This window comes from Bufo gargarizans, chromosome 2 (assembly GCF_014858855.1).
Source record: "Bufo gargarizans isolate SCDJY-AF-19 chromosome 2, ASM1485885v1, whole genome shotgun sequence".
Taxonomy (NCBI): domain Eukaryota; kingdom Metazoa; phylum Chordata; class Amphibia; order Anura; family Bufonidae; genus Bufo; species Bufo gargarizans.
The window spans coordinates 325,192,465-325,480,822 of NC_058081.1; the positions used below are offsets into that span (position 1 = coordinate 325,192,465).

Consider the following 288,358-nt stretch of genomic DNA (forward strand, 5'->3'; position numbering starts at 1 on the left):
GCAGAGCAAAGGTGGCCATACACCTAGTAGGGCTTATTTAAATAAGCAATGTTAAACTTGTTTGTCCTCCGACCTGTGAACATGGACACAATTTTTATGCAGACCACTCACAGATGATGTCCCTGTTCTGTCTGTTTCTGTTGCAGACGCACTCACTTGAGTGAATAAATCTTGAGGGGAAAGTCAGAGCTGGATGGTTCACTGTATGATTTTTCGAATTACAGCATGCATCATCCATTAACAGAGATTCCCTTGGACTTGTGCGTTATGTTTATATTTTACTGTCCGCTGTGTACGGCTACATTTAGATGAGATGTTTTTAACCACACCATTAAAAAGGTGCTTAAACCTATACACTTATACCAGGTTGCTGCGGTTTTGTGATGTGGTTATTTGCCATGTATTTTGCCATGTGGTTATTTGAAATGTAGTTAAAAATGTAAAATAAATGTACTTGACTAGTATAAACTGCATGGCAAATAACCACATCACAAAACCACAGCGGTCACAGTAAAAACATGGTCAAAATCATTTTATGTAGTTACTGTATACCCTCAAGTAAATAGGCAGAAATATCAGAAGAGATTTTTGACTATGAATTGTATTCTGAAAGATCATAAATTAATATTGTATTAATGTTCTATTACTATTAGTGGATTACTGCCTCCTGCCATTTATGTAGCTGATATTTTGGAAGATTTTCAGCAGCCCATCATCATACATAATGCTATAATATACACATATTGACTGTTTACATGGATGTTCTTTGGTTTATAATAAACCTTTCAATCTATAAATCCACAGAAATACATGTTGACTAGTCTGATGACATATCAACATAGAAGTTCTGTATTCTGCACATTTTTCATGATTGGTTAGATTTTCATCAAGCATATTTACCTGTGGGTAGCTGTCACTTCTTGGCAGAACAGAGATGTCATAAGTGGCAGCAAAGTGGCTTTTGGCTTGCTGTATCTGACCATAGCGTTCTCTTTTTCTCCACTTAGCTCTGCGGTTTTGGAACCAGACCTTAAAAAGATAAAAGCTTTCACTTAGAACATGCATGATAAATGCAAAAATCGTAACCACTAATTTATAAGAGAACCCTACTTTAGCATTTGCTTCTCCACAGCAACATTATAGGACAATATAATCTGTTAGAAAATGTATTTCCAAGAGCGTTGAGATGATTTCTCTGTCTGGCAGCTTTATGTATGCAACCACAGGCTACTTGAATGGTGCCTTGTAGGGAGAACACCACTTGGGTTGAGTGGTGAAGCTATAGCTTCACTCAAGATACAGAGCTATGTAAGAAATCTATATTTAAATAGTATAGCCTCAAATTATATCTTTATGTTAAATATAGTATATTAATACATAATATATAGTATAATATGTACATACATTGAATTAAAATAGGTTAATGCTATAGGGCTACTTCAGTCAATATAAAACAACAGATAAAAACACAGTGGCACCACTATAGGTTGAGCAATAATGCAGAAGGCACATGATATTATAGTAAGGCTAGGTATATGCAATTATATATGTATATGTATATATATATATATATATATATATATATATATATATATACATATACACATATATAATATATATATATATATATATCTGTGTGTGTGTGTTTTTGCATTTTTATGGATACGGATCAAAAAATCTGGATATAGAGAAATTTATGCTGTGATCCCTTCTACATGCTATTTGGGACTATTTCATCAATTTCTGGATCGCGTGCACCATACTTTCAATACTTTGACTAGTGCTGCAGTCTCCTTCTTTTGATATATATATATATATATATATATATATATATATATATAATATAGTGATCCAGCATGTTTCCCTCAGGCATGGTACAGAAATGCTTCCTGTGTTAGGTAGAAAACACAGTATGTAGTATGTGGTGGTTTTCTATGGCTACGGACATCGAATTGGTGCATAAACTGCACATAACCGTCATCAGTTGTGTCCAAGTGAGACATATAGAACAACTAGCTGGACATAAATAAGATATGTGCCAAATAAAAATATAGATAGATATAGATGCCCACATTATTATGATGATCATAAACAAAGTAGCTTATCCCTGGCTGTATGATCAAGATAATCAAGAGCTTTGATCCAACAGCTCAACCCCTGCCTTGAGTGTTGCCATGTAACACAATTTCTTAAAAACCATACTACTGCCTGACAACACCATCTAAATATCCTTTTAATTCTCCAGATGACCACACATTGTCAAATTGGAGCAAACCCAGGATAAGACTTTAAACGTATTTGGTAGATCTACTGCTTTGCTTCACACCACACACCACATATAGTGTATATATTCCAGTGTATTCTTTCAAGGCCCCTTACTCTTTCATCAAACATACGAGAAAATGCCACTATGTGACAGTCAGTAAATAGATTTGACAACTGCCATCCAAAACAATAATTATAGTTCCTACAAGGGTGACACAAGACATGGAACACCCGAGGCAAATCAAAATTTTCTGTGCTCTAAAACAAAGCAAACTACAAATAAAAGTTCTTAAGTATGCACACTTTTTTTAATCATTTGTGTTTTTTGCTTCATTACCACTGACAAAATGAAAAGAAGCAGCATCTGTATTTTTCTCAAGTAAAAAACAACATTTCCACATTATTTGATATCTCTGTGTGAATATAGTTGTCACTATCTGGCCCTTTAGAATAGTAGATGTCCTAAATTGTAATGATGGTAATATTTGACCATAGTTTGCTCCTTTCTGGTCTTCAGCCATGCCATGTGACGGATACTCTAACTCTTCAGCTGACCCAGCATCTTATGTGTAGACAAGAAATCAGTTTTTCTATTCATTCCAATGGGACTGACATTAAGGCTTCCATAGGTATGAATAGAGAAAGTGACTTCATGTCCACACATAAGACGCTGGGTCAATTGTGTTGGTCAGAGTGTTGGTCACAGGACACAGCTGAGGACCAGAAGGGAGCAAATAACTCACAACTACCAGTGAGAAGATTACCTTCACTACAATTTACATCATGGACCTGTTGACTGGGTCAGAGAATACAACATTTTTGTGGGAATTCTTCTTTAAAGGATTTTATACACACAGTTTGAATATTGCTGGCTGGCACATCCTCTGTTTTCTTTGGGAGATGTCCCACTGACAAGAATGGTTTCTAGGCCCGCATAAAAAACACGATCAGCCATCCGTACTATTGATCATTGCCATGTGTACAACGGTCAGTGATTGGTAACAATCTTATAAATGCCCGGATGATTTTCAGCACATGTAAAAGGACGTAAATCAGTTACCAAGGCAGCCAGTTGAATTTTGTGGAAATTGAGAATTTTTATTTTTTTTCCAGTGGTGGAACTGAAGGGGAATTGAAAATCCTGCTGTTCAGTTCCCTCACAGCTTAAAGTTATAGCTGGGAGACGTGATCAACTTATTATCAGGGAAACCTCCTGAATTTAGTGTTTTTTTGTTAGAATTACCAGTAATTGTGGTTTAGCGACTATTGAACATTACTTTTGCAGAGATTAATACCTTGTGATTTACATGTTATTTTTCTTTTCTTCTGAGATTCCTACTCTGATAACCTCTCATGCTAAATTTGAAATAGGAAAGAAATCTCCAACAACTTTCACGCATTTGAAACTCACCATATTAATTGTGTCCTAAATAAATTCTACATCTAGAAATACAAAAAATCCTTTACAAGTAACCATGCAGCCTGAGAGCGAAGACCTGTAGGAGGATCTGCACTAGACTTTAAGGCTAAACACATCCTATAAAATATATTGATAGCAAATGGAATTTTTATTAACTAAACATGCTGAAGTTTTGCACCTTGCTGCACCACAGAATCCAGGATATGGTTTTAATAACAACTTGGCAGTAAAACCGACATTCAGCCTGACAAATACATTGTATTGATATAGTGCTTAAGGCAAATATAGAGTACATGGCAATAAGATCTACCCGAAAAGGTTGGGTTTACTGTAGCATTTAACTTGTATTCATCTACATAGTTATCTATTTTTCCAGCATTTTATTTTTTAAACTTATTTTTGTACTGATCTCAACCTACAAAAAACTACTGTATAACGATATCAGTGTTCATCAGTTTTTAACACATTTTTGAACTTTCTTTGGCTCTAATTTATTATTAGGGGAATTTTTGCAGGAGTCTGCATTGCCGTTATTTGCACCAAATTTATCAAATGCCACACAATGTTTGATAAATTTGTTGCATCTTTAAGTCTAACAGGAGAAAGTTAGATAGGGAGAATTGTTTTGACTTTTTAAGTCTCAGTTGATAAATCTGGAGTAAAACTAACATAGCTAAGCACACCCACTTTATCACTCACTTTGCAATGAGAGGGTTAATGGTATAAAACTTCAAAATCCCACAAAACATTAATAAAAAATAAGCCCAAAAGGTTGCAAAATCCCTGTTTCGCAATTTCTCGAAGCCACAATTCTGGAGTGCAGGGAGTGATAAATTCCCCCCCCCCCCCCCCCTTTGTTTTTATAATACCCAGTGATGCTGTACAGACCTTTTTCAGATACGTGTTCATTTATATGGTTTATCATTACACCAGTGTCTTTTTGCTTATTTTATTTTGTGCTTTTTCTGTCACTGATCTGATTAGAAAATTAATACATACAATTACATGAGTCCATTTTTCAATGAGTTTTGGATCCGATTCTATGTAGTATTTGATATTGGGGAAAAAAATTGACTGATTTAATTAGTTTTAAAAAGTATAAGTGAATGGAATTCTCAATTTACCATTTTTTTTAATTGTAAAAAGAAAGTGAGCAAAAACTAAGGTTAATATATCATCCTGTAGATATAAATGCAATCTCAAAGGGCACAACCACACAATCAGGTTTCTGGATACAGAACCAGGACTGAATTAAAAGAACAGAAGTCCTATCTGTCCTTTATACTATCTTTAATGACCCCCTCCTGATTTTGGCTTCCAAAACTGCATCAGGAAACCTGACCATGTGGTTGTACCCTTAAAGTTATCTGGATTCTTTTAAGGAAGGCAAATACGAGTGTGGACAGAACCAAATTGTATATTTTGGGGTTCTGGCTGATATATTTTTGTATCAGTCAGCACCCTATAGAAATGAACGGAATATATGATAGGATATATCATAATTCATTTCTATTGCTGTGTTGCACAGCAAGTCTTCACCTTACCCCAGCCTTAAGCCACTTTCACACAATCCACATTTAATCAGTAGCCATATTGTATCCATACAAAAGAGGCATGCATTGAAAAATGTATAAATGTCTACATTTAATTTTTACATGTTTAATAATTTTTTCTGTTAGCTTTCAAAATTGTTTAAAAAATCTGCTGAAATCTAGGGGCAGCACGGTGGCTCAGTGGTTAGCACTGGTACCTTGCAGCACTGGAGTCATAGGTTTGAATCCGACCAAGGACAACATCTGCATGGAGTTTGTATGTTCTCCCGTGTATGTTTCTGTCAGTTTCTTCCAGGTACTCCGGTTTCCTCCCACACTCCAAAGACATATTAAGAGGGAACTTAGATTGTGAGCCCCATTGGGGACAGTGTGATGATAATGTATGTAAAGTGCTGCGGAATATGTCAGGAATATATAATTAAATAAATCTGCACTGTATGAGAGTTACCATAAAAGGTATTTACAGTATAGCACACACTTCATCATTGCATAATGATTATCTTTGTAGAATTCATTAGTAAAACATTATATAGATTCCACTAATCGGGTATTATTTCACACGACACCTAACTGCGGTGATGCCATAAATATGTTTATAGCCAAGTTCATACTGAGCACATTTTTTATGAAGGTTTTGACACATGTTTTGTTAAGAAAGAAGGAAAGGATCCTGTGAACAGAAAATAGGTTTTCTGGTGTTAGATCGATGGCAACATACGGTTTGTGTTTCTTCAGTCAGGGTCCATTTTTATAAAAAAAATATGCAAAACCCAACAATCAACCCATGAATTAGTCTGATAACTTTGGGCCAGTTCTAATAGTTGCTGAGTGCTGTCCTATTCCAGGTGCAGACTAGGTAGGTGCGACATGATGCTCATAAACCCAAAGATCAGGCTCAGTTCTCTACATCTACTCATAGGGAACTTATATTGTGAGCCCCATTGGGGACAGCTTGGCGCTAATGTCTGTAAAGCGCTGTGGAATATAGTAGCGCTATATAAGTGCATAAAATAAATGAATAAATAAATATAAAAATCGGGGGAAAACTGATGATATAATTGATCTGAATGGTATCAATACATGCTGCTTTTCTGTCAGGTAGGCAGTATAATCATTGGGCACCCGATGGGCACCATATTTGTTCTTGTGGTACCCATCTATCAGGTTTTGGGGTTTGAATATGTTAATAAAACTTCAATGTGCCACTCACATGCAACAACATAAAACATAGAATAGGCTACCCTGCCTATATATCATGTACTTCAGGACTAACCTGCCAGTATCAAGTTGTTGATACTAAGTAAAAGCAACTAACTAGACAGTAGAGGTTTTCATCATTTGGATTAAACATGTGTTTATGATTTAATATATCATCCATATAGCGAAAGGGATTAAGGACTTGTTCACACTGTGTGATTTTCATGGACTTATTTTTAAGCATAGATTTCAATTTATTTATGGGTGAAAAGGATGCATCACAAACTGCATAGACCTCACTAAATCTTTTTATATCATTATACAGGTACATGAAAATACTTTATAAAATATAGACAAGTCATGACTCATTGCTAAATGTGACTACGGTGGCCTGAAGTGAATACTGGGGAGTTATGAGGCCCAAATGTATTTTATTTTTTACATTCTGAGACATTTTGGGGTATTTCAAACAAAATATAGTTGGAGGGGCTGGCTTTCTCTAAAGAGACTAACTGGAGACTTAGTGGCAATGCTCCATGGGAAAATAATATGCAAACTAGGTATCTCCCAGGGAAAGAGAACAGTGTCACTATGACTCATAGGGAGCAACTTCCAAAAGAAGATGGTTCTCTTTCCCTGTGAGATAAAGTAAAATTTACAAATTTGACACTCCCGACTTTTTACTGAATAGAAGAAGAATGTTACACAATGATTGTGACGTTATTAACAAAGTCCAATGTATTTTTCTTTGCCACTAATAATGACTATAATAGAAGACAGACCCTACCTGACATGTGTAGCGCTGTCACAACCTGCATCACACGTAATAAATAGAAAGCAGATTTCTTCCATTAGAAACCTGTTTTATTGGTACGATGTATTTACTTACAACAAGCCTTGCCGTTAAAAGAGTTTGTAGAAAATAACTCAATTAAGTTCAAAGGCCGAAACTGCTAAGCATAATGAAAAATTCTCCCCTTAAGGTATCCATAGCACGGCATGGCTGGTAATGGCGTCATTTCATGTGGGCCATTTTCAGCATCAGCTCTCATGTGTATCCAGCACCATCATTCCCAGTGGAGGTTAGGCCTCTTAGCTAAAGTCTATCTTCAAACGGTTAATAAAGAGATTTACTGCTACCGAGAGACAATAAATATGGCACTGGTGAAATAAATGCTTAGGAATAAAAGAAAGGAAAAAATTCAGCTTGGTAAATGTATTCATCATGTCTGTGGGTGGAAAAAATATTTCCTGACGTCTCCCCAGGGAACTGAGAGAACATGTTAGGAGAATTTAGTAATGAGACTCTTTCACTGGAGGAAAAAACCTTGACAATCTCCTTTAAATGGGTGCCAATTACTACACTGATGTGAAGCAGGAAAGGCGACAGGTGAGATAAATTAGGTTCAGGTTTACTTCTGGTGAATGCTAGGGAGGCTACTATTAAACCTAATGATATGTTACACAAGGAAAACACATGCATGGGTTACCCAGCCTTGCACGGGTATTTGCGAGGCTCTCTGGCATGGTTTGGTGAACTATAGATACTGGCATAGCCTAAAAGCCATTTTGCACTCTGGGGGATATGTTACCCCTCAAAGCCGAAGAGCTCCAAAGTTATCTAGGGCTGATAAAACCACATACATTTCATGACGGTATGTTTAACACAAAGACATTCCTTTAGGATGACTGAACAATTCCAGAATCTATAATATGAAAACACACTACTTCATCAATCTATGGGAACAAAAAATATAGAACACATGTGGGATTCACTGCCGAGCACACTGGAGGGAATCTGGACATGACCGACACAGGTCTCCGGAATCCACAATGGTCGAGCGGCATACCGGAGACATCAGGATGGCAAGGCTTACACTAATGCCTGAAGAATAAATGTTTTTGGTTTAGTTTTTTTTTTTGACAGGCCCTTTATGTTAGTTTAAAAAAAAAAAACATTTAGAAAATCCCATTTATTTCTATGAAATTCAAACTGACATAAAAATTAAAAACCTGCACTGGTCTTAAAAGTTGCGACAATCCTTTATTTTTGAGCACAGCAAGCACATACACATAAACACGACACCCAGACTGTACCCAAGAATAAAGGATTGTCACAAGTTACTTTGGGGCTTGGTTTTTACTTCGTGGATTACAAACGGTCGGGGATCGGACTACATCCGTGCACGTCTGGTACAAAAAAGTTACGGATGAGCTGGAGCTTACTTTTGCATATAAAAATGCATTCGTTTACACCAGTACCAGTTTACTCAGGACCTGTTCCTATTGCAGATCTGCAAAATGGAGCAGAGGATGCTCTTTTTCTTGGCCCACTAAGGCCATTTGTACACGTCATCTATTACGTTAGGACTCGCCGCGCAAATTTGTATGAGGAAAATTGGCAGCATAATCCAGCACCGGGTAAGTAGATGAGATCCCAAAAATCTAATCTACATGCTGCAAAAAATGTCTATATTTAAACTGACTTGTGCCGCTGATTTTGGAATTCTCAGATTGTCAATTCTTTCAGCGGGTTTTCATTGCGGAATTCAAGCTTTGCAGTGGACAGTGCGAAATCTGCAGCAAAATCGTTATGCAAATCTGCATCGAACACATTCCTGTGTGCATGAAGTCTAAGGATGCAAACACACTAAGCGGTGTTCACATACAGAGTAGAAACTGCGCGACACATCATTGGCATGGTTTACAACATTATTGTAAATGGGCACACGATTGTGCATGCAAACATTGGGTGGCCATTTACAATCAGTATAACCGGCCAACATGTGTCCAAGACAGGACCCAAATAGAGCAGGACAGTACTTTTAGGGCATGATGACTAGTGTTTTTTTTTTTTGTTTTTTTTCACTACCTTTAATTACTGCAAAATGTTGCACTTAGATAATAGTGTATCCGACAAAAAGGAAACCTGTAAAAAACAAAACCTTGACCAATCCATTCTGATTGGGTCAAGTACACACTAGTATTATATTAGAAGCCAGTTTTGTATCTTTGTAGGGGGTTGGCTAGCTGAAGCATTTTCGGTTTACAAAATGTTTGAAATCATGGTCTGCCAAACAAATGTCCCAGATATTTCTATCACTCATATTAAACTTCTATTTTACAAAAAAAATATATATACCATGTAGAATTTTTTTTTTCTTTAGGCATACAACGGTATTAAAAAGCACAAATAACTACCACTTGTCTATTATGTTTTCAATGGTTTTGCAACATATACCAGCAGAATGTACTGTATGACACTCCTTTGACATAGGCCTTTTTCCACTATGTATGTGGAACATTCTACGTAGACAATTCTAAAATCATCCAAAAAGAAATACATTTGAAAAATATCCAAATATCTTGTGTGTCAAAAGGAAATTATATTATTCTGTTTGCTCTGAGGTAACATCTGGCTGTTGCATGTTTTCATATTTAAAACACTCTAAACGTATATGTACAGTACCACCAAAGAAAAGTCATGTGAACCTGGCCTAATGCTTGCTTACACTAGTATTTTTTATTTTATTATTTTATTTTATTTCTTTTTTTGCAAAAGTTTTTTTTTTACTATCTTCTTTATTCACTTGTTATCTTACTTTTAAATACATGATTTAATTGGTTTGCTATGATACTTCTTTGAATTCCACCTAAAATAACTGGATTCTGTTCTTTTTAGGTAAAATAAGATAAACTAATACTCATAGTCAGTTAGGAATGGTAAGTATCCTTTGACAGATGTTGTTTCTATGGGACACCATAAAGTCTGTTTTCAGGTAGAGTCACAAATTTTTAGTAAAATTGTTTCATTTTGGTTCTGTTTTTCCTGCAGTTTTTCTTATATATATATATATTTTAAAACACATAAATCTATGTATTAGGGTAGTGGAAATAAAAAAACTAAAAGAAAAACTTATGCAAGCTGATATTTTATGGATCAGTTCTAAAATAAGTTTACATGAGTAGCCAAAAACAAATCAAACCATAATGCAAAATGCTGCCAGTTTAAAGCAAGGAACTAAAGAATACAGTTGAGTTCACTATGTTTAGCAGTATGGCACGTGCTATGTTTGGTAAAACAAACAAAATACAACAATGGTTAAAAAAAATTATGAAAAATGACATTATTTAGCGATACACAGCATCAGTTTCTAATAAGTTCACTTTGTGCACCTGGCATCCGTGATAAGCAAGTAGAACCCCTAATAAAAATAACTGCAGTAGGCAGCAAAGCAAATTTGCTAATGTGAACACAGCCTTATGTTAGAATCCCATATATATTATATAATATTCATCTTTTTACAGCAAAAAGATGAATAACTGCATCGGAAAATATGGATTATAAAACACAGGCCTAATATGTTCCAAATAGAAGGTATATATATATATATATAGCAGTTCTTATTGAAAAAGTAAGCTACTGATAGACCTGACAGTTCGGTGACATGTTCATAAATGACTGCTAGGCCAGGGTTACCAGTTAAACGGTTTGGTGGCATTATGTGAACATGCCTCTAGTGTACCAGGGCACAACCATTGTAAACTGGTGTAAGTTGTACAAATGACCTGTGGAGCAGTTATTGGCAGCACTTGATATCAGACACCAGCAGTACTTACAGCCTGTACTCTATAGATAAGGGCTATGTTTGCCTGGTAGGCAGAAGAAAAGCCTGCATTGAAAAAACCCACTGACAACTGTATAGCTATAAAATCATATACTTAAGATATTGATAAAACATACATTTGAATTATGCTTATACATGGGAGATGAATGGATTTCCCCTAACTTAATAATTGTGTCAAAGCCAAACTTTTTCCAGTGCCCCTAGTACTGTATGTCATGGCCGCACTGGTACATGGGGGGTCACTGTCCTGATCCACTGTGACATATCCAGCAACTAAGGCATATGATGAGTGCAGATAGATGATAGATAGATAGATAGATAGATAGATAGATAGATAGATATGATATAGATATGAGATAGATAGATAGATAGATATGATATAGATATGAGATAGATAGATAGATAGATAGATATGGATGAGATAGATAGATAGATAGATATGATATAGATATGAGATAGATAGATAGATAGATAGATAGATAGATAGATAGATAGATATGGATGAGATAGATAGATCGATAGATAGATAGATAGATATGATATAGATATGAGATAGATAGATAGATAGATAGATAGATAGATAGATATGATATAGATATGAGATAGATAGATAGATAGATAGATAGATAGATAGATAGATAGATAGATAGATAGATATGATATAGATATGAGATAGATAGATAGATAGATAGATAGATAGATATGAGATAGATCGATAGGTTAGATAGATGATAGATAGATAGATAGATAGATAGATAGATAGATAGATAGATAGATATGAGATAGATAGATTAGATAGATGATAGATAAATAGATAGATCGATAGCTAGACAATAGATTAGATGAGTGATGAGCTGACGATGCTATGGGTGGCCCGGTCGGGACACTTACCTGCACCCGGGCCTCGGTGAGCTCGGTCCTGAGCGCCAGCTGCTCCCTCACATAGACATCTGGGTAGTGGGTCTTCTGGAAGACCTTCTCCAGCTCCTCCAGCTGCAGACTGGTGAAGGTGGTGCGGTGCCGTCTCTTCTTGCTGCTGGACACATTGCTGTCACATTTATCCGCCAGCTCGTCCAGCTCCCCCTTGTCCTGCGGCATGGCCTTCACCGGGGACCCCCGGACACTGCAGCACGTCTCCAGGGGCATGGCCTGCTGCCCCTCCACCTTCCCCAGGCCATAGCTGCCTGCCACAGAGGGAAACACACTGCATGTCAACCTTATAGACGGCGGTACTCCTATGCAAGTGAATCCATTATTTATCCATAGTATATCTATCTATCTATCTAATACCTATGTATCTATCTATCGCCCGTGTTTCTATCTGCTCCACTAATGGCACATGCTGTGTACTGTCACTGAGACCTCCTCACACCCAGGGTGTCTGTCGCCATTACATGGAGAATATCACAGCCCTGTCTCTGGGTGGGGGACATCTACAGTCACTTCTTGTAACCCAGGTCGCTATTTTTTTACTGTCGAGGATATTAGGTGATGTATCCTGATATTGTCAGATATTTGAAGAGAGATGATCACGATTCTAATCATTATTATTATCATCATCATCATCATCATCACAACTCTCTAGGTTGGGTTTTAATGAAGGCCAACTTCAGGAGCCGTGTATAGAAGTAATGTATGATGTATCTACCACACATCCTGGGGACCTACTGTCCACTATTTATGTCTTTAATCAAAAGTATTATATAATATAAAGTCATGCAAATAATTATGAGCAGACAAATGATATTTGACAATTACTGAACATAACTGTAAAATATAAATATTATAATATTATTCTATCAAATTCTAAATACATAAATATTGGTTGATAATTTAAAATGTAACTTTATGCATCATTATGATAATAGATGTTATTATAGGTACAAATATAATAGATGTTATTATAGGTACAAACATAATAGATGTTATTATAGGTACAAATATAGATAAATCATTATAAAGTATTCTAAATAATCAAGTAATAATTCAACCTTTTTACAGTTTAGAATTCACAATAATAAGAGAGAGATATTTCTTTATACATTTATATATATATAGAATTCCTGTATTTTCCGCCGGATTGTAGAGCACTGATGGTAGATGATCTATATATAATGGAGCTGCTCCAGGTATGCTGGAGACCTCTATACATTGCATACTGACTCGCAGAGCTGGCATTTCATTTAACCCGTTAGCTGCCCCTGTTCTTACCACTGCTGTCCTGACAAGGGGAGCTCCTGTCTATCCGCACATGATGCTCGTTCCTCTGGATGGCACTGAAGGCCTGCACACATTTGCCCACTGGGTTCTTGGTGTAGAAGGAGTCATTGTCCAGGGTGTCCATGACGTGCTCCAGGGCGCCCCCCGCCCCCATGTAGAAGTCGCTGCCGGCTTTGCTGCTCTGGGTCTTTAGAGAGAATTTGTCGCTTAGATGATAATCCATAATCATGGAGCCTGCTGCTTCTCCTATTATACCACAGGCAGTAATAGTGTGTGAGCTCCTAGTGTCCAGGAGGGGGGACCACAGGGGGCTTATATACAGCTGTAGGGCCTGGAGCAGCCTCCCATCACCAACGTATGGCTCCACCCTGCCCCCTGCCCCGAAATCCCAGGCCAAACAACAGGATGATTCAGGGCTCACACCAGTAAAGAGGAAGCCCTCCACATTATCTGAACCAATTCTATCCCTAACATGTCACTTAGATAGGCCATTCATCCCCATCAATGTGCATCCATAATCTGCAACTCTGAGCCACAGAACATCAGCTATCTTCATTCTTTATTATCTCTAATCTATGTAACCACCACTGCTAGATAGATCGATAGATATAGAGATAGATAGATATTATAGAGATAGATACTGTAGATAGATAATAGATAGATACTGTAGATAGATAGATAGACACTGTAGATAGATAATAGATAGATACTGTAGTTAGATAATAGATAGATTGATAATATATACATATATATATATATATATATATATATACATATACACACACACATATATATATATATATATATATATATATAAATATATATATATACACTATAGATAGATAGATGATAGACAGATAATAGATAGATATTAGATGATAGCTAGATAATAGATAGATAGATAATAGACAGATATATCATAGATAGATAATAGATACATACTGTAGATAGACAGATAGATAGATAGATAGATAGATAGATAGATAGATAGATAGATAAAAAATGTAAAAGAGACAGCACTCTTTTTCATTTTTTGTATCAACAGTGGATCTTGGTCACCGGTCCAGAGGGGCATTGCCCCCAGTTATCTTTAAGTGTGCTGCTTTTTACTTGTATATTTAGGAAAGATAGCTAGATAGGGGATATATAGATAGATATGAGATAGATAGATAGATAGATAGATACATAGAACAGAGCTATACAGATAGATAAGTAGATAGATAGAAAGATATGAGATAGATAGATATGAGATAGATAGATATGAGATAGATAGATAGATACATAGAACAGAGCTATACAGATAGATAAGTAGATAGATAGAAATATATGAGATAGATAGATAGATAGATAGATAGATAGATACTGTAGATAGATAAATAGATAGCTATGAGATAGATACTGTAGATAGATAGATAATAGATATATAGATGATAGATAGATAGATACTGTAGATAGATAATAGATAGATAATAGATAGAGCATCAGTTCTTACCAATAGTTAATAGCTAAATAGATATTAGATCGATAGATGCAGTAGATATAACATAAGATCCTCAGCTCTTACCAAGGAGAACAGGTCTAGATGATGACCCTTGTATAGTTGCTAATTCCGCACACTCTAACCAACAATAGAAAAAGTGTCCTTCCGGTAAGACATTTCTTATTATTATCATCTCCACTAATTATTAATAATTACATTTATTATACTGTGATATGTGGATATAAAGAGAGTGCTTAAACGAGGGAAACACACAGACACACGTATATATAAACTGTCCACTCTAAAATATTGGAAATGTCGCTTATACAATTCCTTTATTATTTCTATCTATTATCTATCTCTCTATTATATCTATCTTTTATCTATCTCTATTATCTATCTCTCTATTATATCTATCTTTTATCTATCTATTATCTATCTCTCTATTATATCTATATTTTATCTATCTATCTATTATCTATCTATTATCTATCTCTATCTATTATCTATCTCTCTATTATATCTATCTTTTATCTATCTATCTATTATCTATCTATTATCTATCTCTATCTATTATCTATCTCTCTATTATATCTATCTTTTATCTATCTATCTATTATATATCTCTCTATTATATCTATCTTTTATCTATCTATCTATTATCTATCTCTCTATTATATCAATCTTTTATCTATTTATCTATTATCTATCTCTCTATTATATCAATCTTTTATCTATCTATTATCTATCTCTCCATTATATCTATCTATCATTTCTATCTATTATACATCTCTCTATTATATCTATCTATCATCTGTATATATTATCTATCTTTCTATTATATCTATCTGTTATCTATTATCTATCTTTCTATTATATCTATTATCTATCTGTTATCTATCTATTATATCTATCTGCAGTATATATCTCGTATCTATCTACAGACTATCTATCTACCTACCTATCCTTCTAGCTAATCAATGATACATCCCCCTTCTATGCTCCTAGCTCACAGGTACTACAAGCCATAACACCAGATTCTTCTATAACCTGGGGGATCAGGGATTCCCGAACTGCTACTTGTTGCTATCAGGCTCCACTACAGAGCAGACAGCTTCCCTGGAAAGATGTGCTTTATTATACAGTAATGTGTGAAGAAACTCTGTGGTGTCCATGCCGTGTCTCCTTCCTATGGACCACATCTTTACCCAGCCGTGTGCCAGCCTTCCATTCCTCAGTCGGGTATTTCCTGAAATGGATTTGACTTGTGAACCCAGCAGTGATTTTATATGGTAATAAAAGTGCAGGCTTTACAGGAGGCTAGTAAACTGCCAGAGCCTGTACACTCCCAGGCCATGGCACCTTCATATGGGACTTATCAGAAGACCTGGGTTCCAGCAGTCTATACATAGACTATATACCCGATAGTAGTACTTTTCTACTTGGCATCTATGCAGAAAAAAAGTTGCAAAAACTTGTAAACCTCCTATAGCTGCTGTAATAAAGCACACAGCCGAATACAAGCTGACAGTGCCCAGGGTCTCAGAAGTTCCCCTCATTAATCTTAAGGATGAGCCGGGAATTCAGCTATCCTGTCAGGGTAGATGTCATTGAGGAATAGACAGCTCAGTGCCCTTTCCCTTCTCACCTCATTGTACATGATAACAGGACTGGGCTGAAGACATCCAGGTCTATGGGTCCTCCTGCCATGAGAAGATCTAGCAATACGATATAGGAGGATGATAGAAGTAGATGGATTACCTGACCTGGAAGGCTTTCTCTAATATGAGCTGAAATAATCCACAAAGTAATAACCCCACTTGAAGCACCGAGATGAATGTCTTTGCCAGAGAACAGAAGTTGAAGAACTGGAGGCGTTAGACTTCTAGATTCACAAGGAGTGCAATTTCCGAGCAATCCAGAACTGCCCTCAGTTAGGGTTTCTACACCATGAGTGGACCTCTGATGCAAAGAATTAGGTGTGTATATAATTTTCATAAATCTAGAAGTCGATACAAGTTGTACTATTACTGTATAGACTAATAGTGGTAGAAAAGTTAAAAAAAAGCAGTAATAATAGCAGCCATAAAAGTGGTAGTGATAGCCATACTATTAGGAGTACTTGTACTACTACTACTACTACTACTACTACTATTAATACTACTAATATTAATAATACTACTACTAATAATAACATAAGGAACAGTAGGAGGTTGCAATAAGACAAATGTATAGAATAATAATAATACTAATAAAAAAACAGTAGCAGGTTGCAACAAGACAAATGTATATAATAATAATAATAATAATAATAATAATAAAACAGTAGCAGGTTGCAATAAGACAAATGTATATAATAATAATAATAATGATAATAATAATAATAAAACAGTAGCAGGTTGCAATAAGACTAGTTGATATAATGGTTTATAGTAAGATAATAATAATAATAATAATAATAATATAACAGTAACAGGTTGCATTAAGACAAGTTGATAGTAAAATAATAATAGTAATTAATAATAATAATATAACAATAGCAGGTTGCTATAAGACTAGTTGACAGTAATATAGCAGAAGAGTAGTAGTAATAGTAAAAGTAGCAATGTAATAAAGATATAATAATAAATGTAATAAAAGAGAATTGGTATAACTACTAGTAATATCAGTATTATTATGCTACTTCTCTACAGCACAATAAAACCTGCTGTACCCAAACACTGTATGCCCCATATGTCCATTAAGTCCCCAGACATCTTGCAGCATTACCCTTGGCTCCTGTCCACCTCTAGGCAATGGTCTGGCTGTTGCCTGCTTGAAGGCTATGAATTACCCAAAGCATCAGTACTAGACGAGAAACTTGGTAATGACTTGTGATGAGATGAAAACCACCATCCAGGCTTTGTAAATCCTTGCTTCAAGGACATGCACAGTTACAACCATGAAATGTCATCTAAATAGGATATCCGAGGAAAAGAAGCACTCTGCCCGCAGTGAGGGCCACTCAGCAGACATCAGTATAACATAGTAGAAAGGGTTATAGTCAATAACATAATCATATACAAAATGTCCTTCCAATTCTTATTCATTACAATCGGATAAAGCCTATTTCATATTCTATTTTATTTTCTACCAAATCTAAGCTTCTTTTATACTAAATGAACACACAGAGCTCATATAAAATCAGTTTAGGGAAACTTTCAATCATTTGGGGCTAGTAAATAAAGTAATAACAGCACTAAGGCCATTCCAGCAGTGCACACATTACAGGCCAATATATCAGCAGAGGTTGGACACAGGTAACATGCTCTGCAGTCACTGCCCTAATTCTAACCACCCAGCTCCCATTACTGCAGCCGTGTATCTGTAGGCAGTAAATCCTGCTGTCAGGTCTACAGATAGACAGGGCTTTCACTTCTGGTATGTGCCTTCTCTTTGATGGGGCTGAAGATACTCTATGTACCCCTTGTCCACCCCCTGGCATTTATGCCCCAGGATTATCCTATTGCGGTCAGTATAATTCTTCTTCTTATTCAGATCTGAATACTCTGATGGCAGGTAGCAATGTCTACCTAGTGTATTAGGAAGCTGGTCTGAAAGCCTGTGGAGCAAGCGTTCATCCACATCTCCAGTTACACACTCCTGGAGGAACAACACATTTTCAGCTTTCCACACAAATATTGATGTTGGCAAATAAGATACCTCCCTTGGCCCAATGCTGAAAACACTGTTCCTTCTGTAAGTGTTCAGCCATTTCTGGGGGGACAGGACATCTGGTGGCTGCACACTGGCTCCATACCTCTGTGGAGTCAGGTTCTGCTTGGCTTCACACCACATGTGTCCATAAAGAAGAGGAGTCTTCTCTCTGTACTGTTGGTAAGTCGTTGGATTGGAGGTTGGGTTTATTAGATGACTTGGTGTAAAACGCTTTCATGTAATGTAATGTACAGTAAATATAATAAACATCATATATATGAATGCTGCTTGTATGATTGGGGCACAAAAAAGTGATTTCAATCTGGCAGAACTTCCTTGGAACCGGCAGAACAGTAATGATATATCGACATATGAAGAACCATGGAAGCGACTTAGAAAATGAAGAACATCTCTGTAGACAAGACTCATGTGAAGGAGACCACTAAGCGACCCTGACAGCGACATGTTCTCCTACTGCAAACCTTGTCACATCAATAGTGCTGAAAGGATCGAGAGAGATATCTATAATGTGTATACATGTGCATAAGTGTACAGCATAATGAATGTATACTGATAGGTATACTACTTTATATGTCTATCTATGAGTCTATCTATCTATATACAGATAGCTAGATAGATACAGATATATAAAATGACAAGAAGCAGACACATATGAGCTAAATAATGAGCATTGACAATTTGCTATAAAATACACACACACACACACACACACACACACACACACACTATTTTATTTATGTATACTGCTTATGTTTTCTATCTATCTATCTATCTATCTATCTATCTATCTATCTATCTGTGGTGAAGATAGATTAGAGATAGTAAAGAATGAAGAAAGGGAAAGTTATGAAGTTATGTTACGTAGAGATGTGTGTGTCTATTAACTACACACACACACACACACATATATATATGTGAATATATTATACATATACGTATATATTATATATACTTATGTAAATATTTTATATTACTTATGCTTAGGTTTCATATACAGTATATACTATTTATGTTTTATATGTACATCCTAAAGTTTTATATATGTCTATATATACAGTACAAGTACTATATATAATGTATATTTTAAATATGTATATAAATGTTACATATATATTATATATGTATATATATCTATGTTTTATTTATATATATGTTTTCTATTTGTATACTATATGTGTGTGTATATATATAGTGTATATATCTTATTTATTATAAATATAAAGTTTTAAATTTTATTATACTGTGTGTATATATATATATATATATATATATATATATATATATATATATTTATACAGTGGATATAAAAAGTCTACACACCCCTGTTAAAATGTCAGGTTTCTGTGATGTAAAAAAATGAGACAAAGATAAATCATTTCAGAACTTTTTCCACCTTTAATGTGACCTATAAACTGTACAACTCAATTGAAAAACAAACTGAAATCTTTTAGGTAGAGGGAAGAAAAAATAATAAAAATAAAATAATATGGTGGCATAAGTGTGCACACCCTTAAACTAATACTTTGTTGAAGCTCCTTTTGATTTTATTACAGCACTCAGTCTTTTTGGGTATGAGTCTATCAGCCTGGCACATTTTGACTTGGCAAGATTTGCCCACTCTTCTTTGCAAAAACACTCCAAATCTGTCAGATTGCGAGGGCTCAGCCCTCTTCAGATCACCCCACAGATTTTCAATCGGATTCAGTTCTGGGCTCTGGCTGGGCCATTCCAAAACTTTAATCTTCTTCTGGTGAAGCCATTCCTTTGTTGATTTGGATGTATGCTTTGGGTCGTTGTCATGCTGAAAGATGAAGTTCATCTTCTTGTTCAGCTTTCTAGCAGAAACCATAAAGGTTTTTGTGCCAATATTGACTGGTATTTGGAACTGTTCATAATTCCCTCTAGCTCAACTAAGGCCCCAGTTCCAGCTGAAGAAAAACAGCCCAAAGCATAACTCTGCCACCACCATGCTTCACTATCGGTATGGTGTTCTTTTGGTGATGTGCAGTGTTATTTTTGCGCCAAACATATCTTTTGGAATTATGGCCAAAAAGTTCAACCTTGGTTTCATCAGACCATAACACCTTTTCCCACATGCTTTTGGCAAACTTTAGATGTGTTTTTGCAAAATGTAGCCTGGCTTGGATGTTTTTCTTCATAAGAAAAGGCCTTTCGTCTTGCCACTCTACCCCATAGCCCAGACATATGAAGAATACGGGAGATTGTTGTCAAATGTACCACACAGCCAGTACTTGCCAGATATTCCTGCAGCTCCTTTAATGTTGCTGTAGGTCTCTTGGTAGACTCCCAGACCTATATAACAGGATTTTGAATGTGATTGATTAATTCTGAACACAGCTGCATCCCCAGTTATAAGAGGGTGTGCACACTTATGCAACCCAATTATTTTTTTTTATTTTTATTTTTCTTCCCTCCACCTAAAATATTTCAGTTTGTTTTTTAATTGATTGGAACAGTTTATAGGTCACATTAAAGGTGGAAAAAGTGAAATGATTTATATTTGTCTCATTTTTTAACATCACAGAAACCTGACATTTTAACAGGGGTGTGTAGAATTTTTATATCCACTGTATATGTATATGTGTTTGTATGTATGTGTGTGTATGTATATGTATGTATATATATATATATATATATATATATATATACAGTACAGACCAAAAGTTTGGACACACCTTCTCATTTAAAGAGTTTTCTTTATTTTCATGACTATGAAAATTGTAGACTCACACTGAAGGCATCAAAACTATGAATTAACACATGTGGAATTATATACATAACCAAAAAGTGTGAAACAACTGAAAATATGTCATATTCTAGGTTCTTCAAAGTAGCCACCTTTTGCTTTGATTACTGCTTTGCACACTCTTGGCATTCTCTTGATGAGCTTCAAGAGGTAGTCACCTGAAATGGTTTTCACTTCACAGGTGTGCCCTGTCAGGTTTAATAAGTGGGATTTCTTGCCTTATGAGGGGCCTAGCTATAATTCATAGGGTCCCATAGAAAAAAAAGGTGGCACCCACCCACCTAGTAGAAGAAAATTAAAACTACAGCATAAACAGCAATTAAAGGTATGTATAATAGCACCATATGTCAGAAAATTCAAATTATAGCAAAAAGCCACCATATTGATGCACCCCACACAAAAGGTACAAAGTTCTTGCACCTTATTGGCCCCCTGCAGCTCTGGACGCCATAGCAAATGCAATGGCCACTACAGCTATAGTGACGTCCATGCATATATCAGTTGGGAGATCATTTCTCCCCTATGTAAAAAGAAGCCTGCTTTATGGGTATCAATGATTTATATTTGGCAGTGTCATTTGTACCCTAGTACCACTTAACTTTATAGGTGGCAAATTCGTTTCAGAAATGTCTGCAACTGTTCTGTGAAAGTAAGTGGGGCATGTAAAAATCCATGCACATGCTACAGAACCAACTCCATTCAGATGTATGGACTGGATTTTATTCACAGAAATATCTGCGAGAATATTACCTTCCAGCTACCCTGACAAGAATCTGGGGCCAGATGGTTTGCTTTTTGCACATCACAAAAACAGTTACTGTTGTTGCTGTATGTTTTATTGGAATGGTTCTAAATGGATTGGTCAACCAATGCCTATAAAATGACATCAGTTTGTATTCATTTAATTTTCAGGATTCAAAAGCATAAAGGTATGTCCACATAACAGATTAGAATTCAACTAAGGCTGACCCTCAGATTTCAGCTTTGGATGTATCACGATTTGCAGTGCTTCAGTTACACACAAGGATTAGTCCCCTTCGTCATCGGCAGAAATTTTCCTATGCACGTGAATATAGTCGAAGAATCCCCATTCACATGTATGGTATGCGGATCACTTGTGGATTTCACAAAAACATCAGAAAATTCTGTTGTGTGAACATATTCTAAGTGTCTCAGTTGCTGTAAGTATGATGTTGTCTTCATGCTTTTGAAAATATATGTATAAATATAATAAAACATATATGTGAATTTGGCCATTTTGACTGTGTCTTTATGTGAACCCTATCATCTTGTATGTAATATGTATTGTACCCTGTGAACTAAACACATCCTAACTCAATGTGGTGTCTGTTTTCCAAATAAATGAGATCTGTCAAAGGATAAATTCCTTCCTGTTATTTCATTATTTCTGGGGTATGACCAAAATTCAGGATTCTTGATGCAGTTTTGGAAGCCAAAACTAGGAGCAAATAAAAAACAAAAAAACAAACAAAAACAAGTCCTATCTGCCCTTCATACTTTCCTCTCCTGATATTATCTTGCAAAAATGCATAAAAAAACTTGACTATATGATCATGTCCTTTTTTTCACAAAACAGATGAGAAAACAAAATATAAAGACAAAAGTCCTGAGTGCACCGGCACTTATATCAGTATAGACTGGAGTACTGGCTTAATTATTGCAGCTTGATCTAAAGGGGCGCCTCAATGACAGGTCTAACTTGTCATACATTTTTCTATCATCAGTATATATCAAATATATAAATGTGCAGCTTTATGGAATTTTTGTTATGATGGTATATTTAAATGCCCAACAAATATGTTATTTCAATTTTCTGTACTTTCAACTGCCTTTATAGTATACTGAAATAGAAATACTGGGCACTCTCACTTTATGGTGAATCAAACACTTTATTATACATATAATTGATTGGTAGATAAACGCATAATCATATTAAAACCATCAAATGGACTTGAATAGAATTGATAAAATATAAAAATGCTACCTAAAAATACAACACTACAAATAAAAATAATAAAAAGGGGCAAAGTACCCCGAAACGCGTTTGGTGAAGAGACCCCCTGATCGATCGTAAGAAGTATAAGCTGGAACTACCAAGGCTGGGTTGCACTTTAAATCACCCAAGGATTCCGTAACTTGTTAAACCCTGACACGCCGGCGGCTACAAACACAAAGCACGAAGATACAAGGTATCGTGTCGCAGGACAGCCGACGAGGGGAAAGGCACTGTGAGTCCCAGGGCTCGCCGGCTCTAAGTGACTACGGAGCGGCAGCCAGAGGACCAGAGTGACACCGGAACGAAAGCCTTGCAAACATACAGCTACGGCAGGAGTAGTGAGGAGCGCTTGGATCACAAGATTATCGATCAAGAAAATTCTATTGCACAGTGAGTAAAAGCGGGACGCCGCGAATATACTCATTCAGGTGTATTATATTGACTGCAGTATCTTAAATCTTCTCCAAGAGAATATTAGTGTGGACTCTGACTTTATTGCGATATTATTGTCTGCAACTACATGACCATTAGCAGCAAGAAGTCAGGATTCCATCGTTCTTCCATATCTATGGACTGGTCACTATTTTAACGCTATTGTGGCAATATATAATATATATACTATATTTTTATTATTTTTATTTGTAGTGTTGTATTTTTAGGTAGCATTTTTATATTTTATCAATTCTATTCAAGTCCATTTGATGGTTTTAATATGATTATGCGTTTATCTACCAATCAATTATATGTATAATAAAGTGTTTGATTCACCATAAAGTGAGAGTGCCCAGTATTTCTATTTCTATATATTCACTTGCCAGAGGAAGGGCGGATCCTCTTTACTGGGAGCACCTCCACCTGATTTTCCTTCATTCCTGTGCGTCACATTAGCATATTCTTTATAGTATACTGTCACCAGGTACAGATTAGGCAAACACACACAGTCTGGGTTTACATTCAGCCACACAATATCAAATGTTTGGCCAGAGGTATGCAACTGTATGCTTATAAACTCAGATGTATACATATATATATATATTCAGATATAGTTGCTTAAGTCCATCAATCATTGACTGCTATTAACAACAACAAAATCCATATACCACCTGCTATAACTAGATGATCGCCGGATATCCGACACCACCCCTCCCATTGATCAGCTGGTCTGTGTAGCTCCATTGATGGAAGCCAGTGCCAGAGCTACACAACACAAAAGATATTGTAGCGGTGGGAGCTCGCTACTACAGGGCTGCTCCAACTAACTTAAAGGGAACCTGTCATGTGGATATTTGATTATAATCTAACTAATTATATACAATCATTAACTACTAAAAAGTGCCTTAGATGTATTCACTTACTGGTGTAACAGATGGTTACCTCATAATATACACACAAAGATGCCGCATGCTAATGAGCTGATTCGAGTCCAGCGTGATGTCAGTGAGTCCAGCATATATTTAATTCAGAGCTATAGCCACTCCCCTGCCCACCTGCGGCTGATTCCTATGGAAACAAACTGTCATTCAGCAGCAGGTGGGCGGGGAGAGTCAGGAGATCATGAATATTCATGACTCATCATTATTAGCTGGAGCTTTTCAATACAAGATGTTGGCAGATTGACTTGGTCATAAAAAGAAAGTGACCCAGCATTTTGCTTAGAGAATCAGTCACTTATTTATGTTGCCCTTAGTTAGGACACCATAAAACTGGTGACAGGTTCCCTTTAAGGGAGCAGTGCTGTAGTAGCAAGCTCCCACAACTACAATATTGCTGGTGCTATGAAGCTCCTGTACTGACTTCTGTTGATGGATCTACAGACCAGCAGATTGGTGGGGGTGCAGGGTGTCCAATCCTCGCTGATCAACTACTGATGACCTATCCTGAAGATAGGCCATCACGTAAAAACCCTTGACAACCTCTTTAATTTTGTTAAATATAAGTACAACATTACTTAGGATAAAATTTCCATGACTGAGATAACATGGATCAACAGGTTTCTGATCTGGAATACAATAAAAACTATACATATCCGTGGAATTTGCGCCAAACAGCGGTGCAGGTCACAGGGTATACATAAAAGGATATTAAACCTGAAGTATGTGATTTATATAAGGTGCTTCTAATATCATTCACATATACAGTATGTGGAGGTTCTTAGAACTGGAGATCTGTATGACAAAGTGGTAATCATGGGAGTTGACATTTTTTGGGCCTCCAGCCAGTATCACTGTCATCTTGCCTGTATAAAATAGTTGCTTACAGATGACACTAGAATACATACAGTTTTACAGCACATGTGGGGAAGCCAATAGAGAAAAACCCAACTGAGCTGCTCTCTGTTCTTCTCAAGCAGACAGATGTATTAGGTTATGGCTACATCCCGACAGCTGTCATGGCCAGGATTGAATGGGCATCACAGTGTACCGGGGATCCCATAGAAATGAATGGGATCACAGTGCGAGTTTTTGACCCCAACACGCCAGTCTCAAAAAATCCAGATGCACAGATATAATAGCTGATCATTGGTGATTTTGGAAGCTCAACCTGCTATGATCAGCTGATCAGCATGCTGACTTCATCTTTAAAATGAGTTGTCATGATAAGACTACACCTTTAAGAACATTAAAAGAGTTTTCAAAGACTTTAATACTGATGACCTATCATCAGCTGTGAGCAAAGTGACCTTCTCCATGCTTACCAAGCACAGTGCCGTACATTGTATAGCGGGTGTGCTTGCTATCGAGCTCAGTCCCTTTCTCTTCTATGGGGCTGTGCCTAAGCCAAGTGACCAATGAACATGTCGTCATTGACCTAGGAAAAGCTGTGAGAAGGCTGCCTCACTATTGCGAGCACCTGTGCTTTTTCAAACAGCTCATTGGTGGGTGTCCTGGGTACCCTCACCAATCAGATACTGATGTCCTATCCAGATGGTAAGTCATCAGTTAAAAAGACTCGGAAAACCCTTTTAATCTCATAAAACATCAAATAGGAATGTTAAATAAAAAGTAATCAAGTTCGAAGTCCACATAGGACTATGTGAACAGAAAAGTAAAAAAGTAAGGACTTTTTGATGGTGGGAAGGAAAAAAATTAAAATATAAAAGTTTAGCTGGATCCTAAACCCATACCAAATTCCGTGAGGGAGATTTATCATCTCTCTTGCGGCAGAAAAGTGGTTTTAAAAGTTGCAAGCTGTGTGTCTGCAAATGCCTCTTTTTATGCTGCCCTTGCCACTTTTCTAAAAGGGGGCATGACAAGGGTGGGATAGAGACGTGGCCAACAGCACAGACTAATGTATCTTCATTTACGCTAGTTTTCTGGTGTAAATGAAGCAAGAAATCTAAGGCAGCTGTGAGCTGTTGTAGGTTTCTGTTTAGCCACATAGACTGCCAAAGGATGCGCCTAATTTATAATGAGGTCTGCGCCTCATTATAAATGTGGTGCATCTCCTGGCAGGGGATATCAAGACCAGCGCAGAAACCGCCAGGCTTGATAAATCTCCCCTAGTTTGATTTATTTCCTGCCCAAATTCTAGACCTGAGGATACCAAACTAACAACGAGCAAGAACCCCTGACAGTCTACAGATGGGTGACTCGTCCTTTTGGAATAGACTCTGGTTTGGCTAAAATCCCTAACTTTCCAGTCTTTCTAATGGTTCAGAGTCACACATTGACTAAGAAGGTAGCCACCTATAGGTGGCACAAGAGGGTTAACTTTCTTCCCTCATAAGGAGAACTGGTTACATGCATAAACTGCATCAAATGCATAGCATGGAGGAATTAAAATAAATGAATTAGAAGATACTAATTAAACACACTCCATAAGTTAAAACAGCATCAACAAATTATCCACATAAGTAAATTTTTGTGTGTCGATTAAGAACACACTTCTCTCAGAAAGTGGTAATTTTTTAAAACTCAGGGAATTTTTTATTTTTTTTCAAGAATGGAGGGTATCCTCAGCGCTGCCTCCCATTTAGATGTGTGGGATGCAGAGAGGACGTGGCCATCGGCTGGTCTTCAGCAAAATTTTGTCACGTCTTGTTGTGAACGACCCCTTAATGTGGCTTTTTTTTTCCATGCGAAAGCTACAGTGATTTTACAGCAAGTTCTTGGCAACCACTTAATATGAACTCATAAGTGACAAACTGCTGAAATCAGCATGTCTGTCACTACTTTATACCGCCCTAAATGAGGGAAACATAATCTTGATGACAGGTTCTTTTTAACAGATGGCAAAATGTGGTAAAGTGATGTTCCAACTAACCAATCTGACATGTCATAAAAATGTGAATAGTGGGGGTCTGGCTTCTGCGGGACTCATTAATCCATAAAAAGGGGGTTACATTCTATATATTTTTAATGGAGAAGTGCCTGCATGTTCCTCTCTACAGAAATCTGTGGAGAAGAAATGAAATACAAAACAATATTTGTACTGGCATCATTTAAACAGTTACCAATCCAAAGTATAGTAATATCCTTGAGAATGCAATCTACTACTTGATTAGAGAAGCAATAATCATTTCTCATTTGTTTTAGGGAATCTTTTCTCTTGTGATCAGTTCGCATCTTTTGGATTACATAATGCACCTGACTATAGGATGCGCCCAGGTTTTAGACAATCAAATCAAAAATAGAAAAAAAAACAAAACTTTTTACAGCTTAAATATACATAAGATGCTACCTTTATTCTATGTAGATCAATAAACAGGAATGAAACTGCTTGAACGGTGCCGTCAACAGGATTCAGGCAAACACCGTGATAGCAAAGCAATCTACACAACTCTTATAACAACAGCATATGGTAAGCGCAATATAGCTAGTTGCCAGTAGACCTATCTAGCTGATGTTGCACATGAGGCGCTGCCTCCTGTCGTTTTTTGTCTTTCACCTTTATTCTATGGCTTTTAAAAAAAATTGTACAACTAAAAACAAATATTTATGGAGACACTAAGTGAGTGAAAACTTTATAGAAATTTTTGTATTTGTGGTGTGAGTGTTCCGTGCTAAAGCCGCCATGATCCAGGTGCTGATAAATGTCTGGGACATTGCATCAATAAATGGCCTAACTAGGTGCACAGAGATGATTAGTCTGGCTCAGTTCCCTTCAGGTGTTTTTTGCTTCACGCCAGAGGGGAACTGATTCGGACAGCCGGAAATATGTGTAGGGGGCCTTATATGCCCTGTTACCACTCCTTCTGGGATAATCTACAAAGAGAGGAGGATCTCAGCCCACTGACCCCTCTCCTCTTCCATGATGGCTGACATGAAAGCAGTTGATGGGCAGGACACCTTTAACCTGTTCTAATACCTGCAGATCACATTCCCAACCCTGTTTCTAACAGTTCTACCCCCAACTGTATTGTGGCTAGCAATGTGATCCAGATGAGCTTAGATTATTAGTTTTAAAACAAGACTTCACATCTCTAACTGCTATACAGCTCGAGAAAGCCCAGGTAGTAGCTGTTGGCCCCCTCGACTTTGGACTACAGCATAAGACTTTTCATATCGTATGTACAGTGCCATGAAATGAATGAAGCTTCAGCAATAAATAATAATAATAAAAAAGAATTTGAATCTGAACTTGGCTTTTTTTTTCTTGCTAAAAAGTATGTCTCAGGGCGTGGAACTATACATTTAATTGAATACACGTAAGGTAAAATGAAGGTCTGCTGCAATGCATAAAAATATAAGGCTTCATACATAATAAAAAGCTCATAGTTAAATGTTAATACTGTTTATTTCCCACAAAGAGTAAATATATAATCAGAAACAATAAGACTACATTCACACATGGCTGATACATTGTAGATTTTCAAATTGCAGAATTGTGGGTGGAAAATCCACAGCATATTACAGTACTAGCAAAGTAAATGAGATTTTACTAAATCTCATCCACATTACATGGAAAAAAACTGCAGTGAAAAATGACCTGTAGTGCGGATTTTACATTTTCAGCATAGTATCATAGTTTGTAAGACTGACTAAGACATGTTCACCCAGTTCAGCCTAAAGTACATTCAGAGGAAGGCAAAAAAAATCATCATATAGAAGCCAAATCAGGCAACCAAAATAACTCACTGGATCCCCAGAATTCGAGTTATTATAACTTGTAATTTATATTCAAGATATGTATCGAGTCCCCTCTTGAACTCTTTTAGTGAGTTCTGCATCACCAAGTCTCACTGCTTTTACAGTAAAGAATCCCTCTTGAACTCTTTTAGTGAGTTCTCCATCACCAAGTCTCACTTCTTTTACAGTAAAGAATCCCTCTTGAACTCTTTTAGTGAGTTCCCCATCACCAAGTCTCACTGCTTTTACAGTATAGAATCCCTCTTGAACTCTTTTAGTGAGTTCCCCATCACCAAGTCTCACTGCTTTTACAGTAAAGAATCCCTTTCTATGTTGATGTAGAAACTTTATGTCCACTAGACGTAGAGGATATCCTCTTGTTAATGTCAAATTCATGGGTATAAATAGATGATGGGATAGATCTCTGTACTGTTCTTTGATAAACATAGTTCTAACTTTATTAACTATCAGAGCCTTTAATATTGCTTGGTATTTTTTTTATAACACTCATACTGGCAACAAAGGTTTGCCGGGGTAAGTTACCACTGTCTTTTCTGCATGCTTTGATCTTGGATACTGACCTGCAGGGATGGATTAATGGTGGTAGCAAGACAATTGATCAGCTGTTTTCAGGATTAACGTTACTCTCCTTCACACAGCTTACAGAACTATACTCCTTACTGCACAAAGAAATGAATAAGTATCTTTAGCTATGGCATGCCCTTCGGGACATGTTAGTGGATATGTGTATCCCATTAAACGCTTTTACATATTTTTTATCTTTTCCGATTAAAGGAATTCAGGTTTTTTTTGTTGTTTTGTTTTGTTTTTTTACAGTTCCTTTACACAACCTCAGAATAATGTCCAACCTCCATATGTTAGCAAATGGGAGAATTAATTACAGTCTTGCTTCCCTTTAAAGGAGTAGTACACAGGTATACAAGGAGTCGTACTGGTTTTCCAGAGGTGCCACTCACTGGGAAATGGCACTTAAAATTCTGCTTCAGTGGTATCTTACAACTGCAGCTTGGATTCCCCATCTTACTTTGCTGATGGCTCGAGGATGAAGACTTCTAGGAACCTATTTCCATTCATGGTGGGATTGCTCCACCATGAATATTGTGTGACTTTTGTAATTTTCTTTTTATTGGCACTCCATTACATCAAAAAATGTGATAGGATGGGAAGGTATAATTAGAGTTTTTGAATATTTCCACCAGAGGGAAGCAAAATAGGAGAAAGATGAACATTTGTAAAAACAAATATAACTTTAAAATTTACTGTGGGGACAAGAAACCCGCATTTAAAACTTATTATAACACTTTTATTGGTTTGCTTCTGAAGTATAACTGCCCTTCAACTGCTAAATAAAAGTTTTATAGCACTATGGTGCCCACTTGAGTGCAATGGTAAAAGTTGATTTTCCTTCGGAATTTGTTTTCCCTACATTATTATATGTGCTAACCCAGAAATAGTCTCATGGCGTCATTTCTAAGACTGATTTTGAATAAGTTCATTTTTTAAACAAACATTCTTCAGTACTTGGTAGTTGTATAACCAAAACTGTAACTTGGCAAAAAATAGACTGTGTGCTGAATATCAGAGAACACTTTATTTCAAAGGAAAAAAGCATTCATGTCCAATTTCGGCTTTGACTATCTCAGATAGATGTGATCAAGTCAATTTATTTTTTTTTTACTTACCCGCAAAACAAAAATGTGAAAATATTTTCATCAAACACGGAAGTGACGCTCTTTGCCATTTCAAAACAATTTATTCAAAATAAAAGTAACTTAAAATTCATTACTTTGGTCTTATCAACCCAAACATTCTAAACATCACAGCATATTCAAGCACAAGCAACACACACATTTAATTTAGAAACCATGCTTTCCTTCAGGCTGAAGCTTAAGGAGAAACAATTGGATCACTGTTTTCCAAATATCCTCTATGCAGATGGTACCAGCCAACAAATGAGGAAAATTCTCAAATGTACATTTAACAAAAGGGAAAAGTCAATAGTGGACGTTAAAAGTTTTATAAATGTGTCAAACAGTCCATATTGGAAAAAACATTTTGGACTGTTTGACACATTTATGGAACAATACGACCCTCTCTTAAAAGTGGTCTTCCTGATGCTTGGCTTTAAATTAAAACCTTTTTATACACTTTCATACTCTGAATATAGTGGAAGAAGGCATGATGTCAGTACAGCTAGAAGAAGACATATCATGAAAATAACCAGAAGTAGTCTTAAGCCTCATTAACACGTCAGTGTTTTGGTCAGTGATTTCCATCAGTGATTGTGAACCAAAACCAGGCGCGGCTCTAAACACAGAACAGGTGCAGATCTTTACCCTATACTTTATGTCTGTGGAGGCTGCAGTCCTGGTTTTGGCTCACAATCACTGATGGACATCACTGACCAAAACACTGACTTGTGAATGAGACTTTACTGTAAATATAATTAGATGTAGGCATACCATGAATCTCGTCCAAAATCCAGTGCGCAGTGACGTATAACATCATCACACTGGGTGGCATGATAACGTCATCATGAGATTTTGCGCCAGATCTTCAAGCAATAGAGCGGCAGCCGGCCCGTCGCGAACAAATGGATCAGGTGACATTACTGTATTCAGGGCTGTGCAGGATTGCATTGAAAAGCGCCGCCTAAGGTCACCTCCTCACTTTGCCTTATCAGTGGTGCGCTCCTTAGGCCCACTGTTTTACTGGGAGCGTTTGGCATAGGGCTCCAAAGGGCATTAACTAGATATAGATATATAGCTATACCATGGGTAGCAGACACACCTTGAGTATAACTACAAGTAGGCATACTGTGAGTACAAATAGGAGACATACTGTAAGAGGGAAACTATTGCACCTGCTCACCTACTTTGATTATATTCTGCTTTCTCCCCACACTCTGATCTACCATGCACAACCTCCTCCCCCTCCCTGTTGCTATCTCTAAAACTGATTGGAGGGGAACAGCAGGGATCCGTCAGAAAAAGGAGAAATACTAAAGGATTTATGCCAGATTCAGCAGCTCCACTTGCTAGGTGAGGGAATTATACATTTTAATGGACCACCATTTATGAAGCAAATGATAAAAAAAATAAAAAAAAATCAGGGTAAAGGTGTCCATAGCCTTTCCTGCCTGCAGACCAATTAAATTGAAATGATAAATTAATAAATACATTCTGCCTGTAATGCTTGTGAACTCTGATTATAAACCAAAATGGCTGATCATAAGGAAACTCAAGACATAAGAATCAATTAAATATAGCCTCCAGAACATGACATGGGGGGGTTATGAATGGTTTTACACAAGGAAAGTAGCACACAAAAGTGTCAAATTTTGGCACAAGCCTGATCTGTAAAAAAAAAAAAAAGGTGCAATATCTGGCTGTTTTCGCTGCTCTAACAGCCTTTCCGTGAAGTGGGTTTGGCTTAGTATGAGGAGGCATGGCCTTCTACACCCAAAAGCTAGGTGATGTAGGATTGAGTTTTTGGCGCACAGACAGGCAAAGATGCACCAAAGATGCCTCCTAAACATTTATCACATTTTACTCCAGCACATTTTTGACTAAGACCAGTGGAGAGAAATGGTGACTCTCCCCCATTGAGTATAAATTGAACTTACTAATTGAGTTTTGAGTGACTAAATAGCTAAGGTTCAACATTTTCTATCTCTAAATGTCAATGAAGTTCTAATTAAACTCCAAAGAGAAAAAAGCATGGATCGCACATCCCCATGCTATGCATTGATCTATTATTGCTTCTCAGCATAAATGATAGTATATCAAGCCCTAATTTACATAACAAACATGAGGCATCAGTATGAGTTTTGATCAAAATGCATAGGTCACTCACCACGCCATGTCTCTACGAATGGGTACCTACTCTAATTTGGTGCAGCACTACATGGCGACCACCGCCACTGCAATGCCACGCTAGCAGGCGGAGCGACCCATTTGTCCAACAGGCCCCCTGCTGTCAGTCCTAGCCCCGATGGCACTGGGTAGCACCAACCCACAGGCACAGCACCGCAGCAACAACAGCCGCCATGCAGCACTGCTCCATGTGAACAGATGTCAAAAGCTCACCTTTTCATGTGGTCTCGCTGAGAAGCGATATGAATTGTACTGAGAGAAAATACTAGATTAATGCATAACACGGTGATGTGCGATGTTTTTTTTTGTGGAGTTTTACCATTGTCTGTCTCTTTCCCATGGTCTCAGCATTCCTCCCATTCTCCCCAGTTGCATTTAGTTAGTAGGAGATTGCAGAAGGGTTTATAAATTCCTACTAGGACTTCAGGTTGTAGCTCCTGTGTGCTGCATGGCGGCTGTTGTTGCTGCGGTGCTTTTCCTGTGGGTTGGTGCTGCCCAGTACCATGGGGGCTTAGTCTGACAGCAAGGGTGGCATAGCGGCGGTCACCATGTGGTGCTGCACCAATTTAGAGTAGGAACCCACTCGTAGAGGCAACCATGGCGTGGCCTATGCATTTTGATCAAAACATATACTAATGCCTTGTGTATGATACGTAGATAAGGGCTTAGTATACTATTTACGCTGAGAAGCAATAATAGATCGATGCCTAGCATGGGGATGTGCAATCCATGTTTTTTTCTCTTTGCCTTTGAAGTTTTAATTAAAAAGGGCAAAAACTATTTTGGTAACTAAACTTACAATGTTTTCACATATTAGCATCAACTACAATATTTATATTTGAGTACAAAATAATTTTAAGCATTTAATCTGCAAACCTTTAGATCAAAATAGCTCATGAATAAAGAGAAACCGACATTCAGTAAGGTAGGTCTGGACTTTTGACTGGTACTGTATATCATACAAAATAATGCTGCAAATGTATATTATTTAATTTATTTTTCGAAATAAAACAAAATATTGTTGAAATTAAAAACTAATATGAATATCATACAGTATATAATGAAAGCTGAGAAAATTATTAGATAAAGTCACTATACAGATATTTTGCTAAGTTTATTTTATATTGCATTTTTCCTCTTTGAAAAATGATTACTATTTAATGGCCTTCTTTTTCCCTCCTCCCCAACCACCACTTAATTGAACTGGATTGTCTCGAAATGAGATGCGTTCCTTCCGGTGAGGTCCAGAATTAGCTTTTGCTGGTGCGAATGAATTACTGTCTAAAGAACAAAAGAAATGACAAATATATTAACACAAATAAATAGATCTAAACACATGGCGCAGGTATTTCCAGCAATAATTCACCACAGCAATCCAGATGGTTTCACGCATATGGCCAAATCAGCTAAAACATATTTGCTAATTGGAATGCAGGTATCTATGGACATCAGCATAGAGGATATGAAATATGTCAGACTGACCCTATAGTATCTAGCCAGGGCTCAGAAATAAGCTTTGTTTAACCCTTTCCCGCGAAATGATGTAACAGTATGTCAAGACTGCAAGTAACTTAGTGCAAGCGCAGGTACAGTCAGGGGTACACCAGCAATAAGGCCAGGTGAGGCAGTCGCCTCAGGCAGCGCCAGGAGGGGCAAGAGGGGGGCAGGGGAAGGGCCATGGGCAATGAGCTTTCATTGTGGCAAAGGGGTTAGGTTAATAAATTGGCACGGGGGGTCGAGGGGTGGGCGTCATTTCAGTTTTTGCCTCAGGCAGCAGAAAGGCTAGGTGCACCCCTGGGTACAGTTACATCTTGGCTTCAAACTGTCACTGTGTCATCATGACTGGGACAGATGAAAGCAGTCTCATGCCAGCAATCAATATGATTGGCTAGTTAGTATGCCATCACCCTATTTCTAACCCCTAGATTGCCCCTGAGTTCCCTGATAGGTAGCAATGTCACCTGCCAAATAGAATTTCCCCTATACAGGTATAATCACTACCAAATACTGCAGTGTGGCCGGTCCATACCTCAGGCACCAGTCTGCTCCTATACTAATCATTTGGGTGTGATGTTTAGTCGCCATTCTGCTCCTATACTAATCATTTGGGATATTAGTTTAGTCGCCATTCTGCTCCTATACTAATAATTTGGGAGCAGTGTTGGGTCACCATTTTGTTCCTATACTAATAATTTGGGAGCAGTGTTGGGTCACCATTTTGTTCCTATACTAATAATTTGGGAGCAGTGTTGGGTCACTATTCTGCTCCTATACAAATAATTTGGGAGCAGTGTTTATTCGCCATTCTGCACCTATACTAATAATTTGGGAGCAGTGTTTGGTCACTATTCTGCTCCTATACAAATAATTTGGGAGCAGTGTTTATTCGCCATTCTGCTCCTATACGAATAATTTGGGAGCAGTGTTGGGTCACTATTCTGCACCTATACTAATAATTTGGGAGCAGTGCTTAGGTCACCTATTCTGCTCCTATACTAATAATTTGGGAGCAGTGTTGGGTCACCATTTGTTCCTATACTAATAATTTGGGAGCAGTGTTTAGTCACCATTCTGCACCTATACTAATAATTTGGGAGCAGTGTTGGGTCACCATTTTGTTCCTATACTAATAATTTGGGAGCAGTGCTTAGTCACCATTCTGCTCCTATACTAATAATTTGGGAGCAGTGTTGGGTCACAATTTTGTTCCTATACTAATAATTTGGGAGCAGTGTTGGGTCACCATTTTGTTCCTATACTAATAATTTGGGAGCAGTGCTTAGTCACCATTCTGCTCCTATACTAATAATTTGGGAGCAGTGTTGGGTCACCATTCTGCTCCTATACGAATAATTTGGGAGCAGTGTTTATTCGCCATTCTGCTCCTATACTAATCATTTGGGTGTGATGTTTAGTCGCCATTTTGCTCCTATACTAATCATTTGTGAGATTCGTTGAGTAGCCATTCTGCTCCTATACTAATAATTTGGCTGAAGTGTTTAGTCGCCATTCTGCTCCTATACTAATAATTTGGGAGCAGTGTTGGGTCACCATTTTGTTCCTATACTAATAATTTGGGAGCAGTGTTGGGTCACCATTTTGTTCCTATACTAATAATTTGGGAGCAGTGTTGGGTCACTATTCTGCTCCTATACAAATAATTTGGGAGCAGTGTTTATTCGCCATTCTGCACCTATACTAATAATTTGGGAGCAGTGTTGGGTCACCATTTTGTTCCTATACTAATAATTTGGGAGCAGTGTTTAGTCACCATTCTGCTCCTATACTAATAATTTGGGAGCAGTGTTGGGTCACTATTCTGCTCCTATACTAATAATTTGGGAGCAGTGTTTGGTCACCATTCTGCTCCTATACTAATAATTTGGGAGCAGTGTTGGGTCACCATTTTGTTCCTATACTAATAATTTGGAAGCAGTGTTGGGTCACTATTCTGCACCTATACTAATAATTTGGGAACAGTGTTTGGTCACCATTCTGCTCCTATACTAATAATTTGGGAGCAGTGTTGGGTCACTATTCTGCTCCTATACAAATAATTTGGGAGCAGTGTTTATTCGCCATTCTGCACCTATACTAATAATTTGGGAGCAGTGTTGGGTCACCATTTTGTTCCTATACTAATAATTTGGGAGCAGTGCTTAGTCACCATTCTGCTCCTATACTAATAATTTGGGAGCAGTGTTTAGTCACCATTCTGCTCCTATACTAATAATTTGGGAGCAGTGTTGGGTCACCATTTTGTTCCTATACTAATAATTTGGGAGCAGTGTTTAGTCACCATTCTGCTCCTATACTAATAATTTGGGAGCAGTGTTGGGTCACCATTCTGCTCCTATACTAATAATTTGGGAGCAGTGTTGGGTCACCATTCTGCTCCTATACGAATAATTTGGGAGCAGTGTTTATTCGCCATTCTGCTCCTATACTAATCATTTGGGATATTAGTTTAGTCGCCATTCTGCTCCTATACTAATCATTTGGGTGTGATGTTTAGTCGCCATTCTGCTCCTATACTAATCATTTGGGAGCAGTGTTGGGTCACCATTCTGTTCCTATACTAATAATTTGGGAGCAGTGCTTAGTCGCCATTCTGCTCCTATACTAATAATTTGGGAGCAGTGTTTAGTCGCCATTCTGATCCTATACTAATCATTTGGGTGTGATGTTTAGTCGCCATTCTGCTCCTATACTAATAATTTGGGAGCAGTGTTTAGTCGCCATTCTGATCCTATACTAATCATTTGGGTGTGATGTTTAGTCGCCATTTTGCTCCTATACTAATAATTTGTGAGATTCGTTGAGTAGCCATTCTGCTCCTATACTAATAATTTGGCTGAAGTGTTTAGTCGTCATTCTGCTCCTATACTAATAATTTGGGAGCAGTGTTGGGTCACCATTTTGTTCCTATACTAATAATTTGGGAGCAGTGCTTAGTCACCATTCTGCTCCTATACTAATAATTTGGGAGCAGTGTTGGGTCACCATTCTGCTCCTATACTAATAATTTGGGAGCAGTGTTGGGTCACCATTTTGTTCCTATACTAATAATTTGGGAGCAGTGTTTAGTCACCATTCTGCTCCTATACTAATAATTTGGGAGCAGTGTTTATTCGTCATTCTGCACCTATACTAATAATTTGGGAGCAGTGTTGGGTCACCATTCTGCACCTATACTAATAATTTGGGAGCAGTGTTGGGTCACCATTCTGCACCTATACTAATAATTTGGGAGAAGCATTTAGTCGCCATTCTTCTTCTATACTTATAATTTGGGAGCAGTGTTGGGTCACCATTCTGTTCCTATACTAATAATTTGGGAGCAGTGTTTAGTCACCATTGTGCACCTATACTAATAATTTGGGGGAAGCATTTAGTCGCCATTCTGTTCCTATACTAATAATTTGGCTGAAGCGTTTAGTCGTCATTCTGCTCCTATACTAATAATTTGGGAGCAGTGTTGGGTCACCATTCTGCTCCTATACTAATAATTTGGGAGAAGTGTTTAGTCGCCATTTTGCTCCTATACTAATAATTTGTGAGATTCGTTGAGTAGCCATTCTGCTCCTATACTAATAATTTGGGAGCAGTGTTTGGTCACCATTCTGCACCTATACTAATAATTTGGGAGCATTGCCTATATTGTGCGGCGTGTGGTCACCATTTTGTTCCTATACTAATAATTTGGGAGCAGTGCTTAGTCACCATTCTGCTCCTATAATAATAATTTGGGAGCAGTGTTGGGTCACCATTTTGTTCCTATACTAATAATTTGGGAGCAGTGTTTAGTCACCATTCTGCTCCTATACTAATAATTTGGGAGCAGTGTTGGGTCACTATTCTGCTCCTATACAAATAATTTGGGAGCAGTGTTTATTCGCCATTCTGCACCTATACTAATAATTTGGGAGCAGTGTTGGGTCACAATTTTGTTCCTATACTAATAATTTGGGAGCAGTGCTTAGTCACCATTCTGCTCCTATACTAATAATTTGGGAGCAGTGTTGGGTCACCATTTTGTTCCTATACTAATAATTTGGGAGCAGTGTTGGGTCACTATTCTGCTCCTATACGAATAATTTGGGAGCAGTGTTTATTCGCCATTCTGCACCTATACTAATAATTTGGGTGTGATGTTTAGTCGCCATTCTGCTCCTATACTAATCATTTGGGATATTAGTTTAGTCGCCATTCTGCTCCTATACTAATCCTTTGGGTGTGATGTTTAGTCGCCATTCTGCTCCTATACTAATCATTTGGGAGCAGTGTTGGGTCACCATTCTGTTCCTATACTAATCATTTGGGAGCAGTGTTGGGTCACCATTCTGTTCCTATACTAATAATTTGGGAGCAGTGCTTAGTCGTCATTCTGCTCCTATACTAATAATTTGGGAGAAGTGTTTAGTCGCCATTCTGCTCCTATACTAATCATTTGGGTGTGATGTTTAGTCGCCATTTTGCTCCTATACTAATAATTTGTGAGATTCGTTGAGTAGCCATTCTGCTCCTATACTAATAATTTGGCTGAAGTGTTTAGTCGTCATTCTGCTCCTATACTAATAATTTGGGAGCAGTGTTTGGTCACCATTCTGCACCTATACTAATAATTTGGGAGCAGTGTTGGGTCACCATTCTGTTCCTATACTAATAATTTGGGAGCAGTGTTTAGTCACCATTCTGCTCCTATACTAATAATTTGGGAGCAGTGTTGGGTCACCATTCTGCTCCTATACTAATAATTTGGGAGCAGTGTTTAGTCACCATTCTGCTCCTATACTAATAATTTGGGAGCAGTGTTGGGTCACTATTCTGCTCCTATACGAATCATTTGGGAGCAGTGTTTATTCGCCATTCTGCACCTATACTAATTTGGGAGCAGTGTTTGGTCACCATTCTGCACCTATACTAATAATTTGGGAGCAGTGTTGGGTCACCATTTTGTTCCTATACTAATAATTTGGGAGCAGTGCTTAGTCACCATTCTGCTCCTATACTAATAATTTGGGAGCAGTGTTGGGTCACCATTTTGTTCCTATACTAATAATTTGGGAGCAGTGTTTAGTCACCATTCTGCTCCTATACTAATAATTTGGGAGCAGTGTTGGGTCACTATTCTGCTCCTATACGAATAATTTGGGAGCAGTGTTTATTCGTCATTCTGCACCTATACTAATAATTTGGGAGCAGTGTTGGGTCACCATTCTGCACCTATACTAATAATTTGGGAGCAGTGTTGGGTCACCATTCTGCACCTATACTAATAATTTGGGAGAAGCATTTAGTCGCCATTCTTCTTCTATACTTATAATTTGGGAGCAGTGTTGGGTCACCATTCTGTTCCTATACTAATAATTTGGGAGCAGTGTTTAGTCACCATTGTGCACCTATACTAATAATTTGGGGGAAGCATTTAGTCGGCATTCTGTTCCTATACTAATAATTTGGGAGCAGTGTTTATTCGCCATTCTGCTCCTATACTAATAATTTGGGAGCAGTGTTGGGTCACCATTCTGCACATATACTAATAATTTGGGAGCAGTGTTGGGTCACCATTCTGTTCCTATACTAATAATTTGGGAGCAGTGTTTAGTCACCATTGTGCACCTATACTAATAATTTGGGGGAAGCATTTAGTCGCCATTCTAGTTCCTATACTAATAATTTGGGAGCAGTGTTGTGTCACCTTACTGCTTCTATACTAATAATTTGGGATAAGCGTTTGGTCACCATAAGACATACTAATATTTTGGGAGCAGTGTTTAGTCACCATTCTACACCTATACTAAGAGTCACAGGTCCTGCTCTGCCCATGTTTACCTGGGTACCTGCCTTAATGTACCTGATTTTATATCCTTTAAGCCTTCAATTTGATTCCACAGGGTTTGAAGCCATTAACTTCGAAACTGCACAATTAGAAATTACAGGCCCCAGGATATATTATATTGCACCCCTCAATAATGTACATTTATGACCAGGGCATGCTTTGAGGCTATCCTCAAATTCCTTCACTATAATGACAACAGTCATTGCCAAGAGACACAGACAAGATATTCATCAGCGCTACAAAATAAGCCCATTAATTGACCATTACTACTAAAAATGTTCTCAAATTTTATAAACTCAAACAAAATATTGGGGTGGATAAATCACTTGTAACTTTTAAGGGGAGGTTCACGTTCAAACAGCATCTCCCAAACAGCTATTCTGAAAGAAAAAGTAGTTGCTAACAATATAAACCTTCGAATGTCACCCAAAAAAATAAAAGGTTTGAAAAATATTCATTATAAACCACATTGTGTAATATGACTTCATCTTATTAGCAGAGAAATTCTATGTTTTTAAGCTTTTTAAAGTTTTCAGTTAAATGTATCCAAGGTTATTATAAAGAAACACGTCACATTTTAAAAATTGGGCTCCAGCATTTGGTCCAAAATGGCTTCAGTGGAAGAGGTTAAACAGCTAAACAACCCCAACATCTCACACACTGAGCAGAAAAAAACTGTAGGTGGGAACCACTGAATGAAGAAGAGACTGTAAGCATCCTCTAGTGACATACATTATGGGGATCAGAGACTACTGCAAGCTCCGCCTACAGCTGTTTTTTTTATGATTTTATCTATATATGGAATCTCTCAATCTGTAGATTAGAAGTTTCCAACTCTCCCCCCACCGCCCCCATACACACAAAAAACTAATTTCATGTAGAGTGTAGATGTGTTTGATGGCTATTAAAAATCACTTTAAGCAATTGCTAGAATGTGGCTCCAATGGGGAACTTCATTTTAAACCCTTCAACATGAAGCCTGTTTTCATTTTTGCTTTTTTTTCCTTCCTACATTCCAACAGCAATAAGGTTTACAAAGCCAAATGATGGCTTATTTTTTGCAGAACTAACTTTTTAATGACACCATTTACGTTACCATGTTTTGTATTGGAAAATAGGAAATTATTTGTGGGTTGAAATTGAAAAAAATCCACAATTCTGCTACATTTTTGGGGTTTTGATATTACGCCGTTCAATGTGCGCTAAAAATTACACGATGTCCTTTTTCTTCAGATCAATACAATTACAGCAATACCAGATTTGTATATTTTTTTATTTTGTTTTACTTTTACCACAGAGCAATATGAGGGCTTTTTTTTGCAGAACGAATTCGAGTTTGTTTTGGTACCATTCCCGGGGTATGTACAACTTTTTCATAACAATTTTTTTCATCAATTTTTTGGGGGGTTAGGGTAACAGAAAAATTGCGAAAGGTGTGTGGTTTTTTCTCTTACAGCATAGATATTTTAACAGTTCATACATTTTTGGATGCAGCAATAGCTGTTATGTTTACTTTTTGAATTATTTAATTTTTATATATAAAATTGGGAAAGGGGGTGATTTAAACTAAAACTAAATATTGTAATTTTTTTTTATTTTTAAAACTTTCTTTGCTACTTTTTACATAGCAACTTTTAGCTCAGTTAGGGGGATAGAACCTGCAATCCCAAACACTGATCGGAGCCCTGCTATTTCACTGCGGAAGCTCTGATCGGAAGCTCCAAAGATGCCACAATAGTTATTGACCACAGCATCTGAGGGGTTACATGACTGGGTTCGGGTCATCACCGATCCCAGTCATTGTGGCAGGTTGCCTGCTGTAATACACATCCAGCACCCTCCATGTATGGAGCAGGTTCAGCACAGCAGCCCACTCCATACAACCGCTTAAAAATCATCACATACATGTAAGTGATAATGTGTGAAGCGTTTAAAGAGAGATATACAACAAAAAACCTTACTAAGAATAGAAATAAAATGCAACACTTTAGCTCTATAATGCGGAAAGTGTGTTAAGAATGTATTCATAAATGTTCAGGAGGAATAAAAGAGGGATGGCACAACCTATATTTCTAATAAAAGATGCATTAGAATTTTTAAAGGGGTATTCCCATCACATATAATGGGGGCATGCTGCTAGGATATACCCCAATTGTCTGATAGGTGCGGGTATAAGGAGAACGGAGCAGGGAGAGCTGTGGCTGGAGGACCACCGTCCACCACCAAGCGCTGCTTTCATACAAGTGCACACGCGCAGCCCATGCTCCCATTCATTTCTATGGGGCAGACGGTAATAGCCGAGCCAGCACTCAACTATTTTCAGGGGGCCCATAGAAATGAATGGAGGGCGGCTGCGCATGCGCAGTGTACCCTCCGTTCATTTCCCCACTCTGTTCTCATTGTAGGTGCGGGTCCCAGAGGTGGTACCTGCACCTATCAGACAACGGGGGCATATCCTAGCAATAAATAAAATAATTTACTAAAAGCAGGTCCTCTTTACATATGATTCAGTTAGATTTGCTTAACATTTAAAAACACATACCAGAACATGGTCCAGAACTTCTCTGAGTTTTTACTTTTTCTTCTCTGTTGTGTGATGCCAAACTACCAGATTTAATGGACAAAAGGTCTAAATCATCAGCGTCTTTGCTTAAAGGACCATTAGTCTGAAAGTTGTGACAAAACAAGAAGTTCTTACTATTGCACGGACATAGCGTAGATCAATAGGCAAAATATGTACTGAAGTACCAAAGGTTACCAGATTGTTTAATGTATATTCTAATTAACGCCTAATGAATATGTTTACTTATCTACTTTAGTAGCTTTGTACACACATTATATAACTTTTCTAGCTATTTCTTGAGCAAAAATATTATAGTCCAAAGCTGTCACTGTTGGAAACATGCAATGAACTCACTGACATGCACGTTTCTAGCAGTTTGACTGAGCTCCTACAATGCTTTTTAATGTGAGAGCTCTACTTTTGTCTTCCCATGTCTGACCAGCTGGAAATACATGCTTTAGGTAAAAAGGAAATCCTGCTCCGGCGCTTCAAACTCAATTCAGACAGTCTTGGATGTAGAAAGGTTTCTTTATTCCATTAAAAATGCGCACAAATAAAAACAATGCGTTTCGGGGAATTCAGATCCCCTTCATCAGGTTGACATTAATAGCTGATACAGTGTGGGGTATATATACACATAAAAACCGCAAAAAAAAAAACTGCACCAGTGGGTGGCTACCAACTCATGGGACTACCCACAGGTGCTGTCCAATTAGCATATGTGACAGGTATATAGTTCATGGTATATATATATATATATATATATATATTAAAACAGCACACGTCTGGAGGAGGAGGGTGGTAGTGTAATTATACTACAGATCATGGTAGTGTTTTCCTATTATTTAATATTAGTTTAGTTTAGATTGAACTGCAAAGGATGATGTAATACTGGGTTGGGTCATGTGATCGCAAAGTCAGCGATCACATGACCATCGCCATAGTAACCAGCAATGCTTGGAAGCGGTTTGGCCTATCGCGTGGGGTCACGTGTCCTAAGGTGGTCACGTGACTGGAGTGGAGAAGGAGTCATAGGACCTGCCGCTCTAGCCAATAGAAATTAGACATGTGTAAGTCACATAGTATGTTCCGATCATGTGACTCTGGGACTTGGAAGGAGAATATTCAGTATGTAGAAAAAGCTGTGGGGGGGTGCTTCGAATCATGTGATGCATTGTCATGGAGACAACGCTCATCCTATCTTCAGGCACCGCAGCCAATGTAACTTACATTACTTACGGGCAAAAGTGTACGGATATACTAAAACTTAGGATGGGGGGGGGGGCAATAGAATGTGTAGGCAATACAATAAATACATAAAAATGGGCAACTAAAATAAATAAGTTATATAGACAATCCGATTAAATGCAGATACATAAGAGAAAAAAAGAATGAATGTATAGGTAATACAATATAAATCCATAAAAAATGAGGGTCTAAAATGAGTAATGTCAATCCAAGACTGTCTGAATTGGGTTTGAAGCGCAGGAGCAGGATTTCCTTTTTAACTAAAGCGCCTTTCCGGAGGGACTGGACATCCCTTCTAAAGAAATCCTGACCTGCGGCAGCACACCCAAGGACCGACTCTTGTGTGACAAGCCTTCAATAGGGTTGTGCCTATATTAGCACAACCCCACAAGGTGAGCCTTTAGTGTACACCTTTGTTACCATCTAATCGAACGTACTACCCTATTGTGCACTTTCTTGAGCCTTAGGCACGTCCACTTCTCTAAACAGCTGATAATACATGCCTATAAACATGTGCGCGGTCAATAGATTTTCACTTTTTTTCATAATCATTTCATGTATGTCATTGTCAGAGATGTAGGAAAATAAAATATGAAAAAATAATAAAACTCTGAGCCAAAACAGAATGTAATATCTAATAGTAATATGGGAGGCATGAATAATCAAAATATCAATTGTACCTCAGCGTTGTAGTTCTTGATGCAAACCATGCCAGCTTTTCTAGTAATCTGCACAGCATATTAACAAACTCCTTGATGCAACTCCAGATCTATTATTTATGGTTTGCCATCTACAATCATTACTATCCAAGACAGTCCTGTGGTGTGTTCAACACATGGCCATTTATTGTATGTAAATGTATTCAAAGTATTTATTCGGAATATTTAGTGGTTGAGATAGAATCAGATAATCATCCCTAAGGGAAAATGCAGGATAATATCTTACCACAAGCTGGACGCGTCCTCCTTTCAGAACGTCGTGGTTTAATTCAGGCAAGAAATGCTTGCTGCAATAAAAGACCATAAAATGATACAAAGTATCTCTTCTTATCGTACCAGGTAGAAAAAAGTGGGATCTCGTTTCAGATGACATATCTAGCGTACAGTATAATTTTCTGCCAAATTTTAATACTTGTGAGCAACGATTATGTAGACTTGTGGTTTACACGTGGTTTGTGGGAACTTGGGTAAACCATCCAAGCTGTTTACACATGGAGCACAGGGAGAGGTACATAATGTAAGGCAATCTGTTTTTTAAAGCATCACTAACTTTCAAAAAAACAACTTTTGATATGTCATAGAGACATATCAAAAGGTTTGATTGGTAAGAGTCTGAGTGCTGAGAACCCCCACCGATTTCTAGAATGAGGGGAGAGTAGCGAGTGCATATTGGGCTCACTCTGCTGCACAGGTTTCATAGAAGTCTATGGGCCCAACGCAATTCTGTCCCCAGCATCGAGGAGAGAAAGCATGATATGCTCTTCTCTGTCCTTGTTCTAGAGACTGGTGGGGGACTCAGAATTTAGACCCTTACCAATCAAAACCATTAATATATCTCTATGACAAATCAAACGCTTTTTAAAAAAGTTAGTGATGCTTTAATCAATTGTATTTATTCAGAGAAACTCTTCTAGCAGCTGTAGTGAGATTGTGCTTAGAGTCCACAGCGGGAAACCGAATAGAACCGCACCTCTTAGAAAACCTGTTTCAGCATGTTCACTTTTTGGTTTATGATTTGTACAGCAGAGGCTATGGTACATACATATGGTGTGTATATTTGCTTTATTTTGTTCCTGGCATATATGCTGAGCATACCAATAGCCTATAATGTGAAGAGAGTCTAATTTCTTTATCACTTTATGTATACATATACCAATAAGACAAACCTTTCTTTTTACAAGCGGGATCATAAAATCACTAGTATATTGAGATTTAATTTACCCCCTGAATTACAATGTTTGATTAATAGACTATAAGGAGTTGACCATAGAAGTCCAAGTATGATGCAAAGGTAAGGTTTTACTGCTGTGATTTAAAGGCAAAATAACGTTTGATGTTTTGGTCTAACATAGACCGTACATTCCTTCAGTGAAACTTCAAAATTCACGGCGCTGAAGACTATATTCTTACTCTCTTTTATTCCTTGGCAAAAAGGTGTTTGAAAAGGTGTATGTTAGAGCGAAACGTCACACATTATTTTGCCTTTTAATCGCGTCAATAAAACTCACCTTTGCATCATACCTTTAGTGCTAAGGTCAATTCCTTATTGCTATAGGGGACAGCTACCCTACCAAAAGCACCCACCAATAACAACCTACAGAATGCCACTGAATTACACGTGCCTAATAGACTGGAGATCCTTAAAATGTCCTACAACATGTTGGGCAATATTCAAACTCCCTTATATAACAACTTTTATTTTGTTTGTGTCCATTAAAAAAAGTGACTTGACAACAAAGACGCTGGCATCAAACAACAAAACTGTATGAGGCTCTGTATTCTGCACCATAAAATCAGCTGTATCATAAGGAGGCCATTACCATTTGGATGTTGCAGAACTAGCTGGATTTATATCTCCACATTGGGTATGAAGCCACTGATAAGTAAGGTCTCTGCTTCTTGCTAATGCTTCTGAAGGAAGTTCCTTTAAATTGTATAATTCCTCTTCTTTACCTGAGAAACAAATATATATGCAATATTATAAATAAAATACATAATATATATATAAAAAAAATATATACTCTGGTAGAGAGAAAATGTATATCCACTTGGTCCTCTTCTATAAAGTTTAAAAACACAAAAAACCCTCCTTCCCCCCAAAAAACTAAACATACCTATGTATCTAAAATTCACAACTGGAAAATATGTTATCTTGCACCTAGACGTGTATCAGCCATTTACTAGTGGTGCAAGTGAAACAGCCAGATCTTTAAAGTGTGAATATATTCCCTACAAAGCCTGCCATTGGCCACTCAATCACTGCTTGGTAAACTAATAATTTTGCACATTCTATTCGTAAAACCACTCATAGTTTACAGACTAAATAAAGTAGCCATAAAATAAAAGGAGTGAGAATGACATAGGGGATCAGAAGTGTCCTGCATAACACTGACTTTATGTTGCTTTGCTGCATCATCTATAGTAAACTGCTCAGCTTATGCAGACAAGGACAGGCTGATGCATAGATAGGACTCCTGAGCTTGCGTGACTTAGTGGAAAGGACTCCTAGGACTCTTCTATAAGCGGGCATTGCGTAACAACACAACAGGGGAATGGAAGTGATTAGAAAGCTAATAGGGACATATACAGAATCGGCATCTTTTAAGTGATTACTGTACTTATTACTGTAGTTTAGGGATGGTTGGAAATGTCTTTTAAAGTACCTAGGCATGAAGATGATAAATGAGTCATTGCCACACACGAGGAACAGTGCTGATGCTTTCAATGGTATTATTTATGGTGAACATTTCATTATCATTAAAGAATTAAAGAGTTTGTCTGATCCCAACAGCAAATTTACTAATGGTCCTGAAAGTGCTCAGCCCTACGTTCCTGTGCCAAGAGTCCCACCCTACTCCTTTCAGTCCCCTTTGGACCAGAAGTGTGATGTCCTGTCATATGTACCACTGCTGCCATTCTCTGACCTCAATGGTTATGGGCCACTTGGGGACAAGTCACTAAGAGGACACTGACCTCAATGGTTATGGGCCACTTGGGGACAAGTTTACTGAGATCAGTAAATAGCTGCAGCGATGCATATAATTATGGACAGGACTTCTGACTTCCGGTTCACAGAGGATCCGAAGCAACAAAAATGACACTTCTAGAGAGGAGTGTCATGAACAGGCTAAGCACTTCGGGGGCCAAAAGTTAAATTGGTAGTTAGACAACCCCTTTAACAAAGAGGTTTTATACAGTATATTCCAAAACATGGTGATCCTTTTTTTTATTTTTTATTTTGAGTGTATTTACTGCTTCACACTATGGAAAAATATATTGGGGGTCATTTATTAAGACCGGCGTTTAAGACACTGGTCTTAATAATCCCTATATCTGGCGAAGTTATGAGAGGTGCCGGCCTTTACATAACTTCGGCGCATCCAGCACCAGTCTAAATGTAAGCCAGTTTTCTTTCTAGCTTACAATTAGACCATTCATTAGAAAATGAAGAATGAGACGCCACGCCCACTTTTTTAGACCTGGTGTGAGTGAGGAAAAGTCGCAGATTGTGGCGCAACTAACCGTTGCGCCACAATCTGCGCCTGAAGTACGCCAAATATAGGTTCATTTTAGGATAATAAATGACCCCCATTGTTTTTACCATTACACATCTATGGTTTTAAGTTGCCTTGGGAAAAACAATTTAACAGCCATTGCCTCGGAAGCATTAGCCGTTGAAGAGAGACTGAAAAGCTGAACACTGAAATATCAGAAATAGAAACCCACATAGGAAAAAGCCAGTTTTTGAGTAGCAATTACAGTAAACAAACGGTAAGATCTGAATCAAGTTATTTGAAAGGCTGAGATGGAAAAACAAACTCCAGTAAGATGGAGAAACCGCTTCCCAAGATTTGTAAATGCATTTGTCCTGTGGGCAAGTAGCTACTCAAAACCAGCTGCCATGACAAAATCTTTTATCCAGTGCAAAAAAAATAAGCCATTGTTTATTGATCAATCGGCAGATAAAGAAAAACAGAAAGATGGATATCTTGAGTGAGTTTTAAGCCAATGCCAATCTCCTAGATTGCTCCCAGAAATGTTGGTGAGTTAGAAAGTATATACGTAAAACATACAAGTAGCCAGTAATTCAGTATGGTAGAATTCTCTAGTACCAGGGTCTCGGTGGATAATATAATGCGAAAAATATTATAAACAAATGTCTTCAGACCAATACTTCAGAAGGAAAAGGAACTTGTAATCAAAGTCAGAATATCCCTAAAGCGATCAAAAATATTATTCACTATAAATTCTATTTTTAAGATAATTTTGTAAAGTTCCTTACTGAAAATACTATTATTTATTTTTGTATGATCAATAATAAAATCTGCTCAATAACTCTAAAACATTATAAAATACACTTAATAGACACCTCACATACACACTTGCCTCAATAATATTCCACAAAAATAAAAAAAATGTGAGAAAGTAAAATCTTAAAATAAGATTGAAATATGGAGAAATGTGGATGACATTGTTGGCATTAAAAAGGACCTTTCACCTGTTCTGACACTACAATATCAATACCTCGCAGTGTAGGGCATGTTTACTAGATGTGATATTGGTAATTCTTTTTCCGATCCTCTGCTCCGTTCCCCCGCTGTGCCCCCCGTTCTGTTTTGGTGCCCTGCATGCTAATCAATAGCATTGGTACATGGAGGAGGAAATGCCAGTGTTTCTCAGGGGGCTTCTTCTCCCTGGCTGTGAGCATCCCAATCACAAAGGACCGCGTCACTGCCAGGTAGAAAGTGAGCTGTTTTCCCTCACAGTGTCTAGACAGGAGCAACCATCTCTTCATTCTAGTAAATGCAAGGGGTAACAGAGGTTTGACCATCAGCCACAACCTTACCTTTAAGTCATGCAGTAGACACATGAAACTAAATCTTCACCATACAATCTACAGCATACGGGCTCATACACACGACCGTATGTATTTTGCGGTCCACAAAAACGGATCTTCAAAAAATACGGATGACGTCCGCGTGCATTCTGTATTTTGCGGAACAGAACAGCTGGCTCCAAATAGAACAGTTAACTAACAGGTTCAATCAGTGTAAAAAGTTCACAATTGTCATTAATTCTCAGCCTGGTAACGAACGTAAGGTTCTATCCCAGGCATGGCCAACCTGTGGCTCTCCAGCTGTTGTAAAACTACAATTCCCACCATTTCCTGCTGTAGGCTGATAGCTGTTGGCAGTTTGGGCATGCTGGGAGCTGTAGTTTTGCAACATCTGGAGAGCCTCAGGTTGGCCATCCCTGTTCTATCCTAACTATCTATCTGTCACCCAGAGTCAATTGGCGGTATGTAAAAGAGCGCTACACGCGCAACAAAACCACATTTTTATAGCCTTTTTTACATCCGCCTACGTCAGACTCGAATGATACACACTCGTAGACAGATTGCAAGAACGTTGTCTTTATCACGACACAGACTACGCAATATATTCGTAAGTAGCAACGGCATTGAGCGATTTTCTTGGCAAACTAACTAGCGAAATACCCGCCAACACACACATTACAGAGTTTGTATCTGCTGTTCCAAAGACGTATGGCTACAATCTCAACAATGGGATAACCGTATTAAAGATAAAGGGTATAACTCTAAACGGCGCTAACAATCGACTTGTTAATTTTGACAGCTATAAAGACCTTGTGTTGGATTACTCGCGCAATCCTGATCCCGAGACACAGAAAACAATAGGTATAAAGCAAAACGGCATTTTAAAAAATAGGAAGCGATGGGACATACTGTAGAGACATGCGCGTTCCGTAAAATGCAAAAGTGCGGCTACACATAGAGAAGGCTGAAGACGGACTTTACGATGTTAACTTTCAACTATTAAACATGGCTGCGCAATTTCAACACCCGTTTTCTTGTATTTTAGCAGAACCCTCAAATTCCGGAAAGAGTTTTTTTGTAAAACGGTTGTTAATACAAGCGAATGCGCTAATGTCACACAAACTCGACAACGTCATTTGGTTTTACTCATGTTGGCAGAAATATTAGGTTTATCGAGGGAATACCGCAAAATTTTACAGATGATGACCTATTCCCGCAGGACAAGGTAAATTTGGCGGTTTTTGATGATCTTATGGAGGCGGCTTGGGAAAATCTTGAAATACAAATCGCTTTTACCAAATACTTGCACCATAGAAATTTGAGCATCATGTATCTCGTTCAAAAAGTTTTTTTTTGTCAGAGTAAGAAAAGCCAGACCATAAATTTAAACTAAATACACAGTCCTTTTTAGGAACCCTTGTGATAAATTCCAGGTTATTACGTTGGCTCGGGAAATGTACCCAGGTAAAACACGTTTCTTTTTAGAAGCTTTTGAAGACGCTATACAAGCGCCTTACGGCTATTTACTCGTAGATTTAAGAGCTGATTCACCCAAGGAACTACGGCTAAGAACTGGTTTGTTCCCGCCAGATCTTCCGGTGGCTTATGTGTGCAAAAAGAAGCTCTAAAATTTGATATTTCACATCTCGACAGTCATTCTTGGTAGCGTCACCGCTCCTGTAAAGCTGTCGAACAGGATCCGACAGTCCGAAAATAACTATTACGCAGCACCAGTAACGATTTGATATCCGCTATTGGCGAGATCGCTCTCAGCATCCTTAAAGGAAAGATACCTCTTTCGGAGTGACCCAAAAATTTACTGAAAAGATGGTGCAAGGCTATAAAGAAATTAAGCGATAAAAGCCACCCCATTAAAGACAAGAAGCGCATTGTGAACCAAAGCAGCGGTTTTATAGGTTCGCTATACGACCTTGCAATACCTTTAATCACTAGCTTGATGGTTAATAGAGTCGGCGGCTCATAATGGAGTATGCGGGACCGCCTAAAAAAACATTTGTAGAAACAACAGACATACGCCAAACGAAATTTGCGAAAAACTACACAGAAATGACGTTTCAGATGATGAAAAAATTAAGAGATACACTAATGTGTTACAGAGATACTTGATGCTCAATAAATAGGCCAATAAAGAAATGTGAACCCTAACTTTGATTATGCAGCCGCAACCCGATCAACAAAGATTGACAAATGACGCTTCAAGCGGACACGATGCTAAAGAGATACTTGACAATGTTAATATACAGTATAGGAAAAATGCAGAACTTTTGCTGAACAAACTGCGACGATCGGGTAACAAGCCATACTGGAAAGCTAGGGGGAAATTCATTCATAAAGATCAAGTTATACCAGGATCCAACATGATCGACCTGATTTGCGTTGCATGCTTAAGGCTAAAATGCCTCGCGGGTGGGACTTCTTCATTGAAACCATCGCCGCACTGAACGTGCCATCAACTGTGATCGGTAATACAAGAACGAGAGAACTTTATGATAATTTTAAAAGGGGGTCACCCAACGAACCTTTAAAACGGTTCATACCCCTTTTAGGCAGCAGCCGACCGTAACAACAACCCCTGCATTAACGTGAGGGTCTTTATTACCTAAAAAGAGAATGACTCCTTTGTTACAGACTTCTTGGTTAACGTTGTAACTTTTGTTTGAATGTATTTGTATGCAGCACCTCATAATGTTTTACATAAAATGACTTTTTAAATAAAAATGTAGTCCATTTTTCTTTTTTACAATAAATACACTCAATTAGTAAAAATTGCATAAACCGTGAAGGCACTTTGTCGATAGCAGGTGCTTAAAACGTCGCTAAAATGACTATGAATGCCGAAATATTGAGAAAACAGTACTACAAGTCAAAAGCTGACGGTTCTTACGGAGGCGTTGAGCCCTTATTCAGAGAAGACGTTGTAAAAAATTGGTTGAACAACAAGGATACTTACACATTGTACAAACCAGTTAAAAAATCTTTTAAAAGAAACAAAGTCGTAGTGTATGATATAGATGACCAATGGCAAGCCGATCTTGTGTCGATTACAGATTTTTGTAAATAAAATAATGGTGTAAAATACTTGCTACTGGTAGTTGATATTCTTTCGAAATACGCTTGGGTGTCTGGACTTTCCAATAAATCCGGTGCGACAATGGCCGCCGTTTTTAAGCAGATATTTACGTTAAGCGGGCGGTCCCCCCTGGAAACTTCAGATGAATCGGTATCGAGAGTTTATCAACAAACATATGAGAAAACTTTGTGAAACCTTTAAAATACATCATTTTTTTTACTTCGAATACGGTCAAAGCGTCGTTAGTGGAGCGTTTAAATAGAACTATGAAAACAAGAATGTGGCATTATCTTAGAGAACAAAACATATACAGATACATTGACAAGTTACAAGACCTGGTGTATAGTTATAATCGCAAGTACCACAGAACCATAAGATGTGGCCCTGTCGATGTAACAAAAGAGAACTCTTTAACCATTTGGAAAAATATCTACGGTGATTACTCCTCTATTAAAAAAGTTAAACTGTTACAAATAGGCGACCACATCAGAATTGTACACTATAAGGGGACGTTCGCGAAGGGTTATGAACAAACCTATATGGACGAGATATTTACAATTTACACCGTAAACACCTTTATAAGTTGAAAGACCTGCCCGACGAACTCATTGAAGGATCGTTCTACGCGGATGACGTCCAAAAAGTACCCCTTGATAAGCGGTGCATTTACCGGATAGGAAAAATCGTGAAAAAGAAGAAGGTTAGGGGAAAAATGCTGTATTTGTAAAGTGGGTCGGTTACCCTGAAAATTTTAACTTTTGGGTTCCCGAAAAGCAGTTGGTGAGCGTGTAAACTATGGAAGACGGATCGTTTTTTTATTACGCTACCCTGCAATACCTCTGCCAAACTTTACCCCGAAAATACAATCGCCAATTACACCACTAAATTAGCAAAAGCCGTCCATCTTCGCTGGTCTTATGAAGCGGCGTTAGTAGAGATTCAGTACCCTCAAACGTGGGAAACCTTTAGGCCAGGCGATGGTGTATTCTCCGTCGCCCGGCGCGATGACCCTGTCAGAGAGTTTTTTGTTAAATCGAAGTATTACCCTAATATGAACAAACTGGTCAAATCCATTAATAACAAACTTGATTCTATAAAAATACCGCTTCACAGAACCGTTTATGTAACGAAATCGAGCTTATACAAATTTATGCCTGGTGAAAAGTTAGGCAATACAGTACAGACCAAAAACTGTGAATTAACACATGTGGAATTATATACATTACAAAAAAGTGTGAAACAACAGAAAATATGTCATATTCTAGGTTCTTCAAAGTAGCCACCTTTTGCTTTGATTACTGCTTTGCACCCTATTGGCATTCTCCGCGTTGTCGGCGATGGCCGCTATCGGTTGTACCTTTACTAAAAACAATTTTTCAATACTTGAAAGTTGGAGTTCTTCATCTCGGGCAGCGGTGAATATTATTACGACCCAAATAACACTGTTACACATTGTTTGCAGGATCGTTAGCCCGGATAACATACCCATAGCCGACGGATCCAGCATCGCCCTTATTAACTATCCTATTGCCAGCCTTTTTAATCAACTGGACATAACGCTCGGCGACACATTGATTTCAAGAAGCGACAACCTTTATACGTATAGAGCGTATATAGAGTCCATAATAAATTATAATTCAAAGACTTTAGCAGCCCAATTTACAGCCGGCTTATTCTATAAAGATACAGCGGGACATCATGATGACCGGGCTCTCAACGGCCGTAATGTTGGCTTCGCCAAGAGAATTCAGTATACTACTCACTCTAGAAGTGTGGAATTAATGGGCCCCATTTGCGCCTATATATTTAATCAGCCTAAGTTAATACTGAACGGCCTAGATCTAAAGATAAAGTTGACCAGAAACAAAGACACCTTCTGCCTTATGTCTGCCGAGGCAACCCATTTTAGAGTCCAGATATAACACGCTTCGCTGTTTGTCAAAAGAGTTCAAGTATCACCTGCTGTGAGAATCGGACAGTCGCGCTCTGTTAACCGCTAACGCAAAGTACTCGGTCGATTGCAAGTCGCTTAAAGTGTATAGCGTCCCCGCCGGTACTCGCATATCTAACCACGAGAATCTTTTTCTGGGAAACATTCCAAAAAATGTAATACTAGCGTTTGTGGACAACAAATCATTTTCCGGGAATTACCAAAGAAATCGTTTTGTGCTTCAATCACTATAATGTGAATTATGTGGCCTTATACTTGGACGGACAACAGATACCCGCAAAACCGTTTCAATCTAATTTCCAAGACGAATTGGCCGTTCGTGAATATATGTCGCTCGTACACATTTTGGGGAAGCAAAAGGCTGACAATGCTTTATCCGTGGATCGGTCAGAATTTTTGAACGGGTACACTTTATTTGCTTTTGATTTATCGCCGGATCAAGAACCCAGCGGCCATTTCTCTCTAGTAAAAACTGGAAATCTAAGAGCTGAAATTAGATTTGCTGAGTCGGTGGTAAACACTGTAAATATGATTGTGTAGTCCGTTCATGAAAATATTATTGAAATAAACAATAGAAGGGAAGTTTTACATGATTTTCAATACAATGAAAAATTACGAAATTACCTGCGTTATCAAAGCCGACTTTCATGCGAGACGCATATTTAAAGGCGTATTTCAGTGCGGTTTATTACCGGAAAATAAAATCATCGACCGTCCGGCGGCCTATATTGTAAATACAGACAATTCGTATCAGCGGGGAAAGCACTGGATTTAAATTATATTATGCCTGAATAGCGTCTCTATATTTTTTGATAGTTATGGATTATCGTCCGCAAATTAAATATTCCCTAGCAAATTTATGAAATTTTCATCTAAAAATTCTAAGACTATAAGGTATCAAAACAGACAAATACAGGACGCCGTTAGGTCTGGCTGTGGGCATTACTGCATCTATATCTTACATTGTATCGCTAAAGGCATGTCTTTTAATAATGTATTAAAAATATTTAGGAGTGATTTTAGAAAAAATGACCGTGTTGTACACTCCTTTGTAACAAAGCGCATGAAACAATTGTGTATACGTTGCTGTTATTATGCACAAACGTGAGTACCCTACTGAGTTATTGAAAAATGCACCGTGACGCGTCGTAGATAAAGACATTTTGCTTAAATCACGTACGCCTTTGATTTTTATTGAACATAATTTTGTAATGAAGCAAATTTCCCTAATGAAACAAAATGATTTTGCCGCTCTTAAAGGGATTCTGTCACCTCCTTTTACCCTATAGAGATGCAGACATGCACGGCTAGATCGCCGCTGGCATGTCTGCAATATACCTGTCCTATATTTCTGTGTGGTTTTGTTGAGTGTAAAAAATGATTTTATATATATGTAAATCAGCCTGGTAAGGAGCCCAAAGGGCTGTACTAACCATTCTGGAGCCCAGCCACGCCCCCTTGTGAAGGAGCCCAGCACCGCCTGCATCCACGAATCTCCTCCTTGCTCATAAAGTCAGATCACCATAATCTCGCTGTGCACGAGCTCGCACATGCACAGTGCCGGCATAGTGTTATTTCCCAGTGTTGGAATCAGCCCCAGGGAAAGAACTGAGCATGCGCGAGATCTCCCCATTCATTGCTCCAATTGCTCTGCTAGAATTATTTCTGGCTGGCAGCTCGGGGGTTTGTCCTTCCTGCTGCAGCTCACCCCCTGCAACTGCCAAAGCTTCTAACAGAACATATGTCTGATGGCAGTTGAAGATTTAGGCTCCATTCACACGTCCGCAAATGGGTCCGCATACATCCCGCAATTTTGCGGAACGGGTGCCGACCCATTCATTCTCTATGGGAATTTTGCATTTTTCTTAGTAAAAAAATAGAACATGTCCTATTCTTGTCCGCAATTGCGGACAAGAATAGGCAGCTCTATGGGGGTGCCAGACGAGTGTATTGCGAATCCGCAATACACTACGGATGTGTGAATTGACCCTTCGACCTGCTCAGTGAGACGGATAAAAAATACAGTAAAGAATGTAGAGTAGGTGGCGCTATACAGATACATTTTATTGAATAGCTTACTGGCTATACACATTTTTTGATTAAATGCAATTAAAAAAAGTATTCAGATACAGGTGCTGGCTTGAAAAATGTAGACTATGTTTGGTGAGACAACCACTTTGAGGCTAAACATTCAATGGCTGTCGACTAAACAGCTTCTGACTTGTCCATACACATATACACTCACCTAAGCAGCTTATCTCGAAGGCAAAAGGATTGTGTGGTGAATAAAAAATGGTGGGTTCAGTCAGCAGAAGTCAAATATGTATGAAGACCTTAAGAAGGTTGTCCTGAGGATAGGTCATCAATATCAGATCAGCGGGGGTCTGACACTCTGCACCCCTGCCGATCAGCTGCTTGAATAGAAGGCACGCGCTGTGCCAGAGCTGCCTTCTCTTCAATACTTAGGCGTAACTTCACCTAAGCCGTCTCATTCATTTCAATGGTATGGCTCGTTCCTATACAAGTGAAAAGGAACAAGCCGTTACATTTAAATGACTAGGACGGCTTAGGTGTGTTACACCTACCCACTGCTGCTGTTGCGATGGTAAGCAGGCAAACAATGAAGAGAAGGCAGCGCTGGCACGGCGCGTGCCTTATATTTAACCAGCTGATCGGCAGGGATGCAGGGTGTCAGACCACCACCGACCTGATATTGATGAACCCCTTTAAGACTTTATGCTCACTGACTGTCAAGAAAAGTGGGAAACCTATGCTGTTACAGGGAGAGGAAAAAGCTACACATACTGTAAACTGAAGATTATAGACCTGATAGCATGTTGGCAATAGGCAGACAGTAACGGAGAAAGAATTCCAACGGAATGAGCGAGACTATTTAGAAACATATGAAAAAGATAATCTTGGCCAATAATGAAAATGGAAACAGTTTTAAAGTTATATCACGTCTACTATATACTGCTGGACATCAAAATATACATTTTGCTCACTTATTCCCTTCCTGAGGTACACATTTTAGGGCTGAGTAACCAAGTATTTTTTTTCATCGTCGCCAAGAGATATAACTTTTTAATTTTAACGTCGATGTAGTCATATGAGGGCTTGTGGACAAGCTGTACTATTTAGGCTACTTTCACACTCGCGTTTTGGGCGGATCCGTCATGGATCTGCAAAAGCGGATCCGTTTCAATAATACAACCGCATGCATCCGTCATGAATGGATCCGTTTGTATTATCTGTAACATAGCCAAGACGGATCCGTCTCCCATTGACTTTCAAGGGAGTTCATGACATTCTATTGTGCCAGATTGTGTCAGAGCAAGCTGATCCGTCCCCATTGGCGTACATTGTGTGCCAGGACGGATCCATTTTGTTTTGTCAAGTGGACAGCAAAACACTACAGGTGTAGCTGGCCAGCTAAGACCTGTCCTAGGTTGCTAATATAGCTTGTGTGTTTATACAGCTAGACCTGCAAATAACCTTAATACAGTTCCCATGTTTGTGTGTTAAAGACAAAAGCAGAGTTATTTACAGTGACTTCATGTTTTGGATGTCATATAACTGTTATATATTGTGTTCACAGAAGCAGAAAAGATAATATGCCTTTAATATTCATTATATGAATGTGAGGTAAGCTCAATGACACAGCAGAAACAACAGAAAGCATATAGTTAAACTGTTGTTGCTGGGGAGGAGTCTAGACCAATCATAGCCAGTCTCACACACAGCCCAGGAGTTTTGACCAATTACACCCAGCCTCACACACAACGTGTGTCGGAAATTCCCCTAGCAGGAGCTGATAGATTCATTACACCAGAGGAGAGAAGCTGAACAGACATTCAGTCCACTAAGAGCTGTGTTTTATGGAAGCAGAGAGGCCAAAATAGGCATTTAAAACAGTTATATAATGTTCCTACTGTTAATATAGTGATTAGAACTGTATATTAAACCAGTTATATGTGTGTTTACTCACAGTTCCACCAATTGCAAACTACAAAGTTCAAATACAAACGAACTACTGAGCCATACAATCATACAATTCAAACAAATTGCGTACAAATGCGAACTGCTTATACCAGATCATAAGCAATTGTATAGAGCAAACTGCAAACCAAGTAGAGCAAGTGAACTATTGGTTAACTTCAGATATCATAAATGAGAGAGATCATAATGTGCTTAAATAAATAACGTGAGAGTACAGATACTCAAGAGAGAAGTATCCACCATTTTATGTTGAATGACAAGATTGAACAGTTGAACCACCATCTTATGCATACCGCCATTTAATGAATCTTTATGCAACACGTGTTTTGTACATGGATTATCTGCTGCGGAGGAGGCAGTGTTATATGAAGAAAAGTTGACGTTAATAAAGAAGTTATTTCAAGCATTTGGTGTGCTCTTTAAACCTACTGCTTCCATAGAACGGCGTTAGAGGGATTACAGAGTAATAGACAGTCTGGTTAGACAAAAAAGTCAGAGATATCAAAATTCTTCTAATGCCACAGCGCAAAAGGCACTTCATAGTGCTGCGCCTGCCACAACAGGCAGCGTTTTGGTGTCCGCCTCCAGAGCGGAATGGAGACTGATCGAAGGCAAACTGATGCATTCTGAGCGGATCCTTTTCAATTCAGAATGCATTAGGGCAAAACTGATCCATTTTAGAGCGTTTGTGAGAGCCCTGAACGGAACTCACAAATGGAAAGTGTGAAAGTAGCCTTAATTGCATCACTTTGGTATACATATAACTTAATTATTAACAGTTTCTTGGGTGTGTGGGTGTAGGGGGGCAACAGAAATACTGCCACTGAGTTTTTTACTTAAAATTTTGCAGCGTTAATTTTTTGACATAAATAACATGATCACTTTACTCTCAGGTCTTAAATGGTTTCTGTCACCTGAAAAATGGGTATTAAGCTGGCTGACATTAGTGATGTGAAAATGTCAGAAGAACATAACTATATTAATGCCATCTCACTGCCTGCCTGCCGCCTTTATTGAGAAAAACAAACATTTATAATATGCTAATTAGCCTCTATGAGCAGGGGGGAGCGTTATACCTGCTCCTAGAGGCTCCGGTTGCCAACCTCTTTTCACGCTCTTCTTCTCTTGATTGACAGGGCCAGGGTAGTGCTGCTCTCCTCCCGCCAGCCGTGTCCACTAAGAAAATCTTGCGCCTGCGCCGTCCCGGGCAGTATTCAGCGCAGGCGCAGTGAGGGAAGGACGTTCTGCGGCAGCCGGCTTCCTCACTGTGACGTATTCAGGGCAGGCGCAGTGAGGCAGCCAGCAGCCGCCGAGCATCCTTCCCTCACTGCACCTGCGCCGAATCTTGAACAGGATGGCACAGGTGTGAGATTTTCTTAGTAGACATGGCTGGTGGGAGGAGAGCAGCACTACCCTGGCCCTGTCAATCAAGAGAAGAAGAGCGTTAAAAGAGGTGGGCAAACGGAGCCTCTAGGAGCAGGTGCAACGCTCCCCCCTGCTCATAGAGGCTAGTTAGCATATTATAAAAGTTTGTTTTTCTCAATAAAGGCTTCAGGCAGTGAGATGACACTAATATAGTTATGTTCAGCTGACATTAGCACATCGCTAATGACAGTCAGCTTAATACCTATTTTTCAGGTGACAGAAACCCTTTAAGTCTCTCTGTCCCTCTAGCAGGCCGAGCGACAGACTTAAATTTACACCAGCTCCCTTGCTGAACTAGATTTAAGCCACTTTCCATGCCAAAAACCAGCGTGGAAAATGATAAATACCGTAGGCCAGGCTTGCTGGCCCGCTCGCTTTCCCACCCACACCACATCCCCTTTTCTCACCACTTTCAAAAGGTGGAGTGAGCAGGGAAAAGTTACAGATTTTGTTTCAAAATGGCGTGCAACAAAATCTGCAATTTTAATACACCACTGTTGTGGCATCTGTTAATAAATGTCCTCCACAGTTTTTTTTAAGTTTTACTACTTTTGCACAATAAAAACTATTTTTTTTCTGCCTGATTCCAATACATTTTTACATTTTTCTTTTTCTTTCTACTGAGCTATGTGAGGGCTTGATTTCGTAGGACAACTTATAGTTTTCATTGGTACCATTTTGAGGTACATAACACTTTTTGGTCACTATTTGAGAGGCGAATATGCAAAAAAATTGCAATTCTGGTATTTTTTTTTATTTAATGAAACTTTATTTAACTTTTTAATCCATTTACTAGTTAAAAAAAAGTTCTTTAATACCCTGTACTGCTAATGCAGTACAGTGTATTATACTGTCAGTACTTATACTGACAGGAACCATCATGGTGTACCAGAGTGGCACAGCCTGATGGGCAAACACTGCAGGCAGACTAGGGGCTTTCACTGGGCTCCAGGCTGCAAGGTTAAGATATCGGCATCCAACATTCTCATTCACAGGGAGTGCAGATGCCCGACAGAGGGAGCTTCCTACCTCTAAACCACTTAGATTCGTACTCCTGCCGTTAGAGCGGCAACCCAACTCTCATATGAGAGCCGAGCTCCTGCTCTCTGCTGCACAAGAAACCTGTTCAGTGCTTATTCTAGGCCAAAGTAAAAATATTGTGGCCGTGAATAAAGCTCATTAATGACCGCCATAAAAACATGCACTGTCAGTTATTAAAAATACATTGAGAATATTAAAATTTAATTGACTTCAAAATGGTAAACCATGACAATACTAGTTGTTTTCCCTCTCATGTGTTCATTATTTCAGCATATAAACATACTTGTCAGAAAAATACCATCAAATGAATTTGCTAGCATCCAAAACCATTACAGCAGAAAGATTTAATCTTTGCAACACACTTGTATGTATTTTCCAGAAGCCTAGTGTCTAAGCGAGATAGGGGTTCCAGCCTTGATTAGTCCTATCCTCCTCTTTACTGGTTGGGCAGATATTGTGCTAGATCCCTCTGCCCAGAGGAACTGTATTGGTTGTAAACAAAGGAGTGGGGAATTGACCAAATGGTCATGAAATGGTTAGAGGGGGACAAACACCAACCACTCACGCTGGGTAGTACAACCCAGCACTATAATGGGGGTCCCTTTTCTGATATTTGCATGAGGCCCCCTGCTTGTTTCTGTATGCTACTGTGTAAAGTAAGAATTCAATAGACTTTTTTTTACCTTTCATGGTCTATTTTCCATTTTTTTTAACCTTTTTCAACAGCAGTTAATATAACAAATTTACAAAGCAAGACAAACAAAATGCTATATTTATTGCTCTGATTCTGTAGTTTGCAGAAACACCCATATGTGGCCGTAAACTACTGTACGGGCACACAGTAGGGCGTAGAGGGAAAGGTGCGCCGTATGGTTTTTGGAAGGCAGATTTTGCTGGACTGGTTTATTTACACCATCTCCTATTTGAAGCCCCCCGATGCACCCCTAGAGTAGAAACTCCATAAAAGTGACCCATCTAAGAAACTACACCCCTCAAGGTATTTAAAACTGATTTTTACAAACTTTGTTAGCCCTTTAGGTGTTGCACAAGAGTTATTGGCAAATAGAGATGGAAAATTTTCCCAAAAAATGTAATTTTCAAATTTCATTTAAATCCATTTTTCCAGTAACAAAGAAAGGGTTAACAGCCAAACAAAATGCTATATTTATTGCCCCGATTCTGTAGTTTGCAGGAACACCCCATATGTGGCCGTAAACTACTGTACGGGCACACAGAGTGTAGAGGGAAAGGTGTGCTATGTGCTTTTTGGAAAGCAGATTTTGCTGGACTGGTTTATTTACACCATGTCCCATTTGAAGCCCCGCTGATGTACCCCTAGAGTAGAAACTCCATAAAAGTGACCCCATTTTGGAAACTACGGGTATTATTTTTGGTTTATCTATATTACATTTTTGTGGAAAGTGGCTAAATTGGGAAATATGGAAGGGTACCCTGAGGTACTCTCACAAAGTTTTTACAGCTTCTCGCCATACCTCGCCCGCTTTGAGGGAACATACTGGCGGAAAATGAGTCTCCCCTTAAACGGGGGGGGGGGACATGCTGCATTATCTGAATAATGCAGGCATTTCCGGATGGCATCAAACCAGGTACGTGTCATGGCCGTACTGTAAAGTGGGGTGTGGTAGAGGACATCCCCACTCCAGGAATGCCTGACACTGTGTTTCTTGACTAGGCCCATAATGAGGCCACAAAATGTCCTCATCTCGGCTGCACTGACCGGGGTCCAGCCACTGGGCCTAGCCAAAAAGGAGCCCGGGTGTTGAGCAACAAACTATTAGGCATACAGGTTTGTTTGCTCCACCATTAGATTTACAAAGTGGTCACTGAAAAAAATACTAAAAAAGTTGTATTCAGTGAAGCCCACTGTAGAAATCTGGATTCCTGGTTGGCCTAAAAAAAATCAGGAATCACGGTCTCAAATCGCTCTTGGGTAAACCAGACAAGTTCACCGGCAGGGGGCTCCGGTGGATTTAACTGGTGGGCCGGAAAACTAGTACGAGCCCCAGAGCTGCTCGTACTAGGATGGGCCACAGGGTCCCTAGCTGTCACGGCGGGGAGTGGGGAAAACCCCCCACCGTGCAATAGCTGAGGCTGCAACGCCAGATAGCAGGGAACAGGGAGCAGGTCACCTCCTAATGTAACCCTAAACAATCTCCCTAGACTCCTAGCGCATGAGCCGCCTCATAAGGTAAGGGGGCTCATGCTCACCAACCTAGGACCCTGCTATCCCTGCTACGCCCTAGGCCTGATGACAGGGCAGAGAATGCCTGTGCATCCACGACACGGATGACAGGCGTCTCCAAAGGCCCAGTAGCTGACAGGATGCAAGGCTATGGGTGAAGCAGTACGGCAGGTAAGTCACAAAGCAAAATAACAATGTTATCTACTCTTACCTGCCGCAGCCAAGATGGAAAGAGGCTCCAGGCTGGGAAACCCACGGTCTTGCCTTCGCTTAACCCCTCCGGGAAAGCACGCCCCTTCCGGAGCCGTCACACACCACAAACAAACCTCCAGACAAAACTCACACCATACTACATACACCAGGTGGGGGGAGGAATGACAAACACACCGGAGGGGACAACAGACACAGCAAAGGAAACAGAATAATAAATAAGGGTGACTCACACAGACATAATCCCAAGCAGCCCAGGAGCAGAGCTCCACACCAACACTGACAACAAAATCAAACTGACCTTCAGGCTCCACCACACCAACATATAAGGAGGCCTGAGGTCACACCCACCACACCTACCAGACACACCTAGGAAGGAAGTTAACCCTTCCAACACCAGGGAAGGGGAAACATCAACTTAAAGGGGAAGTGCATACAACTCAAATCCTGTGCACACCAAACAGGGAATGTGCACACATAAACACACGTTGCTTGAGGCAACCGCATGCATTGACAGTGAGCCGCCTAGCAACAAGCTCAGGCTGCTACACTGCCAACAACACCACGTTGCCAGCGGCAACCGCACGTGAGGCTACCAACTAACAGCCCTCACCTGTGGTAAACAACCAACCTGGCCGCTGGCAACTGCATGCGGCTCTAAGAGTCATGACCATATCCAAGGGTCGTGACACTAGCATGGCGGTCCCCTTGCTGCGCCTGGCGGCTTCTCCGCCGCCTTGGGGGCTCATCGTCATCGCTAGACAACAGGATGACAACAGGAATATGTGGTCATCCTCATCCTCACTAGGACTCTCGGACTCGGAGGCAAGCTGGGCGTATGTCTCCTCGGCCGAGAACATCCGGCGGGCCATCGGGGAGTGTTTGTCTGCGTGTGTGTGTGCGCGTGCGTGTACATCTTTATTCTGTGTGCGTGTGTGTGGGGGCATGGGTGTTCGCAAACTCACCCTAAACCTAACAGAAGAAAAAAAAAAAAGAACTAAATAAAGGGCAAAAAATGTAAAAATAAATAAAATAAAATTCAAAATCGCTGATCAACCGTCCGAAGTTGATCAGCGGTGGGGTGTGCGATGCACTAACAGTGGCCGGACGCTAAGAGTGCCGGCCACAGTCAGCGTACGTGCATTTTTTTACTTCCACTAACTTTTCCTTTATATCCCTGCCTAACCCAACCTTTCCCTAGTCTTTCCCTAAGTACCTGATTGCACAGATAGGGGGTGCTGAGGCACAGATGGGGTGCTGGGCACAGATGGGGTGATGCCTGGACAGATGGGGGTGCTGAAATCCGACGACGTGCAGGAGGAGGAGAGGAGCGCTGCGATAATTTGAACCTCCCGCCCCTGCAGCGAACCAATCGGAGGCGATCCTGAGAGGTGATGTCACCATCACCTCTCAGGATTGCAGGATGGTGATTGGTGGTGTATTATCACACCACCGATCACCATCCTGTTTCGGGTTATCGGGTCCTCAGAGACCCGAATAACCCGGAAACGCAGCAAACCGCAGGTCTGAATTGACACAGGACCCCCCCAGCGCATTGGCCCCAGGTGCCTGCTCAATGATTTGAGAAGGCACCGGGTTACGATTACCGCCCGCCGCGCAGCGGTGATCGGAAATGCACAGGGCGTACAGGTACGCCATGTGTCCTTAAGTACCAGGACATCAGGGCGTACTTGTACGCCCTTTGTCCGCAACAGGTTAATACATGGGCCACCATTTTTCAAGAAAATTATGAGTAGCAATACAGCAATCAATTTCATCACATAGATTTTTTTTCACAACAGCACTAAAAAGCAGTGGCTTTCCCATGGATGAGAAAAGGAAAGTGGTTTATTACAAAGTCAATAGATCCCTAAGTGCCAGTCAAGCCTTTTCCTGCAGTAATTTAACATGCACTTTCACCCTGAAGACATGTTTAAACAACACTTTAATTGGTGACTGTGTGGCTTCCCAACAGGACCTGTCATCTTACATAAGATCATGAATGAGATACCATGTAATGCCTGTATAAAGGTCCAGCCAAAATAGGTCATATATAGTAGTAAACTTAACCACTAATGCACTAAACAAGGGGTTGTATTATCCTGACAGCTGCTGACAAACAGGAAATGTAAAAGCTATAACTGCACGTGAGGATATTGAATTGTCAGTCGTTTGCAATGGACCGAAGATAATGTTACAAGTTTATACAAACTTGAAACAAACACATACTTGAGGCTGTGTTCACATGCAATGTTTAATTAATAGGTATACGTTAAATTGATGCTTCAGACGGATGCCATGCAGTGGAATATGTAACCAAAGGGTTCCATTGTGGAAAAAAATAAAAAAGTATCTGTTTAACGTTTCCTGGAGTCTGCATCGTGGAATAGCACAGTATACTACGCTATTGCATGTTTTTTCCTAACATATCTGTATGTGAACTAAGCCTTAGGCCTCTTTCACATGGGCGTCATGGATTTAGGCCGGATAGGATGCGGGTGCGTCGCAGGAAAATACGCGATTTTTCCGTGCGAGTGCAAAACATTTTAAATGGCATGTTTAGAAGTGCGGGTTGGGGTTAGGTGTTGTGTAGATTTTATTATTTTCCCTTATAACATGGTTATAATGGAAAATAATAGCATTCTTAATACAGAATGCTTAGTAAAATAGGGCTGGAGGGGTTAAAAAAAAAAAAAAAAAAAATTTAACTCACCTCATTCACTTGTTTCGCGCAGCCCGGCTTCTCTTCTGTCTTCTTCTTTGCTGTCCAGGAGGAAAAGGACCTGTGGTGATGTCACTGCGCTCATCACATGGTCCGTCACATGATATATTACCATGGTGATGGATCATGTGATGGACCATGTGATGAGCGCTGTGCTGTCACCACAGGTCCTTTTCCTCAAAGAAGAAGAAAGAAGAGAAGCTGGGCTGCGAAAACAAGTAGATGAGGTGAGTAAAATTATTACTATTTTTTTTAACCCCTCCAGCCCTATTTTACTAAGCATTCTGTATTAAGAATGCTATTATTTTCCCTTATAACCGTGTTATAAGGGAAAATAATAATGATCGGGTCCCCATCCCGATCATCTCCTAGCAACCATGCGTGTAAATGGCACCGCATCCGCACTTGCTTGCGATTTTCACTCAGCCCCATTCACTTCTATGGGGCCTGCATTGCGAGAAAAACGCACAAAATAGAGCATGCTGCGATTTTCACGCAACGCACAAGTGATGCGTGAAAATCACCGCTCATGTGCACAGCCCCATAGAAATGAATGGGTCCGGATTCAGTGAAGGTGCAATGCGCTCACCTCACGCACTGCACCCGCGTGGAAATCTCGTCCGTGTAAAAGAGGCCTTAGTGTTATAGGCATAATTTTGTCAGCATTTATGGCTTAATTGTGATGCTATCTCCTTATGAACATACTGGTCCACCAGAGGATCCTTCACTAGCCCCAGAGAGGCAATAAGAGGAGAAGACTACACTATTTGGAGATGACTTAGGAGACAGTCACTGGTCACTAGAGTCTATTTTCATATGAGATATTTCATAAATATCCCAGTAGACCTGTCCTGTCAATATAATAATAACAGCAAGTTTATAATATAGTAGAAGTGAAGGTACACGTCTGTATAGATGGAGGGTTAGCCCTCAGAATCATCTTCTATGGTGGGCCTAATAAATCCCTGTTCAACACTAACCATACTGCAGGTGTTTTTTTCTTGCTGATGTGAAAAACACACCAAATATGACACTACAGGGATAAAGGAGATCCACGTAAGTAGAAATGGAGACCAAACCTCCTAAATCTATATTACAAAGAAAAAGTAAAAATATATTAAAAAGTTTGACGTTTGAGGAACTTTGAGTTCAGATCCACAGAAGCATTACTATCTTAACACCATGTTGGAAGTTATACTGGTAACCATGCAACACAATGTTAAGGAGCATAAAACATACAGAGTAGTAGTAGGTATACGATTAAAAAAGCAAAGTTGAAAACATTTTAGATGTATTTTCCTTGGCACCACAAGGAAAATATATACATCTACACAAACCTATTTTCTCTTCACTGTCAAAATAAAGGTTCCATAAAAAAGTGCATGTATTATACTTCAAGAAGCAACCGCAGTCAACTGTTGGCTTTTCATGTGCATGCCATCAAATCCATCTCACCAACAGGACTACACCTTTAGCACAGTGTTGCTCCAATAGAAGACCACTCTGTAAACTAATATGTTTAAATGAGTTTTCCAGGTGTTTAATACTGAAGTCATTAATATCTGATTGGTGGAGGTACTCCCGACACCCTGACTGTGCTGTTCCATGAGCAATGTGGCCTCTTCCTAGGCCTGTGAAGTCATGTTCATGGAGAACATGGCTTAGGTGTGGCTCTGTCCCAATGAAGTGAATGGGCCTAAGCTGCAATAGGGCATCAATATTAAACACCTCGAAAACCCCTTTAACTGCTTATGAATCCAGCCATTTGTGCACTGTATACACATGTATGCAACATTTTGGGTTTACATTAGAAGCCCTTTCTCAAGTTAAACCATCTTCAAAATTGCCTCAGCCTGGAGTCATGAAAAGTCCATGTACTCAAAGAAAGCAGATGTTAAGACACAGCGAGGGCCTAAAAGTGCTGCCCTATAAAAAGGTTCTCATGGGCTACTTTTGGGTAGTTTACCTCTCCCTGAGGCACTCTCGAAGACATTTTGCCCAGTTGATAGACTTTGAGAGAAGCTGCATCATTGGACTGAAAAAGGTAGGTAGGTCACTTCAACGCACAGCATGCCATCTAGGCCATTCTGACATAGCTGTTAGGAGGTGTTGGGGGCAGTGGTTATGTAAAGGGTATGCACACACGGTGAACAGGCTGTGGATAGCCCAAACAGACCACTAGTAGAGAGTATTGTTTGATCCGCTGACAAACATGAGCAGCTCCCACAGTTTCGTTGTCAACCATCCAGACACAGATGGTACCTTCATTACACAACCCTTTTAATTGTACAGTTTTCCCTAATAAACATATTCCTTGACTCTAAAATTGTAATCACATATATCACTATTACATTCACACATACAGTTGAAGCCAGAAGTTTACATACACTATATAAAAAGACACATATGCAAGTTTTTTCTCAATATTTGACAGGAAATCAGAATAAACCTTTCCTGTTTTTGGTCAATTAGGATTACCATAATTATTATTTGCCAAATGCCAGAATAGCGAGAGAGAGAAAGTTTTAAGGCATTTTCTTACTTTCTGCAATGTTAAAAGTTTACATACACTAAGATTACTATGCCTTTAAACAATTCTGGACTGCCCATATGATGATGTCATGTGTTTGGAAGCTTCTGTTAGGTTTGTTGGCAACATCTGAGTTAATTAGAGACACACCTGTGGATGTATTTAAATGCACACCTGAAACACACTGCTTCTTTGTGTAGCATCATGTGAAAGTCTAAAGAAATCATCCAAGATATCAGGAAGAGAATTGTGGACTTGCAGAAGTCTGGCTGAACCTTGGGTGCAATTTCAAGATACCTGAAGGTGCCTCGTTCATCTGTACAAACAATTATACAAGATGGTAATGTCCAGCCATCATACCGCTCAGGAAGGAGACGGGTTTTGGGTCCCAGAGATGAACGTGCTTTGGTCCGACATGTGCATATCAACCAGGGTGGATAAAAACCAAAGATTTTTTTTTTTTTAATCTAAAAAAAAATCAGATTTTTTAAATTTAAATCAGATTTTTTTTTATTCAAATCGAATTACTTTATATAAAATGCTTTTTGAGGAAAATATATTACCATCCAAAGGCTATTCCATCATAAAATAAAGATTAGATTTTTAATTATGTAGAATAAGGCTGTACATGGACTCCCATATTGTTGAATGGATTAGGCAGTGGCTGAGGGACAGACAACAGAGGGTTGCAGTCAATGGAGTATATTCAGACCATGGTCTTGTTACCAGTGGGGTACCTCAGGGATAACTGTTCTGGGGCCCATATTGTTTAATATCTTTATCAGCGAAATTGCAGAAGGCCTCGATGGTAAGGTGTGTCATTTTGCTGATGACACAAAGATTTGCAACAGGGTTGATGTTCCTTGAGGGATACACCAAATGGAAAAGGATTTAGGAAAACTAGAGGAATGGTCCAAAATCTGGCAACTAAAATTTAATGTTGATAAGTGCAAGATAATGCACCTGGGGCGTAAAAACCCAAGAGCAGAATATAAAATTAGTGATACAGTCCTAACCTCAGTATCTGAGGAAAGGGATTTAGGGGTCATTATTTCAGAAGACTTAAAGGTAGGCAGACAATGTCATAGAGCAGCAGGAAATGCTAGCAGAATGCTTGGGTGCATAGGGAGAGGCATTATCAGTAGAAAGAGGGAGGTGCTCATGCCGCTCTACAGAGCACTAGTGAGACCTCATTTGGAGTATTGTGCTCAGTACTGGAGACCATATCTCCAGAAAGATATGACTTTGGAGAGAGTTCAGAGAAGAGCTACTAAACTAGTACATGGATTGCAGGATAAAACTTACCAGGAAAAATTAAAGGACCTTAACATGTATAGCTTGGAAGAAAGACAAGACAGAGGGGATATGATAGAAACTTTTAAATACATAAAGGGAATCAACAAGGTAAAAGAGGAGAAAATATTTAAAATAAGAAAAACTGCTACAAGAGGACATAGTTTTAAATTAGAGGGGCAAAGGTTAAAAAGTAATATCAGGAAGTATTACTTTACTGAGAGAGTAGTGTATGCATGGAATAGCCTTCCTGCAGAAGTGGTAGCTGCAAATACAGTGAAGGAGTTTAAGCATGCATGGGATAGGCATAAGGCCATCCTTCATATGAGATAGGGCCAGGGGCTATTCATAGTATTCAGTATATTGGGCAGACTAGATGGGCCAAATGGTTCTTATCTGCCGACACATTCTATGTTTCTATATGTGTAATTTTTTGGGTAAATAAATTCCATTAATCTATTCACAATGTCATGCTCTTCCAGAGGTCTTTGTAAGATTATTGGGCAGTTTCTTTGCCTACAAGATATTATCACAGATGCTTGGTTTACTTTTGCAGTTCTCAAAACTGAATTTGACTCAGCAGAGATCACATGCCTCTTCTTCACAGCAAAAATGTTATAACATGAACAGAGTTGAGAAAAGTACCTTAATCCTAACTTCTACAAACCCATGAATGCAGAATCAACCTAATCAAACTAATTTGAAAAGTTGTTGTTCTAAAAATCTTCATCTACTTGCATATTATAAGTTATACCAGCAAGAATTAGTCTTTATGTAGAAAACTATGATTTAAATCAAGTCTTACTGACTAGTGATTTAAATTGTGATTTAAATCGTGATTTAAATCATTTTGATTTAAATCAAATCCACCCTGATATCAACCAAATCAAATCCACCCTGATATCAACCCAAGAACAAAAGCAAGAGACCTTGTGAAGATGATGGTGGAAGCTGGCAAGATTGTGTCAATATCGACAGTGAAACGAGTACTGTATCAACATGAGCTGAAAGGCCACTCTGCCAGGAAGAAGCCATTATTCCAAAAGAAACATAAAAAAGCCAGATTAATGTTTGCAAATGCACACGGGAACAAAGACCTACATTTTTGGAGACATGTCCTGTCGTCTGACGAAACTAAAATTGAACTTTTTGGCCATAATGACCATCGTTACGTTTGGAGGAAAAAGGGAGAAGCTTGGAAGCCTAAGAACACCATCCCAACTGTGAAACACGGGGGTGACAGCATCATGTTGTAGGGTTGTTTTGCTGCAGGAGTGACTGGTGCACTTCACAAAATAGATGGAATCATGAGGAAAGAAGATTATGTGGAAATAATGAAGCAACATCTCAGGATATCAGCCAGGACGGGTAAAGCTTGGGTGGAAATGGGTCTTTCAAATGGACAATGACTCGAAGCATACTGCCAAACTGGTTACAAAGTGGCTTAAGGATAACAAAGTCATTGTTTTGGAGTGGCCATCACAAAGCCATGATCTCAATCCAATTGAAAATTTATGGGCAAAGCTGAAGAGGCAGGTGCGAGCAAGGTGACCAACAAACATGGCTCAGTTACACCAGTTTTGTCAGGAGGAACGAGCCCAAATTCCAACCAACTATTGTGAGAAGTTTGTGGAAGGATATCCAAAACATTTGATCCAAATCATACAGTTTAAGGGCAATGGTACCAAATATTAATGAAATGCATTTAAACTTTTGATTTTGCAAAAAGTAATAAAAATGCCTTAAAACATTCTCTCTTATTATTTTGGCATTTGGCAAATAATAAAAATGATGGCAATCGTAATTGACCAAAAACAGGAAAGGTTTATTCGGATTTCATGACAGATATTGAGAAAAACATGCATATGTGTCTTTTTATATAGTGTAGGTAAACTTCTGGTTTCAACTGCATAAAGTTTCAATTGGATTCTAACAACTCCCTCTTGGTGCTTTATTTTTTCTTTGTCCACGAGTGTACATATACATAGGTGTTCTATCATTTACAAATAAAATATAAAAATATTTGACTTTTTGAGTTCCTTAAATTGAGATACATTGTATGTTCCTATTCAAATGAGTTTATTTGAATTAAAATCTACTTCCAATACCTTTCGAGGTAAAGAAGGAAACTTGGCTAAAAAGCAGGAGTCATGCCTATTATCTGCAGCTCTCAAGGGTATCATGTAATCTGAGGTCAGAATCGAGGCAACAGAAGCAATGTCACAATATCAGAGAATAGGCCAATTCAGGGCTCCCCTGGACAGACTGAAAGGTCAGGTCTTATGGCACATAATTGTATTAAAAAGCAGCCCTGCACACATTTTTAGAAATGTCATCTGAACAAACAAGACAGGGTCATTTGCAGGTTAAATTAGATCAAACTATTGCCTTGTAAAAGTTTTTGATAATCCATTAAATGAGTTACTAATATAGTAAAAAGTGCTACGTCTAGTTACTTTAAAAAAAAAAAAAAAAGTGCTGTACCCAATTGTTCATTAGCTCAAATGCTATTTGCAAGAGTAAAATAGACAAAAAAAATTAAAAGTTGATGAAGTTTTTTGTAGCTTGTTTCTATAATGCAAATTTTTGCTAATTTATTCTTAGTTGCCCCCGAAAAAACATAATAGCAATATCAAAAAGTGCCATTTACTCCAACATGATACCAATGAAAAATACAAGTCGTCCCGCAAAAATCAACCCCTTTACCAACTCCATAGAAAGAAAAATAAAAAAGTTATGGGTCTTGGGAAGCAGCAATGCAAAAACATTTTTTTCTTTAAAACAAAAAGTGGTTTTATTGCAAAAAAGTTGTAAAATGTAAAAAAAAATAAAAAATATATGTATTTGGTATTACTGTAATCGTACTGACCCAGAGAATAAAGATATTATGTTATTTATACTGAAAAATGAACACCGTAAAATTTATAACGTAGAAACGCTGTGGCAGTATTGATGTTTTTCCCATCTTCCTCCCAGAAAGAGTCAATAAAAGTTAATCAGAAAGTTATGTGTACCCCAAAATGGCGCCATTAAAACTACAACTTGTCCCACAAAAAAATAAGCCCTGATAAAGCTACATAGACGGAAAAATAAAAACGTTATAGCTCTTGCGATGATGAAAAAAGGAAGAAAAACGCTTAGTCAGTAAGGCCCAAAACAGGCTGGTCACTAAGGGGTTAATATACATTTGCAATCCTAATCTAATAATTGGTGCAAATTTAGACAGGCTGCCAAGACCTGCACCAGGTTTATCACAGGGGCTCAGGCTGGATGATAAATCTGGTGCAGGAATAGACACTTTTGTCTAACTTTATACCAACTACTGGTTGACTTACATTTAGGTCTCATTCACACGACCGTTGTTTGGGTCCACATCCGAGACACATTTTGTTGTGGCTCGGATACGGACCTATTCAGTTAAATGGGACTGCAAAAGATGCAGACATCACTCCGTGTGCTGTCCGCATCCATTGCTCTATTCCACGGCCCAGAAAAAAAAATAGAACATGTGTCCGTTTTGCGGATAAGAACAGGCATTTCTAATGGGTGGTCTGTTCCGTTTCGCAAATTCAAGTTTTGCGGATGCAGTTTTTGGAATGCACAACATGGCACGGTCATGTGACAGAATTTTTTGCCAGAATTGCTGTGCAAAAAGGGAGCATCTTACGCCACACCCACTCTCCAACAAAACCAAGTAAGTTGGAAAAAAGTGCAGTTGCGGCAAACTCTGACAAAATTGTGCCAATCTGTGCCATTTAGGCTGAGTTCACACTTCAGTTATTTGGTTAGTCATTTCCATCAGTTATTGTGAGCCAAGACCAGTGGTGAAGCCTACTCAGAGATAAGGTATAGTGGAAATATTTCCTCCTGTTCTGTGCTTTTGACTCACATCTGGTTTTGGCTCACAAAAACTGATGGAAATAACTGATCAAATAACTGAAGTGTGAATTGAGCCTTAGGCCTCTTGCCCACGACCGTATCCCCTCCGAGATATACGGTTCGTGAGCGGGCCATATGTCCTGGAGTGGCATTGATGGTGCGCAAGGGAGCGCACAGCATCATAGATTACAATGATGCTGTGGACGTCGGGCCACCCGCGGGGCTATTGTCCCGAACTCATATGATCATATATTCCTGGTGATGTAGTTTAGGATAAGTAGTCATTTTCAACACTGTGTACAGGTAACATATTCCTGTGCAGGGACAAACGTCTTCATACATAAAGTAACATAGTCCGAGCTAGGGGCTGTAATTAAAGTACTGATCTGTCATTGTGAAAACTTATTACACTATCATATTCCCCAAAATTCTGTATGTTTGATTTCATGAGGGCAGAAAGGCCCCGAGTATAAATGATTGCCGAAGGTCCTGATTACACCAGTTAACTTCAAGTCCAATTGTCTTATGATTTGTCATATGTGAAAGTGGCTGCTCATTCCCTCTCTGTTTATTTTTACTACTTAGAGCTGAAGCTGCCACCCTCCGACAGAACTGAGATAAATTGCTGATTTTGCAAGTGTTTACGTAATTAGAAAGCCAATGTTGTCAGATTTGTACCCAAAAAGCCAAGGAAGAGGGCTGATCTGATAGCCATCTGAAGGACAGTGTATTTCATTTCACAGTCTGGCAGTATTCCAAAAGACAAGCCTTCCCTATCAGATTAAAGGTAAATCCATTAAAATCATGTATGACTGGATATTTATACCAAAAATTACCCTGAAGGAACAAAAATATCACACATTTAGCTATCAGTGTTTCTAGTATCAAATATAAACACTGTAAAGGTTAATAAATCAACAGAAGAACAGTTAAAAGGGCACAGAAAGAGATTATTCCAGTAATACAAAAGCTCACACAAAGTAATAGAAAAATACAACAAAATACACATGCATTTCTCAAGTACACACACAGGCCAAGCTTGCATGGACATGTCAGTACATCGGGGGTCATTTACCAACAGATATACGCCACTTTTTGGCGTATACCTGTCGCAAATTGTGGCGGAAAGATGTGACTTTTTCCCCTTTTCTGCCACTCATGCCAGGTCTAAAAAAGGGGGCATGGAGTGGGTGGGGAAAAGGGTGGGCTGGCAGGCCAGTCTCATTTATCAATTTTTATGCCTGTTTTAGGCATAGACAATGGTCTAAATCTACACTAGCAAAGGGAGCTGGCTATAGAGGATGAAGTGCCAGCGCAGGAGGGGCTTTCTAAATTGCCAGTCTTCATAAATGTTACCCATAGTCGATGCAATTCCGTATTATGGACCTGCCGGTACTCCACAAATTGCCTGCTTCAAGGGGGCAATAGATTTGTAACACAACATGCAATGCTGAATACAGCCAATATTAGGGTATTTTTAGCAAGTGATTGCAAACAGTCATAAATCCTTGAAATGGCCATACAATATGATTTCAGCACGATACAGTATGTGGAAAGTGTTTTATTCCCATGTGGCATATTATACCTTGGAGCAACCAACACCAATCATCCATAACTTTAAGGCTGGGTTTACATGCCCAGGCTTTTAGATGCAATATTTAAATCCTAAAAGGGGTGCATCAAAAAAAGGAGAGACATATAAAGGACAGATACTACCGGTCTGTTTTCCAGTCCACTCCTGATTTGGGCTTCAAAATGGGAACTAAAATCTGCACTTGCAGAGCCACGCTAAGATCATTGACAAGTGAGCGCAAAAACATCTATTATCTAGTTACAATGGTACCTGTCAAGGGGAGAGATATATTACGCAGCAAGTGAATAATCTGTTCTTAAGGTTGATGTGCTGATAGAAGCAAAAACTGGCAAATTTGAGGATCTGAAATTGTGACAACTAGGTCAAAGCATGTGTAAAATGGCAGGTGTTGCGGAGTGTTCCCAGTATACAATGGTTAGTACTTACCAAAAGTGGCCCAAGGATGGACAACCTGTGAACCAGCTGCCGTGTAGAAATTCACTACAATGGCGTAATGCTCACCCAGGATCCCAGTGGAGAAGGGGGACATCCCAAATGCCTGCACAGACACCGCTTTCAACACAAGATGCATATCCAGTTGAAAGCTATGACGGAGAAGAGAGCTTTTGGCTCCCGGCCCCTCCAACTAGGGCAACATCCACAAAACACAGATGTCGGCCGTGTGCAAATTGCGGAAGGGAACGGGTGGCCCATGATATAAATACCTATTTTTGTCTGCAAAACAGACAAGAATAGGACATGTTCCATTTTTTTGGCGGGGCCACGGAACCGAGCAATGGGTGCGCTTTTTCCTATAGTATGCATGCACATCCATCACTGCTGGATTGCAGGGTGGTCATAACCATTAAAATGAGCAGTGCAATGTGATGGAAAAATGAATCCAGCCAGCAAAGGAGGCAATATGGACAATCACAATACATTAGTAAGTGCCTTGTATTAACTTCCTCTACATAATAAATGCTATTTGCTGAAGTGAGACAACCTCTAATTCTTGCACATCTGAGCAACATGCAGGTGGGCGTAGGGGAACCCATGGGGAGGCCGGATCTAAAATTTGTCCTGGGACCCACAGAAATCTACTCACAGCCCTGCATGAGCATCAGAACTGGGCCATATATTGAAGGAAGAAGGTGGTCTGGTCTGATAAATCCCATTTCTTTTCTTTTATATCATGTGGATAGCTGTGTGCCTATGTGTCACTTACATGGGGAAGAGATGGGATCTGGATGAATTATGGGAAGAAGGCAAGCCGGTGGAAGCAGTGTGATGCTCTTTGCAATAGTATGCTGGCAAAGATTGGGTCCTGGTATTCATGTGGATGATGTTACTTTAAAATGCATTCCTTGGCTAAACATTGTTGCAGATCAAGTAGATCTCTTCATGGCAGCAGTATTCTCCAATGGCAGTGGCCTCTTTCAACAAGATATCGAGCCCTGCCAAAAATGTAAGAATGATTTGAGGATGATAACACAGAGTTTAAGGTGTTGACTTGGCCTACAAATTCCCCAGATCTGAATTCAATAAATCATACAAAAAAAATGTGGAGGATCCACCTTGGAACATACGGGGTTTCAAGCATCGGCTGCTAAAATTTTGATGACGGATCTTGTGTCATCCATGAATCAATGCTTCACATATTTTTTTGGCAGCATGAGCGGGACCTACAGTACACAATATTCAGCTTTGGATGCTATGGCTGATCAGCATACAGTGTATTGTGAAAGTATTTACCTTTCTCAGTGTTTTTGCTGTTTTCTTGCATTACAACCTAGAATTAAAACTGATTTATTTTGGGGGGGTTGTACTTTTTGATTTAGACAACATGCCTACTGCTATAAAGGTGCAAAAATATTTTTTTACTGTCGGGCAAATAATAATTAAGTAAAAAAAAAAGGGGAAAATGAGTGTGCATAAGTATTCATCCCCTAAAAGTCAGTACTTTGTGGAAGTCATAGCACATCTAGACATTGTCTTTTTTTTGCCCATTCTTCATGGGAAAAATTCTTCCGACCCTTCAAATTAGATGGGATGTGTTGATGTACAGCAGCCCTCAAGCAATGTAACAGATTGTCAATTTGATTGAGGTCTGACCTTTGTCTACACCATTCCAAGACATTAAAATTTTTCACCTTAAACCACTTCAGTGTAGCTTTAGCAGTAGGTTTGGGGTCTTCACCTGCTTGAAGGTGACCCTCATGCCCAGTCTCAAATCTTTGGCAGACTGAAACAGGTTTTACTCAAGGACTGCCCTGTATTTACTGTCATCCATCTTTTCTTCAAACCTGATACGTTTTCCATTTCCTACTGATGAAAGGCATCCCAACAGCATGATGCTGCCCTCACTGTGGGAATGGAAATGGGAAGCAATGGATTTTCAAGACATATAGCATTCCCCACGAAGGCCAAAAACTTCAGTTTTAGTCTCAGCTCACCAAAGAATCTTCTGTCATGTGTTTGGGGAGTCTGCCACATGCTGTTTGGTGATCAAATGTTTTTCTTATGTTTTTCTTTAAGCAATGGAGTTTTTCTGACCACTCTTCCAAAAAGCTTGGCTTAGGCATAGTTCACATGTCAGTGTTTTGCTCAGCAATTGATTAGCAATATCCCTGAATAATTGTGAGCCAAAACCAGGTGTGGGTAAAAACCACAGAACAGGTACAAATCATTGACCAAACACTGACCAGAACACCAGACTTGTGAACTAGGTTTATAGAGGTCCTATGGACAGACACTTCCATCTCTGTTGTGATTCTTTGGAGGTCTTTCATTGTTATCATGTGTCTTTGTGAATCTCTGATTTAAGGGGTTGTCTTACATCCACAAATGGCACTTATCATGTCAACAAAGTTAATACAAGGCACTTAGTAATGTATTGTGATTTTCCATATTGCTTTTTTTGGTGGATTGATTCATTTTTTCATCACATTATAGATTACTCGTTTCCAGGGGTTATGACCACCATGCAATCCAGCAACGGTTTCTGAGCTTGCACACTACTGGAAAAGGCGCCAGCCTATGCTCACTCCCACAGTCCAGTCCACCAGAGAGGCTGGCACTTTTTCCTATTGGGTGCAAGCACGGCCACTGCTGCTGGGTTGTAGGGTGGTTGTAAAACCTGGAAACGAGCAGTGTATAATGTGATGAAAAAACAAATCAAACCAGCAAAGGAAACAATTTGGAAAATCACAATCTATGTATGTATGTGTGTATATATGTATGTTCCGCGATCACTCAAAAACGCAACCATCGATTTAAATGAAACTTGGTATACACATCCCTTGCTACCTGGAAATAAATCTTGTGGGGGGTCACAGCTCTCTAGGACGTACCGTTCCTGAGATATTCCCAAATAATGACCTGCATTAGCCTGCAAGGCTTTCTCTTCATATCCCAACTGCCATACACACGGTCACATGTCCTTTATCAGTCAATAGAAGCTTGGTCTCCACATACACACAGTTTTACTCCAGGTTTCCATAACAACCCAGCCATTTTTCTTCACTGCTGTAGGTCAGCTTTAGACTAGGGCTACACGACGACATGTGTCACACGACAAATAGGGCACAACTACACTGCTACATGTGTCGAGCGACATTGATGTCGCACCACAATTTTTATAATGATAGTCTATAGTATTGCACTGCGACATGTGATATGCTGTGGGTGGATTTTTTGCGACTATCGAGTCGCAGTCGCAGCATGTCACATGTCGCAGTGCCAACACCATAGCCTATCATTATAAAAATTGTTGAGACAAAATGTTGCGTGACACATGTTGTTGTGTAGCCCTAGCATTAAAGGGGCCGGATGCTGTGGAGGTGACTGTTAAAGAGGCGTTTACTGTGGATGTCACTGTTAAGTGGGCTGGGCCACTATTAATTCAATTTTTAGATTTGTAGTTGTAGCGTATTTTTTCCATTTTGTTAATGGATTTATAGCTGCTCTGTGGGAAGTATAATTTATGATATTTGTTCATAACCCACCCTGACCTACACTTCTCCACAACTTTGCCTCTGACCTGTATGGTGAGCTCTTTGGTCTTCATGTTGCTTCTTTACGGGTTTAGCAGACTTGGGACTTTCAGAATAGGTGTATTTATCTCATCATGTGACAGGTCATGTGACACTTCGATTGCACACAGGGGAACCTTATTCAACCAATTATGTGACGCTGGACGTTAATTGGTTCGACCACACCTTATTTTGAGATTTCATAGCAGAAGGAGTGAAAACATACACATTCTATTCATTTATTTTTTAAATAAGGTTTTGTCTCCCATTACACTGTAAGAATTTGGACTATTTTGTCCGCTCCATTACATAAAATCTAAATTAAAATCCATTTTAATTTTAGGTTGTAAAGCAACAAAAGAGGAAAACCACAAAGTCGGTTGTATGCTTTTGCAAGGCACAGCATATCCAGCAGTCATATGGAGAAATGGTAGTGGGGATGTCACTAAAGCACTTAAAAATTTGCCATAACCTGATATATGACAAAAACTGACATGCATTTCCAGTAGTTTTTGTCCCTAAGGGGAACCATTTAATTCAGTACAAGGAAGAATATCACAGTGGTGGTTGAACATACCTGTCTAGCTTTACAGGCTAAAGACCATTCAACATGCCAGGTACAAGCATAATGTATAGACAACTTACAGAACTGGTTAGTATGAATATATATCACAAAACAACATTTTATCCAGATTTATTTTGCAGTCAGACATTAAAACAGAATAAGGGTATGATCCCATGTCACGCAAATCCTGCAGATTTACTTTCGTGGCCAATACACTGCGTTGTGAAATTCCAGCAACGTGGATGAGATAATTAGAAATCTCATCCACACGCTGTGTAAAAAATCCCCTGTAGTGTGGATTTAAAACCTGCAACATGTCCATTGATGCTGCAGGTCTCCACTGCAGATTTCACCCTTTGCAATGCGGAGGGTGAAATCCACAGCCATTTTTCACATTAAAAAACTGCACCCACGGTGGATTTTTCTAAGGTATTTTCTGTCCATGTAAATGCATCATAAAGGTAGAAAAGTAAATATCTTCACATGTCAAGAAAGAGACACTAAATAAAAAAAAAAATCATCCATATGGGTAAGCCCACACAGGACGAAAAAAACTATGGAAAATCCACTGCAGACTGTGGCAAAAATATATTATATGTGGCTCTTGCCGTGGAAATGGCTACTGATTTAGGCCTCTCCACTGCAAAGGGTGAAATTGAGGGTGGAGATGCACAGCATAAATTGACATGCTGCACATTTCAAATCTGAAGCACTGGTCACTTTAAGTAGTAGACTTTTCATGCAGCTTGTGCTTGATATTTCTTAAAATCTCATCTATTTTGACTGTACTGTAAAATGCAGCAGATTTGCTGCACGAAAATCCTTAACTGCAAATCTGCGGTATGAACTGGGAACATACCCCGCAGCAAGATTTCTTTCAGGATTACATGGGTGCTACTTTGAAAAAAAAATAATCTGCACAATAAGATGTTGGTCTTGGTAGGATTTGAACCCAGGACCCAAGTGTTGCGGTGCTAACCACATTTTTACTGGTTCACGTTGGCTGTTGACCTATCACTATAGAAAGTATATTTTGCTTGTTTTTCTTAAGAAACCAGAAAATATGCCACCTACTTCATTTATGTTTTGGGATATCATACAATCTAGCTGACAAAGGAAAAATTCTCACAGAGCAGAATTTCTGCCGCTCAGATGGTCTAAAATCTGTGGTAAAATCTGCATGTATTAGATGCAGATTTTGCTTTGAACTGAGGTGCAGATTTTGTTGCAAATTTCATCCATTGCTTGCCCTCAATTTTCTCAAATTATTTTTATTTGGACTGTTTTTTAATAATTTTAATTAGTTTTTCCAATTTCTTGTTTATTGTATCTGTTTATTTTTTTATTTATATAAACATTATCCTGTCATATGATTTGTCTTCGCTTTTTTCCTATTTTTCTTGTATAAAAAAAAATTGATTCCTATTTATGTAACTTTATCCTGAAGAAGCACTCATAAAATTAAAACTTCCTAAATTTACCCTGGGATTTCAGTGGAAATGACTCACAAAACTCTCCTTTTCTGGAGAAAAAAAAAAAAAAAGGTTCCTCTTTATCGGGTTGTGTAAGCAGGAAGAGACTCAACAAGGTGAATTAAACACATCTTTAAATCTGGCATTAATGGTGTGGAGGGAAACATTGCTCTTCCATTTTATGTTATTTTATTTAAAAAACAACGTCAACCTTATGAACTTCAGCACATGGCAAAAGACGGCGTGTTTATTTTTAACCATTCCGATTAAATCCGAGTGTTGAAAACACTTGGCTCAATAAGGAATTAATCCAGACGTTGTCCTCCCCCAATTAAAAAATATCATTTAGGTTTCAATGGACTCTAAAATTATCTGTATCTTGCTCTCCCAGACCCAGGTCATAACCTTGTTTAGGCACAGGAAATAGTTATCAGGTCATACAATGGTCAGATGAAAAAGAATGTGAATGGCCCTAACCCTGTCTTAGTGGGAGTGTGTTCAAAAGAAGCTGTCTTAAGAGGAATCAAATTAACAATAAAATAAAAAAATCTGTCATAAACTTGCAACAATTACTCACGTATATTTTATTCATCTGGCCATTTTTCATTCCATGGGCTGATGTCTAGGACTCAGCGTAAGATTAATTGAATGTTTCGGTTGTGAGACAGTGAGATTCAAAATTACTTACAGGTTTCATCTCTCAATTTATTCTAAACTGCAAAACTGTGGCTATTGCAATGATGTCCATCTAGCCCAAGTGCACGCTACAGAAGGTCAAAGCAGTATTTTTCATATGGCTGCTCCAGTGAACTGGGTTTGCACTCTGCCAGCAGAGCAAATCTGACCCATGGAGAGCACTCCTTCAGATCAACACTGCCTCAGGCCTTACTACTTTCTCCAAGAAGTCTAACATTTCAGGCATCAAGTTGAAATTCTTCTGGAGATGATTAACCCAAACCCATGACAGATTTTTTCCAAGATATCCAACTCCTCATGTTTATTTTATCCTGGCTCTTTTTGGATGTATTGGACATAACTAACCTACTCATTTTACATGTTAAGGGGCTGGTAGAGAGCCATTTATTTCTTCAAATGAGAAAATATTTCAATGTGCAAGCCTCTATTGTTGTGTGAGCTCACACTAGATAATAAGAAACAAAGCTATACTTTGCTCTGATTCTCAAACTTCCTCTGTTTCATCACATCTTAAGATAAAGATCTTACATGTTTTTGGAAATGTATATGTTTAAGTTTGACTCGCTACATACAGAGTCAGAGCTGAACTGCTTTAATTAAAAGTTGATTGATCAAAACAAAAATTTGAGCCAAAAAAACCTCCTGCTGATTCTATTTTTAACCAGATACGTCTGCTTCTTCATCCAGTGACATTCATTAGTATCTATACAAATAAGACAAACGTAGAGGTTTACTTTACAAAAAGGAGTGGAATTTCCATTAAATCTGTGAAAATTAGTCATGGTGCTACTGAAGCTAAAGAGACGTGAACAATTTACTTTGCATAACTGCGCTTCCGCAAAAATCACTTATTTTTAATAATCAATGGATCCAAAATTTGTTTTTGCAGTGAACACTAATTTTTATTGTCAAAATATTGGTCAAAGGGGCAAGAACATGAAGCAATTTTGTGCAAACATTTTGGTGTCTATCTATATGTGAGGACCAACTGTCCAGTCATCATCATATCCACATTGCCATGGGGTGGGATTTATAAAACCATTTTTAATAAAAGAAAACTACAAAAAAATTAAGGAAAAAAAGATGTTCCCGATAAAAACTAAAAAAGGAAAGCAAAAAACAATACTTCTCTTCCTTTTACTCTTAATGGCATTTGGGTGTATGTAAGGGGGGGGGGGGGAGGAACTTGTCAGTCATCATTCGGAGGTGGGGGAGGGTGGGGACAACAAGCCTCATCTTACTGATCTCTCTGGCAGCACTGGCATGCACTGCGGGATTCAGCATGTCAGTGAGGGCAACATAGTGCAGGTGACAGGTTCTCATTAAGCAAGCAAAGGATTTCACAGGACATTTATACATTACCTAGAAAGTGAATTCTAATAATATGGTGGGCATGATAATAACATGACCTGATATTACAATCTGATATGAATGAACTAGCGGTTTTGCTACACCGTATATACAAGTTACAGAATATTCAAGTATTCAGGGGCAGACTGGGAACCATTCTGAGGACGGCAATACAGTTAAATGCAGGTGGGAACTTTCTTCCGCCAGCCAGGAGTATCAGAAGTACCAGAAGCTCCCAACATGAAATAATGCTGCGAGCATCAGATCACTATGTACACAACCAGCGGCTGTGCGGAGGACGTCAGCAGCCCCATGGGCATCAGCCCTCAGGGAAATTTTCCTGTAGGGTCTATGACCACTCTGCCCCTGCATGTATCTAGTCCATACCATATTGCCAAGCAAAGAACCACACTAAGTTTTAGTCTTTTGTTTGCTGTTGTGCTACAAAAGCAACTGCATGGAATTTAATTTTGTAGGCTTGGACTGCTAGGAGTAACTTTACTTGCAAAAGTACTTTATGTCAGCAGATATTAGTCACATCCGATCCCGAGAGATATAAAAAAAATGTCACTCATAGCTACAGAAAATCCAATAAAGTAATTAATCAGTTATTCTTTAGGGGAATGCTTAAAGAATAAATTACTTATCAAAAGATATAAAGGTTCTGTAATTCAAACATACTGTATATGATTGCAACCAATGATTACTAGCATTAAACACAACTGATATTGTATCCAAATGACCAAAATACATGTATAAGGCATAATTTCCTCCTCTATATTCATTACTTCTAATTCAACTGTCACTGAAAGTCACATGAATGCTCAACATGAAAGTTACATGAATGTCACATGCACAAACACATCGGGGGACATTTATTATTAATTATACGCCACTTTTTGGTGTATTAATGTGGCAGATTTTGTCGCAATGGTCATTTGCAGCAAAATCTGTGACTTTTTGCGGTTCATGCTACTTTTCCTGAGTGCCGATTAAAGGGGGCATGGCATGGGCATGACAGATTTGGGTGTGGAAAATGACTTAAATCTATGCCAGCAAGGGAGCCTGCTGGTGGAAACGCTAAAGTTATGTAGAGGCCTTTGCCGCATAACTTTGGCGAATCCACCCGTCTAAATCACCGGTCTTAATAAATGTTCCCCATAATGTATAGTGATAGAATTTTCATAATTTCAATTCTGTACACCACAGTAGAGTTAAAACAAAGCCATCAAGGTGTGTCTTAAACGTATGCTTCAGCTTTATTTCAAGAAGTTATATAAAAATATTGCATGAAATGTTTCTTAATTAAAGATATTTGGTGTGGCCTGTTACCTCCTTATATTATGGAAAAATAAGGAGATAAAAGGTATGGACTTGAATCCAAGTGTTGAATTTGCATTTGGTAACTGTTCATGGAAACTGTAAAAACAAAAACCCATGCCAAAAACATCTGGAGTGGCCAAAAGAACAATAAAGTATATTCCTAAAAAGAAGAGAAGCACTAGTGATCTCATCAACACTAAAAAGTTTGGAAAAAGTATGGAAGACTTCTGAAATAGATGATTACTTTTCCTTGGTAAAAAACAAACAAACAAAAAACCCTTTACAGAACATCTAGCCAAGTCAAGTATCATTGGCAAGGTCTACAAATCAAGAGACGCCTTCATGAGTTTATTCCAAGATCCAAACCACTGGGAACACTCAAGAAATGCCAGATAAAACATTGCTAGAAAACATCTAAAGAAGTTGTCCAGTTCTGGAACAAAGTTCTTCCCCTCATTTATACCCGAATGATGAGCATAGAAAAGTTTGGAGAAGGAAAGGGCTCATGATTCGAAATATGATGGATCAATTCAAGAGAGTTCAAAGAGGAGTAGGAGAAGACAAGCTTTATGATGGGTTTTATCATAGCTTTCTACAGCTGCTTTATAGTGTGAAACATAGAAGTTGCAGAAGCCAACATGCTTTTTTATTTTTTAAAAACACACTACAAAAAAGTTTTTAGCCCAAAATACATGTAATTTTATTATCATTGTCTATCCCAGGCTATCCCTCAATATAGCCTGCTAACCCAAATAAAACATCCTTCCGAAACACATATACCCATACATGCTGATTGTCTTCCCTAGGAAGGATGGGATCTACCAGAAAGACAATACGATATGTCACACGGCTAGTAATGTCTGACATTGGTTGTAAGAGCATGATTAAGACTTCAAAGTACTACCCTGGCCCCTAATTCCCCAGACTTGAACCTAATTTAGCATCTGTGGGACCACCTTGATCATTGTGTTCGCTCGATAGATCCTCCCCTACAAACACTCCAGCAGCTGTTCAATGCATTGCAGTCAGCATGGCTCCAGATACCTTTGACAACCAGGACCTTACTGAGTCACTCCCAACCTGTCTAACTGCTGTCTGTGCTGTACACAATAGTTAGGGTCCATTTACATGTCCGTAAGTGTTTTGCGTATCCACGGATCCGTAAAACATAGACACCGGCAATGTGAGTTCTGCATTTTCGGACCGCACATCGCTGGCACTTAATAGAAAATGCCTAATCCTGTCCGCAATTGCGGACCAGAATAGGACATGTTCTATTTTTTTCGGGAACGGAATTGCGGACCCGGAAGTGCGGATCCGCAGTTCCGTATCTGGGCAGCACATCGTGCAGCCCCAAAGAAATGAATGGGTCCGCAATTCCGTTCCGCAAAATGCGGAATAGAATTGCGGACGTGTGAATGGAGCCTTACTCTGGATATTAGCTGGTTGTCCTAACAATGTGAATCAACTGTGTATAAAGTTAGTGGCCAGTGAGTAATTGAACAATCAAACAGAACATACACACTTACTAAGGCGATATTTAAGCAGCGCTTGTTTCAGCATTAGGTCTACTAGCTTGTGTGACCTACTATGTGGCAGCTGAGAATACATTTCAAATAAAAAGTAATAGTACTTAAAATTGACCAGGGCAGCTGGTCAATAAACTGACTGACATGTCTACTAAGTCCTTCAAGTGAATTTGTCAGCAGTTTTGACCATGCCAAACTGCTGACAGCACTAGGTAGGGGTAGGGAACAGGAGGACAAACATAACTTTGCAGAGCTTTTATTATCAAGAGTAGTGTGAATATGAACTTGTATTCTGCTCCTGCACGTGCAATGGAGGGAGAGGTTCACTGTGAAGTGCTTGTAACTCTCTGTAGTGAGCTGCTTCACAGCTCTCAACTCTGCTCTGAGTGACATCTATATTGGTCCCCTGGTTTAATGCTACAGCTGTCACTCAGAGGGGAGAGGATGTGAAGTATTTAAATAAAAGTTCATATTCAAACTACTTCTGAAAAAGCACCAAAAAAGGCATGTTTTGCTGTTCTCCCTGGCACATACCTAAAACCCCCTCAAAACTGCTGACGCCCTATAAGTACAAGGCATTCTTAATATGCCCAAAAGGGCATTTTGCTTATTTTGACTACATAACAGTACTGACAAAACATTGCAAATTATGGAGAAAAATCTCTAATACAGTCTGTTACGACATTCATTTTTATCAGATCAGTTTGGCTAAGCAACTTTACAAAACTGTACTACATAATCTTATTTGTACTAATACCACAACTAGCAGCAAATTATATCTTCTAACTCTTTAACATTTGGAATATGTTTTACTCACGAGAAATTAGACACCTATCATATAACCACACAGACACAGATGATCAACTTCTTAAAAAGGGTTTTGTGTAAGTAAAAAATAAGCTGCCATGTTTTTGTACTTGCATATGCCATTTTTAGCAATTTTTCCCTCAGCAGTCTGTCTGCTCAAATTTTTCAGAGATGTTGGATGGACACTAAATGATCATTATGTCAGCACAGGGCATGGATAAAGAGGAATACCTGCTCACTAACAGTTTGCAGCACACTCCCAGAAGTAGCAGCAAAGCTGGATGCCACTACACAACAGAACAGAGTTTGGGTGTGAATCCTGAAGTGAAACAAGACTATAAATCACTTACAATGCTCTCATCACTCTTTGTGCTTGTGCCGTTGTGCAGCAGCCTCTCCCTTCATCATCTCCTCCTACCCCCTTTCCATAAACGTATATGTGATAGGATCCTTTAAGTGAGCAGGCATCCCATCTTCAGTGAATTGAAATTTGGAGAAGACGAGAGAGGAGCAGGAAAAGAGCCTGATAAGAGTAGCAGAAAGCTACTTTTTCTGTTAAGATATATTACAAAGTTTCTTGTATTTGACTGTACTATTCATTTATGAAAAACATGAAACAACAATTACTCTTTAAATGCCTATTATCCACAATTATTACGTTATTAAGAAATGTACAGAAAATGCTATAGGATTAAAAATCAAAGCAATTAACAGTGGGCAAGAAAATGAACATTACAGCAGCTTAGTGAACAGTGACCAAATAGTGGACAAATGAATAAAAGAAGTCACTCAAGAGCCAATAGATACTAATGCTCTAAAATGTTAGTTGTATAGTCAAATGTCATGCACATGTTTGTAGACCAACTTGAAGTCTTGTGATGGCTAAGAATGATATAGTAAATAAGCTGTTCACTATATGAGGGTTATACTGCCAAATGTCATCTCTATCAAAGGCCAGATTCAGGTGGCCATCCCGATTCCCGTTCGTAAAACATGGACATATGTGAACATCAATAAGGTGACCAGGCGCGAGTTTCGAATGGAAAAGGGATAAGAATGATGCAAGCGGAAAGTTTCTCTGTGAATAATATGATTTACTATAATAGGTCTGTGTACTATGCGGGAGCAGTCTGCATAGCACACAGACTGAAAAGACTACCTTCTGAATCATGCAATCAAATGGCGGCTCACATCCTGATAGCTACCTACAGTCATGTGAAAAAATTAGGACACCCTTTGAAAGCATGTGGTTTTTTGTAACATTTTTAATAAAAGGTTATTTCATCTCCGTTTCAACAATACAGAGAGATTAAAGTAATCCAACTAAACAAAGAAAACTGAAGAAAAGTCTTTTCAAGATCTTCTGTAAATGTCATTCTACAAAAATGCCTATTCTAACTGAGGAAAAAGATAGGACACCCTTGCCCCTAATAGCGAGTGTTACCTCCTTTGGCTGAAATAACTGCAGTGAGACGGTTCTTGTAGCCATCTACCAGTCTTCGACATCGGTCTGAGGAAATTTTACCCCACTCCTCAATGCAGAACTTTTTCAGCTGTGAGATGTTTGAGGGGTTTCTTGCACGTACAGCCCTTTTCAAGTCACCCCACAGCATCTCAATGGGATTCAAATCTGGACTTTGACTTGGCCATTCCAGGACTCTCCATTTCTTCTTTTTCAGCCAATCTTTGGTTGATTTACTAGTATGTTTTGGGTCATTGTCATGTTGCATGGTCCAGTTCCGCTTCAGCTTTAATTTTCTAACTGATGGTCTCACATGTTCTTCAAGCACCTTCTGATACACAGTAGAATTCATCGTGGATTCTATGATGGTGAGCTGACCAGGTCCTGCTGCAGCAAAGCAGCCCCAAACCATGACACTTCCACCTCCATGCTTCACAGTTGGTATGAGGTTCTTTTCTTGGAATGCTGTGTTTGGTTTACGCCAAACATGTCCTCTGCTGTTGTGTCCAAATAATTCAATTTTGGACTCATCTGTCCAAAGAACATTATTCCAGAAGTCCTGGTCTTTGTCAACTTTATCTCTGGCAAATGTCAGTCTGGCCTCGATGTTTCTCTTGGAAAGCAAAGGTTTCCTCCTTGCACACCTCCCATGCAAGTTAAACTTGTACAGTCTCTTTCTGATTGTAGAGGCATGTACTTCTACATCAACAGTAGCCAGAGCCTGCTGTAGTTCTCGAGATGACACTTTAGGGTTTTTGGAGACCTCTTTTAGCATCTTGCGGTCTGCTCTTGGGGTGAACTTGCTGGGGCGACCAGTCCTGGGCATGTTGGCAGTTGTTTTGAAAGCCCTCCACTTGTAGACTATCTTCCGGACAGTGGAATGGCTGATTTCAAAATCTTTTGAGATCTTTTTAAATCCCTTCCCAGACTCATAGGCTGCTACAATCTTTTTTTCTGAAGTCCTCTGACAGCTCTTTTGCTCTCACCATGGTGCTCACTCTCACTTCAACAGTCAGGAGCACACCAAACTAAATGTCTGAGGTTTAAATAGGGCAAGCCTCATTCAACATGCAGAGTAACGATCTACTAATTATGTGCACCTGGTGTGATATACCTGTGTGAGATCTGAGCCAATTTAAGAGGGAATACATGTGAGGGTGTCCTATCTTTTTCCTCAGTTAGAATAGGCATTTTTGTAGAATGACATTTACAGAAGATCTTGAAAAGACTTTTCTTCAGTTTTCTTTGTTTAGTTGGATTACTTTAATCTCTCTGTATTGTTGAAACGGAGATGAAATAACCTTTTATTAAAAATGTTACAAAAAACCACATGCTTTCAAAGGGTGTCCTAATTTTTTCACATGACTGTATATATAGAAACACTTTTTATAAACACACAAACATATAGACAAAAGTATTGGGACACACCTCTTAATTACTGAATTCAGGCGTTTTATTCAGTCTCACTGCCACAGGTATACAGGTATATAACCTCAAGCACCTAGTCATACAGTCTGCCTTAACAAACAAGTCAGTTCATGAAATTTCTCCCCTCAGATATTCCACAATCAACTGTGAGTGGAAGTATTGCAAAGTGGAAGTGTTTAGGAACCACATAGAGTTACGGAGTGAGTTCTAAGGCGCACAGTGCATAAAAGTGTCAATAACTGCATAGTTCCAAGCCTCCTCTGGCATTATCATCAGCACAAAAAAAACTGAGCTAGCAGCTTCATGGATTGGTTTCCATGGCAGAGAAGCTGCATGCTATCACCAAGCACAATGCCACCACTGGACTTTGGAGCAGCGAAAATTAGTTCTGGCGATTTGGGGAATGCAGGAGGAATGTTACCTGCTTGACTGCATTGTGCCAGCTTGGAATAATGCTGTGAGGTCATTTTTCAGGGGTTGGCCTAAGACCCTTAGTTGCAGTGAAGGAAATAGTAATGCTTCAGAATACCAAGAGATTTTGGAAAATAATTAGCTGCCAGCGTTGCGAAGAAGTGGGTCTATCAAAACACATAGTGCTGGTGAGATGGAACATTTAATGCTTATGAATTTAGATTGGGATATCATAACAGTTCCTGTTGGTATAATGTAGTGTTCCAACAATGGTTTATATATATATATATATATATATATATACATACAGTACAGACCAAAAGTTTGGACACACCTTCTCATTCAAAGAGTTTTCTTTATTTTCATGACTATGAAAATTGTAGATTCACACTGAAGGCATCAAAACTATGAATTAACACATGTGGAATTATATACTTATCAAAAAAGTGTAAAAACAACAGAAAATATGTCATATTCTAGGTTCTTCAAAGTAGCCACCTTTTGCTTTGATTACTGCTTTGCACACTCTTTTTTATAATATTTTATTAGTTATAGTACAAAAAAAATCATATCACTGCTACATCTACAGAATTATAAAATCCCTAAGTCCGTCAATTCCGATTTGTAAGCATAATTAACAAACATTTCATACGAATACCCATAATTATGTGGATATTAAAAATCAAATAGAGATCTCACAAATGTGGGAGAGGGCAGGGTTCACCCAGCATCCAGAGCTTAATAAAACGGATGCACAAAGCATCACATTTGACCTAATATCATCTGTAGAGGGCAGGGATCAGAGGCCCGCAGCCCAGGCGGCCGCCAGGCAGAGGACGCGCGCCCTCCCCCAGACACGAGTGAGCACATTCGGCAGGGCTGACAGTCATGTGAACATTCACCTAGTACTCACATAGACCATAAGTAGCGGGCTTACAGTGATCTTTGATCACAGACATTTCATAAAGCAAAAGAGGGGGTACAGCAGTCTTATATTGCAGCGGAGAAAAAACATAGCTCGTGTATTTTACTGCCTCATCCCCAGATGATTAAGATTGAGTATAATGCCCTGCTTATCCGTATCTCACATGGATTCACATTGGTATCTCATATGCCAAAGAACTCAGATCGAGTATCACTCGGCAGTCACCGGCAATTAAAGAGAATATGGACAAGGCACAGCCAAGGACTGACTCCGTCCAATTAAAAAAGCATCCTATTAGCATCCGTACCACATATGTGTCAAATCACTGCCCGCAGTCAAACCTCATGTCTGACAGGAAGAAGCGCGTCTCGAGCCCCCGCCCAAAAAAAAACACACAGTATTATGGATAGGTCAAAAATAAATAAATAAAATAAAAATTATTTGGCTATTATTTAATGCTTATTTAGTTCTTCAAAGTAGCCACTATTTGCTTTGATTACTGCTTTGCACACTCTTGGCATTCTCTTGATGAGCTTCAAGAGGTAGTCGCCTGAAATGGTTTTCACTTCACAGGTGTGCCCTGTCAGGTTTAATAAGTGGGATTTCTTGCCTTATAAATAGGGTTGGGACCATCAGTTGCATTGTGGAGAAGTCAGGTGGATACACAGCTGATAGTCCTACTGAATAGACTGTTAGAATTTGTATTATGGCAAGAAAAAAGCAGCTAAGTAAAGAAAAACGAGTGGCCATCATTACTTTAAGAAATAAAGGTCAGTCAGTCCAAAAAATTGGGAAAACTTTGAAAGTGTCCCCAAGTGCAGTCACAAAAACCATCAAGCACTACAAAGAAACTGGCTCACATGCAGACCGCCCCAGGAAAGGAAGATCAAGAGTCACCTCTGCTGCAGAGAATAAGTTCATCCGAGTCACCAGCCTCAGAAATCGCAGGTTAACAGCAGCTCCGATAAGAGACCAGGTCAATGCCACACAGAGTTCTAGCAGCAGACACATCTCTAGAACAACTGTTAAGAGGAGACTGTGTGAATCAGGCCTTCATGGTAGAATATCTGCTAGGAAACCACTGCTAAGGACAGGCAACAAGCAGAAGAGACTTGTTTGGGCTAAAGAACACAAGGAATGGACATCTGTGCTTTGGTCTGATAAGTCCAAATTTGAGATCTTTGGTTCCAACCACCGTGTCTTTGTGCGACGCAGAAAAGGTGGACGGATGGACTCTACACGCCTGGTTCCCACTGTGAAGCATGGAGGAGGAGGTGTGATGGTGTGGGGGTGCTTTGCTGGTGACAGTGTTGGGGATTTATTCAAAATTGAAGGCATACTGAACCAGCATGGCTACCACAGCATCTTGCAGTGGCATGCTATTCCATCCGGTTTGCGTTTAGTTGGACCATCATTTATATTTCAACAGTACAATGACCCCAAACACACCTCCAGGCTGTGTAAGGGCTATTTGACCATGAAGGAGAAATAGGAGAACAAGAAATCCCACTTATTAAACCTGACAGGGCACACCTGTGAAGTGAAAACCATTTCAGGTGACTACCTCTTGAAGCTCATCAAGAGAATGCCAAGAGTGTGCAAAGCAGTAATCAAAGCAAATAGTGGCTACTTTGAAGAACCTAGAATATGACATTTTCAGTTGTTTCACACTTTTTTGTTATGTATATAATTCCACATGTGTTAATTCATAGTTTTGATGCCTTCAGTGTGAATCTACAATTTTCATAGTAATGAAAATAAAGAAAACTCTTTATATGAGAAAGTGTGTCCAAACTTTTGGACTGTACTGTATATGTATATATATATATATATAGCAGAAAAAGATTCGCAGCACTCCTTGAAAGATAAAATGTGCTCTTTTATTCACACATATCAAGTGACAACGTTTCGGTTCTCTCACAGAACTTTTCTCAAGAAAGGTTCTGTGAGAGAGCCGAAACATTGTCACTTGATATGTGTGAATAAAAGAGCACATTTTATCTTTCAAGGAGTGCTGCGAATCTTTTTCTGCTGTTTGCCGTCCTGAATCGAGGGACCATCGCGGGCACCCTATAATCTACACAAGTTCTCAAGGGATTGCTGCCACAGTTTTCTTATGGATATATATATATATATATATATATATATATATATATATAATATAATATATATAATATCTCACAAAAGTGAGTACATCCCTCAAATTTTTTAAAATATGTTATTATATCTTTTCATGGAACAACACTGTAGATATGACACTTTGATACAATGTAAAGTAGTCAGTGTACAGCTTGTATAACAGTGTACATTTGGTGTGCCCTCAAAACAACTCAACACACAGCCAATAATGTCTAAACCGCTGGCAACAAAAGTGAGTACACCACTAACTGAAAATAGCCAAATTGTGCCCAATTAGCCATTTTACCTCCCAATGTCATGTGACTCGGTAGTGTTACAAGGTGTGTTAAATTTGGTGTTATCATACTGGCCACTGAAAGTTCAACATGGCACCTCATGGCAAAGAACTCTCTGAGGATCTAAAAAAAATAATTATTGCTCTACATAAAGATGGCTATAAGAAGATTGCAAACACCCTGAAACTGAGCTGCAGCATGGTGGCCAAGATCATACAGCTATTTAACAAGACAGGTTCCACTTAGAACAGGCCTCACCACGGTCGACCAAAGAAGTTGAGTGCACATGCTCAACCTCATATCCAGAGGTTGTCTTTTCAAAATTGATGTATGAGTGCTGCCAGTATTGCTGCAGAGGTTAAAGGGGCGGGGGGGGGGTCAGCCTGTTAGTGCTCATACCATACACCGCACAATGCATCAAATTGGTCTGCATGGCTGTCATCCCAGAAGGACGTCTCTTCTAAAGATGATGCACAAGAAAGCCCGCAAACAGTTTGCTGAAGACTAGCACATGGATTACTGGAACCATGTCCTGTGGTCTGATGAGACCAAGATAAACTTATTTGGTTCAGATGGTGTCAAGCGTGTGTGGCAGCAACCAGGTGATGAGTACAAAGAGAAGTGTGTCTTGTCTACAGTCAAGCATAATGGTGGGAGTATCATAGTTTGGGGCTGCATTAGTGCTGTCGGCTGTGGGGAGCTAAAGTTCATTGAAGGAACCATAAATGCCAACATGTACTGTGATACTAAAGCAGAGCATGATCCTCTCCCTTTGGAAACTAGGATGCAGGGCAGTATCCAAACATGATAATGAACACACCTCCAAGACGACCACTGCCTTGCTAAAGAAACTGAGGGTAAAGGTGCTAGACTGGCCAAGCATATCTCCAGACCTAAACCCTATTAAGCATCTGTGGGGCATCCTCAAATAGAAGGTGGAGTAATGCAAGGTCTCTAACATCCACCGGATCCGTCATGTTGGATGGAGGAGTGGAAGAGGATTCCAGTGGAAACCTGTGAAGCTCTAGTGAACTCCATGCCCAAGTGAGTTAAGGGAGTGCAGGAAAATAATAAAGTGGCCACACAAAATATTGACACTTTGGGCACAATTTGGCAATTTTAACTTAGGAGTGTACTCACTGTCATTGCAAGCGGTTTAGATATTAATGGCTGTGTAGTGAGATATTTAGAAGCATACCAAGTTATACAAGCTGTACAACGACTACTTTACATTGTATCAAAGTGTCATATCTACAGTATTGTCCCATGAAAAGATATAATAAAATAGTTACTAAAATGTGAGGGGTGTGCTCACTTTTGTGAGATACTGTATATTTATACACACTGTAAGAAGGCACAAGCTCCCATAGTTGACGATAGATATGTGTCACTAATATGTGCCTAGCATCGGTGAAGTGAAACGGTTATGTTTTGTAAGTAACCCTAGGTTACTGACACTTATTATAAGCCAGGAAGCCCTGGAGAGCTGGGGGGAGTGGCTCCTAGTCTGAAAGTGTGCTGGCTATACTGTGTGCAGAGCTTGGTGGAGTTGCTTCGGCAGAAAGTCTGGGGGGGAAGGGTAGAAGCCAGGAACTACAGAGGATTATTTCTGGAGTCGCCATTTGAGCTGGTCACCACAATACATACATACATACACACACACAGTACTGTGTAAAAGTTTTAGTCAAAATGCTGTAAATTAAGAATATTTTCAAAGATAGAAGTGTTAATCATTTATTTTTTATCAATTAACAAAATACAAAGTGAATAAACAAAAGAAAATCCAAAGCAAAGCAATATTTGGTGTTACCACCCTTGCCTTCAAACCAGCGTCAATTCTTCTAGGTATGCTTGCATTAAGTCAGGGATTTTGTAGGATTATAATTTGCTGTGTGATTAACCAATTATATCAAACAGGTGATAATGATCTTAATTTTAGATGTAGATTGAAACCCAGTCATTAACTGGAAAACAAACAGCTGTGTAGGAGGAGTAAAACTGAGGAGCAGCCAAACTCTGCTACGAAGTTGAGTTTGTGGAAGACAGTTTCATGTCACAGGTCATACAACACGAAAGGACTGAGTACAGCAACAAGATACAAGGTAGTTACAGTATACTGCATCAGTAAGGTCTCTCCCAGGCAAAGATTTCAAAGCAAATTGGGTTTTCAAGATGGTCTGTTCAAGTTTTTTTGAAGAAGCACAACAAAACAAGCAATGTTGAGGACCATACATGCAGTGGTTGGCCAAGAAAGCTTAGTGCAGTAGATAAAAGACACATCATGCTTACTTCTCTTAGAAATCAGAAGATGTCCAGCAGCCCAGAACTTGCAGGACACAGGTACACCCATCAACTGTGTGGAGAAGTCTGGCAAGAAGTGGTCTTCACAGAAGTACTGTGGCAAAAAAGCCATACCTTCAAAATTTGAAATATTTGGCTGTAACAGAAGGCACTTCTGTTCGCTGACGAGCTGGAGGGAGGTACAATAATGAGTGTCTGCAGGTACTAGTGAAGCATAAAGGAGGCTCCCTACAAGTTTGGGTCTGCATTTAGCAAATGGAGCTGGGGATTTGGTCAGCATTAATGGTGTCCTTAATCCTGAGAAATACAGGAAGATACTTATCTACCATGTAATACTATCAGGGAGGCGTCTGGCTCCAAATTTATTCTGCAGTAAGTCTACATTCACAGAAGATCTGTGGTTATTGTCCACGATGCTTGGAACAACTTAATTGCCAAGTACCTTCAAAAAACTGTGTGCAAGTGTATCTAGAAGAACTCATTCTGCTTTGAAGGCAAAGGGTGGTTACATCAAATACTGATTTTATTTAGTTTTCACATTTATGGATTTAGTTTACACTTTAATTGATAAAAAATAAACTATTAATACTTCTATTTTTGAAGGCATTCTCACTTTGCTGAATTTTTTCACACCTGCCTAAACGTTTAACAGTTTTAACAGAATATTTTTCCAGCACTACATGGAATGGACTTCAGTAATTGATGATAGACCCTAGCAATGCACAAAATCCAATTTGCAACCAGATGATGCAACAAATCATGACTACTGTAACCAATTCTTATTTTATCATTATATTGTATCTCACAATGAAAATAAATAAAAAATTTGACAAAAAATCGAATACATCAATTATCAGTTTTTCTCTGTTTACTAGCTACAGTGGGGTTGATTGGTCAGATGTTTCACTGACAATCCAGGAGGGTTTGGACTCAAATTCAGAGACTGGCAAATACCCTAGATTCATTTCAGGAAAAAACAGTTCAATGGAAGAACTAAAAAATGAGAATTTGCTGTATTGAATACATCTATGGCAATTTATTGTTATACAACAATAACTGTACCACAAAAAAATTGTGAAAGATGATCTTTAACCCTTTCATAGTGGGTGTGTTTTAGGCCTTTAAGCACACAGATTTTTTTTTTTTTATTCTTATTCTCCATAATATTAATCTTCATAAGTTTATTTGCTATTTAAAACAGTAGCTGATCATTTTAATTTTTGTATTTCTTATTTAGGGGAAATGGTCAGAAACAAAAACAAAATGCATTTTTTTTTAATATTTTTCATGTTGTTTTAAGGTACAAATAATATTTCCTCAAAAAATGAACCTATAATTCTCCCGGACATATCAATGACAAAAGTGTACAATGCATTTGGAAAGTATTCAGATCCTTTCACTTTTTTCATTTTATGTTGCAGTCTTGTGTTAAAATAAAAATAAAATCAGATTTTCCTCTGTTAGGGTCCACTCAGACGTCCGTAGGTGTTTTGCGGTCCGCAAATTGCGGATCTGGAAAACACGGACAACGGCAATGTGCGCTCTGCATTTCTTAGACCGCACATCGCCGGCACTATAATAGAAAATGCCTTTTCTTGTCCGTGTTCTATTTTTTTCGGGAACGGAATTGCGGATCCGGAAGTGCGGATGCAGACAGCACATAGTGTGCTGTCCGCATCAATTCTGGCCCCATTGAAAATAAATGGGTCTGCACCTGTCCGCAAAATTGCGGAACGGATCCGGACCCGAGTTGCGGACGTGTGAATGGACCCTTAATCTGCACTCAATACCCCATACTGACAAAGAGAAAACAGAAATTCCGAAATTTTTGTAAATTTACCAAAAACAAAATTCAAATGGGTATTCAGACCCTTTGCTATGACACTTGAAATTTGGCTCTGAGGACCTTCCATTTCTCTTGATTATCCTTGAGATGTTTCTATACCTTGATTGGAGTCTAACTGCGGTAAGTTCAGTTGACTTAACATGAGTTGAAAAGACACAGCCATGTCTATATAAGGTCTCCCAGCTGACAATGCATATCAGAGCAAAAACCAAGCCACAAGGAAGAAAGAACTGCCTGTAGCGCTCACAGACAGGATTGCGTGGAGACACATACCTGGGGAAGGATATAAAAAACTTTCTGCTGCACTGAATGTTCCCAAGGACACAGTGGCTTCTATAATTCTTAAATGGAATAGTTTTGGAACAACTAGGACTCTTCCTAGAGCTAGCCGCCACACCAAACTAAATAATCAAAGGAGATGGCTTCCATGTGTAGATGGGGAAACTTACAGAAGGTCAGCCATTACTGCAGCACTCCACCAATCTGGGTGTTTTACGTCAGAATGGCCAAGAAGAAGTCTTTCATCAGTCAAGACACATGAAAGCCTGTCTGTAGTTTGCAAAAAGACCTAAAGGACTCTCAGACTGTTAAATAAATAAAAATTCTGGTGTGATGAAATGAAGATTGAACTTTTTGGCTTCAATTTTCAGCATCATGCCTGCCCAATACCATCCCTACAGTGAAGCATGGTGGTGAAAGCATAACGCTGGGGGGGGGGGGGGGGTCATCTTGCAAAAAGACAATGATACCAAGCACACACCCAAGACAACACAGGTGTGGCTTAGGGTCAACTCTGTGAATGTCCTTGAGTGGCCCAGCCACAGCTCTGACTTTAGAGAGACCAGAAAAGACTGTTTACCAATGGTCCCCATCTGACCTGAAAGAGCTTTAGACGTTCTACAGAGAAGAATGGCAGAAAATCCTCAAATCCAGGTGTGCAAACCTTGTGGCATCATACCTAAGAAGAACGGTGTCTGTAATCTCTGCCAAAGGTGCTTCAACTAAGTCTGGAGTAAAGGGTATGAATACTTATGTCAATGCAAGATTAAACTTTTCAATAAATTGTTAACGTTTTCGAACATTCTGTTTTCACTTTGTCATTATAGGGTATTGAGTGCAGAATGATGGGGAAAAACTTGATTTTTTATTTTATTTTATTAAAAGGCTGCATCACAAAATGGCAACAAAAGAGTCCCAGACGCTCTTTGTCTTCAAAACACCTCTTTCTTTATCACATCAATGCAAATACATCAATAGATTTTTTGCTACATTTCCATTGGAGAGATTCCTTTCCCGTGCCGACGAACTGGAAGTCGGTTACTGACCATTTTTGCAAGTTAACAAAAGGGAAAGGATTTCTGAATGCATTGTACATTGTGTAACCTATAATATCATCAGAGCATTGAGAACAAAGATCTATTATAGTTGTGGCTGTATCCTCCTCCGTTAATTTTAGATGGGAGATTTTGTACGTATTATTTATATTTATTTGAAGGAATTAAATATTTATTTCATGTATATATTTCATATGCAATATAAAGGGGTTAAACTGTATGTATATAGTTTATTTGCATTGTATTCTCTTGGCTGGTACACAGATCCTGCAATTCTAACTACTTTTGTCAATACAAATGTATGGGAGAATCATATACTACAGAGTATATTGTTTATGGCAGTCTGTGGCTAACGTATGCAACTCTCTAGGCATGTGTGAATAGAGACTTCTAGCTCTCATATGCCAGGACTTTTGCTATGTGCAGGTGAATACAGCTTGTAATTCACATATCCTCAGTTGTAAAATGTGGCAGTATACAATGCATTCAGCACGCGCCATGTATCCACATATGCATGGTGTTTAAATGGCTTTTCAGTGAACATTTCTGTATGAAATAGTGTCCAAGTGTCTATTACAACTATCTTCATAATTAATAACCTAATCTCCCTGACTAACTGATCTCCCAGACATCACTTCTTATTCCAAGAGCCTTTCTGAGATGACCTATAAAGAATATAAGAAACCTATATAGAATATCACATTTCCTGGTCTTTTGGCCTGACTGTCTGTGTTCAGTTTGATTTTCCCCTTAGTTAGGGCTTTATGTCTGTATTGCTTTCCTAACCCTGACATTGAAGAGTAATGGAATTATGTCTTTTTTTTTTTTTACCATAGGCTTTCTTGCCATCCGTCATCTGTATTCAATGAATAATTGTTATTGTTTTGGCCCTTTGGAGCCTCATTGCTCTTAGGTGTAAATGATATTGGTCTAAGCTTCAGTTGTCAATTAGAGGATCTCTTATCTTATTTTTTTTTTAAGATCCTTCAGGGCTGTCATCAATATAGCGAGATAGTATTATTACATATTTTTTTGTGTACGGTTTGAGCTAATAAGAATTTTTGTCAAATGATAAGCAGTGCAAATCAAAATCAAATTGCTAACATAAAAGGCAATAAATGAAATTATACAGAAGCGATATGGAGATACGTAATAGAATATGTTAATATCATCCGCAGTCTTTTATTAAATGCCAACCATCTTTTTTTTATTTTTTTACATATTCCCTGGTATCCATTTTTTACACAATTTAGTGCAATAAATGAAACTGACATTGCTATATTTCATTCTATCATGTATGTAAAACCAGACAATACAGCAGCTTGAATTATTGATAACTGCTGTATATATTTTATGATCTGTATATGCATAATCTTTCATTTGTTCTCCAGACTTCCTAATGTTTCAGTATTGTTTTAAAGTAATTATTTAGCAACCATCCTCACTGTCAGTAGGTGATACCAGGAGATCTGGTAGTATCATTTACTACAGAGCAAATGGGCACGGTCCTGCATTTACTCAAGCAGGATGAAATGAAGTCCCCAGTTGTGGGATGTGGCTTGTCAGGTAAGTAACCCTTTGCTTAGTTTTTTAAGCCTTAAGCAAACAGTGGGAGCATATGCAAGAACATCTCAGTACAATCGTGTCTCCATACAGCACTGTGATATCGTAGTATTACGCCTTAGAAAGAACACTGGTTCTAGGGGATACAATCCTCCTCCTAACATGGCATCTGATGGAACCTGACAGAAAAAAAACTACGTGCATAAAACCAGAGACAAATGGAGGTAGACTACGCCCGCCCTCCCCCAGACTTCTACTGGTGCTGTGTACTATGGCTCCAAACGACAAAAGAAAATGTGTCATCAACTATTTGATCTGCCAGTTAAAACCTGATAGTAACACTTATTCTTATTTTCTAATCTGTTTTTATTTTTTTATTACAGATTTATTTATTCTATTTCCTGAACATGATTATTAGGCGGCCATCTTCCCTGAGCTGTTCTTAGCAGCATTTAGAAAGCATTAAGACAATTGCTTTAAGGCAGCCCCATGGGCTATAGACACAATGGTCTGGAAGGGACTTCATTGACTTCTTTTTTTTTTACATTTTCGCATAAAATAAAATAAAACAGAATTATTATAAAAAAGCTTTTTGATGCTATTTTTGATAGTGGAGCTCTAAACTACTCCACACACTTCCCATCTAATTGACTTCTAAATTTTACATGTCCCCTATTTGCTACTTGTCATAACATACAATAAAGTAATGCAGACAATGGCTGAACTGTTTGTTGCATATATATATATATATATATATATATATATTTTAATTATTTGCTGCAATGCACAATTTCTTAGTCTGCAATTCCTCGCTCAAATAGATTAAAACTTAGATTTACTATCATTCTCTGAGGGCATAAGAAGAGAATATAAAATATTGTAAATGGGTTTCCATCACACTTAGAAAGCTAGTATAGGTGTTGATATTTGCATGGCTACAAAAATGCTTTATTTGGCATAGCCAGCTTAAATTAAGCATACATTTTCTGAGCCCATTACGGAGAACAAGGAGATCAAATGGAGTTAGCCAGTAAACCTCAATTTTATGAGGAACATCTTGCTGGAAGGGGCCAGTGTCAGGGTCAAACTGAGAAACATTCGGATGATCTCTTTACATACATTAGTGTACTCCCTAAATACAAACCCCACAGTGCTACTACTCTTCACATTCTTGCAGATCTGAGACTCTAGATTAATAGTAAGATAATTACAGAAGATAAAGAAGAAAAAGAATTTCATTTATTCAGCTGTTTTATGGACAATGATAAATGTCAGATACAGAATGCTTCACATTATATACATGAAGTGCAATAAAGAAAACATTTTACATATATTTATATATATATATAATAAATGTAAAAATATATACAATTTTCTCTATTGTTGATTAAGAAAAAAAATATATAGAAAAATCAGTACAAATAGGCAAATAGATAGAAAATTAGGTACTAACCTCGAAAGTACTCTATTTTTGTTGGCTGAGCCTTCCTTGGTGGCATTACAGGGGCATGTTTATTTTCATTATTTTTGAACAACGCCAGGCGCACAGCTGGGTCTAGATGAAAAGGTACATGTTAAAATTTAAAGGGTATGATTTGTTTTGCTCTTGTAGAGGTTAAGTTACTCTTTCTAGGTCTAAAAGGCAACAAGGTTTCATGTAGGTTCAGAACTAAATACAGTGTCCCCAAGAAAATATCCTCTGAGAGTAAAAAACATTCAACAGCAGACAAAAAAAATGTACTTTCAATCCAAATATTCTGTAACTGAACGATATCACACTAAAAATCCTAACATCTATTAACACAAATCTTAAACTGCTAAATTCGTTTTTCCTTTTTGCCTACTAAAAATTGCAAGCCAAAAATATGTAAAGAAATGCTCCAATCTGCACCTTCTAAAACAATGGAATTACTTTTGGTGTTTTCTAGTTCTGCATAATAAAAGAAAATAAAGCATACGGAGATGAATATAATGTACAGATACAGAAATTAAGAGTAATAATCCTAGTTTTAGTGCTAATGATGAATTTTACACATAGAAGGTAAGAGTTTCACTATATAGGTCCATGTAGTTAACAGAAATGTTACCGACTAAACTGCAGTCTCTAATCAAAAATCAAGAGCGTAGATGCAAAATTCTTCAACATTCTGAAATCTTGAATCAATTTTTCTAATACAGTTTCATCTTCAAAGCATGTCTGTGCTATGATGCTTCTCATTTGTTAGGGAAGAGCCTAATTTTTTAAAGACTCCATTTGAAAACCACTGGAATTTGAACTTAAGACTAGAAGCGATACAAATAGTACATCTTACAATCAATGTGCCTTTCTGCTCGGCAATGTAGCATTCATTTTGTATTGTACTGCTAATGGTAAAATATAGAGCTAGAAGGAAAATACATTGTGATAGAAAGCTAAAATAACTAAAAATCATAAAGCACATCGTATACTGTATGTAAAAATCTCAGCATCTGCTAATAGTGCAATTTAAAGGGGTTGTGTACGCAGTATATATTGATGACCTATCCTCAGGCTAGGTCATTAATATCTGATCGGCGTGGGTCCGAAATCCCAGCATATCAGCTGTTAGACGAGGAGGCAGCGCTCCATGCGAACGCTGCTTCCTCTTCAGTACACTACGCGTCGTCTCCCTTGGAGCAGCAGCATAGTGTAATTACAAGTGCTTGCGATTACACTGCACTTCCAAGACGAAGTGCAGTGTAATGCACAGGAAGCGGCACTCACATGGAGCGCCACCTCCACTTGAAGCAGCTGATTGGCGGGGGGTGCCGGGTGTCCAGACCCCCCACCAATCAGATATTGATGACCTATCCTGAGGATAAAAACTGCCTGCACAACCCCTTTAAGTCACTTCAGTAATACAGTACAGATATAGCTGTTAAAAGTTACAAGGATAACACTGGCATAAAATAGGCAATTTCTTGCTCAATTGAAAAAGAAATCAAACATTCACACACTTCAGCTGTAAGACTATGCTTTAATACATTTAACCTGTCATGATGGAGTTGTTTGCAGTTGAATGATTTATAATGAAGAGTGTAAATAAAGATATTGGTGTTGTCTATAGCAAGCAGTATAGCTGTCTATACACATTAGATAGTTGTCGGCACCATCTAGTGTCTAAGGTAGTGTCCCAATTTTCCCCCTTTTTGTTCCCCTAATGTTCCCCATTACGCATTTTCGAGAAAAGGAAGAATAGGGCTGTTGTATTTCAACTTGCCCGGTCCTTTTGTTCTCAGGGGGATAAGCTACCACTGAGGTGTCCGGCAGCAGCATACTCCACTCTCCTCTTTTCAGAACATATGCATGCTTGGCCAAGTAAAAATTTTATTGGAGGAAATTAGTCTATCTTCAAGACTGGTTGCAATGAACAATTCATTAACATTTTCTTTACATTTGTTTTTTTAATTCCCTACTTGCTGAATATCAACATATTCCCAAATAGTGTGATACAATAGTTCACTTAAAGGTTTTTTTTCTGCACAGTAGTTGGCCAGGTATGCTGCTGTGCAGGAGAAATCTCAGTCCCTTTGTTCCCACAGATCTGCAGGGAACCGAAAAGTCAGACTTCTGCCAATCATACCACTATGGCTTATACTAGCGATATTCTATATTACAAGATTGGAATACCTCTTCAAAAGGAACATATTCTAATAGGTTAAGCATTAGGAAACTGTAACTCTGCACCTTAAAACCAACCATTATACACCTAAAATGTAAAAAATAAGATGCACACTGAACGTTTCGTGAAATGGTAGCCATCATCTTTCGTACAGTGTAGTAGTCAGTATATATATATATGTCTAGGATAGGGAAATTAGGTTGAGAGCCCCACTGGGAAGGGCCTCATGTAAGTGCATACATTCTATGTAGAATGTTGCTGAACAGATTGGCGGCAGGCAAATGGCTAAAATGTTATACCTGTGGACAAGAGGGGCTTTTTAAATCTGTTAGCCACCAGTTGGACAATCTGTAGACATATTTAGTTGATCATTACAAAAAATGGAACACCATATTATTAGCACATATATTTAACTGTGCATTAAGTGGTGACTTTAGTGGTTATATTTGGGACGGGAAATCCGAGGGCCTTTATTTTAAGGGGTTGTGTCACAAAAAATATTCTAATTTTTTTTCATGGATTTAAATACATTTGTAATTGCAAGTAATTAAAAATTTGGTGTAGCCGGTGAGCTATTCAATAAAATGTATCTGTAAAGCACCACCGGCTGTTTGTTCCTTTCCATATTTCTCGTCCACCTCAATGAGGTGGTCACATCTGCTCAGTTTAAACCTTCAGCTGAAACCAGCCCTATCTCCTGTGAGAGGCAAGTGCTACAGCAGTAAGTACATGCCCCCTGAACTACCAGCCTGAAATAAATCTAGCAGAGCAATTGGAGCAATGAATTCAGAGATATCTGGATCCATGTGAGGTACAAAGCTGGTTCTAGCTTTGTTGGAAAGAGATTGTTATGTACTACATGATGTCTGATTTTCATTTTTTTCCATCAATCATGGCTTAACCCCTTTAAGGCTGAAGAATGTGACGGAACCACGGAGCTCAAGTGAGGTAATTTGTAAACTCTGATGTATTCCATCTGTCTTCTGAAATATTAAATACATCTTGACAGACCAAAAGCGAATATAATCATGATTTTATGCCCATTTTCCACTTTACGATATTTACCTCCAGGATACGTAAACCCTTGGTGGCTACAAATTAGGCCAAAGTTCTTAGGTATATTCTTGCATAGTTTTAAGCTTATATCAATATCTTTCTTTGGAATAATAATAATAAATCAATTAAGAAGTTATTCGAGCTTTAATTACCCTTTGATCCTTTTTTACAAATGATATGAACCTATCAAGTCAAATCAAGAATTAAATATTACCCAAAAGATACTTCAAATTTCTACATACGTAACAATACAGAATATTGCACTGTTAGCAGTGACAGTGTTTGGTCAGACCTTCCAGGACGCTCCATATCCTCTCAAGTGGGGTAAGCTATGGATTAGATATGTGCAGTTTTCGTAAGATTGTACTCTAATCCTGTCCTTTCAATCAATGAAAACACAAAGGGATGAAATATAATGGGAAAGGCATGTTTTATATTGCCTGGTGGTGCAATAACATAGTACCGCAATGTCATGCTTTGAAGAGCTTTAAGGTTCTCTGGAAGGATATGCTGTGCTTGAAAGACATGAGACTGGAAAACATTGCTTATTATAGGTTAAAGACATGGAGTAGACCCCAGTATAAACAGGTTCAAACTGAAATGCAACCAAACAAATACGTAGGAGGGATGCTCATAGATTAATTTTACTCGCTTATATAGCGCCGACATATTCCGCAGTGCTGTACAGACGTTTTCATTGCTTGTTGTCCCCAATGGGGCTCACAATCTACGTTTCCTATCTTTGGAGTGTGGAAGGAAACCTCAATACCCAGAAGAAACCCACGCAAACATGGAAAGAACATACAAACTCCATGCAGATGTTCCCATGTTCTAGGATCCCAGCGCTGCAAGGCACCAGTGCTAACCACCGTATTTACTTCCATGCAACCAGCACGGTACACTGATCAGGAAAATCTGCGGTTCCAAATAACTTACCCAACATTTTTTTATGTTTTGCTTGCTTAGACTTCATTTTCTGGGCTCTTTTCAGCATCAGTTGTGCAGTAGATGCATCTTTAAATCCCCTACAGGTATAGATATTAACATACATATAAGCTGCGCCTCAGAATGACACATCAAGACATAGTAAAAGGAAGTATTTCACATACCACTCCTGGGAAATTTTTTCCTCTTTCTCCGATTTGAAGGAAATGTCAGTATTGGACTTCATGCTATACACATGTGACAGATTCTGTTTCTCCGACCTGACATCAGATGAAATAGTAGGCCAAATCAGTTAAAATCGAGATGTACTAGGGCTTTGTAGTCTGAAGCTGCCCCGGCTAACTGTTTATGCATTCCATTATGCAAAATCTAAAATAAAATCTACTTTAAATAGTGGTGGAAAGCTTTATCGTGAAAGGCTCTAAAAGTCTGTTAACATTTGGAAATGTTTACATTTCAATTACTTAAAGAACATTTCAAAAATTACCGTCAGCACACAAATCCTGACCTGCACAGTAAAAACATATCTATATCTAGATATATAAAGCCGGTTCTCCCACTAAATACAAGCACTGGATGCGTTACATGATTGAATAGGCTACAATTATAATTATTTCCGCTGGTACACAGATTGACACAGTAACAGTACAGATGTGTCCACCCTACTGTAGTTCGAATTTAGTTAAGGACTCCAAATTCTCATGAAAAAATTCCAAACAAACTCATGACATATTAGAAAAGCCCTTAACAGGCTGCATGTCACTTCCCAACCACTGGGTGGCCGCACATACACACATATAGCATAAACATCTCTTCTGAAAAATGTTATTTTTTTCTAAGTTCGTTCACTCATGACATTTTAGGATGTCCCAAACTTTTTTTTAACCCTTTAGGTGTTCCGCAAGAATTAAAGGAAAATGGAGATGAAAGCCATATTTTTTTGGGGGGGGGGGTATTTTGTCTCATATAGGGGCTTATTTTTTGCGAAATTAGGCGACGGTTTGATTGGTACTATTTTGGAGTACATATGACTTTTTGATCACTTGGTATTACACTTTTTGTGATGTAAGGTGATAAAAAAATAGCTTTTTTGGCAAAGTTTTTATTTACTTTTACGGCGTTTACCTTATGGGGTTGGCCACGTGAAATTTTTATAGAGCAGGTGGTTATGGACGTGGTGATACCTAATATGTCTATTTTTTTTAAATGTATATCAGTTTAACATAATAAAAGCATTAAAAAAAATATTATGTTTTAGTGTCTCAATTTTCTGAAAGCCATATTTTTTTATTTTTCAGGCGATTGTCTTAGATTGGAACTCATTTTTTGTGGGATGCGGTGACAGTTTAATTGGTACTATTTTGGGGTACAAAATACTAAATCCACTTTTTTATTGCTTGGTATTACACTTTTTGTGATGTAAGGTTTGAGTTTTTATTTTTTACAACTTTCATCTGATGGGGTGGATTATGTGATATTTGTATAGAATCGTCATTATGGATGTGGTGATACCTAATATGTCTGTTTTTCTTTTTCTATTTTTTACAACTTTATATGTGTATAATTAGAGGAAAGTGTTTTTTTTTCTTGAAACTTTAATAATTTTATTATGAAAAACCCTTTTAAATTTTTTTATTTTTACTTTTAATTTTTGTCCCACTGTGGGACTTAAACTTTTGGTGGTCTGATCCACTCAGACCACCAACTGTGCAGAAACCTTCACAGTTGAGAATATGCAGTGTTTAGTCAAGCGATGGGTCCTCACCATACCTGGTCACCTATTGCACACAAAGCAGTGCAGGGACCCGTTGCAGAACCTTACACACCGCAAACACCTTCTATTCCGCGGTCAGTACTGCCCGCGGCATAGAAGGGGTTATTCCGTCGACATTGCCTTTTACAGCCGCTGGTAACTTTTACTAGTACGTCATATGTGGGGAAGGGGTTAATGATTTAATCTGTTAGCTTTCCAGGGAAATATTGTTATTTTTTTTGCAAAATTAACTCTTCACTCTTTCCATAAACTACAAGGCGACTTGGGCACTCTGAGTGATTGGGCATCGACTTGGCAAATGGGATTTAATGTGGATAAATGTAAAGTTATGCATCTGGGTACTAATAATCTACGTGCATCATATGTCCTAGGAGAGGTAACACTGGAGGAGTCCCTTGTAGAGGGGATTTCGGTGTCATTGTAGATCGTAGATTAAATAGCAGCATACAATGTCAATCAGCTGCTTTTAAGGCCACCAGGATATTATCATGTAATAATAATAATAATCGTGGCATGGATCAGCAGGACAGGGATGCAATATTAACACTTTGCAAAGCTTTGGTATGGCCTTATCTGGCATATGCATTTCAGTTCTGGGCACCAGTTTATCTTAAGTGGTCTAACTAGCTCTCTATACAGCGGGATCACAATCTCTCTCTTCCTGCTGGTTATACCTCTAGCTATACAGCCAAGCATCCTACTTGCTTTCCCTGCTGCCTGTCCACACTGTGCTGTCTGATATAAGGATACCTAAATTCTTCTCTTTGGAAGCCCTCACTAACACAGAGCAGCCAATTCGATATTCAGACTGAGGGTTCCTTCTCCCCAAGTGCATTATTTTACATTTGGAAACACTGAACTGCAGTTTTCATTGCTTGGACCATTTATCTAGTGAAGCTAAATCTTTCTCCAAGTTACAAACCCCTCCAGGAATATCAACCCTCTTGCACACTTTTATGTCATCAGCAAACAGCCAAACCTTACCTACCAAACTTTCTCCTATGTCACCTACAAAAACATTAAAAAGAATAGGACCCAGGACAGATCCTTGAGGTACACCATTTGTGGCTCTTCTCTCCTCAAAACGTAGCCCAATAACAACACTGCACATCCACTGAACTATACAGAGATTAAGTCCAATCTTTAATAACTATTAACAACATAATCGTCAAATTGGACATTGAACATGTTTTGTAAAACCCGATTTTAAGTTTTTCAGAAATTCACATCTTAAGATGCAAAGAAAGCCAATAAACTTGTTGGCAACGCAATAATGTTCAATATATCAAGGGGAGAAACAGAACTGGATCGCACATCCACAATGCTATGCTTGGATCTAATTAAACTCGCCTTTTGATCAAAATGAACACTAATGCCTCTTGTACAGCATGCAGTATAGGGGGTTGTACACTTTAATATGGCGCTGAGAAGCGAGTTTAATTAGATCTAAGCATAGCATTGTGGATGTGCGATCCAGTTCTGTTTCTCCCCAATAATGTTCAAGTTCTCTCTGGAAATGGAACTTTCTACATATTAAATTCTAGTTGGATTTAGCCATCAGGTGACCTATTTAAAAAGAGAAACACGTATAAGAGTCTTTGCTTCTCTCTCAGCCTCTTGGCTCGCATCCTTGTGGTTTTGTTACCACTTTGTCAAGTTCTTAGGAAAACAGGAAAGTGTTAAGCCCATCTGCAATGGTCCTGTATCATGCCATTTGTCATTATCCACATTCTTTAAGGTAGAACTATTCTATTTTCTTTTTATTTATTTTTGTTACAATTGTAATAAATTAAATGAACATTAAACCTTGAAATGAACTCTTTGCATAGTGTCTGCAGAACCCTTCACAGTTAAGAATGCGGTGTTTAGTCAAGGGATGGGTCCTCACCATACCTGGTCACCTATTGCACACAAAGAAAGCAGTGGAGGAAGTCTCTTTTTCCGGCCACACCAAATAAAAAATGAAACCCAGCACACTTGTTAAGTGCTCCAAGCCAGTTCACCCCAGTCAATGCCAAAGTCATATATCTTATCACTCAGGTGGCTACCAGCTCAGTCTCTCAGTCTTTTTTCTGTCCAAGTGCATTAAAGCTATAGATATGTTTGTGAGGGGGAGGAGGATGACTGATCTCCTGGGACATATAATAGGGGCACCATAATCTCAGATTCTGGACAATATGAAGCTACAACCAAGTGTCAATGTAATATGCAAAGACATATTACCTGCTACTGTCCTTTTCATATCTATGTCCTCTATCTAGTGCTGAACCTTCAGAAATGGCCCAGGCTTCTTGTGGGAACCGAGGTATGGAGTATTCTCTGTCATCTTTAGCCACATATTTCTATGGACAAGAAGGTTTTGAACAAAAAAAAATTACATTTCTCAACATTTCTCATACAGGTAAGAGTAAGGTATTCAAACCAACCCACAGGAGAGTGTATTAGGCATGTTATGATCTATATTGATCGAAAAGGCATATTTTTCTGTTACTAAATCCACAGGGTATTATAGTATCAGAAAGTAGATGATAACCACATGCTGCTGGAAAAACTGACCTGCAGTGTGGATTTTATACTCTGGATTTCCACCACAGATTTCACTCTTTGCAAATGACAGGGTGAAATGTGCGATAAAACTGCAAAATCAGCCACAAATCCACATCGAACTGACAAATCAGCAAATCACGTCCTGTGTGGACCAACCTTCAATATCTCAAATAGTCCAACATCATTGTTGTATTTACAGGAAAGAGTAAACCATACAAAGTATTTAACGGCTGCCATTTGTTTTATATCAACATGCAGAAAAACTCAATTTGCACCCAAGAATTGGGACACATAATAGTAAAAGATAAAATATTAACATAAACTAGAATGCTGCTGGGACCTTGAAGGTACTCAGCTGTTGAGAGAAGTTTTACATTGTTTGCAAGTGCTTCATCAACTAGTCATGTCTCATCCCCTGCCAGAAATGCAGCTGCCACATCTCAGAAATGTGTTTTCTTCTTCATTTATTACCTTTCTTAACATTAAGCTACTGTGAAAGAGTGTTGACTAAAGTCCAAAATAAAGACAGAGATATAAAAGAATAATAAAAAAAATAGCATCTGGGGAAAAGTAGAAGTCAATGGCATCTTAAACCAGGCCAATAAATCACTACATTAATCACTGCGGCACAGAAAGCCTGTGGATGATGAAAGGCTAAGACATCCCAATGACATGTTACCTTTGGTTGTTCTGGTTTACTGAAGAGATGTAGCGCTCCAGAATGGGAACGGGCAGAATCTACTGACCAGCCTTTTTCAAAAACATTCTTAAAGAAGACACAATGTAAATGCAAAGTAAATCAAAACAATTGCAGCAATGCATTAAAGGGGTTTTATCCTCTGGATAGGTCATCGGAATCTGACCGGTGGGGGTCTAACACTTGGGACCCCCAACGATCACCGGTTTGATAAGGCACAGACGCTCGCAGTAGAGCCGTTGACTTCTCTCAGCTTTCCCCAGGTCATGTGAAGTCGTGTCCATCAGTCACGTGGCCTAGGCACAGCTCAGTCCCATTGAAGTGAATTGGGCTGAGTTGAGATACCAAGCACTGCCGCTATACAATGGACGGCGCTGTGCTTGGTGAGCAGAGAGAAGGCCATGGCACTACTGCAAATGCTGGTGCCTTCACAAACAGCTGATGAGCCACCGATCAGATACTGAACCTATCGAGAGGACAGGTCATCAGTAAAGATATATCTGCAAAACCTTTTAACAATGTGTTACACAGAACCAAGGCCTTATTTGTAAGACTATAGGGGAAATTTATCATTCCCCTCACACCTCTCTTTGGTGGTGGATTTGTGACTTGTAAATGAATTTGTGACTTTTCTAGTTGCAATCTGCATTTTATGCTGCCTTCAATAAGTCTACGAAAAGGGGGCGTGGTGAGCGCAGAGTGAAGGCGTCGCCACCGGCCCTGGCTAATTCACCATTATTTAGGCCAGAAACTGGTGGAAAGAATCACTCAAATCTATGGCAGCTCCAAGCAGTCGTAGATTTCATTCTACCACTCGGACAAGTGGAGGAGGAAGGTCATTTATGATGTGACCTGAGCCTCGGCATTTATTACATGCCTCATTTGGCAGTGCAGGGCCTATTAAGGGCCTATGTATCTACAAATGTGTCCTCCCTTACCTTAGCTCAAATTTGGTTAAGGACTCCAAATTCTTATGAAACAAATTCAATGCAAAATTGCAACATGTCGGCAAAACCTTTGACAGGCTGCAATACACATCACAACCACAGGGTGGTCACATATAACATACACACTGTATCACAAAATCAGGTATTTTTATTTTTTTCATCCTTATCTAGTGCCATACAGCTCATGATATGTTGAGCCAAGATGCATGGTAAGGAAGGACACACATATCTATCTATCTATATATCTATCATTATAGATTTGGCAGCAATTTGTCTTCGGAATGTTCCCTTTCCTAATCCTCATGTGTTTAATGTGGGTTGCTTAAAAAGGGTTATCCCACAAAAGGTATTTCTAAAGGGGTTTGTCACTTCAGCAAATAGCATTTATTATGTAGAGAAAGTTAATACAAGGCACTTAGTAAAGTATTGTTATTATCCATATTGCTTCCTGGATCCATTTTTCCATCACATTATACACTGCTTGTTTCCATGGTTAAGACCACCCTGCAATCCCTCAGCAGTAGACTTGCTTGCACGTTATAGTAAAAAGCACCAGCCTACTTGCACTCCCACATTCCTGGCCACCAGAGAGGCTGGCGCTTTTTCCTATAGTGTGCAAGCACGGCCACCACTGATGGAATGCAGGGTGGTCGTAACTATGGAAACGAGCAGTGAATATTGTGATGGAAAACTGAATCCAGCCAGTTAGGCCCCTTTCACACGGGCGAGTTTTCTGCGCGGGTGCAATGCGCGAGGTGAACGCATTGCACCCGCACTGAATCCGGACCTATTCATTTCTATGGGGCTGTGCACATGAGCGGTGATTTTCACGCATTACTTGTGCGTTGCGTGAAAATCGCAGCATGCTCTATATTGTGCGTTTTTCACGCAACGCAGGCCCCATGGAAGTGAATGGGGCTGCGTGAAAATCGCAAGCAAGTGCGGATGTGGTAAGATTTTTACGCATGGTTTCTAGGTGACAATCGGGATGGGGACCAGACATGGTTATAAGGAAAAATAATAGCATTCTTAATACAGAATGCATAGTAAATTAGGTATAGTAAATCTACACAACCCCTAACCCAAACCCGAACTTCTGTGAAGAAGTCCGGGTTCGGGTCTAGGTACCAAACATGCTGATTTTTCTCACGCGCGTGCAAAACGCATTAAAACACTTTGCATTTTGCATTTTCCCGCATCCTATCAGGCCCCCACGCGCGACACCCGTGTGAAAGAGGCCTAAAGAAGGCAATATGGACAATCACAATACCTTAGTTAGTGGATTGTATTAACTTCCTCTACATGATAAATGCCACTTGCCGAAGTGACACAAGTGACTCTTTAAGCAATGAATAGGGGATTGAAATGAAGTACTATTATATGATGTAAAACTTTTGTATGTACATTATATTATTCAGCTTTGGTAGCGCCCCCTGCTGTTCATCCGTTGCTTACGTGGTGCATTCTGCATTCGCTGCTATTGGACTTATAAAAACAGCTGAGCATGCTGGCATGGTTTCCTTTTGAAACCCCTATAGTGATCAATGGAGAGCACGCCCCGCATGCGCAGTGTGCCCTCCTACTCGGATGCACTGTTCTGGAGATAGCTGCGGGCCCAACCTCTGGGAACTGCTCCTATCTGCCATTGATGGGCTATCCTAGCGATATGTCATCAGTGCCTCAGATGAGCCAAACCCTTTAAGCTAGCCCCAGAAATAACTTTTTTTCTCATAAAATGTTACCTTTTTGTGTGCTCATCAGCAAAGGGACATACACTAAAATTTAGCTTCCGTAAAATTGCTCAAATATTGGCAATAACTGCACTTTTGCATTGTCCCCTGATTCCCTTTTCTCAGACAACAGTACAGTAAATGCGTAAGGTTAACAAATAAGAAAAAAAGAGAGTAAAACTAAGTCATTATTATTGTTGATTGTAAAATGAAGATTGTTAACAATAAGTGTCAGTAACATTGCCAGCTTCTATCTAGTCTGGTGGAGGAGGAAAACTGGAGTGGACTTTCCTGATGAAATTGCTAGGTTCAAAGATGCAACAAATGCAGAGTCAAATATCCCCTCATGATAAATGATCTCCCGAATATTCAGGACAAAAATGGATTTATGTATTATATGGTATTTCTTACTTCATCATAGGTAAATTCCTCCAAATTCACTTCTTCAAAGTCATCTTCTAGCTCTTCTCTATCAATTCCAGCAAAAGCAGCGGCTAACCTTTTACGTAAAAAAAATCCTTTCCAAGCTGCCTATAAAGAAAAAAAAAAAAACTATGGACGTCATAGAAGAGACATAGATCATCTCCAAATACAGATTCCCAGTGTTATCCCATTAGGAAGATAAAACATCTCCGAGCTTTGTTTAATAGCTCAATGATCTGTTTTTTGAACTTTATGTGACATCTAAAACTGCAAGACAAATTAAATGCCTGCATGTGTCTGAAGCTAAGAATACCCAAGAGGGTCTCCTCAAGAAAGCAGAAAGGAATTCTTACACTCCCCTCACCGCATGCAGCCTGGGTCAACTAATTAATAATTTGACAATTCCTTTAGGGTGTTTAAGAGCCTCGGGGAAAAGATGATACAAAAAGAAAGCAAAGTGTGTACTTGCAACCTTTAACATCCAAATTAGTGCGACTCAAACAACCTCTTGTCTGAAACTTGTAGGGTTAGAGTGTCTGGCTATTAATAGGAGGGAGCTAGGGGCAGATTCCGGCTATTCTGAGAATATGGTAGGCAGATATTTGGAAGCATCCTCTTTATAGATTAGAAATCACCCGTGAAGAAAGAAACCTGCCGCTTGTAAATGGGACGATTGTTGTGTTCCTCAAAGAAATAAAAACACAGCATTACATAGCAATGACCCAAAGGCGAAAATGCTGCCAAACCTAAAGATACAATGGAGAAAAGGTATGAACACCCCTAACATAGGAAAAAGTAGGGCTCCCGATTTGATAACACAACTACATCTGCTAGTAAATTATTTGCCATGTAGAAATATCATTTCTAACAAAAACTGTGATTGATCAGGTTAGTGATGTCTGACTGCTATTATTTTGAACACAACTGTATATAATATACAATAAAAAGATCAAATATTAAGATCAATAGCGGCGGCATACAAAAACAAACCAGAAGCCCATGGGGCTTAGGTGGACTCTATAGCCCCAGTTATATAAATCAATACGCCAAATGTTGTATGTCTGACCTCCCCGACTAATATAAAGTGCAAGTGCTAAGGCTACTTTCACACTTGCGTTCGGAGCGGATCCTCTGGTGTCTGCACAGACGGATCCGCTCTTATAATGCAAACGCTTAGATCCGTTCAGAACGGATCGGTCTGCATTATCTTTCAGAAAAAATTCTAAGTCTGAAATTTAGTCAGACGGATCCGTCCAGACTTTACATTGAAAGTCAATGGGGGACGGATCTGTTTGAAATTGCACCATATTGTGTCAACTTCAAATTGATCCGTCCCCATTGACTTACATTGTAAGTCTGGACAAATCCGTTTGGCTCTGCACGGCCAGGCGGACACGAAAACGCTGCAAGCTGCGTTCGGGTGTCCGCCTGCTGAGCAGAACGGAGGCCAAACGGAGCCATACTGATGCATTCTGAGCGGATCCGCATCCACTCAGAATGCATTAGGGCTGGACGGATCCGTTCGGGGCCGCTCGTGAGAGCCTTCAAACGGAACTCACAAGCGGAACCCCGAACGCTAGTGTGAAAGTAGCCTAACCAGTAAGGATTGGAGATACGGCCTCAATATAAAAGGACACCCGAACTGTTAGAAAACGAATGAGGCAGTAAATCAATCATTTACCAACCAGTATATATTTGTATGCACTCGACAACCCCTTTAACTAGCTCTTAGAAAATTGCATAGTTATATATTTCATATTCAGGTGAGATGAGTGATCTCCAAACATTTTATAAAAGATATGACCATAAACTGGAAAGGTGGTTGGTGTACATTTACCTGTATTACCGTGGCAGCATGTTGTGTGACTGATGTCTTTGGAGTAGCACGTCTCTTATGCAAGGATTTTTTCCTGCTGTGATAATGACGCCATGCTGACTGTATAACACAGGCAGCCTCATGAAGCTTTGTATAATAATGAATATCTCTCCGTATTACATACCCTCTCCACTGAGACTGGATTAGAACTGCGGCACGGCTGTTTGGGGGAAAAAAAGTAGACAAAGTCACGAATAGGAATTGCTAAAACAACCAATATATAATTTTATATAGACATGAGGATTTTTACTATATTTTGTGAGTCAAAATTGTGAATATACTGATAACTGTTATTACCATTCCCAGCCTTGCTATCCAATAAAACATATGACTTTACAACTTCAGGAATAAGCCATGCTACTTTACCATGTTACCTAAAAGGGTTGTCCCAGGTGCTTAAACCTCCAGCAATCAGCAGTTCTTACGAGATGAATCTGTGGGCAGACACAATTCTCCCCTGCAGTGACGCACTACTATGAAATGTAGTATGTAGTATGAAATGTAGTATTAAATAGCGCCCATTTTAGTAAAAAATGCAATGGTACTCATTACACTTAGGCCTCTTTCACACTACAGTATGTCAATTTCAGTGTTTTGCGGTCCGTTTTTCACGGATCCGTTGTTCCGTTTTTTGCTTCCGTTGTGGTTCCGTTTCCGTTCCGTTGTTCCGTTTTTCCGTATGGCATATACAGTATACAGTAATTACATAGAAAAAATTGGGCTGGGCATAACATTTTCAATAGATGGTTCCGCAAAAAACGGAACGGATACGGAAGACATACGGATGCATTTCCGTATGTGTTCCGTTTTTTTTGCGGACCCATTGACTTGAATGGAGCCACGGACCGTGATTTGCGGCCAAATATAGGACATGTTCTATCTTTCAACGGAACGGAAAAACGGAAATACGGAAACGGAATGCATACGGAACACATTCCGTTTTTTTTGCGGAACCATTGAAATGAATGGTTCCGTATACGGACCGTATACAGAACGCAAAAAACGGACCGCAAAAACGAAGAAAAAAAACGGTAGTGTGAAAGAGGCCTAAGGGAGTACCAAATAAGGGAAAAAATTTCAAAAGCTGTTGATGTTCAAAGAAATTTTTAGGAATCATTTAAGGGGGTTGCACAGGTAGATAAGAAAACTCCCCTAGTGTCCCCGAAATGTAAAATAATAAAAGACTGCATACTTACCACTTAATCCCCCAACTTTTCCAACCTGCAGCAGTGATGTAGCATATATACAGCACATGACCACCGCAGCCAATCACTGGCCTCATTGGAATATGACAGCAGTTGTCACATGCCATATCCAGCAGTAAGGACTTATTTTATGATATTTGGGGGGCACTGGTGGAATTATCCCATAATTCAAATAACCTCTTTAACTATTCTTTTAAATAGCACAAAAATGGTGTGCCTTTTTTTACATGTACTTTGTAAATAGTAAAAAGAATGATACAATTATAATAAATCCAGGCTGGGTACATGTACCATTTCTATGTGGGTCCAGGCTATCTACCCCTTTTTTCATACTCAATTAAATTGAAAATGCTAATCGGTTTAGATAGTCAAACTGTATTCAAATGAGCATTGATGATGGACTTCATGAAAAGAGCGTTAAAAGCCATTACCCGTATTTAGAGAGTATCAAGACTGTATTCTAGTTGAAAAGAAGACCCCTTTAAATTGAAAGGCGCTCTACTTACACCTCTCTAGCATGCTGTTCAATGTCTTTTCTGGATAACTCTGATTGCCAGGATTGGTGTTTTATTATCCCTCTACTGTTTGCTCGATTACTTTGTCCAGCATTTGCAAGGGACGGCGCAAGCAAAGACTGAGCTTGTTGGAAGGTGATCTGTTTTGTGTCTTTATGTTTATCTTCATGAGGACCATTGATAATGTGACTACTATGATGACTTCTGTCAAGGTCTAGGTGACTCAGATGGTCTCTAGGAATCTCTGGATCTTCTCCTTCAGCAACTTCTGTGTCACCATACTCATGTGCATATCTATATACATTACTAAGTTGCAATATTTCTTTCAGTGAGTCACAGAATGTCTCCAGTGTTTCTAAAGATAATAATGCTCTATAGAAAAAAAGAGGCAAAAAATAATCAAATATGATGGCTGAGTATCAATGGTCAGTAACATTTTCTCAAAGCTAAAACATACCTCTCCTCAGCATTTACAACATGCCAGAGTTTACTGATACTGGAAATTTGGTGTTGACAAAGTGCCAAAAAGCTTCCTGGCGGTGCCTTGGGGCCTTTTTTATCTTCAAATGTTATTTCGTCATCATTCAGGAGTCTCAAGGCAGGTAAAATGTTTTGTAAAGTAAATCTAAAATGAACATGAGGTGACACAATTATGTATTTCAAGTTATTTTCAATATTTGAATGTAATTTTAGCCTTCTTGTGACCACAAACACAGAAAAACTGAAGAAACACAGTGCATTGAATGTATGGTCTGTTGCACGTTCATTAACAGAGACATAACATTACAACCTTACATTGGGAGGTACAGTATATTTTGGGAAATATTCCGAATGTATACTCTCAATGGAACCAACGGAAAGAAAGTGAGTGTGAACAGAGCTTTGCATGTACAGCACACAACTAACTGTGTGGGTTCTCTAGAAAGACACCCTTGTAAAGGAAGACAAGGGACTGTACAAATTACAATTTATTTTCTATTGCAACAAATGTAATATTATTTATACCAAGATTTTCTAAATTGAGAACTGGAATCTGATTGGCTGCTGTAGGAGACTGTTCTGCTTTTGTCAACCCTAGCTATTATACAGAATGATCCGCTTCCACATCAGTTCTAAATGTCTCCATTCCTGGCTTGTGACACTCAAAAGGTACTGTTTCTCCTAGTGCAGCTGGTATGAAGCCTTCTGGCAATGCTTTCTGAAAACAAGTATGCAAATCATCTTTCCTTCAGAAGGAATAAAACTACTAAATATTATGTTATTATAAATACACTGAACAAAAATATAAACAAAACACCTTCGGTTTTGCTCCCATTTAGCATGAGCTGAACTCAAAGATCTGAAACATGTTCTACATACAGAAAAGACCCATTACTCTCAAATATTGTTCACAAATCTGTCTAAATCTGTGTTAGTGAGCACTTCTCCTTTGCCGAGATAATCCATCCCATCGCACAGGTGTGGCATATCAAGGTTCTGATTAGACAGCATGAATATTGCACAGGTGTGCCTCAGACTGCCCACAATAAAAGACCACTCTGAAATATGCACAGTTTTGCCTTACTGAAGGGGGGGGGGGGGGGGGCAGAAAACCAGTCAGTATCTGGTGTGGCCACCATTTGCCTCACGCAGTGCAACACATCTCCGTCGCATAGAGTTGATCAGATTGTTGATTGTGGCCTGTGGAATGTTGGACCACTCCTCATCAATAACTGTGAAGAAGTTGCAGAATATTGGCAGGAACTGGAACATGCTTTCGTATACGCCGATCCAGACCATCCCAAACATGCTCAATGGGTGACATGACCGGTGAGTAGGCTGGCAATGCAAGAACTGGGATGTTTTCAGCTTCCAGGAATTGTGTAGAGATCATTCCAATATGGGGCCGTGCATTATCATTCTGCAACATGAGGTCATGGTCGTGGATGAATGGCACAACAATGGGCCTCAGGATCTGGTCAAGGTATCTCTGTGCATTCAAAATGCCATCAATAAAATGCACCTGTGTTTGTTGTCCATAACATACGCCTGCCCATACCATAACCCCACCGCCAGCATAGGCCACTCGATCCACAATGTTGACATCAGCAAACCGCTCACCCACACAATGCCACACACGCTGTCTGCCATCTGCCCTGAACAGTGAAAACCGGGACTCATCAGTGAACAGAACACCTCTCCAACGTGCCAGACGCCATTGAATGTGATCATATGCCCACTCAAGTCGGTTATGACGACGAACTGCAGTCAGTTCCAGGCCCTGATGAGGACGACAAGCATGCAGATGAGCTTCCCTGAGACGGTTTCTGACAGTTTGTGCAGAAATTCTTTGCTTATGCAAACGGATTGTTGCTGCAGCTGTCCGAGTGGATGGTCTCAGACGATCATGGAGGTAAACATGCTGGATGTGGAGGTCCTGGGCTGCTGTGGTTACACGTGGTCTGCGGTTGTGAGGCCGGTTGGATGCACTGCCAAATTTTCTGAAACGCCTTTGGAGACGGCTTATGGTAGAGAAATGAACATTAATTGCACGGACATTGAACATTTCAGAGTGGCCTTTTATTGTGGGCGGTCTAAGGCACACATGTACAATATTCATGCTGTCTTATCAGCACCTTGATATGCCACACCTGTGAGGTGGGATGGATTATCTCGGCAAAGGAGAAGTGCTCACTAATACAGATTTAGACAGGTTTGTGAACAATATTTGAGAGTAATGGGTCTTTTGTGTATGTAGAAAATGTTTCAGATCTTTGAGTTCAGCTCATGCAAAATGGGAGCAAAACCAAAACTGTTGCGTTTATATTTTTGTTCAGTCTATATTCCCAAATACCTTTCATTAGTTATAGTGGCCTGTTTTGTCTGGGGACAATTGTCAGGGGGAATAAAATGGCTGATGTCCTATTATTACACACAAAACATGTCCTAATCACACAGGAGAACAAGTTACTTCATAACACTGAGCTAAAGAGCTGTCTCATCCTCATCTCAGCTCTGCTTGTCAGAGATTATGATCCTGAATAAAGCAGATAAGATTTTCAGCTGAATCTGTGTAGGAATAGAGCTCATAGGGAGACATGTAGTACAGATGACAGACAGGACAGACTGTGGTAATGTGGGGCTGTGGTAATGGAGACTGCATACAAGTGCTGCTGCTCATTATCCACATCACCATCTTCCTCTCTGCACTTCATGTCTCCTGATGAACTTCATTCCTACAGAGATTCAGCTGAAGATCATATTAAACTGTATTCAGGATCATAATCCCTGACAAGTAGCGCAGAGAGGAGGACGAGGCAACTCTTTAGCTCAGTGCTCTGAAGTAACTTGTCCTGCTGCGTGATTAGGACAGGTTTTGTGTGGCCTTTTTATTTCTCCTAATGATTGCTCCCTAGACAAAATGAGCCATTATAACTAATAAAAGATATTTTATTTTCTTAATTTCCAGAGAACCCCTTTAAGCAAACCTGTGAGGTGATTTCCGCTATGCTACTTGTAAGGAGGACATGATACAGGGCTAGGAGCTAAGTTCTGTGATATGTAGATTTATATGGGATAGGATTTCTGACAAAAAATCTAAACATATCTAGACAGGACTCCTAGAAAAGACAGTAGTTGACATGATGTATTACCCACACACAGTGATTGACAGATCTCCTTGTATCAGTGAGTATACAGAAAGCTGTCAATCATCCTATGTGGAGGGGTAAACAGGACTCTCACTGTCTCTCCTAGGAATCAGTCAGGGTATACTCAGTTTTTTTAAACTGAGAAATCCTACTTCAGATCACACAGACCTACATATTGTAGGGCTCAGTCCCCCCCCCCCCCCAACCCCCTCCCATCATATCCTACTCACAAAGGGCAGCAGAAATGACCAGACAGGTTCACTTAAATAACTTACTACTTAGCGTCATAATAGTATGCTACGCCAATAATGATTGAAAATGGCATCAATGAAAACTGCAACTTGTCCCACAAGCTCACAGACAGCTCTATTAATGATAAAATAACTGTTATGTGTCTTTGAATGCTGTGACACAAAAATTATTTTCTTTTGTTTAAAAATAGAAAAAGAAAAAACATTTATATAAATTTGGCATTGCAGTGCTCCAGACTAAAAAAAATACCTAGTAGCCATTGGCTCCTGAACTGAAAAATTTAGGAGCCAAATCAAATTTTTAGTCGCCAAATCGAAACCGAATCAAAATTTTGGTATCAAAACAACCCTATGCCGATCTGATCGGCGTAGCGTTGTCACGATACCAAATTTTGATTCGCTTTCGTCACCATAAAAAAGTATTGCGATACTCAATACCGCGCAAAAAAAACACCAAAAAAAGCAGCGTGCATTTCGCATTTTATGAAACATTCGGCCCTTAATAGAACAGTCCTATCCTATTTTTTGGGGTGACAAGGTGACTAAAAAATGGCGAATGCTCACCGCATAGGAGACATTTTTTAATAATTTAATAGTTTGGACAGCGATATGTAATATGTTTATTTATTTATTGTTTATATATTTTATATGTAAAATTGGGAAAGGGGGGATTTAAACTTAATATTTTAGGGTACTTTCACACTAGTGTTTTTCTTTTCCGGCATGGAGTTCCGTCCTAGGGGCTCAATATCGGAAAAGAACTGATCAGGCATATCTCCATGCATTCTGAATAGAGAGTAATCCGTTCAGGATGCATCAGGATGTGTTCAGGTCAGTCATTTTGACTGATCAGGCAAAAGATAAAACCACAGCATGCTACGGTTTTATCTCAGACGAAAAAAACTGAAGATTTGCCTGAATGCCGGATCCAGCATTTTTTCCCATAGGAATGTATTAGTGCCGGATCTGGCATTCAAAATACCGGAATGCACCCGCACTAAATCCGGACCCATTCATTTCTATGGGGCTGTGCACATGAGGGGTGATTTTCACACATCACTTGTGCGTTGCGTGAAAATCGCAGCATGCTCTATGTTGTGCGTTTTTCACGCAACGCAGGCCCCATAGAAGTGAATGGGGCTGCGTGAAAATCGCAAGCATCCGCAAGCAAGTACGGATGCGGTGCGATTTTCACTCATGGTTGCTAGGATGAAAGTCTATTCACTGTATTATTTTTCCTTATAACATGGTTATAAGGGAAAATAATAGCATTCTTTAATACAGAATGCAGAGTAGAAGGTCAATATAATAAACATTGGTGGCGCAGTGCGCCCCCCCAACACCCCAGTATGATAAACATTGGTGGCGCAGTGTGCCTTCCTAATATAATAAACATTGGTGGCGCAGTGTGCCCCCCTCAATATAATAAACATTGGTGGCGCAGTGCGCACCCCCCCAACACCCTAGTATAGTAAACATTGGTGGCGCAGTGTGCCCCCCTCAATATAATAAACATTACCCCCCTAACACCCCAGTATAATAAACATTGGGGGGCGCAGTGTGCCCCCCCTCAATATAATAAACATTGGTGGCGCAGTGGGGAGTGCCAATGAGGGTTAAAAAATAAAAATTAACTCACCTCCTCCAATTGATCATCTCCTGTTCTTTCTTCAGGACCTGTCAAAGGACCTGTGGTGACATCACTGTGCTCATCACATGATACATCACATGATTCATCACCATGGTGATGGACCATGTGATGAGCTCAGTGACATCACCACAGGTCCTGAAGACAGAACAGTAGACCGACAGCTACGCGATCAACTGGAGGAGGTGAGTTAATTTTTTAAAGTTATTTTTTAACCCTCATTGGCACTTCCCACTGAGCCACCAATGTTTCTTATACTGGGGTGTTGGGGGGGGGGGGGCACACTGTGCCACCAATGTTTCTTATACTGGGGTGTTGGGGGGGGCACACTGTGCCACCAATGTTTCTTATACTGGGGTGTTGGGGGGCACACTGTGCCACCAATGTTTCTTATACTGGGGTGTTGGGAGGGGGCACACTGCCACCAATGTTTCTTATACTGGGGTGTTGGGGGGCACACTGTGCCACCAATGTTTCTTATACTGGGGTGTTGGGAGGGGGCACACTGCCACCAATGTTTCTTATACTGGGGTGTTGGGGGGGCACACTGTGCCACCAATGTTTCTTATACTGGGGTGTTGGGGGGGCACACTGTGCCACCAATGTTTCTTATACTGGGGTGTTGGGAGGGGGCACACTGCCACCAATGTTTCTTATACTGGGGTGTTGGGGGGCACACTGTGCCACCAATGTTTCTTATACTGGGGTGTTGGGAGGGGGCACACTGCCACCAATGTTTCTTATACTGGGGTGTTGGGGGGGGCACACTGTGCCACCAATGTTTCTTATACTGGGGTGTTGGGGGGGCACATTGTGCCACCAATGTTTCTTATACTGGGGTGTTGGGAGGGGGCACACTGCAACCAATGTTTCTTATACTGGGGTGTTGGGGGGCACACTGTGCCACCAATGTTTCTTATACTGGGGTGTTGGGGGGGGGCACACTGCCACCAATGTTTCTTATACTGGGGTGTTGGGGGGGCACACTATGCCACCAATGTTTCTTATACTGGGGTGTTGGGGGGGGGCACACTGTACAGGGAGTCTAAGAAAGAATCGAATGAGTCACAAGTCGGATCTTTAGTTCTTTTCACCTGTGACTCATTCGATTCTTTCTCCCTGTACTTGTCAGTGACTCAGAGCTGCTAGTGCTCGCCTTGCCTTGTCTCAGCTCTGATTGGTTGGTGGGCGATGAGGGGAGGGGCTGGCAGAAGCAGCTTCCACTCTAGGATCAGATTACACTCCTCCCGAGCCCCTCCCCTCCCTGCTGCCAGCGGCTCTGTGTGTGCTGTGACCGAGCTGACTCAGGCTGAGAAGAACATCGGCGGCAGAGAACTATCAGCTCCTGTGCCCGCCGCTGTTCAACTGCAGAGCTGCCGCGGAGGGTCTAGTCGCAAATGGCGACAAGACTAAAAAGTCTTGTCGCCATTTGTAAATTCTTAGTCGCATTGGCGACCATTTTGGTCGCCATCTGGAGCCCTGCATTGGAGTAATCATACTGAAGTACACAATGGCTATTATGTCACCTATAGTGCAAGGCGAAGGCCAAAAAAACTGCACACAAAAAATACTTGCTGGATTTTGGTGCTTTTTCATATCAACACCATAAAAATTATACCTTAAATGCAGCCCATAAGCGTGCTATAAAAAAAACACAAAAACAAACCTTTATACAACTATAAAAAAAATATATGGCGTTGAGATGCAGAAATGAAAAAAATAAAATAAAAAATTGCTGCATCCGGAACTCCCAAATAGGCTGCATCCTGAAGGGGTTAAACAGCTTTGAATTATGACTTAGGTTATCACTAGCGTTACCGCACTAGTCCGTACCGAACTTTATGATTTTTGGTACCCAGACCAGAACCCGAACTTTGCCGTAAAAGTTCGGGTTCGAGTTCGGTGATTTAATAAAGCTTGTTGAAAGGCTGCAGGGCAGCCAAGCAACAAGCTTTTAAGCTGTGAGCCCTTGGAAGCCATCACAGCAATGCCTACTAATAGCATGGCTGTGATTGGCCGGTGCATCATGTGACCCAGCCTCTATTATAAGCTGGATCAGGTGTAGCACCACCCATCAGCTCTCAGTGAGGAACGGACAGAAATCAGGCAGCTGAAGTGAGGGACGGTGTTAGTGCGATTTTTTGTGGGTTCAATACACCATCTCTGCACCTCTGACACAGAAAGATAATCATAAATCTGGCTGTTATTTCTGTGGGTGACCTACAGCAAGTTTTTTTTTTATGTGGGTGCAATGCAACATTGTACTTTGTACCCCTGGCACACAAATATAATAGTTAATCCGTCTGTTAGTTAGGTGCACGTCATATACACATTTATTGTGTGAGGTACACCTGCACTGCATACGTGACAGGGAAATTGATATAGTTAATCCATCTGTTAGTTAGATGCACGTCATATCCCCATTTATTGCGTGAAGTTCACCTATTGCATACGTGACAGGGAAATGGATATAGTTAATCTGTCGGTTGGTGACATATTCCCATTTTTGGTGTGAAATACACCTGCACTGCATACGTGACAGGGAAATTGATATAGTTAATCTGTCTGTTAGTTCAGTGGGTGATCTCAAAGAATGAGGAGAGCATTAAATAAGGGACGTGGTCCTGGTCGTCATGCTGCTGGGGTTGGTGGAGCTCCTGGTGCAGGGAGAGGACGTGGTCGATCTGTGCCAGCTACATGCCCAAATAAAACACCTTCCTCAGGTGCACGTAGGCAACAGAATGTTCAGAGTTATTTTGTAGGTCTGAATATCGGTGTACAAATGGTGAGGCCAAAACAAGTAGAGGTCGGTAGCAGATTGGATGGCTGACAGCTCCTCCAGTTCCTTCACATTGTCTCCCACCCGGTCCCCTGCTGAAAGCGCAGAATTGTCACCTGCAGCCCATGGGCATCTGTCTTTCACATCAGCCCCTTGCAAATCAGTCAAGCAGTCTGAGGCCCAGGTCATGCAGCAGTCTCTTCTGCTTTTTGATGACTCTGCTGGCAGGGTTTCCGAGGGCCGTCCAAATAGCCCTGCTCCAGAAGTGGAAGAGATTGAGTGCACTCATGTCCAACCACTTATGTTTCAGGATGTGGACATGGGAGGACCACCGCAGCATGTCTCTGATGATGACGAAACACAGGTACCAACTGATGCGGCTTTCTGCAGTGTGCAGACCGGCAAGGAGGGCAGGGGTGAAGAGTGGGTGGAAGATGATGTGAAGGGTGTTGACGTCCTAGACCCCACATGGAATCAAGATCATGCGAGTGACGTGTGCAGTTCGAAGGAAGAGTTGGTGTCACACAGCACCAGCCGCACAGCAAAAGATGGAGCAGTGTCCAAAAGCAGAGTGGCCGTCACCTAGCCAGTAAGCCTGCTACTGCCCACGGCACCCAGGGACTGAGCACACCAAAGCCAGCTCCAAGGAGTTTCTTGGCGTGGCAGTTCTTCAGACAATGTGCTGACAACAAAACGCAAGTGGTTTGCACATTGTGCAATCAGAGCCTGAAGCGAGGCATAAATGTTCTAAACCTGAGCACAACCTGCATGACCAGGCATCTAAATGCAAAGCACGAGCTGCAGTGGAGTAAACACCTCAAAAACCACAAAAGATCTCAGGCTCCTCCTGGTCCCTCTTCTGCTGCAGACTCCGCCTCTTCCTCCCCCTCTGAAGTGACAGTGGCACTTGCCTCCCCGCAAACAGAGGATGTGGCAGCAACGCCACCACGTCCGTCACCGTCACCAAGCATCTCCACAATGTCCCATGGAAGCGTTCAGTTGTCCATCTCCCAAAAAATTGAGAGAAAGAGGAAGTACCCCCCTACCCACCATCCCTGGCCCTGAATGGGTGTTGGCTACCTCCTCCTCCACCACCGCCACATCCACAGCCTTCACACCTTCTACTCCCTTTTGACCTCCGCCTCCTAGTTCAAGATCATTATTTTATTTATTTATTTTTTATTCTATGTTATGTTAATTTATTCCCTATCAACATTTGTTTGCAGGGCAATTGTCCTGCTATTCCCCCTATCTTGCTTCCTTTTGCAGCCCTATAACCCTTTCTAAGAATTTTTTAGAGCCATTAAAGTTCGAGTGACTTCAATGTTCGGGTTTGGACGTTAAGTTCGGGTCCCGAACACGAACTTTGCAGCAAAGTTCAGCCGAACCCGAACTTCCAGGTGTTCGCTCAACCCTAGTTATCAGCCAAAACAAAGACACCCATCTGTAGACGGCACTGTTTGAGTGATAAAACCAGGTTCGAGAAGATAGGTTAATGAAAGGATGCAAGGCATTTTTTTTTATAGGTTTTTGTAACAATGTATAACTTTTAATATATTAAAAATCTGTCAAATCTCAAAAGTCCCTCAGTTTTTCCTGTGTTTTAGTATGATCATAGCTTAACAGGGAACATTATCATAACCTGTTTTACCAGCAGAGAGGGATTTGCCGTTAGTAAAATGATCAGAAGTTTATACCACTAGGATCATTAAGCATTATAACGGTTAAACAAGAAATTTAATTATATCAAATTTCTCGTAAAAGAAAATGTCGATGAGTGAAGCCAATGTATCCACTGAGAAAAACACTGTACAAGCCAGTGTTGAGTAGTTCTACATAAAATAGGTGCCAAATCAAGTTGATAAATGTGTTAAGAAATGTATCTGGGAGTTAGAGAATCTCAACAGTAGTTTTTTTCCAGCTGTTTCTCACATGTTGAATGCCTGAGTCAATATTTCATTTAGTGAAAACTTCCTAGTGAATATTTAGGCACTTAAGAGTCTGCATTAATCATGGCTGCAGTGAAACGCGTTCCCCTAGGAGCGCAAGAACTGATCCTTGGGTTTCATTTGTAAAACACAACCTCTTAGTTCTTGGGTTTGATGGTGTTATCACTGGCTGCACATGAAAGTAGGCAGTCGATTGGAAAATTTTACAGTAATTCCTTTGCAGGTATCAAGGGGTAATATAAAGTTCATTAGTATGTACTGTATGAATAAAGTCAAAACTGAATTCAACAACTTTATAATTTTTAATATCCCATTAGTCAAAAGTGTCTGAGGGAAATAATTGCAAGCCTAAGTAATAAAATATGAGGATGGTGGAATGGATCCATTCATGTCGACAACTGACAAAACTTTGATATTTAATTGAATTATTGTAGACAAACACATAAAACACACACAAAGGGGAATTTATCATAAGGGTAATACTTGAAGTCAGTTTTCCTTCAGTCTGTGTTGGCCTACTTTGAGCCAAATTTAGCAAACATTACACGTTGTTTGTTGAATTCGGGCATCTTTAACCTTTTCTCGACCTCCACTGTACATGTACAGCAGAAATCCAGTCTTAGAAAATGGTCCCTGCTCATGAGTGCAGCGGGCGGTACAGCCGACGGGTTTCTGCGATAGGTGAGATAGGTGTTAATGCCGATCGCAGACATTTTACCCATCAGATGCCATGGTCAATTGTGACTTTGGCATCTGAAGCGACTTTCCCGGTGCCTGAACAGCCTCTTTTCCCCATTATTAAAATAAAAAATAAACAAAAAATAAACATCACAGGCATCATCTTGTCCCAAAAATGCCTATACTATTAAAATATTAATCTCATGTATTTATTGCTTCACTACCTCATAAATTGGAATAAAAAGTGATAAAAAAGTTATACACACTCCTATTGGATTCAATAAAATCTACATATTGTCCCACAAAAAATGAGCCCCCTTACAGTTCTATGGACATACCGTATTTTTCCCCCCATTTTGGAAGCGCTTCATTAGTACCGGAGGACCGGGAAGTGGTGAAGGATCTGTACTCACCGCTTCCTGGTCCTCCACCCGGCTGTCTGCTGTGCAGGGCTGTGCACCATGTGATCTCCCTGTGCACAGCATTTACAGCTGACAGCGAGAACCAGGAAGAAGAAAGAAAGCGCTGGTGGTGAGAAGTGGCGGCATCCAAGAGCAGGAGAGGTAAGTTATTTTTATTTATTTTATTTGTGCTGATGGCTGACATGGGAAGGTATGATGGCTGACATGGGGGCATGATGGCTGACATGGGGCGGTATGATGGCTGACATGGGGGACTGATGGCTGACATGGGGCGGTATGATGGCTGACATGGGGGCATGATGGCTGACATGGGGGGATGATGGCTGACATGGGGGGCTGATGGCTGACATAGGGGGCTGATCTGAGGCATTGGTGGTGTGATCTGAGGTCTGACTAATATTGGGGGTCTGATTGGGGCTGTGAGCTGAGGTCTCATTAACATTGGGGGTCTGATTGCTGGTCTGACCTGAGCTGTAATGGAAAATATTTTTTTCTTATTATCCTCCTCTAAAATCTAGGTGCATCTTAAGTGCCCGTGCGTCTTATAGGGCGAAAAATATGGTAACTATATAAAAATTATGGTAATAAAAAGGAAAAAAAAAACATTTTTGTCCAAGGTTTTTTTTTCAGTATGAAAACACAAGAAAAGCTATATGAATGTGGTATTGCTATAATCATACTGACCCAAGTAATGAACCTGCTAGGTCAGTTTTACCGCAGAGGGAACACGGTTAAAACAAAACCCATAAAACTGTGGCACAATTGCTTTTTTTGTCAAGCTTTTTCCAACTTCCAACTACTGTACATCCCCATTTAAACATGTGCTCCATGAACAATGCCACTAAGTGTGTGTCCTGTGCAATGTATGCGTGCCTTGAAGAGCCTTTCGAGGGTGAATACAATTGCACTAGACGCAATCATGTTGCATATTTGGAAGCCCAGATCTTTGATCTAAAAAGGAACTTGAAATACTTAGGGACATTGCAAACCTGGAGAGAGGCTTAGACCTCACTGTGCAGGCACGTTCTGGGGTCAGTGAAATGGAGGTGGGAGGAGGAGGGCAAGATCAGGACTATCAGGTCAGCAGTTGGGTTAATGTGGGAAGAAGGGGTAGAGGGAAAAGTGCCAGGGAGGCTAGTCCTGAGCTAGCACGTCCTAGTAAATATGCCTGTTTGGCTGATATTAGGGATGAAAGCCCAAGGCCAGCAACACTGCAGCAAGGCGTTTCTCCTAGCAACCAGGAGGATGACCGCTGCATTCCACCTACTTTTCAAAACTACAGCACAGTGCGAAATGAAAAAATAAAATAAAAAAATCACACATTTTTTGCACAATTGACATAAAATAGTTGCAAATGCCATTTTGAAAAAAATTTACCCTGGAGTATAGTGCACAAAATGTCGTTTTTTCCCCCAATATGATATATTGAACCTTTTGCAATCCCGTATGCAAGTATTAATGAACTAGTAATAAACTTGTACTCCCTGTACCTAGTGCAAAAGCTATACATGCACCACCTCGCCAGCAGTGTTTTCATGTGCTGCCATATATGATGACAAAAGACTGTATAGGATGTATACCGTGTACACTAGAAAGTAACTAAATGGTTATGACAAAACAAACAATAAAGCTGGGTGCCAAATTCTAAATCTACCTTATGAACTACAGTATATTGATATTATTAATTTCTAACAATATTGTTGTAACTCATCTCTAATTGTCACAGTGGAATCTATCTCATTTATTGCTGAAATTATTAAATCCAGAAAGTGAATCCTAAAAATCTTAAATGTTATTTTTATTATAATTCAGCATGAAAAACTAGTTATATTTGTAAACTACTTTCTGTTACAAAAATGGCCCAGCTGCAAGATATTTTCTTCATTATAATAGTGTTTTCTGGTGCTCAATCTGTATAGTATTGTGCACATCCGCCTACTGAGGTGACCAGTTCCATCCTATAACTACCATCAGCCACATCTACTGCCTGAGTCTGTGACAACTACACAGAGAGAACTGCAGCAGAAAGGATGAAAGGATATGCCTCCTGAGAAGGGACCCCCCACGAGATGCCAGCCTGAAGAGAATCTACTAGAGCAATTGGAGATCTCTGGAACCATGTGAGGTACAGGGCTGGATCTAGCTTTGTTAGAAAGATATTGTCAGGTGTGATATTATGTTTAATTTTAATTTTAATTTAATTAATCATGGCAGCTCATTGTACTTTCCCCCAATTTAATTTAATAGAGAATGGTGTAATTACTAAGTTTCTAAATTAATTCATTTAAAAAATATGATAGCATCCATCAAAAAAAGCTGTAAAGTCATGGCAACTAGTGTTGGGTGAGAATATTCGAATAGCGAATAATAATCGCGAATATCGGCACTTTAGAATATTGTCAAATATATTCGTGTTTTTAAATATTCTAGAATTTTTTTAATCTAAACCCATAAATTCCTGCCTGCTTCTTGCTTGAGGGCCAATGAGAAGGCTGCAATGTGTTTGTCTGAGCTTAGCAACATCCCTAGCAACCAATAGGAAAGTTGCCTACCCCTTACTATATAAGAACCTCCCCAGAAGCCATTTTCTACAGTTTTTTTAAAGTTCTGGGAGAGAGAGAGCAGCGTCATTGCTGTGCTCTGTGCTTTGCTGTGTCATTACATTAGATACAGTTGCAAGAAAAAGTATGTGAACCCTTTGGAATTATATGGATTTCTGCACAAATTGGTCATAAAATGTGATCTGATCTTCATCTAAATCACAACAATAGACAATCACAGTCTGCTTAAACTAATAACACACAAAGAATTAAATGTTACCATGTTTTTATTGAACACACCATGTAAACATTCACAGTGCAGGTGGAAAAAGTATGTGAACCCCTAGACTAATGACATCTCCAAGAGCTAATTGGAGTGAGGTGTCGGCCAACTGGAGTCCAATCAATGAGATGAGATTGGAGGTGTTGGTTACAGCTGCCCTGCCCTATAAAAACACACACCAGTTCTGGGTTTTCCTTTCACAAGAAGCATTGCCTGATGTGAATGATGCCTCGCACAAAAGAGCTCTCAGAAGACCTACGATTAAGAAATGTTGACTTGCATAAAGCTGGAAAGGGTTATAAAAGTAGCTCCAAAAGCATTGCTGTTCATCAGTCCATGGTAAGACAAACTGTCTATAAATGGAAAAAGTTCAGCACTGCTGCTACTCTCCCTAGGAGTGGCCGTCCTGTAAAGATGACTGCAAGAGCACAGCGCAGACTGCTCAATGAGGTGAAGAAGAATCCTAGAGTGTCAGCTAAAGACTTACAAAAGTCTCTGGCATATGATAACATCCCTGTTAGCGAATCTACGATACGTAAAACACTAAACAAGAATGAATTTCATGGGAGGATACCACAGAGGAAGCCACTACTGTCCGAAAAAAACATTGCTGCATGTTTACAGTTTGCACAAGTGCACCTGGATGTTCCACAGCAGTACTGGCAAAATATTCTGTGGACAGCTGAAACCAAAGTTGAATTGTTTGGAAGAAACACACAACACTATGTGTGGAGAAAAAGAGGCACAGCACACCAACATCAAAACCTCATCCCAACTGTGAAGTATGGTGGTGGGGGCATCATGGTTTGGGGCTGCTTTGCTGCGTCAGGGCCTGGACGGATTGCTATCATCGAAAGACATTTTGCAGGAGAACTTAAGGCCATATGTCCACCAGCTGAAGCTCAACAGAAGATGGGTGTTGCAACAGGACAACGATCCAAAGCATAGAAGTAAATCAGAATGGCTTAAACAGAAGAAAATACGCCTTCTGGAGTGGCCCAGTCAGAGTCCTGACCTCAACCCGATTGAGATGCTGTGGCATGACCTCAAGAAAGTGATTCACACCAGACATCCCAAGAATATTGCTGAACTGAAACAGTTCTGTAAAGAGGAATGGTCAAGAATTACTCCTGACCGTTGTGCACGTCTGATCTGCAACTACAGAAAACGTTTGGCTGAAGTTATTGCTGCCAAAGGAGGTTCAACCAGTTATTAAATCCAAGGGTTCACATACCTTTTCCACCTGCACTGTGATGATTTACATGTGTTCAATAAAAACATGGCAACATTTATTTATTTGTGTGTTATTAGCAGTGAAGGCCAGTTCGCAGTTTTCGCCAGCGAACACATGTGGGCTGCCATCTTAACACACAAGTCCGCTGATGCACAGGTAAGCCCTTACCTGTGCCTGTGCCGCGAGCCGGTCTGAAACAAATGCGGTCACCGGGAGCAGGCAGTTCTGAGAACAGCCGCCCGGGACCTTCATCGGGCTGTTCTCGGAACTTCCTGCTCCCGGTGAACGCATTTGTTTCAGACCAGCTTGCGGCACAGGCACAGGTAAGGGATTACCTGTGCATCGCCGGACTTGTGAGTTAAGATGGCATCCCGCATGTGTTCGCTGGCGAACACTGCAAACTGGCCATCACTGGTTATTAGTTTAAGCAGACTGTGATTGTCTATTGTTGTGACTTAGATGAAGATCAGATCACATTTTATGACCAATTTGTGCAGAAATCCATAACATTCAAAAGGGTTCACATACTTTTTCTTGCAACTGTAGATAGTTAGATAACTTATATATATATATATATATATATATATATATAATACAGATAGTTAGTGGGAGATAGTCAGTGTAGGTTATATCCTGATATAGTGAAGCTGATAGGTTCTGCTGTCCATACATACCTGCTAAAATGTGAAGTTTCACGTATTGCGCCAAAATATGTGCATCATTAATTGCCGATTAGCGCAATTGCAAATATATTGGAGGACTCGATCTGCATATAAAGCCATTTTTAATGTTCTGCCGTGCCAACCATTTTCTCCAGTCTCAGGAAACTTCTAGCAACTTGGAAAATGTAGCAAAAGTGACCCACGCCTGTATTGCGAGCGCTTTACGCGAATATTACATTAACGAATTTAGCAATCAAGAAAATAATTGCGAATTCGTGAAATATCTCGAATTTGAATATTGCCCCTGCCGCTCATCACTAATGGCAACTAGGGGTCTCACTTCCACCTAACTTGCAGTCCACTGCCTGTTGTTAAGTTGAATCTGCCTCTAGTAACAGAGACATAGAAGACAGTTCACAGGAAGTGGGGGCATGCCAGCGCTAGCTGTGCTCCTGAGCCTGATAGAAGCACCCTTCTACATTGCTTCAGTAGAGCAGAAAAGTTCCTGCTAGTCTGTAAGTCTGATCTCTCCCCTCCTTATCAGCTTTTTGAGCTCCCTACAGGAAACAAACATAGTGGGAAGTAAGGGAAGTGAGGTTACTGCATACAGTACTGGCAGATTCCACAAAAGGGAGATGCCCCTGCTTGTGAGAGAAATGCATCTAGTTGTGCAATTAAAACAGGCAACCCCAATCACACTTATGATTGTTCAATAAAGCACTGCCATCATACCAACTTTTTTTTAAACTCAGGTATCTTTAAGGTCTTATGCATATGGTGCTTTTTGTTAAGTATTATCTATTAAGCAATAGTTCTAGGTCTGTAATACTGCATGCGCTGACGATTGCCATATTGATGTACCTCTGTAGGAACGCATGTATAGGTATAGTGGGGCCCATAGATTGCTACAGGTTCTGTATTACCTTCCAAATTCATTTAGTAAATTGTCATTCGGTATTCGTGTACTGAAAACTTTATAATATATTTTCAGTATCAATTCCTTGTAGTTCATTCAATTGAAACTATTATTCTTTACTTTCAGGGAATAGAAATCTCTCCTGTTCATTTGGTTGACACAAAAGGTACAAGGATTACTAGAGTTGGGGTATGTCACATGCATGAATTACATGCGGATTTTGCTGCGGATTTGCCACCAATTTCATTGCAAAAACTCATGGCAAAACTTTGCAGAATAAATTGAAGTGCTGTGGATTTAAAATCCAACCCACAGTTCAATGTACACTGCAGAAGTCAATGAGATTTGTTAAAATGTCAGCCACTTTGTTGCTACTGTAAAACGCAGTGAATCTGCAGAATGCAAATCCAAATCAGCGGGATGGCACCCATTGTACTGCATTGACTTATAATGGGTTCCTTGGGGTTCTGTCATACTGTCTGAGATTTTACCAGAAAAAATAGACACAAAATAGAGACAAAAGACCCCAGAGGCCCCAGAGTCTCCTATGCAGAAGTGAACCCAGCCATATACATTTCTTTCTCTGAAGAGAAATGTGTGAAACTATAGGAAGCACAATAGACTAATAAACAAAATGCCACTAAAAAATGACAAAAAGACTTCCATGTAGTTTACGCCACAATGGCTTTCAATGGAAAAAACACTCCGTTTTAAGGCAGATGTGGGACTGTTACACAAGTCTCTAGCAGTCAAGTTTTAGAATTACAAGCCCTGTGCATTAACCACACAGAACCATTTTCCTTCAATTTACTGGAAAAAGGCTGTTAAGTCAAATTATTGCTTTCTAGGGAACACAGTGAAGAAGAGGGGAAATTAACAGCATCCTACATATGAGTACAGTATTAGTAGCATTTATATACCCCATCTATAAAAGCAGCTTAAGAAAATCCTAAGAGATTGTACTTTTACAGCCCGACATCACAATTAATCAGTATACATATGAAAGCAGTAGACTCCTTACTTTATGTGGTGTTTATGTGCTGATTTTCCAAAGATAACTTTTAGCTAAAGATTAGGCTGAATCTATAAAATTCCATCGACAACCATTTTCAACAGTTATTGTTGGGCTCAGATATGAATGTACTTAGAGCAGTGAAGCTGGTAAGTTTATGACATAATTTATATACACATATGTGCCTTTTTATGGTTCACCCGGGAGCCCACTGCTACTACAGATGTAGGTTATTCAGAAACGCATCACGTTCAATCGCTGCAAACAACTCTCATCAGCCTGCAGTAATCGTAAGGTTATACTGGCAATACCGCTAGCAAATGGCAAGCCTGACATCTGCAAGCATCGAGACTGAACGTTATTAACCCACCGCTGCCAGCTGCAGTTCCAACTATTACGGTTCCTGCTTTTTACACCATACATGGTGTCCATGATCAATAAAAGTGGAAACGGTAAGTATATATGTAGTGGGGCAGGTTTACTAATACAAATTTTTAGATAAAGTCTAAACAGAAATGAAAAAGAAATGTAGCGCTATTGACCTCACCTTCATCGGAGGTGTCTGGAGCGCAACACCCACAACTGCTTTTTCACAGTAAAGCGGTATACTGCTGGAGGACTCTCTGGACCACTCCGCCAGCAGATGTGCTCCAGATGCAAAGCGGTTGCAGTGGATCTATTCACACTGGTGCAGAACTGCAGGTACGTATATACATGTAATAACCTGAGGAGATGTGTTATCTACTTTACTTCAACAGAAAGAATTGATCTCTACCACCTCGGTCCTGGATATACCCACATAAGGTTCTGCATTGGTGTGAAAAGATCCACTGCATCCACTGAAAATAACGAGTATTTAGCACAGAGAGGATGCAGTATGAATTACTCCATTTGAAGCAATGTTGACGTTCATGGGGCTTCATAACCATATAGGCCAATAAGGATGCAGGTTTTGGGGTATATAGTGCATATGTTTCACACACTTTTAAGCTTCTGGTCAAAAACCCATCTTTGTATTATTGATATTGCACTACTTGACTGTGTATGTGACACATTTTAGGGTTTTGCATACTATTTGAGCATCTTTCAATTACTGTGTATAGACTATGCAGGGTTTGTTATCTGGCCAGTCATGTATAGATTACCCTTTCACTTTATTAAAAGGGTGCGCTGTTTAGGTGAGCTAACTGTGCAGTTTAAAATGTTTTTTTTTTCCTGTCTATCCAAATATGTTACATTTTGTGATACTTTTTTGAAATAAACGGATTTCTTGATTCCCATAGAGATGTATGCTTGTGGTTCTTTATTATCCAGTTTTTCATTTCTATACTACTACATGCTGATTCACACTGGGGGAGGGGGGGGGGATTTATTAAGACTGACATTGTGTATACTGGTCTTAAATTCCCTTCCCTGCGCAGTAGTACCGGTCTTCAGTCGGCGCAGGCACAGTGAGAGGAGGACGCTCGCTCGGCCGCTCCTTCCTCAGTGCGCCTGCGCCGGGTGTAGATGTGACGTCATCGGCACAGGCGCATTGAGGATGGAGCGGCCGAGCGAGCGTCCTCCTCTCAGTGCGCCTGTGCCGACTGAAGACAGGTACGGCGCAGGCGCCAGATTTTGAACGCAGACAGGGCCAGCCAGAGGACGGGCGCGTTTGCTGGCCCTGTCAATCAACATGAGGAGGGGGCGTCTTTATGAAAGGAGGATGCGGCTGCTAGCCAGCAAGTAGCTGCCCTACTTGCTGGTAGACAGGTAATTTACATATTATAAAAGTCTGTTTTTTTAAATAACTACTGAACCAAAAGGAGTAATAGCATCATATATTAATATATCGCAGTATAAGGATTATAAGAAGCCAAAAAAAAAAAAAAGACTTTAGTGGGGTGACAGAAGCCCTTTAAAAAGCAAGAAAAATTATACAAGTGTGGTATCATTGGAACCGTACTGACCTGGAGAATGAAGATAACAGGTCAATTTTACCGCATAGTATACAGTGTAAAAAAAAAAAAAAACTATCAGAATTGCATTTTTTTCTCAATTCTACCCCATTTGGATTTTTTTTCCCGATCCCTACTACATGGTATGCAACCGTAAATGGTGCCATTAAAAAGTACAACTTGTCCTGCAAAAATAAGCCCTCATAAGGCTATGTGAATGGAAAAATAAAAAAGTTATTACTATGGGAAGGCGGGGAGTGGAAAACGCAAAAGGGTCCTTAAGGGGTTAAAGGGGTTGTCTCACTTCAGCAACTGGCATTTATCATGTAGAGAAAGTTAATACAAGGCACTTACTAATGTATTGTGATTGTCCATATTGCCTCCTTTGCTGGCTGGACTTATTTTTCCATCACATTATACACTGCTACTTTCCAGGGGTTATGACCACCTTGCAATCCATCAGTGGTGGACCTGCTTGTACTATATAGGACAAAGTGCTGGTCTCTCTGGTGGCGAAGCTGGGCTTGTACGGTGGTCATAACCATGGAAACGAGCAGTGTATAATGTGATGGAAAAATGAATCCAGCCAGCAAAGGAGGTACTGTGGAGAATCCCAATACATTAGTAAGTGCCTTGTATTAACGTTATCTACATGATAAATACCATTCGCTGAAGTGAGACAGCGTCTTTAAGCCAGAATGCTAGTTCATTTTGCTTCGAAAGTCTCAAAAGGGGAGATGTATTAAGCTTCTCCGCCAGTTTTCTGGCATATAAAAGCCCCAATTTGCACCAAAATATGTGACTTTCCCCCCCTTTTCTGACACTCTTGCCACTTTAGTAAAAACTGGGCGAGGTGTGGACAGGAGGAGTGAGAATTCTGCAGCCCAACAAATATGACAATATGTGAACCAGAAAACTAGTGCACATTACGTTGGAAATTCTAGTTCATCTCCTGGGTGGAGTAAATTTCAGTTCTGGAGCACAGGCAGCCAAAATGCACAGCATTCTTTATCTTGGAAGACAGCTAATCTGCATATCCTTTATCCCAGGAAGCACTGAATGGGCTATTTAACACCGGTTAAAGAGTACTCTCCAGAACTTAGCGGCTTGCAAGGTGCAGTTGTTTCAGCAGTGGGTGCGAACCTATTGTACCAATCAACTAGTTTGAATGTGGTCTCACGCTAAGGGCATTATGCTGACAGTACCCCGGTATATGGATGTGGACTGCACTGCAGGGAAGCCACCAGGCTGCTACCCTCTGAGAAAGATTTAATGTGGTTGGCGGCTGACCCACAGGCACTGAAGGGTCAGGCAATAAGCATAGTCAGAATACGGGCTGAGATGAGGGCAGGACAAGTACTAATGTAACCATAAAGACAGATTCAAAGTCAGGGTGGCCTTGGAGCAATATGAGGAACAGGCAAAAATCAGGGCAGGTGGTGTGGAGTCAGAGTTGGTTGTCTGGCAGAAATTTTGTACACGGGTAGTCAGACAGGATATAACACCTTCGCAGGTATACTAGACACCAGAAACCTAAAGCTCAGGCACTCTCCCACTGTGGAAGGTGCCTTATATACACTGGGGTGGCTAGCCATAGGCTGGGGAAGGATTAAAAACGTGTGTGCACTGGCCCTTTAAGAGGATGGGATGCAAGCGTAGGAAATCAGGAGATCTCAGCAACAGGCAAGGCACATAGGCAGCAGCCTGCAGAAGGCATTATATGTGCCGAAGGCTGAGACTGCCGTCAGCTAAGAGAAGAGTGTGGGCTAGGATAGGGCCGCATGGGTTAGTGCAGCTCCCATGCCTGTAGGGAACGGCAAGGCAGCGGTGGACATGGGACACCAGGACAACAGCAGTTATGTTCTCAAGCAGTGGTCAACGTTCATACAGGAAGACTAAACTTTACACCAATTAAAAGTGTAAATTTCTACCATTTTGAAGACACGCTTTTCAATCAAATAAATGGTTCCAACTCCCTTACTTTGTCTTGTCAATTACATTGTACTACTTAGGTAATGGGGAACTATTTCTACCATTTGTGGCACTTCTAGGTGCCTCACATATTTGCTATCAATTTGTTCATCTATGCCTAGAGCACAATGTTTTTATTATAGTGCAAATTCGATCCCATCAAAATATAGGAAAAAGACCAAAAACTGCTATCTCCCTGCATCACTGCTACCTGAAAATGTCTACATGCAGGTCATAAAATAATATATGATATACCCTCAAATATTAAACAAAAACAAAACATTAATCAAAACCCACAATTCCCCAGGAATATCTCTTTAACCAATCGATTATATAAGTGAAATTTGTGGAACTCATAGCCCGATCATAATGGAAAACCATGAATTCAATGTATTTCATTTAAAATACATCATATCTTAAAATCAAATTTTACTTAATACAGTATATTTCTAAAAAAACATTATTTTACATTAATGAAATACTAAAATGGCTTTAGCCTTCACTGATCTCTGGGCCTTATCTGACTAAATGTCAAGTTAGTAGCATCAAGAAGTATGAAGTAATAAAAATAAAAACTGTCTAGATGAAGAAACTGGAAGATACACCATCTGGCACCATCTGCTGGTGACGAGGAGGATTACAAGCAAGTGAAATTCCTGCTTTTGCAGTCCAAGTGAAAAGAAGTGATTATGGGGACATCTGCTGGTCACGTTGTAAAACATAAAACATAAATATTCTATTTTTATGTCCGAATCACAATGAAATACAGTCACATAGTGTAATGCTAACGGCAAGACATTACAATGGGAAATACTGCCAAGATTTTCTCTTATGACAAAGAAAACACAGAAAACTGATAAATTATTTGCCTTTAGTATTTAGTGTTAATTAGCTCACCTCCAATTCTGTTCTTGGAGAAATGGGTTCCTACTAATAGAAAGTTTTCTTAAATGCATACATCCTTCCAGCCACTGGGATACAGTATGTAACACTAGAAAATAAAAAGCAATACATAAATACGGCCTGCACGGAGGATCGATAGTAGCTCTGCTGTCCTGCAGCCATGGAGTTCTCAGTGGGACCACAAACAGGAATAATCTGCATGAAGTTTGGCACGCCACTCCAGTTTTCTCCATACTAAAAACTGTGGTAGGTGAAGACTTTGGGGCAGATTTATTATCTCTCTGCACCACTTTTTGGCATAAAAAAGTTGCATACATCGTGTTTGCTTAATTTTACGCAACTTGCGAGTGGCATTTCTGCACTGCCCCGGTCGCTTTCTGAAAAAGGGGGAGTAACAAAGGTGGGGAGAGGGCGGGGCCAGGCGCATTTATCTATGTAGATTTCATTCTGGCGCATGTACTGCGGGAGGATGCGCCTAATAAATTAGTCACATTCTCAGGCAGCGAAGTTTCAAAGACCAGTGTAAAATGCCAGTCTTTGATAAATCTCCCGCTTTGATCCTAGTGTTAGTATATCAGAAAACAGGATTTGAAACTTGCACAAACACTATATTAATCCATGAAATAAAAATCACAACAAGTCCTTTCTGAACGTACCCGATAAGCAGTTGCTAGTTAGATTCAATTCTTCAAGTGAGATAAAAGTATTGAATGGTGCGAGGTGAGTTATGCTGCAATAAAGAGAACATAGATTGTAATATTTAAAAGCATGATAATGTAACCGCGTTCAAAGTAAAGGACATACATTTCAGTATGTAATAAAGTACAGCTCTATAACATCCAATTACTGACTGTGAGCAATGTCTTCATTGGCTGCTCTTACTTGGATTTCATTCATTTTTAAAGTTTAATTTTAACTTTTATTTCTTTCATTTTTAACTTTAGGTGAATTTAGAAAAACCCTTCCCTTCCCCGTACTGTGGCTAGCTGCATTGCCTCCTCTGTTTCGAACATCAGGCGGTGATGTGATGTCCATAGTGATATCACGACATAGAAGTCGTCAATGACAGCATTGGCCTGTGGCTGAGTTGTGCCAAGACTGCATGAATACTTGAAGTGGCGCTACTGAGGATATCACATGACTTCCCAGCAGTCTAAAGAAGGGGACCAGTGGTGCCCTGCTTTTTTCCTTTTTAATTGACAGATTTAATTTTCTGCTTGGGACATAGTTTTCGAAACTTCGCCTGAAAACACAGAAAAATGTAAGGCTACTTTCACACTCAAGTTTTGGGCGGATCCGTCATGGATCTGCAAAAACGAATCCGTTCAGATAATACAACAGAGAAAACAGAGCCGCCCCCATTGACTTACATTGTGTGCCAGGACGGATCCGTTTGGCTCAGTTTCGTCAAGAGGACAGCAAAACGCTGCAGGCAGCGTTTTGGTGTCCACCTCCAGAGCGGAATGGAGACTGATCGGAGGCAAACTGATGCATTCTGAGCGGATTGTTTTTACATTCAGAATGCATTAGGGCAAAACTGGTCCGTTTTAACCCATGACGGATCTCACAAACGGAAAGCCAAAACACAAGTGTGAAAGTAGCCTAAATCTAAATGATGATCAGTACAGCTAAAAAATATGAAAATCTAACCAAAAGTCAATATCCAGTGCTGACTAGTCCATTGCTCATGAAGTCTCAGTGCATTGTCAGGAGATCTTTTAACTTCTGTAGATTTTTTACAAAATTTTTATTCTTTTTTAACTTTATTGCAACAGCTCTATCCCTTGTTCCCACCGAAATGTTCAAGATTTCTTCTAAATAATGCTGTGACTACTTTTATATTACCAGTTCTATAAAACCCACATTACTACATGTCCAGAAAATAATTGCCTATCTCTGGCTAACATGAAATAAGAAGTGATTTTTACCTGTTGTGTGATGCTGAGAAAACTTGCAACAAAGGTAACCAATATGACGACAAGTCTGTCAGCGTTGTTAAGTTATTGTCATCCAGATATAACTCTCTCATGAGAACATGATTATCCAGCCGAGGAATCTGGAAACAAAGAAAAAGATATGTCTGTCTGCCAAGTGTCCACCTTCACAAGTACTTTTGTTTTATTGTGCCAACGCATCTAAAATGAAGCAACTTTGCAATAAGTCTTGATTCAAAATGTCCTTTCATTCTGTGTATGAAAATCTATGAGTCTCCACGGTAAAAGACAACAAACAAACCCTACTTAGTCTGCGCCTTTTATTCATGAATCCCCTAAATCTTTGTAATATATCGAATGTATGTTAACAGAAGACTGGGAGCAGATGGAAAAAAGTACGGTATATCTGCAAGATCAGATTATACAAGATTTGTCTGTTACTATGGAGATGCATAGGTTTGCATGGACCTGAAGACCCACATTGTTTAACTAAGACCAAAAAGAAAAAAAAATCCAAATGGGGTGGAATTATAAAAAACACACAATTCCGCCATAGTTCTATGGGTTTTGCTTTTAAAAAGTTTCCTATGCGGTAAAACTGATCTTTTACTTTCATTCTCCGCATGAGTACGATTACAACAATATCACATTGCCATATTCTGACCACCATAACTTATTTTTATGTTACGGAGCTGTGAGAGGGCTTAATTTTTGTAGGGTGATCTGTACTTTTCATTGATACCATTTTGGGGTGTGTATGACTTTTTGATCACTTTTTATTACACTTTTCGTGAAAGATGAAGCAACCAAAAAAATGGCGAGTTGGCCATTTTGACTGGTTTTCTGCTTTGCTATTTGCCATATGGAATAAATATTTTTATATTTTAATAGAATCAGTGTTTTCGCACATGGTGATGCCCATGATGTTAATTTTTTTTTAATTATGTATTTTTATTTTGACAGCTAGCTATGTATACACGCATACACAGAGAATTCCATCAATCACTGATAACACCTCCCCTGTGTACAACTATCAGTGACTGACAGCTATCTATGTATACACGCTTACACAGAGAATGCCATCAATCATTGATAACATCTCCCCCATGTACAACTATCAGTGACAGAGCTATCTATGTATACACACTTACACAAATAATACTATCAATCACTGATAACACCTTCCCTGTGTACAATTCTCAGTGACTGACATCTATCTCTATATATACACACTTACATACAGAATGATATCAATAACTGATAACACCTCCCCCATGTACAGCTATCAGTGACAGAAAGCTATCTCTCTATACATACTTACACAGAGAATGCTATCACTAATAACACCTCCCACATGTACAGCTATCAGTGACAGAAAGCTATCTCTCTATACACACTCACACAGAGAATGCTATTACTAATAACACCTCCCACATGTACAAATATCAGTAACTGACAGCTATCTATATATACACACTTACACAGAATGCTATCAATCACTGATAACGACTCTCCTGTTTATAACTATCAGTCACTGACAGCTACCTATGTATACACACTTACAGAGAGCATGCTACTAATCACTGATAACACCTTCCCTGTGTACAACTATCAGTGACTGACAGCTATCTATGTATACACACTTACACACAATGCTATCAATCACTGATAACACAATCCCGGTGTATAACTATAAGTGACTGACAGCTATCTATATATACACACTAAGGGTCCATTCACACATCCACAAAATGCGTCCGGATCCATTCCGCAATGTTGCGTAACGGATCCAGACCCATTTATTTTCAAAGGGGCTGCAAAAGACGTAAACAGCAAACAGTATGCTGTCCACATACGCACTTCCGTTCCGCAAAAAAATAGAACATGTCCTAATCTTGTTCACAGACGCGGACAAGAAAAGGCTTTTCTATTTAAAGTGCTGGCCATGTGCAGTCTGCAAAATGCGGAACGCATATGGCCGGTGTCCGTGTTTTGCGGATCCGCAATTGCTGACCGCAAAACACTTTCGGATGTGTGAATGGACCCTTACACAGAGAATGCTATCAATCACTGTTAACACCTCCCCCATGTACAACTATCAGTGACAGAAAGCTATATCTGTATACACACTTACACAGAGAATACTATCAATCACTGATAACACCTCCCCTGTGTACAGCTATCAGTAACTGACAGCTATCTATGTATACCCACTTACACAGAGAATGCTATCAATGATAACACCTCCCTTGTGTAAAACTATTAGTTACTCACAGCTATCTATATATACACACGTACACAGAAAATGCTAACAATCACTTATAAAACCTCCCCTGTGTAAAACTACCAGTGACTGACAGCTAAATATGTATACACACTTACACAGAGAATGCTATCAATAACTGATAACACCTCCCCTGTGTACAGCTATCAGTGACAGAAAGCTATCTCTGTATACACACTTACACAGAGAATGCTATCAATAACTGATACCACTTAACCTGTATACAACTATTAGTGACTGACAGATATCTATGTATACACAATTACACAGAAAATGCTATCAATCACTGATAACCTCCCACATGTACAAATATCAGTAACTAATGGCTATCTATATATACACACTTACACAGAATGCTATATATCAATCACTGATAACACCTCCACTGTGTACAACTATCAGTGACTGACAGCTATCTATGTATACACACTTACACAGAGAATGCTATCAATCACTGTTAACACCTCCCCCATGAACCACTCTAAGTGAATGACAGCTAAATATGTATACACAATTACACAAAGAATGCTATCACTGATAACAACTCCCCTGTGTACAGCTATCACTGACACAAAGCTATCTATGTATACCCACTTACACAGAGAATGCTATGCATTACTGATAACACCTCCCCTGTGTAAGACTATTAGTGACTGACAGCTATCCATATATACACATTTAGACAGAAAATGCTAATAATCACTTATACAATCTCCCCTGTGTACAACTATCAGTGACTGACAGCTATGAATACACACATACACAGTGAATGCTATCAATCACTGATAACACCTCCACTGGGTACAACTATCAGTAACTTACAGCTAAATATGTACACACACTTACACAGAGAATGCTATCAATCACTGTTAACACCTCCACCATGTACAACTATCAGTGAATGACAGCTCTCTATGTATACATACTTACACAGATAATGCTTTCAATCACTGATAACACCTTCTGTGTGTACAACTATCAGTGACTGACAGCTATCTATGTATACATACTTACACAGATAATGCTACCAATCACTGATAACACCTCCCCTGTGTACAGCTATCAGTGACAGAAAGCTACCTCTGTATACACAATTACACAGAGAATACTATCACTGATAACACCTCCGCTGTGTACAGCTATCAGTGACTGACAGCTATCTATGTATACACACTTACACAGAGAATGCTATCAATCACTGATAACATCTTCTGTGTGTACAACTATCAGTTACTGACAGCTATCCATATATACACACTTACATAGAGAATGATATAAATCTCTGATAACACCTCCCCTGGGTACAACTATCAGTGACTGACAGCTAAATATGTATACACACTTACACAGACAATGCTATCAATCATTGTTAACACCTCCCCTGTGTACAACTATCAGTGACTGACAGCTAAATATGTATACACACTTACACAGACAATGCTATCAATCATTGTTAACACCTCCCCTGTGTACAGATATCAGTGACTGACACCTTTCTATGTATACACACTTACAAAGAGAATGCAATAAATCACTGATAAGACATCCCAATATATAACTGAAATAACAAATAGCAGATATAAATGAATACATTACAATGTATACTGAATCTTTTCTTACAAAACTATATATCTACTCAGATCCTGCTGCTCTATAACATGTATTCTCCAGATTACACTGCAGAATTGAGTGTGTGGGGACATTCTATAATACACCCATTTTACGTATGATGATGTCTACTGTATTTGTGAATACAATATCTAATAACTATATGGTAAATTCTGTAACTGGGACATTATATGTAGAGGTTCCTTAAAGCGTACATGAGTTTTCAAAAAAGTTTGCATAATGACTGTGCTTCTTTGTAGAATCATAACTGTTAAGGACTAGACCTTTTTTGTGTTTCCTTAAAGGGGGTTATCTGAGTTATATATATTTCTTACAATGTGCCTTATAACATACCACATAATACTTTTGTAATGTATTGTTTTCAGCTATATCATCAGGTTTCTTAAGTGCTGCTGTGGGTCACTTGACCCCCGACGTCATCCAGCCAGCTCCCTGTGCTGACTTTCCTGTACAGATTTATCCCTGCCTTAGGGAGTGGCCTGGCTCTGTACACGAAACGTCAGAGCCTTGTGTGCCCGCCCACTCCCTCTGCTTCTGGCCGCTCGCCGGCTCCTGTGAGGGATCATGCATGCGCGATCCTTACCAGTGCCGGCAGCCTTGTGAAAAGAATTACTGGACTGGTGTGCCCGCTTCCTCCTTGTTATCCACCGGTGTGCCCGTTCCCCTGCCTCTACATCTGGCTGCTGGCCAACTCCTGCTCGATCCTTACCAGTGCCGGCAGCCTTATCAAATTAGCATTGCCCCATTCCACTGGCCATCAGAACCAAAAGCCACCCCCAGGAACAACACAAAGTATAGTTTAGATATACTTATATATTAGATAGAGCTATATCTAAGCTATATCTAAGCTATACCTAAGCTATAGCTTAGGTATAGCTTAGATTAGAGATATATAGATCTATATATATCATCTATATAAACAGTTGCAAGAAAAAGTATGTGAACGCTTTGGAACGATATGGATTTCTGCACAAATTGGTCATAAAATGTGATCTGATCTTCATCTAAGTCGCAACAATAGACAATCACAGTCTGCTTAAACTAATAACACACAAAGAATTAAATGTTACCATGTTTTTATTGAACACACCATGTAAACATTCACAGTCCAGGTGGAAAAAGTATGTGAACCAATGCAATAACTTCAACCAAACGTTTCCTGTAGTTGCAGATCAGACGTGCACAACGGTCAGGAGTAATTCTTCACCATTCCTCTTTACAGAACTGTTTCAGTTCAGCAATATTCTTGGGATGTCTGGTGTGAATCGCTTTCTTGAGGTCATGCCACAGCATCTCAAATGGGGTCGAGGTCAGGACTCTGACTGGGCCACTCCAGAAGGCGTATTTTCTTCTGTTTAAGCCATTCTGTTGTTGATTTACTTCTATGCTTTGGGTCGTTGTCTTGTTGCAACACCCATCTTCTGTTGAGCTTCAGCTGGTGGACAGATGGACTTAAGTTCTCCTGCAAAATGTATTGATAAACTTGGGAATTCATTTTTCCTTTGATGATAGCAATCCGTCCAGGCCCTGACACAGCAAAGCAGCCCTAAACCATGATACCCCCACCACCATACTTTACAGTTGGGATGAGGTTTTGAAGTTGGTGTGCTGTACCTCTTTTTCTCCACACATAGTGTTGTGTGTTTCTTCCAACTCAACTTTGGTTTCATCTGTCCACAGAATATTTTGCCAGTACTGCTGTGGAACATCCAGGTGCTCTTGTGCAAACTGTAAACGTGCAGCAATGTTTTTTTTTAGACAGCAGTGGCTTCCTCTGTGGTATCCTCCTATGAAATCCATTCTTGTTTAGTGTTTTACGTATCATAGATTCGCTAACAGGGATGTTAGCATATGCCAGATACTTTTGTAAGTCTTTAGCTGACACTCTATGATTCTTCTTCACCTCACTGAGCAGTCTGTGCTGTGCTCTTGCAGTCATCTTTACAGGACGGCCACTCCTAGGGAGAGTAGTAGCAGTGCATAACTTTCTCCATTTATAGACAATTTGTCTTACCGTGGACTGATGAACAGCAAGGCTTTTGGAGATACTTTTATAACCCATTCCAGCTTTATTCAAGTCAACAATTCTTAATCGTAGGTCTTCTGAGAGCTCTTTTATGCGAGGCATCGTTCACATCAGGCAATGCTTCTTGTGAAAACCAGAACTGGTGTGTGTTTTTTATAGGACAGGGCAGCTGTAACCAACGCCTCCAGTCTCATCTCATTGATTGGACTCCAGTTGGCTGACACCTCACTCCAATTAGCTCTTGGAGATGTCATTAGTCTAGGGGTTCACATACTTTTTCCACCTGCACTGTGAATGTTTACATGGTGTGTTCAATAAAAACATGGTAACATTTAATTCTTTGTGTGTTATTAGTTTAAGCAGACTGTGATTGTCTATTGTTGTGACTTAGATGAAGATCAGATCACATTTTATGACTAATTTGTGCAGAAATCCATATCATTCCAAAGGGTTTTTTCCTGCAACTGTATGTATGTGGGAATATATACAGTGGATATAAAAAGTCTTCACACCCCTGTTAAAATGTCTGATTTCTGTGATGTAAAAAAATACAAAGATAAATCATTTCAGAACTTTTTCCATCTTTAATGTGAGCTATAAACTGTAAAACTCAATTAAAAAACAAACTGAAATCTTTTAGGTAGAGGGAAAAAAATATATAAAAAGAAAATAATATGGTTGCATAAGTGTGCACACCCTTAAACTAATACTTTGTTGAAGCACCTTTAGATTTTATTACAGCACTCAGTCTTTTTGGGTATGAGTCTATCAGCATGGCACATTTTGACTTGGCAAGATTTGCCCACTCTTCTTTGCAAAAACACTCCAAATCTGTGTGTGCACAGCCCTCTTCAGATCACCCCCAATCGGATTCAGGTCTGGGCTCTGGCTGGGCCATTCCAAAACTTTAATCTTCTTCTGGTGAAGCCATTCCTTTGTTGATTTGGATGTATGCTTTGGGTCGTTGTCATACTGAAAGATGAAGTTCCTCTTCATGTTCAGCTTTCTAACAGAAGCCTGAAGGTTTTATGCTAATATTGACTGGTATTTGGAACTGTTCATATTTCTCTCTAGCTTAACTAAGGCCCCAGTTCCAGCTGAAGAAAAACAGCCGCAAAGCATGATGCTGCCACCACCATGCTTCACTGTGGGTATGGAGTTCTTTTGGTGATGTGCAGTGTTGTTTTTGCGCCAAACATATCTTTTGGAATAATGGCCAAAAAGTTCAACCTTGGCTTCATCAGATCATAACACCTTTTCCCACATGCTTTTGGGAGACTTCAGATGTGTTTTTGCAAAATGTAGCCTGGCTTGGATGTTTTTCTTCGTAAGAAAAGGCTTTCGTCTTGCCACTCTACCCCATAGCCCAGACCTATGAAGAATATGGGAGATTGTTGCCACAATGATCACACAGCCAGTACTTGCCAGATATTCCTGCAGCTCCTTTAATGTTGCTGTAGGCCTCCTGGTAGCCTCCCAGACCAGTTTTCTTCTCGTCTTTTCATCAATTTTGGAGGGACGTCCAGTTTATGGTAATGTCACTGTTGTGCCATGTTTTCTCCACTTGATGATGACTGTCTTTACTGTGTTCCATGGTATATCTAATGCCTTGTAAATTCTTTTGTGCCCTTCTCCTGACTGATACCTTTTAACAATGAGATCCCTCTGATGCTTTGGAAGCACTCTGTGGACCATGTTTTTTGCTGTGGGATGTGACTAAGAAAATTTCAGGAAAGACCAACTAGAGCAGCTGAACTTTATTTCGGGTTATTCAGAGGCACTTTGAATGATGGCAGGTGTATGCTGACTCCTATTTAACATGATTTTGAATGTGATTGTTTAATTCTGAACACAGCTACATCCCTAGTTATAAGTGCACACTTATGCAACCACATTATTTTAGTTTTGTTTTCTTCTCTCCACCTAAAAGATTTCAGTTTGTTTTTCATCTGAGTGGTACAGTTTATAGGTCAAATTAAAGGTGGAAAATGTTCTGAAATGATTTATCTTTGTCTCATTTTTTTACAGCACAGAAACCTGACATTTTAACAGGGGTGTGTAGACTTTTTATATCCACTGTATATATTGATCTATATCTCTCTATATATATATATATATATATATACACTTTATATATATATATATATATATATATATATAACTGTAAAGCAGAGCAGCACTAAAAAATTTAGATAAAAAAGGATGTGTTTTATTCACCCATAGGTGATGCAACGTTTCGGCTCCAACATGAAGCCTTTCTCAAACTAGAAAGGCTTGAGAAAGGCTTCATGTTGGAGCCGAAACGTTGCGTCACCTATGGGTGAATAAAACACATCCTTTTTTATTACAATTTTGGAGTGCTGCTCTGCTTTACAGTTTTGTATTTTGGGTAAGCCTTCCCTTTGGAGTCAGCACCCATTTCCGATACTGGTTGGTGCTGCCATATTTTCAATTTATATATACAGTACAGACCAAAAGTTTGGACACACCTTCTCATTCAAAGAGTTTTCTTTATTTTCAGGACTATGAAAATTGTAGATTCACACTGAAGGCATCAAAACTATGAATTAACACATGTGGAATTATATACATAACAAAAAAGTGTGAAACAAATGAAAATATGTCATATTCTAGGTTCTTCAAAGTAGCCACCTTTTGCTTTGATTACTGTATTGCACACTCTTGGCATTCTCTTGATGAGCTTCAAGAGGTAGTCACCTGAAATGGTCTTCCAACAGTCTTGAAGGAGTTCCCAGAGATGCTTAGCACTTTTGCCTTCACTCTGCGGTCCAGCTCACCCCAAACAATCTCGATTGGGTTCAGGTCCGGTGACTATGGAGGCCAAGTCATCTCGCGCAGCACCCCATCACTCTCCTTCATTCTCAAATAGCCCTTACATGTGTGTTGGGGGTCATTGTCCTGTTGAAAAATTAATGATGGTCTAACTAAACGCAAACCGGATGGAATAGCATGCCGCTGCAAGATGCTGTGGTAGCCATGCTGGTTCAGTATGCCTTCAATATTGAATAAATCCCCAACAGTGTCACCAGCAAAGCACCCCCACACCATCACACCTCCTCCTCCATGCTTCACGGTGGGAACCAGGCATGTAGAGTCCATCTGTTAACCTTTTCTGCGTCGCACAAAGACACGGTGGTTGGAACCAAAGATCTCAAATTTGGACTTATCAGACCAAAGCACAGATTTCCACTGGTCTAATGTCCATTCCTTGTGTTCATTAGCCCAAACAAGTCTCTTCTGCTTGTTGCCTGTCCTTAGCAGTGGTTTCCTAGCAGATATTCTACCATGAAGGCCTGATTCACACAGTCTCCTCTTAACAGTTGTTCTAGAGATGTGTCTGCTGCTAGAACTCTGTGTGGCATTGACCTGGTCTCTAATCTGAGCTGCTGTTAACCTGCGATTTCTGAGGCTGGTGACTCGGATGAACTTATCCTCCGCAGCAGAGGTGACTCTTGGTCTTCCTTTCCTGGGGCGGTCCGCATGTGAGCCAGTTTCTTTGTAGCGCTTAATGGTTTTTGTGACTGCAGTTGGGGACACTTTCAAAGTTTTCCCAGTTTTTCGGACTGACTGACCTTCATTTCTTAAAGTAATGATGGCCACTAGTTTTTCTTTACTTAGCTGCTTTTTTCTTGCCATAATACAAATTCTAACAGTCTATTCAGTAGGACTATCAGCTGTGTATCCACCCGACTTCTCCACAACGCAACTGATGGTCCCAACCCCAATTCTAAGGCAAGAAATCCCACTTATTAAACCTGACAGGGCACACCTGTGAAGTGAAAACCATTTCAGGTGACTACCTCTTGAAGCTCATCAAGAGAATGCCAAGAGTGTGCAAAGCAGTAATCAAAGCAAAAGGTGGCTACTTTGAAGAACCTAGAATATGACATATTTTCAGTTGTTTCACACTTTTTTGTTATGTATATAATTCCACATGTGTTAATTCATAGTTTTGATGTCTTCAGTGTGAATCTACAATTTTCATAGTCATGAAAATAAAGAAAACTCTTTGAATGAGAAGGTGTGTTCAAACTTTTGGTCTGTACTGTATATATGTATATATATATATATATATATATATATATAGAGAGAGAGAGAGAGAGAGAAAGATGTAGATATATCATATATGTACATAGGTCACTAACTATATACATATATATATATATATATATATATATATATATATAGAGAGAGAGAGAGAGAGAGAGATTTACTGATCTATATCTCTTTATAACTATATGATATATCTACATTTCTCTTCTCTCTCTCTCTCTCTACATATATATATATATATATATATATATATATATATACATATATATATGTATATATATATATATAGAGAGAGAGATATTTATGGGTGAATAAAAACACATTGTCTCATTGAAGATCTCTCTGGAGTGCAGTCCGATTTTTATTCTATACAAGAGGGTAAGCACCTGTTGCCATACTTGGACATTGCACCCGCCTTTTTTCCTTATTTTTTTTGGATGGTGCTGCCGGTGTTTTTTTCCATTATATATATAGATATATATAAATATATATGTATATAAAGATATATCGATCTGCAATGTGACAGGAAGATCTTTTGCCTGTGTGAGCTAGGAGATGATCATGTGACTGTGTTTGTATGCAAGGTTAGGTTGTGCAGTGCAGGGGGCTGGGAAGGGCAGATTATTCACACCCACAAATATTCATGAGGGAGAGCTCAGTCATTGTTGTTACACGCCCCCTGCTGCAGCATGTAAACAAAGCATGGATAACAGAACTATGCAAAGGTGTAAGTATGTTTTTTCTCTTAAGAAATCAAGTTTAACTAATGTATATGTATGTCCTGATGAGTTTTATAAGATTTTATTTTTTTCCATAACTCGGATAACCCCTTTAATGTCTTTTTCAGCCTAATTATTCCCCTCTTCAGCTGCACAGCTAGATGCAGTTCTCTCAGAAGTAGGGGGTCTACCTTCTGTGGAATCTGCCAGCACTGAACTGTGACGTCCTTTTCCTTAGTTCCCACTATCTTTGTTTTCAGAGCTGGAGATCACAGAACAGAAAAGAAGTAGCTTACAGAAAGTCAGGTATGATCTGTGATTTTGAGAAGCAGTTCATTTATCCGGCTTAGGTTCTTAGCCAGTTCTGACACACCCACACTTCTCTGCCGTTCCTGTTACTAGGGACAGATCTTAGCTGACAACAGGCAGAGGACTGCAAATTAGGTGGAAGTTAGACCCGTACTGGCCATGACTTTACAGCTTTGCTAGTTACACCATTCTCTATTAAATGAAATGTGTGAAAGGAAAGTGACTCTTTCAAAGTTATCTTATTTCCAGTTGCAATGTTATAACTGGCTGCACATTCACCAGAATTAACAAGAATTACTGGAACAACCATGCAAATTAGAATTATACTAAGGACACATCATTTAGAAGATATGACAAACATTTTACCTCTGACAAATTATTCCCTTGTAACTTTAGAACCTGCATGAGGCCACAGTTCTGAATTCCTTCAAGTTCAGTAAGATAATTGTACGAACAGTCCAAATATGTTAGCAGAGGTGTTGTCTCAAGGGCCTTAGTGGATATCAGCTGATTATGATCCAAGACTAGCCTCTGAAGATTCCTCAGAGATTCCAGTCCAGCTAAAAAAAAGTTATACAAGGTGATTGTAAGTATTAAGCTAAATGGTAAACAATATAAATGTATGTTGTATAGCTATAATACACAACTATGGGAAATTTTCATTAACACATCTGTAAATACAATTTAATTCTATTACAGAACCCAACATTTATGAGATTTTCTACATTGCAATGATCATCCCTATATAAAGTAATGGGGTCTTTTATCAAACTGGTTTAAAGTAGAACTGGCTTAATTGCCTATAGCAACCAATCAGATTCCACCTTTCATTTTCCAGAGGAGCTATCAAAAATGTTAGATGGAAACTGATTGGTTGCTATGGGCAACTAAGCCAGTTGTGCTTTACACCAGTTTGATAAATGACCCCATAAATATTTATGGCAGATTACTTTTGCAGAAAGCAGGAAATTCCTTTTCCTGGTCCAAGTTGCCAACCAATGATTGACAGACGTCTCCCCAATCTCATTGCATTATCATACAGTTCTGCCTCCTTGCTGCTGCAGAACATCATAACACACATCTGAGATGCAATAGACCTTTTTTATTTTTTAAAAAGCATGAGGTTGTTTCAAATCCATAGCTTTTAGATATATTCACAGCAAATTATAAAAGTTATAAGAAGTCACCAAAAAGGCGTGCAGAATAAATAAATGCACTTGGTCTGCTGTTTTAAGCTTGGTGACTTCAAAAAATCTTATAACTTACAGTAGTAGGTGCATTATTCAATAGAAACCATCATCAACAAAATCATCTGAGACAAGTGGCAGATTGCCTACTGATCCACCTATTTATAACTAAGACCTTAAAGGGCATCTGTCAGTAGATTTTTACCTATGAAACTGGCATGTGCGCTTAACAACTGAAAGCATCTGTGTTGGTCCGATGTTCATCTATGCCTGCATTGCTGAGAAAAATTATGTTTTAATATATGCAAATGAGCCTCTAGGAGAAATAAGGGTGTTGTCACTACTCTTAGAGGCTCTGCTCTCTCTGTAACTGCTGTGCCCTCTTCACTTTGATTGACAGGGCCAGGCGTAATGATAATTTAACTGCCTGGTCTTGTCAAAGTGGAGAGAGCTCGGCAGTTGCAGAGGAAGCAGAGCCTCTAGGTGTAAGGGCAACACCCCTGTTGCTCCTAGAGGCTCATTTGCATATATTAAAACATCATTTTTCTCAGCAGTGCAGGCACATATGAACATGGGACCAACACAGATGTCTTTAGCTGCCAAACTCACATGCAACAGGTCAGCCAGTTTTATAGGTACAAATCTGCTGACAGATGCCCTTTAAAGTGACTGTCATCTGGATGAACGCTATTAAACCAGAAATACTCCCTGGTGGGGCTTATCATACTGATTAAAACAATACCTTTCTTTTGTCTGTATGCTAAACAGCTACAGAGAAATCTGTGTTTTATTAATATGCAAATTAGAAGTTTGAGCACCAAGAGGCGGGGCTGAATCCTTTGAGCATGGTGACAGATCATTGATCCTAGTGACAGAGCTGCTTTAAAGTGGTCTTCAGGGATTACTATGGTTTTTAACAGATAAGCTCATGTAGCTGCTTACTTCATGTACATTTCCCCCATGCTTTTTTTTTCAATTGTGACTCCTGACCCGTTTCACCATGTTAACAAATCACTCTTGTTTCTTTACATCATGTATGAAGCACTTATTCTTGCTGTATCCAACCAAACTTCTGGTTCCAGTGCATGCATGTAAGGCAGCGTGAAAAGTGGGCTCTGCAGCTTTGGGCTCTAAAACCTGGAGAATAGAATGAAAAATCGTAGAACATCCCCACCCATACTTGTGCTAATCTCCAGTGCCGCATGTAGAACATAAATCTCAGACACCAGATTTCCCACTGCCTCAGAGAGAGAGGGACTACAGACGCAAGGCAAGATAGCGATAGGCGCGGAACACATCATGCGAGTGACACAATCGTTCTCTCAACCACCTCAAAGACAAGCCGAACATGACCCAGAGAGAGATGATAAGTCAGCGATCCCGATACCTTGGCTAGTCACCAAACTACTGACATCAGATATCAAAGCCATATTAGAGGTCATGGTCTCATCTACCCTGATGCAGCTACATGCCAAAGTGGCTATGCAATTCTCCTAGATTACGGGGTTGGAGCAGAGACTTAGCTCAATTGAAGACTAACTGGATAGATCATAAACCCAGAGTCGTTTAAGGGAACTTGTCACCTCTACTATGCTACCCCCACTGAATGTTCATTGTGTTTCCCTAAACATATAAATGGCACTTTTAATTTCATTTGCAGACGGGTTCAATAAGTATTATGCATTTTCGTACTTTACACCTTTTATGCAAATTAGCATAAAAGAGTCATATCTTACTTGTGTGACCAGGGAAGAGTCATATTTTCAAGCTCTGACTCATCTCAGGGTTATTTGCATATGGATCAAATCGTTTTTTTTTTACACAATAAAAGCACACAGAGCTATGGGGACTGGGTATTGCGGATGTGCTAGCGACCATCTAGCAACCCATGTCCTCAGCTCTATACCCAAAATCCAGGTGACAGGTTCCCTTTAAGTCCTCAAAGCAAGCCAAGCCCTCCAAGATATGTTGGAGGACTTCGAAAATACAGGTGAAACTCGAAAAATTAGAATACCGTGGAAAAGTTCATTTATTTCAGTAATGCAACTTAAAATTAGAATATTGTGAAAAGGTTCAATATTCTAGGCTCAAAGTGTCACACTCTAGTCAGCTAATTAATCCATACCCCCTGAGCAAAGGGGACCTCAAAATTGTGACTTTGGGGTTTCATAAGCTGTAAGCCATAATCATCCAGATTATAACAAATAAAGGCTCGAAATATCTCGCTTTGCATGTAATGACTATCTCATATGTTAGTTTCACCTTTTAAGTTGCATTACTGAAATAAATGAACTTTGCACGATATTCAAATTTTTCAAATTTCACCTGTAGATCTAGGTGGAGCAACCTGAGGATCATCACACTGCCTCAGTCTATCTCGCTTGGTCAATTGCTACAGATATGCTCCACTAGGTCTCCAGGGAATGTTCACGGAGGAAAAAAGCACACGTAGTAGGCCCCCTTCGGGACACCAATCAGGGACAAAGGTCAGCTCCCCCATACCGAACTACTGTCAAGTATTTAAACTCTACTGAGAAGGCATCTATCACAGGTCATAAGCTATTAATCTATGGGGACTACTCCGCAAAAGTGGCTAACAAAAAAGGGACCACTTTAGGCTGGGCCTTGATAAAGAGGAATCACCACACTGATGATCTTGAAGGGGATGCAACTGTGAATATCTTCACCACACCAGAAAAAGAGGCCGCTTCTCTGGACACGACGACACCTCCATCGGACTCCTCACTGAGATCTCCATCATACCCTCGAACCTCTCTATTGGGAGCTGGTATGACCAGGATGATCCGGATGCAGTCTCAGAGTTTTCCTGTTTGTTGGGGAACCCTTGGGGTCACAAGACTCTAAAGTAACTCTCATTCACGTTATGACAGTGAATTTTTGTCAGTGATTTCTTCCACATGGTGGTCCCAGGATTTGGTGAGCCCTAGGTGAATATTATACTACTGAGTAGCATTATGTTATCTGTTATGTGTTATGATATGACCCTCATTGTATTAGATAGGGGGAAGGGGGCCACTAGTATCTGGAGCACTCTACTGATCAATCAGTGGAGCCCGGGCATGTGTCAGGCTGGCAAATCAAGAGATGGATCTATATATCGGTGGAGATGATGAAGGCTCGATAGGAAGATGCGTGAAAAAAGGAAAGTAAATAAATATGATACTTTAGTTGCTAGCGTTGATTTTCTGTTGGGGATGATTGGTTTTCTTTTTGTTGGAGGGGTGGGGATTTTAAATAGTGCTTAAAGAGGACCTTTAACCTGGAAAAAAATTGTGAACTAAGTATCCTGACATATACAGCGGCGCCCAGAGATCTCACTGCACTTACTATTATCCCTGGGCGCTGCTCCGTTCTCCTGTTATGTCCTCCGGTATCTTCGCTCAGTAGGTTATAGTAGGAGGAGACTTAGGACTCTTGGTTATAGTAGGCGGAATCTGCCATTGTTCTGTTGGGCGTCTCCTCCTACTATAACCAAGTCCCCGAACATATCGGAGGGCATAACGGGAGAGCGGAGAGGTGCCCAGGGATAATAGTAATTGCAGTAATATCCCTGGGCGCCGCTGTAGATGTCAGGATACTTAGTTCACAATGTTTTTCCAGGTGAAAGGTCCTCTTTAAGAGTGACTGCTCAATCTGTGGGACACGTATTGGTGGGAAGTACTTTCATAGAAATGCCTTGGGGAAGTAGTGTAACATGAAAGTGATCACATGGAATGTTAAAGGGAGTCTGCCACCAACTTTTCATGTTCTACACTGCTTATATTGTGTTCTTGCACACACACACATACGCATGATAATAACGGTACCTTTCTTGTTGTAGTCAAATTCTGTAAAGCTGCAAAAATGAGCTAATAATGGTACATAAATGAGGGCTCGCAAGTCCCAGGGGCGGTGTTCTTGCTGGACCCAGACCCCTAGGCGTTTTGCGTGCCTAACTCCTCCCCAGTGTATCATCTGGCCAGCCCTTTCATGATGTATGCGCAGTTCACCACCGGGCCCGGGCATGCACACATAATGTGTTAGAAGAAAGGAAGAGACTTTGAGTTGAGATTGGGACTGAAGGCATGGGGTCTCTGCCTCCAAAATTGTTGCTTGAATCTGTGAGACTTGCTGATGCTTAAAAATCATGGTCGAGAATTGATTATTTATTGATGTCACCCCACACTGTTGTAGAGAGTCACAAATGTCAATATACAGTCATGTGAAAAAATTAGGACACCCTTTGAAAGCATGTGGTTTTTTGTAACATTTTTAATAAAAGGTTATTTCATCTCCGTTTCAACAATACAGAGAGATTAAAGTAATCCGACTAAACAAAGAAAACTGAAGAAAAGTATTTTCAAGATCTTCTGTAAATGTCATTCTACAAAAATGCCTATTCTAACTGAGGAAAAAGATAGGACACCCTTGCCCCTAATAGCGAGTGTTACCTCCTTTGGCTGAAATAACTGCAGTGAGACGGTTCTTGTAGCCATCTACCAGTCTTCGACATCGGTCTGAGGAAATTTTACCCCACTCCTCAATGCAGAACTTTTTCAGCTGTGAGATGTTTGAGGGGTTTCTTGCACGTACAGCCCTTTTCAAGTCACCCCACAGCATCTCAATGGGATTCAAATCTGGACTTTGACTTGGCCATTCCAGGACTCTCCATTTCTTCTTTTTCAGCCAATCTTTGGTTGATTTACTAGTATGTTTTGGGTCATTGTCATGTTGCATGGTCCAGTTCCGCTTCAGCTTTAATTTTCTAACTGATGGTCTCACATGTTCTTCAAGCACCTTCTGATACACAGTAGAATTCATCGTGGATTCTATGATGGTGAGCTGACCAGGTCCTGCTGCAGCAAAGCAGCCCCAAACCATGACACTTCCACCTCCATGCTTCACAGTTGGTATGAGGTTCTTTTCTTGGAATGCTGTGTTTGGTTTACGCTAAACATGTCCTCTGCTGTTGTGTCCAAATAATTCAATTTTGGACTCATCTGTCCAAAGAACATTATTCCAGAAGTCCTGGTCTTTGTCAACTTTATCTCTGGCAAATGTCAGTCTGGCCTCGATGTTTCTCTTGGAAAGCAAAGGTTTCCTCCTTGCACACCTCCCATGCAAGTTAAACTTGTACAGTCTCTTTCTGATTGTAGAGGCATGTACTTCTACATCAACAGTAGCCAGAGCCTGCTGTAGTTCTCGAGATGACACTTTAGGGTTTTTGGAGACCTCTTTTAGCATCTTGCGGTCTGCTCTTGGGGTGAACTTGCTGGGGCGACCAGTCCTGGGCATGTTGGCAGTTGTTTTGAAAGCCCTCCACTTGTAGACTATCTTCCGGACAGTGGAATGGCTGATTTCAAAATCTTTTGAGATCTTTTTAAATCCCTTCCCAGACTCATAGGCTGCTACAATCTTTTTTCTGAAGTCCTCTGACAGCTCTTTTGCTCTCACCATGGTGCTCACTCTCACTTCAACAGTCAGGAGCACACCAAACTAAATGTCTGAGGTTTAAATAGGGCAAGCCTCATTCAACATGCAGAGTAACGATCTACTAATTATGTGCACCTGGTGTGATATACCTGTGTGAGATCTGAGCCAATTTAAGAGGGAATACATGTGAGGGTGTCCTATCTTTTTCCTCAGTTAGAATAGGCATTTTTGTAGAATGACATTTACAGAAGATCTTGAAAAGACTTTTCTTCAGTTTTCTTTGTTTAGTTGGATTACTTTAATCTCTCTGTATTGTTGAAACGGAGATGAAATAACCTTTTATTAAAAATGTTACAAAAAACCACATGCTTTCAAAGGGTGTCCTAATTTTTTCACATGACTGTAGAAGATATGGTCAACTCTGACTATGCACCAGTGATGATGAATATAGTGGTTATTATCCCAAAAGGGATGGACTTCATTTGGCGCCTATCAGGTTATGTTGAGACAGATGAGAAATGTACTCATAGGTTACAGGAGCGGTGGTGGGATTATTCCCAAAATAACAAAGGACATGGTGGCAACTTAGTATACCGCAAAGGCAGTATTATGGGGCAACATTATGCCCAATACAACAGCGCTTGAAAGTGAAGCAAATGCCAGATATTGCAGGCTACTAATTGCCTGTGACAAACCTACACAGCCTTCCTGCACAATGCCACGGAAAAAATAAAGTGAAATGGGTGACAGCCAAACATAACTTTGATTTCCATCTGGAAAGTTTGCAGAGACTTTTTTAGAGATGAAAAAAAGCCGAACTGTTTAAATTCTGCAATAATGCAGGGAAATTACTAGCAAATTTAGCTAAAGGCCAGCGGCTGGTCCACCATGTTCATAGACTGAGAGATGGGAAAGGGGTATTCAGTGAAGATCTCAAGTGCATTCTTGAGATTTTAGACAGTATTTTGAATGTTTATATACTCAAGACCCTTGCAATATGACCCAGGGAATCAAGTTTCTAAATTGAGTCCACCTGCCCAAATAGACAAAAAGGAGCTTGCCAGACAATGCCCCCTTCACGGATAGTGAAGTGTCTACCATCATTAAATCCCTAATAGGGACACAAGGTCCGGATGGGTTCCCAGCTAAATTTTACAAAGGTCTGTGCCAGGAAATAGCACCAACATTAGTTTCCCTTTTTAACTCAAGACTTCAGGGTCATGATAAAATGCCTCCTGGAAATCTCTCCCATAGGGATCCACCAGGTGGGCTCCATGAAGGGACGTTCAGCAGTAACCCATATCAGAATAGAATTTTTAGTTCAAGACTTCAAGAATGCCTTTGATAAGGCAAACTGGCAATGCCCGTTTTGCTTATTCATAACAGCAATTTATCCCAAGCCACTCGCAAGAGTCTGTCTCCTCAGTCTTCTGTCACTTCTAATCCATCTACAAAAGGGCACCAAGCAGGAATACCTGCTCTTGCCCATTCTGTTCCACATAGCTTTGGATACACTAGCATTATATCTGCCCGAGGCGGCCATCTACAAGGTGATAATGGTAGTGAGGAGGGAAACCAAACTGACTTGTTTCACAGACAATTTGCTCCTTTTCATGGATTCCCTGGATACCATTTGGATTAAGTCCTGGAGACATTTTCAGAATGTCTCTAAATGACAACTACTCTATTTACAGGGTGAGGACTTTCCTTTACAAGGACATCGATCGGATGGAATAGTGTCACTTGAAATTGTGATTCAACAATACCTTATGTAAATGGACAGAGTGGATATGGAATTCCATAAAGAAAAACCTACAGGCAGGTTCTTCAAGAAATGAAGACACTTCAGATTCTGAAATTAGAGAACTGATGGAGCCCTTTAAATTAACCACATGGTATATTACAGATCAGTTGAAAGGCACATTGGGAAGATTGCACCTTACCTACTAGTTAGGAGATCCATAGACTGGGGTTAACATTTCTTATGTATGGTCCTCTATCTAGTGTTTTGTTAAAAGAATATTTAATGGGCTTTGTTGGAGTTACAGCATATAAAAATTTGAGACATGACATTATTTTCTATTATCTGGCTGGTACTTAAAGTGCAATTCTGTAATTCTACATTACCCTTTATTTGTTGTATATAGCTTTTTTTTCTTATTGGGTTTTTTGTAAGTGCTTGAATATATACATGATATGTAAGCCAATGCTGACCATAATGTGACCATAGCTGAAGAAAGGTAGATAGGCACATTAAAGGTAAAATAAATACATTACAAAATGACAGCTAACTCCATAAAGGATATTGATCCAAACCAGAAACTACTGGCCACATTTTGCACACAATAATCATACATAACTTGGGTTTTATAAATCTGGAAAAAATATGGTTCATGGGAGATCTAATTAAAATGTAGAAATCCATGAACAGTCTGTACAGAGAAGTCTCTAATTATCTTTTGATACCTGCACCTGCAACCAGGACAATGTTGTATCGTTTACGTCCATAAGAAAGAAGGCTTCATCAACCTAAATGTAAGAGCAGTGACACTATGGACCTCTTTGTCACAGGGTGCCATGATGGTTGATTCATTGTACCCGTTCAAGACAGATTTTATATGACTTTTTAAATGTAAAATTATTGCAGGTTGTAGGTATGAGTTTTCAGGAGGTGGATGTTCAACCAGGGACTTATTCCGACTACCATATGTGTGGTCAGAAAGGAAGTTTTCTCCCTAAAAATGGGGCAGTTGGTATCTGCCTCACTGGTTTTAAAAAAATTTTTTTGCTTGTCTTTGGATGAACACAGTAGGACTTTGAGTTGGACTTTTTCCAACCTCACCAACGACATAATGTAACAGGCATACATCATTATGACATGAAGCAACCAATGGGTTTCCTTTAGTAAGATACATTACAAAGCTAATTATTTTTGCATTCACTAAATTTATAAAAAAGAATAAAGGCTAGACACCTGTACATCTTAAAATTTTATGTAACACGAAGCAAAAGCATAAATAAAGATGCTTACCAATTCTGGTTATTAAGTTAAATGATAGTTCCAAATTCATGAGGTTTGCACAATCTTCTAGTCCATGAATTGATGTGATTTGGTTCTTATTCATCAGTAAAACACTTAGGTTTTTCAAGGCTTCACAATTGATAAAACTGATACAATTTTCCTGTTAGAAAAGATTTGAATGATTTGAAACAAACAATGATATTAATGGAACATGACCAAGAAACAACTATGACTAGAGTACAAGAGCTGAAGAAGAACATCGGCCATTAGGCAGAGGCTATATTTGTAGCTAAACAGACATTTGCACATTTACCATCTGGTAGATTTTTTTTTTGTAATTTTGCTATTATTGTAATGACTTCCCATTCAATAGTTGCTGGCTGAACGATCTCCCCTTACTCCATCACACACATACGTGTTCGGCTCGGCCAAATGTGTATGTGTATTTAATGGAGAGAGAGAGGTCAAAGCTGCTGCTAGACACTTGTGGTGGCATCTTATCTCCTGGGAGAACAAAACGTTCAGGTGAAAATATTCATCTTGCCAGATTCTTCTCTCCTTATCATCTTTTAGGTTAGAGTCAGGGGCTCTCTATACACATTAAACTGTTGGCTAAACCCAACAAAATTTGGCCAACATTTTTAAATTAAATATATATTTATACACTTAGGGGGTCATTTATTAACCTGAAATATGCCTATATCAGGTGTTAGTTGCGTCACAACTTTTCCACGCTCAGGCCAGGTCTAGAAAAGTGGGCGTGAAGTGGGCGGGGAAGGGGACGGGTCGGAAGACCCATCTCATTCATCATTTTCTATGCCTGGTTTAGGAGTAGAAAATGGTCTAAATTTAAGCCAGCAAGGAAGTTGTCTTACATTTAGAAGCGGCGCTGGAAGCACCAAAGTTATGTAGAGGCCCGCGCCTCTTTAGAACTTCAGCGGATCCACCGCCAGCGCAGGGGTTATTAATACCACTCTTAATAAATGACCTCCTTAGTTCTTTCTGACTGATCAGTGTGGCCAGCACTGTCAGTGAGCTCTTCTCCTGTATAGTTGTAATATACTATAACTGTCCCTATATACAGTAGAACAGCTTCCGCTGCCTTCCTAATAGTGAGCGGTTACTGCTCACTCCGGTATCTCACCTGGTGGCTGGTTAATCACGCAGAGCGCCAGGAACACAGGAGAAGAGCTCACCGACAGCTCTGGCCACGGTGATCAGTCAGGAAGAACTAAATATATATTTCATTTCTAGTTCTGACTGTACCGTCCCCATTCTGTGAGGGCAGACGCCAAGCAGCTCCCAGCCCATCTTCCTAGTCAGCACAACACTGTACTGTGTAGACAGATGTGCTTTAGCAATGCTCATTTAAGAGAGCGCTGCTAAGGGATATTTCTGCCCAAGTTTTCTACTATAAATATACGATTTCCCTAAATAAAGTATATTAGAAAAATGTTCCCTATCCCTGTCCCTACAGTTACACTTTAAGACATTTGATAACAAAGAGGACTCTGAAGTCTGAGTGCCGCAGTATGTGGAGAAGAGGGTAACAAATACCTGAACATCTATGTACTGCAATGCTCTGCAGTTACTCAACCCGTCAAGTGCAGTTAATCCACAGCGTCTCAAAGACAGAAATTTCAGTTTTACGCATTTTGACAATGTTGAAAGACTGCAGCCTGGCAGGTCCTGAAAAGTCACCGTTGTGACCTAGAAATCGGACAAAAAAATGAGCACTTGTTTAAACAGTTTTACACAGAGATTATGATATATATGACTAGAAGACAGTAAGAGCTGGATGACAATAAATGAGGTGTCCACTTTAAAACTGATGGCCTACCTATATGATAAGCCATCAATATCAGACTGGCGCACCAGGTACCCCTGCCGATCAGCTGATGTGGAGGCGCCAGTGAGTGCCACGCCCCCTACATTACTTACCAGACACAACTCTGTATTTTTTCTAGTGGCTGTGTCTGGTATTACAGCTTACTCCTACTCAGTCCTACTTGGACTAAGGGTACTTTCACACTTGCGGCAGAGGATTCCGGCAGGCAGTTCCGTCGCATAACTGCCTGCTGGATCCGGCAATCCTGATAGCATTTGTCAGACGGATCAGGATGCGGATCCATCTGACAAATGTATTAAAATACTGGATCCGTCTCTCTGTTGTTATTCGGAAAAAAGGGATCCGGTATATATATATATTTTTGCATTTTTAAAGGTCTGCGCATGCACAGACCGGAAATCCGTTTTGCCGGAACACTTAATGCCGGATCCGGCACTAATACATTTCAATGGAAATTAATGCCGGATCCGGCATTCCGGCATGTGTTCAGGATTTTTGGTCGGAGATAAAACTGCAACATGCTGCGGTGTTGTCTCCGTCAAAAAAACGTTAGAGGGACTGAACTGATGCATCCTGAATGGATTGCTCTCCATTCAGAATGCATTAGGATAAAACTGATCAGTTTTTTTCCGGTATTGAGCCCCTAGGACGGAACTCAGTGCTGGAAAAGAAAAACGCTAGTGTGAAGGTACCCTAAGTAGCAGAACCATGAACAGACACTACAATAAGGTCTCTTTCACACAAGAAACATGATTTTCAGGGTCATCTGCTTTGCACGAACGTTAAATCCGTTTTTGAACAGTCCGGCATAGCCAGAGAGAGCCGCAGCACCTCCAGACTCCATAATGTGACCCGGCGGGGATCTGGCCTGTTTCAAGCATCAATGCTGAGATTCAATCACCAGTTTTTGTCCGGCTGAATCCATGCCTGAAACCGGGTCACATTATAGTCAATGGGTTCCAGTAGGGAAAGGCAGTGTCCGTGTATGTTGGATACAAAGAGCTCTGGCAGGCTACTCCTCTGCCGGATAGTTAGAATCCTAGCGTGAAACTAGCCTAAGACATAGGCCTTATGCACATGACCAATTTGCGGAACGGCACGGACTAGGACATGTTATATTTTTTAAGCGGGCCACGGAACGGAGCAACGGATGCGGACAGCACACAGAGTGCTGTCCGCATCTTTTGCGGCCCCATTGAAGTGAATGGGTCCGCATACGAGCCGCCAAAACGGCGGTTCGGATGCGGACCCAAACGATGGCCGTGTGCATGAGGCCATAGGCTGCTTTCTGTTGCAACCATGACTGAAAAGGGAGCAGTGAAGAGAGGTTCACACACTGACTGTAGTACATCTCTGCTGTACGTGGGCTCCATTTCCATATCTCTCCAACCTATGACATCTAAATGCTTCTTTATGGTTTTTTCCCTGACTTTAGGTGCATATTCAGGGATTTACAAAGCAACTCTCTATCCTGCAGGTATTTTTAATCAAAGGGAAGTTTCATCTTACGTCTTGCTTCTAAGTTCGATTCCAAAAAAGCTATAAATTCAAGAAGATATTAATATTTTTGTTCAGGCGTGAATAAGATGCTGCTATTTAAAGTGTCATATGGCAGAGCAGGCTTGGATAGACTTGTTTAGAAAGATCCCGGCTATGATGATTTTCTTCAAATGAAGAAACATAACCACACACATCACAACATATTGGAATCATTTCTTTTATTACTGAAGCTGAAAGCCGCGTCTGTTTCTCTACACAACATGAAATGCTTCTCCTTTGATATGCAAAGCTAAAGCTTAGATGAGATGGAAAATGTTATAATGAGACCCGACACATGGAAAAGCACTGACAGAATAGTTTTTTTTATATATATATATATATATATATATATATATATATATATAGATAGATATAATGATTTTTTTTTACATTTTTTTTAACTATATTACACCCTATAACCGATGTCTAAGTGTGTGGTGCAAACAGCCCACATTCGAGGGAAAATACACATCAAACATCTGGTTTCTGTAGACCTCTCTGTAGTCAGTCAACTTGTTTACTTGAGGTTATTGGTTCAGAGCATTTAGTGAAGGCATTTACACTGTTTCTTATTGCTTACACACAAGGATTATGAAAGCTAAATGAACTCATTACTCCACTAGGAAAAGTCAGCAAGACGTGAAACCAACCAAGATCTGTGATGTCACTAACTAACATGCCAGCATCAGTGATGTCACAAGCTAACATACCAACATCAGTGCTCTCACTAGCTAACATGCCAACATCAGTGATGTCACAAGCTAACATACCAACATCAGTGCTCTCACTAGCTAACATGCCAACATCAGTGCTCTCACTAACTAACATGCCAGCATCAGTGATGTCACAAGCTAACATACCAACATCAGTGATGTCACTAACTAACATGCCAACATCAGTGCTCTCACTAGCTAACATGCCAACATCAGTGATGTCACTAACTAACATGCCAGCATCAGTGATGTCACAAGCTAACATACCAACATCAGTGATGTCACTAACTAACATACCAACATCAGTGCTCTCACTAGCTAACATGCCAACATCAGTGATGTCACAAGCTAACATACCAACATCAGTGCTCTCACTAGCTAACATGCCAACATCAGTGATGTCACAAGCTAACATACCAACATGAGTGATGTCACTAGTTAACATACCAACATGAGTGATGTCACCAGGAACACACCAACATCAGAGATGTCACTAGCTGAAATACCAATATCAGTGATGTCATGAGCTAAAACGCCAACATCACTGATGTCACTAGTTAACATACCAACATCAGTGATATCACTAGTTAACACATCAACATCAGTGATCTCATGAGCTAAAATGCCAACATCACTGATGTGACTAGCTAACCTGCCAGCATCAGTGATGTCACTAGTTAACATACCAACATCAGTGATGTCACTAGTTAACATACCAACATCAGCGATGTCACAAGCTAACACACCAACATCAGTGATGACATAAGCTAAGATGCCAACATCCGTGATGTCATGATGTCACTTGCTAAAATGGAAGCATCAGAGATGTCACAAGCTAAGAAGTTCACATGAAAGAAACTATAAATGTAGAAAACATTATATATTATGACATAATATCAGACTCTACTTTGGTCATATTATGTCTCCTATTGCACTTATCCCTTAGAGAAATATCCAAGATGATCATAGAGGTCATGCATTGTCCCTCTCCTTTTCACAAATCTGTATCTGGTTGTAAGGTAACTGGCTGCAGCAGGATCCCTCCCCACTGCTGAGTTAGCAGCAAAAGACTAGGTTTGCAAAGCCCTGCCTACTAGCATACCCAGCCCCCAGTCACCTTTTAGCTGAAAATGGAGGAAATTGGAAATTGTGCTCTCTAAGATCTGTGTTGTTTGTGTCAGGAGCATGCAGGAAATCTATTGTATTTCTTTTTATCAAACATTTTAAATATAACAAATAAAGTATTGATTTCGGGGTTCCGTGACTTTGCCTTTCAGTTAGATGGTGGATCTGTGTTCATGTAAGATCATAAAGCCTTAGATACTTATGTAATCTCACCTGTTACAATGGAACTAAATTCATTTTCATTTTACTGCTGCAACACATATCACTGTAAGGGCACAGTGCACAGAACTGGAAACAATTTTAGGGATTCATCTGAACACGAGCTAAGTGCCAATTGGTACTTTTACAATGTGTCTCCATATGTGTTTTTAATACATTATGTACCTAAATTACATGCACTTAGGATATTACTTGCTGCAAAACCACAAGACTTTCAATTTCCTGTGCTTTCTATTGCGCAGAACAAAGTATAAAAACATGTTCTGGACATAACGGTCTATAATTATTTTCAGGCTAAATCAGTAAACATTTACTATTTCATCTAAGCAAATACACAGTGTAATAAATACATTGCCGTTACAGAGCTACGGCCAGCATGAGAGTGGAAACATCATGAGCACGTCATAACTACATGCATATGTGTCATGCCACGGAATATCAGAAACTGCTGCCACTTCTGCTGCACAACTGCCCGAGCTGGTCATAGTCATAGTTAAATGACGTTGTGAAGCCGACCAACATAAAAAAAAGTACAAAAGAACATAAGAAGCAATACCGATACCCTGCCATTCCCAATCCGATGCTTCCAGGTCTCTACTTTTTAGATCCTCTTGAGAAAAATGATTGCTCTGCCAATCAATAGCCACAGCAGTGAAACCTTAGGGTCCAATCACACATCCGTATGTGTTTTGCGGATCCACGGATCCGCAAAATACGGGCACCGGCAATGTGCGTTCCGCATTTTGCGGACCGCACATCGCTGGCACTATAATAGAAAATGTCTAATCTTGTCCGCAATTGCTGACAAGAATAGGACATGTTCTATTTTTTTCGGGAACGGAATTGCGGACCCGGAAGTGCTGATCTGCGTTTCTGGATCCAGACAGCACATTGTGTGGCCCCATAGAAATTAATGGGTCCGCAATTCCGGTCTGCAAAATGTGGAACAGAATTGCGGACGTGTGAATGGACCCTAAGCCAGTGTGGGCATTTCTTGCGTGTCAAGAGGGATCAGGAAGTAGAGACCAGTGGGAACCAGGAAGTGTTGGAACAGGGCTCTTTGGTGGGAATTGGGGAGGTATCACTTATTTTTATTCCATTCTGATTCAGATTTTATTCCATTTGTATTTTTTAATTCTCTGCTGGACAACTCTAATTATTTCAGGCCCAAAAGTAGTAAAACTAACTTCCAACTTCTGTACACTCATACTGGCCTTTTATCTGTCCTGCAAACCATGGTATTCATTTTGGCTACTATCCCTTTGTAATCTAAAAGTGTGATGCTCCTATGTTTGGACTTACTCTAAGCCTTCAAAAAGAGGTACTGCAGTATTTGAGGTGAGATGATCCAGCTGCCACATGCGGCCAAATCCCAACCCACATGCGTTTACCAATGAGAAGGCTATTTGGAAAATGATACCTCAATATAATCTTCTAAATGATGCACTCATTTGCATGTTGGTGGGATTTCTGGCAACCAGACCTCAAGAGATTTTAAAAATGCTATAACAGTTGTCACCACAATTATACAACTGAAATTTGACGCTACCTGTTCCAAATACTGCCATGGACTGTTGTGCAGGATGAGGGCTTCCTTTAGTGGCGGTAGCTGCTTTGTTGCAGAACTTTTCCTCTGTTTTGCCTTTTTAATCACTATCTTTTGGCTATCCCTCAAAATCTTGGACCAAGGTTTGCAGGATTTCATCCATGCTAGTCTCTTCACCTCTGCTTGATCCGAGAGAATCCCACCATTTAAGGCTACAGAAGAAGATGGACTTTGACATTGTGAGGTTCCTGCAATCTGGCTCATGTCTTGTTCTTCCATGTTGTTTACAGCAGACTGCGAATGAAGAATTTGTTCCTCAGTGGATGTAAGTGGCGTTCCAGTCAACACAAAAGGAGGGCTTTCACGTTCTATATTCTTCTGTGCCTCCGTAGAATTGTCATTGTGTACTAATGGAGAACTATCAGTTTCTGGGGCTATGTTGACTTCTTCAGGTTCCACGTTATATACACTTTCCACATTTGTAATTCTTTCATGGTTATTTACCTTCATTCTCACATCTATCTCTTGTTGGAACACACTGTGATCGTCTTGCCTTTCCTTCTCATCAAGCTTCTTCTCAGGTTCCTCAGCCATTTTAACCGTGAGATTCAGTTCATCTATTGGTTGACCCTCTTCAGCTGGGCTTCCACTCTTCGAAGAATATGGAATACTGTTCATTTCTTGTTTCTTCTTCTCTTCCAGTCTCAAAAGTTTAACTTTGTCCAGTCTCATTTTTTCTTCATTCTTCTTCTTCTCATATTCCTGCTGCCTCATTTCCTGTTCAAAAATCTCTTTCCTGTTGGCCTCTTCAATTCTCTTTTTTGCAATGTCCTCATTTTGTCTCTTTTCTTCATCTTTTCGTCTTTTCTCCTCAAGCTTCATCTTAATTTTCTCCTCTAGCTCTTTCTTTTCCATGTCCATTTTGCGCTGAAGTTCCTTCTTCCTGTTCAGGTCCTCTTTCTGCTGCATTAGTATAGGTGCGTACATTTTGTATACTTTGTGTGCTCGGAATGCTGCCTGAATTTTAACGGCTGATTTGTACTGCAGTTCTTCCAAACACTTTTTGGCCTTGGCTTTCTGTTCTTCAAAGGCTTTTCTTTCAATGACCAAATCTGCTTCAATTTTATTAATTTGACTCTAAAAAAATATATAAAATTACTATATTGAAATATTACGTTCAACAACCAACACAAAATATTGCAGATTTACTTGTACACATACCAAAGAGAGCTGTACTGTATACATAGCAGACTTCTATCCTATATTGTTTAGAGTAAGGGCACTTAGTTCAGTGTTTATACATGTGTACATACAAATAAATGAACATAACATATGCAACAGATTTGTGTAGCTACATGTGTTGTGAACTTAGCTCTATTTCTTCAGAAACAGGAGAACTGAATTCCAATTTAAAGAGGTAAATCACTAACGACATGATGTACTAGAAAGGGCATTGCCATGTATAGACCTTATCCCGATAGGAACTGACTGGAGAATGCTGCACCCCTGAAATCATTGTGCAGTAATACATGGATGCACAGTTTTTTCCTGCTCTTTACTCTTAATAAGACTTGCTCAAACTGGTTATCTCAAGCAGAAACGAAATATTGATGACCTATCCGCAGGATAGCTCTCCTTTCCTGGTGACGCATGGCTCAAGCCGCTGGGATAAGACCTGTGAGAGCTACTCTGAGTCCCAGACCGGAAAAACCCGCTGTCTGCATATTTGTTGCCATCTGGACAGGAACCAACATCCAGGTATTCTCTTGGACTAAAATTTACAGGAAGCTTAAAGAGATTCTCAGATGACCTATACTCAGGTCATCATTATCAGATCAGTAGAGGTCTGACTCCTAGCACCCTTCTGATCATATTATACAAAGTACTGTGCATTCTATAGTGGTTGTTCTTGGCACTGTAGCTCAATCCTATTTACTTTAATGGGCCTAAGCTGTGTAAAGGCCATGTGACAGATAGACATGATATCAAAAGCTGAGGAAGAAGTCTCAGTGCTCACCTGAGCGCCACATCCCTCCCAAAAATTGAACAGCAGGGGTGCTGTCACGGACGTACCAAGACATACGGACGTTCCCGCGAGAGGTGGCAGGAGATCTGTGAGACTGGCAACACGTGGTGTGATCTGACATGTTTTCCTTTTGGATCAAATTACGTCTGTGTTGTTTCTGATGCTTGCCACTCCTTCTATCCCCAGGTGTTGCTATTGTGGTCATTTAACCTACTCTATTTATTGTTGTTTCTCCCACTATGCTATGCGGTTTATAGCTTCTGTTGGACTTGTGGTTAGCTTGTGTTTGGTTCTTGGTTGAGTTCCTGGTGCTACCAAAGCTTCATTGAAGATAAGTGTTTCCTTTCCCTTTTGTATTTTGTTTATATATATGTGTGTGTTGCCTTTCCCTGTTGTTTGTCATTAGGCCTGAGGAAGACTCCTGTTCATCCTTCCCTTTGGAAAAACAGGTAGACTCAGTCCTGACATTAGTTCCAGGGTTCTATAGGGTGATATAGGATTCTAGGTATCCGATGTAAGAACTTGCCTACCTTTGGGGCCTGTTCATATTGGTAGTCTGTCAGGACTGGAGTTAGGGTTTTCTCTAGGAGGTGTCCATCTTCCTTACCTAGTTTCCAAGCCTTATTCCGGTATCCCCTTTCCCTCCTATGCTCGGTGTGGTGTTTTCCTCCCACACACGAGCGTGACAGGTGCTGGCAGTCAGACCCCAAATGATCACATACCAATGAACTATCCTAAAAAGAACCACAGTATGTAACTGTAGCATTCCAAAAGGAGCCCGATCACCTATGGTTAGAGCATAGAGGCTCTACCTTTTCATAACATGTATATTTCTATTTTATAATAATAAACCAGTGGAATTTGTCTGGCCGAATCCAGGCACCAATTACGGGAAACAGATCCCCGCTGAGCCCCATTAAAGTCAAAGGGGCTTGGCAGTGCTCTGGCCTTATCCATCTATGCTGGATACGTTGTCTTCCGACAGGCTGCTTCTTTGCCGGAACAGTCAGCCTGGAGAATTTACCGCTAGTGTGAAACTAGCCTTAGCTGTTTTGCCTTAGGCTTTGTGTGTGTTCAGCTAATAAAGGTCATTGCCATGGTATCTGATAGCTTGTCTGAAAGATGACTTCACCAATAGTGGCTGAAAACAAGTTCTACTATTGTCCTGACTGATGAAACCCCCTTCCTCTAAATGATTTACCTGGTGATTTTTGAAATCTTGTTCAAGTTCTTCATTGCTTCTCTTTAGATCTAATTGAAGCTGTTCTTGTTGCTCCTTCAAAAGAGAAGATTTAAAATTCTGATTATCTGGAATATATTTTACATGTGGAGTTGTCAGATAAAGAAAATGGTGCTAAACAAACTTGAAAGGCTCTAAAATGTCAGTATAAAAAATATGTACCTAATGTACCTTCCTGATGCTGATACCCTGGTTGTTTTTTTAAAATACCGCTCGTACGCCCTGCTGTGCCCCCCTGTAGTTCTCACGCTCAGTATGTTAATACTGAGCCTAGGTACAGGGAGGAGGAGATGCCAGGGTTTCTCAATGGGTGTCTCCTTCTCCCTGGCTGTGCCGCAGCCCAATCACAGCGGAGAGCGTCACAGCCAGGGGGAAGGTGAGTTGTTTTTTCTCTCTGGCTGTGACGCTTTCCGCTGTGATTGGATCGCGGCACAGCCAGGGAGAAGGAGACGCCCATTGAGAAACCCTGGCGTCTCCTCCTCCCTGTACCGATGCTCAGTATTATACTGAGCGGGAAAACTGCAGGGGGGCACAGCAGGGCGTACGAGTGGTATTTTAAAAAAACAACAGGGTGTCAGCATTACGCTGCAAGTCAAGGAATTTCATTAAACTAGAAAATTCCCATGAAAGGTCCTCTTTAATGTAGTCAGAAACACCCCTTTCTCCTTTTCCGTGCAAAAAAGAGCAAAAGTATAAACCACTTATTATGCTGCTCTGTATATTGACCTAATGACACGTTAATGGTGAACCTGCACTTAACGAGATAGGACTAAACAGCAACACGGCTTGATTTTTATTAACCAGGACACGGTGTAGATAATATTAAGAACGGATGACAGTAAGTTGCAGGTTATTTGACATCTGGTGGTGGTTCTGTACCCTCTTTGTGCAGATGGGCTGGTATTCAGAGGCTGCAATATGTAACAGGGTCTTGCTGCTCAGTAAACATGTTGAGGTGCCATCTAAATTCAGACAACCTCTTTAAATGTGCTAAGAAACAAACGCTTGTAGTGCCTGCAAATACAACTTGCCATTCATAAACTGTGGTACAAGTAAACATGAAGCCTGAGATCAGCCTCTAAGAACGCTATGTGCAGACTCCCAGTCAAGGGCGGTCATAGTATGGACATTGTACATCAAGCTTGGCCAAACTCACCGCTTAGTACAGCACAAGCAAAACAACTGTGAATGCCAAATAGCGCTAGGTGCGTGCTAGGAAGAGTACAAATATTTAGAAATCCAAGATTTCAGTATTTCACAAGAAATCTATAAGGCTCATTGATTAATTTCATAGAAATACCTTAAACAAAATGGTGGGAAGTTCATAAGCCATATCGAGCTATGACTACAGTCCAGATGAGTACTTTGGGGATAATTTATCATGAGGGCAATGACTGAAGTCAGTTTTAATCAAGCTTGGGTTGGCACACGTCGCACCAAATTTATCAAACAGAATACTACGTTTGCTAGATTTGGAGCATCTTTAAACATAACCTTCTGCACCAACCCTCTACTGGAGAGGCTTTGGGCGGTTTTTGCCACATTTTTGGAAAAGTTGAAGTGACAAATCTAGAGTGAAACTCATTGGGGGAGATTTATCAAACTGGTGTAAAGGAAAGCTGGCTCAGTTTTCAGATTTCACCTTTCATTTTTGACAGCTCCTTTAGAAGATGAAATCTGGAATCTGATTGGTTGCTATGGGCAACTAAGCCAGTTCTACTTTACACCAGTTTGATAAATCTCCCCCATTATCTTAATTAACCTCACCCACTACATTTAAACTGGAGTGAGGTGAAAATGCTAAAATTTGCAAAACATTTATGCAAGTGACCTCAAAAAGTCACAAAAAATGTTGGGACTTTTTGAAGACTGAATTCTGGAGAGCATAGGTTGATAAATTACAGTCTTAAAGTTAAAACTGGAAAACTGAAGATCCGTATTATAATTTGATAGCAGCACTGGATACAGAGGAAGACGCTGAGCAGTGGTATACATGAAATTATTTGGCATTTTCATGTAAGAGTTGTTTCACATGTTTTTGTGGCAGTTTTTTAGCTAAACTCAAGGGTGAACTGAGAAGGAAGAAGAAGTATAAATCCTTCCTATGTATTTTCTACGCCTTTTGAATCCACTTCTGGCTTTGGCTTAAAGGGAACCTGTCACCAGTTTTATGGTGGCCTAACTAAGGGCAACATAAATAAGTGACTGATTCCTTTAGCAAAATGCTGGGTCACTTTCTTTAATTGACTCAGTCAATCTGCCAACATCTTGTATTGAAAACCTCCAGCTGATAATGATGAGTCATGAATATTCATGAGCTCCTGACTCTCCCCGCCCACCTGCTGCTGAGTGACAGTTTGTTTCCATATGAACTAGCAGAAGGTGGGCAGGGGAGTGGGTATAGCTCTGAATTAAATATACGCTGGACTCAATGACATCACGCCGGACTCCAATCAGCTCATTAGCATGCGGCATGTGGCATCTTTGTGTGTATATTATGAGGTAACCATCTGTCACACCAGTAAGTGAATACATCTAAGGCACTTTTTAGTAGTTAATGATTGTATATAATTAAGTTAGATTGTAATCAAATATCCACATGACAGGTTCCCTTTAAGAAAACTGCGTCGAAAAACTGCCACAAAACCTGTTGGTGAAATCACACAAAGTGACAATCTCATATGCTGTTTATGATTTACGATAACCAACAGGAGAAAAGTCCTGCCTTCCATCCATTCAATCCACTCCTCCTTTGGCACCAAACACGGACAGTGTTATTCCATCATATATGACAGAGAAAGCCTGGAAATCCAGCTATTGATAGCTTTTCGTGAATGAGAGCACATACAAGGAGAGCCGTCATTCACACTGGATGGGCTGGGTAAGAATGACTCCCAGGCAGGGGCGTAGCTACGGGGCCCGCGCTGGGACAGGAGCCAAACAGTGCAGGAGGACGACTCGGACTGACTACTATATACATATCAAGGGCCCGCCACCTATTGTGAATCCACTGTCCAGCACTGTGTGAGACGGAATGGTCCATAGGTAATCGCAGGAGCCAGGCAGTGCTCATGCCCCACAAGCCCCCTCCATTCTTAACTGAGGGCCACCCATCAAGCTTCAGCTTGCAAAGGACATGGAGCTCCAGCAGCAATCACAGGTGGCCCCACCCCCACAGTGAGGAAGGAGTCTTCTGTCTGGAGGGTAATATTGACTATCTGTACTCAAAGAGATCACTGTGTGTTATCTTTGGTGTTACATAGGACTGCAGGTGACATCTACAAAATTATTTGTACTCAGAGAGTTATCACGGTGTTATCTGTGGTGTTACATAGGACTGCAATTGACATCTACTACATTATCTGTACTCAGAGAGTTATCACAGTGTTATTGGAGGTAACATCTACTACATTATCTGTACTTAGGGAGTTAATACTGTGCTATATGTGGTGTTAAATATGACTACTGGAAAGGGACAACTCTGAAATTTGACGGATCCGCACCAAACGGCAGTGTGAAAGTAGTCTAATATTAAAGTAATGATTATTTAGTATTATAAAAAATACACGACAAGGGGGAGATTAATCAAACTGGTGTAAAGTAGTCCATTGCAACCAATCAGATTCCATCTTTCATTTTCCAAAAGAGCTGTGAAAAATGAAAGGTGGAATCTGATTGGTTGCTATGGACAACTAAGCCAGTTCTACTTTACACCAGATTGATAAATCTCCCTGTATCAGATCACAATTTACGGTCCCCAATGCACGGGCAACATCCATGCAGCTGCCGCAGACTGATCCAACACCATACAACTTGGATGGGTCTGTGATCCGTCCGCACTGCAAAAAAATAGAACAAGCGCTATATTTTTGCAGTGCGGGGGCACGGAGAGAAACCCGACGGAAGCACTCTGTAGTGCTTCCGTGGGGTTCCGTGCCTCTGTTCCACACTACACCTTCCGTGAAAAGGTCCCGCATCCATGATGCGGTGTGCACATGGCCGATGCCTGTATATTGTGGACCCGCTGTTTGCAGGCCACAAGAGGGGCACGGCTGTGTGCATGAGGCCTAAGAGTATACAGCGTACTTTTCTCAGCACTCATATACAATAGCATTTCTGACTTACTTGCTGCAGGGTATTAAGTGCTAAGAGCTCTTTCTCAAACTCCTTCTTCCAATGCTCTCGCTTTTCATCTTGCTCTTTGATTTCTTTCTCTAGGACGGCTTTCTGAGCACTGAGTGCGGCTCTATTCGTGTCCTTATGCTTCTCTTGTTCGGTTTCCCACTCCTGCAGTTTCTGTCTACAGCTTTCTTCTACCTCAAGGTAAGAAAGGTTAATAACCTCATCAGTGCCATCTGCAATCAAACACAATGACAGTCAACATCGCTATTTGCTCCATTCCACAAAATAAAAAGAGGCACAATCTAGACATATAAGTGCGCACACCACTTTAGCGCCATATCTGCAGCACATCTTTATATGGGAGGTATCATCTCTTAGGAAAAACGCTTTATAACATACTGGACAGACCACAACAACGGGTCCTGCTTTCTCAGGGACATATTAAAGGGGTACACTCATACCCATAGGCTGTCTGCAGCATTGCTTTACAGTGCACACAACCCATGCCCAAGAGAAGCACCGTTTGTGGAATAAAGCAGCCATGGTTTTCTATTCTCATATTTCAGCCACAGTCCGTGCCACTTTATACCACCGACAAAGGGTAATATGTTCTGTAGACATCAAACTGTCTGCAATCAGTCAACTCTTTATCATAATTAAAGGGGTTGTCTTGTTTCAGAAGAGAACCGGACAGTACATGCGATCCGCCTAAAGAATAGATCATTACTTACCTAACAGATCCCGTGCCACAACTCCAGTTCTCCCGGCAGGGCTGTTTACCCGACTGTAGCAGTGATGTCAAGTCAACAACATGTGAACACTGCAGCCAATCGCTGTCCTCTTCAGCGCACTGCTGAGGCCAGTAATTGGCTTCAGCGGTCACATGATGTTGATGTAATGTCATCGCTGCAGCCAGGTAAACAGAGCCCTGCTCGGAGAATCGGAGCAGTGACGTGGAATCTGTCAGGTAATTACTTGCAATTGTATTGTTCAGTTTACTCTTGAAATTGGACAACCCCTTTAAATGCATTTTTAGCCAATAAAGAAGAACTCCTTCTATTATTGAAAGTAAAAAGTTACAAACCTCTCAGCACTAGAGAATCACAGCAATAGTGCAATGTACATGATGTACGATGGATGTCCGATAGGAGCAATGAAACAGCTTTACTGAAAACTCAATTTTTACTTAAAAAAGGGAAGCATATGTCTCTACAATGGAAACTTCTCTGCTACAATATACTTACCTTATATTAAGAAAGAAATCCTGAGTGAGAAGAGCACTCATATATGCTAGCGCTGGGAAGTGCTCTTCTCACCCGGCCTACTGCGGCACAGAAAATTACCGTAACATCCAGAAATATCAAGCCACCATTTTCTATACATTAAATCCATTTCTATGGATTCTATGAAAACTTCATTTAAAGTTTTCTATGCAATCTAATGCTCCGTTACATTCCCTGTGATAATAATTCATGAAGCAGCCGCCGGCTCACTGCGCACAGTCCTTCTACTTCCGGCGGCTGCTTCATGAATTATTATTACAGGGATCGCAGGTCAGTGAATGTAACAGAGCATTAGTCTGCATAGAAAGGGGGAATATAAATGTAATTTTAACTCCTAAGACTCCTGTGCCCAGCCTTCTGTCCCCCAGGGAAGCACGGGAGGCAGAAGCACAGCGTCTGGCTGCACAGCGTCTGGCTGCACAGCCCGTCTTTTCTAATCGGAGATGGATGGCCTTTAGCAACGGTCATTTGAAGAGTGCTGCTAAGGGCCATTTCAGCCCCAGTTTTCTACCAAAAATAAACGTTTTGGCTAAATAAAGTCTATTGCAAAATTGTTACCTATCACTTGCCCTACACTTTAGCAAAAAAAAATATGACAGTTATCCTTTAATATATTTTATATTTTCACAGGCACCTCCTTCCTCAATCTACCGGCCTAGAGTGCATCCCACTAACTACTTAAATATGCTTACTGTACTTAAAGTAAAAAAAAAATATATCTACATTATTTTCTGAACATGAGGTCACTAATGAAATGCTTATATATCGTATGAACATTTAGAGAAAGCTAAGATTTTAAAGATAGCATAGAGTAAAAAAAATATCCAGGACCTAATTTCTCTGCAGGCTCGGGATCTTCTTTTCTGACAATTGCCTCTTTACCACTGAGCAGATCTTTTCTGTCTTCTTCTTCTATGTCAGCCAAAACCTAAAGCAAACAAACAGAAGCATATCAATAAAACAAAACGCTGTAAGGCTAGTTTCACACTAGCATTAAGACATCTGGCCAACACTGGCCGCTGGAGCGGTCTGGATGCAGCATTTCCGGATTCTGCCTGAACGTTCGCCGGTCCCATTAACTAAAACAAATATGCCGAGGATCGGCCAGACAACTATTGCTGCGTGCAGTTGTTTTAGTCCAGCCGAATCTCAGCATATTTTCAAGGTTGTAGCTGTATCTCCTACAAACCCCATCTCTGCCAAAACAGCCTGCCGGATCTCTGAACGCTAGTATGAAACTAGCCTAAGAATCACTGCCTAAGGCCTCCTGCACACGAACGTGTGCGCCCCGTGGCCGGGCTGCGGCACGCAAACTGCATGCCGCAATGCACGAACACCGACCGTGGGGCAGCTGCAGTGGATTGTGGACCCATTAACTTTAATGGGTCCCCGATCCGCCCGTTCTGCAAAAAGATAGGACATGTTCTATCTTTTTGCGGAACGGAAGTACAGGACGAAACCCCACAGAAGCACTCCGTTGGTGCATCCGTGGGTTTCCGTTCAGTGCTTCCGTTCCGCACCATTCCACATCTCTGGATTTGAGGACCCATTGAAGTGAATGCAGAATTATCACGGAACGTCGCCTGTGTATTGCGTTTCCGCAAATGCGTTCCGCAATACGGCCACGAGGCGCACACGTTCGTGTGCAGGTGGCCTAAGAAAGACATTTAAAAAAATAATAATAAATATCATTATTTATAATATAAAAGTTAGGGCACTGTGCAAAAACAAGGGCAGATAACCCCCACAGGAACCCGATACTGGGCACAGCGTCAACTGATCAGTTATAGCTAAACACACTAGGTAATTAGTCCAAGATGCATCAATCAATCGTTCCCTGGCTAAATTGCCTGAAACATTGAGAGGGTCATTTATTAGACAGAAATATGCCTACAATGTCCTTTGTGCCGCAATCTGTGTGGTGTGGTGTCGGCTGGGAAGGGGACCGGCCAGGAGGCCTGTCACATATACCATTTTCTATGCCTGGTTAGGGCGTAGAAAATGGTCTAAATGTAAGACAGAAAGGAACCCGTCTTACATTTAGAAGCGGCACTGGATGCGCTGAAATTATGGAGAGGCTGGCACCTCCATATAACTTTGGCGGATCCTCCATCAGTACAGGACTTCATTAAGACCGACGTCTAAAATAAAGGCCAGTCTTTATAAATTACCCCCTAAATGTTTGTGTCCTACTATTGCCAGCCAGGATCCAAGAAACATAGATGAGGTCCTACAGCATAGACGGGAGTCACTGTGGGAGGACAAATGCAGGAAGAAAATGGACGGTCATACTAATGCCGAACGCTTGGTCACACATCATCAGCTATGACCGGTGTTCCATTATATTTCCCTACCCGTGAGATTTCCCTACCCTCGTCATTTCCTGCTGTGACGTGGGTGGACCGGACATGATATGAGGAGGTGTGGCGTGCCGCTCAGGCGCATAACAACGGGGTAGGGAAATTTCACAGCAGAGTTAGCTGGACACCGGCCAGGGAGCCTCACCAGCTGTTTGGATAGGGAAAAATTACGGGCCAGTGCGCAGGCGCGGTGATCGGATGGATGTTCTCTGCTGGACACCAGCTGACACTGCGTATGCGCTGGGAGCCTCACCAGCGGTTAGGGTAGGGAAAAAGCACTGGCCCGTAATTTTTCTCTTCCCTAACCGCTGGTGAGGCTCCCGGCGCATGCGCATTGTTGGCCGGTGTCCAGCTAACTCTGCTGTGAAATTTCCCTACCCCATTGTTGTGCGCCTGCGCGGCACGCCACACCTCTGTCACACCTACTCATGTCATGTCCGCTGCGGCCCGATGTGACGAGGGTAGGGAAATCTCACGAGGTAGGGAAATATAACGGCTCCCTGTTTTACCACTACGCTGCACAAATATGCTCCTGAAAGAATCTATAATGTTGGAACGTGTAGAGCGAAACATGTGGCAGTTGGGAGTGAGCATGACTGACCTGCCATTATAGGGGCCTTACACCAGGCATCCTCAAACCGCAGTCCTTGTAAAACTACAACTTTCACAATGCCTTGCTGTAGGCTGATACCTGTAGGCTGTTCGGGCATGCTGGGAGTTGTAGTTTTGCAACAACTGGAGGGCCGCAGTTTGAGGATGCCTGCCTTACACAGTGCTGTTTGGTCAGGGATCAGGTTGGAGCACACCAGTGAAGGCATTAACACCCTGCACCTTAGTTCTGTGTTAGTGCTCCATTTTCTTCCTGCATTTGTCCCCCACAGTGACTCCTGTCTATGCTATAGGACCACATATAGGATCCTGGCTGACAACAATAGGGCACAAACATTTAATGTTTTGCGGCAGAGCATTCAGTGATGGACCTTGGACTATTCAGCCAGTGTGTTTAGCTATAACTGATCAGTTGACACTGTGCCTTAGGCTACTGTCACACTCGCGTTTTGGGCGGATCCGTCATGGATCTGCAAAAATGGATCCGGTACAATAATACAACCGCATGCATCCGTCATCAACGGATACGTTTGCATTATCTGTAACATAGCCAGAGAAAACGGATTTGTCCCCATTGACTTACATTGTGTGTCAGGATCCTCCTCGCTCCGCAATCCCAGGCCGGACAGAAAGACGCTGCAGGCAGCTTTTGGTGTCCGCCTCCAGAGCGGAATAGAGACTGAACGGAGGCAAGCTGATGCATTCTGAGCGGATCCTTATCCATTCAGAATGCATTAGGGCAAAACTGATCCGTTTTGGACTGCTTGTGAGAGCCCATGAGGGATCTCACAAACGGAAACCAAAACGCCAGTGTGAAAGTAGCCTTAGTCCCTGTGCTCAGTATCGGGTTCCTGTGGGGGTTATCTGCCTTATGTATTTGGACAATACCCTACCTTTTATATTACAATTGAAATAAAGATATTTATCATGTGTTGTTTTTAATGTTTCTTAGGCCTCATGCACACGACCGTTGTTTGGGTCCGCATCCGATCCGCCGTTTTTGGCGGCTCGGATGCGGACCCATTCACTTCAATGGGGCCGCAAAAGATGCGGACAGCACTCCGTTAAAAAAAAAATGTAATGTCCTATTCTTGTCCGCGCTTTGCGGACAAGAATAGGCATTTATATTGCCGGCGCCCGTGTGCCTTCTGCAAATTGTGGAAGGCACACGGGCGGCTTCGGTTTCTGGGGATCCGCGGTTTGCGGACTGCAAAAAACGGAAAGGTTGTGTGCATGAGGCCTTAGGCTGTGATTCTTCTACCTGTTCAGCTTTCTCCCATGATTTAGTTTTGAAAGTAGTCTAAAAGCACAACTAGGATGGTTTGGTAAACGGAATCTTAAAAGAAGACTGAAGATGTAACGGACTCCTCTAGAGTCTCTACGCCTCTAAGGCCACATGCACATAGTCATATCCAGATCCTTGAAATTATGGTTTCTTGAAAAATGCATAGCTTCCATGTGCATCCCATTTTTTCTCACTCCAACCAATAGAAAGAGCTATTCTCATCCACAAAAACGGACAAGGAATAGGACCTGCTGTGAGTTTCTTGGATCAGGCACATCGATCCGTAATAATCCCTTGCTGGTGTAGAGCTCCGATTTCGCATACAGACCCACACCACAAATATTAAGAGGCATGCATCTCTTGATGATTGTGGCACATAATATGCCAGCGGAGGAGAGATTAAGAGCGGAGTGTAAGTAGGATCACTGTTTAAATATTTTCAAGGTTTTTTTTTCTCCAAAAAACTGGTGCAATACAGCCCTCCCCTACTATATATGAAATATACAAAAGCATCCATGACATACCCTTCTCTTAAATGTCTCTGGTTCTTCATTGTACTCCGATGCCAGTTGAGCAAAATAATCATGATCATCACCGGGCTGAAGTTTAGACACTATATAAAAAGGGAATAATATAACAATTGACACATTCATACAGAAAAATACTAGATATCTATGCATAAAGTCAAATAGTATAATGAAGGCCCCCCCCCCGAGCGTATAGCTTGGGGGACACATGGTGGCAGGGGCAATGGGCTTTATTTTGAGGCAATAAAATGGCTTTTTGGTGAATAAGGTTGTGGTGGTATTTCTCTCCCCCTTGTTTTGACTTATATTTTAATTCTAGGTGTTTCTGACAGGAATCTGGTTTTGGCTGGTTCCCCTAGTGATCTGCCTAGTAACGGGACGCTCTGATCAGCTGTCAGGATTGGCCAGCTGTTTTCCAAAGCGGGAAATGCTGAACAGCTGATTGGCAGCTGTCAATTTGAGCGGGAATCCAGGTGAATAAAGGTGACAGCGCACAGGTATCCAGCTGTCAGTTCCAGTGGAGCACCCTTCAAGGAGCAGCGCCCGCCCTCCCTCCCCTTTTTATTGTCGTGTTGCAAGTTTGGGGGTGATCGGTCACCCAGCTAGTGCTGGGTGGACTTAATGGTCCATAAGTTTATGAGATTTAAGTATTTATTCAATTATTTATATTTTATGGTTGGATTATTTATTGATATTTATTAATTCAGTATTTTGATTGATTGGTATGATAACTTGGTAAAACCCCAAATAAAGCAACACGGCCTATTTATTCCACACTGATTTGTCTCTTGTTTTAATTATATATTAATTAAGTTTATATGGTTTCAAGAAATGTGTCCTCTGCCACCCAAGTAAATTCCTTGAATCCAGCTTCAATGGGCCCTGATTGTTGCTGGGTTATGGAATGTCCTGGACGGATGGCCAAAGTGATATGTAATACATAAAGCTGACTTGCAGGTTGCAAGGCGCAAATCTCCATGTGTGTGTAAAACAAAGACCGACGTTCCAATTGTATAGTGCAGGGGTGCTCAACCTGCTGTAGGCTGTCCAGGCATGCTGGGAGTTGTAGTTTTGCAACAGCTGGGGGGCCGCAGGTTGGGCATTCCAGGTGTGTAGTCCTCGAGGTCTCAGCTGAGGGTCTGAACTGCTATAAACATAGCCGCAGGACCGGGCATTCAGTGCCAGATTGACTGTTTGGTCTTTTTTTTTACTATCATTTGGAACTGTTAATAATTTAAAGGAATATTCTGAGACTCTAGAAGATTTCTTTAAAAACATCCCTACTGTTTGTAATACATTTTAAAAATGCCAGCAGCTCACCCACCAATGATACTTTGCTTACAAATCCTTGTAATTACGTGATGGTGACATCACTCCGATGGCTAATGACAGCATGCTGTGGGGGACCCTCTTTAATGAGTCAGGAACCTCATGTCAATCACTGAATAACATCTAATATATATAAAGCTGAGTGTGTGTATGTCCGCTAAAGGAATCCGCACCGTCACATTTACAATCATGAAATTTGGCATACAGGTACATCAGGTGTCCGGGAAGGTTTTAGACCAGGTCTCAGCTCTCTAGGACATACCGTTCCTGAGATATTCCCCAAAAAATGCATTAGCCAATAGAAGCTTGGCCACATGACCCTTATCAGCCAATAGAAGCTCGAAGGCCCTTAGTCTCCACATACACACAGTTTTACACCAGAATTACATAACAACCCAGCTATTTTTCTTCACTGCTGCAGGTCAGCTTTAATGGGGCAGGGCTCTGTGGATGGCACTCTCAAAAGACGGACTTAAAAACCCTGTCCCCAGGTCCTTCTAAGCAATGCCCCCAACCCGGTTAGACTATGCCTCCTCCCACTCTGTAGCAGACAGGGATTGAAAAAATTAAGGTAAAAATCAACTTCTGTCAGCTGCAGGGTGGGAGGGAGTAGGGGTGGGCGATATGGCCTAAAATCTATATTGCGATATAATTTTAAGCATGTGCGATATGTGATATATATTGCGATATATTGTTTTCTATATTGGGGGGGGGGGGGGGTGTTTAAACTTTTTTTACTTTTTATTTATTAACTATTGGCCTCCTTAAGGGCTAAAACCCTTGTCATATTCACCCTAATAGAGCTCTATTAGGGTGAATAGGACTTTACACTCTCCCTGCTGCCCTGTGCTTTGTGCACACAACAGCAGGGAGCTGACCATGGCGCCAGCCTCTCATGTGCCCCTGTGCCCCCCAGTCTCTCATGTGCCCCCCCAGCCTCTGATCTGCCCCCCTCAGCCTCTGATCTGCCCCCCTCCGCCTCTGATCTGCCCCCCCCAGCCTCTGATCTGCCCCCCCAGCCTCTGATCTGCTCCCCCAGCCTCTGATCTGCCCCCCCAGCCTCTGATCTGCCTCCCCCAGCCTCTGATCTGCCTCCCCAGCCTCTGATCTGCCCCTCCAGCCTCTGATCTGCCCCCCCCAAGCCTCTGATCTGCCCCCCCCCAAGCCTCTGATCTGCCCCCCCCAGCCTCTGATCTGCCCTCCCCCCCCCAGTATTAATCATTGGTGGCAGTGGCCACAGGGTCCCCCTCCTCCCCCCATCATTGGTGGCAGTTTGCAGTTCCGATCGGAGCCCCAGCAGTGTAATGCTGGGGCTCCGATCGGTTACCATGGCAGCCAGGAGTCACGCTACTGAAGTCCTGGCTGCCATGGTATGTCAGTGAGCAGAGAGCAGAGCATTATACTCACGTGCGCTGTGGCCACCGGTCGCTCCTTCTTCTCATAGGTCTGTGCGGCGCATTGCTAATGCTGTAAGCATTAGCAATCCGCCGCACAGACAGAAGAAGGAGCGACCGGCGGCCACAGCGCATGTGAGTATAATGCTCTGCTCTCTGCTCACTGACATACCATGGCAGCCAGGACTTCAGTAGCAAGACTCCTGGCTGCCATGGTAACCGATCGGAGCCCCAGCATTACACTGCTGGGGCTCCGATCGGAACTGCAAACTGCCACCAATGATGGGGGGGAGGAGGGGGACCCTGTGGGATATGGCCGGCACAATCATTGGTGGCGCAGTGGCCACAGTCCCTCCCCTCCTCCTCCTACTCTGTCCTCATTGGTGTTCAGCGGCAGCCGCGCACAGTGGGGAGGGAGGGACTCCCTCCTCCTCCCTCCGCTGTGCCGGCCGGCTCAGGAGAAAATGGTGCGTGCAATCATATCGCGGTCCGGCGATATAGGCGATATGGCGAAAATCCATATCGCGGCCCAAATTCATATCGCCTATATCGCCTATACCGCCCACCCCTAGAAGGGAGGGTGACTTTCTCCCTGCAGCTCACGCTCAGACAGCACAGTGCTGCTGTCTGAGAGTGAGCTGTTCAAAAGGAAATCTCTGTTTCCGTCCAGGCCCTGCGCCAGACGGAGGACAGGGAGTCTGAAAGCCGGACTGTCCGGCCTAAAACTGGACCTCTGGCCACCCTAGGGGCAGGCTGCTGTGGAGGTCACTGTTAAGGGGATGGTCTGCTATGGAGGTCGGTGTTAAGGGGCAGATTGCTGTAGAGACCACTGTTAAGGGGACGGGATGTTGTACTATACTGTGGAGGTCACTGTTAAAGGGGCGGGTTGCTGTAGAGGCCAATATTAAGGGGGGGATATGCTGTTGAGGTCACTGTTAAAGGAGCGGGCAATGTAGAGGTCTCTGTTAAGGGGGCAGGGAACGGTGGAGGTCACAGTTAAGGGAACAGTCCGCTATGGAGGTCAGTGTTAAGAGGCGGGTGCTGTAAAAGTCACTTTTAAGGGGGCGGGGTGTTATGAAGGTCACATTTTAAGGGAACGGAGCTCTGTGAAGGTCATTGTTAAGGGGGCGGGTTATTGTGGAAATCACTGTTAACGAAACGGGGTACTGTGGAGGTCACTAATAAAAGGGCGGCCACTGTGGAGGTTACTGTTAAAAGGGAGGGAGCTGTGGATGTTATTGTTAAGGGGAAGGCCGCTGTGGAGTTCACTGTTAAGGGGGCAGGGTGCTGTAGAGGTCACTGTTATAGGGGATACTGTTGATATCTTTTAAGAACACACACAAACATTAAATGATCTAGATGAAATATACCCGAGCAAAGCCGGGTCCTTCTGCTAGTTATTCAATAGAATAAGCAGCTGAGGTATGTATCACAGTGCCACCCACAGTCTTCATATGTCAATGCCAGCTACAGTGTCTCCATAAGAGTGCCAACCCCAAATGCCCCTTATACAGTGTCGGTTAGTGACCCCAAAAAGAGCCATTCTGTGCAAGGCAAAATGTCCCTTATCCTGCCCCCACCCCACTGTTCTCTGCAGATGCATCTGAGTGACCAGCACAAGAACCTTTACCTGGAAAATATTCACTCCATGAGTCTGTAGAATCCAAGTCTTGTAAAATCAGTTTTTCAGCATTTTCACTCCTTTGTTTAACCAATTGTAAAAATGAAAGTACGGATTCCGGAAATTCTTCTATAGTCTGGAAACAAAAAGTACCAAATATATGAGAGCGGACAGAATCCCACCAGGGCAGTCTATCTTCAGTAGAAAGGAAATGGTAAAGAGGTTCATGCAGTTGTTACAGCAGCGGCCATGAGCCACCTCCCGCTGACTTCTTCTTGGCGGGTCCAGCCAGCGGGTTTGCTCCGTCCCACAATGTAGGCTGTGGCCCGTCCTTCCCTGCCTGGAGGGCCCGTTACAGTAGATTAGGCTGTGGGGAGTATTCTCTGGTGCATATAGTACCTCGGACATACGCCACTGTATAGCCATGCAGCGGCCACAAAAAATGGCGGTGTACTCTTTTAGCAGTTGCCCACGGTATAGAAAAGTGAAGTCTGCTCTGCTTTCCTAAGGTATGCCAACGCATTTCATCTTGGCAGAGGCCAAAAGGACAATCCTTTGGTCTTCCTTAGATAAATGGGGGCCTATGGACAGGGCTCTTTCCTCATGCATTCACATAGCGTCAGGTGAACAGGCTTACAGGATGGGGTTACTCACCTACACCGCATTAAACTCCAGCGTGCGATATGCCCATCATGCAGTGTTTGGGGCATGAGACTATCTCTATTATCTTCATATCACCTGATTGCAGGTTCGGTTTTCACATATATATATATATATATATACCACACATAGACAATAGTAATTCACCCCCCTCAGCGATTCTTGAAATCAATTTTTGGATAATAAATTTTACTGGAAAATGTATTAGTACGGCAGAGCAGTAAAAGCTCAGCGTGGTCACTATGATGTAGTGTTAAACTAGGGAAAGGAAAGAAATCCAGAACCCAAATGTGAAATGGAATTAGAAGAGTGGGTTCACGTGTAGGTTTTTGCTGGGGGTTTTCTGAAGCTTTGTATTCTTAGCGCATGCTTTTGCACCTTCATTTTTGGTGCCATAAAAACACCAGCCCCAGATGGTAGCTAAAAGTGTATGGGAAATACAAAAACGCAGGACACACAAGTGTTTTTTTTGCCACTGGTGTTTTCATTTATTGGGTGGTGGTTTTGGTGTTCCTAATCCTGGCCCCTTCAAACCCATAGACTGCTGGAGCTCTTGGCATTGTTTTGCCAACATCTTCTATATAGGGGAAAAAGACGATAGCCTGCCCCTCCGTGTCACTTTGCTGTGGATAGGATATAACTTTTAACAACCAGAATACCCCTTTAAGGCCTCATGCACACGGTCATTACCTTTTTTCGGTCTACAAATTGTTGAACCACAAAATACGGATACCAGCCATGTTCATCCCACAGTCCAGTCAATGTTATAGAAATGCCTAATCTTGTCAGCAAAATGGACAAGAATAAGACATGGAATGGCCACATAGACGCAGACACGGATGACACCTGTGTGCTGTTCGCATTTTTTGTGGCCCTGTAGAAATGGATGAAAAAATACGGATTGGATGCAGACCCAAAATAGGGTTGGGTGCATGAGGCCTAATACTGATGCACCTGCATCCTGACAGCAACATGTACCACATCCATCAACATGGATGACGCAGGGCTGTGTCTCATGATGCACCATCTTGGCGCCACATGTAATTAGGACTGAATTCCTGGAATTGCCAGGAGATGTGCCAACTCTTCCAGAAAAAGGGATAGCTCCCGTACTGAGCCATGAGTTTATGTAAAGGTACCCGGCAAGTTGTGCCAAATACAGCATTTACAGAAATGTGTTGCTATTGACAGCTACTGGACTTTTGGTATGCACCTCTACATCAAAAATCCCTTATTTGGCAAACATTTCACAGGCGTCAAAAAAGTAGCAGGAAGCGTGAGAAACCTGGTGCACAAAAACACCACAAAGCTGCATGGACCTGACTGTTCAGTGATAACACGAGAAGACATCGTTCCCTCTCGTCGTCATAGCAACAGAGAGTTTCTTTCCACAAACTGTGCTGAGAAATGAAAGCTGGCTTCTGATTGGTGCAGCGCTGACATGTGACTAGGACTGCAGCAGCTCGTCCTGTCATGCACACGGTCACCTAGCAACGCGCGAAGCATTCTGCAGCCGCCCTGTAACCGGCCAGATTCCCGCTCCTAGCCCAGCCATTCTAACCTCCTCCTCGCCGCACTCTATGAGGCTGCCGTCCTCTTCCTCGGGGTCCTCCGCCGGTGACGCACTCCTCGCGCTCCCTGATGAAAACTTACTGAATACAAGCTCGATACCTTCCTCCATGTTTACCAGGAGCACGACTCCGCTCACGTGATCCCTCGGCAGGGAGGAGCGAAGGGGGAGGATCCCTGCTGACGTCACGGCAAAGTGATAGAGCCTCCGAAATACAATACAGTGGTTTTCTTGTCAGAGGTTGTAGTCAATGGGGGAATGGCTGCGGTACCTGAGGTATAGATGGAGATATAGAGCCTGGAGGAGACTACCAGCAGCCCAGTGATTAACCCTGCAAATACTGTGCCCCATGGTCATTAGGTACCTGAGGATGGCACAGTGAGCTCTGCAAGGTTAAAGGGGTTGTGCCAAGTATGAAAATGATGCCTTTTATAGCTAACTATTCCTGGGGGTCTGACTGCTTGGACCCCACCGATCCCGAGAATGTGCATCTTATGCCAAGCATGCACCCTGCCGCTCCATTCATTCTCTATGGCAGGCATCCTCAAACTGCGGCCCTCCAGCTGTTGTAAAACTACAACTCCCACCATGCCCTGCTGTAGGCTGATACCTGTAGGCTGTTCGGGCATGCTGGGAGTTGTAGTTTTGCAACAGCTGGAGGGTTGAGGATGCCTGCTCTATGGGACTACCTGCATTAGCTGAGCGTAGAACTGCGCTGTCCCCGGGGGTCCCATAGAGAATGAATGGAGCGGCAGGGCGCATGCTCAACCTACTACTACATCAGGACGGGGGCACCTGTTCTTGGGACTGGTGAGGGTCTAATCGGTCGGACTGGCCCACAGGGGAACAGGTGAATCCCCCGATGGGCCCCCAGTCCTCCAAGCACAACATTTCAACTAGCCTATAACTAAATAAAAACTGGGTAGCCTATATAAAGGATGTTAGCCCATCTCACTAGGATATGCCATCAATGTCAGATAGGTGCGGGTCACGCCTCTAGGACCAGGGTGAGAACTGTCAAGAAAGTTCTGGACAGTCCGTAAAAATAGGTGACTTTTTTCCTATGTATGTGAAAAAAAAAAATAGACGTGTCAGTGATTTATTTGAGGCTGGTGGCACTTGAGTAGATTATTTTGGTGGTAATTATCATCATGTTACAGCTGTCAGTAAATGCTGGTAATGAGTTCTTACCAGTATATTGAGCTGTAGACATGTATTACTTATAATCTTTATCATCCATTATGGTTTTCCAATTTTTTCTGTAAAAAAAGGTTGACTGTCTGCAGTGGCGTACCAAGGGGGGTGCTGACGCCGGAGTCACCCGTCCCAGTGCCGGCTCCATCCACTGCTGCGACCATGCGACGCGACTCAGATTATTGCGGCGGCGGGCGGCGCGCAACATGACGTGACGACGTCACGACGCTGCCGCCGCGCCGCCGCCTTCACGGATCAAAAGAAGGATCGGATCCCATCCATCTTATACCAGCGGCCGGACGGCGGGCAACGGGCATCATTCAAAATAAATGTGAGACACACAGTAAAAGTAAAGTAAATAATTGTGTAATTAAGGAGGGGGGGGGGTCGGGGTGTACCGTGTAAATTGTAATTAAGGTGGGGAGGGAGGGGGGTGTAATTAGGGGAGAACTTAGAGAGGGTGTAATTAAGGGGGGGGGGTGCAGGATCTGTTCATTTTATTGATGATGGAGATTTGGATTTTTTTTCTTTTTGGTGCAGATGATGGAAAGTGATTTTTTTTAAGGGGGTGCAGCCTGCACCCCCTTAAAAAAAATCACTTTCCATTCTGCACCAAAAAGAAAAAAAATCCAAATCCCCATCAATAAAATGAACAAATCCTGCACCCCCCCCCCCCCCCCTAACCACCTCCGGACCGCCTAACGCAGATGTGCGGTCCGGAGGTGGCAGCCCTGCGCAGAGTCACGCATATATGCGTCATCTCGCGAGGGCCGGGATTTCCTGTGAACGCGCGCACACAGGCGCGCGCGCTCACAGGAACGGAAGGTAAGCGAGTGGATCTCCAGCCTGCCAGCGGCGATCGCTCGCTGGCAGGCTGGAGATCCGAATTTTTTAACCCCTAACAGGTATATTAGACGCTGTTTTGATAACAGCGTCTAATATACCTCCTACCTGGTCCTCTGGTGGTCCCTTTTGTTAGGATCGACCACCAGAGGACACAGGTAGGTCAGTAAAGTCGCACCAAACACTACACTACACTACACCCCCCCCCCCCCCCGGTCACTTATTAACCCTTTATGAACCCCTGATCACCCATGATCACCCCATATAAACTCCCTGATCACCCCCCTGTCATTGATCACCCCCCTGTCATTGATCACCCCCCTGTCAGGCTCCGTTCAGACGTCCGTATGATTTTTACGGATCCACGGATACATGGATCGGATCCGCAAAACACATGCGGACGTCTGAATGGAGCCTTACAGGGGGGTGATCAATGACAGGCGGGTGATCACCCATATACACTCCCTGATCACCCCCCTGTCATTGATCACCCCTTTGTAAGGCTCCATTCAGACGTCCGCATGATTTTTACGGATACATGGATACATGGATCGAATCCGCAAAACACATGCGGACGTCTGAATGGAGCCTTACAGGGGGGTGATCAATGACAGGCGGGTGATCACCCATATACACTCCCTGATCACCCCCTGTCATTGATCACCCCCCTGTCATTGATCACCCCTTTGTAAGGCTCCATTCAGACGTTCGCATGATTTTTACGGATCCATGGATACATGGATCGGATCCGCAAAACACATGCGGACGTCTGAATGGAGCCTTACAGGTGGGTGATCAATGACAGGCGGGTGATCACCCATATACACTCCCTGATCACCCCCCTGTCATTGCTCACCCCCCTGTCATTGATCACCCCCCTGTAAGGCTCCATTCAGACGTCCGCATGATTTTTACGGATCCATGGATACATGGATCGGATCCGCAAAACACATGCGGACGTCTGAATGGAGCCTTACAGGGGGGTGATCAATGACAGGCGGGTGATCACCCATATACACTCCCTGATCACCCCCCTGTCATTGATCACCCCCCTGTAAGGCTCCATTCAGACGTCCGCATGTGTTTTGTGGATCCGATCCATGTATCCATGGATCCGTAAAAATCATACGGACGTCTGAATGGAGCCTTACAGGGGGGGTGATCAGTGACAGGGGGGTGATCACCCTGATCACCCCCTGTCATTGATAACCCCCCTGTAAGGCTCCATTCAGACCTCCGCATGTGTTTTGCGGATCCGATCCATGTATCCATGGATCCGTAAAAATCATACGGACGTCTGAATGGAGCCTTACAGGGGGGGTGATCAGTGACAGGGGGGTGATCACCCTGATCACCCCCTGTCATTGATAACCCCCCTGTAAGGCTCCATTCAGACTTCCGCATGTGTTTTGCGGATCCGATCCATGTATCCATGGATCCGTAAAAATCATACGGACGTCTGAATGGAGCCTTACAGGGGGGGTGATCAGTGACAGGGGGGTGATCACCCTGATCACCCCCTGTCATTGATAACCCCCCTGTAAGGCTCCATTCATACGTCCGCATGTGTTTTGCGGATCCGATCCATGTATCCGTAAAAATCATACGGACGTCTGAATGGAGCCTTACAGGGGGGTGATCAATGACAGGGGGGTGATCAGGGAGTCTATATGGGTGATCACCCCCCTGTCATTGATCACCCCCCTGTCATTGATCACCCCGCTGTCATTGATCACCCCCCCCCCCCCTGTAAGGCTCCATTCAGACATTTTTTTGGCACAAGTTAGCGGAAATTTTTTGTTTGTTTTTGTTTTTGTTTTATCTTACAAAGTCTCATATTCCACTAACTTGTGTCAAAAAATAAAATCTCACATGGACGCACCATACCCCTCACGGAATCCAAATGCGTAAACATTTTTAGACATTTATATTCCAGACTTCTTCTCACGCTTTAGGGCCCCTAAAATGCCAGGGCAGTATAAATACCCCACATGTGACCCCATTTCAGAAAGAAGACACCCCAAGGTATTCCGTGAGGGGCATATTGAGTCCATGAAAGATTGAAATTTTTGTCCTAAGTTAGCGGAAAGTGAGACTTTGTGAGAAAAAAACTAAAAAAATCAATATCCGCTAACTTATGCAAAAAAAATAAATTTCTAGGAACTCGCCAGGCCCCTCATTGAATACCTTGGGGTGTCTTCTTTCCAAAGTGGGGTCACATGTGGGGTATTTATACTGCCCTGGCTTTTTAGGGGCCCGAAAGTGTGAGAAGAAGTCTGGGATCCAAATGTCTAAAAATGCCCTCCTAAAAGGAATTTGGGCCCCTTTGCGCATCTAGGCTGCAAAAAAGTGTGACACATGTGGTATCGCCGTACTCAGGAGAAGTTGGGGAATGTGTTTTGGGGTGTCATTTTACATATACCCATGCTGGGTGAGAAAAATATCTTGGTCAAATGCCAACTTTGTATAAAAAAATGGGAAAAGTTATCTTTTGCCAAGATATTTCTCTCACCCAGCATGGGTATATGTAAAATGACACCCCAAAACACATTCCCCAACTTCTCCTGAGTACGGCGATACCAGATGTGTGACACTTTTTTGCAGCCAAGGTGGGCAAAGGGGCACATATTCCAAAGTGCACCTTTTGGATTTCGCAGGCCATTTTTTTACACATTTTGATTGCAAGGTACTTCTCACACATTTGGGCCCCTAAATTGCCAGGGCAGTATAACTACGCCACAAGTGACCCCATTTTGGAAAGAAGACACCCCAAGGTATTCCGTGAGGGGCACGGAGAGTTCCTAGAATTTTTTATTTTTTGTCACAAGTTAGTGGAAAATGATGATTTTTCTTTTTTTTTCTTTTTTCCTTACAAAGTCTCATATTCCACTAACTTGCGACAAAAAATAAAAAATTCTAGGAACTCGCCGTGCCCCTCACGGAATACCTTGGGGTGTCTTCTTTCCAAAATGGGGTCACTTGTGGCGTAGTTATACTGCCCTGGCAATTTAGGGGCCCAAATGTGTGAGAAGTACCTTGCAATCAAAATGTGTAAAAAATGGCCTGCGAAATCCGAAAGGTGCACTTTGGAATATGTGCCCCTTTGCCCACCTTGGCTGCAAAAAAGTGTCACACATCTGGTATCGCCGTACTCAGGAGAAGTTGGGGAATGTGTTTTTGGGTGTCATTTTACATATACCCATGCTGGGTGAGAAAAATATCTTGGTCAAATGCCAACTTTGTATAAAAAAATTGGAAAAGTTGTCTTTTGCCAAGATATTTCTCTCACCCAGCATGGGTATATGTAAAATGACACCCCAAAACACATTCCCCAACTTCTCCTGAGTACGGCGATACCAGATGTGTGACACTTTTTTGCAGCCAAGGTGGGCAAAGGGGCACATATTCCAAAGTGCACCTTTCGGATTTCACCGGTCATTTTTTACACATTTTGATTGCAAAGTACTTCTCACACATTTGGGCCCCTAAATTGCCAGGGCAGTATAACTACCCCACAAGTGACCCCATTTTGGAAAGAAGACACCCCAAGGTATTCCGTGAGGGGCATGGCGAGTTCCTAGAATTTTTTATTTTTTGTCGCAAGTTAGTGGAATATGAGACTTTGTAAGAAAAAAATAAAAATAAAAAATCATCATCATTTTCCGCTAACTTGTGACAAAAATTAAAAAGTTCTATGAACTCACTATGCCCATCAGCGAATACCTTAGGGTGTCTACTTTCCGAAATGGGGTCATTTGTGGTGTTTTTCTACTGTCTGGGCATTGTAGAACCTCAGGAATCATGACAGGTGCTCAGAAAGTCAGAGCTGCTTCAAAAAGCGGAAATTCACATTTTTGTACCATAGTTTGTAAACGCTATAACTTTTACCCAAACCATTTTTTTTTTTTGCCCAAACATTTTTTTTTTATCAAAGACATGTAGAACTATAAATTTTGCGAAAAATTTATATATGGATGTCGTTTTTTTTGCAAAATTTTACAGCTGAAAGTGAAAAATGTCATTTTTTTGCAAAAAAATCGTTACATTTCGATTAATAACAAAAAAAGTAAAAATGTCAGCAGCAATAAAATACCACCAAATGAAAGCTCTATTAGTGAGAAGAAAAGGAGGTAAAATTCATTTGGGTGGTAAGTTGCATGACCGAGCGATAAACGGTGAAAGTAGTGTAGTGCCGAAGTGTAAAAAGTGCTCTGGTCATGAAGGGGGTTTCAGCTAGGGGGTCTGAAGTGGTTAATTACACCCCCTCCCTTAATAACACCCCCCCCCCTTAATTACACTGTGTAATTAAGGGGGGTGTTATTAAGGGAGGGGGTGTAATTAAGGGGAGAAGAGAGGGTGTAATTAAGGGGGGGGGTGCAGGATTTGTTCATTTTATTGATGGGGATTTGGATTTTTTTTCTTTTTTGTGCAGATGGAAAGTGATTTTTTTTTAAGGGGGTGCAGGTTTTAATTTTATAAACCACCTCCGGACCGCCTAACGCAGATGTGCGGTCCGGAGGTGGCAGCGCTGCGCACAGCGACGCATATACGCGTCATCTCGCGAGACGCAAGATTTCCTGTGAACGCGCGCACACAGGCGCGTGCGCTCACAGGAACGGAAGGTAAGCGTTAGCGAGTGGATCTCCAGCCTGCCAGCGGCGATCGCTCGCTGGCAGGCTGGAGATGTGATTTTTTTAACCCCTAACAGGTATATTAGACGCTGTTTTGATAACAGCGTCTAATATACCTGCTACCTGGTCCTCTGGTGGTCCCTTTTGTTATGATCGACCACCAGAGGACACAGGTAGCTGTGTAAAGTACCACAAAACACCACTACACTACACTACACCCCCCCTGTCACTTATTAACCCCTTATGAACCACTGATCACCCCTGATCACCCCATATAGACTCCCTGATCACCCCCCTGTCATTGATCACCCCCCTGTCATTGATCACCCCCCTGTCATTGATCACCCCCCTGTAAGGCTCCATTCAGAGGTCTGTATGATTTTTACGGATCCACTGATACATGGATCGGATCCGCAAAACACATACGGACGTCTGAATGGAGCCTTACAGGGGGGTGATCAATGACAGAGGGGTGATCACCCATATAGACTCCCTGATCACCTCCGTCATTAATCACCCCCCTGTAAGGCTCCATTCAGACGTCCGCATGATTTTTACGGATCCATGGATCGGATCCGCAAAACACATGCGGATGTCTGAATGGAGCCTTACAGGGGGGTGATCAATGACGGAGGTGATCAGGGAGTCTATATGGGTGATCACCCCTCTGTCATTGATCACCCCCCTGTAAGGCTCCATTCAGACGTCCGCATGTGTTTTGCGGATCCGAAAATTTGTAATAAATATTATTGAAAACATTGAAAAAAGTTTGTGCATGTTTTCTTAACTTTCTTGGGGGGGGGGGGGTGCCAAACAAAGGGTTCGCCCCGGGTGCCAAATGCTCTAGGTACGCCCCTGACTGTCTGTGATTTTGGGATAAGCTGTCTAGAAAAAAGAAAAATTATGGTCGGCAACCTTGTCTAGGACCGATGCCTATTTCCAGGACAAGGAGTGCACCTTGCGTATACTTGGCGTGCTCTCCATTCACTGCTCTGTGACTGCTGGGAATAGCAGGGCCAGCGCTTGGCCATTTATAGAACTCCCGTAGTGGTGAGAAGGTGGCTGTGTGTGCGTTCACTTCGGGGGGCCCTGCTTTGGAGATAGGAGTGGGATCTGCACTTATCTGACATTGGTGGCATATGCTATGTGATTGATATGCCATCAATGTCCGAGCAGGACCAACCTCAGCGTTTATTATTATTATAGATGCACCAAATGGCTGATGACTTCTAGGTACAGATGCAGCTCAGCCAGTATGCTCTCGCCTCAGGAACCCACCTTCTCAAAGTTGTTGCAGGGGTGCCCATAATCATCTTGTACCTGCCGCTGTGGGAGCAGGTAATATTTCATGTAGATATAGAGTGGGCCCCTAGAATTTTACTGGTGGGCCCTAGACACCCCAGTGCGACACTGGTCGGACTCCCAAAGCAAGGTTGTTATCCCCTGTCTTGTGGACATAGGATAACTGTTAGGCCTCATGCACACGACAGTATTTTTTCTCGGTCCGCAAAAGGGGGTTCCGTGATCCGTGTCCGTTTTTCCTTCCGTTGTGTTTCCGTGTGTCCGTGTTGCAGTTTTTTTTGCGGACCTTCTTTAAAGAAGGAATGGTTAAAAAAATTAAAATTTTAATAACTCCACCCAGGATACTGGTATAAATGAAGTGCACCTGAGTTTGGTTTTATGGCCATTTTCTGTAGTCTGCACAGAGTACAGAGGTGATTTTGGTTGCTTTTCTTTGCAATTTCACCATGGATGATGCATCTGAGGACGAGGTCTTAATGCATTGGCTTGTTTCTCGGCGATGGGGACCGCGCACTCCTTTGTTGCCTGAGGAACCTAGTAGAAGGCGTAGATTTTGGGTCCATCCGATTGTTTCCCAGCGTTACCGGAAAAGACACTTCCATACCCTATACCAAGATCTGCGGCTGCATCCAGAGAAGTTTTTCTCCTTCTGCAGGATGTCAGTCAATACCTTTGATCGGTTGCTGTCGTCTCTACGTACTGTCCTTACCTTTATGGACACCAATATGAGGCGCAGCATTACTCCTGAGGAAAGGCTCATCGTCACGTTGAGGTAAGCAATATTTAATTGATCAAGCTTCACCAGTAAGGTGCCGTGCTTCTGTCAGGAGGAACATGTGTTTTAAAATGGCTGCTGTTAGACATGTGCTTCTGTTTGCTGAAGTAACCTTTCTTTTGCCATAATGTTTGGTGTAATTTTATTGTAAATTTTTGGTTGTGCCTACCGTTAATCCCTGTCACATAACACCCAAATATTGAAGGTTGTCTATTCGTATGTGCAAGTTTCGAACTCTGGTTCCACAAACGTCCTCAAGACACTACAATACTCCGCAGCACTCGCAAGAATAGTTTGTGACAAAATGTTTTTTATAGTCAGTCATGCAGCCAGGTTACAGCAGCCTGTATCCTGGCCGTGTGAGTGACTAAATCTCCTTTTTTAAATAAAACTTTATTGGGTACTGCATCATATTATACAGGTCCTTCTCAAAAAATTAGCATATTGTGATAAAGTTCATTATTTTCTGTAATGTACTGATAAACATTAGACTTTCATATATTTTAGATTCATTACACACCAACTGAAGTAGTTCAAGCCTTTTATTGTTTTAATATTGATGATTTTGGCATACAGCTCATGAAAACCCCAAATTCCTATCTAAAAAAATTAGCATATCCTGAAAAGGTTCTCTAAACGAGCCCTGGTTCATTACTCAAAACCACAATCATGGGTAAGACTGCCAACCTGACTGCTGTCCAGAAGGCCATCATTGACACCCTCAAGCAAGAGGGTAAGACACAGAAAGAAATTTCTGAACGAATAGGCTGTTCCCAGAGTGCTGCATCAAGGCACCTCAGTGGGAAGTCTGTGGGAAGGAAAAAGCGTGGCAGAAAACGCTGCACAACGAGAAGAGGTGACCGGTCCCTGAGGAAGATTGTGGAGAAGGACCGATTCCAGACCTTGGGGGACCTGCGGAAGCAGTGAGTCTGGAGTAGAAACATCCAGAGCCACCGTGTACAGGTGTGTGCAGGAAATGGGCTACAGGTGCCGCATTCCCCAGGTCAAGCCACTTTTGAACCAGAGACAGCGGCAGAAGCGCCTGACCTGGGCTACAGAGAAGCAGCACTGGACTGTTGCTCAGTGGTCCAAAGTACTTTTTTCGGATGAAAGCAAATTTTGCATGTCATTCGGAAATCATGGTGCCAGAGTCTGGAGGAAGCCTGGGGATAGGGAAATGCCAAAATGCCTGAAGTCCAGTGTCAAGTACCCACAGTCAGTGATGGTCTGGGGTGCCAGTCAGCTGCTGGGGTTGGTCCACTGTGTTTTATCAAGGGCAGGGTCAATGCAGCTAGCTTTCAGGAGATTTTGGAGCACTTCATGCTTCCATCTGCTGAAAAGCTTTATGGAGATGAAGATTTCATTTTTCAGCACGACCTGGCACCTGCTCACAGTGCCAAAACCACTGGTAAATGCTTTACTGACCATGGTATTACTGTGCTCAATTGGCCTGCCAACTCTCCTGACTTGAACCCCATAGAGAATCTGTGGGATATTGGGAAGAGAAAGTTGAGAGACGCAAGACCCAACACTCTGGATGAGCTTAAGGCCGCTATCGAAGCATCCTGGGCCTCCATAAAACCTCAGCAGTGCCACAGGCTGATTGCCTCCATGCCACGCCGCATTGAAGCAGTCATTTCTGCAAAAGGATTCCCGACCAAGTATTGAGTGCATAACTGAACATAATTATTTGAAGGTTGACTTTTTTTGTATTAAAAACACTTTTCTTTTATTGGTCGGATGAAATATGCAAATTTTTTTAGATAGGAAATTTGGGTTTTCATGAGCTGTATGCCAAAATCATCAATATTAAAACAATAAAAGGCTTGAACTACTTCAGTTGGTGTGTAATGAATCTAAAATATATGAAAGTCTAATGTTTATCAGTACATTACAGAAAAGAATGAACTTTATCACAATATGCTAATTTTTTTAGAAGGACCTGTATATTGTAGTGTCTTTAAGCTTTTGGACCCTCAGTCAGGATCCCTAGCTGCGTGCACCACCCTGCTTGAAGCCTATATGCCAGTCTGTACCCTATTTTGTGTGTTTGAGGTTGTTGCCAAACCCTGTGATTTTCATCTTTCGTCCTCATCATGCGTAATGTTCACATAATAAGTGTTAATTTGCCAATAACGTGCAACATTTCAAAGGGGCTAAAGACACTAGTTGAAACTTAGTTCTGGTCGTACTGCCCACACCCCAATAGCTGATAGTGTTTTGCTCGTAGCCCCTAGTGTTTGCCTTATTTATTTGGTTTTGGCCACAATGGACATAGGGTCTTTTATATCTTATCTGGTGTCCAACATTATATGTCATTGATGTATCTGATGTTCCCTTTGATTTGCCGCTGTTTGATTTTTTTTTCTTTACATTTTTCCACAGATTCCTTGCAACGGGGAACTCATTTGCATCGCTGCCTTTTATGTTTCTTTTAGGAACCTCGACGATCTCTCGGATTGTACGTCACACTTGCCATGTCATCTGGCAGCAACTCCGAGAGACGGTGATGCCGCAGCCCAAGGTGGACGATTGGCTTCGGATCGCTGAGGGCTTCCAAATTTCTGCGCAGTTTCCAAACTGCATCAGGGCAATGGATGGCAAGCACATCCGTGTGAAGAAGCCTCCTCACTCAGGGTCCCGATTCTTCAGGTATAAGCAATATTTTTCGGTAGTGCTGATGGCTGTTGCTGACAGTAACTACCGGTTTATAATGGTTGATATCAGGGCCTATGGAAGCACTGCTGATGCGCGCATCTTTAGTTCTTCTAGAATGGGTGAGCGGCTTCGTGCCAACCAGCTTGCCCTGCCCGAGTCCAGAAGACTGCCCGGATCTGCTGGTCCGCCGGCTCCATTTGTCATCGTGGCGGATGAAGGGTTTGCCTTAACTCACCATGTTCTGCGGCCCTTTCCAAAGCGTGGTTTGGATGTCAGGAGGCGTATTTTCAACTACCGGTTGACTCGTGCCCGTCGGTATGTTGAGTGCGCTTTCGGAATACTCTCTAGCAAATGGAGGGTGTTTTTGTCATCCATACAGATGGATCCGGAGAATGCTACCCTGGTGATTCAAGCTTGTGTTGTTCTACACAACTTCACCAGGATTCACGAGGCTTCCTCTTCTGTTGACATGGAAGATTTGCCCACGTCAGCAGGTTTGGGCTTGGATCGGACCCTGCATAGACGACCTGGGACTGCAGGCCTTGCAGTTCGAGAACTCTATGCAGACTACTTTTTAAGCCCAGAGGGGTCCTTGCCATGGCAGAGGGACGCAATTCGTGGCAGTGTTTGATTTCTTCTGTGCTCGTTAGTTGTTTTTTTTTGTTTTCCAGATAGCTTATGTAATTTTAGACATAGTTGAGTGTAGGGACTCGCAAGACAATGAGGACCCTTGACGTGGGCTTGCGGGCTGAGGTTTTTGGGATCTAAAAGCAAATCAATATTTTGGTACCCAAACAAGATCTTTGTTTTTCCAATTTTAGAAACGATTAATGGATTTGCTATATGTTTCCCAAAACCTTCTAATACCTCTAAAAATGTTTTTAAAAAAGTGTCCGTCACCATGTAAAATAAACTTGTTTTACTACTACAAGTATTGTTTGTGTCTCTTTGAAGTGTCTTTAGAAATATGTGTGATGTATATTTGAAAACTAGTTGAAAATTTGAAATTTACACTGTCACATTCTACATGTCATCCTCATACATGATCTGCTTTTTTGCTACCCAAAAGATACAATTGTAAGTGATGTTGGTTGAAAATGTACATAGCCAATAGCTTTGCAGGACAAACATTAGGATAATATTTTATTTCGCCCAAACTCAAAATTTGAGAAAAGGTGGGTTTGGCCGTTTGTGCATTCTACTCTCATCTATTATTTTTTGACATTACCTCACGTCCAAACAGATGTTGGTCCCAACACCTAGTTAAAAGAGCAAGATCATTGATGGCTAACCTTGGCACTGCAGCTGGGTAAAATCTCCAACTCACAAGATGCCCCCCTAGCTTTGTTGATTAGTTTAAAAAACACGATTGAAATAAATGGAGCATGCTGGGAGTTGAAATTCGTACCAGTTGGAGTGCAAAGGTTAGCCATCACTGCCCTATCTAATAATTTGTATTGCTACTTCTCCATCCACAAATGGTTGAGTTGTTTGGAAAGCATCATCCCATAGTTTTATCAGTTTTAGATACCATCACATTTTGTTAGGCTTTATAAATAAATACAAGACACATTCTTTTTGACTAATTTTTTAAAGAAGGAAACCAAAGGTCTCCTCAAATTTTTTAGCAAAAGTATGTTGGCACAAATTTGCCCATTAATAAAAAACACAAATATAACATAAAAACAAAAGAACACAAAATTAAAGATCAAACAAATCCCTGGTGAAGGGACCAGGCTGGTACGAACTGCCAGGCCTCTGCTGTTGCTGTGGCAGTGGGGCAGTGGCATAGGGGGCAGCCTGTGGGAAGAATTGAGAAGCTGTCCGGCTGGCTTCTGGGGCCACCTGGTAAGACGGGCCAGGTACAGGGGGGCCATGGGGTTGGGGTTGACTTGGCCCAGCAACATGTTGCGCGCGTGCTGCAAGTATGCGCCGTCTCACGTTGTATATTTCTGAGACTATATCTTCCTCGTAGGGGGAGGAGAAAAGCTCAATCAGCATCGCAATCCCCGCCACGCAAGGGCTCAAGCGGTGGGCAGGGACGCCCCTGAGTAGCGGACCCAGCCCCCTCACCACGGCTTCTTCCGGGCCCTCACTCCTCCTCTTGGCCAGGAACTCGATAACTCGGGCATCTATTTGTTCCCTCGTATCTGGCGCCGAGGAAGCCTGAGGGCCAGTGCGTCTCCGCCTTGGATGAGGCTGCTGGGTTGGATCCAGGGTCCCCTGTGAAAGGGTTGGCGGCTCCAGAGGTGGCTGTTGTGGCTCCTCAGCCTGGGGATGGGTGGGGCTGCTCTCCGGGGAGAAAACGGCCGGAGTTTCACTGCCCCCAGCATCCGAATCCTCCGGATCGTCTTGCAAGCTGTCCACAGTACTGTATGGAAACATTATAGATAATTAGATATTAAATTAATGTTGGCCAACATTCTGGATTGTCAAAAGGTTTAGATCATTCAAAAATTAAAAACAAAAGGAGTCTACTCGTTTGTACAAGTCAAAACTTTTGAAAAAGAGGATTATCCTTGTGAGATGAAAACTTAACATATCCATTGAAACACTAAATAATCACTGATGAATCCTAATGTGAGCAAGTACTCTTTTTTTTAACTGTTAAAAAACTGAACACTGATAGAGGTTTGTGGATGTCCTGTGCGAAAAATAGTGAACACATTCGAGGAGCTAACCAAGTGCTGAAATTCTCCACATCGTCATTGTGGACGTGTTTGTACACTCTCACACTCGTTTGGGTTTATTCAAGCTTCCAAAATACTACTTCCTGAACATTTCAAATGCTTCCTAAGGTCAGGGTTAAAGTTTATCTTCAAAAACTGCACCAGGAATGCAGAAGGTGCATCATTAGTCAATGTATAATAGTACAAAGTATTGCGCATTTGTAATAATATCTGATGGCAAACATTTTCGGAAAATGACATACAACTATAGAATATTGTTTAAGGAAATTTTCTTAGTCACGAGGTCCTGTTAATAAACTATAAGGTAAAAACAATACAAAGCTTTAAAAAATATAGGAATACTGCGAAAAAAATCTAAAATGGGAACACTATTCACGCACCTCTGACTGGTAAGGCCTGGGCCAAGCGTTAGCATATATTTTGAACATATCCAATGTAAAGGTACACATTCTCATATTGACGATCGCCAAACAACAGGCCAAATATATGTCAAACAGCAGTATGATGATAAAAAACATGCAAGGCACATGTGTCATCTCCCTTCTAATTTCAAGCACTGATAGCACTCTATCCCATCAGATATCTAAAAGACTATATATTTCACATCAAGTGGCACACAGGATGAAGAGAGACGGCAGAGGGCAGGGCATGTGTGATGTGCTTGTGTTGTCTCGTCATACTGCTGAAAGAGTGTGTTTTTTTAATCCATTTTTAATATGGATTGAAAAAAAGCACATACACCGAGGTAAGAGGTGATCAATAGATAATTAACATATTATAAATATACTTACGGCCTCAAATCCATCACCGGTTTCAGAAACTCCAACTGTGCCGTATAAATATATGGCCTTTTTCGGGCACCACCCTCGCCACTTCGGCCACGCTCATTAAGTTCCCGGCGGAACTGATCCCGGCAGCTGTTCCACCGGGTTTTGGTCTGTTTCACTATTGTGACATAAAAAAAAAAGTTTTAGAATTTTGACTTGTTTATAAAATTGACCTTTGGGGAAATTCAATATAAAAAAAGAACCATAAATTAGGCACAAACGGAGGATAATTTGGCCATAATGAAAAAAAAATGGAACACATGCTACAGTACTGCCATTTTGGACATACTCATTTAAAACGTTCAGGAAGCCATGTAATAATCGTGCTAGGCACTGGTATGTAAAATAATGCACAATATGCATTAAGTGTCAACTATTGCATACGCAATAAAAAACTAGAACAAGTGCCACCAACTAGCCGGTGCACATGCATAGTATCCATTACTACAGTTTACAGTATCATAGCTAGGGCCAGGCATTTCAAATACACCCCATAGTAGGAGTGCGGTGTATTTTATCAAATAAATTAAAAAGTCTAATCCAGATCTAGGCATATATATAATATAAGGGAGGTGAATGTAAAAAACAAACAGTTTATTAGGAACACGGAGCTAAGCGTTCCGCAGTATCACGGCCTAGCATCCTGGTGAGAACAGGAGTTCATGTCATTATTGGTTGCTAGGACGCCGTGCACCTAGTGCCGCCACCGCAGTACCGTAATACACTCGTATGAACTATACCAGGGTCTGACTGTACTTCAGGGTCGACAAAAAGCACACCGCATCATAGCAACAAAAGAGGATGCCAGGCTGGGATACCGCGGAACGCTCACCTCCGTGTTCCACGCTTGTATGCAAGTTCAATAGTGACAAGACAGGGACCAGGACAGTGCAATGACATTGCTGGCACTTACCTAAATCTGCCCGGCCTCTGGCATCAGCTTTTTGCCATTCCACGCGCCTCATGAACCTGGCCACTTTCTCCCAGGAGACATCCTTTCGCACCCTGTCCTGATACACGTTCAGCCTGCTGTCCCATAGTTCAGGCCTCTCCTGCACCAACGTGATCAGTTTTTCCACGTTCCACTTTGGCATTGTGAAAATTTGGGGAAAGCAAAGCCACAGCTCACTACACCAAACCACATGCACCACAAGGCTGGAGTAAACTGCAATGTGATAACCTATGACCTGAAGCTTCCTTCCTGTATTGAAATTATATATATTTTTTTTTATTGGGCTTAAATCTGGCAGCCAGTTTTGCCATGCAAAAGATTAATAAAACGGACGCGGATGACAAACGGTTGTGCATCCACGATTTTCGCGGACCCATTGATTTGAATGGGTCCGCGAACCATTGTCCGCGAAAAAAATAGGACAGGTCATATTTTTTTGACGGACTGGAACCACGGACGCGGATGCCAAACGGTGCCTTTAGCCGATTTTTCAACTGAACCATTGAAAGTCAATGGGTCATCTGAAAAACGGAACAACGGACACGGAAAGAAACAACGGTCGTGTGCATGAGGCCTTATACAACCCCCTTTATGTTTGCACGATGAGCATGCGGCTAGGGCTGTATTACGTGGGCAGATGAGGCAGTAGGCATGGAAGCATGCTTGGTGGTTACAGTCTCACATGTTACAAGCTTAGAGGGGTTGGCCACTCTCTGGTTACTGATGACCAGTGTCCACACAATAGAGTTACGGGTGGCACTGCCGATATTTATCAACCCACCGAGTGCTTCACAAACGCCTCTTGATACCTCCTAAAAGATCAGTCACAGCAGTGCACAATCCGTGAAATATAGTCATCCAAAACGGGGTGAAGACAATAGGCAGCGCTCACCACTGGTTCTCTGCTTCTTTTTATTTCATGAAAGCAGATTACATGCGGCCGGGTAGCAGTTTGCCAAATTCACATACAGCGGCAACGGCCGTTTTGCGCACGAATGATGGCGCTTCCTCAGGCCACTACGTCAGCACGTATCTACATGCTGGCCTCTTATACCAAGAATCCGATTGTCATGGAAACCACAAACAAACCAGATGCCACAAATATAAGGGTTCATTAGTAACAATAAACCTCAAGTTTGCTATTACAAAAACACATTCAAATCGTTCCGGTCATTCAGACCAAACTGACCCAATGCTCCCGTACGTATAATCCATTTCGCTTCCTTTTGCAAGAGAATACGATGTCTATCCCCGCCCTGAGCTGGGTGCGGGACGACCTCCACTTCGGCAAACTGGAGTGCTTGTGCGCTTCCTCCACGAACTTCTCTCACATGGTCAATTAGTCTGCGGCAGCCTTTTCCCATCCTTATAGAGTTAAAATGCTCCCTGATCCTCCCTGATGGTTTTACCTATGTAAAAGTGGCCGCAATCGCACATCAGAACATACACCACATAAGTGCTCCTACAGTTTATGATACTGGCTACCTCTTTTGTTATGGGACCTATTTTTTACAATTTTATTTTGGGAGTTGTATTCACATAACGAGCAACTGCCGCCCTTGTAGTTGCCCTTCGGCCGCCTCTCCTGCAGCCAGTTGCTCTTTTTTCTCCCAGGAATCGGCTTCTCACAATCCTATCCTTTAGGCCTCTTTCACACGACCGTTTTGCGGGCCGTTTTTTGCGTTCCGTATACGGAACCATTCATTTCAATGGTTCCGCAAAAAACGGAATGTACTCCGTTATGCATTCCGTTTCCGTTCCGTTAAAAGATAGAACATTTCCTATTATTGCCCGCAAATCACGTTCCGTGGCTCCATTTAAGTCAATGGGTCCGCAAAAAAACGGAACACATACCGAAATGCATCCGTATGTCTTCCGTATCTGTTCCGTTTTTTGCTGAACCATCTATTGAAAATTTTATGCCCAGCCCAATTTTTTCTATGAAATTACTGTATACTGTATATGCCATATGAAAAAACGGAACGGAAACAGAAACACAACGGAAACAAAAAAACGGAACAACGGATCCGTTTAAAACGGACCGCAAAATACTGAAAAAGCCATACGGTCGTGTGAAAGAGGCCTTATTGTGTGGGTCCGTCTGTATGTTATTAACCGCTTCTCGTCCACTATACCCTTCAAACCTACATCTTTTTTCAGAATATCCCAGTGTTTAAATATTGCTGTTCGTATAAAATTAACCATCGGGCTAAATGTAAATGAGAACACGCAACTTTTTTTACTCTTCTGTTGTCCTTTCCTGTCATTTCCTCTTTTACCTCTTAACAGCTCATCTTGGGAGAATTGTTCTGCCTCTTCATCTTCTCATCTAATAGGTACTACAGGATAGCCCCTTTGTAATAACCGTTCTTTTAACTGCGGTGCTTGTTTTCTGTATCCTCCATCTTCACTATTGATGCGCCTTAATCTAACAAATTGCCCATACGGCACAGATTTCTTCACGGCATATGGGTGAAAGCTGTCGTGGTGTAGTAAATAGTTGGTCGCCGTGGGCTTGCAATGCCCCTCTGTGACCAACTCTCCATCACAAACCACGACAGAAACGTCCAGAAATTCTAGCCGTGAACCCCCAAAATTCATTGTGAATTTCATAGCCATGCAATTTTTGTCCTTAACCACCTCCCGACCGCCTAACGCACGGATGCGTCCGGGAGGTGGTTGATTTACTCCTCCTGGACGCATCCGTGCGTCATCTCGCGATAGCCGAGATTTCCTGTGAACGCGCGCACACAGGCGCGCGCGCTCACAGGAACGGAAGGTAAGCGAGTGGATCTCCAGCCTGCCAGTGGCGATCGCTTGCTGGCAGGCTGGAGATGTGATTTTTTTAACCCCTAACAGGTATATTAGACGCTGTTTTGATAACAGCGTCTAATATACCTGCTACCTGGTCCTCTGGTGGTCCCTTTTGTTTGGATCGACCACCAGAGGACACAGGCAGCTCAGTAAAGTCGCACCAAACACCACTACACTACACTACACTACACCCCCCCCCGTCACTTATTAACCCTTTATGAACCACTGATCACCCCTGATCACCCCATATAGACTCCCTGATCACTTCCCTGTCATTGATCACCCCCCTGTCATTGATCACCCCCCCTGTAAGGCTCCATTCAGAGGTCCGTATGATTTTTACGGCTCCACGGATCGGATCCGCAAAACGCATATGGACTTCTGAATTGAGCCTTACAGGGGGGTGATCAATGACAAGGGGGTGATCACGCATATAGACTTCCTGATCACTTCCCTGTCATTGATCACCCCCCTGTCATTGATCACCCCCCTGTAAGGCTCCATTCAGACGTCCGTATGATTTTTACGGATCCACCGATACATGGATCGGATCCGCAAAACACATACGGACGTCTGAATGGAGCCTTACAGGGGGGTGATCACCTCATATACACTCCCTGATCACCCCCCTGTCATTGATCCCCCCCCGTAAGGCTCCATTTTAGACGTCCGTATGATTTTTACGGATACATGGATCGGATCCGCAAAACGCATACGGACGTCTGAATGGAGCCTTACAGGGGGGTGATCAATGACAAGGGGGTGATCACACATATAGACTTCCTGATCACTTCCCTGTCATTGATCACCCCCCTGTCATTGATCACCCCCCTGTAAGGCTCCATTCAGACGTCCGTATGATTTTTACGGATCCACCGATACATGGATCGGATCCGCAAAACACATACGGACGTCTGAATGGAGCCTTACAGGGGGGTGATCAATGACAGGGGGGTGATCACCCATATAGATTCCCTGATCACCCCCCTGTCATTGATCACCCCCCTTAAGGCTCCATTCAGACGTCCGTATGATTTTTACGGATCCACTGATACATGGATCGGATCCACAAAACGCATACGGACGTCTGAATGGAGCCTTACAGGGGGGTGATCAATGACAGGGAGGTGATCACCCATATAGATTCCCTGATCACCCCCCTGTCATTGATCACCCCCCTGTAAGGCTCCATTCAGACGTCCGTATGATTTTTACGGATCCACTGATACATGGATCGGATCCGCAAAACGCATACGGACGTCTGAATGGAGCCTTACAGGGGGGTGATCAATGACAAGGGGGTGATCACGCATATAGACTTCCTGATCACTTCCCTGTCATTGATCACCCCCCTGTCATTGATCACTCCCCTGTAAGGCTCCATTCAGACGTCCCTATGATTTTTACAGATCCACTGATACATGGATCGGATCCGCAAAACACATATGAACGTCTGAATGGAGCCTTACAGGGGGGTGATCAATGACAGGGAGGTGATCACCCATATAGATTCCCTGATCACCCCCCTGTCATTGATCACCCCCCTGTCATTGATCACCCCCCTGTAAGGCTCCATTCAGACGTCCGTATGATTTTTACGGATCCACTGATACATGGATCGGATCCGCAAAACACATACGGACGTCTGAATGGAGCCTTACAGGGGGGTGATCAATGACAAGGGGGTGATCACGCATATAGACTTCCTGATCACTTCCCTGTCATTGATCACCCCCCTGTCATTGATCACCCCCCTGTAAGGCTCCATTCAGACGTCCGTATGTGTTTTGCGGATCCGATCCATGTATCAGTGGATCCGTAAAAATCATACGGACGTCTGAATGGAGCCTTACAGGGGGGTGATCAATGACGGGGGTGATCAGGGAGTCTATATGGGTAATCACCCCTCTGTCATTGATCACCCCCCTGTAAGGCTCCATTCAGACTTCCGTATGTGTTTTGCGGATCCGATTCACGTATCCGTGGATCCGTAAAAATCATACGGACGTCTGAATGGAGCCTTACAGGGGGGTGATCAATGACAGGGGGGTGATCAGGGAGTCTATATGGGTGATCACCCCCCTGTCATTGATCACCCCCCCTGTAAGGCTTCATTCAGACATTTTTTTGGCCCAAGTTAGTTTCTTACAAAGTCTCATATTCCACTAACTTGTGTCAAAAAATAAAATCTCACATGAACTCACCATACCCCTCACGGAATCCAAATGCGTAACATTTTTTAGACATTTATATTCCAGACTTCTTCTCACGCTTTAGGGCCCCTAAAATGCCAGGGCAGTATAAATACCCCACATGTGACCCCATTTCGGAAAGAAGACACCCCAAGGTATTTCGTGAGGGGCATATTGAGTCCATGAAAGATTGACATTTTTGTCCCAAGTTAGCGGAAAGGGAGACTTTGTGAGAAAAAAAAATAAAAAATCAATTTCCGCTAACTTGTGCCCAAAAAAAAAATTTCTATGAACTCGCCATGCCCCTTATTGAATACCTTGGGGTGTATTCTTTGCAAAATGGGGTCACATGTGGGGTATTTATACTGCCCTGGCTTTTTAGGGGCCCTAAAGCGTGAGAAGAAGTCTGGGATCCAAATGTCTAAAAATGCCCTCCTAAAGGGAATTTGGGCCCCTTTGCGCATCTAGGCTGCAAAAAAGTGTCACACATGTGGTATCGCCGTACTCAGGAGAAGTTGGGGAATGTGTTTTGGGGTGTCATTTTACATATACCCATGCTGGGTGAGATAAATATCTTGGTCAAATGCCAACTTTGTATAAAAGAATTGGAAAAGTTGTCTTTTGCCAAGATATTTCTCTCACCCAGCATGGGTATATGTAAAATGACACCCCAAAACACATTCCCCAACTTCTCCTGAGTACGGCGATACCAGATGTGTGACACTTTTTTGCCGCCTAGGTGGGCAAAGTGGCACACATTCCAAAGAGCACCTTTCGGATTTCACAGGCCATTTTTTACACATTTTGATTTTAAACTACTTACCACACATTAGGGCCCCTAGAATGCCAGGGCAGTATAACTACCCCACAAGTGACCCCATTTTGGAAAGAAGACACCCCAAGGTATTCCGTGAGGGGCATGGCGAGTTCCTAGAATTTTTTATTTTTGGTCGTAAGTTAGTGGAATATGAGACTTTGTAAGGAAAAAAGAAAAAAAAATCATCATTTTCCGCTAACTTGTGACAAAAAATAAAAAATTCTAGGAACTCGCCATGCCCCTCACGGAATACCTTGGGGTGTCTTCTTTCCAAAATGGGGTCACTTGTGGCGTAGTTATACTGCCCTGGCAATTTAGGGGCCCTAATGTGTGAGAAGTACTTTGCAATCAAAATGTGTAAAAAAATGGCCTGCGAAATCCAGAAGGTGCACTTTGGAATATGTGCCCCTTTGCCCACCTTGGCTGCAAAAAAGTGTCACACATCTGGTATCGCCGTACTCGGGAGAAGTTGGGGAATGTGTTTTGGGGTGTCATTTTACATATACCTATGCTGGGTGAGAAAAATATCTTGGTCAAATGCCAACTTTGTATAAAAAAATTGGAAAAGTTGTCTTTTGCCAAATTATTTCTCTCACCCAGCATGGTTATATGTAAAATGACACCCCAAAACACATTCCCCAACTTCTCCTGAGTACGGCGATACCAGATGTATGACACTTTTTTGCAGCCAAGGTGGGCAAAGGGGCACATATTCCAAAGTGCACCTTTCGGATTTCACAGGCCATTTTTTACACATTTTGATTGCAAAGTTCTTCTCACACATCTGGGCCCCTAAATTGCCAGGGCAGTATAACTACGCCACAAGTGACCCCATTTTGGAAAGAAGACACCCCAAGGTATTCCGTGAGGGGCATGGCGAGTTCCTAGAATTTTTTATTTTTTGTCGCAAGTTAGTGGTATATAAGACTTTGTAAGGAAAAAAAAATATCATAATTTTCCGCTAACTTGTGACAAAAAATAAAAAGTTCTATGAAACACTGAAATAGCCATACAGTAGTGTGAAAGAGGCCTAACTCATGAAATTGCAAAAATATTCAGATCCAGGTATGGGTTTGAAAACTGTAGAATATTTTTTGTGGGACAACGCCTTTAAATCTCCTTCTGGTGACAGTGATGAAGATGGCTTTTTCATAAACTACATGGCCCCTGCAGTGTAGGCCCCATCAAGTAGCGTAGCAGATGCCAGTCTTGATAAACCAGGCACAATGTCTTGTAGGGCTAGGTCAGCTGAATGTAACGATAACTTTCACTTGGTGATCTGTTCCTTCATTCTAGAGAAAAAGTGCATCTATTTATATGCACCTGAGCAGTTAAGTGCACTGAGGGCGGGGCCACCTCACTTTGTGCACAGTTGCTCCTCCTGCTTCCTCTGTCAGTCCCTCTCTCACCTTGATGCACAGGGCCAGGTGAGATGCTCCTGTCAGGATAAGGCTAGGTTTACATCACCGCTTATTTTTCTGTTCTTCTGATCCGGAAAAAAAATATGGATCCTGTACCTTAAGCATCCTTTAAGCTCAGTTATGCACATTTGGCATCCATTTTACATACTGGACTTTTTTTTCTGTCAAAAATAATGAATCCCAGACGGAAATGGCTAAAACGGATGCCAATTTAGCATAATGGATGCTTGAAATACAGGATCAGTTTTTAAAAAAAAATTGTGTTCTTCTGATGGATCAGAAGAACGGAAAAATAAATGACGATATGAACCCAGCCTTTATGGAGCTGTTAAAAATGTGTTAAATTATCAAAACTACCTAAACTTTCCCTTTAAATCCCCACCTCTACAGCACCAGGTCGATAAAGTGGGGTAGGGCAGTTTTAGCTAGAAAAGTGTCAGAAAACACAGTCACAGATTCTTCAACTGGGCCCTTAATATTCTGAAACAATAGTTTTCACCCAGTTGCACTTCAGGAATCTGTCACTAGATGGCGGTGTTGTGATTCACTATGTGTTTCTGCAATTGCTACAGTGTATAAAACAAATAGTAAAAGGTTAAGTATTGTTTTTTCTATAACTATGAATATGTGCGCGTTTGTACATATTTGAATAGATTTTTGTGCATGACAAAGGATAAAAAGGTATGCTATGTGAGCGCTTCTCACCTATTCTAGTGATCAGTGGAGTCTCAGCACTCAGATTCCCACCCATTCCCAAACCTTTGTTGCTATGCCATATTAAAAGTTCTGGAAAGCTCAGTGACCCGTGCATATAACAAATCCGAGCGGCATGCAGGGACCCCTTCCAGAGGCACACCGAGCCCCGTGTGTCTGTATTATGGAGCCATTTGCTTGCTGTGTGCCACTGTAGGTTACAAGTATTCCCTCTGTATTACAGCATACAATGGAACATGTCACATACTTTCCCCACAGAGTATGAATTTGGGGGGAAATAAAACAGTTTTTGCCTCCATATTAAAAAGGAGGTACGGTGTGCACTGTAGCAGTATAAATCTGTCATATTATGAATCTTTACAATACAGTTAATTCATAATCCATAGTACAGCCTTGTGCATGGGCCAATCACTGACCTCTGCGGTACAGCTGTACCACATAAAAGGTTAGTATATAAAATGAGAATGCTCGGACTGGGAGAAAATGTCTGTATGTGGGTAAGTAACTGGCTCAATGATAGAAAACAGAGGGTGGTTATTAATGGTAAATACTCAGATTGGGTCACTGTCACTAGTGGAGTACCTCAGGGGTCAGTATTGGGCCCTATTCTCTTCAATATATTTATTAATGATCTTGTAGAAGGCTTGCATAGTAAAATATAAATTTTCGCAGATGACACTAAACTGTGTAAAGTAATTAACAGTGATGAGGACAGTATACTACTACAGAGGGATCTGGATAGATTGGAGGCTTGGGCAGATAAGTGGCAGATGAGGTTTAACACGGACAAATGTAAGGTTATGCACATGGGAAGGAATAATGCAAGTCACCCGTACATACTAAATGGTTAAACACTGGGTAAGGCCTCCTGCACACGACCGTTGTGTGCACCCGTGGCCGTTGGCCCGTGTAACGTTTTTTTCTGCGGTCCCATTGACTTTCAATGGGTCCGTTGAAAACTCGGCTACTGCACCGTTTTGTCACCCGCGTCCGTGACCCGTGTTTCTTGCCCGTCAAAAAATATAACCTGTCCTATTTTTTTCACGGCTAACGGGTCGCGGCCCCATTCAAGTGAATGGGGCCGTGAAAAACGCGGTTGCACACCCGTTTGTCATCCGCGTCCGCGCCCGCTCCGCGCCTGTTTTATTTCTTCTTATGGCATGGGCAAATTGTCTAGCCAAACTTGTGGCAATAAATTGAAAAAAAAAAAGACAGGAAGTTTTAGGTGACAGGATATGCAAATTTCTAGACATCTGTGGTAAACAGCTTGTGTGAGGAGAAGCAGCCATTTCAGGAGGATTAATAATCTCATCCACCATGCCTCGCTGGGATGTAGAAAAATTGATTAGTCTCGTCCAGGAGAGGCCCGAGCTGTGGGATACCCGGCAAAATGCCTATAGTGACAGACTGAAAAAAGACGCTTCGTGGGAGAAAGTGGCACGGAGCATGCGGCGAAGTGAATGGGCCAAGGCTGATAGCCGAGGCCGGGCCGCATTAGGTAAGTGTTATCACTGTAGTTGTGCTGTCCTTGCCCTCTGTGTGGCCCTAATATATAGTTTGAATGTCCCAGAGGTGACAATAGTGTTTTCAGGGTGGTCCAGCCTCCTTTTGCCTAAAGGCCTGTACATGGTTTTTTAATGTGGCGTCTATTTTTCCCCTTTCTTAATTTTTTACCTCACAATTGTCTTCTATGTCATTTTTAAACAGTGAAACAAACGAAAACCCGCTGGGCGAGCTGCCGGGACCAGTTCCGGCGGGAGCTGACCAGCAAAGGCCGGAGTGGGGAGGGCTCATCGACCAAACGGGCCTATATTTATACGGCCCAGTTACAGTTTCTGCGGCCAGTAATGGAACTGAGGCCGTAAGTATTTTTTACGTTCTTTTCAAACGGTGTCATATTTTCACACTTACGTTTTTTTAAGGCAAGCTAAAGTGTTTCTGAAACTAATGGATACAGTTTTGATGTTCTATTGAAGACCTATACTTTCTGTAGGGCAGCCATGTCAAAACTGACTACATCCAGCTCTTTAACAACTGAAACTCCCAGCATGATAGAATAGCTGAAAGCTACTCGGTCCTGCTTGGAGTTGTAGTTGGGCATCAGCTGGAGGGCAACAGTTTGTCCATGCCTTGTGTTGGTTGCCTACATCATTTTAGTGGTGTAGTCAAACCAGGGGCAACCGCTTATGAGATGAATGATGAGACGACACGTGAAGTGTGCAGATGGCGGCTCCTTTCTCTGTTTTGTTTGTGTTGAAGCAATTTTTGTTCCCTCCTGGAACATAGATGATTCCACTTTGAACCAGAAAAGCAAATACAGATGACACTTGCGCACTGCACGAATTATTTCCTCATACAGTAGTTCATCGTGTATGTCGGCTCCTAGTCACACCCCAATGGTTAAAAAAGCTTTCCAAAACCCACCCGTTTTAATGGGAGCCCGGAGTAGGGTTTTTTTTTCCCAACTTTTTGGGCGGCATGAGATTTGTCCCATAACGACATATTCTCACATTTTGGAATGTTAGGGAAATGTGTACCCTTTATGTACTGGGATAGTAATTTATATAGCTGAAATGGTTTTGCACCAAACCCCACATGGTTTCCTTACATTGCTCCTATGAACTGTCAATCACCACATCCTAGGCTAAAGTGTGAAGCTGAGGTTGCAACTACGCAAGAGCAGCACGATTACAACTAGTACTCTCACAATGGTCAAGTGTGGCCTGGTACATGTTGTTTCTCTGAAAATGAGGTTCTACTAGGTTCAAATGACAATTTGTATCTTTACATGTTGGTAGCGGGGCACATACAGATGATTTGGCCTCATTTTCAGCACTGGTTTTGGTCCTTGAATGAGGACTCCTCTTCAGAGGCTGGACAGCTCCAAGCAGCAAACAATGTTTGCCCATTTCCGAAACAATAGGCCTTTACAAGACTTATCCCATTAATAGATCCAAATGCCATTCAAAAGGGATTTCCACATTTCACATTGAAGCAGTTAGTCGTTGTGTAATTTCAAATCTCTGATGGTATGCTGCCACTCCGTATATATATATTGTATTTGCACGGTTGCTTTGCACAGAATGAAATCTATGTGCTTTTGTAATGTTGAAATCAAATGACCTAATGTGTTTTTTTTTTTTTTTTTTTTAAATACAGTACTGTGGACAGTCTGGATCCCTCACAAGATTCCGACACGTCGGCCAGTGAACCCCCTGCAAGATTTTCTCCCCAGGGAACTCCGTCGCCAACACCGGCTGAGGACCCTGAGGACTCCACGCTGGCCGAGGAACCCGTACCACCTTGCAGTCCACCACGGGTGGTCCAGACCCAGCCCAGACGGCGCCGCCAACTCCCTCCCTCTACCTCTGTGCCAGAGAGTCGGGAGGCTATTGATGCCCGCCTCATAGAATTTCTGGCCCAGAGGAGGAGTGAAGGAGTTGAGGAGAAGACATTACGGGGCTTAGGACAGCTATTGAGGCATGTCACTCCTTTAGAGCACCATGAGTGCCTTGCGTCCTTAGCTGTAGTTCTAAAAATGTTTGCTATTCCTAACCATGGGGACCTTCTAGGAAAGCTTAATGCCATGAAAGTGGACCTGGAGAATGCGCAACAGCAGCAAAGTGCCGGGCCATTTGAAGGTGCGCCACAAGCAGCACAAGGTCCAGGATACCACCCACAACCCCACTATGGACTCCCCCAGGGCCCAATGCATCAAGTGGGTCAGCCCCTTTACCCGGGCAGTTTCGCATCTGGGTTACCTCAACAGGCCAATATCAGGCCACGGTCCACGTTTCCAACAGGATCTTTTACTCAGGACCTTCTGAATTTGTAAGACAGTTTAATGTTTTGTTTTCAAGAACTTTATATGTTTGTCCTTAAAATGTTGGGGCCATTGGCTTCCTGTTTATTAAGTTTGGCTCAATCTTAAACATAAATGTTGTTTGAGCCAAAAAGTAGTCGACTGTTTTTTTAGTGTGCACGCTACATAAAACATTTACTTTGACCCATTTCAATTGAAAAAAGAAACACCACACACTTTTCCGCACTAAGCAACACTTTATTTGGGTGAGCAACATCTTTATTTGGGGATATGGTCATGATGAGGTATTAGAAAATTTTTTGGACTACACTAAAAAAAAAGGAAAAGATGTTAAAGTCTATTTAGATTTAGACCAAAACATCAAATCTATCACGTTAGATGCATATTTAAATGTGTGCGGTCCAAAAAATCTCAGCCCGCAAGCCCACGTCAAGGGTCCTCATTATCTTGCGAGTCCCTACACTCAACTACAATCCTAAATTTCAGGAATCTATCTAGAAAATAACAAAAAACTAAAGAGCCCAGAAGATTTCAAAAACTGCCACGAATAGCATCCCTCTGCCACGGCACGGACCCCTCTGGACTTGAGAAGTAGTCTGCATAGAGTTCCCGAACTGCAATGCCTGCAGTCCCAGGTCGTCTATGCAGGGTCCTTTCCAAATCCAAATCTGAAGTCGTAGGAAGATCTTCCATGTCAACAGAAGAGGAAGCCTCGTGAATCCTGGTGAAATTGTGGAGAACAACACAAGCTTGAATCACCAGGGTAGCATTCTCCGGAGCCATCTGTATGGATGACAAAAACACCCTCCACTTGCTAGAGAGTATTCCGAAAGCGCACTCCACATACCGACGGGCACGAGTCAACCGGTAGTTGAAGATACGCCTCCTGACATCCAAACCACGCTTTGGAAAGGGCCGCATAACATGTGGAGTCAATGCAAACCCTTCATCCGCCACGATGACAAATGGCGCCGGCGGACCTGCATATCCGGGCAGTCTTCTGGACTCGGGCAGGGCAAGCTGGTTGGCACGAAGCCGCTCACCCATTCTAGAAGCACTAAAGATGCGAGCATCCGCAGTACTTCCATAGGCCCCGATATCTACCATTATAAACCGGTAGTTACTGTCAGCAACAGCCATCAGCACTACCGAGAAAAACTGTTTATAATTGAAGAAACGGCTCCCTGAGTGGGGCGGCTTCTTCACACGGATGTGCTTGCCATCCATTGCCCCGATGCAGTTAGGAAACTGCGCGGAATCTTGGAAACCCTCTGCGATCCGAAGCCAATCCTCCACCTTGGGCTGCGGCATCACCGTCTCTCGGAGTTGCTGCCACATGACATGGCAAGTGTGTCGTACAATACTCGAGATTGTCGAGGCTCCTAACAGAAACTCAAAATGCAGTGATGCAAATGAGTTCCCAGTTGCAAGGAATCTGTGGAGACAAAAAAAAAACCCCAGTAAACTGCGAATATAAGTGAAAACAGATACAAGATTCAAGCATAATGTTGTATACACACCAGGATTGTAAACACCCTATGTCTAGTGGTGGGGAACCTATGGGACGGGTGCCAGAGGCGGTACTCAAGGCCCACTGTGTGGGCACCCACACCCATTGTAAAGACTATATGGTTTTCAAAGATCCCCCCTTGATTTTACAAACCATTCATCAGAACAGGGCACACTATGCTTATTGCCGGCAGCAGTGATTGGAAGCCGGAAAAGGAGTATCTGAGCAAAACACTAACAGCTATTGGTCTGTGGCCAGTACTACCAGAACTAAGTAACATAAACTGTGTTTTGCCCCTTTCTAATTGCAGAGAGTGTAGTGGCGCGTCCAAATATTGGGAACATTAGGCATGCTGAAAAGGTTAGCTGGACATCTCAGGGGTTCACAGCAGCACAATCCTACGAAATAAGGGAACTGATCGGTATATAGACTTTGCTCCGGGTGGGACACGCAGATAGAGATCCTGACTGAGGGACCGAATTCTTTAAGTTGAAAAAGCCTTATTAAAAAAATGCCCGTAATTCAAGATAAAGTTGACAATAATCACTCAGACAGGCAGGTCACAGCTTGCTGTAACATGGCTGACTGACTGAATCAAACGACATTTAAAACAAACTACTGGCGAGTGCAGAGGATTCATGGATTGTCTGGAGGCCGATAGCTAAACACACGTTTGAAACGTGCACAAACGCTAACCAACGGCCAAAATATTGGCATGTTAGGTGCCAGGGATTAACGGGATAACAAAACAGCCACAAACAAATGAAAGGAAAAAAAAATGGAGAAAGAAACATAGGTTTGGCAAACATTAGCACATGTCTAACAGCAGCCATTTTGGAGCACATGGTCCCCCTGACACAAGCAGTGCACATTACTGGTGAAACTTTACAAGTACTATACTGCTTACCTCAACGTGACGATGAGCCTTTCCTCTGGAGTAATGCTGCGCCTCATATTGGTGTCCATAAAGGTAAGGACAGTACGTAGAGACGACAGCAAGCGATCAAATGTACCCACTGACATCCGACAGAAGGAATAGAACTTCGCAGGATGCAGGCGCAGATCTTCATAGAGGGTATGGAAGTGTCCTTTCCGGGACCGTTGGGAAACTATCGGATGGACCCAAAATCGTCGCCTTCTACGCGGTTCCTCAGTCAACAAAGGAGGGCGCGGACCACATTGCCGACCAATGAGCCAATCCACAACGAACTCTTCCTCTGTATCAGACATGATGAAACAGCAAAGAGAAGCAGCCAAAATAACCTCTGTACTCTGCAAAGACTACAGAAAATGGCCACAAATGCATACTCAGGTGCCCTTGATTTATACCAGTATCCTGGGTGGAGTTATTAAAAATCCTTTTTTTTTTCAAAATGCCAAGTTTTCTAACGGTCCGCAAAAAAAACGGCCACACGGACACACGGAAGCACAACGGAAGCAAAAACGGGCACGGATCACGGAACAACGGAACCACTTTTTGCGGCCCGTTAAAAAATACTGTCGTGTGCAGGAGGCCTAACACTGACATTGAAAAGGATCTAGGAATTTTGATAAACAGCAAACTAAGCTGTAAAAACCAGTGTCAGGCAGCTGCTGCCAAGGCCAACAAGATAATGGGTTGCATCAGAAGGGGCATAGATTCCCGTGATGAGAACATAGTCCTACCACTTTGCAAATCACTAGTCAGACCACACATGGAGTACTGTGTACAGTTCTGGGCTCCTGTAAACAAGGCAGACATAGCAGAGCTGGAGAAGGTCCAGAGGAGGGCAACTAAAGTAATAACTGGAATGGGGCAACTACAGTACCCTGAAAGATTATCAAAATGAGGGTTATTCACTTTAGAAAAAAGACGACTGAGAGGAGATCTAATTACTATATATAAATATATCAGGGGACAGTACAGAGATCTATCCCATCATCTATTTATCCCCAGGACTGTGACTGTGACGAGGGGACATCCTCTGCGTCTGGAGGAAAGAAGGTTTGTACACAAACATAGAAGAGGATTCTTTACGGTAAGTGCAGTGAGACTATGGAACTCTCTGCCTGAGGAGGTGGTGATGGTGAGTTCACTAAAAGAGGTCAAGAGGGGCCTGGATGTATTTCTGGAGCTTAATAATATTACAGGCTATAGCTACTAGAGAGGGGTTGTTGTTTCAGGGAGTTAGGCCTCATGCACACAACTGTGCTGTTTTTTGCGGTCCGCAAACTGCAGATCTGCAAAAAGCGGAAGCCGCCTGTGTTGCCTTCCGCAATTTGTGGAACAGAACCAGCGCCGGCAATATAAATACCTATTCTTGTCCGCAAAGCGCGGGCAAGAATAGGACATGTTATATTTTTTTAGCGGGGCCGCGGAACGGAGCCATGGATGCGGACAGCACACGTAGTGCTATCCGCATCTTTTGCAGCCCCATTGAAGTGAATGGGTCCGCATCCGAGCCGCCAAAATGGCGGCTCGGATGCGGACCCAAACAACGGTCGTGTGCATGAGGCCTTATTCTGATTGCCTGATTGGAGTCGGGAAGTAATTTTTTTCCTCTAAGGCCTCATGCACACGGCTGCTGTTTTGGTCCACATCCGGGCCCCAGTTTTGACGTATCGTATGCGGACCCATTCACTTTAATGGGGCCGCAAAATATGCGGACAGCACTCTGTGTGCTGTCCGCATCCATTGCTCCGTTCTGTGGTCCGAAAAAAATAAATTTATAACCTGTCGTATTTTTGTCCGCGGACAAGAATAGGCAGCTATATTAAAGGCTGTCGGTGCCGTTCCGGAAATTGCGGAACGCACACGGACTCCATCCGTGTTTTGCGGATCGGCGATTTGCGGACCGCAAAACACACAACGGTCATGTGCATGTAGCCTTAAGTGAGGAAAATTGGCTTCTACCTCACAGTGTTTTTTTTTGCCTTCCTCTAATTCAACTTGCAGAATGACAGGCTGAACTGGATGGACAAATGTCTTTTTTTCAGCCTTAAAAACTATGTTACTATGTAAATATCTTATTTTCTGTAATTTAGATTCATTTGTTAAAATGAGTTTTGTTCTCTGAGACAGATTTCCCATCTCAGCAGCATCCAAACATTATACTGTATATACCTCACGTCATAGGTGTCCCAGGCAGTGGCTGCATGATCACTTTAAAATATTTGTCTTGCTACTATTACAAGGTTGCACACTGTGGCCCACATGTAGCCATTTCCCCCGTGTGACCACTGCTGGATTGCTACTACCTTTTTGAACTGCACATATCTTCGAATTGCCTTCTCATATATTTTTAGAGGAATTTTTATAGGACATTCGATTTTTTGCTTTTAGTTTCTCCTGACCATCAGAGGTTTCTTATATAGGATTGCTGCTAGCTCCAGTTCCGAGTGTACATACCATCTTTACTGTTTTTAACTGTACTATTATTATTTTACTAGTATCAATAAATTGCTTTCAATTGGCCCAATTGTCAGTGAGTGCCCAGATGTTATTTTCATGTAGAGTGGGTATACTATTCAACTGTGAGCACCACATCTTTGGCTTTCTGACACATTGGTGCAGCTTCACACAATATATTTTTATATTTCATAAATGTGTCTGAATTTTGGCTGAGTTGTAAGCTTTGCCCTTTTTACTTATACAATTTAAATTTCAGCACAAAGTATTAAATAATTTTTTCCAGTCTCTGTAAAAATAAATACCTTCTAAACATGTTTGGTTGAGTTCACATCTGCGTTCTGTACTCCATTATGGCTTTCCGTTAAAACATTGTTATAACGGAAAATAACAGAATCCATAAGACGGAAGTCAAAACGGAATCCTTTAAAAGGCATTCCGTTTTGCTCCGTCCTAATAGAAGTCTATGGGAATCATAACGGATCCGTCTGGTTCCCGTTATGCAAGACGGAAAACAAAGTCCTGTCGACAGGACTTTTTTCTTCCGTTCTGCATAACGGAAACGGGACGGATTCCCGTCGACTTCTATTAAGACGGAATTCCTTTGAATGGCTTCCGTTTTGCATTCTGTCATAATACAAGTCTATAACGGATCCGTCCTACCGTCTTATAACGTGTTATTACGGAATCCAGAACGCAGATGTGAACCCACCCTTTCTTGTGTACAAAATAATCATCTCAGTTTAAATTATTATTATTATTTTTCAGAATTGGCGTTCTAAGCATGTACCGCTATCTTCATCTTATTACTGTTGTGGGGGCATGTACTGTATATACAGGGTGACCCGCGAAAAAGTAGCCCGCCTCCAATATCTCCAAATCAAACTGCCTAATACTAAATCAGTCTTAGTTGCCCATAGCAACCAATCAGAGCTCAGCTCTCAGTTCCTACACGGCCCTGAAATAATGAAGCTAATCTCTGATTGGTTGCTATGGACAACTAAGACAGATTTGCTATTAGGCAGTTTGATTTGGAGATATCGGAGGTGGGCTACTTTTTGGTGGGTCACCCTGTAGTTTCAGCATGGTGCTAAAACCTACATTTCCCTGCATGGCACAGTTCAGAGCTGGTCACCTCTGCATCTCCTTCCTCTCTAGCTGTCTGGTAATATATACGCATGACATATAACATTCATTGTGATATGAATGCTGCTTCGGGCAGGCGCATGTATTGGTTATCAGCAGAACATTCAATAAGGGCTCATGCACACAAATGTATTTTCTTTCCGTGTCCATTCAGACCGTATGTGGAACCATTCATTTCAATGGGTCTGCAAAAAAAAAAAAAACAGTACTCAATGGGCATTCCGTTTCCGTAGGCCCATGTTTACGTTCCACAAAAAAATAGAACATGTCCTATTATTGTCCGCAATACGGACAAGGATAGGACTGTTCTATGAGGGGCCAGCTGTTCCGTTCCACAATATACGGAATGCACACGGACATCATCCGTATTTTCTGCGGATCTGTTTTTTGCTGACTGCAAAATACATGCAGTCGTGTGCATGAGGCCTAAAAAGGGATGGCAGCACCACATGAGGAACAAAAGAGAGAGAATTTAAATAGGAGGTCAGGGTGGCCACGAAAAAGTAGCCCGCCTCCAGCGGTAGTGTGACAAGATGAACAAGCAAGTGGATTTTTTTTATTTATTCCGCACAAGTGATAGAAGATGCTGAAAATGGTTCCCGTTCACGTGTATGCATCTTTGGGCAGGTCGGATTATGTTGGCTGATACTGCTTGTGATGCTGCAGGTAGTGTTTGTGATGCTGCGGACAGTGCTTGTGACGCTGAGGACAGTGCTTGTGATGCTGCAGATAGTGTTTGTGATGCTGCGGACAGTGTTTGTGATGCTGCGGACAGTGCTTGTGATGCTGCAGATAGTGTTTGTGATGCTGCGGACAGTGCTTGTGACGCTCCGGATAGTGTTTGTGATGCTGCAGACAGTGCTTGTTGTGATGCTGCAGATAGTGTTTGCGATGCTGCGGATAGTGTTTGTGATGCTGGGGACAGTGCTTGTTGTGATGCTGCGGATAGTGTTTGTGATGCTGCGGACAGTGCTTGTGATGCTGCGGATAGTGTTTGTGATGCTGCGGACAGTGCTTGTTGTGATGCTGCGGATAATGTTTGTGATGCTGCGGATAGTGTTTGTGATGCTGCGGACAGTGCTTGTGATGCTGCGGATAGTGTTTGTGATGCTGAGGACAGTGCTTGTGATGCTTCGGATAGTGTTTGTGATGCTGCGGACAGTGCTTGTGATGCTGCGGATAATGTTTGTGATGCTGCGGACAGTGCTTGTGATGCTGCGGACAGTGCTTGTGATGCTGCGGATAGTGTTTGTGATGCTGCGGACAGTGCTTGTGATGCTGCAGATAGTGTTTGCGATGCTGCGGACAGTGCTTGTGATGCTCCGGATAGTGTTTGTGATGTTTTCTTGAGTTCATCTTAACAATATGGATTATTAGAGGACCCTTTCTGGTTTAAATTTCCCCACAGATAAAAATTGTATGTGGACAAGTCTGGGGAACGTGGCGGCCATAACCCCTGGCTTACAGTTCACTCCTCCGTAAATAGTTCATCAACCAATGCCAGTGAGGTGCGGCATGTTGCCCCATGTTGTTGGAAAAAGCTGGTGTTAGTTGGTTGTAAAACTGTTCAAAGGTGTCCAGGTAAATTGCGGTATTCACAAATTGGGCCCACTATTTGTGTTCCTGACACTGCGCACCAAACGCCAATTTTCTGGTCGTGATGTGTTGTTTCGTGAGTCAAATGGGGATTTTCAGCAGACCAGTACCTCGTATTCTGGGAATTTACGTGACCTGATAAATGAAGCCAAGCTTTATCCATCATGAAGTACAACAATGGGTCCGAATGTCTGTCAGCAATCATAGTCAGCGACCAAGTACAGTAATTTATGCATTTATCTTTGTCAGACTCTTTGAGTTCCCGCGCGTTATTCGTTATGGTTTCAGGTTCAGAGATTTCAGCATTCTCTGACACGTCATGAAAAACCCTGTATAAAAAAACAGCTCACCTTAATCTTTATCCACATGCACGGAACGAACCAGGTAAATCCTTTGATTATAGAGAAACGGAAAGAAGGGTTCCAGGACTTAAATACTATTTTGTTGCATAGTCTTTATTTCCAAAAACAGCTTCACATGTATGAACACATCCCTGCTATCCCGCATAGTTGACGCGTTTCGAACTTTGCGTTCTTATTTGTGAAACACCAACTTGCTCAGACAGTCTTCGAGTTGATTTTGGGGGCTATTTGCAATCCGCTGCTGAATTTCATGTACAACTTCAGCCGTCCTGATTGATGGAGGCCTCAGTTTCTAAATGTTTGCAACTGAGCCAGTTTGATGCCATTTCTGAACCAGACTCTGAATACAACATTTAGCTGGTGGTTTTGTTCCTGGGCACTTAAGGCATTTCCTTAATTGATCTGCTTGGCAGTGGCACATAGCCTTCCACAATCGCTATTCGCTGTTCCAGGGGGAACACAATTTTTCTGACACAATAGGCCACTTTTATCAAACTGAATAATAAATCAGTCTTGTTCAGCGTTCAGCTTTCAGTTCCTACAGGGCTCTGAAAAAATTAAAGCTGAGCTCTGATTAGTTGCTATGGGCAACTAATACGGATTTACTATTAGGCAATTTGATTTGGAGATATTGGAGGTGGCCTACTTTTTCGCGGGCCACCCTGTATATTGTAAAGTATCTTACATTTGCATGTTTAGGCCAAGTGCTGTCAGAAAAACGCCTTTAAAGGGATTGTCCCATGAAAAATATTTTACATGTTTCAAGCCAGCACTTGGATCTGAATAGTTTTGCATCTAATAAAAAAATGTGTATAGCCAGTGAGTTATTCAATGCAGTCTATCTGTATAGCGCCACCTACTGTTTGTTCTTTATTTCTCTGTTCTCGCAGAGGTGGACGCACGTGGTCATTGCTATCCTTCAATTGCCAATGGATCTACCGTTAGAAACTGTGAACGTTATATAGAGAGAGCTGCAGCAGAAAGGATACACCTCCTGAGAAAGTAAACACCCTCTCAGCAAGCTGCAGCAGAATGGACACACCTCCTGAGAAAGTAAACACCCTCTGAGCAAGCTGCAGCAGAATGGACACACCTCCTGAGAAAGTAAACACCCTCTGAGCAAGCTGCAGCAGAATGGACACACCTCCTGAGAAAGTAAACACCCTCTGAGCAAGCTGCAGCAGAATGGACACACCACCTTGAGAAAAGACACTCCCCTTGAGCCGCCAGCTTGATATCTAGCAGCGCAATGAATGGGGAGATCTCTTGATCCATGTGAGATCCAGGGCTGGTTCCAGCTTTGTTAGAAATAGATTGCCATGTACTATACAATACCTTAATTTCATTTTTGCATGAATCATGGGATAACCTTTAATAATTGTGCTGCTCAATAGATAAGATGCTAATTTGAATCCAACGAAAAAGGCTCAAAATACATTGGCAAATTATGGCCACATTTTAGCAAAAGCATAACGTACATAAACCCATCAGTATCTCATTAGGTGAGAATGTCCATTGTGTCGGAATCCACCATTCCTGCACACTGGCCCTACAACAATGAATGAGTCATGTTTGTATAAGTCACAACATGGACTCACTTTCTCATATTACTAGATTGAGCGATAATTTTTATCTGCTGCTTAAAACTCTACCATCAGCAAGCTATGTCTGCTCAGATTAGCCACAACGCGTGCATCTGGACTGGTGTCAGTGAGAAAGGTGTTAAGATCTTTTGTTGAAGCGGGATGAATCCAGACAATGTCCAGACAGCTTCAACAAGCAGAGTTATATCAAAGCTTAAGTGCTGAATGGCAAATCCATTCTCAAATAACAGATATTTGGATAACATCACTGTTTGCATTACCAGCGGTCCCCTATTAGCTCTGTGTGGCTACAGCAAAAATGACCCGTATCAAACCAAATAATGTTGGCCTGTTGTAGAAACTAGATCATTGCAGCCTGATAATACTGACCACAAATCATAAATTATACACAATCAAACTATAATGATGTAGATTTGCTTCTAAAGCCAGTAGTGATGCAGTTTTAGGCCTCTTGCACACTTAACTTTTTCTTATTTTATTTTTTTAAGTCAAGCGCCTTTTTTGTTACATGTTTTTATAGTGCATTTTGTTGTATTTTTTTTGCCACAGGTATTTTTTTTTGCAAGCCATGCATTTTCAAACAATAAAATGCACCACCTGTGATGTCACTTATTCTATTGATCTCTACTAAAAGAAAAACATTGTAAAAATGACATAAAGAAGCACATGTTGACACACACTTTTTATTCACACAGGAGGAAAAAAACCAAAGGATATCTATGTCGGGCAAAAATGACACAAAAATCGGACAAAAAACATTACAGCTAGAGCTTGCCGCAATTTTCAAAAAATGCCAGGGCAAGTTAAGAAAAATGCCTCTACAAAAAATACACGTTTGTACTGCATTTCAATTGCCATAGACTTACAACTAACATCATAAAATAGCCAACAAAATCTATGTGGGAAACCAGCAGAAAGGGGAAATCCAGTCAAGATGATCTTCTGATATGCCAAGGAGACATGTCATAAGATGACAACAGGGAAGTCTGGGAACCTGGCTCTCCATAATATAAAAAAAACCTTTTCAGTAAGTCCAATCACTGGATATATATCTGACATAGTATTTGAAGAAAATGACCATTCAAGTCAACGAAACCTGTGGCTAGTCTAGTTTCTAGAGGTCCAAAGAAACATCACATTGGTTTCAGATGAATGTAAACAAACTATGAAAGAAAGAAATGCCATGGGTTTTCCATATAAAAAATATAAAAATTCACAAATTAAAATAAAGTGAAAACCTTCCACCTAATTGGTATTACAGCATCCATAACAACCTAAATTATACAATTATTATGTTATTTATGCGCAAGATATGCACTGTAAAAAATGAATTGCTGTTGTTTTCTTATCTGCCATCAAAAAAGTAATTAAAAGCAAGAGGTCAGGCCCAAGCCTCGCCTGCCAGTACACATACTACACCCACACAGTAATGATTACTGTATGTGTACTAGTAGGCAAGGCCCAGGCCATAATGCATGGCCGTCACAGCAACCGGGCTCTGGTCCAAGTCCGCCTGTGTGTCTGTCATCCGTTAAGGCTTTTGCCATATTCACCGGCCTGTTCTTTCTACAACAGCAGGCATAATGGATTGACATCATTGAGTAGGAGACCACACATGCTGGGGATCATCCCCGGCCTGTGCACTCTCCTGCTGAGCTCAGCAGGAGCAATGATGTCCCAGCAACGTGCCTGTTACTCCATTCTTCGGGGCTATGTGAGTATTACTGATTTATTAACATTACCAAGGCTTCACTACTGTAAGGGGACAGCAATACTGTAAGTGGGGAATTAAGGGGTATAACCACTGGGCATTCTACTGTGAAGGATGTACTAAGGGGGGGGGGGAAATAACTACTGTGTGGGGCACTAATGGAGCATTCTACTGTGTGGGGCTTTAAAGGGGCCTACGAAGCCCAGATGCCTGTAAAGTGTTGACTCCTTCTGTCCAGAGCTAGTAAGCATTTTATTTCCAATATTTTTTTTACATGACTGAGTGGTTGGGAGGTTGTATGGCGAGGGTGGGAGGTATATACTAGCCATGGAAGGGGTTCCTGCGGAGAAGTTTCTGGGGCGGGGTATTCAAAATTTTGCTATGGGTCCCAGACTTTTCCAGTTATGCCTCTGGTCTCATGTACGTCAAAATAGTTAAAGAAGAAAACAGGTTGTCCCACAAAAATCAAGCCCTCACACTCAAACTGAAGAAAAATAAAAAACAGTTATGGGTCTTTGGATATGGCAATGCAAAGGCATTTTCTTTTTTAAAGTTTTTTTTTTATTGTGCAACAATAGCAAAACAAAAAATATATATAATTTGGTATCACTATGACCCAGAGATTAGTTATCATGTTAACTATGCCACAAAGTGAATATCGCTGATGGTGCTATAAGAAACTACAACTTGACCTCCCAAAAAAAGCTCTCATACTGCTTCATCAACGGAAAAGTAAAAAAGTTATAGCTCTTGCAATGTGACAATGAAAACATTTTTAAAAATTGCACAGTTATTAAGAGGTACCTGCCTGTTAACAATTGTGGTGCAGCTGCACACATCTCTATGCCAAACAGAAGTGTAGAGGGAAGTGGGATAGATTTAGGGCTGTTTCAGACGAGCAGATGCCGTGCGTGACATCCGCTCCGTGAATGACAGCCAAGACCGGATGCAGACTGCAGAGGCACGGAGCAGTAACATGACTGATAATGCTCTGTGCCTCTCTATGATCTCTTTACTACGAAATCACAGTGAGATAAAGTTGTCATTGTGATTTCGTAGTAAAGAGATCACAGAGAGGCACGGAGCATTATCAGTCATGTTACTGCTCGGTGCCTCTGCTGTCCGGAGCGGGTCTTGGCTGTCATTCACGGAGCGGATGTCACGCACGGCATCCGCTCGTGTGAAACAGCCCTTAGTTTATAATCTACACCAGAATCCTGGCATAGATTTTAATAAATGTGTCGGTCTAGCTATATATGGCCACCCCAGCACTGCCCACTCCTTGACCCTCTATGCCAGGGGTCAGCAACCTTCGGCACTCCAGGTGTTGTGAAACTACATCTCCCATCATGCACACTTTTTGCTTGGCTGCTCTCTAACCTCCCACACAAGTGGAGAGAGCATGCTGGGAGTTGTAGTTTCACAACAGCTGGAGTGCCGAAGGTTGCTGATCCCTGCTCTAAGCTGTTTTTTTGTTTGTTTGTTTCTTAAGTACAGAGCAGGACAGTAAACACCAAAAAGTCACTAAATTTTGTGCAAGAATGGTGTGTGCACCAAACAATTTTTATCCAGTTTTCTGGCATACAGGGGATGATAACTGTTTCCCTAAGGGTTTAATTTTAGGTTTATTATTTAGGCTTTATAGGTTTATTATTACAATTCTGAATTAAAGTTCAGTGGCTCAGTAGTTATCATTGTTTCCTTTCAGCACTAGGTTCCTGGGTTTAGATCTGACCAAGGACAACGTCTGTGTGTTCCCCTGTGTTTGTGTTGGTGTCCTTCCACACACTTAAACATACAGGTAGCTTAATTCGATATTTAGACTGTAAGCTCCTAAGGGGACAGGGACTGATGTGAGTAAAGTGAACTGCTGATATGTAAGCGTTATATGAATGAAATAATACACATAATGTCCTCTGGACATGGTGGCGGCACATGCTTCTCACAAGGGTTCTGTGTTAGTAGTAGTTGTACCAAAATTGCCTTAATCTTACCAATATTTGTAGCAGTTTGTTCACACATCAAGTTTTTGATGCATGTTCAAAACCTTTTTAATGTGTTTTTTTTTTTATTAAACTGAGAGGTAAATATTTTTCTAGAATTGTTACAAAATACCTAAAAAAGTCATATGAACAAACCCTTTAGAAATTAAATTAATTAAATATAAAATAGCAAAACTAGAGCTACTAAAATGAGATTTGCTGCCATGGTTTTGTGTATTCAATGGTTTCTACACATAGGGGCAGATTTACTAAGCCTATAAAGGGCATAAGCTTAGACAGGATTTCTAGTTCTGCGCCAGATTTATCCCAGTGGCTTAAGCTGGATGATAAATGTGGTGCACGGATAAACACTTTTTGTTTACCTCTGTACCTACTGTTAGTTCTTTGAGACTTGAGAATTTTACTGCAGAATTGTGGTGCAATATTGGCGCAAAATGGTGCATCTTAGACTACATCCCTTTTCCAACAAACTTTCTCACTAACCCTTTTTGACCAATTCTAAAAAAAAATGTAGAAACCCTACTTGTACCAAATTGCCCAAATTTACACCACATTATACAGAGATTATCAGTGCAGATACATCAGTAAATCTAGCCCATTATTTTTAATTTCACATTGAATGCAATTAGATTTTAAAGGACTTGTCCAAGATTGGACAAAATCTAGTTAAGGAATGGGAAATGTATTTGAAAGAAAAGTCCTACAGATGTAGTAGAGTTAACACACATGCTTTCTAAGACGTGTTATCTAAACTAAATGCGTTAAGCAAACAACTTCAATTGCTTTTCAATGGCTTGTTTCAAGATAACGCGATGAGTTAAGAAATTTGAGTTAAGAGTTTGTGTGTTAACCCTGCTACATCTACATCGCGTACTACGTATTCAGTAAGTCATCCACCATTTCAATGCTGCTATTGTAAGGCATCAATGTGCAACCATTTCAATAATTAGCAGAATAAAAGGGCCCCCTTTATTGTTGTTCCAGACCCATCATTAAATCGCCAAATCTGTATATGTGGCAGATTGGGGCTGAGTGGTACTAGGCACAGCCATATTGATCACCTATTCTAAAGACCCCTTTACACAGGGCAACGTTCATTCCCAAAAATTACTCTCTATAAAGTTGTCACGATCCCCCCATGAATGAGCAAACACTTGTTCATCAAGTGAAAGCCTTGTTAATGCAGACACCAAAAACCATTTGTTCACGAAAATTGCCTGGATTGGCCATTAATAGATATTCATGAAAAACCCTATAACCCCTAACAATTTTGCCCGAGCTCTGCTTGGGCTTTGAGAAAAGTACCTAACAGTTCAGCCTGAGCAGAGCTCAGACAGCTGGGTGATGGGAATGGGCTGCTTTACCCTTTATATCTTAGGCTGTGTAGCAGTTAGAGATATGGATGTGGTTTTGTTTGACCAGACAATATAGCCTTTAGAGATTGGGTTGGGAGAGAAAAGCTGATAATGAAAGCAGGTTTCAGCTATTTTCACTACCAACACAATTCAATTTCTAAAGGCTTGAGATATAAGGGTTAAAACAGCCCTTCCCCCTTTAGCTGGCTGTAATCTCAGTCAGCCAGAATGAGGAAAGTGGGGCATTGGGGAAGCTGACAGGCTGCAGGGAGGAGAGAAAAACATCCTTTTTAATGACCCCAGGGGAATAGTGTCATAGACTTCTGTGCATGCTACCTATCCCCCTCCATCAATCAGAAAGCATACAGTACTTGTTCCTAATTGTCACATACGGGGATCTTTTTTAACCAGGAAAGGATTGAGAAGATTAACAGATTTGGCTTCTTTCACACTAGCGTTTTTTTGCAAAAACGCTTCCGTTACAATAATACAACCACATGCATCCGCCATAAACGGATCCAGTTGTATTATGTCTTATATAGCCAAGACGGATCCGTTTTCTATTGTGTCAGAGAAAACAGATCCGTCCCCATTGACTTACTTTGTGTGTCAGGACGGATCCGTCTTGCTCCACACCACATCGCGGACTGAAAAACGCTACTAGCAGCATTGGTCTGTCCACGATGGGGACACAACCAAATGGAACTGAATGCATTTTGGTGCATTCGGTTTCATTCAGTTTAGTTTTGTCCCCATTGACAATTAATGGGGATAAAACTTAAGCGTTTTTTTCCGCTATCGAGATCCTATGACGAAAGTAGCCTTAGATTACCCATCTAATTATCCTGTTGCACTAAATTAGGTATTTGACTCCATGACCCAGACGTTTCAGCATCTGGATATCTAGATCACGGCATCAAATAGGTCACACCAAATACTTGTACCCCCCCCCCCTCCACATACACAAACACACAAACATTAATAACGTTTCTATTTGACACTGTTCCTCATGTAGATATCCTATTTTTACCACACAATATGGAGACCACTTCTCTATTAATATTCACACCCATGATTTAAATATCTTTTCCATAAACCCAAAGGAATGCAAATTAGTTTTCCTTCCAAAAAGAAAAGAACACTAACCCTATGTCAAGAATGGGTAGGGAGCAGTGCAGGGCTGTGCACCACCCACACCACTGTGCCTACCTACTTGCACGATCTGTCCTAAGTCAGAGCCCACAACAGAATAACATTCCCTTCTTAGCTAGGTGCAGGAACCTAATCCAAAATGGGAAAGGGGAGATAGACAGAAAGAGGTGAAAACTAGAAAAGTACAACCAGGACCAGATCAGGATTTAAAATCAGGTACAAATACACAGCAAAGTTAAACCTGGAAATAATGTCAGAGACAAAGTCAGAAGGTAAAGGCGAGGTCACAAACTAGCAGAGTCAAATGCCAGGAGGTCACGTCAGAGGCAAAATCAGTAATCAGAGGCAATGTCCAAGTCAGCAGGCAAGGGTCAGTGATCCAGAGTAGCAAACACAGCTAGCTGGTGAAGCTTAGAAAACCAGTCACAGTATCTGTGACCAGCAGCTGCTTGTTTAAATAGCCCGCCTCAGAAGACATGTGATGCCAACACAGAGCCTTATTAGTCTGGCGTCCTGGCTCCCTGACAGGTCGAGTAGCCGGGCTGGTTGCAATAGCAACAGCGACACCTGCGACACTGCCATACTGCACCTGGAATCACTGTGGGAATGCAAAAAGGTAAGTACTAAAATTTGCATCTGTGTTTTCCAGAAAGGCAGAGCAGCATTTGCTGGACTACAATACTTCTCGTGCATACTTGTTGGTCTCCCTAATGAGAAAACGTACCCATAAGAGTAGCCCAAAGGCCACTTAGCTAACCAGGGCAATTTTCTCTTAAGACATCCAGTACCCTTGTTCTTTGGAAGGCGAATTGGCTTGAATGTCTCATTCAGAGAAGTATAGTATTGGGTCAGCCAGTACTCTTGCCCTTTTTGGAAAGAGAACTAGATTGCATGTCTCATTTGCAGTGGAACATTATCTTTCTCTCCCTTTTCCTTTAGGACTCATATTTATTCTTTGAAAATGTTCAGAAAAAAATATCCTAGGAGAGCAGAGGCTGTCATACACCAATTTTCAGAGCAATTGGAGCATATCTGATTTGGGTACAATTGATACGGACCCGAATTTAATATTTTAAAACATTTTCTGCATTGGACACAAAACAAATTTCAAGATATTTGTTCATCTCTATGTACTCCATGTCACCTAGGAACGATAAATAGATAGACAGAGGATATAGATAAGCAGGCAGATAATAAGATAGAGAGTTGATATGAGAGAGATAAAGTTGATTGCTTACCTGTAATGGAGATAAGCAATTCATAACATGGATAATGATGTATAACTGTTGTTTTGTATGTTGGATTAATCTTTGTTCACGCTAGATTTGCATGTTGCTACAGTACTGTATGTATATACATTCTGATTTATGGCTTGTTGGCTCCTCAAAAATAAGAAATGCTGACATCTGCAGATCTAATGTTACTTAGACATTATTAAGTCTTCATTACAAGTCTTTTTTAAAAAAATTCTGAGAAAAGCACCATTTAGACGTTGCAAGACAAAACCTGTAGCAAGAGACAGTGTAAGTAATTTATTGTTACAGACGCCAATAATCATGAAAGGATTAGAAATGTATACTATAGCACTAGGTTACTTGAGGCAAAAAAAGTACAGTGCATTTTACTTATATGTTTTTAAAGGGTTTTAAAGGGCGAATACTGAATACTCTGTCAATATAGAAAGTGTGATGTAAGAAAAATAAGTGCTTTATTTTATATGTTGAAAGTCTAAGTTTTTTAATCCATTGCTGTGGATGGATCCAATTGTTATTAACTTTCCAGGAATGTTGAAAGCTATGTTCTTTTTGTATGGCATAATGTGTTACATAATTAGAATTCTGACATTATCTGACTTGTTTTAGATGGTGTATATATAATTTGTCCTTACATAAGATAATATATGGGATACTATATATTAGTGTAGAGCGAGCATGCTCGGCCGAATACCAGTTTCGGCTCGAGCATCGCTATGCTCAGCACATGGCGGTACTCTACCAAGTATCACATGTGCTCGAGCACCAGTAGCCATGTCAGCTACTGGCATTACAGTGATTGGCTGGCTGGAACGTGTCATCGGGTGCTATATAGCACCCGATGACGCATGTTCGGCTCATTCTAAGTCAGGGAAAGCTGATCATAGGAAGGGACAGAGAGTGTATGGAGTGTAATGGAATTACATTTTTCTACAAAAAGTTTTATAGACCCAAATGTCCTTGTAAGGACTATTGTGTGTGACAGCAGCAATATACAGTTGCAAGAAAAAGTATGTGAACCCTTTGGAATGTTATGGATTTCTGCACAAATTGGTCATAAAATGTAATCTGATCTTCATCTTAAACTAATAACACACAAATAATTAAATGTTACCATGATTTATTGAACACACCATGTAAACATTCACAGTGCAGGTAGAAAAAGTATGTGAACCCTTGTCTTTAATAACTGGTTGAACCTCCTTTGGCAGCAATAACTTCAACCAAACGTTTCCTATAGTTGCAGATCAGACGTGCACAACGGTCAGGAGTAATTCTTGACCATTTCTCTTTACAGAACTGTTTCAGTTCAGCAATATTCTTGGGATGTCTGGTGTGAATCGCTTTCTTGAGGTCATGCCACAGCATCTCAATTGGGTTGAGGTCAGGACTCTGACTGGGCCACTCCAGAAGGTGTATTTTCTTCTGTTTAAGCCATTCTGTTGTTGATTTACTTCTATGCTTTGGGTCGTTGTCCTGTTGCAACACCCATCTTCTGTTGAGCTTCAGCTGGTGGACAGATGGCCTTAAGTTCTCCTGCAAAATGTCTTGATAAACTTGGGAATTCATTTTTCCTTCGATGATAGCAATCTGTCCAGGCCCTGACGCAGCAAAGCAGCCCCAACTATGATACCCCCACCACCATACTTCAAAGTTGGGATGAGGTTTTGATGTTGGTGTGCTGTGCCTCTTTTTCTCCACACATAGTGTTGTGTGTTTCTTCCAAACAACTCAACTTTGGTTTCATCTGTCCACAGAATATTTTGCCAGTACTGCTGTGGAAAATCTAGGTGCTCTTGTGCAAACTGTAAACGTGCAGCAATGTTTTTTTGAACACCAGTGGCTGTCTCTGTGGTAATCTCCCATGAAATCCATTCTTGTTTAGTGTTTTACATATCGTAGATTCGCTAACAGGAATATTAGCATATGCCAGGGACTTTTGTAAGTCTTTAGCTGACACTCTAGGATTCTTCACCTCATTGAGCAGTCTGCGCTGTGCTCTTGCAGTCATCTTTACAGGACGGCACTCCTAGGGAGATTAGCAGCAGTGCTGAACTTTCTCAATTTATAGACAATTTTTCTTACCGTGGACTGATGAACAGCAAGGATTTTGGAGATACTTTTATAACCCTTTCCAGCTTTATGCAAGTCAACAATTCTTAATCGTAGGTCTTCTGAGAGCTCTTTTGTGCAAGGCAACATTCACATCAGGCAATGCTTCTTGTTAAAAGCAAACCCAGAACTGGTGTGTGTTTTTTATAGGGCAGGGCAGCTGTAACCAACACCTCCAATCTCATCTCATTGATTGGACTCCAGTTGGCCGACACCTCACTCCAATTAGCTCTTGGTCTAGGAGTTCACATACTTTTTCCACCTGCACTGTGAATGTTTACATGGTGCGTTCAATAAAAACATGCTAACATTTAATTATTTGTGTGTTATTAGTTTAAGCAGACTGTGATTGTCTATTGTTGTGACTTAGATAAAGTTCAGATCACATTTTATGACCAATTTGTGCAGAAATCCATATCATTCCAAAGGGTTCACATACTTTTTCTTGCAACTGTATAAGCTGGGGCTATGTATGCTGCACAGGTCCTGTAACCTGTTGCCACTCCTCAGTCCCTGTGTCTCCTGGCTAGTGCAATGTAAAGATCTTGTGAAACCCTTAAGACTGCCATTGACCTTGAATGGTTTCGTCGAGCAGAGTGGTGCTGCTGAAGCGTGCTTGGCCCATAACCCAGAGGTTGATGGATTGAAACCATCCTCTGCTATCCTGGTAAGGGATCCCAAACTTGTCTTACACCGTTATGAAGTTAGTGGTGCAGTTTGGTTACCTCATCATTGATGTCCATGCTACCGTGTGCCAGTTCTGTCAGCTGGGCTCGGTTTTCTTAGCGGTTTATACATTTTTTACGATTAAAGTCTTGGGAATGAACTTCATTGGGGGTCTACAGTAAATTTTTACTCGGTGCAGTGGTAATAGATGATGTTACAATATCTTATCTGAGTTTTAAAGCGAGTAGCTTTTACACAGTGAAACTTACCACATAGGTTTAAAGTAAAGGGCATCCTTTTTATGGCCGATTTTTTTTCCTCTAATTAAACATTTTAGTCTATAAACAAAGGTAAGACTGTTGATCAAGAAGGAATGACTGGACTCACAAATTCTGTCATCAATATTTAGTTTTCAGGCAGAATCAAAAAGTTTCTGTCTCAGGTATTGCACAGAAGGTATTGCACAGATGTCACAAGTCACTGCAGACACCCCCTATAGAAAAAGTATGGAAAAAAAATGTGATGGCTGTATTATATTGCTGCCACAACACACAATACTTTTGGGTCTTTGAAACGTTTTTCAACTAAATAGATTGCGATTACACTCCCTACACTATCTGTCCCTTCCTAAGCACAGCTCTCCCTGACTAATAATGAGCCAAATACGCGCCATCGGGTGCTATATAGCACCCAATCACGTATTCCTGCCAGCCAATCACTGTAATGCCAGTAACCAACAAGGCTACAGCATTACAGTGATGGCAGTACTTACCTGCACGTTTATTGGCTGCATAGTAGCCAAGAAATGTGCGGGTAGGAGACTCGAGCATGGCGCTCAAGCACATGCGGTACTCGGCCGAGCATATATCACATTTAAAATGAAGAAGGCGAGCAGTAAGGGATGGTGGATGATGATAGACACAGTTTCCAATGAGTCAACCGCAATGACTGTCTCAAGAGGTTGATGAAGAGGATGAGACACAGTTGTCAATCAATGAGGTTGTGGTTAGGTCAATTAGGAGCATGATCAGAGTGAGGAAGTGGAAGAGAATGTGGTGGACGATGAGGTCACTGATCAAACCTGGGAAGGTGGAAAGCCGAGCGAGGGATCTGCAGCACTGAAACAGGCTGGAAGATGCAGTGGGGTGGCAAAAGGGAGAAGGCGGGCCACACCACACAGGCCCGCAACTGTTCCACGGAGCAACCCCTTGCGGAAATCTCCCTTGCCAATGGGTAGATGTTCCACAGCATGGCGCTTTGAGGAAAGTCCGGACGAATAAAAAATAGTAGTTTGCAACCTGTGCCATATGAAAAAGAGCAGGGGCATGAACACTAGCAACCTCACCACCACCAGCATGATCCGCCACATGGCATCTAAGCACCATAATAAGTGGGACGGACTCCTGGGTCCAGAATCTGTATCTGCGGGTCACACCGCTGCCTCCTCTTCCCCTGTGTTATGTGCTGGCCAATCCCCTATCGAAGGCGCAGGCCTCAATGCATCCCGCCCTGCACCTGGACCTTTTCAAGCACCATTAGCGACCACATCCACTTCCGTGTCCCAGCGCAGCACACAAATGTCTTTACCCAAGGCATTTGAACACAAGCGCAAATACCCAGCCACCCACCCACAGGCCATAGCACTTAATACGCAACTTTCCAAATTGCTAGCCCTGGAAATGTTCCCATTTAGGCTTGTGGACACTGAGGCCTTACGCCGCCTGATGTCAGCGGCCATCCCTCGTTACGCAGTACCTAGCTGCAACTATTTTTCACAGTGTGCTGTGCCCACCTTACACCAACATGTATCCCGTAACATCACACGTGACCTGACCAACGCAGTTACTGGGATGGCCCACTTAACCACGGACACATGGAAAGTGCATTCGGCCAGGGACGCTGCATTTCCTTGACGGCACACTGGGTGAACGTTGTGAAGGCCGAAAGCAAGTAGTACCTTGGGATGGAACAGGTGCTACCGACGCCAAGGATTGCGGGCCCTACGTTGATCAGGGTCTCCCCCAGCACCTACGTTAGTGGCTGCAACCCCCACTTCTCCTCCTCCACTTCCACCTCCGAATTATCTGCGTGCAGCACTAGTCAGTCATCAGTTGGTAGCTGGAAGCAATGTAGCACTGCAGTGGGGAAGCGGCAACAGGCCGTGCTGAAGCTGATATGCTTAGGGGAGAAACAGCACACCTCCGCAGAGCTGTGGCAGGGGATAAGAGACCACACTGAGCTGTGGCTCCCGACACTCAACCTAGAACCAGGCATGGTTGTGTCTGATAATGGCCATAACTTGGTGGCGGCTTTGGTGTTTGGCAAGCTCAGACACATCCCATGCCTATTCCACGTGTTCAACCTTGTGGTTCATTGGTTTCTCAAAACCTACCCCAATTTGCCTGAGCTACTGGTGAAGGTGTGCCGCGTGTGTGCACATTTCTGCAAGTCACCAACATCTTCAGCCGGTTTGTCAACGCTGGAGCAGTGCTTGAAATTGCCAGCTCACCGGCTGTTGTGCCACATGAGCATGCGCTGGAACTCCACGTTCCACATGTTGGCCAGGCTTTGTGAGCAGCAGAGGGCAGTAGAGGAATACCAGCTGCAACATGGTCGTTGCCTTTCCAGTCAGCTTCTGCTATTCACAAGCGAGGAGTAGGCATGAATGTCTGACCTCTGTGAGGTTTTAAGAAACTTTGAGGAATCAACACAGATGGTAAGCGACGATAACGCTATTATCAGCGTAACCATCCCACTTCTGTGTCTACTCAAATGCTCGCTTCTCACAATTAAGGACGATGCTTTGCATGTGGAAGAGGTGGAAATGGGGAAAAACATTACACAGGGTAATAGCCAGACCACCCTCAGTTCATCTTCTCAGCGCGAATTGGACGATGAAGAGGAAGAGGAGGAGGAGCAGGAGACTGTTGCCTCCGCTTCAGAGGGTAGTACCCATGGAAGTTTAATTCCGTCTGTTCTGCGTGGGTGGGCAGAAGAGGAGGAATAGGATGAGGAGATTGAGAGTGATCCTCCTGATGACGACAGCAAAGTCTTACAAAATATAAAGAATAAACCAGGCACTCAAATATGGAGTGAATTGATCAATATTATTTATTCCCACAATAATAAAATGAAATATAATATACCTATAAAATGCAATAAAATCACTTCAATACATTAAACAAATAGCGGCAATAATAGACATATATTCTAAAATCACTTCAAAACACTAATAGCAGCACTAGTGGGCATATATTCTGAAATCGCAAATGCGGCTTCAAATACTGTGGTCATTGTTCCAGTCTAGGAAAAAACGCAATTCCGTACTTTGTGACAAAGTCTTATGGGCACTCCTCAGTCTTGAGTCGGTAATAGCAAAGTGCAATTGTGCACAACGGTGGCGTCCCACCTATGTTGCTTTACCTGGCGTGTGTCTCCTTATCCTGCGTCCGGATCTGAAAGAGTATGCTGTCGGCACGATGTCACCTGGATATCCACTCACGAAAACTATGTTTGTGGCCTTGTTTGCAGGGATTCCTCCGGTGTTCATCGCTCTCAGCTATTCAATTTCAACAAGTCCAGGGAAGCTACTGTTCCAGCATGCCGGTACAAGGTATTAAACCATACGCGTTTCGGGGTTCTCTGAATGACCCCTTCCTGACTGGGTGGGTCACATAAACCAAGAGCACCTCGAATCCATTACCCAGCTGTAGTGATCCACAGATACCGCTTTCTGACAGCAAAGTCTTGCCTGTTGATACTCTGGCTCACATGGCTGACTTCATGTTAGGCTGCCTTTCCAGCGTGCGTTATACGCATTTTAGACAACATGGATTACTGGTTGTTCACCCTTCTCGACCCCCACTACAAAGAGAATTTCTCATCTCTCATTCCTCTGGTGGAGAGGATGAGCAAAACAGTGCAATACCAGAACATCCTTTTTGAAAAATTGCTCCAAAAATTTCCATCTGACAACACTGGCGGCAGAGTCCGTAGTTCCCTGGCCAACCAAGGAGGGGAGACAAGGGGAACACACAGCAGTTCCAACAGAGGCAGGGCAACACTCTCCAAAACCTGGGACAGTTTCATGACGCCCCGCCACCACCCTCACCCTGATGCGCGGCCTACTGTCACAGGGAGGGAAAAATGTTGAAATATGGTGGAATACATAGCAGACCGTGTCAGCCTCCTCAATTATCCCTCAGTGCCTTACAACTACTGGATGTCCAAGCTGGACACGTGGCACGAACTGCCGCTCTACACCTTGGAGGTGCTGGCCTTCCCTGCTACCAGCGTTTTGTCTGAGCAGGTATTTAGTGCTGCTGGTAACATTATAAACAGATAAGCGTATCCGCTTGTCAACTGAAAATGCTGACAGGTTAATGCTCCATTCACACATCCGCAATTCCATTCCGCATCTTGCGGAACGGAATTGCGGACCCATTCATTTCTATGGGGCCGCACGACGTGCGGCCCCGATCCGGAATTACGGACCCGCACTTCCGGGTCTGCAATTCCTAACCTGAAAAAAATAGAACATGTCCTATTCTTGTCCACAATAGCGGACAAGAATAGGCATATTCTCTTAGTGCCGGCAATGTGCGGTACGCAAAATGCGGAACGCACATTGCCGCGGTCTGTGTTTTGCGGATCCATGGATCCGCAAAACACACACGGATGTGTGAATGGACCCTAACTCACCTAGCTCACCAGCAGCCCACACCTCAAATCTTTTACAGGGTCAGCTCACCTGAAGGCCCTCGCATTTAATGTTTTAGAGGGTCAGCTCACCTGCATGCCCTTGCATATAATGTTTTACAGGGTCACCTCACCTAAGGTCCCTTGCATATAATGTTTTTTGAGGGTCAGCTCACCAGCAGGCCCTCGCTTAAAATTTTTTGCAGAGTCAGCTCACCAGCAGGCCTTTACCTACAATCTTTTACAGGGTCAGCTCACCAGCAGGCTTGCACCTAAATTCTTCTACAGGGTCAGCTTACCTGCAGGCCTGCACCTAAAATCTTTTACAGGGTCAGCTCACCAGCAGGCTTTCACCTAACTATACCTAATAGGTAATTTGCGCGCATGCTGCCTTGCTTTGATGTGGTAGCCGTAGCTGTTTCTCTGGCTCCCTCTCCAGAATCGAACCATGATTCCCCCGTTACCCATGGTCTACATGGTTTGGGCTGAAAATAACATTGAAAGTTGATAGGGCAGACATCTGAATGTATCGTCGCCATCACTGGGACGAGCGATCGTCCCCAGGTTATCTAGAGTCACCAAAGCGGCAGCAGGCCCTCGCCCATAATGTTTTAGATCAGATCAGCAGGCTGTTGCTCCAAAAATGTTTTAGGGTGTAACAAAGGGTGTATTAGAGTGCCGGTTCCTTGTAATTTTTGGCAGCCCTTTCACTTTGGAGTCCCACTACATGAACAATTGTACCACAATGTGAATGAGGACCTTCTTTATGTGATATACAGGTTGTATCGGAGTGCCTCTTCCTTGTAATTTTTGGCAGCACATTATATACAAGTAAATATATAGGAAAGAATGTTTCCTATCAATTTTTCCTCTAAAATCGATTTTTTTCTTTGGGTTTGTGCGTATTATTATCAGTCTGTAAAAGTGGCGTACTATTCGGACAACATTGTTCCCAGCAGCAACCTGAGAGTACAAGATGCATCCAGAGTTTCTCCCCATGCTGTTCCAGAACCATTTTGGTGGTGTTTCCATCAATTTATGACCTTTTCCTATAAACCAGGCACTCACCCCTCTTCAGAGCAGGGGGTACCTGGTTTAATGCTCGGGTTCTCCCATTGACTTCCATTATACTGTGTTCGGCCCGAGCACCTGAACACTACGGTGCTCTATATATATCTAATATATAAAGCTGAGTTTATGTGTGTGTATGTATGTCCGCTAAAGGAATCCACAATCATGAAATTTGGCACACAGGTACATCAGGTGTCCGGGCAGGTTTTAGTCTAGGTCTTAGCTCTCTAGGACATACCATTCCTGAGATATTCCCCAAAAATGCAAATATTGCACATCACATGACCTACATTAGCCAACAGAAGCCTGCAGGTCTTTCTCTTCATATGTCAAATTCATAACTGCCATATATACGGTCACATGTCCCTTATCAGCTAATAGAAGCTCTCAGTTCCTTTGTCTCCACATACACACAGTTTTACACCAGGTTTGCATAACAACCCAGCCATTTTTCTTCACTTCTGCATGTCAGCTTTAATGGGGCAGGGTGCTGTGGATGACACTGTTAAGGGCACAGAGTGTTGTGAAGGTCACAGTTTCAGCCACCCTCATAAGACGGACTTAAAACCTTGCCTCCAGGTCCTGCGAAGCCACACCTTTGATCAGGTTAGGCCATGCCCCCTCCCACTCAGCCGACAGGGATTAAAAAAATGAAGTTAAAAATCAACTTCTAGGTCCCACTAAGCCACACCCATTAAGCCAGTCCCACTGCTCAGCCAACAGGAATAAAATAAATGAAGTTAAAAAATCTACATTTGTCAGCTGCAGAGGTGGGAGGGACGGTGACTTTCTCCCTGCAGCTCACACTCAGACAGCACAGTGCTGCTGTCTGAGAGTGAGCTGTTCAAAATGACATCCTTGTGTCTGTCCAGGCCCTGCGCCAGACGAAGGACAGGGACCCTGAAGGGTGCGAGGTGCTGTAGATGTCACTGTTATAGTGGATAGTGTTGATATCTTTTAACGACACACACAAACATTAAATGAAATGGATGAAATATACCCGAGCGAAGCTGGGTCCTTCTGCTAGTATATATATATATATATATATATATATATATATATTTATACAGTTGCAAGAAAAAGTATGTGAACCCTTTTGGAATGATATGGATTTCTGCACAACTTGGTCATAAAATGTGATCTGATCTTCATCTAAGTCACAACAATAGAAAATCACAGTCTGCTTAAACTAATAACACACAAAGAATTAAATGTTACCATGTTTTTATTAAACACACCATGTAAACATTTACAGTGCAGGTGGAAAAAGTATGTGAACCCCTAGACTAATGGCAACACCAAGAGCTAATTGGAGTGAGGTGTCAGCCAACTGGAGTCCAATCAATAATATGAAATTGGAGGTGTTGGTTACAGCTGCCCTGCCATATAAAAAACACACACCAGTTCTGGGTTTACTTTTCACAAGAAGCATTGCCTGATGTGAATGATGCCTCGCAGAAAAGAGCTCTCAGAAGACCTAGAAAGGGTTATAAAAGTATCTCTAAAAGCCTTGCTGTTCATCAGTCCATGGTAAGACAAATTGTCTATAAATGGAGAAAGTTCAGCACTGCTGCTACTCTCCCTAGGAGTGGCCATCCTGTAAAGATGTCTACAAGAGCACAGTGCAGACTGCTCAATGAGGTGAATACGAATCCTAGAGTGTCAGCTAAAGACTTACAAAAGTCTCTGGCATATGCTAACATCCCTGTTAGCGAATCTACGATACGTAAAACACTAAACAAGAATATATTTCATGGAGGATACCACAGAGGAAGCCACTGCTGTCCAAAAAAAACCATTGCTGCGCGTTTACAGTTTGCACAAGAGCACCTGGATGTTCTACATCAGTACTGGCAAAATATTCTGTGGACAGATGAAACCAAAGTTGAGTTGTTTGGAAGAAACACACAACACTATGTGTGGAGAAAAAGAGGCACAGCACACCAACATCAAAACCTCATCCCAACTGTGAAGTATGGTGGTGGGGGCATCATGGTTTGGTGCTGCTTTGCTGCGTCAGGGCCTGGACAGATTGCTATCATCGAAGGAAAAATGAATTCCCAAGTTTATCAAGACATTTTGCAGGAAAACTTAAGGCCATCTGTCCCCCAGCTGAAGCTCAACAGAAGATGGGTGTTGTAAAAGAACAACGACCAAAAGCATAGAAGTAAATCAACAACAGAATGGCTTAAACAGAAGAAAATACGCCTTGTGGAGTGGCCCAGTGAGAGTCCTGACCTCAACCCGATTTAGATGCTGTGGCATGAACTCAAGAAAACGATTCACACCAGACATCCCAAGAATATTGCTGAACTGAAACAGTTCTGTAAAGAGGAATGGTCAAGAATTACTCCTGACCTTTGTGCACGTCTGATCGGCAACTACAGGAAACGTTTGGTTGAAGTTATTGCTGTCAAAGGAGGTTCAACCAGTTATTAAATCCAAGGGTTCACATACTTTTTCCACCTGCACTGTGAATATTTACATGGTGTGTTCAAAAAATCATGGTAACATTTAATTCTTTGTGTGTTATTAGTTTAAGCAGACTGTGATTGTCTATTGTTGTGACTTAGATGAAGATCAGATCACATTTTATGACAAATTTGTGCAGAAATCCATATCATTCCAAAGGGTTCACATACTTTTCTTGCAACTGTATATATATATCTATATATATATATATATATATATATATATATATATATGAAAATTAGTAATATTATTAGTCTGCAACCCTTTGTCAGAGAACATCGCATGGTATTGACAGAACATGTATTATTTATGGATTACCTGGCATCAGGATGTAGAATCCATGTGCTTGACGTCCCATTCAAGTGAATGGAACCATTTTTCAGTCGTGGAAAATTCTGCAACAAAATCTGCAGCGTGTGAAGGCACCCTTTCCTGCATTTCTGCAACATGCTAACAATACTGATGCTAATATTCAATTTATGGCAGCATATTTTTATTATGTTGTCCATTTTCTTGATCTTTCTCTAAGTGGGGATTTATTAACCCTTTCCGGACGTCCAGTCCAGTTTTTGGAGATGACCACCAGGTGCCTGCTGTTTTACACAGCTGACACTCTGAAATAATGTCTGTGATCAGCTATAACGGCGATTGCAGACATTTAACCCCTCAGATAGTCGTACGTGGCAGAATTCCTGGGGCCCTAAAGGCTCCCCAGTGCAGGGAGCCTTTAGAGAAGCTGTTCATTCCCTGTGGTAGCCTCAAAACCTTTAATGGCTCAGAGGCTACCATAGCGATAGATTCCGTGGCAGGGCTCCAATTAAACTTATTGAATTTCCCATAGACAGAAATGGTAATTCATTGCAGTCTTTTGGAGAAGCGATTTAATGATCGCATGTTCAAGCCCCCTAAGGGGATTTAGAAAAAGTGTAAAATAAAGTAAAAAAAAAAATTTTTTATCACCCCCCATTTCCCAATAATAAAAATAAATAAATAATAGAAAAATAAATATAATTTGCATCGCTAAGTCCTAAAATGCCTGTACTATTAAAATCTAAAAATAGTAATCCCATATGCTAAATGCCATAACAAAACAAAATGGTCGATTTGCAATTTTTTTTGTCACCTGCCAAAATTTTGTTATAAAAGGTGATCTAAAAGTCATACACACTGCAAACTTATATCAATAAAAACTATAGATCAACCCACAAAAACTGAGCTCTCACACAGGGAATCAGAATATAGAGATGTAAAAGTTTTTTTCTTTTTATTAACACACAAGAAAAACTTTACAAATTTGGTATATCTGAAATCATACTGACTGGGAGAATGGTCAGTTTTACAGTATAGGGAGCACGATAAAAATGAAAACCATAAAACTGTGGCAGAATTGTGGTTTTTCCAATCTCATTTAGAATTTGTTTCCAGCTTCTTACTACATGGTGTGCAAAATTAAATGGTACCATTAAAAAGTATAACTAGTCCCTCAAAAAACAAGCCCTGATATGGCTATGTAAACAGAAAAATAAAACATTTAAGGCTCCGGGAAGGCTGAGAATAAAAAACAAAAACAGTAAATCTCAAGGTCCTGAGGGGGTTAAATGAGAAAATGCAAGCATCATGTATAGAAAGATGCAAGCAGGAAACACTATTTTAGATGCTTTAGGATGTCATCCTCATCATAGTGGGGGAGTTTGTAGGTATTAGGAGAGTCTGCTATAAAGATATGTTTTAAAAAATAATAATAATATACAGGAAGCTAGGGAGAGACTTAGTAAGTATAAGCGATAGATGCTAGATATAGCATGTGTGGCTATGTGAAATAGATGTATACACTTCTTGTTGTTTCAGACATCTGACAATGTATCTAAAAAAATTGATACACGTATTGTTTTCTGAATCCCGTACAGTAGAGTTTCAGCAGATAAAAAAAGACCTTTTACAAATAACGAGCTGTTTTATAACTGGACCAGAGGTTAAAATCTTTACTGCAAGAGGACGGTAAATGTGTGGCCGAGAGGGAAAAGTGAGAAATACGTTATTCCCAAGCACATTTAATCATTTAATCAGGAAAGGGATTGGCAACACCTCCTCTTGAAAATGTGAGGGCTTTTCTGGATTCTGAGGAAGAGGTGCAGGCCTCTCCATAACTTTGCCGCATCCAGCGCCAGTTCTAAATGTAAGACAGTTTCCCCCTCCCGTGCCAAGCCCACTTATTTAGACCTGGCGTGAGTGGGACGAAGTCGCAGATTAGGCATTGAAATAATAATTGAGGCCCTAGGTCATTATATTCCCTGTTATATAATATTTGTGAAATCAGTTTTTATAACTACTTTGAGATTATGAAATGCTATTATTTGTTCAGAGGTTTATGGTTAGGACTATGTAATATCTCTAGTAATTCTATTGGATTTGGTCCACTCTGGTTTTAAAGGGTTACTTAGTTTTCCGCAAACTTTTGATATGTCATAGAGACATATCAAAAGTTTTGATCACTTGGGGTCCAAACGCTGAGACCTCCACAATCACTAGGAGAGAAAAGCGTCCGCACATCATGCTCTTTTTCACCTCCATGTAGAACTGGAAGCGAGATGCATTTAATAGAAAGCTTATAAGCCCGCCTCAATTTTGTCCCCTGCTTTGAGGAGAGAGAATGTGATATGCAAGCACCTCTCTCTCCTTAGTCTAGCAATCAGTGGGGGTCTCAGCACTCAGTTCCCCACTGATCAAAACTTTTAATATGTCTCTATGTTATATCAAACTTTTGCTGAAGACTATGTGATCCTTTAAAGGGGTTATCACATGACTAATGTAAAAAATGAAAATCAGACATCATATAGTACATGAAAACCTCTATCTAAGGCCTCTTTCACACTACAGTATGTTGAATTCAGTGTTTTGCGTTCCGTTTTTCACGGATCCGTTGTTCCGTTTTTTGCTTCCGTTGTGGTTCCGTTTCCGTTCCGTTGTTCCGTTCCGTTTTTCCGTATGGCAAATACAGTATACAGTAATTTTATATAAAAAATTGGGCTGGGCATAACATTTTCAATAGATGGTTCCGCAAAAAACGGAACGGAAACGGAAGACATACGGATGCATTTCCGTATGTGTTCCGTTTTTTTTGCGGACCCATTGACTTGAATGGAGCCACGGACTGTGATTTGCGGCCAAATATAGGACATGTTCTATCTTTTCAACGGAACGGAAAAACGGAAATACGGAAACGGAATGCATACGGAACACATTCCGTTTTTTTGCGGAACCATTGAAATGAATGGTTCCGTATACGGACCGTATACGGACCGCAAAAAACGGACCGTATACGGAACGCAAAATACTGTAGTGTGAAAGAGGCCTTAGAAAGCTAGAACCAGCCCTGTACCTCACATGGATCCAGAGATCTCCCCATTCATAGCTCTGTTAGATTTATATCAAGCTGGCAGCTCAAGGGGAGGGTCTTTTCTGCTTCAGCTAAGGGGACGTGTCCATGCTCTCCCTATCACAGCTCAGGAGGCAGCTGAAGGATGAAACTGAGCATGTGCGGCCTTCTCAGTGAGCAGGACAAAGAAATATGAAAAAAACTAACAGCAGGTGGCGCTATAAATATTTTATTGAATAACTCAGTGGCTAAACTAAATTTTTTCAAAACTGTAGACTATTTTTCGGGGGACAACCCCATTAAATCTGCTAACATGTCCTGTAGACATTATGCTATGAGTAAGCATGAGTTGGTGCAAAAGACCTAAGAGTCATTTGGACATTTTAATTATTGATTTTGCCTGTTTTATTATTTATTTTTTATGGCTAGCCTGTTTGGTTCAATCTTATAGAAGAGCTACTGTAGCACAAATTGCTAAAAAGGTTAATGCTGGCTATGGTAGAAAAGTAGCAGCAAAATAGATGACCTTTCAACACTCCTGATATTCCTGTTTTAGTAGCTTCATGCATTCCCCATGTAATAACAATTCTGGAGCATCTATTCTTATGGCTCCATGTTGTGCCATCCCTTTATTATTTCAACTAGAAGTTATGAATAAATTGCTAGCAGTCTGCAGTAAGGGTACAGAGGGATGGTAACCATTTGGGGGTGTTCCTGCACAAACTCACTCTATCCAATCAGTGCTGCCATTTTTAGACTATACAGGTACACATCCCCAACTGGTTACCACCCCTCTGCTAGCAATTCATTCATAACATCTAGTAGAAATAATACAGGGATGGCACAACATACAGTCGTGGCCAAAAGTTTTGAGAATTACATAAATATTGGAAATTGGAAAAGTTGCTGCTTAAGTTTTTAAAATAGCAATTTGCATATACTCCAGAATGTTATGAAGAGTGATCAGATGAATTCCATAGTCCTTCTTTGCCATGAAAATTTACTTAATCCCCCAAAAAACTTTCCACTGCATTTCATTGCTGTCATTAAAGGACCTGCTGAGATCATTTCAGTAATCATCTTGTTAACTCAGGTGAGAATATTGACGAGCACAAGGCTGGAGATCATTATGTCAGGCTGATTGGGTTAAAATGGCAGACTTGACCTGTTAAAAGGAGGGTGATGCTTGAAATCATTGTTCTTCCATTGTTAACCATGGTGACCTGCAAAGAAATGCGTGCAGCCATCATTGCGTTGTATAAAAATGGCTTCACAGGCAAGGATATTGTGGCTACTAAGATTGCACCTCAATCAACAATTTATAGGATCATCAAGAACTTCAAGGAAAGAGGTTCAATTCTTGTTAAGAAGGCTTCAGTGCGTCCAAGAAAGTCCAGCAAGCACCAGGATCGTCTGCTAAAGAGGATTCAGCTGCGGGATTGGAGTGCCACCAGAACAGAGCTTGCTCAGGAATGGTAGCAGGCAGGTGTGAGCGCATCTGTACGCACAGTGAGGCGAAGACTTTTGGAAGATGGCCTGGTGTCAAGAAGGGCAGCAAAGAAGCCACTTCTCTCCAAAAAAACATCAGGGACAGATTGATCTTCTGCAGAAAATATGGTGAATGGACTGCTGAGGACTGGGGCAAAGTCATATTCTCCTACGAAGCCTCTTTCATATTGTTTGGGGCATCAGGAAAAAGGCTTGTCCGGAGAAGAAAAGGTGAGCGCTACCATCAGTCCTGTGTCATGGCAACAGTAAAGCATCCTGAGACCATTCATGTGTGGCGTTGCTTCTCATCAGAGGCTGGAGTTGCCCAAAAACACAGCCATGAATAAAGAATGGTACCAAAACACCCTCCAACAGCAACTTCTTCCAACAATCCAACAACAGTTTGGTGAAGAACAATGCATTTTCCAGCACAACAGAGCACCGTGCCATAAGGCAAAAGTGATAACTAAGTGGCTCGGGGACCAAAACGTTGACATTTTGGGTCCATGGCCTGGAAACTCCCCAGATCTTAATCCCATTGAACTTGTGGTCAATCCTCAAGAGGCGGGTGGACAAACAAAAACCCACTAATTCTGACAAACTCCAAGAAGTGATTATGAAAGAATGGGTTGCAATCAGTCAGGAATTGGCCCAGAAGTTGATTGAGAGCATGCCCAGTCGAATTGCAGAGGTCCTGAAAAAGAAGGGCCAACACTGCAAATACTGAATCTTTGCATAAATGTCATGTAATTGTCGATAAAAGCCTTTGAAACGTATGAAGTGCGTGTAATTATATTTCACTACATCACAGAAACAACTGAAACAAAGATCTAAAAGCAGTTTAGCAGCAAACTTTGTGAAAACTAATATTTGTGTCATTCTCAAAACTTTTGGCCACGACTGTAGACCCACAAGAATAGGTGTTCTGGAATTATTATTACATGGGGAATGCATGAAGCTATTAAAACAGACATGTCAGAAGTGGTGACAGGTCCTCTTTAAATCAATATTGACACCAAGTTTTTTCCATGCAAGGCAACTAGGAGAAAAGTCCTCCCCAATTCCTCTAATTAATATACTATAAAATACAACAAACCCTGAAGGCTGCAACTGTAGGATGTAGACAATTCAGATTCTTCAGAAGAAGTCACACAGCATTGTTTAAACACTGGGGGTGAAATGTAAGTCACAAGGTAGATCCTCTCACCAGATTCCTTATCATGACTCCTGTTCCTTTTGTAGGACCCCCACAAGATGCAAAGCTGTGCACTCAAATGATGACTGTTTAATATAAAGTTTAAAAGAAAGCAGTTTAATAATATACTGGAATTCGGAAAACAATTCAAATGCTCATCAGAATAAAATCAAATACAGCATAATGATCCATCAATAATTCCCGACCCAGGGTTTCTCCTCCACACAGCTTCTTTCAGGGCAGCCTTTGTGGTTTGCTGTATACAGGTTCTTCTAAAAAAATTAGCATATTGTGATAAAGTTCATTATTTTCTGTAATGTACTGATAAACATTAGACTTTCATATATTTTAGATTCATTACACACCAACTGAAGTAGTTCAAGCCTTTTATTGTTTTAATATTGATGATTTTGGCATACAGCTCATGAAAACCCAAATTTCCTATCTAAAAAAATTAGCATATTTCATCCGACCAATAAAAGAAAAGTGTTTTTAATACAAAAAAAGTCAACCTTCAAATAATTATGTTCAGTTATGCACTCAATACTTGGTCGGGAATCCTTTTGCAGAAATGACTGCTTCAATGCGGCGTGGCATGGCGGCAATCAGCCTGTGGTACTGCTGAGGTGTTATGGAGGCCCAGGATGCTTCGATAGTGGCCTTAAGCTCATCCAGAGTGTTGGGTCTTGCGTCTCTCAACTTTCTCTTCCCAATATCCCACAGATTCTCTATGGGCTCAGGTCAGGAGAGTTGGCAGGCCAATTGAGCACAGTAATACCATGGTCAGTAAACCATTTACCAGTGGTTTTGGCACTGTGAGCAGGTGCCAGGTCGTGCTGAAAAATGAAATCTTCATCTCCATAAAGCTTTTCAGCAGATGGAAGCATGAAGTGCTCCAAAATCTCCATATAGCTAGCTGCATTGACCCTGCCCTTGATAAAACACAGTGGACCAACACCAGCAGCTGACATGGCACCCCAGACCATCACTGACTGTGGGTACTTGACACTGGACTTCAGGCATTTTGGCATTTCCCTCTCCCCAGTCTTCCTCCAGACTCTGGCACCTTGATTTCCGAATGACATGCAAAATTTGCTTTCATCCGAAAAAAGTACTTTGGACCACTGAGCAACAGTCCAGTGCTGCTTCTCTGTAGCCCAGGTCAGGCGCTTCTGCCGCTGTTTCTGGTTCAAAAGTGGCTTGACCTGGGGAATGCGGCACCTGTAGCCCATTTCCTGCACACGCCTGTACATGGTGGCTCTGGATGTTTCTACACCAGACTCAGTCCACTGCTTCCGCAGGTCCCCCAAGGTCTGGAATCGGTCCTTCTCCACAATCTTCCTCAGGGTCCGGTCACCTCTTCTCGTTGTGCAGCGTTTTCTGCCACACTTTTTCCTTCCCACAGACTTCCCACTGAGGTGCCTTGATACAGCACTCTGGGAACAGCCTATTCGTTCAGAAATTTCTTTCTGTGTCTTACCCTCTTGCTTGAGGGTGTCAATGATGGCCTTCTGGACAGCAGTCAGGTCGGCAGTCTTACCCATGATTGCGGTTTTGAGTAATGAACCAGGCTGGGAGTTTTTAAAAGCCTCAGGAATCTTTTGCAGGTGTTTAGAGTTAATTAGTTAATTCAGATGATTAGGTTAATAGCTCGTTTAGAGAACCTTTTCAAGATATGCTAATTTTTTTAGATAGGAATTTTGGGTTTTCATGAGCTGTATGCCAAAATCATCAATATTAAAACAATAAAAGGCTTGAACTACTTCAGTTGTGTGTAATGAATCTAAAATATATGAAAGTCTAATGTTTATCAGTACATTACAGAAAATAATGAACTTTATCACAATATGCTAATTTTTTTTAGAAGGACCTGTATTATAGGATATGATATAAAGGTGTTTAGTCTAAAGAGCCTAGCCAGTAGGTACAGCGCCTACATGTGAATGTAAAGAACCCAGCAAGAGCTGGCATTGGAAAAATGTAGGGTCCACCTAAACGGCGTCATGTCGCGCGACACAAAGGGAGAAAGCTACATGTGTCGCGTGACAAGAAAGTCATACAGCATTTCATATAATGTATTTCAATAGTGTCGCAATGCCATATGTTGCGACTGCGACTCGACGATCACAGAAAAATCCAATTTAGGACTCGTTCACACCAACGTCTTTTGGGTTCCGTATGCGGGCCGTTTTTTTTGTTCAGTATACGGTCCGTATACGGAACTCTTCATTTCAATGGTTCTGCAAAAAAACTAACGGAATGTACTTCGTATGCATTCTGTTTCCGTATTTACATTTTTCCGTTTCGTTGAAAGATAGAACATGTCCTATTATTGCCCACAAATCACGTTTCGTGGCTCCATTCAAGTTAATGGGTCCGCAAAAAAAAAAAAAACACATACGGAATGTACTCCGTATTTCTTCCGTATCCGTTCTGTTTTTGCAGAACCATCTATTAAAAATGTTATGCCCAGCCCAATTTTTTCTATGTAATTACTGTATACTGTATATGCCATATGGAAAAACAGAATGGAACCGGAAACTACTGAAACAAAAAATGGATCAGTTAAAAATACTGAAAAAGCCATACGGTCGTGTGAACAAGCCCTTAGATGGATTTTTTACGACTGTCACATTGCGACACCATTGAGGTATGAAGCCAGCTGCACAGGCGCATTGCAAGTTGGTAGACGCTGAACACAGAGGCAAGGATTGGCTCTACAGTATGCACAAGCAGAGCGGTGAGTAGCGTACAGGCTATACCTATGGATGACTAATAACATTTTACTGGCCAGCATTAAATATAGTAAGAGATCGGTTAGAGAGAGATCTCAGCATCCATTTTATCTGGGACATTGCATGCAGTAGTATCTAGGCAACAGAATTTGCGCCAACTACCTCTGCCATATATGGACTCATTTGGGCTATAATATCGCATTCAATTATGGTTCATGAATTTATGTTTTTATTATTGTGAACTGTACATCTTATTTACCACTGGCATAAAGGTATGTCAGTTTTTTAAGTCTGGCTTTGCTATGCGTGCCTGCACCAAATTTCTGAAAAGGTGCACCTTAATAATATATGTGGCGTGGGTGTAATGTGGCTTACACCTTTAGGTGTGAAAGTAGACCAATGAGTTGCCTGGTGTGGGTTGTGACTTTTAGTAAAAGAGCCATAATCCAGGTCTAATCTCACTTTTAGCTCTTAAACATAGACCACTGTCTATCCAACCAATCCAACAATGGTGGCCCTGCTTGCACACAATAGGAAAAAGCTCCGGCCTATGCTCATTCCTATGACCCCAGCCAACAGAGGGGCCTGTGTCTTTTACTATAGTGTTCAAGCACAGCCACCGATGCTGGATTGCGGGGTGGTCGTAACCATAGAAACAAGAAGTGTATAATGTGATGGAAAAATGAATCCAGCCAGCAAAGGAGGCAATATGGACAATCCCAATACATTAGTAAGTGCCTTGTAGTAACTTTCTCTACATGGTAAATGCCATTTGCTGAAGTGAGACAACCTCTTTATTGTTACTCTTTTTCTCTCATATAAATGAGTGTTTCTACCATATGTTTGTACATTATTCACAGAATAGGTGATGAGCGTTTGATCGCTGAGGGCCCTATCCTTGGGACACCCACCAATCACTGGAATTGAGGTCCCAAGTCCCCCATTTCACCTTATCCTCACAACTTTGGTAAGGAGGTGTTAATGTGTATTGGTGTATATGTCGCAAGGAAATGATGAAAATGGAGATTTGATCAAATCCCTAAGGGAGATAATCAATTCACGGAAGATGATGTTCCCTAAAGAAAGTAAGTGACATTGTTTAGATATTAAAAGTATTTATTTAGTAAACCATGCATTAGTAAATGTAGAGTATGTGATACAACAATAGTCATTAAAACACAAATTATTAAATAAAGTAACCGATTTGATCATCAAATCCCTTAACTGTTTTAGTGAAAAGTTTAACACTTTTGACAATATAATAATAATATGAAATAATATTGTAAGAAATAGGTACTTAAGCTGATATTTTTAAAAACAAAAAGGATATTTTTAGTGAAATTTCAAACATTTTTAGTGAATGTAATTAATAAATAATAATGTTCTTTCATTTTTATTAAAACACATTGTTGATTTGTGGCATCTCGAGTTACTTTTTTTACAGGCACATCTTTTTGTTTTACATTGTATTTTGGATTGTTCTTAAATCCTTGACCACCAGATAAGGATAATTTTCCTGCAATCTCACGCAGACTTAGGTTAGTTCGGGGAACTGTTTCGGTAAATGTTGTAGTAGCTATTTGAAGAGCGTCTCTAGGTAGCTAATCTTTTATAATTCCAACTGAGGTACCAATTTGGTATAAATAATTTTTTATATCTAATCGATATCCACAATGTTATTTCCATCTAATGGGCCTCTATCTACCTTAGGTACATATACCAAAACTGTGGAATCCACTAACATGTCTTTAAATTTCTTCAAAGAAACTTCTTTCATTTTTTTCAGCTGATCTTTTCAGGTGTTTTGCAGCATTTTTCCTTTGATCTTTAATGCTCTCTTCTTTTTGGCATAAATAGCATAGAATTCTCAATCAATATCCTTCTTCTACTGTATTCCCACATATTACAAATGTCACATGAATGGGCTCCAGTAGATTCCATTCCACAAACAATACAACATGCTTTACTGACGCTGATAGCCGCTTCCCCTTCTGATGCAAGTAACACTTTGATTTGATTTGATCAAATCTCCATTTTCATCCTTTCCCTGCGACATATACATATAGTAGGTGAATGAAAACCTCTCTTTCAAATCAGAAACATAAGGAAGAATTATCTGCTCTGGTTCATCATCCAATACCTAATTATGATGTCTTTCTTAAACACCGAACTAGCCCTTTTTTTTACCATAATCATATTATTAAATAAAGAACTAAAATGGAAAGAAATGGTATTTTACTTTCATCCCATATTTTATATTTGAATGGATATCGTGTATAAGTATTGCTGATACACCGTCATTTGCTGTAATTTTCACACCTACAGTGATTGCTAGTACAGTATGTGAATTGGATAATCCCTATTAATCCCTGCTATATGGGAGCATACTGTACTGTAGTTGTACTGGAAAGGTTAATCCATGTAATCAGTATGTACTCTATCCGTATGGAGAGTTTGCTGAGTGTGCATTACTAGGCAATAATCCATCTCAAATATGGAGAGAATCTTTCAATGTATTCACATTTCTACTGGTCAAGCAATAACGTATATGTGCAAAAGGTGAATTTTCTCGTAATTACTTCATTTCTCTAATAAGACAACATAATTTCCAAGTATAAATAATAAACTATATAAAAAAGGAGACTATAATAAACTTTAGGCATTTAAACTTAAAAAGGGCATTGCTGATAAAGCACTGTGAACACCACCGCCAGTTCCGGCACTCAGTATCTGGTTTATATTCAAAATCTGTGTGCTAGAAGTAAATGTCATGAGGGTTTCCCGACATATACCTCCAACAGTGAGCTCAGTACAGAAGAAACAAGAACCGGCACAGCTATTCCATACTATACTATGCTATTGCCATACTGCAAAAAATGTATATCAACATTGCGGAACGGGTGCGGACCCATTTTGCGGACGTGTGAATGGAGTCTAAGTGTGGGTGTAGTGTATTTGAATGGAGGAGACAGTGATTTTCCTGAGTTATTTTATGGACAGAACCTCTGTGTGGACAGTACAAAAGACTTGACCAACAATGGAGAATACTTTATGAAATATAGAAAATGGAACAAAATAGGAAGAGACTATATAAGTAAGTGCCATATAGTCATACTACATACACATTGATCAAGAGGAGCTGGAAAGCGTCCAACTCCTTTAAAAATAGCGTTTTTGCACGGATCGCATATCCACATTCTATGCATTGTATGTCAAAAGGCATTCTTGTATTCATATTAATGAATTGTGCTCAGTAGCAAGAGATCAGTGTGATGTGGATATGAGATATATGGGGGTCCTTTATTAAGCCCCTGTGCTGGTGGTGGATCCGCCGAAGTTATGTAGAGGCGCCAGCCTGTATGTAACTTTGGCAGATCCCCTGCCACTTCTAAATGTACGCCAGCTTCCTTGTTGGCATAGGTTTAGACCATTTTCTACGCCTAAAACAGGAGTAGAGAATGATAAATGAGCTTTATCATGCCCTCTTTTTTAGACCTGGCGTGAGCAGGGAAGAATCGCAGATTGTGGCACAAAGAACCTTTGCACTGTAATCTGCGCCAGAAATACGCCTAATATGGATGCATTTCTGTTAGTAAATATCCCTCTTTGTCTTTTTCTTTACGGTTGTCAGTTGTTATTCAGCTTGTTCAAAAATGATGTGAACAGCCATTCAAGTGTGAGCCATTCAATGCGGTTTCTGCTCTCACACTGACTAATGTGTCTGCTCCAAAAATCTGACTCAGCGTGCCATAGTTGAAGCTGTTTTGTACAGAGGAATGGGTTAAAATTCCTCCATGCCGATGTGCAGGACTTATCAACAATTACCAGAAATGTTTAGTTGCAGCTATTTCTCCACAAGGGGTCACTGCAGATACTGAATGCAAAAGTTCACATACTTTTCCCACTTACAGACAAGTGATTGTGAATCATTTTTTGACTCATTTGTTTGGTTATCTTTACCTACTTCTACGACTTGCGTGAAAATCTGATGTTCGTAGTTTTAGGTTGCATTTATGCAAAAATATAGAACATTTTGACAGGTTCACAAACTTTGAAGCAGTGTTTTATTATAGGAGTGCATGTACAATGTGTCTTCCCTTTATGTTTGAGGTTTTGCACTAGTTCATCATATACTATCTACAGTACTGTGTTGCATTGTATTTCATTAGTAAACTATTACCAGTGCATTTTGACCAAGTACATATCTGGTTTTCTAACTCTTCAAGGACTTCATGTTTGAAATAAACATTGAAAGCCAAAACATTTTAAATTGCAGCCATCTGGTTTTCAGAATTGAGATAAGACGAAAGAGCTTTTACTGTGAAAACCATGAACATGTTTGTTAGAGGTTATATACTTTTTTTTTTACATGAATAATGCTGTCTTATTATAGTAAAAGCTATAACTAACAAATGTTCAACCAGTAGTGTCTCTTTCTGTAACAGAGTGGTCTCTGGGTCTCCTCAAGCATGAGGGCAATGGTGCGACTGCTGCCTCTACACCTCCTATATTTACACCCCTAAGGAAGAGATGTTTATAATGCGTCTTCTACTACATCTGTCGTTTGCTATAGTTGTGCCTCCAGGGATGTGTGTCGGTGTATATATATATATATATATATATATATAGAGTTGTGTTCAAAATTATTCAACCCCCAATGCTATAAAGGGTTTTAGGGAATTTAGAGTATATTTGTAATTGTGTTCAGAATGAAATCTTACAAGGACTTTTTAAAGAACCAAATGCAACTAAAATGACATCAATTGTTTTTGTAATACAGTATCAAATATTGTTTTTGTGATTTCATCATTGACACAATTATTCAACCCCTTAAAGACTACCACTCTTAAGAACAGAGGTTCATTCAAGTGTTTTCGATCAGGTATTGAAAACACCTGTGGATGTCAAGGAGCAGCAATCAAACATAATAAGCACCCATTAGGCAGATTTAAAAGGACTGTGATACTCAGCTTCTTCTAGACATTTACTGGAGTGTTTACAAACATGGTGAAGTCAAGAGAATGGTCCAGGAAGACAAGAGAAGAGGTGATTTCTCTTCACAGGAAGGGCAATGGCTATAAGAAGATTGCAAAGATGTTAAGCAAACCAATAGACACCATAGGAAGCAACATTCACAAAATCAAGGCAAAGGGCACTGTTGAAACGCTTCCTGGTCATGGCAGAAAGAAGATGCTGACTTCGACTGCTGTGCGCTACCTGAAGCGCAAAGTGGAGAAAAGTCCCCATGTGACTGCTGAGGAACTGAAAAAAGATTTGTCTGATTTGGGTACTGAAGTTTCAGCTCAGACAATAAGGCGCACACTGCGTAATGAAGGCCTCCATGCCAGAACTCCCTTGCTGTCTCCAAAGAATAAGAAGAGTCGACTGCAGTATGCCAAAAGTCATGTGGACAAACCACAAAAGTTTTGGGATAGTGTTCTGTGGACTGATGAAACAAAATTAGAACTGTTTGGGCCCATAGATCAACGCTATGTTTGGAGGAGGAAGAACAAGGCCTATGAAGAAAAGAACACCTTGCCTACTGTGAAGCATGGCGGGGGGGTCAATCATGCTTTGGGGCTGTTTTGCTTCTACAGGTACAGGGAAGCTTCAGCATGTGCAAGGTACCATGAATTCTCTTCAGTACCAGGAGATATTGGATGAAAATGTGATGCAGTCCGTCACAAACCTGAGGCTTGGGAGACGTTGGACCTTTCAACAGGACAATGATCCCAAGCATACCTCCAAGTCCACTAGAGCATGGTTGCAGATTAAAGGCTGGAACATTTTGAAGTGGCCATCGCAGTCACCAGACTTAAATCCGATTGAGAACCTCTGGTGGGACTTAAAAAAAGCTGTTGCAGCGCGCAAGCCTAAGAATGTGACTGAACTGGAGGCTTTTGCCCATGAAGAATGGGCGAAGATATCCGTAGATTGCTGCAAGACTAGCTATGCTTCACATTTAAAAGCTGTTATAACTGGAAAAGGATGTTGTACTAAGTACTAAGATTGAATGTCACTTGGGGGTTGAATAAAACTGATAATGATTTGAGCACAGAAAATACATTTGAGGTTATTTCATTATAAATGTTATGTGATATTTGTCTGACTTACAAGTACCTCTTTGATTTAATTGTAAACAAGATGACTGAAATGATCAAAATCAATGTCAAACTGGCCAAAACACTCAATTTCAGTGGGGGTTGAATAATTTTGAACACAACTGTATATATTGTAGAAGCCCAGAGGGGAGAATCGTGGATGGTCGGTACGGCTCACTGAGAATGTATGCCTCAGTGATATAATTCCCGGAAATAAGTATACCAGTAACATTAGGTTGCTGGGAGGTTTTCATTAAAGTGGATTTTGGGTCCGGGTTTTAGGAGTGACCAGAGAGCTTGGGTGGGACAGGTCACTCCCGTACTCCATCCAGGGTTTTCCTACTGTGTGGTTAAAAAGGATGTGGGAATCTCAGGTGAGGAGATCAAGTGTGCACAGGCTAACTAAAGCTGAACAAGCTAAGAGGGAGGATTTGGTCTCTGAAAGACACCAGAGAGTGGTGAGATCATATTGTTGTTACCTGATTTGGACTGAACACCAAATGTGGGACTTTATGTTATGCAATATTTGTGGACTGAAGAAGGTTTGGACATGTTTACTTTTGTTTGCTGAAATAAACACTGCCTGTGGTGAAGACTGAACTGACACGTGTGTATGTGTGCACAGTGACGGAGTTAAAACCCCCACAACACACATATATATATATATATATATATATATCTCCATAACATCACATCACACCAGAGCTTAACCCCTTAATGACCAATGAAGTAATGTGTACGTCATGATGTGGTGTTAGTTACCGCATCTTGATGTACATAGTACGTCATGAGATCAGAGTGTCACCGCAAGTACACTTGTGGTGACACCGCCATGTAAACGGGTGTCACGGACAGCAGAGCTGTCCAGGCACACAGCTAATTAAAACGTCAACTCTTCCTTTTTAAGTGTTTTGCGGTCTGTTTTTCATGGATCCGTTGTTTTTCTGTTCCGTTTTTCCGTTCCGTTTTTCCGTATGGGATATACAGTATACAGTAATTACATTGAAAAAATTGGGCTGGTCATAAAATTTTCAATAGATAGTTCCGCAAATATTTATCAGATACAGAAGACATGCGGATGCATTTCCGTATGTGTTCCGCTTTTCTGCGGACCCATTGACTTGAATAGAGCCACGGAACATGATTTGTGGGCAATAATAGGACATGTTCTATCTTTCAACGGAATGGAAAAACAGAAATATGGAAACGTAATGCATACGGAGTACATTCAGTTTTTTTTGCAGACCAATTGAATTGAATGATTCCGTATACGGAACGCAAAAAACGGCCCGTAAACTGAAAAAAAAAATGGTTGTGTGCATGAGGCCCTACTGTGAATGAAAATACTCTGCAGTACACTATACAGTGTACTGCAGGGTATTGTAGAGCCATCAGACCCACTGTATCTTCAAGAACCAAGTGGGTCTGAGTCAAAAAAGTGTTAAAAAAGGGGAAAAAATGTAAAAAGTAAAAAATAAAAATCTAACATTTTCCCATATACGCACTGTGGGGATTCGCTCTGGTAGGCAGATTAGTGGACGCATTATAGAGGCAAAAACAAAGTCTTAACTTAAACAGTTCAGTGTTTGTTCACACATAAACAAAAATGACAGTTCATTGTCTTGGTGTTCATTCACACCATGGAAAGTCCACAGAAGAAAAAGCATTCACCTTGTCAGTGGTTTTGGCAGTAGCAGTCCCCAACAGGCTTTAGGGCCTGCTTCTCAGCAATGCGGCTCTCAGCCCTTTAGTACGGCACACATCATGCAGATCTCAAACCACAGATTCACTGTGAAATGGAGGATAATCCACACCCAGCTGAGAATGCTGGCTGGGTTTTCTATCCCTAACCAAAAACTGGCCTGGAACGGGGGGAACAGCCACCCACCCTGCACTTTGGCTGCTCCCAGTAAGAGCCGGCCTGGATCGGCTTTACAGCCACACTAAATAACCAATAGTGTCAGTCAGCATTAGCTGCCGCTTAAAATTACCGGCTCTTACCTCACCGAGGCCAGGAACCTCGGTGACACATATCTTCTGTCAATGACAGCCCTTTGCACTTTCCTTCAGCACATTTATAATTACATATCACATGACCTAACAACCCCTAATGTGAACACCGTAAAAAAAATAAAAAAAATAAAAACAGTGCCAAAAAGAAATTTTTTGTCACCTATTATCACAAAAAGTGCAACAAGCGATCAAAAAGGTGTATGCTCCCCAAAATAGTACCAATCAAACTGTCACCTCATCCCGCAAAAATTGAGACCCAACGTAAGACAATCAGCCAAAAAATAAAAAAGCTATGGCTCTCAGACTATGGAGGCACTAAAACATTATTTTTTTTGTTTCAAAAATGCTATTTCTGTGTAAAACTAACTAAATAAGAAAAAGTATATATTAGATATTTCCACGTCCGTAATGACCTGCTCTATAAAAATATCACATGACCGAAACCCTCAGATTAATGCCGTAAAAATAAATAAATAAATAAAAACTGTGCTAAAATTACCAAATCATATGTACCCAAAAATGGTACCAATTAAAACGTCAACTCTTCCTGCAAAAAACGAGCCCCTACAAAAGATGATCGGCAGAAAAATAAAAATATGGCTTTCAGAAAATGGAGACACAAACATAATTTTTTTTCAAAAATGCTTTATTATGTAAAACTGAAACAAACAAAGAAAGTAGACCTATTTGATATCATACATAACAACCTGCTTTATAAAAATAGCACATGATCTACCCTGTCAGATGAACACTGTAAAAAACAAAAAATAAAAACGGTGCCAAAACATCCATCTTGCCTCACAAAAACATAATATAGAGCGATTAAAAATCATATGTACCCCAAAATAGTACCAATAAAACTCACCTTATCCCATAGTTTCCAAAATGGGGTCACTTTTTCATTGTTTCTACTGTAGGGTGCATCTGGGGGGCTTCAAATGGGACATGGTGGCTAAAAACCAGTCCAGCAAAATCTGCCTTCCAAAAACCATACGGCGCTCCTTTTCTTCTGCGCCCTGCCATGTGCCCATACAGCAGTTTACCACCACATGTGGGGTGCTTCTGTAAACCGCAGAATCAGGGTAATAAATATTAAGTTTTGTTTGGCTGTTAACCCTCGATTTGTTAAAGAAAAAAATGGATTAAAATGGAAGATCTGTCAAAAAAGTGAAATTTTGACATTTCATCTCCCTTTTTCTTTATTCTTGTGGAATACTTAAGGGGTTAACAGCGTTTGTAAAATCAGTTTTGAGTAACTTGAGGGCTGTAGTTTCCAAAATGTGATTATTTATGGGGGGTTACTACAATGTACAAAGTGACTTCAGACCTGAACTGGTCTTTAATAAGGCTACTTTCACACTTGCATTCAGAGCGGATCCGTCTGAGACGGATCCGCTCATATAATGCAGACGGTGGCTCAGTTCAGAACGGATCCGTCTGCATTATATTGTTAAAAATTTTCTAAGTGTGAAAGTAGCCTCAGACGGATCCGTCCAGACTTTACATTGAAAGTCAATGGGGGATGGATCCATTTGAAAATTGAGCCATATTGTGTCATATTCAAACGGATCCGTCCCCATTGACTTACATTGTAAGTCTGGACGGATCCGCTTGCCTCCGCACGGCCAGGCGGACACCCGAATGCTGCAAGCAGCGTTCAGGTGTCCGCCTGCTGAGCGGAGCCGAGGCTGAACGCTGCCAGACTGATGCATTCTGAGCGGATCCGCGTCCACTCAGAATGCATTAGGGCTGGACGGATGCGTTCGGGGCCGCTTGTGAGCCCCTTCAAACGGAGCTCACAAGCGGACACCCGAACGCTAGTGTGAAAGTAGCCTAAGTGGGTTTTGGAAATTTTCATAAAAATGTAAAGAATGGCTTCTAAAATTCTAAGCCTTCTAACATCCGAAAAAAATTAAATTACATTTACAAAATGATGCCAACATAAAGTGAACATATGGGAAATGTTAGCCATTTCACAGCCACCCATAGGATATAAACGTCCTATGGGTGGCTGTTTAACTCTGTTTGAGACATTCTGGAATGTCCATTTAGAGATGGCAGCTGCACGCTAATCGTGCAGCTGCAGAGAGGGTTGCCCACTGTCAGTGTCAGCAGGGCAACCCAGAGAGAAGGCAGGGACAGTTCCCAGGTGTCCCTGCCTTCTAGATCGCTGCATACACAGCGCTCTGTGTATACAGAGCAGGAAGCACTATGCACTTCCTGTTCCGGCCCGGTGGTCATATGACCGCCAGGGCCAGGAGAGTGCAGGAGATGTCGGGTCTTTCACAGACCTCGATCAGCCCTGCACTGAGGCTGTACAGCGTTGTATTCTGCTGCACAGCCTCTCTGGGGGGTGTATTTCCCCTGTAACTGTCAGCCCCAGTTACAGAAGAAATCAATAGTGAAAAATAAATAAAAATAATGTCAAATGTCCCCCAGAGGTCTTGTATGACCTTATGGGGGACACAAAGTGCAAAATAAAAAATGAAGTGTTTTATTAAAAAATTAAAAAAGTTTTATATGTAAAAAAATTAATTACCCAATTAAGTCATTAAAAAAAAAAAATTAAAAATAGGAAAAAATAAATAAAATAGACATATTTGGTATTGCCGCGTCCGTGACAGCCGGCTGTATAAATATTTCATATGATCCACCCTGTCCGATAAACACCATAAAAAATAAAAACTGTCAAAAGAAGCCATTTTTCTCACCTTACATCACAAAGTGCAACACGAAGTGATCAAAAAGGCGTATGTTCCACAAAATGGTACCAATAAAGCAGTCACCTCATCCCACAATTTCTATTATGTAAGCCTCATAAAGTGACTTCCGACCTGAAATTTTCTGAAAGATTTCAAGATTTGCTTCTAAACTTCTAAGCCTTTAAACATCCCTAAAATATAAAAATGACATTCACAAAATGATCTAAACATGAAGTAGACATATGGGGAATGTAAACTAATAACTATTTTTGGAATTATTACTATCTATGATGAAAGTATAGAAATTGAAATTTGGAATTTTTTCAAAATGTTTGGTAAATTTTGTATTTTTTTATCATTTAAAATGACATTTTTTTACTCAATTTTGCCACTGTAATGAAGTACAATATGTGACGTGAAAACAATCTCAGAATGGCCTGGATAAGTAAAAGCGCTTTAAAGTTATTACCACATAAAGTGACATGTCAGATTTGCAAAAAATGGCCCTGTCAGGAAGGGGGAAATGGCCCGGATGTGAAGTGGTTAATTAATAAATATTTTATGAGGTATCACCTTCTGTTTTAAAAGCAGATAAATTGAAATTTAGAAAATAGCAAATTTTTCAAAATTTGGGGGAATTTTTTCCCCCCATAAAAAAAGTTGAAATATATTGACTCAAATTTATGACTGTCATAAAGTACAATGTGCCACAAGAATGGCTTAGATAAGTAAAAGTGTTCCAATGTTATTATTACATAAAATCATACATGTCAGATTTTCAAAAATACGCCTGGTCACGAAGGTGCAAAATGGCCCGGTTAAGATGCACCTAGGATGGAAAATAAGAAAAATAATATTTTCAGACCTCAGATCAGACCCCTAAGCTCTATAAAACTTCAGATCAGACCCCCAAGCTCCATCAGAACTCACATCAGATCCCCATTCTTTCTCAGACCTCAGATCAGACCCTTATCAGACCCCCATTCCTCCTCAGATAAGACCCCCATCAGACTCCTAAGCTCCTTTAGACCTATGTATCAGACCACCATTCCTCCTCAGACCTCAGATCAGATCCCCATCCTATCCCCATCCCTCAGACCTCTTTATGGGACCCATATTCCTCCTCAGATCAGATCCCTGATTCCTTCTCAGACCTCAGAATAGACCCCCATCCTATCTCCATTCCTCATTAGACCTCTGTATGGGTCCTCCTTCTTTCTCAGACCTCAGATGAGACCCCCATTTCTCCTTCGACCCCAGATCATATCCCGAAGCTCTGTCTGACAAAACAAATTGTAATTTGCGTTACACTCCTGCTGCACTGATACTCACAGCTCCCTAGTCTGCTGTCGGTGTCGGCCTAGTACTTCACTGTGACCTGACCGCACATTGTCCGGTCACAGTGTTCACCTATATGCACTGTACACATTCAGGACACTCCAGTGTGGTGCCCAAAAGAGGACCAGGGAGAGGTGAGTACAGCCAGTGGAGAGCTACACTCACTGCCCCCTGTGCCTCCTGCATACTGATGACCACTTCCATAATCGAAGCATTAGTTTCATTTGCATCAGTCCAACACATAAAAATTATGCAGTTGCAGTATTGTATACTTTTTTGAAATGTGAATATGACCTTGCAAGGTAACATCTAAGTGTTGGCCAAATTAAAGGATTCATGTGTAATAAAGCCATGTTGCAGATGTGGACTATCCACGCAAAGTACACTCTAAAATGCTTAGTCGTTAAAATACCTTACCAGTTCATTTCTACATGAATCAGCAGGCATGATGTATTTATCATTAAACTTTGTTCTAATCCTTACAAAACATGTATTCGATTTCTAAGTATAAACCTGAAGAAAAACTAAACAAAAAAAAAAATCTAATCTAAAAACAATGTGATGGTGCTGAAAACAAATTAGCAAAACTAGTATTCATTTAGATTAATTCATGTCGCTAGGCTCAGTCAGCATAAAAGATGGTTACGGTAATGAAGGAAGAAGCGATGATAGCATTTGATAGCATTGTCACATTTATCAAGCCCATCTGTTCCTTTTATTATTACTGTAAATAAATTGACACGCTGTAGATTTCAAACTTGTACTGCGAGTCATGTGAGGATTCAGCTGGTAAATTTTGAAATGGAAGCAGAGCTTGCACAGTCGTCACTATCCTGAACAGCTGATCGTCAGGGGTGTCGGGAGTCAGACCCCCACCGATCTGATATTGATGATCTATCCTGAGGTTAGAAGATAATCCAAAGGCTTTTATTCAATAATCACGTGAGTATAAAATCCAGGTACAAGAAAGCAGGTCTACATGTTTCGGGCACAATTCAATTTTAGCCCTTACTCATGAGTCATGAGTAAGGGCTAAAATTGAATTGTGCCTGAAACATGTAGACCTGCTTTCTTGTACCTGGATTTTATACTCACGTGATTATTGAATAAAAGCCTTTGGATTACCACAACTACAAGCTGGACAAAATCCCTCTTTTTTCTTCATACTTTGTATTTCTCCTGATTCGGGTGAAGGAGTTGTTCCGTGCTACACAGTGGAATCCTCGGCAGATGAGAGATGCTCAAATCTTTGATCTTTTTTATATCCTAAGGTTAGGTCATCAATATCTTTGCACTGCCATACATGGTAATTTTGCTGTGGATTCCACAGCAGAATTACATACAGAAAATCTGCAGCATATACATTAGTAGCAAAGCGATTTCAAAAACTCTGACTCTCTAATAATCAGTGGCATAGGAAAACTCTGCCCTCGAATGGCATTTCACTTTAATGTATTTACTTTTCTAGAAACTGCGTCCATACTAACACTTCTTTTATGTACTTTATATTTTTTGTCTTTATCTGTTCACTTTTTCCTTTAATTAAACCTCACTAGGGAAACAGAATAGAAAAAACTAAAACAAGCTAACTGAATACACAGCATATTTGTGTAAACGTCATATGATGCTAACAACAAGAATATTCATGTGCTTGCAGGCACAACTAATTATGATTCCACTTTAAAAATTCCGCCACTTCTTGCCCATGGCACATCACATAAAATAAACCAAAATTGAGCAGAAGATATAATTAGGGTGAATCTAATCCTTCGGCATCCTCATAACAATTCCACTGGAAGAGAACATAAAATAATTAATTAAAACTAATTGACATCAACTGAACAATGTGGATCCACCCAAAACATCTTAAATTGCTTACTCTTTTTTATATGGTTTTATTAGAAAACATCTTGAAAATGGAATGTACGTCTAGAAATTGTGAATAACTTGAACTATCATTTGTCAACATGTTTTTTTGTTTTTTGACAGCAAAAGTTTAGTCCAGAAGTTCAAGAATCGTAATATATTGTCTGCCCTAAAAATACCTTGAATTCAATGAGATTTGAAAATTCAACGTAGAATATAGAAGATGGTGCACAAAGTTTAAAGCCACAGCAGACCACCATGTGTCAGGACATTCTTGCAGAAACATTATACTTTGAAGAAATTACAATCGATTTTTGCGCGGTTTGTACTGTTCCTTTTAAACAACATGTATACCTTTTTGGAGGTGCAAAATATTTTTCACTGTGACACAAATAATAACAAAAATGAGAACTTTAATGTGCATAAGTATTCACTTCTTGAAAGTCAATACTTTGTAGAGCCACCCGTTGATGCAATTACAGATTCAGGACTTTTGGGATATGTCTCTATGAGCTTAGTACATCTAGACATTGATTTTTGTCCACTCTTGCAGGCAAAGCTAGAACAACTTTTTCAAGTTAGATGGGTTGCATTTGTGTACACCTGTCTTTAAGTCATACCACACTTTCTCAGTTGGATTGATGTCTGGGCTTTGATTCTATGACATTTAAATGTTTCCCCTTGAACCACTTCAGTAAAGGCTTAGCGGAATGCTTAGGGTCATTGTCCAGCTGAAAGGTCAACCATCATCACAGTCTAAAATTTCTGGCAGACTAAAGCAGGTTTTTCTAAAGAATTGCCCTGTATTTTCTTCCATCCATCTTTTTCTTCAGTCCTGACCAGTTTCACATACCCTGCCAATGAAAAGCATTCCTACAACATGATACTGCCACCACAATTCTTCACTGTAGGAATTATGGTCTTGGGACGATAGGAAATGTTGGGTTTGCTCAATAACTCAATCAGTCCTGGTATTACTGTACTGTCCTTACTGATGTGGTATTTCATCTTAAGAAATGTTTTCTCTGCGTCTTGATAAGACCGCTCTATTTTGTCAATGCCTGTCCTAAAGTTTGAAAAGCCAATGCATGCGTCTGCCCAAAACTGCTGCAGTGTGCCACAGGGGCGTGTATGAGTGTGGGTGGCCGGACGGGAGAAGAAGCACTCACAGTTCTGACACTCAGATTTGTGCAGTGATGAGGAAGAGCACACCTTTCTTCCTTTTGGGGCACACTCCAGCTTGGAGTCCTCCTGCCTGATCATGGTTGACAGTGTAGCAGTGCAGGAAGCAATGAGGAGACAATTGTGCAGCAGAACAGTTCTTTACTGAAGAATTCAAATGCAAACAGATCAGAACAGTTTGCAGCATGAAATGGACTGGCAGTTGGTACATAAAATACACCTTCCAGGTTGTTACAGGTTTCACAGGTGCACAGGTAGTTAATAGGCCAAAATATTTTTCCTTATTCTGCAAATTAATAGCTGACTTTGACATAAGCATCCAGGCACAGGGTGTACTCTTTAGGCAATAAGATGCAACCAGCAGGGTCGTTCCCCCATACAGCAGGTAAAAAGGTTGCTGTACTTACTGTACACGTCCACAGAATCCACCTTGGGTTGTGGAGATTCTTTCACAGGTGCTCAATCTGTTTATGTGTGTAATCAGACACTGGAGGCAACTCCTGAACACATGTTCTATAGAGCCAATAAGAGCCTTTTCAGATAAGATGTCTTTACTGGGCTTCCTCTGTACCTCCTTCTGTTTCTTCTGGCCTGCCTCTGTAGTTGTTCTGGCCTCTCTCTGGCTGGTACCTTGGTCCAGGTAATGGCTTAGGTGTCAGCTTTACATCTTTGCATCTATACCGTTTTGTAGCTAGACTTAGATTGCACTGACTCATTAGACTAGGCTAACCTGTCTCTAGAATGTTTTTTCCTCTATCTATATAGTGGGTGAGACTAGCCCCATCTAGTGATGGCTGGAATATGGCCCTTAAGTGCCTTGTGCAAATATAAGAAATGTACATGTTAAAGCAAACACATTTTAACCCTTACTTTTGCACTTTTTTCGGTGTAACGCTACTGTGGAGTGGGACATTGCACTGTGCATGAGTTACTCTTTTTCCACTTTCACAGAAAAAAACACAATGCAACAGCACTCTGCAAACACAAATAAAGTACAATAATGCCATCATTTGTGGTGCTAATGCTACGTTTATTTTATAAATATGAGATTCTTGTCATAGCCATCATTTAATCCAGGCTGGCATAGGCCATGTTCTAGTAGAGCTCTAATTATTTTAGTGGTAAGAGTTTGAACTTTTAAGTGGTATGGATTGGTGGGGTAGGGTTATTTAGGGTTTAATTTGAATATGCTGTCAGCACCAATGGTGGTGGTGCTAGGACTCAGATAAGGGTCAAACTCGTTAGTGTGGCCAATAGGCCCACTAGGTAAGCAAATGCAAAGTAAAGTTAGTTTATGGCGAAAAATTATAATTCAGAGCTTCAGACCTCTACTTGCCCTCAATCCTTCACCATAGAACATCATACTCCACCATGGTTCCAAGCCACATGGAAAACTATATAAAATATAGTATTTTTCATGGGGCGCCAAAGGCGCACTCAGTCTCCCATCAGCCGCAGACCTGCTGCTTAGCTTCGGGAGCGAGGATCTGTGTTTGGCCTTGTTCCCAGGGCAGCTTTGCTAGCTGGGAGGCTCCCTGCTCCTAGGTCTGCCTTGAGCCCCGAGCTGATCACTCAGTGCTCGATTTGTCTGTCTGTCGGTCATGTGATGCTGGCCATGTCACATGACCCTCACTCCCCACTATAAATACAGGCAGCCTGCTGGCCACAGGTTGCCTGTTAATTTTAGGTGTCTGGTGATTGTTTTGTTCCTGCATACTTACCTGATCCTGTGTTCCCTGATAATTCTCTGCCTGCTCCTCCTGTACTGTGCATCTCTCCTGGTATCCTGACCCCGGCTTCCACCTGACGATTCTTTGTGGACTCCTGTTGTACTTTGTTTCTCTCCTGGTATTTGACCTCGGCTTTTCCTGACTATTCTCTGCTCATTCCTTAGTACTGCGTAGCTCTCTAGGTATTGACCCAGTCCGTTCATGTTCCGTTATTTGTCTTGTCTTCGTCTTCCCAGCACGTATCCTAAGTTAGGGACTGCTGTCTAGTTGTCCCCTGTCATTAGGACTTGCGAGGCAAGTAGGCAGGGCCAGGGATGAGGGTAAAGCGCAGTGGTCACTATCCTCCCCCCTGTGTGTTGTGTACGTTACCGTCACAGATTAACAGGCCGTAACCTAACCACTGTATCATGAATCCTCTGGTGACCCTGACTGACCATGTCTCTAACCTGACGCAGATGGTACAGGAGCTAGGGGAGAAACTCTGTTCTTTTGAGCTAGGACAAGGTACTTCCATCCCTCAGGCCTCCAATCCACATTTAGAGCCCCAGATTAAGCTTCCTGAGCCCTTTTCTGGAGATCGGAAGTAGTTTCTTTCCTTTAAACAAAATTGTAAACTTTTTTCCGTTTGCGCCCCGTATCATCTGGCCCCGAGAGTCAACGCGTGGGCATTGTCATTTCCCGGTTACAGGGTGATCCCCAGGACTGGGCATTTTCTTTACCTGCTGATGCCAGTTGTTTAACATCAGTGAAGAAGGCCTTCTCCGTTAAGTCTCCCAAGGCAAGGCAACCTAAAGACCAGGTACACCCTGATATTACGAAATGTAAGCTTTTGGTACCTATAACAATATCTCTGGGGGTTAATTAATTGCCGGGTAAGGCCTTTTTTGACTCTGGTTCAGCGGCCAGCTTTATTGACTCTGAGTACGCCATTAGACTGGGTATTCCAATTTTTTCTCTTCCTACACCTATCCATGTCATGGCTATTGACGCCACTCCCCTGGTAGGTGGTGTGGTGAGGTCATGTACCTCAGAGATTTCTTTAACCATGGGGGTGTGCGACTCTGAGAAATAGTCCCTCTTAGTCCTGGAGAACTTACGGGTCGAGGTGGTACTAGGGTTGCCTTGGCTCCGATTACACAACTCTACTATTGATTGGTCCAGGGGGGAGTTGGTGAAATGGGGACCTAAGTGTGACTCGTGCTTGTCTGTGGTACAAGCTGGGGTCTCAGTAGAATCTGATATATTACCCACGGTCATTAGGGAATATTCTGATGTGTTCTCATCACCTAGCCCGGAGGTTCTACCACCTCATAGACCTTATGATTGCGCCATAGAGTTAGTAGAAGGTAGAAGGTGCCAGGTTTCCTAAGGAGCGTATTTATAATCTCTCTAAGCCCGAACGCAAGGCCATGGAGGATTATATTAAGGAAAGCCTCGGTAAGGGGCTCATTAGACCTTCTGTCTCTCCTATGGGAGCGGGGTTTTTCTTCGTTAAGAAGAAGGATGGTGGTCTTAGGCCTTGTATCGATTACCAGAAATTGAATAAGATCACTACCCAGAATAGATACTCTCTCCCATTGATTCCGGATTTATTAAACCAGGTTCTGGGGGCAACCTGGTTTTCTAAGATTGACCTGAAAGGGGCATATAATCTAATACAGGCATGCTCAACCTGTGGCCCTCCAGCTGTTGCAAAACTACAACTCCCAACATGCCCGAACAGCCTACAGCTATCAGCCTACAACAGGGCATTGTGGGAGTTGTAGTTTTGCAACAGCTGGAGGGCCGCAGGTTGAGCATGGCTGATCTAATACGAATCAAGAAGGGAGACGAATGGAAGACAGCATTCAATACTCCGGCAGGGCACTTTGAATATCAGGTTATGCTTTTTGGACTCAGCAATGCCCCAGCTGTGTTCCAAAACTTTATTAATGATATTCTTAGAGAATTTTTAGGTAAATTTGTCATTGTCTATCTTGACGACATTTTGATATTTTTTCCTGATTTCAAATCTCATGTGTCTCATGTTAGACAAGTATTAGAGGTGTTGAGAGAGAATCAGTTGTCTGCTAAACAAAAGAAATATGTCTTTGGTGTACAGGAGATACTGTTTCTAGGGCATGTCCTGACCCCTCACGCCTTCAATATTAATCCTGGTAAGGTACTAGCTATTAAGGAATGGGTAAGGCCTTCATCCTTAAAGGCCTTACAACGGTTCTTAGGTTTTGCCAATTACTACCGTAAATTTATTAAGAACTTTTCAGTAATTGCTAAACCATTGACCGATCTTACTAAGAAAGGGGCGGATTTGGAGAACTGGTCTACTGAGGCCATTACTTTGTTTGAAACACTAAAAAAGGCATTCAGTAGCGCTCTCATTCTGATCCAGATCAGGAGAGATCTTTTATTGTGGAGGTGGATGCGTGGAGGACGGCGCAGCAGCAGTCCTTTCACAAGGTCCTGCTAGTCTAACTAACCTGAGACCGTGTGCATTCTTTTCCAGAAAATATTCTTCCACCGAGAGAAACTACAACATAGGGAATCGGGAGTTGCTGGCCATTAAGTGGGCATTTGAGGAGTGGAGGCATTTTCTGGAGGGGGCAAAGCATTGTGTAACTGTTGTCACTGACCATGAGAACCTTATGTTTCTCGAATCTGCTAAGAGGTTGAATCCCCGTCAGGCTAGATGGGCACAGTTTTTTACTCGTTTTGAATTCTCCATTACTTTCAGGCCTGGAAGTAAAAATGTGAAGGCTGATGCATTATCTCGGAGCTTCCATGCTTTTCAGCCTACAGAGGCACCGCCTGAATCCATCCTACCAGCAAATATCTTTGTAGCAGCCTTAACCCAAGATATCTCGGCTTTCATTAAGGCTGAACAACATCTGGCACCAGCAACCACCCCAACAGATAAGTTGTTTGTTCCCATACAATTTCATCTCTAGCTGTTGGGTGAGTGTCATGATTCTGCCTTTTGTGGACATCCTGGTTTTGAGTGCACTAGAGAGCTGGTTTCTAGATCCTATTGGTGGCCCACTCTATTTAGGGATGTCAAGTCCTACGTGTCAGCCTGTGAGGTTTGTGCTAGGTCTAATACACCTAGGACTCGCCCTGCTGGTAACCTATTACCCCTACCCATTCCCAGTAGACCCTACTATTACTGACCTGCCGCCGGCAGAGGGTAAGACTGTGGTTTGGGTAGTGGTCGATAGGTTTAGCAAGATGGTTCATTTCATTCCTCTGTCTAAACTCCCAAATGCCAAGACCCTGGCGTCTATGTTTGTGAAAGAAATTGTACGGTTACATGGTATCCTGGCAAATATTGTATCTGACAGGGGTGTGCAGTTTGTGTCCAAATTTTGGAGGGCTTTCTGTCAAAGATGTCATATTTCGTTGTCTTTTTCCTCCGCCTACCACCCTGAGAGTAATGGGCAGACTGAACGCCTTAATCAGTCTGTGTAACAATTCCTGAGGTCGTATGTTGCTGATGTTGACCAGCAATTATGGGTTAAATACCTTCCGTTGGCTGAATTTGCTTTGAATAACCGTGTTAATTCTTCTGCTGGGGTCTCCCTTTTCTTTTGCAACCATTCTGGGTCATCTGTCTCCTCCTCTAACCCTGATGCTCTCTTCTGAACTGTGCACAGTTGGGGCCCGGGTTCAAATGAGCCTAGAAAAGGCTCAAAGTTCTCAAAGACTCATAGCCAATAGGAAAACGTTCAAGGGGCGCAAATTTTCTGGTTGGGGATAAGGTGTGGTTATCCTCCAAGAATCTCTCTCTCAAGGTAGATTCTAAAAAATGTGCTCCTCATTTTATTGGACCATATAAGATCATGGAGGTGATTAACCCAGTATCGTTTAGGTTGGAGCTGCCCGAGTCATTCCACATTCATAATGTGTTCCATAAATCTCTACTTAAAAGAAATGTTGAACCAGTAGTACCATCAAAATCCTCGCCTCTGCCGGTTTTTGTTAATGATACTGTCGAGTATGTGGTGTTTAAAATAGTAGATGTCAGGAAGGTGCGTAATTCCTTGCAGTACCTGATTCACTAGAAGGTATGGACCTGAAGAGAGATCTTGGGTACCTGCCACGGAGGTTCATGCTCCTAGACTTGTTCGAAAATTTAATTTAGAACACCCTGAAAGGCCATTGCCTGAAGTCTTGGGTCCGGTGGTCCTTTGTAAAAAGAGGGGGTACTGTCACGGGGCGCCAAAGGCTCCATCAGCCGCAGACCTGCTGCTTAGCTTCGGGAGCGAGGATCTTTGTTTGGCCTCGTTCCCAGGGCGGCTTTTCTAGCTGGGAGGCTCCCTGCTCCTAGGTCTGCCTTGAGCCCCGAGCTGATCACTCGGTGCTCGATTTGTCTGTCTGCCGGTCATGTGAAGCTGGCCACGTCACATGACCCTAACACCCTACTATAAATACAGGCAGCCTGCTGGCCACAGGTTGCCTGTTAATTTTAGGTATCTGGAGATTGTTTTGTTCCTGCATACTTACCTGATCTTGTGTTCCCTGACGATTCTCTGCCTGCTCCTCCTGTACTGCGCATCTCTCCTGGTATCCTGACCCCGGCTTCCACCTGACGATTCTTTGCGGATTCCTGTTGTACTTTGTTTCTCTCCTGGTATTTGAGCTCGGCTTTTCCTGACTATTCTCTGCTCATTCCTTAGTACTGCGTAGCTCTCTAGGTATTGACCCGGTCCATTCACGTTCCGTTATTCGTCTTGTCTGTCTTCCCAGCACTTGCGAGGCAAGTAGGCAGGGCCAGGGGTGAGGGTGGAGCGCAGTGGTCACTATCCTCCCCTCTGTGTGTAGTGTACATTACCATCACAGTATTTCTCTGGGGCAATAAGGAACAGTTAGGGCTCTGGATGCAAACTGAATAGTACATTTTTTGTCATAGTGTCACTGGCTTGTTGTGAACTTGGCAGTTACAAGATACATTATTGTCAATGTATAAATTAAACAGGTTGTGCCAAGACTAGCACATATCACCTATGATAGGTTATACTGTAAGTGTTTGATTGGTGAAAGGTTATTTGTGCAGCAATCTGCGGCTTTTTTCTCTCTCACGCCACATCTAATAAAGGAGGCAGGGCAGTAGGCCAGTCTTGTCTATAATTCCTACGCCTGTTTTAGGCATAGAAAATGGTTTAAATCTATGGCAGCAATAGCATAGATTTAGAGAGGCGCTGGATTCGCCAAAGTTATGTAGAGGCTGGCACCTCTACATAAATTTAGTGCATCCACCACCAGCTAAAGGGATATTAAGACCGGCGTCTAAAACACCATTCTTAATAAATGATTCTCTAAGTCTTTACAATATTGTAGATTGTTATATTCACCACTATCAGTGATATGCTGCTTGGTGTAATCTGCTGGTGTCCTTGGCGCCCTGAGAACGATCAGGCTGCAACGAAAGTTCGGCCATGTGCACATGACTCAACAGCCTCGTTGCACTCTCAACTTCTACAACATTATATGGAGATTCCTGCTGTTGGTGCACTCAGGATTCTTAGGCGGACCAAACTAAAATGTTGTAACATTAATTGTATTATATTCCCAGCACAATGCCTCATATACAGAGACAATAGATTGTACATAATAGGAGCAATATATTTTACATTATAAACAATAATACCCAGGATTACACGTAACATCAGATGTTAAACATCTACTATGTTATGTATACTCAGAAAATTATCACGGTGTTATCTGTGGTGTTACTGCAAAGAAAAAAGGGGGTCAGTCAGCAGATCCCAATGCGCAGGGGCACGTTGCTATGGCTGAAAACAACACTGTAAAACAAAACATGCAATGCAACAGCTCTCTGCAAACCAAATAAAGTACAACAATGCAGAATAATTGCTAATGCTATACTTATAAATTAGAGATGTTTGGCAAATACATTTTGTACAAAATTATTTGAGCCCGTCTGCCGCACATCAAGGCGATCTCTGTAAGACGGGTCCTAACACTAAATACTACCCTTTATGTGCCATGACGGCTACCATACAATTTAGGGAGTGTATGTTCCACATGCATGCTGGGCCTGCTTTAATTTCTGTCATCTTTGGTGCCAAAATGGCCTCCATTATATCCAAGGAATGCAGGTACCAACAATCATGCCGAGCCCACTCCACACCTCTCCTGGTGCCAAATGGCCACCAAAGAATGCAATGAGAGTCCACCCTATACCTCTCCTGGTGCCAAATGGCTTCCAGTGAGTGAGGGAGAGCAGGCCAAGCTATATACTCACACTAATTAAAATTAGCCTATGGGGCAGACGAGCTGGTCAGGAGTGCACGACTGAAGTGTCAGCCACACCTCCAGTGCAAAGAAAAAGGGGGTCAGTCAGCACATTCCAATGCACAGGGGCACGTTGCTATGGCTGAAAATGTCTGTATGTGGGTAAGTAACTGGCTCAGTGATAGAAAACAGAGGGTGGGTATTAATGGAACACACTTAGTTTGGGACACTGTCACTAGTGGAGTACTTCAGGGGTTAGTATTGGGCCCTATACTCTTCAATATTTTTATTAATGATCTTGTAGAAGGGTTGCACAGGAAAATATTTTTTTTTTTTTGCAGATGACACTGAACTGTAAAGTAATTGACACTGAAGAGTGTACTGTTACAGATGGATCTGAATAGATCGGAGGCTTGGGCAGAGAAGTGGTAGATGAGGTTTAACACAGATAAATCTAAGGTTATGCACATGAGAAGGAAAAATACATGTCACCAGTACATACCAAAAGGTAAAACACTAGGTAACACTGATATGGATAAGGACTTAAAGGGAACCTGTCATGTGGATATTTGATTATAATCTAACTAATTATATATAATCATTAACTACTAAAAAGTACCTTAGATGTATTCACTTACTGGTGTGACAGATGGTTACCTCATAATATATACACGAAGATGCCGCATGCCGCATGCTAATGAGCTGATTTGGTCCAGTGTTTTTTTAATTCAGAGATAAAGCCACTCCCCTGCCCACCTGCTGCTGATTCATATGGGAAATAACTGTCAATCTGCAGCAGGTAGGCGGGAAGAGTCAGGAGCTCATGAATATTCAGGACTCATCATTATGAGCTGGAGCTTTTCAATACAAGATGTTGGCAGATTGACTGGGTCAATTAAAGAAAGTGACCTAGCATTTTGCTAAGAGAATCAGTCACTTATTTATGTTGCCCTTAGTTAGGACACTATACAACTGGTGACAGGTTCCCTTTTAAGAATTTTAGTGGACATCAAACTACGTTGTAGAAAGCAGTGTCAGGCAGCTGGTGCCAGGGCCAATAAGATAATGGGTTGCATCAAAAGGGACATACTGTAGATGCTCGTGATGAGAACATAGTCCTGTCACTCTACAAATCACTAGTCAGACCACACATGGAGTACTGTCTGTGTACAGTTCTGGGCTCCTGTGAACAAGGCAGACATAGCAGAGTGGGAGAAGGTTCATAGAAGGACAACTAAAGTAATAACTGGAATAGGTGGACTACAGTAACCAGAAAGATGATAAAAAATTAGGGTTATTCACTCAAAAAAGATGACTAAGGGGGCAATCTAAAAACTATGTATAAATATATCAGGGGTCAGTACAGAGATCTCTCCCATCATCTATGTATCCCCAGGACTGTGGCGAGGGGACATTCTCTGCGTATGGAGGAAAGAAGCTTTCTACACAAGGAATCCTTACGATAAGAGCAGTGAGACTATGGAACTCTCTGCCTTAGGAGGTGGTGATGGTGAGTTCACTAAAAGAGTTCAAGAGGGGCTTTTATTTCTGGAGTGTAATATTATTACAGGCTATAGCTCAGGGGCGTAGCGTGGGGGGGGGCCAGGGGGGCCGTTGCCCCGGGCGCCAAACTGCAGGGGGGCGCTCCGGCGCCGGCTGAAAGATTTTATAATGTAAGTTTTTTTTCAGGTTGCGCCGTTGTGGCATGCGGCGCAACGGCCGGCCAGAGAGGCAGAGAGCTCAGCTGTTTAGTGCGCGCCCGCCCGGCCCTGCCGCCCTGATGCAGATGATTCATGATTTGTGCGGTCGCGGCGGGCGCACTACTGGTTAACTTACTCTGAACAGTTGCAGTTCACTAGCTAGAGTCATTAACATACATACATCATGATTGGCGGCTGGCGCCGCCTCCTTCTCCTAGTGCTAGTGGGTCATTAGGCTGGCCACTGGCCTGGCTCCCTCCGGCTCCGCCCACTTTCCAGGCGGGAAACACAGTGCGGAGCGCGGGAGCCAGAGCCAGCAGAAGATTGCCAGGAGGCAGGAGCAGGAGGCGGCGCCGCGGCAGAAGAGACTGAGTCAGTCGGAGTCTGTTATATGGACTTGGGGGGCTTTTTGCAGGGGCTGAAGGGAGGAGGAATAATCATTGTACACTGGAGACTGTTAGAGGGGTCTGAAGAGAGGGGGGTGAAGTGAAATTATTTACATGGGACTGTATGCTGGAGAGGCTAAAGGTACAGAGAGTGATGTATTTTACATGGGACTGTATGCTGGAGGGGCTGAAGGCAGGAGAGGTGATATTATTTTACATGGGGACTGTATGCTGGAAGGGCTGAAGGCCGGGGAAGGTTTGTATTTTACATGGGACTGTATTTTGGAGGGGCTGAAGGCGGGGCGTGATGTATTTTACATGGGACTGTATGCTGAAGGAGCTCTAGGCAGGCAGCGAAGAGAGGAAGGGTGATATTATTTACATGGGACTGTATGTTGGAGGGGCTGAAGGCAAGGAGTGATGTATTTTACATGGGACTGTATGCTGGAGGGGCTGAAGAGCGCCATAATTATTACTATTCGGGTCCATTCACACGTCCGTAGTGTTTTGCGGATCCGCAATACACCCGGCCGGCACCCCCATAGAACAGCCTATTTTTGTCCACAGCTGCGGACAAGAATAGCACATGTTCTATTTTTTTCCAGAGCCACGGACCGGAAGTTCGGCAGGCCGCTCCGGAAATGCGGATGCGAAGAGCACACTGTGTGCTTTCCGCATCCATTCCGTCCCCATAGAGAATGCATGGGCCCGCACCCATTCCACACAATTGCGGAATGGATGCAGACACATTTTGCGGACGTGTGAATGGAGCCTAATACAGAGGGGGCCATTATAATATTAAAGGGAACCTGTCCCCAGGATTTTGTGCATAGAGCTGGGGACATGGGCTGCTAGATGGCCACTAGCACATCCGCAATACCCAGTCCCCAGAGCTCTCTGCGCTTTTATTGTGTTAAAAAACAGTTTTGATCCTTATGCAAATGACCGGATATGTGTCCTGTATCCGGAGATGAGTCAAGCGGAAAGGAGCCCAGCACCGCCCGCGTCCTCCGAATCTCCTCCTTGCTGGCTGACGTCACAGAGCTGGAGCGCCGAAATCTCGCGATGCGCGAGCTAGAGCATGCGTAGTTCGTTCCCTGTGCTGATGCCAGTACAGGGAATGAACATGATGCCGACACTGCGCATGCGCTAGCTCGCGCATCACGCGATTTCGGCGCTCCAGCTCTGTGACGTCAGCCAGCAAGGAGGAGATTCGGAGGACGCGGGGCGGTGCTGGGCTCCTTTCCGCTTGACTCATCTCCGGATACAGGACTCATATCCGGTCATTTGCATAAGGATCAAAACAGTTTTTTAACACAATAAAAGCGCAGAGAGCTCTGGGGACTGGGTACTGCGGATGTGCTAGTGGCCATCTAGCAGCCCATGTCCCCAGCTCTATGCACAAAATCCTGGGGACAGGTTCCCTTTAAGAATAATAATAACACAGAGGGCATTATACTTCTGGGCACTGCGGGTGGAGGGGAGGTCTGTTATCTGAGGATGATAGTAAAGTGAGGAATCTAACCATTTTTCTGTGAAACTCTGCAGAGTCGCGGCTGAAAGAAGGTATCATGGCGGTCTTATGTCCGAATGAAGACGTTGAGGAAGGTCTACATGACAGGAGATGTCACTGGAGGTAACAGGTATGTGCTGCTGTACTCTACTGTATAGTGTGTACCATTATATGTAATGCCCATCCACATATCTGTTTAGGGGGGGGTGGCTATAGGATTTGGCCCACACTGCCGAAGCCTGCCCCCCGACTTCAGGTCACACTGTACATGTTCTGAATTCTGGGGCCTCACACCCATCTACTACATTATCTGTACTCACAGAGTTACCACTGTGTTATCTGTGGTATTACATAGGACTGCAGGTGACATCTGCTACATTATCTGTACTCAGTTATCACTTTGTTATCTGTGGCGTTTCATAGGACTGTAGGTGACATGTACTGCATTATTAGTAAAAAGGGACGTGTTCACAGGTTGGGGGGGGCGCAATACTTGGCTTGCCCCGGGCGCTGGCAACCCACGCTACGCCACTGCTATAGCTACTAGAGATGGGTTGTTGATCCAAGGAGTTATTCTGATAGAATTTTTTTCCCCTAAAGTGAGGAAAATTGGCTTCTACCTCCCTTTTATTTTTGCCTTCCTCCAGATCAACTTGCAGGATAACAGTCTGAACTGGATGGACAGATGTCTTTTTTCAGCCTTATAAACGATGTTACTACTGTAAGTCCCAATTGCAGTTTGCTAGAATCCATGTAGGGGACACAGCAAACATGTGGAAGAAGGTGCTCTGGTCAGATGAGACCAAAATTAAACTTTTTGGCCTAAATGCAAAACGCTATATGTGGCGGAAAACTAACACTGCACAACACCCTGAACACACTATCCCCACCGTGAAACACAGTGAAACACAGCATCATGCTGTGGGCATGATTTTCTTCAGCAGGGACAGGGAAACTGATCAGAGTTGAGGGCAAGATGCATGGAGCTAAACACAGAACAATCCTGGAGGAAAACCTGGTAGAAGCTGCAAAAGACTTGAGACTAAGGCAGAGGTTCACCTTCCAACAGGACAGCGACCTTGAACATACACCAAGAGCTACAATGTGGCAAGTCTTGAAAATTGCTGTTAACAGACGCTCTCCGTCCTATCTGACTGAGCTTCAGCTATTTTGCAAAGAAGAATTGGCAAAAATATCAGCCTCTAGATGTCCAAAGCTGGGACAGACATAACACAAAAGGCTTGCAGCTGTAATTGCAGCAAAAGATGGCCCTACAAAGTATTGACTCAATACAAATGCATGCCACACTTTCCAGATTTTTATTAATTTTTTAAAACCATTTATCAAGTTTAATGGTGTAATGTGTTAAAATTCAAGGGGTATGTATACTTTTCAAGAATAGAAAAAATGTGGTATTTACATTAACCAAAACAAAGTGTTTATTTTTTTTATTTTTATTAAAACCTGAAATGGAAAACTATTTATCCTTTGCATGACTATGACAAGACAGTTACCTTATGAAAACCTACTTAAGATAAACCACCCAGAGAAAACTGATGAGGAGGATAATATCCAAAGTGAAAAGGCTAGAAAAGTATGGATAATTATAATTAAAGCTAATGAGATTTGAAAAGAAAAGATTAAAGTAAATTGGGCTGTTCTCAAAGCGAAAATGATTCAGGAGAATAGGATTATGATCCCAATGCTGGGACACAAAGCATCTAAAAGCTCGTACAGTTCATGCACCTCAAATAAGAATTAGGGGGTCATTTATTAACCTGAAATTTGCCTATATCAGGCGTATTTCAGGCACAGATTGCGGCACAACGGTTAGTTGCTCAGGCTAGGTCTTAAAACGTGGGCGTGGCGTAGAAGCTCAAGTCTTTTGCAGCTTCTACCAGGTTTTCCTCCAGGTATGTCCTGTATTTAGCTCCATGCATCTTGCCCTCAACTCTGATCAGTTTCCCTGTCCCTGCTGAAGGCTGGTCTCATTCATCATTTTCTACCCCTGTTTTAGGCTCAGAAGCTGTCTTCCATTTAGATCTGCCGCTGGATGTGCCGAAGTTATGGAGAGGCCTACGACTCTTCATAACGTCAGCGGATCCACCACAAACAATGGGACTTTATTAACGTCTGAAAAAGGCCGGTCTTAATAAATGACCCCCTTAATGTATGATTAGAATTTTATAGACATGCTAAACAGAAGACTCACAAGCCAAAAGCTGTTGTATATATTGTAGTCTACCTTTTATATCACATTCTGATTCATAGCTATTTTTGTTTTTACACAAATCGGAACAAATAGGGAAAAAAGACAGGATTTTGTAGTCAACATAGGCAGCCATATGTAGAGCCTTGTAATTTTAATTGGCCTATAAACATATTTTTACTTCCAGCTTCAATGGTATACTGACTGCACAGCTTGAGTAGAATAAAGATGAGTGCAATAAAGTATAAACCAATTTGAATTTCCTGTATTGTAGAGTTTACAAAGGTCTGCAACAGGTTTTGTGATAGCGGATCTCTACTTTTCAAGGATCTTTTATATTTTTTATGTACCACAGAAATAAAAAATCACATTCCAGAGAAATCACAGATAGCACAAATGTCATAAATCACAAAAAGTGCAAGTCACAGAAATCACATAAATCTCAAATGACATATCACAGGAATCATAATCACAGGTATTGTACATCATACAAAAAAAAAATATATGTTGTAAATATAAATAAAAAAATCACAATTCATAGAAATTAAAGCACAGGAAGTGCAAATCACAAGTAAGGCCTCATGCACACAACTGTATGTATTCTGCAGTCTACAAATTGCGGACATAGTTTGGGTTGCATCTGCATTTTTTGCAAACCCATTGACTTCAATGGGTCCATAGTACTGTACATTTTGTGGACAAATATAGGACATGGTCTTTCTTTTTGAGGAACACCTGTTGAAGTCAATGGGTCTGCAAAAAAATTCAGATGACGCACAGATTGCATCCGTATTTTGGTGATCCGTGGTTTGCATACCACAAAACGGACATGGTCGTGTGCATTGGGAGTAGCACAAATCATAAAAATAAAACATTACAGAAATTACATTAAAAAAATCTAACTAATTATAAAAAACATAAATCATATAAAAATCACAGAAGTAAAAAATTACTTATAACAGAAATCACAAGATATAGAAAGCACAAATCAAAAATGTCTAAAAAAATCACATCACAGAGATCACAAGTTATATACCACATAAAGCATAGAAATCAGAAAACACACATTGTTATTGAGTTAGATTAGCCATGGCTGCTTTCTTCCAGACACAACACCACTCTTGTTAGTAGGTTGTATTTGGTTTTGCAGGTCATCTCCATTTACTTGCAAACTCTTAGGCCTCTTTCACATGGGTGTTACAGATTGGGGCAGGATAGGATGCGGGTGTGTGGCGGGGATATCTTGCGAGTGAGCACACAATTTCAGTCAGTTTTGACTGCGATTGCGTTACGTGGTTCAGTTTTTTCTGCGCGGGTGCAATGGGTTTTGCACGAGCGTGAGAAAAAAGTTCGGGTTTGGGTTAGTTGTAGTGTAGATTTTATTATTTTCCCTTATAACATGGTTATAAGGGAAAATAATAGCATTCTTTAATACAGAATGCTTGGTAGACGGTCAATTGAGGGTTAAAAAAATAAATAAATAATTAACTCACCTCCTCCATAGCTGCCAGTCTCTGCTCTTTCTTCAGGACCTGTGATGACGTCACTGAGCTCATCACATGGTCCATCACCACAGTGATGGACCATGTGATTGGACCATGTGATGTGATGTCACCACAGTCCATTAGCCGGCAGCTCATGATTAAAGAAGTAAGAAGAGATCGGCAACTACACGATTAAGAGGAGGAGGTGAGTTGATTTTTTTTATTTTTAATCCCTCAATCCACATTTTACTAAGCATTCTGTATTGAGAATGCTATTATTTTCCTTATAACCTTGTTATAAGGGAAAACAATAATGATCGGTTCCCCATCCCAATCGACACCTAGCAACCGTGCGTGAAAATTGCATCGCCTCCGCACTTGCTTGCTGATGCTTATGATTTTCAAGCAGCCCCATTGATTTCTATGGAGCCTGCGTTGCGTGAAAAATGCACAAAATAGAGCATGCTGCGATTTTCACGCAACTCACAAGTGATTCGTAAAAATCACTGCTCATGTGCACAGCCCCATAGAAATGAATGGGTCCTGATTCAGTGCGGGTGCAATGCGTTCACCTCACGCATTGCACCCACGCGGAAATCTCGCCTGTGTAAAAGAGGCCTTATTAAGACTATTGTTTTATACACTACCAAATCTAAAGGAATCTGGAGTGAAATGTACATTTATTAACAGATGCGTGTCTCTTTTTTATACAAAAATATCATACTAAACTCATATCTTTATGCATTCAGTATTATACTTCAGACTACACACCACTGGAGACATAAAAAAAGAAAGGGAGGAAGGAAAAACAAAAAAGAGAGGAACTTTTTCTAGGGCTAATTTCTAAATTAAGACGGGCATTTTAGACTTCCAATATGTTTTAGTCTGCCAATACGTCATTGTTTCCAAACTAGCTGCTTTATGGAAAGCTACAAGAACTGGTAACCCCGTTCCTATTTATCATCGATGAAAGAGAACTGACAATTTATAGGCATAAATCCTTGCTACCCAAGATAGATTTACATGAGAAAATTTATTCAGAATTAATTTGACAGTGCTTATAAACACAGATTGATTTTTATTTTTATTATATCATATTAGGTGTATTTTGGACTCCTAAATAACAAATCCTGTAACCCATTTATGTGAAAATGCATTTTTTGTGAGATTCTGCATGGAACTAGGAATGTAAATTGGCAAAAACTCTGATTTACATAAAGCTTATAAAATAATATTTTAGAGTAGTGCCCCTGAATCCTTTTTACATATAATGCATTTGAAAAGTCATCAGCCCCTTGCCCTTTAGTCACATTTTGTTATGTTGTGGCCTTGCGTTAAAGTAAAAAAGATACGTTTTTTCTTATCATTCTGCACTCAATGCCACATAATGAGAAAGAGAAAACAGAATTTTAAAAATCTTTGCTAATTTATTGAAAAGGAAAAAATGCTAATATTGTGATCATGTGATTGCCGGGTCCAATAGAGGAAGTGGGATACCTGCTTCCTCTATTCACTGCGATTTGCATCTATCCAAGTAGAAGACAGAAGCGTTAATTAAACTCTTCTGTCTTCTCCTCGCTAGAGTGCAGGCACCGGAGCTTTAATCCAGCACTCCAGTCAGAAGCATCTGATTAAATGATCGGATGTGAGTTACAAACTGTGGCTTTGCATGCTGCATGTGGCCCGCGGGTTGTGCACTCCTCGGTGTGTTTTCTTCTAGACAAGAATTAAAGGGATGCATGCCAGGTACAGTCGTGGCCAAAAGTTTTGAGAATGACAGAAATATTAGTTTTCACAAAGTTTGCTGCTAAACTGCTTTTAGATCTTTGTTTCAGTTGTTTCTGTGATGTAGTGAAATATAAATACACGCACTTGATACGTTTCAAAGTCTTTTATCGACAATTACATGACATTTATGCAAAGATTCAGTATTTGCAGTGTTGGCCCTTCTTTTTCAGGACCTCTGCAATTCGACTGGGCATGCTCTCAATCAACTTCTGGGCCAATTCCTGACTGATAGCAACCCATTCTTTTATAATCACTTCTTGGAGTTTGTCAGAATTAGGGGGTTTTTGTTTGTCCACCTGCCTCTTGAGGATTGACCACAAGTTCTCAATGGGATTAAGATCTGGGGAGTTTCCAGGCCATGGACCCAAAATGTCAACGTTTTGGTCCCCGAGCCACTTAGTTATCACTTTTGCCTTATGGCACGGTGCTCCATCGT

At 41.1% G+C, this 288,358-nt stretch overlaps 3 protein-coding genes across 3 annotated transcripts in view; 1 reads left to right on the forward strand and 2 right to left on the reverse strand.

Annotated features, from left to right (window-relative positions):
* ALX1 (ALX homeobox 1) overlaps window positions 1-13,517 on the reverse strand; it is a 19,961-nt gene extending 6,444 nt beyond the window's left edge. The window contains exons 1-3 of the mRNA XM_044277250.1: window positions 13,275-13,517; window positions 11,955-12,247; window positions 901-1,029 (exon numbers count right to left, since the gene is read on the reverse strand). Of these exons, the coding sequence (XP_044133185.1) occupies window positions 901-1,029; window positions 11,955-12,247; window positions 13,275-13,512 (660 nt within the window). The 5' untranslated portion in view covers window positions 13,513-13,517. The remainder of the gene's footprint in view (window positions 1-900; window positions 1,030-11,954; window positions 12,248-13,274) is intronic.
* A 20,504-nt stretch (window positions 13,518-34,021) lies between these two features.
* On the reverse strand, window positions 34,022-191,227 carry LRRIQ1 (leucine rich repeats and IQ motif containing 1). Its single transcript, XM_044277251.1, has 26 exons — window positions 191,107-191,227; window positions 188,895-189,021; window positions 184,539-184,627; window positions 180,592-180,688; window positions 178,481-178,710; window positions 174,317-174,391; window positions 171,093-172,226; window positions 165,656-165,808; window positions 164,108-164,258; window positions 154,823-155,016; window positions 143,410-143,537; window positions 142,138-142,211; window positions 141,476-141,569; window positions 119,125-119,292; window positions 118,659-119,039; window positions 116,909-117,107; window positions 115,060-115,179; window positions 111,954-112,040; window positions 110,951-111,069; window positions 107,118-107,213; window positions 106,945-107,033; window positions 102,765-102,866; window positions 46,921-47,053; window positions 45,327-45,387; window positions 43,113-43,236; window positions 34,022-34,509 (listed from the first exon to the last, which is right to left on the reverse strand). The coding sequence occupies exons 1-26, from the start codon at window positions 191,224-191,226 to the stop codon at window positions 34,382-34,384; spliced, it is 4,473 nt and encodes a 1,490-aa protein (XP_044133186.1). The 5' UTR covers window position 191,227; the 3' UTR covers window positions 34,022-34,381.
* A 25,035-nt stretch (window positions 191,228-216,262) lies between these two features.
* On the forward strand, window positions 216,263-218,780 carry LOC122925873. Its single transcript, XM_044277222.1, has 3 exons — window positions 216,263-216,443; window positions 216,653-216,806; window positions 218,105-218,780. Exons 1-3 carry the CDS (start codon window positions 216,263-216,265, stop codon window positions 218,778-218,780), a joined length of 1,011 nt encoding a protein of 336 aa, XP_044133157.1.
* Window positions 218,781-288,358: the final 69,578 nt, after the last annotated feature.

Excerpts from the sequence above, each read along its gene's own strand:
- LRRIQ1 (XM_044277251.1), bottom strand. The coding sequence starts at position 191,226 with ATGGAGGAAGGTATCGAGCTTGTATTCAGTAAGTTTTCATCAGGGAGC. Across the intron at positions 189,022-191,106 it reads TAGAGTGCGGCGAGGAGGAG|ACTATAGAAGAATTTCCGGA; the intron begins GTTAGAATGGCT and ends TTTTGTTTCCAG. Across the intron at positions 107,214-110,950 it reads TATGAAAAGGACAGTAGCAG|GTCGGAGAAACAGAATCTGT; the intron begins GTAATATGTCTT and ends ATCTGATGTCAG.
- LOC122925873 (XM_044277222.1), top strand. The coding sequence starts at position 216,263 with ATGCCTCGCTGGGATGTAGAAAAATTGATTAGTCTCGTCCAGGAGAGG. Across the intron at positions 216,444-216,652 it reads CCGAGGCCGGGCCGCATTAG|TGAAACAAACGAAAACCCGC; the intron begins GTAAGTGTTATC and ends ATTTTTAAACAG. Across the intron at positions 216,807-218,104 it reads CCAGTAATGGAACTGAGGCC|TACTGTGGACAGTCTGGATC; the intron begins GTAAGTATTTTT and ends TTTTAAATACAG.